General features: G+C 48.3%; 6 protein-coding genes and 6 pseudogenes across 23 annotated transcripts; 8 read left to right on the plus strand and 4 right to left on the minus strand.

Moving 5' to 3' along the window:
- Nucleotides 1-72,440: 72,440 nt before the first annotated feature.
- Nucleotides 72,441-88,713, plus strand: LOC131398500 (leucine-rich repeat-containing protein 74B-like; annotated as a pseudogene).
- Nucleotides 88,714-119,063: 30,350 nt separating this feature from the next.
- Nucleotides 119,064-133,691, plus strand: LOC131398494 (cationic amino acid transporter 4-like). The gene is given in 6 exon segments (XM_058532079.1): nt 119,064-119,136; nt 130,912-131,930; nt 132,403-132,765; nt 132,768-133,036; nt 133,296-133,404; nt 133,519-133,691. Coding segments are annotated over 5 exon segments (1,893 nt in total). The 5' UTR covers nt 119,064-119,136; nt 130,912-130,951.
- Nucleotides 133,692-136,558: 2,867 nt separating this feature from the next.
- On the minus strand, nt 136,559-145,313 carry LOC131398624 (P2X purinoceptor 6-like; annotated as a pseudogene).
- Nucleotides 145,314-145,464: 151 nt separating this feature from the next.
- Nucleotides 145,465-230,319, plus strand: LOC131398502 (leucine-rich repeat-containing protein 74B-like). Its single transcript, XM_058532101.1, has 9 exons — nt 145,465-145,591; nt 220,930-221,072; nt 221,459-221,594; nt 222,457-222,663; nt 225,219-225,328; nt 226,282-226,397; nt 227,424-227,502; nt 228,663-228,764; nt 230,275-230,319. Exons 1-9 carry the CDS (start codon nt 145,465-145,467, stop codon nt 230,317-230,319), a joined length of 1,065 nt encoding a protein of 354 aa, XP_058388084.1.
- LOC131398504 (tubulin alpha-3 chain-like) lies at nt 154,999-159,158 on the minus strand (annotated as a pseudogene).
- Nucleotides 167,323-179,879, plus strand: LOC131398029 (Y-box-binding protein 1-like; annotated as a pseudogene).
- LOC131398503 (ferritin light chain-like) lies at nt 199,994-200,790 on the plus strand. Its single transcript, XM_058532102.1, has one exon. The coding sequence runs from the start codon at nt 200,026-200,028 to the stop codon at nt 200,773-200,775; it is 750 nt and encodes a 249-aa protein (XP_058388085.1). The 5' UTR covers nt 199,994-200,025; the 3' UTR covers nt 200,776-200,790.
- On the minus strand, nt 201,338-219,171 carry P2RX6 (purinergic receptor P2X 6). Of its 8 annotated transcripts, none has more exons than XM_058532088.1 (13): nt 218,971-219,141; nt 218,148-218,298; nt 216,716-216,787; nt 213,876-213,951; nt 213,588-213,750; nt 213,436-213,516; nt 213,214-213,355; nt 213,016-213,125; nt 211,588-211,681; nt 211,430-211,495; nt 211,174-211,251; nt 204,639-204,940; nt 201,338-203,290 (listed from the first exon to the last, which is right to left on the minus strand). In XM_058532088.1, the coding sequence occupies exons 1-13, from the start codon at nt 219,102-219,104 to the stop codon at nt 203,227-203,229; spliced, it is 1,533 nt and encodes a 510-aa protein (XP_058388071.1). In that variant the 5' UTR covers nt 219,105-219,141; the 3' UTR covers nt 201,338-203,226. The 8 variants fall into 8 exon arrangements, with proteins under 8 accessions (XP_058388071.1, XP_058388072.1, XP_058388073.1 ...); XM_058532089.1 differs by having other exon boundaries at nt 201,342-203,290; nt 213,588-213,681; nt 218,971-219,140; XM_058532090.1 differs by having other exon boundaries at nt 201,345-203,290; nt 213,588-213,681; nt 219,049-219,138.
- Nucleotides 204,884-209,100, plus strand: LOC131398493 (cationic amino acid transporter 4). 3 transcript variants are annotated; one of them, XM_058532076.1, is made up of 4 exons: nt 204,884-204,936; nt 205,540-206,561; nt 207,027-207,667; nt 207,926-209,100. In XM_058532076.1, the coding sequence occupies exons 2-4, from the start codon at nt 205,580-205,582 to the stop codon at nt 208,322-208,324; spliced, it is 2,022 nt and encodes a 673-aa protein (XP_058388059.1). In that variant the 5' UTR covers nt 204,884-204,936; nt 205,540-205,579; the 3' UTR covers nt 208,325-209,100. The 3 variants fall into 3 exon arrangements, with proteins under 3 accessions (XP_058388059.1, XP_058388058.1, XP_058388061.1); XM_058532078.1 differs by lacking the exon at nt 204,884-204,936 and having other exon boundaries at nt 205,153-206,561; nt 207,926-208,034; nt 208,134-209,100; XM_058532075.1 differs by lacking the exon at nt 204,884-204,936 and having other exon boundaries at nt 205,152-206,561.
- A 10,799-nt stretch (nt 230,320-241,118) lies between the features above and the next one.
- Nucleotides 241,119-249,223, plus strand: LOC131398625 (tubulin alpha-3 chain-like; annotated as a pseudogene).
- A 4,806-nt stretch (nt 249,224-254,029) lies between these two features.
- LOC131398626 (mitotic-spindle organizing protein 2B-like) lies at nt 254,030-256,171 on the minus strand (annotated as a pseudogene).
- Nucleotides 256,172-256,584: 413 nt separating this feature from the next.
- SMPD4 (sphingomyelin phosphodiesterase 4) lies at nt 256,585-279,294 on the plus strand. Of its 9 annotated transcripts, none has more exons than XM_058532063.1 (21): nt 256,586-256,699; nt 258,689-258,772; nt 260,242-260,328; nt 261,217-261,359; nt 261,511-261,586; nt 262,169-262,277; nt 262,378-262,430; nt 263,007-263,158; nt 265,149-265,281; nt 267,591-267,662; nt 270,907-270,993; nt 273,845-273,990; nt 274,744-274,834; nt 275,124-275,224; nt 275,843-276,006; nt 276,496-276,701; nt 277,043-277,276; nt 277,548-277,679; nt 277,866-277,994; nt 278,123-278,479; nt 278,580-279,294. In XM_058532063.1, the coding sequence occupies exons 1-20, from the start codon at nt 256,625-256,627 to the stop codon at nt 278,450-278,452; spliced, it is 2,604 nt and encodes an 867-aa protein (XP_058388046.1). In that variant the 5' UTR covers nt 256,586-256,624; the 3' UTR covers nt 278,453-278,479; nt 278,580-279,294. The 9 variants fall into 9 exon arrangements, with proteins under 9 accessions (XP_058388052.1, XP_058388046.1, XP_058388045.1 ...); XM_058532065.1 differs by adding an exon at nt 257,003-257,139 and having other exon boundaries at nt 256,632-256,699; nt 278,123-279,294; XM_058532062.1 differs by having other exon boundaries at nt 278,123-279,294.
- Nucleotides 279,295-287,322: the final 8,028 nt, after the last annotated feature.

Raw genomic sequence — 287,322 nt, forward strand, 5'->3', positions numbered from 1 at the left:
TTAAGCTGACTATGACTTATAGCAATTTGGTAAAATTATACCTTTGTAAGCAGAGTTGAAACATTTATCTTTCTCTCCCTACCTGATCCCTCCATAATTTGGAAACTCTTAGTGAGTAAATATTCTTATTTGCATGGCAATATAGTTGCTCACATAAGTTCAATAAGAATCTGTTTTCCTTATGACAGGACACAATTGGAAACATTGGTTATATTACCAAAGCTTTGACAGGAATATCATATTTGAGAGAAACATGCATAGACCTGGATATGATTGAGAGCTAAGGGACAAAGATTGACTTTATGAAATAAACCCACTTGGAAATATTGGCCTGGACCTTGCTTACAGAGTTCCTAACAATCTTACCAGGTGAGTAAAGAAAGTCACTTCCCTGGCAGGTGCAAAGAACCTCAGGCTATTTGGGGAACTTCAAGAACAGAGGAATTTACCCAAGTCTATAGGTTTTGCAGGTGGATTCTGATGGTAAGTCTTTTACTTTGCTTTCCTGTGAGAGGCCTTTAAAATTCAATTTGAAATTCCTTATAAGAAGTTCCAGCAAAGCAAGTTTAAAGAACCTATAAGATCAATTGCTATTCTCGCTATACTTATGTAAATAATTGGGCCAAGTTTATTGAAACTAGACTTATTTTACAAACCAGTTAGTCTTAATTTGGCTATCATTGGTAAAAATGAGGGTGATTTTAGAGAGAAAAAATTATGTTTCAGAAGAAACTATAATACACAATTGTGGATATTAGATTCTAGTTCTGTTAATTCTCTGTGAGGTTTTTTATTTCCTACCTGTAAACTGAATTGGATCCTGAATTCTTCTAGTTTCCTCAAATATCTGGCTACAAATCCCCAAACTAACATTTTCAATTTTTTCCATTATTTTCATTTTGAATTGTTGAGAATGGAAACCACCCTTGTTCTTGAAGCCCTGCAAATTGAAGCTGGACAACTTGATATAAATTTAAGAGAGATCACAAGAATAACATGTCTGTTACTGGGTAAGCCACTCAAAAGACACCTGAACACCTGATGACATCATCAGAGACATTTCAAACTGCAAAAGATGCTGTGACCCTGACATCTAGAAATCTTGACTGGCAATCCTCTGGTCTCAGAAACTGGTTTATAATTTGCTCCAACCATTAACGTTGTTTTTCTTTTTGTTTCCATAGAAATGTTTCTTATTAAATACGTGACTGCTTGCTTAAACAATATAGGCCTAACTTGGGGAGCTCACCTGTATCACTGCCTTCTGAAATGAATTTAACTGGACTTATCTATTATCAGGACTAAGAGAGACATACAGTGAGATAGAAGAATTTACCAACTCTGTTTCTGGATGGTGAAGCTTCTTCAAGTTTCAAAGGCAATACTGTGGGGGATCAGAATTGGCACCCCAAAATATGTCTCTTTGGCTTGATTATATTTAAGGATAAAAAACTGAAAGAAACTTTGACCTTACCCCCAACTACTGAAAAGAACTTAAGATAGGACAGGCCACCACCATAGATAACTCTGGGTATAATAGACTAGGAGGATCTTTGCTAAGCCCATTTTTATCAAATTTCTCTCTCTCTCTGTCTCTCTCTGTCTCTGTCTCTGTCTCTCTCTGTCTCTCTCCCTCTATCATCATACTGTCTATAGATGGTTCAGGAAACACTTTATCAAACATTTGCTTTTCCAACTTCATGTAAATTGCCTTCCTCCCCTTTGAAGTCCCAAACCACTACCCTGAACATCCTCCTTTGTCTTTAGCTGAAGATAATATTTAACATAGTGGCTTTCACCATTTTGGAAAGTTACTCAGTTTTGCTGAGTTTCTCCCATGTATACATGTTACTAAACTTTGTTTGATTTTCTCCTGTTAATCTGTCTCATGTCAATTTAATTCTTAGACCAGCCAGAAGGACCTAGAGGGTAGAAGAATAGTTCTTCCTCCCCTACACCAACATTCAAACTTTGAAAATACTCCAGCCAGAGATTAACAGCCTAGCCTCTGTGATCCTATAAAATTGACAGGGTCTGGACACACTGAGTGCCCAAAAAAGAGGAGCTTATGCAATCATTGACAAAAAATGTTGCTTTTATGTGAACCAAACTGGGCAAGTAGTATCTAACTTACATCTCTTAAAAGAGAAGGTTAACATTTTCCATCAGATGAATGAAGCTCACCCATTTTATTGGACTGACTTTGGATTCCCAAGATTGGGGAACTGGTTTAGTGGGGTGTGAGGAGATGTGCTCCAATCCCTTCCTTTCTGCTTGCTCATCCTCATTCTAATCTATGTTCTTTTCTCCCTTTGCAGATTTCTTACCACTTGTCTACTAACTCATTTTCTCTCTCCACAGTCCCCAGCTCAGCTTTTTTTTTTTTTTTGTGAGGAAGATTAGCCCTGAGCTAACATCTGTCACCAATCCTCCTCTTTTTGCTGAGGAAGATTGGCCCTGGGCTAACATCTGTGCCCATCTTCCTCCACTTTATATGGGACGCCACCACAGCATAGCTTGACAAGCAGTGTATGGGTGTGTGCCCGGGATCTGAAAGGGGCTGCCTCAGAGGAGGGTGCGTACTTAACCACTACACCACTGGGCTGGCCCCCCAGCTCAACTTTTAATATGTGAAACTTCCAGGGAAGTTTCAGTGGAGGGAACTGATGGATTCAGGTCAGATCAAGATGTGCCACTCTGGTATGTGGATTATTTTGAGCTGAATACAAACAGGGCTCAGAAGACTCTGGAAGAAGGCTTGACCTTCCTCCAAATTGCCTAAAAGAATTTAAGCTAGAAGGGCCTGTCTCAGGAAGGAGAACTTACCATAGATAATTTTAGGTCTGGTAGGCAGGAAGCCATCTAGCAAGAGCCATTTTAACAAAAGATCTCTTTTGGGTCCCATTGTCTATAGAATAGGATATTCTATAGAATTCTCTGTAGAATATCTATAGTTCATTACCAAATATGAACTCTTTTCATCCTCTTGTAAGTTGCTTTCTCCCACTTTGATGTCTCAGACCTCTCTCTCCCTCTCCCTAGTCCAGAAAGACATATCTACCTCATTTTTTGTGACTCTCTTTGGAATTCTTTATGCTTATGTGAATTCCCTGTGTATGTGTATTAAAGTTGTTTGATTTTCTCCTGCTAACCTATCTTATGTCATTTTTAATTCTTTGACCAGCCATAAGAAGCAGAAGGGGAAAAGGGAGGGAATTCTCCCTCTTCCACTGCACCTTCAACTTGTAAAAAATGCAACATCTGCAAAGCTCAATAAAATGAGGTATGCCTGTAAAACATGTTGAGACTTCATTAAATTAACATTTGTTAAGTAGAGCCCTGGGGGTATTTTATAGTAAACCTTGGTTCAACAACAAACCACAAAGGAATTGAAATAGAGAAGTCTGTTACTCACAGGTCCTGGAGAAGCTCTACAGCACACCTTGAGAGGCCACACTGGGAGGTAAAGTCAGAGTGCAGGCAGAGAGCAGGGCAGGACCTGGGGCATACGCCTTTATTGGGGTTCACAGGCAGAGTGTTTTGGGGTTCCCAGGCTAAGTCCAGATTGGTCAGTTCAAACCCGAAAGAGGTTTTGGTAAGCTTCCCAGGGGTCTTATCCAAGGGGTGCACAGGAGAAGGCCCTGGGAGGTGGGGGAGAATGCTTCTCATAAGGGCAGTTGCAGGAGTCATATCTGGAACTTACGTTTACTTGTGGCTATCTAGGCCGTGCACTCTTGGGAGGGCCTAGTGTCACTTCAAGGCCCCTGCAGGCCACTTGGCCACACAAAATGGGTGCTGAGGCAGCAAAGCTATGGAGTAGTTTAGCGAAACTCTCAACAAACACTTAGAAGAAAACATAAGAGTAAATCATCGTGACTATAGATTAGGCAATGATTTCTCTATTTCTTTTTGCTTTTTATTTTTATTGAGGTAACATTGGTTTATAACATTGTATAGGTTTCAGGTGTACAATATTATAATTTGATACCTGTGTACACTACAGCATGTTCACCACCAAAAGTGTAGTTTCCATCTGTCACCATATAATTGACCCCCTTTACCCATTTTGCCTTCCCCTCAATGGTTTCTTTAAAAATGACACCAAAGCTTCAAGCAACCTAAGAAAAATACAGATAAATTGGACTTCATCATAATTAAAAACTTACGTGTTTCAAAGAATACCGTCAAGAAAGTGAAAAGAGAATAATCCACAGAATGGCAGAAAATATTTGCAAATCATATATCTGATAAGGGAATTGTACCCATAAGATATAAAGAACTCTTATAACTCAACAATAAAAAGATAAATAGCCCAATTTAAAAATGGACAAAGGATCTGAATAGACTTTTCTCTGGAGAGGATAGACAAATGTTCAATAAGCACGTGGAAAGATTCTTGACATCATTAGTCATTAGGGAAATACAAATCAAAACCACTGTGCGATGTACACCCCCGGATGGCTACAGTCAAAAGTCAGAGAAGAACAAGTGTTGGAGATGATGTGGAGTGATTGGAACCCTCATACACTGCTGGTGGGACTATAAGACGGTGCAGCTGTTTTGCAAAACCATGAGAAAGTTCCTTAAAATGCTAAACATGAAGCTACTGTATGATCTAGCCACTCTGCCCCTAGGTATATACCCAAGACATGAAAACATGTGTCCACACAAAAACTCGTATGTGAATTTTCATAGCAGCATTACTCATAATAGCCCCAAAGTGGAAGCAATCCAAATGTCCATCAACTCACGATGGAGAAATAAAATGTGAACTATCCATACAATGAAATATTATTTGTCCATAAGAACAAATAAAGTGGTGATACAACATTGATGAATCTTGAGAACTTTCTGCTAAGTGAAAGGAGCCAGTTACAAAAGACTACATTTTGTATGATTTTACTTATATGAAATGTCCAGAATAGGCAAATACACAGAGACAGAGAGTAGATAAGTGGTTGCCAGGGGATGGAGGGAGAGGGGAATGGGATGTGACTGCTAATGGGTACGGAGTGTTTTTGAAGGGTGAAGGAAATGTTCTGAAATTAGGTAGTGGTGATAGTTGCACAAATCTGTGGGTATACTAAAACCCACTGCAGTGTACATTTTCAGTTGGTGAGTATTATGCTATGTGAATAAAGTTGTTATCAAAGCAAAAGATAAAGCACCAAACTGTTTCCAAGAAAGAACTCCAGGGGCAGGAAGGGCTGAGTGCCAGACAGAGATGCAGCCTGGTAAACAGAGGAACAGAGTAAGAAGTCAGGAGACCAGTGTTTCCCCCGAGCTGGCCCCTTGTGCATTACCTGACTGAGGTTGTGAAATGTGAAGTGAAATGGAGTCAATTATGTCTAAGAGCTTTAAAATGGAGCTGGGAAGCTGTGAAGGAAATGGGTCTTATGCACGTCCTCATTGGGCAGAACACGAACTTTTGAACTGAGTAACGCTGCAAGAAACCTGCAACTCATCACAGGGACAGACTTTTGCCTCACTCTAGCTAGCCTCAGCTATCAATTATTTTTAGCCAAGATTAATTTTCTGCCACCAATCCCAATTAACATTCTTTGTAATGCAAACCTCGCTTCTTTGCCTCTAAAAGCCCCTGACTTTTACTCCCTAGCAGGACATTATTTGGATTTATAGCTGAATCTGTGCTCCCTGAATTGCAATTCTCTGATCTCCAAATAAACACCTGTCTGCCTCTCATTTTGGCTCTTTATTTTTAGGCTAAGGTACATGGTGTCAGAAAGAGGGACCTGAAGTGATCTCACCTTCATGGACCGGCCTCCTCTGGAATTGGGTGTGGTACCTACACAAGCCACCTGGGACTCACTGTTTCTCTGGATCTCCAACTCTTCCAATTGTGGGTCCTCTCAGGTTCTGACCTCCCTCTATTTGGTCAAGGTCAGTGCCTTTTTTTGGGGATCAGGGGTGACCGGCCCGGAGATGACTATCTCAGTCCTGTGTGGTGGCCATTGCCACAGGAGGGGACTCCCTCAGCAGGGTTTTTTCTTTGGTCCATGAGTACTGTCACTAAATTGAGGGATTTCTCTATTGTCATTCCTGTCTGTGTGCTTTTCTTTCACATGGGACTTTCATTTTCTAAAGTTTCCCAAGAAATTTCTCCCTCAGAAGCTCCAGCTGATTTTTGTTTAAGAACTATGATTCCTTCTCTTGCAAATTTCTATCTCAGTGGACCAAAATTAGTCAGGATGATTTAAAATCACAATGGCCAGTAGAGGGAACATTCTAATGAGATAAGATCATCTAAAAGGTGCACTTAAAAGCAAAGTCTTCAAAATTCTAAAATGGCTTCATTGAAAGTTTTGTTGCAAAAAGCTAATGAAAAAGTAAAGCTATAAGAGGGACATAAAAGAAAAGACCACGCAAACATAAACAGAAGTTCACCAAGTTAGGGGCCTTACTGACACCCTCATATCTACTCTTTTAGGAGGGCCCCCAGATGGGCCCCTTCCAGCATTGACGAGACTCTGAGGGTTTTCCTGGCAAACTGCTACATTATTCTCTTAAACAGCTTAGGGGAAACTAAAATTAGAATTAATGGGGTTGTTTAATACTGCCAGAAATATTTACTGTTTGTCCTGGCTGAAAACTAACAAGATATTTATGTGATCACCCCAGGCGGGGTCATCTGACGGCTGCAAGACATGCCAATAGTTGAGAGTCAAGGTGGTAGGAGAGAAAGGGTTCTATTAAAGCTTGCTAGCAAGGAGGAAGATGGCTGACTAATGTCTGAAAGAACCATCTTACAGAGCAAAGACTACAGGCTAGTTACGTAGGGGCCTGGTCCCCAGGTTGGGGAGGCATCTGGTCTCTGGGTGGGGCAGAGATCTGGTTCCTGATAATCTTTTGTTTTACTGGATGTGCATCAGAGATAGGGATCAATGCCCTATACCCTGATTTAGTTTAAAAATAATAAAAACAAAATCTTTAATATGTATAGTAAAGATTACTGTTTACCTGAGTGGCACCAACATTTAGAAGGATTTTTTTTTCTTTTAGTAGCTCTATGATCAAAAATCAGCCAGATTCAAACCTGATATTCAGAGCCTGATAGGAATTTTTTTTTTTTGCCGAGGAAGATAGGCCCTGGGCTAACATCCGTGCCTATCTTCCTCCACTTTATATGGGATGCTGCCATAGCATGGCTCAACAAGGAGTGCATCAGTGTGTGCCCGGGATCTGAACCTGTGAACACTGGGCCACCCCAGTGGAGCACGTGCACTTAACCACTGTGCCACTGGGCTGGCCCCTGATAGGAATTTTTTAATAGGCTTTCTTCCCTAAGTTAAAATAAAACTATGTATCCGAAGGGAAAGAAGCAAATTAGGAATAATGTGAAAAATTACAACCCAATTTCTGAGGCATTGAGACCAACTGTCCATATCTTGTTACTGAAGCAAGTTCCTTTTTGCCCATCATCCAGAAAGCCAATCACTGAAAAATCCTGGAACAGTCCCAGGAGAAATGCCCCAGCAGCTGCCAGACTCGTCTACAGGTTCTCCACACCGGCAAGTGGCTGATGAACTGCAGGCAAAAAAGTCCATCTGGACTTACCTACCGGCTGGCTCACCAAATTTTTACCAAACCAGGTTTGTTTTGGCCCCTCATCTGAAAAGTCAACTACTGAAATGATGAGATTGCAGCAGAGAGAGGGTTTTAATCACAAGGCAGCCAAGTGAGGAAGCAGGAGAATGAGTGTCAGATCTGCCTCCTTGACAATGGGGACTCAGGGATATTTATGGGGTAGGGGGCAAGGTGATCTGAAGTGTAGGAGAGATGATTGGAGGTGAGGAGAGGTGAGGTAATTGATGATCTGTGCAAGTGCAGTCAGACTTCATGCCTCTTCATAGGACACATGTTCACAAAATGGTGGCATTAGTGTGACCTGAGGGGTGGAGTTTTTAGCCTCTTGACATCAAAAAGGTCACTTATCAGGCACCTGTGCATGCCCGGTTGAGGGGCTGGTGATCTCAACTGGCCTGAACTGGACAAGGGGGTCCTAATTTCTGAAAAACAGCTCAAACATCTGTCTCCAAACATCTGTCTCCAAACATCACCAAACATGGTGACCCAGGAGCCAGGGAGATGATATCTATAGGAAGCTAGTTGGAGTCGGATAGTACATTGCCTAAGCAGCACAGTTAACAATGGGTGGGTGAACTAAAAGCTATAATCAGTAATTTAAAAAAACCCTTTAGTTACTAGCTACCTAATCATCAATGGCTAACTGTTTACTAGTTTCAATTCCCCCTATTCTTTGGTCTTTCCTCATTCTTGAGGGATTCGAGGTATGACTGATTTAGCTACTTCCTGCTGAATCAGGGTGTAGAGCCAGGTTAGAGGAATGAAACTGTTTAGCACTCATTTGGAGATATTGTCTTGTTCCTGGCTTCAGGTTAACATTTTGCTTTATTAGAATTTTTGTACCTTGCTCAACAGTTTGGAACAACATTTAAAGGCACATTTTATAATCAAGTATCTGACCAGAAGGATAAGTAGTATAGACAACCCAAATTTTAACAGTCCCTGAGAAATAGATCTAATCCCTTGGGGAATCTAAGAAATCAGTCCTGAAAACCAGTCTGGACTTGGTACCTCTGGGCATACCTGTTGTAGCCACGTAGCTTGTTGTTAAATTTTGTCTATATGAGTTTCAACCTCTGATGAAGTGTTGATGTACATGCAGTATGATGAGTTAGCTATTGAACAAACTCCTCCTTGTTCAGCTAGGATATAGTCTAAAGCTACCCAATTGTCCAGGACAACCCTTGCCAGTGAATCTAATGCTGTCTGTTAGGCTGCAATTGCCTGTGCCATTTCATTAGTGAGTATCCCCAAAGTGAGAGAGAGATTCCTAATCATATGCTTGTGGACTGCAGCACCCCACCAAGGCAACAACGTTTGTCCAAAGAAATATCCAGTATCATCCTCTTGAAAGCTAGGCAAGTAACGGGTATCATCACCTGGCATGGACCTCTTAGTTCTAGAAAAAAGTTTAAAAGAACTGGTCCAATGCTTGGATCTCTCCTGAGCTATATATAGATATAGATGTAGTCAGGTATCCCAAAAGACAGTACCCCTGTCTGAGCCAAGTAGCCAGGCAACTGTAGGCCCAATACTAATGATCAAACCCACACACACACACACAAATATATATATATATATATATATATATATATATATATATATATATATATATATATATATATATATATTTAACGAGGAGGGACACCTGGATTCCTGGTGTGAGCGTTTGAACTTTTGTGTTATTTAACCGTAAGGCTGTTACTTTAGAGCACTCAAGGGAACTTTCCTTTGAAATTCTGGAAAGATTTGAAAGGAATTCCTTCATGACATTTGAAGGATTTTTCACCCATATAAAATCAGCTGTCACCGTGGGTATAGACATGCAGGGTAGGGGAGTGAGGAGGCAGCACCCTCACTCTATAGCTCATGTTTGTTGGATATGCACATGCAGGGTAGGGGAGTGAGGAGGCAGCACCCTCACTCTATAACTCATGCTTGTTGGCGGGCCCGAATAATTACAGTTGATGTCTGTTGTGCCAGTAAAGTTTGTTACAAGGATTACTAAAGGGTCCTGATGTTCATGTACTGAGTGAACTTTCTGATGACATATCCCACATTCAGTGAGGTTCCCAGCTTTTGCCAAAGATTGGGAGATTCTCACAAGTTAATTACCCTTCCAACAATAAACGGGGATGAAATAATTGATCAAGGAAAAGAAGAAGCCACACCTTAACGAGACCATGACTGTTAGAGGAGTAGTTCTAAAAGGTTAGCAATAGGCTGTAGAGTTACTTATCTGGCACTTGCAATGAAAATGGTTCAACCCTTGTAGCATGCCAGTGAATGCACAGCTGGTCTGTAAGAAATAGAAAAGTGTCACAAAGAAAGCAACTATCAAAACAAGTGTGGCTAGGACATAAGAACCCCAGTCGGCTGTGGACATCTCTCTTGTGACTTCTTTCTTTTCCTGAAGAATAACTTTGTCAGTCAGAGGTTCACAAGAATAAGAGGCAAGTGGTGAGGAGAAGTCAGTGTCTGGAGTATGGAACCAGCCAAGGTCAGGATGATCTTGGCTATGATGTTCTTCCAGGATGTGATTCCCATTTCCTGTGGTGTTCTGATGGATGGGATGTGGTGGGTCGGACGATTCTTGTGGGACCGGCTTGACTCGAGTGTGGTGGATCCACAGCTGAATTCCTTTCAGCTTTATTGAGGAGTGGGTTACCAGCAGCACTTCATAGGACCCAGTCCAGCATGGGTGGAGTTGGTCCTCTGGATGCTGGTTTCTCCAGGACCTTAGTAAAACCCAGTCCCCAGGACACAGGTGATGTAGAGGAACATCTGAAGGATACATTAATCTGCTAGAGGCAAACTTGAGTAGCTCCCAAAGACTGTACATACCTGACAGTGTCTAGTTCTTTAATCCAAGTTCCCTCTGGATCCCCCAAGCCGTATCTAAAATATAGGAAGGGTCTCCCCTATAACATTTCATAGGGGCTCAACTGGAGCTTGCTTCTTGGGGCTACCCTCACCCAGAGCAGGGCAACTGGCAAGGCCTTGTGCCAAGTTAAATTAGTCTCTTGGCAAATGTTAGCTAAAGTCTTTTTAAGGGTGTGATTCAGCTTTTCTGTTTTGCTGGTAGACTGCGGCCGCCAGGAAGCATGTGGTTTCCAGCGAATATTCAGGGCACCATGTACCTCCTGTGTAATCCTTGCTATGAAAGCCCCTCCATTGTCACTCTGAATAGACATAGATAATCCAAACCTGGGAATTATTTCTTTTAATAGGGCTTTAACCACTTCAGAGGCCTTTCCAGACCGCAGGGAAAGGCCTCTACCCAGCCAGAAAGCATGTCCACGAACACCAGTAAGTACCTGGAATTCCTGGAAGCTCTTGGCATCATTGTGAAGTCAATCTGCCAATCTTCCCCAGCTCTAGGGTCTCTGGATTGGACTCCTTTTTTTCTTTTTTTAAGGATTATTATTAATTAATTAATTAATTTAATTTATTTATTTTTGAGGAAGATTGGCCCTGAGCTAACATCTGTTGCCAATCGCCCTCCTTTTTTTCTTTTTTCTCCCCAAAGCCCCAGCAGACAGTTGTATGTCATAGTTGTACATCCTTCTAGTTGCTCTATGTGGGATGCCACCCTAGCATGTCTTGGGGAGTGGTGCATAGGTCCACGCCCAGGATCCGAACCAGCGAACCATGGGCCACCAAAGCGGAGTGCGCAAACTTAACCGCTATGCCACCGGGCCAGCCCCTGGACTCATTTTAATATTGGTGGGGTCCCGTCCTTGCATTATTTTTGGCACATATTGTACATTTCTGAACTACCTTTTGAATGGTCCTTTGCATGTTTGGTCCTATAAGGAATTTCTGAATCCATTGGAGGGTGGCGTCCCACCCATAGTGGGTGCTCTGATGTATACGACTTGTTACATCTTCCATAACATGTTCAGGGACAAAGATTGTTCCTTGCCTATTATAAATCCACTCTTCTTTGGTGTACCTGTAGTCAGCATTCTGAGAATAGGCAGGACCCCAGTTAAATCCGCATTCATTGGCCCTTTCTAAGCATTCAGGAGAGAATTTTGGGCCACATTTCATTAAATCCACTTCAGGAATCAAGGCCGCTATTGGGGGCTGCTAGTTTCTGGCTGCTAGTTGCACACCCTGAATGCCCAGTTGTTCTCTTGGGTAGTTAGACAGTCCAATTTCCGGTGTCCTGGACAGTGGACAATGGCCACTGCTTTTGGTTCCAGGACAGCTTCTAGTAAGCCTAAAATTTCCTTAGCACGTTAATCTCCTTTTTCTCTGCAGCCGATAATCCTCTTTCTTTCCAGATGGCTCCATGGGCATGGACCACTGAAAAAGCACACTTGGAATCAGTAAAAATGGTCACCCTCTTGTCCTTACCTAGATGGAGGCTCTCGTCAGAGCTATAAGTTCTGCTTTCTGCTCAGAGGTACCTGGCAGCAGGGCTTCTGCTTCCAGAGTCTTTTGATGGGTTACCACTGCATATCCAACTCGGCGTTGTCCTTGTTCCATGAAGCTGTTCCCATCTGCGAACATCTCGAGGTCTGGGTTTTCCAATGGCAGGTCTGTCAGATCAGGACGGCTGGAAGAAACCTGTTCAATGATCTGAATACAACCATGTACAGGTTCTTCAGTACTAACGGGAAGTAGAGTAGCTGGATTTAAGGTTGAGACTGTTTTCAGAGTAACCTTAGGATTATCCAGCAGTATGGCTTGATGCTTGCCTAGCCTCCCAGAGGTGAGCCAGTAGTCTCCTTTTGTTCCAAAAAAGGAAGTACTAAGTGAGGAGTGTGCACAGTGGTGGGCTGACCCAAAGTAAGCTTTTCTTCCTCCTGTAACAAGTCACAGGTGGCTGCTACCACTCTCAGGCAGACGGGCCATCCTTTAGTCACCACGTCCAGCTGTTTCGAGAAAGAGGCAATGGGCCTTCTCATGTTACCCAGATTCTGGGTCAGTACCCTGGGGCTAACTCCTTGCCTCTCATGAACAAATAGGTCAAATAGTTTTCTAATGTCTGGGAGGCCTAGAGCAGGTGCAGTGAGCAGCTTCTCTTTAATGGTTTGGAAGGCTTTATGGCATTCTCCAGTCCAATTAAGGGGTTCATTGTCTCCTCCCTTGAGAGCCTCATAGAGGGGATTGGCTGTCAGTCCAAAGTTAGGGATCCAGATACGGCAGAATCCTGCCGTGCCCAGGAATCCTTGCAATTGTCTCCTAGTAGTGGGCACTGCTACCCTAGTCAGTGCTTCTCTCCTGTCAGGGAGTAGGCTTCCCTGACCCTGTGACAGTTCAAAACCTAGATATTTAACAGACGGCTGTGAGATCTGGGCCTTTTCTTGGAGACCTCGTAGCCTTGCTCAGCTAAGAAATTTAGAGTCAAATTGTATTCTGGTCCACATATTGGAGAAGAGCTCCTTCTTTCAATTGGAGACCTAGCAAGTCTCTGGCTAAGATTTCTCCAAAGATAGTGGGGGCATTTTTAAAGCCCTGAGAGAGGACCATCCAACAGTATTGTTTTTTGGGTCTAGTCTTGGGATCCTCCCATTCAAAAGCAAATAGCTTCTGAGAGTCAATACTCAATGGTATGCAAAAAAATGCGTCTTTGAGGTCCAGAACTGTAAACCAACTGAAATCTCCAGACAAGGTGGTAAGCAAGGTATAACGGTTGGGCACCACCTAATAGATATCTTCCATGGTCTGGTTAATTGCCCTTATGATATTCCTGTGTGCCAGCCTTTTGCACTGGTAAAATTGGGGTGTTATATGGGGCCTGGCAAGGGCAGATGAGGTTGTATTTGAGAAAGGCAGTCAATAGAGGTTGAATACCTCACCTAGCATGTTCCTTTAGTGGGTACTGCCTCAAAATTGGAATTTTTGACTCAGGACAAATTTTAACGTGTACAGGCACTGCTGTCTTTGCCCATCCTGGCCTCCCATCCACCCATACATCCAGTCTTACGTCTTCTAAGATTTCTTGTGGAATCCCTATTGGAGGCTCCTCAGTTTGCTGTAACAGCACCACTGGGGGGGGCACAAGCCTGTTCAGGTAGTACCTTAATGTCCATTCGTCCAGGTGCAAATGTCACTCTGGCATAACTTGGTCAGGAAATCTCATCCCAGCAATGGAACAGAACATTCAGGCATGTACAAGAAACTATGTTTTAAGTACATTTTTTCCCATTTGGCAGTCTAGGGGTTGGAGAAATGACTTTTTCAAGGTTTCTCCTGAGACTCCCGACGCTAACATTGTCTTTTCAGAGAGTTTAGAAAGCTGAACATTCAAAACTGAGTAAGTAGCCCCTGTATCAATCAGAAAATCCAAAAGTCTGTTTCCCACCATCATAGTCACCCGGGGCTCCACGTGGGAAATCATGACAAAGTCAGTGAGGTCAGAAGGAGCCCCTCGGCCCGTCATTCTTGATCACTATCAGTGACCAGAGGCATTTGGCACACTGACTGTGGCCCATCCTCTTGAAGAATTTCCCTTAGGCTGGACATTCCCCTTTCTAATGGCCCTCCTGCTTACAGTAGGCATATTGGCGGGGTCCCACAGTAGGGTGTCCCTTGCGAATTGGCGTTAGAGACCCAGGACCGCCTACCTTACGTCAGGTTCTTGCTTGTGGTGGAGCGTGGGATGGTCCTTGAGTCAGGGCAGCCGCCTACAGGGTGGCTTGTTGTTTCTATTCTTTCTTGAACCTGGTCTCTGTTGTTGAAAATGTTGAAGGCAACTTCACCTAATTGTGACATCTGCATCCCTAGGGCTCCTTCCAATTTTTGCAGTTTTTTGTGAATATCTGGGGCACTCTGGTTGATAAAAGTCATATTTACCAGTTTTAAATTCTCTGGTGCCTCTGGATCTATATCTGTATGTTGCCTATATGCCTCAAGAATTCTTTCTAAAAATTCCGTAGGGTCTTCATTAGGGCTCTGCTTTACCTCCTGTATTTTATTTAGGCTCCTTTGTTTTGGGACTCCTTTTCGAAGCCCTGCCAAAACGCAGTCCCGATAATGTTCAAGTCTGGCTCTATCCCCTGCATTTACATTCCAATTGGGTCAGTCGTTGGCACTGCTAGGGCTCCCTCAGCCCTCACAGTGTTGCCTGGGGTTTCTGCATGTAGCCGGTGTGCTTCCTCCCCATCTAAAACCATCTGAACCTCAGAAGTGAGGAGCATGTTCAATAGGTTTTGTACATCTGCCCAGGTCGGATTATGGGTAGCAAAAATTGATGAAAAAAGATTTTCCATTCTTTTTGGGTCATCTCTATAGGTAGTCATGTTATTCTTCCAGTTAAACAAGTCTGAAGTTGAAAAGGGAGAGTGGACCCAAGTTAGTCTGATCGGCTGCCCAGTTGCAGTGTCTATACCTCCAATGGGGACTTGCCTTAATGGATATTGCCCTACCTGGGTTTGGGCAGCTCCCTGGCCAAATTGGGTACCCTGGCAGGTACAAGAGGGGGAGACCATTCCTGTATCTTGACCCTCAGAGACCAGAGGAGCCTGAGCCTGGGGTTGTGGCTCAGGCGGTGGTGGCAGAGGAGCGACAGCGCCACCACATGGGGGTGGAGGAGGAGCAGCTGGAGTATCGGACTGAATTATCAGTAAATATCCTCCTTTTCATTAGAATCACTAGAATCAAGCAAAGCAGGTTTTTTAATCTTTCTGTCTTGTTGAACTAAAATCTTACATCTCCTTTGTATAAGCTTATAACAACATAAAATACTGAGCATAAGGTATTCCATCCTATTTCTCTTCCGTTTTACAAAACAGGTCTAATTGCAAGATTTTACTATAATTTAAGGATCCATTTTCAGGCCATTTTTCTCCAGAGTCTAAATAATATTGTGGCCATGTGGCGTTACAGAAAAGTTCCGTCTTTGTCTTTTTCATAACTCATAACTGAAAGTTGCCCAATTTTGGAGAATGCAGCCTAGGGGGCTGCAAGTGGGAATCAAATAAGCATTTCCCATTGTTTCAGAATTTAGACACGGCCAGTCTAAAGTACACTTATGCTGCAGCTAGAACCAGATCTCGAAACCAAACCAGCCAAGAGAACTTCCATGAGCAGATCTCCTAATTCTTCCTTAATATCAAGACCAAGACTGAAACCAAGACCCTCACAATGAAGGGCAAACCAAAGCTTCCTTCTCTGAAGTCATGGAGGGCGTCCCCTGCCAAACCAAGGCCTCCTTTTTGGAAGTCAAACCAGAAAGAAGAATAAATAAGAATCCGGTCACTTATACCTAAGCTACTCACCAAAAAGACCTCTTTCAACCCCAGAAACTGTTTCTCTACTGTAAAGTGAAAATATGCACCAACAGTCAGCAGCACTGAGCCAGGGAAAAATCCTGGATTGGTCCCAGGAGAAATGTCCTGGCAGTTGCCTGACTCATTTACAGGTTCTCCACACCGGCAAGGGGCTGATGAACCACAGGCTAAAAAGCACATCTGGACTTACCTACTGGCTGGCTCACCAAATTTTTACTGATTCAGATTTGTTTTGGCCCCTCACCTGAAAAGCCAGTTACTGAAACAAAGAGATTGCAGCAGAGAGAGGGTTTTAATCACAAGGCAGCCAAATGAGGAAGCAGGAGAATGAGTGTCAGATCTGCCTCCTTGAAGATGGGGACTCAGGGATATTTATGGAGTAGGAGGCAAGGTGGTCTGTAGTGTAGGATAGATGATCGGAGGTGAGGAGAGGTGAGGTAATTGATGATCTGTGCAAGCGTAGTCAAACTTCATGCCTCTTCATAGGATGCATGTTCACAAAATGGTGGTGTTAGCATGATCTGAGGATGGAGTTTTTATCTTCTTCACATCAAAAGGGTCAATTATGGGGTACCTGTGCATGCCCAGTTGATGGGTGGGTGGTCCCAACTGGGCTGAACTGGACAAGGGGGTCCTAATTTCTGAAAAACAGCTCAAACATCAGTCTCTAAACATCACCAAACATGGTGACCCAGGGGCCGGGGAGATGTTATCTATAGGAACCTAGTGGGAGTCAGATAGCATATTGCCCAAACAGCACGGTTAACAATGGATGGGCGAACAACTAAAAGCTATAATCAGTAATTGCAAAAGAAACCTTTAGTTACTAGCTGCCTAATCATCAACGGCTGTTTACTGGTTTCAATCTCATAATCTGTGCAAAACTGAAAATGCAGCTCTACAGCCAGTTCACATTCCACCCATTCCCTTTCACCAATCCTAAAACCTCCCCGATCTGACTCAAAGCCTTGGAACCTCTCCAGGAACTCTTATTTAGACCACCCCCAATTCCTAAGACTAAAGGAAAAATTTAAATCCCAATTACCCTGAAACTCCTAAAAAAAACTTGCATTTTCTTCTCTCTGTCCTTTGAAGTTGTAAATTTGTCCATATCTTTAGAATGTAAACACTCCAGGAGACAACAGCCCACAGTCACCTGAGACTAAACCTGGCTAGCTCAATCAGTAAAGCCTGAGGTTAAAAAAAAGGGAAAAATATTTCATTTTAAATGCAGGCTGCTAGAGAGGCTCTCTCCCCAAATCTAATTCATCGCCTCCTTGTCTACAGCGAAGATAAATCTCAAAGTCTTCTCCACAAATATTAACAGCAACAACAAAAACTCTTAAGCAGGTAACCTTAACTTGTTCCATCTGCTAGAGACACAAGTATTTATAAACTAGTGAGTTTTGTATTGTACCTGATTCATGGCTGAAATTTTTAGAATAAATGCTATAAGATCTCTGTCTGTGTTGGTCTATATATATGTACATACATTATATATGTGAGATGATATTCTACCTCCAGCTGATATTAACAAAATGAATTTCTAAAAAGAGTTCTATTTAATGAACTTAAGGTAATAGCTTATATAAATTATTTCTAAATATAATAGAAACTAAGCCAAATGTTTTTCAAGTTAACAATAAAATAATTTTTGGTCAATAAAAGTTTGCTTAAGTTTGTTGGTTTAATTAAAATAGGCATGTCGTCAGAGTTATCAGCACTAGATATAATGGAAACATACAACTTTTATTCTACCTGGGTTATTAATCAAATAAGCTCATGTTATCACTGTTATAAGATTTGTCAGCAAGAAAAGATGAACCTAAAATGATAGCTAACTCCTTTAATGTCTCACGAAATTTTCATGAATAATCTAAGTATGATTGTTAAGAATAAATGAATTATATAGATGTTAATGAAACAAATTTTAAGTGCAATAATTATGTTTTCTGGTATGTGTACTTTAGAATAGCTTCCTGGGGCCGGCCCGGTGGTGCAGTGGTTAAGTGCCTGCACTCCGCTTCGGAGGCCTGGGGTTCGCAGGTTCAGATCCTGGGCATGCACCGACGTACCGTTTGTCAAGCCACGCTGTGGCAGCGTCCCATATAAAGCGGAGGAAGATGGGCACGGATGTTGGCCCAGGGCCAGTCTTCCTCGGCAAAGAAGACGAGGATTGGCATGGATGTTAGCTCAGGGATGGTCGTCCTCACACACACACACAAAATAGCTTCCCTAAATTTTTTGGTAACGTTAAACCTTAGAGTTTTGCTAAATGAAACTGGTGATGGAAAATTCATTGAGTATCTAGATAAGATAAAATGGATCTCCAGATAAGATAAAACAGGAAAATGTTAATTACTGAACAGGGGTTTCTGTACTTTTGGCTTCTTATTATAGAGAAACTAAAAGATGTTTGAGTTTATTAGTAAACACATCCTGTGCCACATTAAAAAATTTATGTTATGAGAAAATGTACATTTTCAGTAAAAGAAGGTATAAGAGATGGAGATATTTTTGTTAAGAAAGTGAAGTTTTCCTAAAATAAAATTAGTTATGGGAAAGAAGAAAGAACAAATTCTGAACGTAAAAAAGAAAGTTTGTGGAAGGGGATCCCTGAGAAAAGAGTCTTGTGCACGTTTGAGCTGGCTAAGATTGGAATGAATTTCATTAAGTAAATGAGTTTTAATGTAAATAATCGGGTGCAAAATTAGAATTTGGTTTTCTCTCTGTGTATGTTATAAGGATAAGGTTTTTTTGGCTTTTAATCTACTCCTGATAAAGAGATTATGGAAAGTTTTTCTTTACCTTTGAGTAATCTGACTAAGAGGCAGGGATGTTATGTTTTATCGAAATAATTTCCTGTGCTTTATGTTAAAAGCTGTCTTTCCTATTACAGAGAGCTAAGGTTTTGCAGCTATGTAACCTTATATATGTGTCTTTGAAATCTTTTCATCACCTTGGTTAAATAGATAATTAAACATTAATTTTCATAATGACCTGTGATCCTATTTCGGCAAGTATTTTAAGACCTTCTTAGATATTTTTGACAAACTTCCCAAAATCACATTCTAAATGAAGTCTTTTTGAACCTCTAGCTAAGATTGGGATTTTTCAGAGGATCCTTGGAACACCTCAAAAGATTGGTTTTCTCTCTTTATAAAAAGAGAGACATTGGGGCCGGCCCGGTGGCGCAAGCGGTTAGGTGCGCGCGCTCCACTGCGGCGGCCCGGGGTTCGCTGGTTCGGATCCCGGGCGTGCACCGACGCACTGCTTGGTAAGCCATGCTGTGGCGGCGTCCCATATAAAGTGGAGGAAGATGGGCACGGATGTTAGCCCAGGGCCGTCTTCCTCAGCAAAAAAAGAGGAGGATTGGCGGATGTTAGCTCAGGGCTGATCTCCTCACACAAAAAAAATAAATAAATAAAAAAAGAGAGACATTGAACTAATTAGGCCTATCTGATATGTTAAATTACACGGAAAGCATTGTCAAATAAGAAATAACATTAAGCCTTCTTTATGTTATGTCTCTACAAGTATATGTTATGAGAGTTCCAGAAATTATATGAAATTCCTGGGAGTCTAAGATGTCCTGGATAAAATGTTGTCTGTCATCAAAATTGAGGCTCACAGTAAATATCAGGAAAGCTCCTTAGCTGATTTTCACGTCAAGGCAGCAACCACAGAATCTATAAAGTTTGGCCTATGTGGATGAAGTCCACTCTGCCTCTGCAAAGAATAGTCCCTCACTGCCAGACTTTTGCCATCCTGATGTCCTTATAACATGGCAACAGTCTGCTCCTGAAGCAGAGAAATTAAGGTGGGTAAACGATGGCTGTGAATTCAACAGTCAGGACTATGGAAAACCCAAGACGGCCACTGGGCTCTCCCCAGCTCTCTGGCAAATCCCACGTTTCAGTTTTCACATTCCTTCACCCACTATAGGAAACACTATTTCTGGCCCCAGAGACCCTAGATCTCCTCCCTCTGGTCCTCTGAGCACCTGCAGCTAGACTTCATTCAACTGCCACTTCCTATGGCTCATCAATATGTTCTTGGTATTGTCTGTGTTTTCTGGATGTGTTAAAGTCTTTCCCTTGCCACAAAGCTGATGCCCTCACAACGGCAAAGAAACTGTTAGACTATGTGCTTCCACTTGGGATGTACCTTCCACAATCTACAGTGACCAAGGCACCCACTTCACTGGGCAAATCATATGAACCCTAACAAAAACTTTGCAAACTCTCTGTCCCTATCACCCTCAATCATCAGGCAAAGTCAAGAAAACTAACGGAAAAACTGGGTTCAAGTAGAGAAAGTATGAATTACCTGGGACTACACAAACTGAAGGGGATGTTCTAATCTTTTGTTTTCCCAGATTTAAAGAAATCTTTTCTCTTAAGCTATCAACAATTTGGTAAGATATATCTTTGTGAACAAAGATGAAAGATTGACTTTTTCTCCCTACCTGATCCCTCCAGAATTCAGAGGCTCTCTGTGAGTATTCTCATTTTCACACATATAAATAATCAGGCCAAGTTTATAACGTAAACAAATTAGTTTTACTGTGATTATTTTTGGCAAAAAAAAAAAATCGAGGGTAATTGTAGAGAGAAAAATTATGTTTGCGACTTTGTGGATATTAGATTCTAGTTCTGTTAATTGTCTTTGAGGTTTGTTATATGCTGTGGACTGGACTCCCCTGGCCTAAGGTATTGCCTTCAGTCTTGCTGACTGTTCGCAGTGCCTTCTTTGGAAAACATGAACTGACTCCACATGCGACAGTCACCAGCAGATCAGTGTCTGTTGGTTCACAGCCTTCTACTGATCCCCTGTTGTCTTATGCAAGTCTGACCAGCTGCTGTGAGTCTCTACTGTCTTATGCTCAAGCCCATCAACAACAGGTTAAAGACACTTTCTCAGATTCCAATTTAATGATCCTGTTGGTCACAGTGCAGAGCCTGGTGACTGGGTGTTCTGGAAGCGTCATCAGGAGAAGACAGCCCTTGAGCCCCATTGGAAAGGACCTTACCAAGTGCTCCTGACCACTGACACTGCTACAGAGCTAGAAGGTACTGCATTCTATGTGTCCTCTTTGGGGTACACCCTTGTGTGTGATTACTATGGGGAACTTTGGCTTATGAATATCTAGACAGTTGGTATATGGCGGGAAAATACCTTTTAGGATACCATCGTATTCCATTTCAAGTTCTTGTTAAACAAGGAATGCAACCAAAATCTCATCGGTCTAGGTGAGACTTAGTGACCTCTTTTTACACCCCATTTACTCTCCACCTATTAACATTGCCAAAGGCGTTGTCCTTTGGATTGACATTGTCCATAGTGAACTGTTGATAAAAAATTTATCCCTAAAACATACCTAAACTGGCAAATTCTACTGCTTGAGACTTGGTTCAATAACAATGATCCCTGGATTCCCCAGCGAGGGTCATATTAGATAATTGGATGACATTAGATTATCTCCTTGCAGAACAGGGTGGCATCTGTGTTGCAGCCAACACCTCCTGCTGTACCTGCATCAGCTCTTCTGGTGAGGTTGAGTTAGAAATTGGAAAAATTGTAAAAATAGCACAGGATGTCTCTGGTCCAATGTCTTTTAATGACAACATCTGGCTCCCTATGGATGTTTTCCGCTGGCTTCCTTCAGGTATAGGTGCTTGGATGAACTTAGGACTTCAAATATTGTTTATGATTATTACGGAACTTTGCTGTGTGTACTTGTCTTTAAGCTTCTTATGCTACTACTCACTCCGATCTGCTCCAAGTTATACTAATGATTATTGTCCTGGTTTGCACCATCTTTTTCACATTTAAGCTACTAAAGATTTGCATTTCTTAATGCTGTGTGTCTGTCTCTACCTCCAGAATAATGATTGTTCAGTGACTTGAGATGATTGGTCAATCTTGAAACTCCAAACAAAGGACTTGATACTTTTCCAGATAGAGACGGCGCCTAAGCCTCATTTCCTGACCGTCTCCTTATTGCTCAGATGTGGCCAGAGCCTCTGACTGCGTTACTCCTACTGATGCCTGAGCACCTCGCTTCCCCCACAACGAGGGACATGACCTCCCAGGAATGAGCCTTCCTGGCAATGAGGGCAATATCAATATGTCAAACAGTTGATCTGTGATGCTTTCTGATGAAAGATCTAGATCAGGAGGGTAAAATGTGGACAGCGATAACAAAATGGAATAATATATGTCAAGGATTCTAAAATGGAGCTGGGAGGCCATTAAGGAAATGGGGCTTATGCACACACACCATGTCTCTACCCAGAGGGAATGTAGCTTTTGAACTATGCTTCACTGTTGTCATCTTGACCTTCCTTCAAGAAATATGCTTACTCCCATAGATAAGAACTTTCTGCCTTAGAGATGGCCTTAGCAACCAATCACTTATAGCCAGAAAGTAACAGTTGTTGCAGCACCAATCACAAATTTTGCAAAACCACCTGTGTAATTTATCTCTTTTTTGCCTTTATAAACCCTTGCCTTGTTTTTCTTCCTTGGAACACATTTTGGATTTCCGCCTGAGTCTGTGTCTCTCGAGTTGCAATTCTAATTGCACAAATAAATATCTGCTATTTGAATTGTGGTGAATTTTCCCTTGGTCCGCATCTCACAGTCCTGGAGGCTAGAAGTCCCAGATCAAGGTCTGGGAGTGTTGATTTCTGCTGAGGCCTCTCTTCCTGGCTTGCAGAGAGCTGCCTGTTGCTGAGTCCTCACATGCGGGGAGGGGGAGAGAGTAAGTTTCTGGTGCTTCTTCCTATAAGGATACTAACCCTATGGGATCAGGGCCCCGCCCTTATGACCTCATTTAACTTTAATTACTTCCTGTCTCCAAATAAAGTCACGTTGGAGGTTGGGGGTTCGACATATGAATTTTGGGGGGAAAATTCATCCTATAGCACCCTCCTTTCTCAGGGCTCTAACTACACCACGCACATAAGTGAACTGTAGCCTGTATAATGTTGTGTTTTTAAGTCGTCTTTATTTTTCTGATTCTAAAAGTAACACATATTGGGGCCGGCCCGGTGGCGCAAGCGGTTAAGTGCGCGCGCTCCGCTGCGGCGGCCCGGGGTTCGCTGGTTCGGATCCCGGGCGCGCACCGACGCACTGCTTGGTAAGCCATGCTGTGGCGGCGTCCCATATAAAGTGGAGGAAGATAGGCACCGATGTTAGCCCAGGGCCGTCTTCCTCAGCAAAAAAGGAGGAGGATTGGCGGATGTTAGCTCAGGGCTGATCTCCTCACAAAAAAAAAAAAAAAAAAAAAAAAAAAAAAAAAGTAACACATACTTAGAGTAGAAATTGTGGAAAATGCAGAAAAATATAAAGAAAATAAAAATACATAAACATGCAACATGGAGATAAACATTATTGATATGCCAGGGGTTTTTTTTGGTCTTTTTGTCTGTGTACATACATTCATACATGTTTTTTTACACAGTTTGGATCAAACAATATAAAATTATTTTGGTAACAGCTTTCTTGAGATATAATTCACATACCATACAGTTCACCCATTTAAAGTGGTGTACAATCCAATGGTGTTTAGTACATTCACAGAGCTGTGCAACCATCACCACAATCAATTTTAGAACATTATTATCCTCTCTGAAAGAAACCCACACCCTTTAGCTGTCAACCTCCAATCTCTCCTATCTCCCCAGCCCTAGGCAACCTCTAATCTATTTACTGTCTCTGTGGATTGGCCTATTCTGGACACTTTGTATAAACAGAATCATACGATGTGGTCTTCTGTGACTGACTTCCGTCACCAGCAGAATGTTTCCAGGTTCATCCCTGTTGTACAGGATGCATTCCTCCTGCGACATGATCCATTCCTGCAGCAGCATGCTACCCCATTCTTTTCTCTTTTCAACAGCTATATGGAGATAAAATTCACATGCCATACAATTCATTTAAAGTATACAATTCAATTTCTTTTAGTATATTCATGGAGTTGTGCAACCATTACCATAATCAATTTTAGAACATTTTCATCACCCCAAATTTCATTCCCTTTTATTGCCAAATCATATTCCATTGTATGGGTATAACACAGTATTTACTCACTCATCAGCTGGTGGACATTTGCACCTTGTAGACATTATGAAGAATGCTGCTATGAGCATCTGTGTACAAGTGTTGGTGTGGACGTGTGTTTTCACTTCTCCAGGAGCGGAATTGCTGGGTCATATGGTCACCTCCATGTTTACCCTTCTGAGGACCTGCCAGGCAAATCATGTGATTTTTTTATCTGGATTTTCTCACTTTATTAATCATGTATTTTCACAAATTCTTAAATGTTCTTTGAACACTTGGCTTTTTTTTTTTTTTGTGAGGAAGATCAGCCCTGCGCTAACATCCACGCCAATCCTCCTCTTTTTGCTGAGGAAGACTGGCTCTGAGCTAACATCTATTGCCAATCCTCCTCCTTTTCATCCCCCAAAGCCCCAGTAGATAGTTGTATGTCATAGTTGCACATCCTTCTAGTTGCTGTATGTGGGACATGGCCTCAGCATGGCCGGAGAAGCAGTGCGTCGGTGTGTGCCCGGGATCCGAACCCGGGCCGCCAGCAGCGAAGCGTGCGCACCCAACCACTAAGCCACGGGGCCAGCCCGGAACACTTGGCTTTAATGTTTGCAGAGTTCCAAATCTTAGTTAAGGAATCCCCTGTTATTGGGCCTTTAGATTACTTCCAATTTTCGTATTATAAACAGCACTACAGTGAAAATCTTTGAGCATCAATCCTTTTCTGCATTTCTGGTTATTTCTGTAGAGCAGATGAGTCAGACCATGGGTCAAAGGGCACAGGCAGTTTTAAGGGTCTCGGTTCATAATGATAAATTGTCTTCCAAAGAGTTGTGTCAGTTTGCGTTCTCACAGGTTGAGGTTGGGAATACCACTTGCACTCCACTTTGTATTTTCATTGTCTCCTGAGGTCACCAGGTAGGGACTTTGGTGTATTTGACCCTGTGGTCAACTCAGTGTGCAGCACATAGTACAAGTTCATGTTACACAAATGTGTGAGAGCAGAGGAAGAGCCCAGTTAGTGCAGGGACCGTGGGGGACAAGGAGGGTACAGGTATTTGAGTCATTGTGAAGGCCAGCTCCGTAGGACTTACCCCTAGTTGACATGGGACTCAGTGCAGACTCAAGTGGTAACTAGGCATCTCGAGTTCCAGAACTCTCCCTGTGTAAGTTGAAGTGGCCAATAGAAGATGAGGAAGCCACATTCCACAGTCATTTAGGGGCAGCCACTGGTGGGGACGGTCTGAAAGCTGGCAGCAACTCTTTTGTGAACTCCACTCTGCAGGCAGCAGTCTTTATGCAAAACCCTGGGAGAATGACCTTCACTGAGCTGGTGAGGTCATCAAACTCTCTGCTCACCGGACATCCTGAGGAGAAACCCAGCACAAGGCAGCACACTGTCACTTTCTGAGAACTTGGTTTCTTTTACTTACACAGACAGGGTTTCAAAGAAGCTCCTTACAGGGCAGGCCTGGTGGCGTAGCGGTTAAGTGCGCACGCTCCGCTGCAGCAGCCGGGGTTCTGATCCTGGCTGCGCGCTGGCACACCGCTTGTCAAGCCATGCTGTGGCAGCGTCCCCATAAAGTGGAGGAAGATGGAAACAGATGTTAGCCCAGGGCCAGTCTTCCTCAGCAAAAAGAGCAGGATTGGCAACAGATGTTAGCTCAAGGCTGATCTTCCTCACAGGAAAAAAAAAATAAAGCGCCTCAGGACAGCTTCTCTCCTATGGATGACGTCATTACTCCCCAAACTATTACAATAGAGAAGGGCAGGGGCTCGAAGGGGATTCCGGGGTCCTGCTCTATTTCTTGATCTGGGGGCTGGTTACACAGCTTTATGCTGTTTGTGAAAATTCGCCAAGCTCTGCCCTTAATCCATGTGCACTTTTCAGGATAAATGTTGTTCCTCAACAAAAAATGAAAACCAGAGAAGTTGGGGGAAGAGAACTAGCACTGAGTCTTTCTCTGCACATGCTCTTTCCGTGGGGTCTGTCATCTCATCCCGTCTCACAGTGACCCCGGCTGGTAGCCCCGTTTCACACAAACACAAGGCTGAGTCCTGGGAAGGGATTTACATGGACTGTAAGGATTCAGAGGTATTTCCCTTAAAGCTGAGGATAAAATCTGGGCTCCACAGATTAGCCTAATGATAGCAGTTAAGGGGCAGGAAATAGAACATTGTACCTAGACTACTGCTGATCTCCGATTCAGAATCCAAGATCCAAAGTTGATGGATCAAGAGTTGGTCCCAGGCCTGTCTGACTCCAAACCCCACAGGATTTCCATTATATTAAAGCTTCTGATAATAACCATACATTATATTGAATAAGCTGTATTGGTGCAGGAGAATTTCATATATCTCTCAATTTGTTTTAGAATGATAGAGTCCAGTGCTGACAGGCATTCTCAGAGCAGAGGGAACATGGTCAAGGCAAGCTCACCTCTGGCTGTGGAGCTGTAGAGATGAGGCAGGTAGAAGGAAACAAGGACGGTTGACACCAGGTGTCCTAAGCCTGAGGGCTGAACTGTGAAAACACATCTCTGGAGAGGCTTTGACTCAAGTCTGGATGGAAATAAATCAGTGTGAGAATAAGCAGTGATTTGAGACTAGACTTTCTTTTAATAATTTGTATTTGGAAATTCTCTCCTTAGTGTTTAACTGCCTTGGAAGAGAGTGACTTTTTTTCTACATTAAAAAGGGGAACTAGAATGAAAAGATGTCCTGATCTCCCTCACATCCACACAAGGGAATCTTCCAGCACCACAATCCACCTGCAGGCAGGACGGGCTGGGGAGAGGGGCCACCTTGCAAGGGCTGAACCTGCAAATCCAAACACCAGAGCTCCCCCGAGTCAGCTATTCTCTCTGAGCCAATGAAGAACCAGGCAGGGGTCCGAGGAGGGGCCAGGGTGGTACCCCAGTCAGGAGCAGGAGTGGAGCCAGAGGGGCGTCATGACCCACATTCAGGCCTGGGCTGCAATGTGGACTTGGCCATACCATGGATCTGGGCAGGGTGCTCTAGTTCTCTAATACCCACAATCTCCCTTTAAATGGTCCCTCACAGGACTGTTGGGAGGGTCCGAGGTGGGGTGTATGGAAATCTTACAGAGAGATCCAGCAGTTCCAGGGCCAGACACTAGATTCTCCAGGACAGACTTGAGAACATCTAAAGCAGCCTGCACTTTGCCTGGGATTCCTGGACACCTAAGAAACACACATGGACACACTGAGAACAGCTGAGCCTGGGCAGGCCGGGAGAGCAGCTTGAAATGAAGGAGCCATGTCATCTCTGGTGACATGGCTGAGGATGGCTCCACTGTCTCTGCTCAGAAGGAATCTCCATGGACGGAATGCCCTGGGTGAGGCTGCAGGGCCGGGGAGAGAGGAAGGGAGAGAGTGCTGGCTGAGTGCCCACCCAGTGCCAGCTGTGCCAGGGACAAAGGTACAGACACACAAGACACACCCCTGCCCGTAGAGAGCTTACCCATTGGGGGAGGAGAGGAAAAGGAACCTCATATAAATGCAGTGTGATAAGTGCAATAGAGAGTGTGCCCCAGCTCCCCCTGGAGTAAAGGTCGGATGGGGACAGAGCCCCTGAGCTGAGCTCCACAGGTGAGGTGGGCGGAGCCGGGCACTTCAGCAAGAGGAGCAGCAGGAGCAAAGCAGAGGTGAGAACTCGCCCCGTGTGCACGGAGAATCCCAGGCAGCTGGGAGTGAGAGGATGGGTTTCAAAGTGGGAGGGAAGAGGGGGATGGCAGAGCCCAGATCCTGAGGACGTGCTGTGAGTGACACACTGGGAAGCTCGGATTTATCCAGAGGGGAGCTGCTGATGGGCTTAGAGGAGGGAAGGACAGGGGCACGTTTCTGGTTTAGGAAGATCACCTGGGAGCAGGTGGGAAGGAAGGGCCAGAGAGGAGAAAGCAGCAGGACCACAGGACTGGGGGAGGGGAAGTGAGAAGGAGGAGCAGGCAGCCTGGGCGCGCTGCAGGAGGTGAGATGGAGGAGGGAAGATGTGGGAAAGAGAGGGAGGGGCGAGCACTGGGCCCCAGCTTCTGATGGGAAGGAGTCCCCCCACCACTTCTCCAGTGGGCTGAGATGGAGGAAGCGCAGCTGGGAGGGAAGGAGGGAGGGGGAGGAGTCTGCAGAAGGGCATGGGCCACGCCAGAGATGGGTGAGTGAATGGCAAAAGGAAGAAGTGGTCACAAGAAGAAGCCAGGAGGCCCCTCCCCATCTGGACTCTGGACCCTTGTACCCTGCTGCCACTGGGGTGGGGAGACATGACAGAGAAGGGATCTGTGTCGACAGGTACAGGCAGCCCTGTGCTGGGGTCTCCCCCATCAGGCTAGCACTCACAACAAGAATCCTCAGTGTCTGGTTGACCCGGAGGCCCAGGCCCAGGCTCAGGGCTCCCACCGCAGAGATGCGGTTGTTGCTGCAGCAGAAAGACATGTGCACTGTGCTGCCTTGCACACAGATCTCCCCAGGCTCCCAGCTGGAGCTGCTGGTGCATCCACTGGGTCAGGGTTCACATTCCAGCCTCCACACACGCCCCAGGGACCCGGGGCAGGTCAGTGTGTAAAAGCTGAATGAGGACCCCGCTTCATCGGAGGCTCCCAGTGTTCAGGAAGATCCCCCAGCAAACACGCCTAGAGCGTCCCTCCCCTGGTGGAGACCAGCAGCTGCCCCCTGGCCCTCAGAGCTCAGCAGCAGCTCCCATGAATTCTGCCCCAGCCGGCACCCTGTACCTATCACCAAGACAGCATCTGTTCTGGGAAACCCCCCAGCTCCCTCCCCACCTCCTCTCCTCCTCCTCCTCCTCGTCCTGCTGGAACTGAACTCCAGGCCTCAGCACAGCTCTTGCCCACTTTGTCTCGGAGCCAGTTCCTCTTCTCCCTGACTCTTCAGCCCCCAGCTCTGGCCTGGAATATCAGCATCTCTTGTGGTCTCCTCTGGCGTTGGCTCCTTCCATGGGGAGCAAAGGTGGGCAAGATTGCAGCGGGCAGGCCATGCTCACTCTGGCAGCCCATGACCCATTGAGTCTTTTCCTCCTTCCTTCCATCTGGCTTGCGGCCCCTGCTCTGGTCCCCTGCTTAGGCCTGGGACCCTGCCTAGGCCTGGAGGAGCAGCCCACACAGCAGGCCCCCAGCAGCCATGTGCTGAGCAGAGCATGTGAGCACCCAACCTGCACCAGGCTCTCTGAACATGCTTCACACGTATGTGTGTGATTCCCAGCCCCCCACCTAGGCAGTGGGAATTATGAGCCCCAGTGTTTGAATGATGAACTCAAGTGAGAAAGACGGAGCTGGTGCTCTTGGATTGTGGCTCTGGCTCCATCATGGGTAGACTGTGGTAGGTTTGGGAACTAAAGTGGTGAACAGCTGCAAGACCATGGAGCCCCTGGTCCCTGGGGTGGCTCTTGGCCCAGAGACTGTGACACAGGGGACACCGCATGCTCCTCACCTCATGCTGAGTTCCTGCAACACGTTGTTGGTCTGAAGTGCCTCACCCACCGCAGAGGCTCCAGGATCTCCAAAGCCATTGTCTGAGATGTCCAGGACTCTCAGGAAGATGTTTGCCTGGAATGCAAAAGAGAGAAGCCATGGGACCACATGTGACAGTAGAGAAAGTCAGGGGACACAGCCTCAGATGCCAGGAGGCCTCATGTGCAAAGAGCATGGACACAGTGTAGAAGGGCAGAGTCCAGGTTAGAGTCTTGTGGCTTGGATGGTGGTGAGCAGTGTAGCCGAAGCCCTGGAAGCACAGTGGAGAGAGGGGTGTGGATGTGAATGACCCTCAGAGCCTGGGGGACTGCCACGTGGCAGCAGGCCCCAGAGACACAGCAATCAGGCCCCATGCCCACTTGGGGCCCTCTCAAGGGCAGGCACCCCAAGGCATAGAGCAGCCAATATGCCCAGGGGGCTCCAGTGAAGGGCTGTTGGGGAGCTGTGATGGGGAGAAGAGTGAAGCTGGTGGATGTGCTGGGAAGACAGAGCCTGATCTGCCACCTTGTGGGCAGGACCCCAGGTCAGTCCTGTCAGAGGGCACGGCAGCGGCTGCCATTCCTTGAGGAGGACCCACAGGGGGAGCCGGCACCAGGAGCACTGCAGGCCCCTGTCACCCTGGCAGGGGCTGGAGCCACCCGTTCCCGAGTCCTGCTAGCCACAACCTCCAAGGGAGTAGGTGGGCTGTTGAGAGTGTGCTGGGACCCAAGGGTGCCAGGGTGTCATCTCAGGAAGCATCTGTATACGCCAAACAGTGAGCATGTGTCTTCGGACTGCACCATGTCCCCACCATCCTAGTATGTGATGTCTGGGGAAGGTGTGCGACAGTCACTTTTGGACCCCTCAGTAAGTGATGTGAGAGTGGACATGGAGACGGAACACTGTCGTCATTAAGTGGAGCTGGGAACATCAAAGTCACTTAAGGAAATATTCTTGAAGCTCTGCTGAAAAGATCCAAGGTTCATTTCTGAAGAGCTGCAGAGACAGGGAGCTGGCACCTGGGAGACCCGCCCCTAAAAGACAGGCCAGAGGGGCTGATGAGCGGGGGCCTCATACCTCCAGGACCCTGGCAAAGGCCAAGGCTCCTGGGCCTCAAAGGTGTTTCCAGCTCATGTTAAGCTCGGTGAGTGCTGTGTTTTCTGCCACGGCTGGTCCAAGCGTCTCCCCTTCAGATACACCAAGAGAGACCTTCTTATTCACTGTTTGTTCCTTCAAAAAATGATACTGATGCCCACTGTGTGCCAGGGTCTCTGCTGAGCACAAGGGTCACAGAGTTGAACCCAACATGGGCCTGCCCTGCCCTCAAGGATTTCACATGTAATGGGGGGGCATAAATACAAATTAACGGGATGTGACCTATTCTAGACGACAAACAGGGAGGCGTGGGAACAGAGTGGGGGCTAACCCTGCCTGGGGGTCAGGAAAGTGAGGACAGAGGAGATAACCTTGAGGACTGAGGGACTCCCCATGCATGTGTGTGCACACACAGTGGAGGGCAGACACAGGGAAGAGTGAATGTGTGGAGGCCGAGGGAGCACAGGGAACTTGTGGAATCGCACGCAGGCCTGGCACTGGTGCTGGTGGTCATGGGGGGAAGCCAGTGAAATGTGGTAGGGGCCATGGGCACGTGAGAGATGCTGAGAGCCTTGAATGCTAGGACAAGTGTCTTGGGCACCACCCTAATGGGGGTGAGGAGGCAGGGAGGTCTTTAAGAAGTGACAAGGTTGGATTCCTTAGTGGTAGGTAGAGGGGATGGACTGTGGTGGGCAGGGGCAGACGAGAGGACAGGGGACTGTTGGGAGGCTTGTGCCATAGTCTATAGGTAAGAAGTGATACGGCCAGCCCCGCTGTGGTGGAGGGGAAGCAGGGGTGGTAGAGAAAGGAAAGTGGGGCCCTGTGGGGTTAAGTACCCTGAGAAATACTCAGCATGTAAAAGGGGCAGAGGGCCCACCCACCCACCCTGCTCTCCACTCTGTCAGCGCTCAGCCAGTCTGGCCTGCGTCCAGTTCTCAGAAGTGCTGGGACCAACGTGCCTCTGGGCTGACCCCTGTGTGGAAGTGTTGACCCCCTTCTTCACCTGGCTAGCAGCTCCTCATCCTTCTAACCTGGGGTCATGGTGTCAGGAAGGCTTGCCCGCCTGGCTGGGCTGGGCCACCTCGGGCCTCATGTCCACTGTGCTTCCATTGTTCCAGGCTCTGGTCATTAGACCTCTCTCTGCCTGGCCAGTCTCTCCACCAGCCTAGGACTCCCTCAGGGATCTGAGTTTGACCCCTCTCCGTGGTCCCAGCACCGAGCACAGGTCTAGTAAGACTGATCTGAAGAAATGCACAGAGGAAAACAGACGCACTGACAGAGCAGGGTGCTCAGCCAGCTCGCGGGGCAATGAGATGTCCAGGGAACGGAGTAAGAGTTCTGTGTGGGAGGAGTGGGGAAGGGGCAGGCTGAAGTGGGGCGTGGGGAGAGGGCCCAGAGCATGGATGCTCAGAGTGGTCCTGCCAACCTCCCCCCACCCCTGCCCCAGGAAAACGGGCCCCACAGTGGCCCAGGTCGGATGGGACCTGCTTGGTCACTCAGCTAGTTAGAGCTCAGGTCCAGGGACTTCAGGCCCCTGTGGGCCAGCAGGAGTTCAGCAAGGTACTGGGGCGCCTGCTCCTCTAGGCTGTTCCCTGCCAGGCTGTACCCTCTGCATGGCCAGGTACACCACGAGGGCGGCACACACAGCCTGGGCGCCCACTGCTCCCAGCTGGTTCTCTGACAGCTCCACATCTCGGGGCCGGAACCACTCCCAGTCAGTGGGATCCAAAGTCAGGCACGACCCTCCCCCACCCTCCTCCATCCCCCAAAACTCCAGGCCTGAGGCAGTGGAAGGGGCTTTGCAGGCGGACTGTCCTGGGGTTGCATGGCAACTCTGCAACCCATCTGCTGGATACCCCACCCCCACACCATGTGTCTACGAGTTTCTTTGTCAAGGGGTTAAACCACCTCCTTTGTGGTGCTGTGGAGGATGCTGTGATGGGGCCACAGCCACCCCATTGATGACTCGTGCCTGGCAGCAATATAACCCCCACAGAAGCCCTCACAGCCGCATCTCCCCGGACTGGCAACGACAGCCCAGAGGCCATGCACGGAGCACTTACACGGGCCAGAGACTCTGCTGAGCTTTTAATGCTCATTACAACCCCGAGGGCTAAGTGATATTGTTGAGTCTATTTCACAGATTGGAAACTGAGGCTCAGCGAGGTTGAGCTGCTTGCTCAGGGTCACCCAGATCTTCTGTGGCAGAGGCGGCATTTGGATCCAGCCCTGCCAAACTCCCCCAGCCCTCCCTCCTCTCCCACTGCCAGCCCCTGTCTCTCTGTGTTGAAGGACTCTCCCCCTGCAGTCAGGCATTGGGAGGCCACCATCTGCAGGGGGTGCTGCCTGGCAGAGGAGGGGGTGGACAGGTGGGGTGGGTCAGGAAGGGAGTGGCATCCAGCCTTGGGTGCACCACAGAGGGTCTAACTCCATCCCCACCCACTCCACCCTGTGATGAGGCCCCTCCCCCAGCAACACCAGCAGGTCCAGGGGGAGAAGGCCTGGCTGTGGCAGGGCCCACACCCCTCAGGAAAGGGAAGACTCCAGTCTGCCCACCTGTCCCAGTCTTGACACCTCCCACAGATGCTGCTGCCTTGGCTCAGGGCACCTGCCAGGGCCTCTGCTCCGGCCCCATAGAGCCCATTGTCCTGAAGGTCCAGCTGCTTGACATAGGGATTGGGGGTCAATGCAGAAGCCAGAGCTTGGGCCCCTGGGACAGAGAGGGGCCTGAAAGGCCTGGTCCTTCCCAGGGCTGAAGGCCCCACACATAGCTGGTCTCTACCCTGGCTCCTGTTCCCAGGGCTCAGCCCACTCGATGCCCTCCAACTGGAAGGATCCCCCTTCCCACAGGCCCAGGGGCACCTGCTTCTCCTTCTAGGCTCCACCAGACCTCCTGGGGCCTTCCCTGACCCCCCAGTGCGTTAGGGGCCCCCTGAAGGCTCCCCAGCCCTTACACTGATCTCCATCAGAGCCTGGATCCCATCTGTCACCCAGATGTGGGGGATGGGACACACCTGGCACAGAGCAAGGTTGGAGAATGTGTGGGGTGGGCTCAGGGAGGGCCATTCCATGGCTGCTCCTCCCAGGTCCTCCCCTCCCAGCCTGGCCCCAGGATCCCTCCAGGGGTACCTGGGGCCCCAGGCCATGGTGCCGCAGGCTCAGCTCTGGGGCGCGTCCCTGGCGCAGGAAGCAGGAGGCAGGCACGAGGCTGTGGGCCTGGCAAGACCTCAGGTGGACGGTGTCCTTGACCAGTTCTCCAAGCCCATGGGTGCCTCATAGAGACAGGGGTCCATGTGGCCCCCTCCCCAGGCACAGCCGCCTGCCTCCTCCCCTGCCCTCTCTCACTACCCAGACTGTCTCCCTCTAGAGGCATTTCTTCCTGTGCTAGAAGGGACTCCTGCCCCATATACAGATGGGGACATCGAGGCTCAGAGACAGCAAATCCTTGCCCCAAAGTCACACAGCGAGTAGTAGCTGATCCCGGCAGAGCCAGGCTTAGGACCCCGCCTGTCTGACACCAAAGTGTGTGCTGTGTCTTTTCTATGGGATCACAGACCACGTACCTTTTATGAACATTTTATAGGGGAATACACTGAAATAATTCTAAGTTCTATACATCCATCAGCTTAGTTTTTCTTGTGGGTTGGGAAAACCCAGCCCTCATCCCGTTTCAGGAAAGGGTGGGACACATCTTAGACGGTTTGACTAGCTTCTTGTATTTTAACATCATTCTGGAAGCGTGTTCTAATAGTGGAACAACTGATGCTGCCAAGAGCATTTCTGGGAGGGCACCGGGCTGGAGGGGCCGCCGGCTACCCTGAAGGTGTCCCACGGAGGGATGTGCTCTCTGTGGCACATGGCTCCCCTGGCCCCTCCACCCCAGCCTGCCCCCTCCATCCCTGCCTAGAAGCTCCCAAGGTGAGGAGACAGGCCTGAACCTCTGCGCGGGGCACCTTCTGTCTTCAGGTCCGAGTCTGAATCTGCCTCCTCATCCTCTTATGCCTTCAGACCCTCGCGGAACACCCAGCGGCCGCCACCGCCTCCGCCTCCGCCTCCTCCTTATCCTCCTCCTCCTGCTCTTCATTCTCCCCAGACCTCTCGCAGGGACCCCCATGGTTACGCACATTTCGCACTTGCGGACTCTGAGGCTGAGACTGAGACAGGCGGCACAACAGCGCTACCTGAGATTGTGGGTTGACCGCCGGCTGCATGGACCAATCGAACGTGGCGTACAGTGAACAGACGCCCACAGCAGCCAGTAGAGACGCGCTCCTCGGCGGCAGTCGCGCGGGCAACCCCTGTAGTTGGTGACGTGGAATCCGCCACTGGCCCATGCTGCCCTTGAGCCTACTGCCGGCCAGGGCTCAGAAGGGCGCGCGCCGCGGGCCAGGCGCAGGGCTGGGCGCCTCGCGGCGCTTGTTCCCCCTGCCGTCCGGTGTGGCTCCAGCATCGCCCCTCTTCCGCGGACCGGGGACCATGCCTGATTCCAGAGCTGGGCTTTACTCCCAGCGCTCGGGGGATGGGGCAGCTCTGCCGGGCATCGCACAGGAGGGGCTGAGAACCTTGCAGAGCCAGCCACCCTCCTCTCTGGAGCCAGAGTCCTGCTCCCACTCTGTGGGTCCCAGTTCTCTCTCAGGTGCCAGCGTCACATATGCGGCTTCCTCCTCCAGGATCATTCCTCCCCAGCTGTGCTTGCTGAACTTCAGAATCTGCAGGTGTCAGCTCAGAGATCCCTTCTTCCGGAAGTTTTCCTTGGCCCCTCCTCTGGGCTCCTGCTGCCCCCATGTGCCCCTCCCAATATACCTATAACACCTGTCATCCCCTCAGCCCCCAAGGAAGTGAGGTCAAAGGGCAGGGGAGAGGGGCTGCTCCTCTCTGAGCCCCAGGGCCTGGCAGAGGGAGTCTGGAGAGGAAGGGAGGCCCAGGGCAGCTGGGGGTGGGCACTGAGCCCAGGGCGGAGGTGGGACTGGGTCCTGCCCCCAGTGGGAGTGTCCCTTTACCAGCTGCTGGCCTGGCCTGGGCGCCTGCTTTTCCTCCTGTGCAGCTGGGGCTGCAGCTGCTCTGCTGACCCTGCTCCCCGGCAGCCAGCAGGAGCTGAGGGCGTGGGCTCCCCAGGGGCCGCGACAGGGTGGGAGCTTCTGGATTACAAAATGAGAAGTAGGTGACGACCAGGAACTGGGGGGTGGGCGCCCCGCAGAGGCTGCTGCAGCTCCGGGTCATCGTCTCCGTGGTGGGGTAAGAGAGTGGCTCCTGGAAAGGTTGGCTGGAGGGACCGTGACTGGTCCTGCTGGGCTGAGGACCAGTGACTCTTCAGGGGCTGGACTGGCGGTAGTGGAGGGGGCAGGCTGGGACAGGGTTGGGGGCGGAAGGAAGGGTCTCCATCTGTCTAGAGGCAGCAGGTACAAGAGCAAGCCATGTGCTCGTGTCCTCCTGTGTGTCCACATGCCTGCATTCCTGGGCCTTGTCCCCAGCCCCGTGCTGGGCTCTGGGCCCAGAGCAGGAAGGGTCTCACTCTGCCCAGGAGGCCCCGGGAGGGGCAGGAGGTAGTCCCTGACACCCAGCTGGAGCCCTGGGGCCCCTGGGAAAGACCACAGCTGTGGCTGGGTCAGGGGAGCCTTTAAGGAGGGAGCTGGGTCTGGCCGGGGCAGGGGAGGGTGAAGGCTGGGGAAGGAGGTGGTGGTGGGCATCTGGGTCTGAGAGCATTGGCTCTCTGATGCGTGGCCGGAACTTCTGGGCTGAGCAGGGTGTTTGGGGTGGAAATGAGGCTGGAGAAGAGGCGGGGCCCTGAACGCTGTGCTGGGAGCCTACAGGGTGTGGGGCTGAGTGGGTGGGGCCCAGCTCTGCCACTGCTCACCCAGTGCCGGGGACACACCACACTGCCCATCGCCTCCTCCCCAGGTGGGCCCTCCTCGCCAGAAAGGGCTAATAGGAGCAGGACCTGGACCCCAGATTTCCGTCATCACCAAACTCAAAGGGGTTTCTGTGACCCAGATGGAGGAGATGGGGAAACGGCTGTGGGACGTGGCTAACATCGTGAAGCTGCCCCAAGTGGGTGCCTTGGTGCTGCTGCCAGGCGCTGACACCTCTGACCCCACCCTGCAGTGAGTGTGTGCAAGAGGGGCCTGTGATGCCAGAGGGGGTGCTGGCACTGTCACAGGGCCGGGCTCAGGAAGGGCCGGACAGAGGAGTGGGCCGGGACAGGGTTCTCGGGGATGTGTAAGAGGTTTCCAGGTGGACAAAGGGACGAGTCAGGAAGCCAGGCCAGGGGTATTGCATTCACAAAGGCTGCATCCGGAAGAGTGGGGGGTCTGGGAACTCAAGGCTTGATCTAGAGGGAGGGGTGGAGGGGCAGGGGGCCCAGGGCCTGGAGCTCCTGAGTGCTCTCCTTCTTGACCTGGGCACTGTGGTCTGGCTCCTCCTCTGCCCTTCCCATTCTGCATTTCTGGCCCCTTCTCCCTCCACCCAGATCCACTCAGCCCCAGTTTCCATCTCAGTTCTGTTGATGCCCCAGTTGTAGCCCCGGTGACCACCTGCCCCGAGCACAGCTGCCTCCTGATGCGCACCCACCACGTCCAAGGAGAAACCCCCTCCCTCTCCCAGTGCAGCCTCTTTCCATCCACTGAGGGCCATGCCGTCTACCAGGGCCAAAGCTGGACCCGGCTCCACACCTCCCTGCCCCCCTCCTGTCCATTCCTTCTCCTGACGGGTTTCCCTGCTGCCCCCGCTGTGCCTGAGGTCTGCTTGTGGGCCCCCAGGTGCGCTCCACGCAGCAGCCAGGCTGAGCCCTCACCGGTGACACCATCAGAGCCTGCCAGCCCTTGCTTTCCACGCTGGGAAGGCTCCCGCCGCATGGTTGTGGCCACCAAGTCCCTGCAGATCCTGACTGCTGCCACACCCTTGCCCTCTGCCCAGCCCTCCCTTCCCCTTCCCCGTTGTGCATCTCCCCATGTGCAGAGCATTCACACGCAGCACACGGGTGCCAGCCACCCTTCCCCAGAGCCCCCCTGCCTTTGTCCCTGGCAGAGGTCACCACCTGCTCCCCTGGCCCCTAGCCATGTGTGCAATGAGGGATCCACTTCCCACAAGCCTGGGTGGGAGCCAGGCCCAATTTGGCTCTGGATCTTCAGTGCCTAGAAGCAGGAGGCTCTTGGAAAATTCTGGTTGAGCGAATGAGAGTGAATATGAGAAGAAAACTTGCCTCAAAGAGGCGGACAGGGGCTCAGAAATGGCCAGAAACCCAGCCAGCCTCCCGCCTCTGCCTCAACTTGCCTCACTGGAGGTGTTTCCCTGGGGCACAGGGTTGATGACTAGATGGGCCAGGACTCCTTCCCTCACAGACCTGGCTGCCAGCTTCTGGCCTCTCCTACTGAGGGAGCCAAGCAGGGGCCCACCCTGACCCTTGCCTTCCAGGGAGAGAAAGTGTTCTTCTTGGTGACCCATTTCCTTGTGACACCAGAACAAGTTCAGGGCCGATGCCCCAGAGGTAAGGCTGCCTGAGAGCCTCCCAGTGAGTCCCTGTTCCTCCACCAGCCCTGGGTCACCAGCCGTGCCCCCTTCTCCTTCCCAGGTGACTGAGGGCTCAGTATGTGCTGCTGTGTCCCAGGCACTGAGCTAAAACCTTTTCGTGAATCATTTCATTCAGTCTCACAAACACCCTGCCTGGCAGGAAGTACTGCAGTCCCCGTTTAAGATGAGAGGACTGAGGCCCAGCCAGGTTGAGTCACTGACCCAAGGCCTCCAGCCTGTGGGTGATGGGACTCCCCACCTCTGAGCAGTCTGCTTCCAGAGCTTTCCACCTTTGTTCTCTGTGAGATGTCCAGGCCCCTCCGTATCCTGGTCCCTCCTCTGGACACTCTCCAGGTGATGAGTGTAACCCCCAGAACTGGACACAATGCTTATGTGGGCTCTAATAGCAAGAGCCAAGCTGGAAGATCACCTCCCCTTCTCTATGCCCAGCCTCTGTTAATGTGTCCCGGGGCAGCTTCTGTTTTTGTGGGCAAACACAGCACACTCCTTCTTATGCTGAGCGCAGGGTCACTCATGTTCTCTGGGTATTTTTCACTACAACTGGGGTCAAGCCAGAGTGCCCCACCCTCTTCTTGCTCATTTATCCAGAAGTACAGACTCTCCCCTGAAATCTCAGCTTTTCCTCTCGCCCAAAGACGTCCCAGGGATCCAGCGTCTGTCCCAGAGCACACTCGCTCTCCTCCCCAGCTGTGAACTTTTTCCTATTTTTTTATTGCCATAAAATATATGTAACATAAAATTTACCATCTTAACCACTTTCACGTGTACAGTTCCCCAATTGTGGATTTTGTCTGAACAGTTGGGACCCAGGACATAGCCCCAGAAGCCTCCCTTCATGGTGACGTCTTTCGTTTATTGGTCCAACATGGAATCGCTTGCTGGGCCGCAGGGTCACTGTGTGGCCCCCCGTCCCCAGAGTCCTGGTCATTGGTCCCCCCACAGTTGCTGGGGGGCACATGTCCCTGGTTGGCCCCGTCCACAGAGGAGATGTGGCAGGTGCACAAAGAATGTGCTGACGTTCGGAAACACACGCGATATCCCCCGCTTTCTGAATGCTCAGAGACGTCTAGTTGATGTTCGGTTTGTAGACTGTTCTGAAGTTGTTCTGGGGCCATGGTTCTCTGTTTTCTGGAATCCACGTGGTTCTTCTTTGCCCGTGTCCAGTCTTCTGGCCCTTCCCTCGAAGCTCCCAGGGCTGGGTAATTCATCAGACCTGACACCCCAGCTTCCTGAGAATAGCAGAGTTCCTGCCAGCTCCTCTCAGGGTCTGGTTGTCTGGTCCCTCCCAGCACATGCTCCGTGCTCCTTGTAGTGTCACAGCCTCCAGGATACACCTGCCGAGCCTCACCCCAGACCAGGCTTACAGAACTCCACCCTCCCCACCTCCAGGAGCTTTTGCACACACAGCCCAGCCAGGGGGGCAGGGCCTGTGATGGGGCAGAAGCTGCAGCTGGGAGACCCAGGGAGGCACGTCAGCCAACCCGGGGCCTCAGGAAGGGTTTCCTGCAGGATGGGAGGCTGAGTGGGATCTAGAGGATGTCCAGGCAGAGAGGCTGCGTGGGCAAAGGCCCCAACTGTGTGAGAGGAGACACCTCCAGGGTTCCCTGCTGCTGAGTGGGGTGGAGCCTAGATTTGGACTGGGGCAGCAAGGGGGTAGCCCCAGACCACAGGGCCCTGTGAGCCCCTCTAAGGAGCTGAACTGGAGCCAGCAGCGGCAGGAGCCTCCCATGGGCTCAGGGGAGGGGTGCTCAATCGTCTGTCATTGGGATGGGCCACTCGGGCTGCTGGAGGGAGGTGGATGAGGGCAGAGATGGGGCCCCGTGGTGGCCACCATAGGGTCTTGTTGGAGGAGGTGGTGGCCCAGCCAGGATGGAGAGGAGAGGCGGAGTCAGGATATAGGTAGGGTCAGCGAGGCAGTGCACGTGGCCTCCCTCTCTGCCCACTTCTCAGAGTCCACCCCCCACAAAGTCCCACCGTCTCCTTTGGCTTCTCAGAGTCCCCGGCCCTTCCTGCCACCTCCTACTGCCCATGAGCCTGGGGCCCTGGACTGTGACGTCCACCCTCTGCCAGGCAGAACCATTTCTGTGTGAGTGCCTGACGCTTGAGGGTGCTTCTTCTCTGGGGTCTGGGACTCCCAGAAAGCTCTCCACTGTCCACTCCTGGCTGATGCCCAGAACTCTGTGACTGTGTGCAGGCACTAATGTCCCTGTTTTACAGCAGAACAAGCCAGGAAGGGACTGGCCTATGGTTTCTTGGCCAGTGTGTGGGGTCCCACTTCCCTTCAGGCCCCTCTGAGGAGAGTCCTACCCTTTTATCTGCACGCCCAGCACCTCCACCCTGGCATGAACTTACCCTCCCAGAGTCCCTCCACCTTCCCTATTCTGTCCTCCGAATTGGACCAGAGTAGTTGAGGAGTAACTTCTCGAGGAGTAATTTCTGCCCCCATCAGGGATGCAGCACTGCACCCCGATCTGGCCGGGGCTGCTCCCCCTCCCCCCTCTGACCACCTCCTTTTATTTGCACCCTCCAGCTAGCTGGAGGGCTGGATGAGGCAGGGGTCAGGGCCTGCCAGCAGGGTGGCAGGAGGTCACAGGAAGCATGGAGATCCCTTAGGCCCACTTCCTGGGCAAGGGAGGGCATGTTTCAGAGGGGACCCTAATGGTGGGGAGAGGGCAGCCGCAGGGAGCCTGGCTAGGAACTGCTCCAGTGGTCTGCGATCTGAGAGCAGGGTGGAAACCCAAGACTTCCTGGGAGTTGGGTGAGGCCTCAAGGACCCAGAACAAGAGAGTTTCTGTGGCCCTCAGTGTAACCAAACAGAGGTGTTCATCCCCCCATCCCCCACCTCACCAGGCTGGTGTATCAGTGCACCCCACCAGGAGTGGGGTGGGCCCTGTGCTGGAAGCCAAGGCCCTGAGCCCCACCACCACACCACTGGCAGAGTCATTTCCACTGCTTCCCTCTCCCCAGGTACCCAAGCCTTTGCCTGCATTCTGGCCTGAGTCTGTCCCTGCAGGACTTGCTGTGACTCACCTGCTATCCCTGCCACTTTTCCTCTGCATGCAGGGCCCACCCTAATCCCTGGGTGTCAGATCCAGGACTGGGCCCTGCCTCACAGTCACACACGCACTCAGCCCACCCTACCCATACCTCACACGGTCAGGACCAGAGCTCCCCAGGTTCTAGGGAAGATCTATTACTATGCCGGGTCACAGATGTAGCCCAGGCCACCAGGTAAGTGACTAGCCCAGGTCACTGGGGTGGCCTCAGGAGGCTGGTGGAGGTTAAGGTCCAGGTCTCGGGTGGCTATCTGGAACACACCCACTTTCCACTGCTGCAGACACCCTCCTTGATCCCTCATCCCAACACACATACTCCACCAGCTGGGCACCGTCCAGGCCCCTCAACACTGGGAGGTGTGGGGGCTGTGGGAGTTAGGTGAGACTCTGGTAAGATGAGGGTATGACTCTGGCTGAGAGGCCCTGGGCAGTCCCTGACCTCCTGGCACAATGGGATGGCAGTAAGCCACCCTCATCCACAGACGAGGGAGTGCCCGGCTTTGGGAGTGTTCTGTGAGTTGGCAGAACTCATGCTGGCTGTTCTGAGCTTCTAGCTACAGACAGTGTCCTGAAAGGAAGTGAGCAGACTCCTGGGGACAACCTCCAGCCCTCCAGCTTGGGGCACCAATGGCAGCCCCTCCTAGCTGTGGAGCACCTGTCAAGCCTGCAGGACCCTGGGGGAACCTAACGGTAGCTCCTCACTTGTGGATATCCGTGAGACGTATCACAGACTGAGCATCTACTCCATGCCAGTCCCCGCATCTCAGGAGACACATAATATCTCTCATCACATGACCATCACACACCCCCCTCAAGCTTATTTATTCCTGGGGCTGCAGGGTCTTTGTCCTTCTGCTCCTCCCACTTCTTTGAAAGTGGAAAGGTTGGTGTGACAGGTGTTAACTTGTTTACAGCAAAATGATGACAATCCATCCAAGCAAAGCAAAACGAAAACAGACATCATCTTCCCCGAGAACTCTCTCCATGTTGTCAGGTTTAGGGGCACCTGCAGGCTGTCTGGCTCAGTGGGCTGGTGACAGGATGGTGGATTCCCAGACAAGATGGGGCCACTTAGAACACTCTGCCTTAGCCGGCCCCCTTGCCCCTTCTGATATTTGGCTGACATTGTCTTGAGGAACTTCTCAGATGGGCTCCCACTTCCTGCAGGGGTGACATCTCCCTTACCTCGCTCCTGTGGGGCCTAAACATAACTGAGCAGATGTTCCTTATTCTGAAATGTCTTCACAGAAATCCAGCAAAATTCATTTCCAGCCAAGAGGCTCAAGCAATTTTGTAACAGGAGCTCCCCCAAGGCCTTACCAATGACCACGTTAGAGCTAGTGTGCAGGGTTTCAGAGCACTGACTTTTTATCACCCAGAGAGGGGCTCTCACCACACCCCTTTTTATAGGCACCAACATTGGTGGATATTCATGGCCAAGCATGGTTGATACAGTGAACTGTAAACTTCCAGGGATATGGCTGGGCCAAGTGCTGAACCTCACTGAGCAAGTCAGTTACACAGAGCAACACCATGAAGATGCAGTGAAGAGAAATTACCAAAAAGTACAAGAGGAAGAAGAGAGAACACTTCCCAACTCATCACCCTGACACCAAACCCAACAAAGACATCACAAGGAAAGAAAACTACAGACCAATATCTTTTATGAATATAGATCCAGAATTGCTCAACTGAATACTAGCAAATCGATAGCAACTATAAAACTAGCAACATATAAAAAGGACCACGTGGGATTTATCCCAGCAATGCCAGATTGATTCAACATATGAAAATTAATCAATGTCATATGCCATACTAATAGAATAAAGGACAAAAACCACATGATCGTCTCAACAGACACAGAAAAAGACAGTCAACAAACCTGGAGTAGAAGGGACCACCCTCAACCTGATAAAGACCATCTATGAAAAACCCTTGGCTACTATACTCAATGGTGAGAGACTGAAAACTCTCCCTTTGATCAGGTACAACAGCAGGATGTCCTCTCTCACCACTTGTACTCAACATTTTACTGGAGGCTCTGCCCATGGCAATTAGGTGAGAACATGAAATAAAAGGAATCCAGATTGGAAAAGAAGAAGTAAAACTATCTGTAGCCTCAAATGACATAATCTTATGTGTAGAAAATACTAAAGAATCCACACACAAAATAATTGGAACTAATAAACAAGTTCCACAAAGGTGCAGGATACAGATCAACTTACAAAAATCTGTTGTATTTCTGTACACTAGCAATGAACTATCCAGAAGTGAAATTACTAAAACAATTCTGCCTACACAGCATCAAAAAAATAAATTTATGTATAATCATATTTGGAACAAATTTAACAAAAGAAATGCAAAACGTGTATACTGAAACCTGTTAAACATCATTGAAAAAAATTAAAGAAGTCCTAGATAAGTAAAAAGACATCCCAGGTTCATGGAATGGAAAACTTAATATTATCAAGATGGCAGTACTCTCCAAATTGGTCTGCAGATTCAGTTAAATCCCTATCAAAATCCCAAATGCCTATTTTGCAGAAATTATCAAGTTGATCCTAAAATTCATGTGGAGATGCAAGGGACCCAGAAGAGCCAAAACAATTTTGAAAAGGAACAAAGTTGGAGGACCTACACTTTCTGATTTCTAAACTGACTGCAAAGCTGCAGGAATCAAAACAGTGTGTTACTGACATAAGGATCAATGGAATAGAATTGAGAGTCCAAAAATATGGCCAATTAATTTTAAAAATTTATGGCCAATTCAAATTTATGGTCAATTGCTTTTTAAAAAATAGACTTCATTTTTTAAGAGCAGTTTTAGGTTCATAACAACATTGAGCAGCAGGTGGAGTTCCCATATACCCCCAGTCCTCCACATGCACAGCCTTCCCCACTATCAACAACCCCCGCCAAATTAGTACATTTGTTCAATTGATGAACAATTGATGTTATGATTGTTGACACGTCGTTATCACCTAAAGTCCATAGTTTCCATTAGGGTGTTGTACATTCCATGGGTTTTGATAAACATAAAAGGACATGTATAGACTACTACAGTATGCCCTAAAATTGCTCCCTGCTTCACCTATTCATCCCTCCCTCCTCACCAACCCCTGGCAACCACTGATCTTTTCACTGTCTCACAGTTTTGCCTTTCCAGAATGTCATATAGTTGGAATCGAATCATATGGTATGTAAGTTTTTCAGACTTGCCTTTTTCACTTAGTAATATGCAAGTAAAGTTGTCTTATGTCTTCTCATGGCTTGATAGCTCCTTTGTTTTTAGTTCTAACTAATATTTCTTGTCTGGATGGACCACACTTTATTTATCCATTCACCTACAGAAGGACATCTTGGTTGCTTCCAAGTTTTGGCAAAGATGAGCAAAGCCAACATCAATGTGCAGGTTTTTATGTGGATACAAGTTTTCAACCCATTTGGGCAAATTCCAAGGAGTGTGGTTGCTGAATCATTTGTAAAAGTATGTTTAGGTTTGTAAGAAACTGCCAAACTGTCGTCCAAAATGGCTGTGCCATGTTGCATTCCCACCAGCAATGAATGGGTGTTCCTGTTGCCCTGCATCCTTGGCAACATTTGGTGTTGTCAGTGTATTATATTTTTGCCATTCTACACACATTTAGGTGTATAGTCGCATCTCATTGTTTTTTTTATTTGAAATTCCCTAATGACATATGATGCGGGGCATCTTTTCATAGGCTTATTTGCCAACTGTATATCTTCATTGGTGAGGTGTCTGTTAAGGTCTTTTGCCCATTTTTAATTAGGTTGTTGGTTTTCTTATTGTTGCTATTTCAGAGTTCTTTGTATATTTTGGATAACAATCCTTTATAAGCTATGTCTTTTACAAATATTTTCTCCTAGTCTATGCTTTGTCTTCTCATTCTCTTGATGGCCAACTGATTTTTGACAAGAGTGCTAAAACAATTCAGTTGGGGAAACAATAGTCTTTTCAACACACTGTGCTGCAACAGCTGGATATCCACATGCAAATGAAGTCAGATTCCTACCTCACACCACACACAGAAATTAACTCAAATTGCATCAGAGACCTAAATCTACTAGCTGAAACTATACAGGCATCACTTGGAGATATTACAGGTTTAGTTCCAGACCACCACAATAAAATGAATTTTGCAATACAGCGAGTCACATGAATTTTTTGGTTTCCCAGTGCACATAAAAGTTATGTATTCTGTAGTGTATTAAGTGTGCAGTAGCATTTCATCTAAAAAAAAAAATGTACAGGAGTGACATCAGCAACATGTCAGAGTTAGCTGTTCCCTTTGTCTCTCCCCCTTGAAACTACAACTAAAAGGACATTCATTGATCAGTTGAGAATACCCATACAGCACATCAGGATCCCGAGAGACCCGAGCAGCTATACATCTGAAGGTGGATGGACTACCCCCAGGGGAGTGGGTAGAGATAGTTGAGCACCCTCTGGGCCCCAGGCAGCCCAGCTCATGCGTGCAACTACTTTTCTGGCTGGAGTGATCATAGCACCACTGTGGCCCTGAGGCTGGGAGCATGCCTCAGCATGACTGTGGAAACAGGTGATGGCAGTCCTGGGCCCTCATGTGATTGCTTCCACATCTGGTGGGAGAGTCTCAGGGCCATGCGGCCCACAGAGAGTGGCGCAGGATTGGACCCAATGGGGAAGCCCCACCCACCAAGCACAAAGGCAACCTAGGAGCAGAGGGCAGCTGAGCTGCTGCCTGGGAAAACAAGCTCCCAGCTGCTGTGAATACCTGTAGTACTGCTGCAGCCCCAAAGGGGGAAGCGTGTCTCAGCAGAACTGTAGCAGCAGGTGGTGGTAGCCCTGAGCCCCTGTGTGGTCACTCTTTCATCCAGTGGGAGAAACCACAATCCCACTGCAGTTCCCTGGAGTGGCTATGGCTCGGCCCCAGAGGGGAGGTTCTGCCTATCAAGTACAACCACTGGTGCAACCTAGGAGCAGAGGGCAGCGGAGATCCCAGTCCAGGTGAACAAACTCCTGGCAGCCATGAATGCCCATAGTACCACTGCAGCCCTGAAGGGGTAGCACAACTCAGCAGGACTGTGAAAGCAGGCAGCAGCAGCCATGAGCCCCCCTGCATGACTACTTTCCCATTTGGTGGGAGACACCACAGGGCCACTGCGATCCTAAGGAGTGGCCCAGGCTCAAACAGGCATAGCCGACAGGGATTGCTGCAGTGGGCTCAGATTACACAGTTCCTACTGCCCCCCAAATGGTGGCAGGTGGAACCTGCGTACAGAAACTATCACTATGTGCTGGCACAAATCCACTCCATCAAATGGTATAAAGAAATAATTAATACTCCAGATCAGAAGGAAAAAGATAAACACCCAGAAATCAATCCTGAAGGCATGTAAATATACAATCTAAATGACAGAGAATTCAAGACAGCTATCATAAGAAAACTCAACAAGCTACAATAGAATTATGAAAGACAGTTCAATGAAATCAGGAACCAGATTACTGAACAGAAGGAATTCTTCACAAAAGAGATTGAAACCATAAAGAAAAACCAAACAGAATTGTTAGAGATGAAAAACACAATGGACGAGATAAAGAAAAATCTGGAGTCCTTAAACAACAGAGCTGACAATATGGAGGTTAGAATTAGCAATTTAGAGGATATGAATACAGAAATGCTTCAGATGGAGGAGGAGAGAGAAGTTAGACTAAAAAGAAATGAAGAAATTCTCCAAATAATATCCAACTCAATTAGGAAATGCAACATAAGGATTATAGGTATTCCAGAGGGAGAAGAGAGGTGAAAATGAGCAGAGAGCTTGTTCAGAGAAATAATAACTGAGAACTTCCCAAACTTGGAGAAGGAGCTGGAATTACATGTAAAAGAAGACAACAGAACTCCTAATTACGTCAATGTAAAAAGACCTTCTCCAAGGCATATATTAGTAAAGCTGGCAAAAGTCGATGACAAAGAAAAAATATTAAAGGCAGCAACACAAAAGAAAATAACCTACAAAGGAACCCCTATCAGACTATCAGCAGATTTTTCAGCAGAAACCTTACAGGCTAGGATAGAGTGAAAAGATATATTCAAAATCCTGAAAGACAAAAACTTTCATCCAGGAATACCATATCCAGTGAAAATATCCTTCACATATGATGGATGAATAAAAACTTTCTCAGATAAACAAAAGCTGAGGGGGATCCTTGCCACAAGACCTCCCCTACAAGATTTGATCAAGAAGGCCCTCATACTTGAAAAAAAAAAAAAAAAAGAAAGAAAGGGTTTACAAGGCCTTGAGCAAGGGGATAAATAGGCAGACAAAATCAGAAAATTGCAACTCTCTATCAGAACAGATTAGCAAACACTTAATTATAACTCTAAAGATAAAGGGAAGGAAAACAGTGAAAATAAATCTTATCACTTCACTTTAATCATAAATGCACAACACATAACAGAATAAGTTGTGAAAACAACAACTTAAAAGGGGAAGAAGAAAGGGATGAAACCTGCTTAGACTAAGGGAACAGAGGCTATCAGGGAATGGACTATCTCATCTACAAGATATTTTATACAAACCACATGGTAACCACTAAACAAAAAATCAGAATGGGGGCCGGCCCAGTGGCACAAGCGGTTAAGTGCACGTGCTCCACTGTGGTGGCCTGGGGTTCACCAGTTCAGATCCTGGGCATACACCGACGCACCACTTGTCAAGCCATGCTGTGGCGGCATCCCATATAAAGTAGAGGAAGACGGGCATGGATGTTATCCCAGGGCCAGTCTTCCTCAGGAAAAAGAGGAGGATGGGCAGATGTTAGCTCAGGGCCAATCTTCCTCACATAAATAAATAAATAAATAAATAAATAAGAACAAAGATACAAATGATAAATAATGAGAAAACCATCATAGAGAGCCACCAAACTGAATTAGCAGTCCAAAATACATGGGATGAGAAACAAGGGAAATACATAACAACTGAAAAGCAAGCGATAAAATGGCAGCATCAAGGCCTCATATATCAATCTATCACTCTAAGTGTAAATGGATTGAATTCCCCCAATCAAAAGACACAGAGTGGCTGGCTGGATTAAGAAAGAACACCCAACAATTCGCTGCCTCCAGGAAACACATATCAGCTTTAAAGACAAACACATGCTTAGAGTGAAGGGCTGGAAGAAAATACTCCAAGCTAATGGCAAACAAAGGGAAGCAGGTGTTGCCATACTTAGACAAAGTAGCCTTCAAGATAAAAAAGGTAATAAGAGAAAAAGAGGGGTAATATATAATGATAAGAGGGACACTACACCAAGAAGACATATCACTTATAAATATATATGCACCCAACACAGGGGCACCAAAGTACGTAAAGCAACTATTAACAAACCTAAAAGAAGATATTAACAACAAGACAATAATAGTAGGGGACCTTAACACCCCACTTACATCAATGGATAGATCATCCAGACAGAAAGTCAATAAGGAAATAGTGGACTTGAATCAAAAACTAGACCGGATGGACTTAATAGATAGAATTACAGCACTCCATCCAAACACAGCAGATTTCACATTCTTCTCAAGCATGCATAAAATATTCTCAAGGATAGACGATATGTTGGGAAACAAAGCAAACCTCTATAAATTTAAGAACATTGAAATCATAACCAGCATCATTTCTGACCATAACGCTATGAGAATAGAAATCAACTATAAGAAAAAATCTGGGAAAGTGACAAAGATGTGGAGACTAAACAACATGCTATGGAACAACAAATGGATCACTGAAGAAAGTAAAGGCAAAATCATAGAATATCCGGCAACAAAAGAAAATGAAAATACACCATACCAACTCGTATGGGATACAGCAAAAGCAGTCTTCAGAGGGAAATTCACAGCAATACAGGCCCACATTAACAAACAAGAAAAATGCCAAATAAGCAATATTAAACTACACCTAACAGAATTAAAAAAAGAAAAAGAAACAAAGCCCCAAGTCAGCAGAAGGAGAGAAACAATAAAAATTACAGCAGAAATAAATGAAATTGAAATCAAGAAAATAGTAGGAAGGATCAATGAAACAAAAAGCTGGTTCTTTGAGAAGATAAACGAAATTGACAAACCCTTAGCCAGGCTCAACAAGAAAAAAAGAGAAGGCTCAAATAAATAAAATTATAAATTAAAGAAGAGAAATCACAATGGATACCAAAGAAATACAAAGGATTATAAGAGAATACTATGAAAACTATATGCCAACAAATTGGACAATCTAGAAGAAATGGATAAATTCTTAGACTTATACAACCTCCCAAAACTGAATCAAGAAGAAATAGAGAATCTGAATAGACCAATCACAAGTAAAGAGATTGAAACAGTAATAAAAACCTCCCCAAAAATAAAAGTCCAGGACCAGATGGCTTCTTTGGAGAATTTTACCAAAAATTCAAAGATTTAATACCGCTCCTTCTCAAACTATTCCAAAAAATAGAGAAAGATGGAACACTTCCCAACACATTCTACAAGGCCAACATCACCCTGATACCAAAGCCAGACAAGGACAATACAAAGAAGGAAAATTACAGGCCAATGTCACTGATGAACATAGATGCAAAAATCCTCAACAAAATATTGGCAAACTGCATATAGCAATAAATTAAAAAGATCATACACCATGATCAAATGGGATTTATACCAGGGACACAGGGATGCTTAAACACTCGCAAATCAATGTGACCCACCACATTAAAAAATGAGGAATAAAAACCACATGATCATCTCAAGAGATGCAGAGAAAGCATTTGACAAGATACAACATTGTTTATGATAAAAACTCTCAATAAAATGGGTATAGAAGAAAAGTACCTCACATAATAAAGGCCATATATGACAAACCCACAACCAACATCATACTCAACAGGGAAAAACTGAAAGCCATCCCTCTGAGAACAGGAATAAGACAAGGGTGCCCACTCTCACCACACTTATTCAACACAATACTGGAGGTTCTGGCCAGAGCAATTAGGCAAGAAAAAGAAATAAAAGGTATCCAAATTGACAATGAAGAAGTGAAACTCTCGCTGTTTGCAGATGACATAATTTTATATACAGAAAACCCTAAAGAATCCATCAGAATACTATTAGAAATAATCAACCACAGCAAAGTTGCAGAGTACAAAATGAACTTACAAAACTCAGTTGTATTTCTATACTATAACAATGAACTAACAGAAAGAGAACTCAAGAATACAATCTCATTTACAATCACAACAAAAAGAATAAAGTATCTAGGAATAAATTTAACCAAGGAGGTGAAAGACCTATACAATGAAAACTATAAGACACTATTGAAAGAAACTGATGATGACATAAAGAAATGGAAAGATATCCCATGCACATGGATTGGAAGAATAAACATAGTCAAATGTCCATACTACCTAAAGCAATCTACAGATTCAATGCAATCCCAATCAGAATCCCAATGACATTTTTCACAGAAATATAACAAAGAGGGCCAGCCTGGTGGCGTAGCGGTTAAGTGCGCGTGATCTGCTTCAGCAGCCCAGGGTTCGTATGTTCGGATCCTGGGCACACACCAACGCACGACTTGTCAAGCCATGCTGTGGTGGCATCCCATATAAAGTAGAGGAGGATGGGCACATATGTTAGCCCAGGGCCACTCTTCCTCAGCAAAAAAGAGGAGGATTGGCAATGGATGTTAGCTCAGGGCTAATCTCCCAACCACACACACACACACAAAAGAAATAGAACAAAGAATCCTAAAATCCATATGGGGCAACGAAAGACCTGAATAGCTAAAGCAATCTTGAGAAAATAGAACAAAGCTGGAGGCATCAAAATCCCTGACTTCAAAATATACTACAAAGCTATCAGAATCAAAACAGCATGGTACTGGTACAAAAGCAGACATACAGATCAATGCAACAGAATTGAAAGTCCAGAAATAAAACCACACGTATACAGACAACTAATCTTTGACAAAGGAGATAAGAACATACAATGGAGAAAGGAAAGTCTCTTCAATAAATGGTGCTGGGAAAACAGGATAGCCACATGCAAAAGAATGAAAGTAGACCATTATCTTTTGACATACACAAAAATTAACTCAAAATGGATCTAAGACTCGAAGGGAAGACCTGAAACTATAAAGCTCCTAGAAGAAAATATAGGCAGTACACTCTTTGACATGAGTCTTAGAGGGATCTTTTTGAATTCCATGTCTACTCGGACAAGGGAAAAAAAATAGGCAATGAACAAGTAGGACTTCATCATACTAAAGATCTTCTTCATGGCAAAAGAAACCAGGATCAAAATGAAAAGACAGCCCACCAGCTGGAAGAAAATATTTGCAAATCATATGCCTGACAAGGGATTAATCTCCAAAATATATAAAGAACTCACACAACTGAACAACAAAAAAACAAATAACCCAATCAAAACATGGGCAGAGGATATGAAATGACATTTTTCCAAGGAAGATATACAGATGACCAATAGGCACACGAAAAGATGTTCCATGTCACTAATCATCAGGGAAATGCAAATCAAAACTACACTAAGATATCACCTTACACCTGTTAGCGTGTAAGACAAAAAATAACAGGAGAGGTTGTGGAGAAAAGGGAACCCTCATACACAGCTGATGGGAATGCAAACTGGTGGAGCATCTATGGAAAACAGTATGGGGATTCCTCAAAAAATTAAAAATAGAAATACCTTATGATCCAGCTATCCCACTACTGGGTATTTATCCAAAGAACTTGAAATCAACAATCCAAAGAGGCTTATGCACCCCTATGTTCATTGCAGCATTATTCACTATAGCCAAGAAGTGAAAGCAACCCAAGTGTGCATCGACAGATGATTGGATAAAGAAGATGTGGTATATATATACAATGGAATACTACTCATCCATAAACAAAGACAAAATCGTCCCATTTGCAGCAACATGGATGGACCTGGAGGGTATTATGTGAAGTGAAATAAGCCAGACAGAGACAGACAAACACCATATGACTCCACTCATATGTGGAAGATAAACCAACACATGGACAGAGGAAACAGTTTTGTGGTTACCAGGGGGAAGGGGGTTTGGGGGCACAAGGGGTGAAGGGGTACATTTATATGGTGACTGACAAATAATAACATACAACTGAAATCTCACAATGTTATAAACTATTATGACATCAATTAAAAAAATAAAAAGTGAAAAAATGTACATACATTAATTAAAAAATACTTTATTTCTAAAAAATGCTAACCTTCATCTAAACCTTCAGCAAGTTATTATCTTTTTGCTGGGGGAGAGTTTTGCCTTGATGTTGATGGCTGCTGACTGATCGGGGTGGTGGTTGCAGAAGGTTGGGTTAGCTGTGACAAGTACTTAAAATAAGATAACCATGAAGTTTCCCACAGTAATTGACTCTTCCTTTCACAAACAATTTCTCTGTATCATGTGATGCTGTTTGATAGCCTTTTACCCACAGTAGAACTTCTTTCAAAATTGAAGTCCTCTCAAATCCTGTCACTTCTTCATCAACTAAGTTTATGTAATATTCTAAATCCTTTCTTGTCATTTCAACAATCATCACACCATCTTCACCAGGAGTAGATTTCATCTCAAGAAACCACTTTCTTTGCTCATCCATAAGAAGCAACTCATCATCCATTACAGTTTTATCATGAGATTGTAGCAATTCAGTTACATCTTCAGGCTCCACTTCTAATTCTAGTTCTCTTGCTATTTCCACCACATCTGCAGTTACTTCCTCCACTGAAGTCTTGAACCCCCTCAAAGTCACCCATGAGGATGGAATCAACTTCTTCCAAACTCCTGTTAATGCTGGTATTTTGATCTCTTCCCATGAATTATGGGAACATGTCATTACGTTCTTAATGACATGTAGAATGTTTTTTCCTTTCCAGAAGGTTTTCAATTTACTTTTCTCAGATCCATCAGAGGAATCACTATCTATGTCAGCTAAAGCCTTATGAAAAGTATTCCTTAAATAATAAGACTTGAAAGTCAAAATTACTCCTTGATCCATGGTCAAAATGACTGCCCATATCCTGCAGGCAGAATGGACGTTGTGTTAGTGGGCATGAAAACATCAATCTTGTTGAACATCTCCATCAGAGCTCTTGGGCAACCAGGTGCATTGTCAATGAATAGTAATATTTTGAAAAGAATATTTTTCTCTGAGCAGTAGTTCTCAACAGTTGTAGTTCTCGATATTACTTAAAATATTCAGTAAACCATGTTGTAAACAGATGTGCTGTCATCCAGGCATTGTTGTTCCATTTATAGAGCACAGGCAAAGTAGATTTAGCGCAATTCTTAAGGGCCCTAGAATTTTTGGAATGGTAAATGAGTATTGGCTTCAACTTAGAGTCACCATCTGCATTAGCCCCTAACAGAGTCAGCCTGTCCTTTGAAGCTTTGAAACCAGGCATTGACTTCTCCTCTCTAGCTATGAAAGTCCTAGATGGCATTTTCTTCCAATGTAAGGCTGTTTTGTCTACATTGAAAAATCTCTTGTTTAGTGTAGCCACCTTCATTAAGCGTCTTAGCTAGATCTTCCGGATAATTTGCTGCATCTTCTACATCAGCACTGGCTGCTTCACCTTGCACTTCCATAATATGGAGATAGCTTCTCTCCTTAAACCTCATGAACCAACTTCTCCTAGCTTCAATCTTTTCTTCTGCAGCTTCCTCACCTCTCTCAGCCTTCATAGAATTAAAGAGAGTTAGGGTCTTGTTCTGGATTAGGCTTTGGCTTAAGGGAATGCTGTGGCTGGTTTGAGCTTCTATCCAGATCACTAAAGCTTTCTCCACATCAGTAATAAGGCTGTTTTGCTTTGTTATCATTCATGTGTTAACTGGAGTAGCACTTTTAATTTCCTTCCAGAACTTTTCCTTTGCATTCACTGCATGGCTAAAAGTTTGGTGCAAGTGGCCTAGCTTTTTGACCTATCTAGGCTTTTGACATGCCTCCCTCACTAAGCTTAATCATTTCTAGCTTTTGATTTAAAGTCAGTGACATGTGACTCTTTCTTTCACTTGAACATTAAATGCCATGGTAGGGTTATTAATTGGACAAATCTCAATATTGTTGTGTCTCAGGGAATAGGGAGGTCTGAGGAAAGGGAGAGAAATGGGGGAACAGCTGGTCAGTGGAGCACTCAGAACACACACATTTATCAATTAGGTTTGCTGTCTTATATGGGTGCAGTTTGTGGCAATCCTAAACAATTACAAGACTAACAGCAAAGACCATAGATCACCATAACAAATTAATAATAATGAAAAAGTTTAAAACATTGGGAGAATTAGTAAAATGTGACACAAAGACACAAAATGAGCAAATACTGTTGGAAAAATGGCACCTATAGATTTGTTTCATATGGGATTGCCACAAACCTTTCATGGGGTTCAAGGCAGGCCACCCCAAGATTTGCCACTCTAGTATGCAGATTATTTCAAGCTGAAGAAAATTGAGGCCCAGAAGACTCTAGAAGAATATTTGACCTTCCCCCAAATTGCCTAAAAGAATTTAAGCTGGAAGGGCCTGTCCTAGGGAAGAGCTCTCACCATAGATAATTCTAGGTATGGTAGGCAGGAAGGTGTCTTAGGGTCCAAGGCAATTGGGTCCATTGTCTATAGATGGGACAATGCAAACATTTGTTTACCAAACATGAACTCTTCCCATCTTCCTGTAAATTGCCTTGTCCCCCTTTGAAGTCTCAGACCTCTATCTCCCTCTCCTTATTCCAGAAGGACATATATACCTCATTTTGCCTGACTGTCTCTGGAATTCTTCATGCTTATGTGAATTATCCATGTAGACATATTAAACTTTGATTTTCTCCTGTTATGCTGTTTTATGTCATTTTTAATCCTTTGACTGGCCATAAGAACCAGAAGGGGATAAGGGGGAGAATTCTCCCTCTTTCCCTACAGTGTTGGCATAGTCATCAAGATCCCCACTGGCTGGCAAGCTGCCTTGTCTGGCTGGAAGAACTTCTTTCTCCCTACAACTGCAGATGAGGAGACTTGGGTCACCTGATGGAGGCCGGCAAGAAGTAAGATTTCTGACCATGTCAGCCTCCTGGAATCTCTATCTGTGGGGTCTGGCGGAAGCAAGTGGTGAGAACTTTTTCTCTCTTTCTAAATTTATATTGACAGGATAAAATATTTGGGAAATTAGTTTCTTGTGCTTTTTCATGACTCTGGTAAATTTTGTAACATACTCTTGGCTTTATTGTTCCTTTTCTTCCCAGAGATATCAGTAATGTTTTTCTTTTTTGTCTCTGTCTTTCATGTCATATGTAATAAGAAGGAAACCCCACAGGGTAGGACACAGGCATAGGCCCTATAAGCCTGTTGTCCAGGCCAGCCCCACAGGCTGGTGAGTTTGTGGTCTCACCAGACTGGTGTCTATTTAGACAAACTTTGCTGTGGGTTCAGATGCACATGAGGTAAAACCTGTTGCTAAGGGATATCTTGGAACCCAAAACACCAATATTGGTGGGCATGGGTCAAGCAGTTAAGAGCCATTAGGGCACTCGCTACCTCAAGAAGACTCCTATGAGAGCCAGCCCTGATGGTCTAGTGGTTAAGTTTGGCATGTTCCACTCAGTGGCCCAGGTTCAGTTCCCAGGTGCAAAACCGCCTCACTCATCTGTCACTAGATGTGCAGTGATGGCAGCTCACATAGAAGACCTAGAAGAACTTACAACTATGCACACTATGTACAGGGGCTTCGGGGGGGAAGGAAGAAAAAAGGAGGAAGATGGGTAACAGATGTTAGCTTAGGGTGAATCTTCCCCTACAAAAAAAAAAAAAAAAGACACCTGTGATAGGATAAGTTGGTCACGGAATGGGGTAGAGTACAAGAGGTCCCTCGACAACCTCAAGAAAATTTCCATGCAATGAGGGACTCTGTAAAACACACACAATTCCCAACCCTGTGGCACATCCTTCCTAGGTGTTAGTTTGGCCGCAACAGACCCAAGACATTGTTAAAGCTGTTATTGTGCATATAAGAAAAAAAAAAACAAAACACAGGGAAGGTTTTTCCTTCCATCTTCTTCTATATCCTGAGAACTTGGCTTTTTGACCACTGAGAAGATTCTCCTTGATCTCCATCATCTGGAAGGTGCATTTTCCAGAGTGCACCTTGGTGGCCAGTCAAATAGACTGGGGTTCTGAGCACACTTTGTCCAACTGTGCAAAGCTCTCAAGGGAATTTGTCATAAAGGGTCCAGTCCATAAATGCCTTTCTCATCTCAACTGTCCTTGCTTGTTAGTGCTGGAAAAATCCCATTCTAGTAGTGCCTTCCCAGTGTCACAGATTAGCAGGTCTGTGACTGGAAGCATCCCTTGCTCTCATGAGAGACCGGAGACACCATTTTCACTACACCAACCTTACCGTGTGTGCAACGAAGCTCTTTGCTCTCTCTGACTATTTTGGGGAGTGAACTTTTTGGATCATGGAGGATATATCATCTGTGCCTTCCCCAGGGACACTTCCTGTGTCCATGGCAAAGATTTACACAAAGCCTGGAAATTTACCTCCAGGACTTTCCTTAAAAAGGCTCATTGGATTGAGTCACTATTGGAATAAATATGCAAATGGAGATCTTCCTCATCATTGGCCAGACAATGGCTCTTTTGAATTCGAAAAACTTCTATATTTGAAAAGTATTTTAAAGAGCTCTCATCACAAGCACCTGCCTTATTGGTATTTATGGGAAGATCAAATTGAAAAGAAAAGCCAAATAATATAATGTCTGGCCTTAGGGATCTCTTAGTAAAATTAAAGAAGAGAAGTCAGACTTAGAACAAAGATTAAAAAGCCAATTTAATGAATATTCCCCTTCTCCTCCTTCCTCTACTCCCCAACTCCCTGTCCCTGACACCCCAGAAGATCTGTTGGATCTCTGGGACCCTGGTTTCAACTCCTCCTCTCAAGGTTAGCTCCTCAGCCAGCTCCTCAGCCAGTTCCCTCAGATCCTAAAACCCCACCTTCTCCAAACAGCACTCAGCTGCCCATTTTCACTTCCCTCTCTTTAGAAGACTTACAGGGGGCACTCAGGCCTGACCTCCAAGCCAGGGGCATATAGGCCAATTGTGTAAATGCTGAAAGCTAGGAATTGAATTCAGTAGAAGCAGCCAGCAGAGGCAGGAAGGCTGGCTTTGCTGTCCCTCCTAAGTCCTCCTACTTTCCAGGGCTCTGTCAGCAGGCTCAGCCAGCTTCAGGCATTCCTACACAGTGTCCACTGTGAGTGTATCCTGGACCTCCACTGCAGAGAATTCACGTCCCCTGGACGGCAGCCGATCTATTAAATTATAAAACTCTCCTGCCCCCATTGTCAGAAGATCCTACTACATTTAGAGAGAAATTAGAAAGATTAGTGGCTATTCATAACCCCACCACAGAGATCTTGACTGCCTGCTAAGGGAGGTTTCCTCCAGCCCAGGATTACACTGTAGTTATCAGACAGGCCAGAGGGTCCCCTGGAGGAAACCTCTGTCGGGGGAGAGGGATAATCTCCCTCTGCCCTTTCCCTTAAGGTTCTTCTGGCTGGCCAAATAATCAACAAGACAGGTTAGCAGGAGAAAATAATACCAAGTTTAATAACATGTATACATGGGAGAAAGCAGGGACACTGCGTTTCTCAACACAATAGCAGAAATTCTCGTCTTAAATACCATGTTCAGCTAATGACAAAGGAGGATGTTGGGGGGGGGGAGTCAGTTACAGGAGATTACCACTAAAGCACAGTAAACAAGAGTAAGGTTATGATGCAGATTTAAGTCATCACCTTCCACATTGATAAGTCACTAGAAATGAGCTCATCCCCCTCTCTTCTCCAAACAGAGAGGGAGATACCTTTACAAATGGAGATTTCCCTTATAAATGTAAATGTCTGTCTGGCAACTCCTTGCAGGGCCATCCAAAGAATGTGGCCAGAGACAGAACTTCTGATAAGAAGGGCTTGTTGGTGCTTTTTCTATTCTAACATCTATTTTACATTATATTTGCAGCCATCATGATAATAACTCCTTCCTGAAACAGATCATTCATTTTAAATTCTTTAGGCAGTTTGGGAGGGGAAACTCAAATATTTTTCCTGAGCTCTCTGAGTCCTTATTGTCTTCAGCTCAAAATAATCCGCATACCAGAGTAGTGCTTCCTGGGGCAGCTTGCCCTGAGCACCATCACCTCTCACATAGGGGAAATAGATGGCCAGACCCTCTCCCAGGCCCTCCTGCAAATGACCAGGAAGTGGCTCTGCAAGGGGGTGATTTCAAAGTTTAATAGGAGCAACTTTAGAGGCATTTTCTCCTAAAGTTAATTGGTCAAAAATTGAATTATGCACTCAGAATGAGGGGAACATCCAAAATCCTTTGTTAAGTGTTGTACACAAACTTTTCACAGGCACACTGCATTAAACCCGGAAGCCCCAGATCACAGGAATCTCCTAATTTCTGCTTTAGTAGGAAATTTTCTTCCTGATATAAAAAAACAAATTCCAAATAGTGTGGTTGGTTGGCCAGGGCAACCATTAAGTGTAATTATGGAAGCTGATACACAATTCTTTGAAAATAGTCAGCAGGAAAGCAAAAGAATAAAAGAATTAAGAGCAACTCTTCTCTCTTTACAACTTGAATCTTTAGAGAAGTAAAAATACAACCTGAGAATAAGTTAAAGCCCACTCAGAGGCCTCCCTATTTTCCCCCAGACAAGTGCAGGTATTGCAAGAAACCAAGGCATTGGAAAAGAGATCATCCTGCTCCTAAGAGAAGAGAAGTTTAAGACATACCCCCCTCTTGGCCTCAGCACCCCCAGGATTGTTTTTCTCCTCCTGAGGGCATTTCCCCCTTAAATGATGGGGTCAGCTGACCCTCAGTCACACCCCCGAGCCTACCACTAAACTTAAAATAGAGGATCAGTAACTGTATTTCTTAATTGACGCTAGTGCGACTTTCTCTACTAACCCTTCAGAGGATTTATCTCTACCTGTCATCTCTGATTCTACTCAAGCTGTTGGAGTCTCTGGGCAATCTGTTTCATGGCCCATATCTCAGCCCACTCCAATATCTTTAGGCCCCTTAACACTCATCATGCCTTTCTAGTCTCCCACTGTTCACCAGCAAACCTTTTTGGTAGAGATTTGTTACATAAATTTAATGCCACTATAAGTTGTACTGAGAAAGGCATTTTGATCTCCCTGCCTACAGAGCAAACCCCAAGTCTACTACTTTCCTTGCTAGAAGCTCATCCTGATTTAAATTCTTCTGAAGAGGACGAGTCTTTAAAAGATGTCCCAATTAGTCTCTGGGCTACACATGCAAATGAAGTAGGGTTGTTACTGAGTGCAGAACCCGTGCACATTACTTGGAGAAAGAATGAACCGCGTCCATCAGTAGCCCAAAACCCACTCCCCAGAGATGCAGAGGGAGAAATTGAATCTATAACAGGCTCCCTTTTGCAACAGGGTGTACTAGTTTTTACTTCCTTGCTCTGTAATAATTTAATCATGCCAGTGAAAAAAGACGGCAAGTTTGACTCAGAGGGGAACCGAATCTATAGATTTATACAAGACCTCAGGCCATAAAGTCTTTTGTATTCCTCAGCATCCCTGGTCCCCAATCCAGCTGTCATCCTGACCTCAGTTCCTGCAGGTACAGCCTGGGTGACAGGAGTTGACCTGTGCTCAGCTTTCTCTTCAATCCCATTGCAGCCTGACTCACAAGTTCTTTGTGCATCTACATTTAAATGGAGGCAATTCACATGGACTCACCTAATTCAGGGATATTGTGAGTCCACCTCAATATTTTCCCAAGTCCTTAAAGCTGACTTGGATTCTGTAGTCCTTACTCAAGGCTCTATTCCTGTTCAATATGTGGATGACCTTCTACTCTGTAACCAAACCCTTACAGACTCCCTCATTCTCCTGAAGGCATGAGCTGCTGGAGGCCATAAAGCCTCCAGATCTAAACTTCAGTGGGTGCAAAAGACTGGTACCTACTTAGGACACAAGATATCTCAAGGCATTCCAAAGCTGACCCCCAAATGCCTTGAGTCCATTTTGTCAATGGACAAAATGAGAAAACAGCTACAGGAATTTCTAGGGGCAGCCAGTTACTGCTGCCAATGGATTCCTAATTCTGCAGCCCTTGCTAAATCTCTGTATGTTATTCTTCCAGATATCACCCCAGAGCCTGTTTCCTGGCCTTCAGAGCCATTAAACTCCTTAGAAGCCTTAAAATTAGCTTTGTCCACACCCCTGGCTCTCGGCTTACCTCATTTTGACAAACCTTTACATCTATACTGCCATGGAAATAATGGAATTGCTGCAGGCATTCTAGGACAGTCTTTGCCTCTCAGATATGTCCTATACCATATTTCTCATGCCAACTAGACCCTGGGTATCAGGTATGTCCCCATGCTTACATGTGTTGGCCACAGCTGCCACCCTGACTGACAGGGCCAACACTCTAACGTTAGGCTCTCCCGTTCATCCCTATGTGCCCTGTGCTCTGTCTGCTATTTTGCAAGTTCACAGGACATACCTCTCTACAGAGTGACAGACCACCTATGAACAGGCTCTTTTAACTAACTATTCCATCATCTTAAATCATTGTAACACTTTACATCCAGCTACCTTATGACCCCTCCCTGCTGACGGGGAGTCCCACTCCATCCCACTGATGGCCTTGCAACTATAGGAATGGTCTCAAAGCCACGAGAGGGTCTCTCAGACGTCCCTTTAGACACTCCAGACTTAATTCTGTATTGTGACGGCTCCTGTAAATGGAATTTCTGGGGAAATGTAATCACTGGTTATGCCATAGTTTCCCCACATGAAAGGTCTGAACCCTATTCTTTGTCCACTATAAAATCAGCCCAAGCTGCTGGACTCATAGCTCCTTCTAGAGCCTGCACACGAGCAAAGGGAAACTGCCACTCTTTACGCTGACTCCAGATATGCTTTTGGAGTCTGCCATGCTGTTGGCACAATCTGGAAATTCCCTGGATTCTTAACTTCCGCAGGAACCCCTATTGCTAATGGACACTTAATTGCTGCCCTGTTACTAGCTATTCACCTCCCTTCTCAAATTGCCATTGTTCACTGCTCAGCCCACACTCAGGAGACTGATGTCGTATCTTCAGGAAACGACAGGCTGACAGAGCTGATCAATAGGCAGCTCACCATGGAGCCCCTTGTCCTTTCTCCACCCAATTTTTAAACCTGCCTTTAGCCCTGACTGATATTATTAACTCTCAGGCAAATGCCCCACAATCTGAAAAAGATGCTTGGATACAAAATAGTGCCAAACAACAATCAGATGGATTAGACACTGAGTCAAAGGACTTCCTGTAGCTCCTTTTCCTTTGATTTTTTGGCTTGCACTTGTCTCAACCCTAATGGGATGTAAGTGCAGATGGGGGATAGTTAAGGAACTAAAAGACGATTGGTTTTGCCCTGGCAGCCACAAAATTTCTGACCCAATTATTTCCCAGTGCAATACTTGTAAATCTCACCAAGTTTCTGGGAGAAATCACTGTACCCCAGGCCCACACTGCCCTTTGTGGCACTCCAAACGGACTTTATAGACTTGCCCCCATCTTTAGGCTATTCTCACTGCTTGGTTATCATCTACATGGTTAGTGGATGCACTGAACGGTATCTGACTAGATGGGAAGATGCCACAACAGTGGTAAAGAAATTAATGACTGAAGTTAGTCCTTGTTTTGGCATTCCTTTATGGATTGAATCAGACCAAGGAGCTCATTTTACAGCAGAGATAAACCACTTGCTTGCAGAAACTCTGGGGTACTCATTGAAATTTCATTCCCCACATCATCCTCAATCATCAGGGCAAGTGGAAAGTAAAAATCTAGACATAAACATCACTTTAGGAAAGGTCTGTCAAGAAACTGGACTTAAAGGGCCAGGACCTCTGCCATTGGCCCTTATAAGATCCAGAATACTCCAAATAGGAGACATGAATTGACTCCTTTTGAAATAGTTTTTGGATGCCTGATGCCTACTGGCATCTCTAAACATCCCATTCCCAGATTAAGTGAATATTATGGGAACTTAAGTGAACAATTTGATGCTAAGACTAGCAATAGACAAAAATTAACTAGAATACTTGAAGCATATCATCAACAGGTAAGAAATGCGTGGCCCCCATCTTCTGACAGCCTTGCCATCCCTTTGGACCAGGAGATCAGGTGCACATCCAGGTCTGTAGAAGAAAACATGTGCTGTCACCTTGCTGGGAATGACCTTATGAAGTCCTACTGACCTCCTACACTGCCATCGAAATAGAGGAAAAATCTTCCTGGATCCATGCAAGCCATGCCAGAATAGACCCAGAACATCACTCTCAAGACAACTGGGAGAGTCGCCACAGGTGACCTTAAACTACAGATTTCCAGGGCCAATTCCCAGGCCCCAGAAGCAGCTGGTCTCTTGGAGTAGACAGCTTTTCCCAAGATCATGGATCAAGAAACCTCGCTTTCACCCATTTCACTCATTTGCTTTTAAAATTCCCTATACACACACACACACACACACACACACACACACCCCTTTTCCTATTAACAAATATATATAATCCTGTTAATCATTTATTAGAAAGCTGACTGGAGAGTGCTAGTCTCTATTTCCCCTCTCTAAGTTTCCACTACGGGCTCTTTTCCAATCTGTGTCTTGCTCTTACTAACCCTCTCTTTCTCAACAGGTCGAGCACAGACCAAACACCCCCTTATGCCAGTTTACCAAACCCTGGTCACTCTAACTAATCAATCTGACTGTTGGTTATGTCAACAGCTAGAGAGCACAAAAGAACCTGAACTAGTCCTTGTTCCTGCTGATGTGAACACCTAGCAGACTATGTACGGAAGATGGATGAATGACAGGGTATGGTATCCATGACAAGGAATACATCACTCTGTCTCTTCTCCTGGTGAGTCACTTGGGCCCCAGAAAACCTCTATAGAAGCTCAAGGACTGTCCCTTGCCTAGATAAAGACAATAAGTGAAAGTTTTTCCCTTTGCATTGAAAGTAAACGTGACACTGGACCTTTCCTGGGTGACATACCAGGACAGCAGTGCAATCAAACTCTGTGGTTTGATTCCACAGGTGACATCTTCAAACCTCTCAAGGAAATTGTAAGTGACTCTAACACTACCCCCTTTGGCACAAACATTTGCCAAGTCACCAAATGTTCTGGATGGTTTATAAGCCACCCTTGTCCCACTTGGGGTATTGCAGCTGCCCGCATGGTTAAGCTGCCCAAACCACAAACTATATATGGGTGTGTTGGGGCCCAGGGCAGGGCATTGCAAAATATCCCATAATAGCATATTAATTATTTTGAATTAAAGTTAGTTGAGAAGCAAAGAGGGCATTCTGACTCCCCCACCCCCCCACCCCCCCCACCCCCGGTCTCTGTTCCCCTGAAAGCAGGAAATAAATCTCCCCGTGAAATGTGCTCTCCCCGCCTCCTTATCACCAGAGCTAGGGAATTCAGGGCTGAGAAACTTGAATAAACAAACCTTGCTAATTTACTACCTCAAGCCTAAACTCTGCTTAAATTCCTCCCTAATTACATATCCCAAACCTAAGTTTCTTTGTCCTGTCAATTCTTCACAAATTTATTGTTTCTTTGTGTAAAAGATATATATGCTGCCTACTTTGTTCACTCTCGGAGCACCAGCTTCATGATTCTCCCACATGCATGTAATTAAATTGGATTTTTCTCCTGTTAATCTAGTCCTGTGTCAATTTTATTATAGTCCAGCCAGAAGAACACAAGCAGGAAAGAAAGGAGATTTTCCCCGCGCCGACAGTTTTGGTGAGCCAGCCAGGAGAATAACCTGCTGGAAAACTGCTTTCTCCCTGAGGCCGCTGCAGCTAAGAGATCCTGGGCCATCTGACACAGAAGCTGGCAAGAAGGTAACCCTTCTTACCATATCAGCCTGCCAGATCTCTGTCTGCAGAATCCAATGGGAACAAAAGTGGTGAGAGTTTCTTTTTCTCTCTCTAAATTTAGATTAGCAGGAGAAAATATTTGTGAAACCAGTTTCTCAGACTTGAGCGACTTTGGCATTTAGTCAACGAGTACTCTTGGTTTTGTTGATCTTTCCTCCCAGAAGAGGTCTTTGTTTTCCTTTGTCTCTGTCTGTTGTGTCATTTGTCATAAAGAGGAAGAACCATAGGGCAGGACAGCAGGTACAGGCCCTTGACAAGCCTGCTGTTGTAGCTGGCCTCACACACTCGGGAGTTTTATGGTTCTCACCAGACCAGTGTCTATTTAGACACACTTTGCTGTGGGTCCTCTACATAAAAACCGGATGAGGTTTTTCCTTCTGTCTTGTTCTATGTCCTAAGAGCTTGGCTTTGTGACCAGTGAAAATATTTTCTCTGATCCTTGCCATACGGATGGTGCGTTTACCAGGGTGTACCTGGCGGCCAGTTGAAAGACTGCGGTTCTGAGACACACAGTAACAAGCAGCACTCTCTCGGGCTGTGCCAGCTCTCAGGGGAGTTTGTCATAAAGGGTCCAGTCCATAAGGGCCTTTGTCATTTTAACCTTTATTACTTGTTAGTGCCAGAAAAATCCCTCCAGTAGCACACGCCCAGTGTCACAGATGAGCGGGTCTGTGACTGGAGGTGTCCCAGGCTCCAGTGGGAGACCAGAGACATAGTTTTCACTACACCATCCTTACCACCTGTGCAACAAATGTCTTTCCTTTCCAGACTATTTTTGGGAGTGAGCTTTTGGATCTTGTGAGGGCCGCTTCTTTTGCATGCTCTTTTGGGGATGCCTCTTGGGTTCATTTGTTAAGCCACTAAAAGCTTATTGGTTTGAGTCGCTATTAAGATCCCACTCATCAACGGTTAGACGCTGGATCCTTTAAATTGGAAGAACTTCTAAACTGGAAAAAATTTTTTAGCGAGCTCTCATATTAGCATAACAGCTAGCCATTAAGACTTCCTTAATAAGATGGAAAGACAGAAATTAGAACAAAAATCAAGTCTACTCAGACCCCTTCTTATTTGCCTTCATACATTCACAGATATTATTTTTAAAAATCAGGACATTGGAAGTACAATTGTCTAACACTTAAAAAGGAAAAGGAAAAAAATAATATAACAGCTAGACTTAGGGGCTTCCCAACAAGATGAGAGGACAAAAATTTAGACTTAACACAAAAATCCAATGTAAAACCCCCCTTTTAAAATCTGGCTCCATCTGCCCATTTTAGCTTCCTTTTCCTACAAGATTTAAAGACAGCACTTCAGCCTAATCTTTAGAGGTATAGAGGTTACTCACGTAAATGCTAAAAGCCAGAAAATAAATTCAGCAGTAGCACCCGGGACAGGCAATACAGCTTGCTTTGCCAGACTCTATAAATCAGGCTCTGACAACTTCAGGCCTTCCTATGCAATATCCTTTGCAGATTTATCCTAGAACCCCCTCCCAGGGAATTCATGTCCCCTGGACAACTGCCCTTTTACCTCCACTCAATGGCCATTCTGTAATGCCCACTCAAGAGAAAAAAATTTTTTTCACTTTGTCCCTTCCTTTCCCAACCCAGGCCCATGGGTCACTGACCCTTTCTCCCCCGGGGAGAGCAGTTAACCTTGCTTGCCCTGCTCTGTGTCCTAAGGGCTGCGCTTAACTTTCCGCCTGCCTGGACATGCACGCAGGCTGTCAGTTCTTTCTTTTATCTACCTTTGGAATGACTCTGGATCTTGGGAAGATAATAATCTTTGAGGACATCTCTTGAGTCCACGGAGTTGTTTAACACTGCCAGAAATATTGACTGTTTGTCTCAGCTGAAAACTGACAAGATATTTAAAAGGATTTTTTAAAGTATCTCTATGGTCAAAACTTGGCCAAATTAAAAACTAAATTCAGACACTGACAGAAAATTTTCTATAGGCCTTCTTCCCTAAGTTAAAATAAAACTATGTACCCAGAGAAAAGAAGCAAGTTAGGAATAACGTCATTGGATGGGTAGATCAACCTATGATGTTAAGTTACAACCCAATTTCTGAGGAATTGGAAGCATCTGTCCTTGTCTTACAAATCTGTGCAAAACTGAAAATGCAGCTCTACAGGCCGTTCAGATTCCTCCCATTTCCTCTCACCAATTCCAAAACCTCCCGTTTATCTCAAAAGACTTGAAATCTCTCTGAGAACACTTATTTAGACCATTCTCGATTCCTAGGACTGAAGGAAAATTTAAAACAAAATTACCCTGAAACTTCTATTAAAAAGATTGCATTTTTTTCTCTGTCCCTTGAAGTTATAAATTTTACCATGTCTTTCAAAATGTAAACACTACCAAAGATAACAGCCCACAATTGCCTGAGACTAAACCTAGCTAACCCAATTAGTAAAGCCTAAGGTTAAAAACAAGTTTGTTTTAAATATAGACTGCTGGAGGGGCCGGCCCAGTGGCGCAGCAGTTAAGTGCATGTGCTCCGCCACGGCGGCTCTGCCTTCACTGCCGGTTTGGATCCTGGGTGCACACCTATGCACAGCTTGTCAGGCAGGCCATGCTGTGGCAGCATCCCACATAAAGTGGAGGAAGATGGGCACGAATGTTAGCCCAGGGCCAGTCTTCTTCAGCAAAAAGTGGAGGATTGGCAGATGTTAGCTCGGGGCCGATCTTCCTCACAAAAAAAAAATAAAAATAAATAAATAAATGAATAAATAAATATGGGCTGCTGGAGAGGCTCTTTTGCCCCAAATCTAATTCACTGTCTCCTGTCTAAAGCAAATATAAATCTTAAAAGTCTTCTCCACAAATATTAACAACAAAAAAAACCTTTTAAGTAGGTAATCTTAACTTGTTCCATGTTGTGGAGACAATTATTTATAAATTAATGAGTTTTGTATTATACCTGATTCATGGCTGAAATTTTTAAAATAAAAGCTATAAGATCTCTGTCTGTGTCTGTCTATGTATATGCATGTACGTTATAGATATGATAGTTTTCTACCTCCAGATGGTATTAACAAAATTCATTTCTAAAGAGCTCTATTTAATTAATGTAACTGCTTATATAAATTATTTTAAAATACAATAGAAACTAATTCAAATGTTTTTCAAGTTAACGTAATATAAAATAATCTTTGGTAAATAAAAGCTTGCTTAAGTTTGCTGGTTTAGTTAAAATAAACATGTCTTCAGAGTTATCAGCATTAGATATAATACAAACATGCAACTTTTATTCTGCCTGGGTTATTAATCAAATAAACTCACGTTATCCCTGTTATAAAATTGGTTAGCAAAAAAATAGTAATAATAACCTAAAATTGATGGCTAACTGCTTTAATGTCGTAAAATTTTCATAAATAATCTAAGTATTATTGTTAAGAACAGATAAATCATATAAATGTTAATGAAATAAAGATTTTTAGGTACGATAATTACGTTTTATGATATATGTACTTAAAAATAACTTCCCCAAGTCTTCTTGACGGCCTAAAACTTTAAAGTTTTACTAAGTAAAGTTAAATAATAAAAAGTTCATTAAATATCTATATCATCTCCAGATGAGATAGAATGATAAAACATTAATTACTATATAGGAGTTCATCTGCTTTTGGCTTCTTACTACAGAAAAGCTAAAAGATAAATTTGGATCTCTTAACAAACATGTTTTGTGCTTTATTAATAGATTGTACTATTAAAAATGTTTCTAAAAATTATAAAACATATTCATAAATTTGCCAATCTAATGAATACGGACATAACATACAGTTCATAATTGATTACTTCTTAATTTTTGCTGGAAATTAACGTTTCTAAGGGTTAAATATTCTAATTATTATATGTAGTTAAAGCTACTAAAATTAAAAAGGGAAAAGTCTCTGTCTACAAAGAAAATAACATGTATGTTTTTCATAAAGGTATAAAGGCTGGAAATACATTTTGTTAAAAAACGATAGTAATTTTGTCTTGAAATAAAACTCAGGGGACAGGGGGCCACACAGTGACCCTCCAGCCCAGCCAGTGATTCCATGTTGAACTCAATTAAAGAAAGACATTGCCATGGAGGGAGGCTTCCAGGGCTATGTCCTGGGTCCCAACTGTTCAGACAAAATCCACAACTGGGGACCTGTACGCCTGAAAATGGTTAAGATGGTAAATTTTATGTTACATATATTTTATGGCAATAAAAAAATAGGAAAAAATCCACAGCTGGGGAGGAGAGCAAGTGTGCCCTGCGACAAATGCTGGATCCCTGGGATGTCCCCAGGCGAGAGGAAAAGGTGAGATCTCAGGGGAAAGTCTGCATTTCTGCATGAATGGGGTAGAAGAGGGTGGGGCACTCTGGCTTGACCCCAGTTGTAGTGAAAAATACCCAGAGATCATAAGTGACCCTGCGCTCAGCATAAGAAGGAGTGTGCTGTGTTTGCCCACAAAAATAGAAGCTGCCCTGGGACACATTAACAGAGGCTGGGCATAGAGAAGGGGAGGTGATCTTCCAGCTTGGCTCTTGCTATTAGAGCCCACCTAAGCATTGCACCAAGTTCTGGGGGTTACACTCACCACCTGGAGAGTGCCCAGAGGAGGGACCAGGATGGGGAGAGGCCTGGACACCTCACAGAGAATAACAGTGGAAAGCTCTGGAGGCAGGCTGCTCAGAGGTGCGGAGTCCCATCACCCACAGGCTGGAGGCCTTGGGTCAGTGACTCAACCTGGCTGGGCCTCAGTCCTCTCATCTTAAACGGGGACTGCAGTACTTCCTGCCAGGCAGGGTGTTTGTGAGACTAAATGAAATGATTCATGAAAAGGTTTTAGCTCAGTGCCTGGGACACAGCAGCACATACTGAGCCCTCAGTCACCTGGGAAGGAGAAGGGGGGCATGGCTGGTGACTCAGGGCTGGTGGAGGAACAGGGACCCGCTGGGAGGCTCCCAGGCAGCCTTAAATCTGGCCATCTGCCCTGCACTTGTTCTGGTGTCACAAGGAAATTGGTCACCAAGAAGAACACGTTCTCTCCCCGGAAGGCAAGGGTCAGGGTGGGCCCCTGCTTGGCTCCCTCAGTGGGAGAGCCCAGAAGCTGGCAGCCGGGTCTGTGAGGGAAGGGGTCCTGGCCCATCCAGTCATCAACCCTGTGCCCCAGGAAAACGCCCCCAGTGAGGCAAGTTGAGGCAGAGGCGGGAGGCTGGCTGGGTTTCTGGCCATTTCTGAGCCCCTGTCCGCCTCTTGGGGGCAGGTGTTTTTTCTCATATTCACTCTCATTCGCTCAATCCGAATTTTCCAAGAGCCTCCTGCTTCTAGGCACTGAAGATCGAGAGCCAAATTGGGCTGGGCTCCCACCCAGGCTTGTGGGGAGTAGACCCCTCATTGCATGCATGGCCAGGGACGAGGGGAGCAGGTGGTAAGCTCTGCCGGGGACAAAGGCAGGGGACTGTGGGGAAGGGTGGCTGGCACCTCTCTGCTGCCCGTGAAAGCTCTGCACATTTCAGGGGAGGCACACCCAGGAAGGGGAGGGGAGGGCTGGGCAGAGGGCAGCGGTGTGGCAGAGGTCAGGATCTGCAGGGACCTGGTGGCCACCACCATGCGGCGGGAGCCTTCCCAGCGTGGAAAGCAAGGGCTGGCAGGCTCTGATGGTGTCACCTGTGAGAGCTCAGCCTGGCTGCTGCGTGGAGCGCACCTGGGGGCCCACAAGCAGACCACAGGCACAGCGGGGGCAGCAGGGAAACCCGTCAGGAGAAGGAATGGACAGGAGGAGGGGCAGGGAGTTGGGGAGCCGGGTCCAGCTTTGGCCCTGGTAGACGGCATGGCCCTCAGTGAATGGAAAGAGGCTGCACTGGGAGAGGGAGGGGGTTTCTCTTTGGACGTGGTGGGTGCGCATCAGGAGGCAGCTGTGCTCGGGGCAGGTGGTCACCGGGGCTACAACTGGGGCATCAACAGAACAGAGGTGGAAACTTAGGCTGAGAGGATCTGGGTGGATGGAGAAGGGCCCAGAAATGCAGTGTGGGATGGACAGAGGAGCCAGACCGCAGGGCCCAGGTCAGGGAGGAGAGCACTCAGGAGCTCCAGGCCCTAGACCCCCTGCCCCTCCACCCCACCCTCTAGATCAAGCCTTGAGTTCCCAGACCCCCACTCTTCCGGATACAGCCCTTGTAAATGCAGTACCTCTGGCCTCCTGCCCCGTCCCCTTGTCCACCTGGAAATCTCTTACACATCCCCGAGAACCCTGCCCAGGGCCACTCCTCTGTCAGGCCCTTCCTGAGCCCAGCCCTGTGATAGCGCCAGCACCTCCTCTGGCATCACAGGCCCCTCTTGCACACACTTGTTGCAAGGGTGGGATGAGAGGTGTCAGTGCCTGGTAACAGCAACAAGGCACCCACCTGGGGCGGCTTCACAAAGTCGGCCACGTCCCACAGCCATTCCCCAGCTCCTTGATCTGGGTCATGGAAGCCCCTTTGAGTTTGGGGATGACAGATACCTGGGGGTCCAGGTCCTGCTCCTGGTGGCCTTTTTTGGCAATGACAGCCCACCTGGGGAGGAGGTGATGGGCAGTGTGGTGTGTCCCCGGCACTCGGTGAGCAGTGGCAGAGCTGGGCCCCACCCACCCAGCCCCTACACTCTGTAGGCTCCCAGCACAGCGTTCAGGGCCCCGCCTCTTCTCCAGCCCCATTTCCACCCCAAACACCCTGCACAGGCCAGGTGTTCCCACCATGCATCAGAGAGCCAATGCTCTCAGACCCAGATGCCCACCACCACCTCCTACCCCAGCCTTCACCCTCCCCTGCCCCGGCCAGACCCAGCTCCCTCCTTAAAGTCTCCCCTGACCCAGCCACAGCTGTGGTCTTTCTCAGGGGCCCCAGGGCTCCAGCTCTCACAGGAGTCAGGGACTACCTCCTGCCCCTCCCGGGGCCTCCTGGGCAGAGTGACACCCATCCTGCTCTGTGCCCAGAGCCCAACACGGGGCTGGGGACAAGGCCCAGGAAAGGAGGCAGATGGGCACACAGGAGGACACGAGCACATGGCTTGCTCTTGTACCTGCTGCCTCTAGACAGACGGAGATCCTTCCTTCTGCCCCCACCCTGTCCCAACCTGCCCCCTCCACTACCACCAGTCCAGCCCCTGAGGAGTCACACCCCCACCCTCAGCCCAGCAGGACCAGTCACGGTCCCTCCAGCCAACCTGCCCAGGAGCCACTCTCTTACCCCACCACAGAGACCATGACCCCGAGCTGCAGCAGCCTCTGCAGGGCGCTCACCCCCCAGTTCCTGCTCACCACCTACTTCTCAGTTTGTAATCCAGAAGCCCCCAGCCTGTCACAGCCCCTGGGGAGCCCACGCACTCAGCTCCTGCTGGCTGCCGGGGAGCAGGGTCAGCAGAGCAGCTGCAGCCCCAGCTGCACAGGAGGAAAAGCAGGCGCCCAGGCCAGGCCAGCAGCTGGTAAAGGGACACTCCCACTGGGGGCAGGACCCAGCCCCACCCCCGCCCCCGCCCCCGCCCTGGGCTCAGTGCCCACCCCCAGCTGCCCTGGGCCTCCCTTCCTCTCCAGACTCCCTCTGCCTGGCCCTGGGGCTCAGAGAGGAGCAGCCCCTCTCCCCTGCCCTCTGGCCCCACTTCCTTGGGGCTGAGGGGATGACAGCTGTTATAGGTACTTTGAGAGGGGGTCATGGGAGCAGCAGTGGCCCAGAGGAGGGGCCAAGGAAAGCATAAGGAAGAAGGCACCTCTGAGCTGACACCTGCAGATTCTGAAGTTCTACAAGCACAGCTGGGGAGGAATGTTCCTGGAGGAGGAAGCCGCATATGCGACGCTGGAGCCTGAGAGGGAACTGGGACCCACAGAGTGGGGGCGTGACTGGGGCTCCAGAGAGGAGGGTGGCTGGCTCTGCAAGGTTCCCCAGGCCCTCCTGTGCGATGCCCGGCAGAGCTGCCCCACCCCCCGAGCGCAGGGACTAAGGCCCAGCTCCGGAGTCAGGCACGGTCCCCAGTCCACGGAAGGGGGCGATGTTGGACCCACACGGGACGGCAGGGGAACAAACACCCGCGAGGCGCCCAGCCCTGCGCCTGGCCCGCGGCGCGCGCCCTTCTGCGCCCTGGCCGGGAGCAGGCAAGGGTCAGTGCGGGCCAGGGAAGGTTTCCACAGCACCAGCAGCACGGGGTTACCGGGAGACTGTCCACAGGGAGCGCGTCTCTACTGGCTGAGGGGGCGCATGCTTACTGCACGCCACATTCGATTGGTCCATGCAGCCGGCGTTCCGCCCACATCTCCAGGCTGCATTCTGGGTGCAGCCTGGCTCAGTCCCAGCCTCAGTGGGCATGACTGGGAAATGGGCGTAACCATGAGGTGCCCCTGGGAGATGTCTGGGGACAATGAAGAGCAGGAGGAGGAGGCGGTGGCGGCCACTGGGTATCCTTCAGGGTTCCTAGAAGCCAAGGAGAGGTCGGATGTGGATTTGGACACTGAACTTAAGACAGAAGGTGCCTGGAGCCGGGGCTTCAGGCCTGTCTCCTCACCTTGGGGGCTTCTAGGCAGGGGTGGAGGGGGCAGGCTGAGGCCGAGGGGGCAGGCTGAGGCCAAGGGGGCGGGGGACCCCAGTGCAGCAGAGAGCGCATCCCTCCGTGGGACACCTTCAGGGCAGCCGGCGGCCCCTCCAGCCTCCTGCCCTCCCAGAAATGCGCTTGGCAGCATCAGTTGTTCCACTATTAGAACACGCTTCCAGAATGATGTTAAAATACAAAAACCTAGTCAAACCATCTAAAAAGGGGTGTCTCACCCCTTCCTGAAACGGGATCAGGGCTGGGTTTTCCCACCCCATGGGAAAACTATGCTGATGGATGTACAGAAATATAGAATTATTTCAGTGTTTTCCCCTATAAAATGTTCATAAAAGGTACGTGGTCTGTGATCCCACAGAAAAGACACAGCACTCACTTCGGTGTCAGGCAGGCGGGGTCCTAAGCCTGGCTCTGCCGGGATCAGCTACTACTCGCTGTGTGACTTTGGGGCAAGGATTTGCTGTCTCTGAGCCTCGATGTCCCCATCTGTATATGGGGCAGGAGTCCCTACTAGCACAGGAAAAAATGCCTCTAGAGGGAAACAGTCTGGGTAGTGAGAGAGGGCAGGGCAGGAGGCAGGCGGCTGTGCCTGGGGAGGGGGCCACATGGACCCCTGTCTCTATCAGGCACCCATGGGCTCGGAGAAGTGGTCAAGGACACCGTCCACCTGAGGTCTTGCCAGGCCCACAGCCTCGTGCCTGCCTCCTGCTTCCTGCGCCAGGGACGCGCCCCAGAGCTGAGCCTGAGGCGTTGTGGCCTGGGGCCCCAGGTACCGCTGGAGGGACCCTGGGGCCAGGCTGGGAGGGGAGGACCTGGGAGGAGCAGCCATGGAGTGGCCCTCCCTGAGCCCACCCCACACATTCCCCAGCCTTGCTCTGTGCCAGGTGTGTCCCATCCCCCACATCTGGGTGACAGATGGGATCCAGGCTCTGATGGAGATCAGTGTAAGGGCTGGGGAGCCTTCAGGGGGCCCCTAATGCACTGGGGGGTCAGGGAAGGCCCCAGGATGTCTGGTGGAACCTAGAAGGAGAAGCAGGTGCCCCTGGGCCTGTGGGAAGGGGGATCCTTCCAGTTGGAGGGCATCGAGTGGGCTGAGCCCTGGGAACAGGAGCCAGGGCAGAGACCAGCTATATGTGGGGCCTTCAGCCCTGGGAAGGACCAGGCCTTTCAGGCCCCTCTGTGTCCCAGGGGGCCCGGGCTCTGGCTTCCACAATGACCTCCAATCTCGATGTCAAGCGGCTGGACCTGTGGGACAATGGGCTCTGTGGGGCCAGTACAGAGGCCCTGGCAGGTGCCCTGAGCCAAAGCAGCAGCATCTGTGGGAGGTGCCAAGCCTGGGACAGGTGGGCTGACTTGAGTCTTCCCTTTCCTGAGGGGTGTGGGCCCTGCCACAGCCAGTTCTTCTCCCCCTGGACCTGCTGGGTTGCTGGAGGAGGGGCCTCAACACAGGGTGGGGTGGGTGGGGATGGAGTTAGACCCTCTGTGGTGCACCCAAGGCTGGACGCCACTCCCTTCCTGACCCGCCCCACCTGTCCACCCCCTCCTCTGCCGGGCAGCACCCCCTGCAGATGGTGGCCTCCCTGTGCCTGACTACAGAGTGGGAGAGTCCTTCAACACAAAGAGATGGGGGCTGGCAGTGGGAGAGGAGGGAGGGCTGGGGGAGTTTGGTGGAGCTGGATCCAAATGCCACCTCTTCCACAGAAGATCAGGGTGACCCTGGGCAAGCAGCTAAACCTCGCTGAGCCTCAATTTTCAATCTGTGAAAATGAACCCAACAACACCACTTAGCCCTCGGGGCTGTGATGAGCATTAGATGCTCAGCAGAGAGTCTAGACCATGTCAGTGCTCCGTGCATGGCCTCTTGGGCTGTCATTGCCAGTCCCCGGAGATGCGGCTGTGAGGGCTTCTGTGGGGGTTATATTGCTGCCAGACACGAGTCATCAATGGGGTGGCTGTGGTTCCATAACAGTATTCTCCACAGCACCACAAAGGAGGTGGTTTAACCCCTTGACAAAAAGCTTGTGGACACATGGGGTGGGGGTGGGGTATCCAGCAGATGGGTTGCAGAGTTGCCATGCAGCCCCTGGACAGTCTGCCTGCAAAGCCCCTTCCACTGCCTCAGGCCTGGAGGTTTGGGGGATGGAGGAAGGTGGATGAGGGTGGTGCCTGACTTTAGATCTCACTGACTGGGGAGTGGTTCCGGCCCCCAGATGTGCACATTTTGAAGAACCAGCTGGGAGCTGTGACTACCCAGGGTGTGTTTGCCACCCTTGTGGTGAACCTGGTCATGCAGAGGGTATAGCTGGCATGGAGCAGCCTGGAGGAGCAGGTGGCCCATTACCTTGCTGAACTCCTGCTGGCCCACAAGTGCCTGAAATCCCTGGACCTTCTTTCTGGTGATTTTAGGTTGCTTTCTGAAACAGGTGGGTCTAGGGTGGCCTATAACCAGCTGAGGGGCCAAGCAGGTCCCATCCAGCCTGGGCCACCATGGGACCCATCTTCCTGGGTCAGGGGTGGGTGGAGGTTGGCAGGACCACTCTGAGCATCCATGCTCTGGTGTCTGCTCCCCACATCCCACTTCAGGTTCCCCTTTACCACTCCTTCCACACAGAACTCTTACTCCATTCCCTGGATATCTAGTTGCCCGCTGCTGCCTGTGCTGGGCACTGACTTAGCCACTAGGGACTAAGGGTGAACAAGACAGAGGCCTTGGCCTCAAGGAACACACATTAACAAGGTCACTTTGGGCCGGCCCCGTGGCTTAGCGGTTAAGTGCTCCCACTCCGCTACTGGCGGCCCGGGTTCGGATCCCGGGCACGCACCGACGCACCGCTTCTCCGGCCATGCTGAGGCCGTGTCCCACGTACAGCAACTAGAAGGCTGTGCAACTATGACATACAACTGTCTACTGGGGCTTTAAAGGAAAAAAAAAAAGAGAGAGGAGGATTGGCAATAGATGTTAGCTCAGAGCCGGTCTTCCTCAACAAAAAGAGGAGGATTAGCTGGATGTTAGCTCAGGGCTGATCTTCCTCACAGAAAAATAAATAAATAAATAAAACTGTTAAAAAAAAAAAACAAGGTCATTTTCCATAATTATTGATGCAACAAAAGAAATGAATAGAACGTGTCACTAGAGAAGAATGGGAATCCCTGCTTAGATGGTGGCCAGGATGGCCTCTGTGAGGAGGTGACATTGAAGCTGAAATAAGCAGGGTAGGGAGGAATCAGCCATGGCAAGACCAGAGGGAGTGCATTTCAAGCAGAGGAACAGAGAGACTGCTGGGAAGATGGCAGCATAGGAGGACTCTGGACTCCTTGCCTCCTACAGACACAGTAAACCTACAACTACCTTTGGAACAATTACCCCTGAGAGAGAACTGCAAACTGGATAAATGAACCCCCACCACAAGGGACAGTGCTGCCTGAGGTGGAAGAGGCAGAAATTCCTTTCTGGAGAGGAAAAATGGCTACCTTCTAGCCATTACATTTCAAGGCCTGGAGTAATTTTAAGGCATGAAGAATTGTCTGGAGGAGTGGGGCATCTGAGTGGAAGAGCTTTGCCACTACAAGCAGCTTTTGGGACTCAGCATAACTAAGACAAGTGTCATAATATCTGGCTTTGCTGGCTATTAACAACAATGGGGAATACCCCCAGAAAAGCCATCGAATGTAAGGAAAAGAAAAAAGCCTTCTCTTAAAGGGCCCATGAACAATTCCACCCATTTTGGTAAGCAACCTAAAATCACCAGAAAGAAAGGTGTACAGTCCTTTGGTGAAAAGAGACTCATTTGATAGTCTCTGGGTACCTCTCAGTGAGAGGTGAGACCTCCCCAGGCTGGGACCACCTCCCAAGGGACTGAGACTTTGGTGGCAGCCATTATTGTGACCTAGTACAGGTGTGCTGACACAGATGCTGGCAGATGCCATTGGAGTTCTTCCCCTGGCCTGATGTCCCAGGGGTCTGCCCCACCCACTAGAGCACTGATTTAATCCAGTTCAGCCAGGGCAGGCAGCCCACCCTAGGGACTGGCCCCACCTAACAGCAAGCCCTGGGGCAACTTGTGGGCCCACATAGGCAGGGTGTGTGGGACCTCTGCAGTGGGGTGAATACGTCTGCTTCAGTGGGTCAGGTTATGTGTACAGAGCAGGATTGTATTTATAGAGTGTGAGGGCCTGCAGGTGGTGGGGCTTGTCAGCTGCAGCAGACTTATTCTTCTCAGACAGCCACATAGGGGATTGGCCCCACCTTCCAACACCTGAGACAATTGTGTGCTGCCATGCCTGGGGCCAGCCCCACTCAGCTGCACTACTGAGAGCTGACATCCTTGCAGGCTGCATGCCTACAGCAATTGTGAGCCCCTGAGCCTAGCAACCAGCCATGCTGGGGGCCTACGCTCTTAACAGATAAACTGCAGCAGGAGTGTGCTATTAGACCTTGTAGCTAACTGTGCTGAGGCTTCCCACGCCCGATAAAGTGACTGAAGGGATCACAGCAGCTGCACACAGCTGAGCATTACAACCAGCCAGCCACGGGGACAGACTAGCCTCCCCATGCACCTGCAGCAAGAACAACCCTACCACAACAGAAGGACACATGTAGCCCACACAGGTGACACTCCTGGAACATTTGGAGCTGGTGATGAGAGGGAAGCACACTGCTGGGCCTCATAAGACATCTCTTACATAGGGCCACCTCTCCAAGATCAGGAGATGTAGCTGATCTACCTAATACATACATATAAGCACAGAGAAAGAGGCAAAATGAGTAGACAAAGGAATATGTTCTAAATAAGGGAATAAGACAAATCATCAGAAAAAGAACTAAACAAAACAGAGATTAAACAACCGGCCTGATAAAATTAGTTCAAGCTAGTAGTCATATGGATGCTTACTGATCTTGGGAGAAGAATGGATAAATTCAGTGAGAACTTCAACAAAGAACTGGAAATATAAAAAAGAACCAATCAGAAATGAAGAATACAATAATGGAAATGAATAATTCACTAGAGGGTCTCGAAAGCAGAGTAGATGATACAGAAGAATGGATCAGTGAACTGGACAGAAGACTAGAGGAAATCACTCAAGCTGAACAGATAAAAGAAAAAAGAATTTAGAAGAGTGAGGACAGTCTAAGTGACCTCTGGGACAACATCAAGCTCACTAATATCCATATTATAGGTGTCCCAGAAGGAAAAGAGAGAGACAAAGGGGAAGAGAATCTATTTGAAGAAATAATAGCTGGAAACTTTCCTAACCTAAGGAAGGAAACAGACCTCCAAGTACAGAAAGCACAAAGAGCACCAAACAAGATAAACCCAAAGAGGTCCACACCAAGACATGTTATAACTAAAATGTCCAGAATTAAAGATAAAGAGAGAATCCTAAAAGCTGCAAGAGAAAGGCAACAAGTTACATACAAAGGAAACACCATAAGTCTATCAGCTGCCTTCTCAAGCAGAAACCTTATAGGCTAGAAGAGAGTGGCATGATATATTTAAAGTGTTGAAAGGAAAAAACCTACAGCCAAGAATACTCTACCTGGCAAGGTTATCATTCATAATGGAAGGAGAGATAAAGAGTTTTCTAGATAAGCAACAATTAAAGGAGTTTATCACCAATAAACTAGGCTTACAAGAAATGCTAAAGGGACTTATTTAAGTGGAAAAGAAAAGACCACAAACAGGAATAAGAAATATACCAACAACAACAAAAAAAACAATAGAATCACTGGTAAAGGCCAATATGCAGTAAAGATAGCAGATCAACTACCTATGAAGCTAATATGAAGGTCAAAAGACAAAAGTACTAAAATTATCTATTTCCATGATAAAAGGGTAACATGCACACACACAAAAAAGTGTTTAGATATGACATCAAAAACATAAAGCGTGGGAGGAGGGGAGCAAAAGAGGGGAGCTTTTAGCAAGAGGTGAAACTTAAGAGACCATCAACTTAATATAGACTGCTAGATACATTGGTTACTATATATGAACCTCATGGTAATCACAAATCAGAAACCTATAATAAATACACAAAAAATTAAGAGAAAGGAACCCAGACATAATACTAAAGAAAGCCATCAAACCACAAGGGAGGAGAGCAAGAGAGGAAGAAAGAAATGGAGAAGAACTGTTAAATCACCTAGAAAAGAAGTATCAAAGTGCCAATAAGGCGCCGGCCCCATGGCTTAGCGGTTAAGTGCGCACGCTCCGCTACTGGCGGCCCCGGTTCGGATCCCTGGCGCACACCGATGCACTGCTTCTCTGGCCATGTTGAGGCCGCGTCCCACATACAGCAACTAGAAGGATGTGCAACTATGACATACAACTATCTACTGGGGCTTTGGGGAAAAAAAAGGAGGAGGATTGGCAATAGATGTTAGTTAAGAGCCTGTCTTCCTCAGCAAAAAGAGAAGGATTATCACAGATGTTAGCTCAGGGCTGATCTTCTTCTCACACACACACACAAAAAGTGGCAATAAGTACATACTTATCAATAGATACTTTAAATGCCAATGGACTAAATGCTCTAATCAAAAGACATAGGGTGGCTGATCAAAAGACATAGGGTGACTGATTGGATAAAAAAACAAGACCCATATACATGCTGCATACAAAAGACACACTTCAGACCTAAAGACACTCACAAACTGAAAGTAAAAGGATGGAAAAAGACTCCACACAAATGGCAATGAAAAGAAAGCTGGGGTAGCAATACTTATATCAGACATAATAGGCTTTAAAACCAAAACTGTAACATGCAACAAAGAAGGGCACTAGATAATGATAAAGGGAACAATCCAACAAGAGGATATAACACTTGTAAATATCTGTGCACCCAACATAGGAACAGCTAAATGTATAAAGCAATTATTAACAGACATCAAAGGAGAAATAGATGGTAACACAATAATAGTAGGGGATTTGAACACTCCAGTTCACCAATGGATAGATCATCCAAACAGAAAATGAACAAGGAAACATTGGCCTTAAATTACACATTAGACCAGATGGACTTAGTAGATATATACAGAATAGTCCATCCAAAACCACAAAATACATTCTTTTTGAATGCACCCAGAACATTCTCCAGGATAGATCACATATTAGGCCACAAAACAAGTTACAATAAATTTAACAAGATTGAGATAATACCAAGCATCTTTTCTGACCACAACAGTATGAAACTAGAAATCAACTACAGGAAGAAAACTGGAAAAGCCACATATATGTGGATATTAAACAAAATGCTACTGAACAACGATTGGTCAATGAAGAAATCAAAGGAGAAATCAAAAAATACCTGGAGACAAGTGAAAATGAAAATACGACACACCGAAATTTATGGAATACAGCAAAAGCAGTTCTAAGAGGGAGGTTTATAGCAAAACAGACCTACCTCAACAAACAAGAAAAACCTCAAATAAACACTCTAACGATGCACCTAAAGGAACTGGAAAAAGAAGAACAAACAAAGCCCCAAATCAGTAGAAGGAAGGAAATAATAAAAATTAGAGCAGAAATTAATGAAATAGAGACTAAAAACAAATTAGAAAAAAATCAATAAAATTAAGAGCTGGTTCTCTGAAGAGATAAAGAAAATTGAAAAACCTTTAGCTAGATTCACCAAGAAAAAAAGAGAGAAGGCTCAAATAAATAAAATCAGAAATGAAACAAGAGAAGTTACAACAGACACCTCAGAAATGCAAAAGATTATATGATAATACTAAGAAAAGCAATACATCAAGGTAGATAATCTAGAAGAAATGGATAAATTCTTAGAATGATACAACCTTCCAAAACTGAATCAAGAAGAAACAGAGGATTTGAATAGACCAATCACCAGTAAGGAGATCAAAACAGGAATCAAAAACCTCCCAAAAAATAAAAGTCCAGGACCAGACTACTTCCCTGGTAAATTCTACCAAACATTCAAAGAAGACTTAATACTTATCCTTCTCAAACTCTTCCAAAAAATTGAAGAGGAGGAGAAGCTTCCTAACTCACTCTGTGAGGCCAACATTACCCTGATACCAAAACCAGACAAGGACAACACCAAAAAAGAAAATTACAAGCCAATATCACTGATGAATTTTGGTGCAAAAATCCTCAAACAGAGGAATAGTGAACACATGGACCTATTTCTCAGACTGACAGACACCACTGTGATGGGGCTATTGGGCCAGGGCACAGTGGACAGGCTGTGGGGTGGAGAGGCAACAGGGGGCTACAAATCATGGAAGAAGGCATGAAGATTTTATTCCGAGTCTGTGGAAGACATCAGTGGTGTTCCTTTCTCTTACCACTTTCTCTCAAGTCCCAAGGCCTTTTCATGGGCTGTTTGCTTTGTGAGGTACATGGAGGTCTACTTGCCTGTCCTCAACCACTCCAATCAATTATAAGAATCACCTGGGACCCTGGATTAGGAATACAGATTCCTGGGCCTTGGACCTGCTGCACCAGACTCTTGGGGGGAGGCCTGTGCATCTGCATGTTAGCAGGAGCCCCAGGAGATTGGTCTGATTGAGAAAGTTTGGGAGTCACTATTCTCTCTCAAACTGCGTAGAGCATGTTGTGTGGCACCAGTTTTGGCCTGTGAGAATCAGCCCTAGAATCTAACTGCCAGAGAACCGGTTTAGATCCTAAGAAAATTATCGTAGAAAGTCAGTGAAATTAAAAGAGAAGCTCATTTCAGACTTTCAACAAAACAAGTATAGGGGTCCCTCTGGACCTGCACGGTCAGAGGGCGAGCACCAGAGAGGCAGCCAGGAGGGAGGGGCTGGAGGCTAAGGCCCTGTGGAGGCTGCACAAGTATGGGACGGGGGCGGTCCCCAGCCTGGAAAAGGACAGACCCATCAGGGCCGTTTTGTTTCCCCAAGTGGAGATCTGTGGGTGAGCCCAACTCCCTGGAGGGTAAAGGAGCTTGGGTCTCAGTCTCCCCACCTGACCCATGATGATTGTAGCACCTGCCATATAGGTTGGCTGCAGGGATCACAAAGACCAAGCTTTGGAACTACAAGAGGCTGATTCCCGCCTGTAAAAGAACCTTCTCATCCTCCAGCTGTCTCTTCTCATCCTCAAGCTCCAGGAAAGAAGGGGCTTCCCTACAAAGTGGGAGACCACTGCCCTCTCCTCCCAGCCCTGGAAGTGTCTGAGGAGGAGGAAAGTACCCCTATCTGGAACCTGTGGGGGTCAGACCCAGTGCTGGGCATGGAGTCTGGAGCCCTGTTCTCAGGGAGGCAGCACAGGGGCCTCCCTTCCTTGCAGGGAGCTCTCCAAGGTGCTGAAAGTGTCTGGCTAGGTGTGTTCTCGCCCAGAGGGCTGGCTGAGCACCCTGCTCAGTCAATGCATCTGTTTTCCTCTGTGCGTTTCTTCAGACCAGACTTACTAGACCTGTGCTCAGTGCTGGGACCGTGGAGAGGGGTCAAATTCAGACCCCTGAGGGACTCCTAGGCTGGTGGAGAGACTGGCCATGCAGAGAGAGGTCTAATGGCTAGAGTCTGGAAGGATGGAAGCACAGTGGACATGGGGCCCAAGGCGGCCAAGCCCAGCTAGGAGGGCAAGCCTTCCTGACACCGTGACCCCAGGTTAGAAGGATGAGGAGCTGTTAGCCGAGAAGGGAGTCGACAATTCCACATGGGGGACAGCCCAGAGGCATGTTGGTCCCGGCACTTTTGAGAACTGGCCGCAGGTCAGACTGGCTGAGTGCTGACAGTGGAGAGCAGGGTGTGTGAGTGGGTGGGGCTTCTGCCCATTTTAATTACTGAATATCTTTTTTTTTTTTTTTTACGTGAGAAAGACTAGCCCTGAGCTAACATCCGATGCCAATCCTCCTCTTTTTGCTAAGGAAGATTGGCCCTGGGCTAACATCCATGCCCATCTTCCTTTACTTTATATGGGACGCCGCCACGGTATGGCTTCACAAGCTGTGCCTCGATGTCCTCCTGGGATCCGAACCTGAGAACCCTGGGCCACCAAAGCAGAGCATGCGCACTTAACTGCTGCACCACCTGATGGCCCCTGAATATCTTTTTTACATGCTGACTATCTCTCAGGGTTTCTTAACCCCACAGGCCCCCACTTTCCTTTCTCTACCACCCCTGCCTCCTCTCCACCACAGCGGGGCTGGCCTTGTCACTTCTTGCCTATAGACTATGGTACAAGCCTTGAACTGTCTCCTGGCCTCTCATCTCTGCCCCTGCCCACCCCAGTCCATCCTTCCACCCACTGCTAAGGAATGCAGCCTTGTCGCTTCTTAAAGCCCTCCCTGTCTCCATACCCCTGATAGGGCGGTGCCCAAGACCCTTGTCCTGGCATTCAAGGCTCTCAGCATCTCTGAAGTACCCATGGCTCCTACCTCATTTCACTGCTTCTCCCCCACCCACCACCAGTGCCAGGCCTGCATGCATTTCCACTAGTGCCCCATGCTCCCTCAGCCTCCACACATTCTCTTTCTTGTGTCTTCCCTCCACTGTGCGTGCACACATGCATGGGGAGTCCCTCAGTCCTCAAGGTTATCTCCTCTGTCCTCACTTTCCTGACCACCCCTCAGCCAGGGTAAGCCCCCAATCTGTTCCCACGCCTCCCTGTTTGTAGTCTAGAATAGTTCATATCCCATTCATTTGTATTTATGTCTCCCCCATTACATGTGAAATCCTTGAGGGCAGGGCAGGCCCATGTTGTGTTCAACTCCATGACCCTCGTGCCCAGCAGAGACCCCAGCACACAGCAGGCATCAGTATCATTTTTTGAAGGAATAAAGAGTGAATAAGAAAGTCTCTCTTGGTGTTTCTGAAGGAGAGATGCTTGGACCAGCCCTGGCAGAAAACACAGGATTCACTGAGCTTAACATGAGCTGGAATCACCTTTGAGGCCCAGGAGCCTTGGCCTTTGCCAGGGGACTGGAGGTATGAGGCCCCCACCCATCAGCCTCTCCAGCCTGTTTTTTGGGGGCAGGTGCCAACTCCCCGTCTCTGCAGCTCTTCAGAAATGAACCTTGGATCTTTTCAGCAGAGCTTCAAGAATATTTCTTTAAGTGACTTTGATGTTCCCAGCTCCACTTAGTGACGACAGTGTTCCATCTCCCTGTGTCCGAAGCTGACTGTCACACACCTTCTCCAGATGTCACAGACACTCGGCTGCTGGGGACATGGTGCAGTCCAGTGACACATGCTGGCTGTTGGGCGTATGCAGATGCTTCCTGAGAGGACACCCTGGCACCCGTGGGTCCCAGCACACTCTCAACAGCCCACCTACTCCCTTGGAGGTTGTGGCTTGTAGGCCACAGGAATGGGTGGCTCCAGCCCCTACCATGGTGACGCAGGTGCCTGCAGTGCTCCTGGAGCCGGCTCCCTCTGTGGGTCCTTTTCAGGGAATGGCAGGTGCTGCCATGCCCTCTGACAGGGGCTGACCTGGGGTCCTTCCCACAAGGTGGCAGGTCAGACTTTGTCTTCCCAGCACATCCACAAGCTTCACCCTTCTACCCATCACAGCCCCACAATGGCCCTTCGCTGGAGCCCCCCTGGGCCCCTGGGCTGCTCTGTGCCTTGGGGTCCCGCCCATTGAGAGGCCCCGGAGTGGGCATGTGGCCTGATCACTGTGTCTCTGTGGCCTGCTGCCACATAGTAGCCCTCCAGTCTCTGAGGGTCATTCACATCCACACCCTCTCTCCACTGTGCCTCCAGGGGTTCGGCTCCACTGCTCACCACCATCCAAAACGCAAGACACTAACCTGGTCTCTGCCCTTCCACACTGGGCTCTTTGCACCTTGGGCCTCCTGGGCTCTGAGGCTGTGGCCCCTGACTTTCTCCACTGTCACATGTGCTCCCATGTCTTCTCTCTTTTGCATTCCAGCCAAACATCTTCCTGAGAGTCCTGGACATCTCCAACAATGGCTTTGGAGATCCTGGGGCCTCCGTGGTGGGTGAGGCACTTCAGACCAACAACATTTTGGAGGAACTCAACATGAGGTGAGGGACACAGGGTACCCCCCGTGTCACAGTCTCCAGGCCCAGAGCCACCCCAAGGACCAGGGGCTCCATGGCCTTGCAGCTGTTCACCACTTTACTTTCCAAACCTAACACAGTCTACCCATGATGGAGCCTGAGCCACAACACAAGAGCACCCAGCTCCAGAAGGACGGAGCTGGAGTTCATCATTCGAACACTGGGGCTCGTAATTCCCACTGCACAGGCGGGGGGCTGGGAATTGCACACATACGTGTGAAGCATCTTCAGAGAGCCTGGTGCAGGGTGGGTGCTCACATGCTCTGCTCAGCACACGGCTGCTGGGGGCCTGCTGTGTGGGCTGCTCCTCCAGACCCAGGCAGGGTCCCAGGCCTCAGCAGGTGACCAGAGAGGGGCCGCAAACCAGAGGGAAGGAAAGAGGCAGAGACCCAACAGGTGATGGGCTGCCAGAGTGAGCAGGGCCTGTCTGCTGCAATCTTGCCCACCTTTGCTCCCCATGGAAGGAGCCAAGGCCAGAGGAGACCATGAGAGATGCTGAAATTCCAGGCCAGAGCTAGGGTCTGAGGAGTCAGAGAGAAGTGGGACTGGCTCCAAGACAAAGTGGGCAAGAGCTGTGCTGAGGCCTGGAGTTCAGGTCCAGCAGGAGGAGGGGGAGGAGGAGTGGAGGTAGGGAGGGAGCTGGGGGGTTTCCCAGAACAGATGCTGTCATGGTGATAGATACAGGGTGCCAGCTGGGGCAGAACATGTGGGAGCTGCTGCTGAGTTCTGAGGGCCAGGGAGCAGCTGCTGGTCTCCACCAGAGGAGGGACGCTCTAGGCATGTTTGCTGGGGGATCTCCCTGAACACTGGGAGCCTCCAATGAAGCGGGGTCCTCATTCAGCTTTTACACACTGACCTGCCCCGGGTCCCCAGGGTGTGCGTGGAGGCTGGAATGTGAACCCTGACCCAGTGGATGCACCAGCAGCTCCAGCTGGGAGCCTGGGGCGATCTGTTGCAAGGCAGCACAGTGCACATGTCTTTCTGTTGCAGCAACAACTGCATCTCCGTGGTGAGAGCCCTGAGCCTGGGCCTGGGCCTCCGGGTCAACCAGACACTGAGGATTCTTGTTGTGAGTGCTAGCCTGATGGGGGAGGCCCCACACAGACCTGCCTGTGCCTGTCCACACAGATCCTTCCTCTGTCACATCTTCCCACCCCAGTGGCAACCTACACAGATTCCAGCGCCCAGATCGAAGAGGGTCCTCCTGGCTTCTTCTTGTGACCACTTCTTCCTTTTGCCATTCACTCACCCATCTCTGGCGTGGCCCATGCCCTTCTGCAGACTCCTCCCCCTCCCTCCTTCCCTCCCAGCTGCGCTTCCTCCATCTCAGCCCACTAGAGAAGTGGTGGGGGGACTCCTTCCCATCAGAAGCTGGGGCCCAGTGCTCGCCCCTCCCTCTCTTTCCCACATCTTCCCTCCTCCATCTCACCTCCTGCAGCGCGCCCAGGCTGCCTGCTCCTCCTTCTCACTTCCTCTCCCCCAGTCCTGTGGTCCTGCTGCTTTCTCCTCTCTGGCCCTTCCTTCCCACCTGCTCCCAGGTGATCTTCCTAAACCAGAAACGTGCCCCTGTCCTTCCCTCCTCTAAGCCCATCAGCAGCTCCCCTCTGGATAAATCCGAGCTTCCCAGTGTGTCACTCACAGCACGTCCTCAGGATCTGGGCTCTGCCATCCCCCTCTTCCCTCCCACTTTGAAACCCATCCTCTCACTCCCAGCTGCCTGGGATTCTCCGTGCACACGGGGCGAGTTCTCACCTCTGCTTTGCTCCTGCTGCTCCTCTTGCTGAAGTGCCCGGCTCCGCCCACCTCACCTGTGGAGCTCAGCCCAGGGGCTCTGTCCCCATCCGACCTTTACTCCAGGGGGAGCTGGGGCACACTGTCTATTGCACTTATCACACTGCATTTTAATGATGCTCCTTTTCCTCTCCTCCCCCACTGGGTGAGCTCTTTATGGGCGGGGTGTGTCTTGTGTGTCTGTACCTTTGTCCCCAGCACAGCCGGCACTGGGTGGGCACTCAGCCAGCATCCACTCCCTTCCTCTCTCCTTGGCCCCGAAGCCTACCCAGGGAATCCTGTCCCATGGAGACACCTTCTGAGCAGAGACAGTGGGGCTGTCCTCGGACTTGTCACCAGAGATGAGGAATCCCTCCTTCCCTTCACGCTGCTCACCCCCCTTTCCTGGGCTCCACTGCTCTCAATGTGTGTGTGTGTGGATTTCTTAGCTGTCCAGGAATCCCAGGCGAAGTGCAGGCTGCTTTGGTGTTCTCAGGTCTGTCCAGGAGAGTCCAGTGTCTGCCCTGGAACTGCTGGACTTCTCTGTAAGAGCTTTTAATAAACCCTGCCTGGGATCCTCCCAACAGCCTCATGAGGGACCGTTTAAAGGGAGAAAGTGGGGATCAGAGAACTAGAGCGCCCTGCCCAGATCCATGGTGTGGCAGAGTCCACGTTCCAGCCCAGGCCTGACTGTGGGTCATGACGCCCCTCCGGATCCACTCCTGCTCCTGACTGGGGTGCCGCCCCAGTCTCACCTCGGACCCCCGCCTGGCTCTTCACTGGCTCAGAGAGAATTGCTGGCTTGGGGACACGATGCTCACCATTCTCTTTGGATTTGCAGGTTCAGCCCTTGCAAGGCAGTCCCTCCCTCTAGCCCGTCCTGCCTGCAGGTGGATCGTGGTGCTGGAAGATTTCCTTGTGAGTCTGTGAGGGAGATCACGACCCTTTTTCATTCTATTTTACCTTTTTAATGTAGAAAATATGTCACTGTCTTCCAAGGCAGTCAAACATTAAAGAGAGAATCCTCAAATACAAATTATTAAAAGAAAATGTAGTCACAAATCACTGCTTTTTCTTACCCTGGTTTATTTCCATCCAGACTTGAGTCAAAGCCTCTCCAGAGATGTATTTTCACAGTTCAGCCCTCAAGCTTCGGACGCCTGGTGTCGAACGTCCTTGTTTCCTTCTACCTGCCTCGTCTCTACAGCTCCACAGCCAGAGGTGAGCTTGTCTTGACCGTGTTCCCTCTGCTCTGAGAATGCCTGTCAGCACTGGACCTTATCATTCTAAAACAAATGGAGTGATAAATGAAATTGTCCTGCAACAATACAGCTTATTTAATATAATGTATGGTTATTATCAGAAGCTTTAGTATAATGGAAATCCCATGGGGTTTGCAGTCAGAGAGGCCTGGGACCAAATCCTGGTCCATCAATATTGGATCTTGACTCTGAATCAGAGATCAGCGCTTGTCTAGGTACAATGTTCTATTTCCTGTTCCTTCACTGTTATCATTAGTCTAATCTGCCAAACCCAGATTGTATCCTCAGCTTTAAGGGAAATCCTTCAGTCCATGTAAATCCCTTCCCAGGACTCAGCCTTGTGTTTGTGTGAAACGGGGCTCGTACCTACCAGCCAGGGTCACTGTGAGACAGGATGAGATGACAAAGCCCACGGAAAGGGCCTGTGCAGAGAAAGGCTCAGTGCTTGTTCTCTTCCCCCAACCTCTTCGGTTTTCATTTTTCGTTGAAGAACAACGTTTATGCCGAAAAGTACAATTGGATTAAGGGCAGAGCCTGGTGAATTTTCACAAACAGCATAGACCTATGTAACCAGCCCCCAGATCAAGAAATAGAGCAGGCCCCCAGAAGCCCACTTGAGCCCCTGCCCTTCTCTATTGTAATAGTTTGGGGAGTAATGACGTCATCCATAGGAGAGAAGCTGTACTAAGGAGCTTCTTCGAAGTTAAGTTCTCAGAAAGTGACAATGTGCTGCCTTGTCTTGGGGTCTCCTCAGGATGTCCAGGTAAGCAGAGAATTTGACAACCTCACTGCTCAGTGAAGGTCATTCTCCCAGGGCTTTGCATAAAGACTGCTGCCCACAGAGTGGAGTACAAAAAAGAGTTGCTGCCAGTCTTCAGACCGTCCCCACCAGCGTCCACTGCTAAATGACTGTGGAGTGTGGCTTCCTTATCTTCTATTGGCCACTTCAACTTACACAAGGAGAGTTCTGGAACTTGAGGTGCCTAGTTACCACTTGAGTCTGCACTGAGTCCCGTGTCAACTAGGGGTAAGTCCTACGGAGCTGGCCTTCACAATGACTCAAATACCTGTACCCTCCTTGTCCCCCACGGTTAACTGGGGTCTTCCTCTGCTCTCACGCATTTGTGTAACATGAACTTGTACTATGTGCTGCACACAGAGCTGGGCACAGGGTCAAATACACCCAAAGTCCCTACCTGGTGACCTCAGGAGACAATGAAAATACAAGGTGGAGTGCAAGTGGTATTCCCAACCTCAACGTGTAAGAATACAAACTGACACAACTCTTTGGAAGACAATTTATCATTATGAACCAAGACCCTTAAAACTGCTTGTGCCTTTTGACCCAATGGTCTGACTCATCTGCTCTACAGAGATAACTAGAGATACAGAATATGATTGATGCCCAAAGATGTTCACTGAAATGCTGTTTATCATATGAACATTGGAAATAATCTAAATGCCCGGTAACAGGGGATTGTTTAACTAAGATTTGGGTCTCTGCAAACATTAAAGCAAAATGTTCAAAGAACATTTTAGAACTTTTGAAAATGCGTATGGTTAAAAAAGTGAGAAAATCTGGATTAAAAAAGCACATGGTTTGTCTGGCAGGTCCTCAAAAGGGTAAACATGGAGTTGAATATACGACCCAGAAGTTCCACTCCTGGAGGAATTAAAGCATATGTCCACACCAACGCTTGTACACAGTTGTTCATAGCAGCATTCTTCATAATATCCACAGGTGCAAATGTCCACCAGCTGATGAATGGATAAATACTGTGGTACAGCCATACATTGGAATATTATTTGGCAATAAAAAGGAATTAAATTTGGGGTGATGAAAATATTCTAAAATTGGTTATAGTAATGCTTGCACAACTCCGTGAATATACTAAAAGAAATTGAATTGTGGACTTTAAACAGATGAATTGTATGGCGTGTGAATGGTATCTCAACACAGCTGTTTAAAAGAGAAAGGAATGGATCATGTATCAGGAGGAATGTGTCCTGTACAACATGGATGAACCTGGAGAATTCTGCTGAGTGAAAGAAGTCGGTCACAAAAGACCACATTGTATGATTCTGTTCATACAAAATGCCCAGAAAAATCAAATCCACAGAGACAGAAAGTAGATTAGAGGTTGCCCAGGGCTGGGGAGATGGGAGGGACTGGAGTTGACAACTAAAGAGTATAGATTTCTTTTGGAGATGATGAAAATGTTCTAAAGTTGTTTGTGGTGATGGTTGCACAACTCTGTGAATATACTAAGCACCATTGGATTGTACACCACTTTAAATGGGTGGATTGTATGGTATGTGAATTACATCTCAAGAAAGCTGTTATCAAAAAGAAATTCATGTTGTTTGATCCAAATTGTGTAAAAAAATATATTAATGTATATACACAGGAAGAAAAGACCAAAAAAAAAAAAAAAAAAAAACCCCTGGCATTTTAATAATCTTTATCTCTAGGTTCTGTGTTTATGTATTTTTATTTTCTTTATATCTTTCTGCATTTTTCACACTTTATACTCTAAGTATGTATTACTTTTAGAATCAGAAAAATAAATAGTACTTAAAAACACAATGTGACACAGGCTACACTTCAGTTATGTGCATGGTGTGGTTGGAGCCCTGAGGAAGGAGGGTGCTATAGACTGAATTTGCCCCCCAAAAGTCATATTCTGAAGCCCCAACTGCCAATAGACTATATTTTGAGACAGGAAGTAATTAAGTTTAAATGAGGCCATAAGAGTGAGGCCCTGATCCGATAGCATTAGTATCCTTATAAGAAGAAGCACAAGCAAACTTGCTCTCTCCCCCTCCCCCCATGTGAGGACTCAGCAACAGGCAGCCCTCTGCAAGCCAGGAAGAGAGGCTTCACCAGAAGTCAACCCTCCCAGACTTTGATCTGGGACTTCCAGCCTCTAGAACTATGAGATATTGATGAGGAAAAATTCACTACAATTGAAATGCCAGGTATTTATTTGGGCAATTGCGAGTCAGGAGACACTGATTCAGGCAGAAACCCAAAATGTGTTCTAAGGAAAACAAAGGAGGCAAGAGTTTATAAAGGCGAAAAGAGATAAATTACGCAGGTTGTTTTGCAAGATTTGTGATTGGTGCTGCAACAACTGTTACTTCTTGGCTATATGTGATCGGTTGCTAAGGCCATCTCTAAGGAAGAATGTTCTTATCTATGAGAGTAAACATATTTCTTGGGAGAAGGTCAAGATGATAGAAGTGAAGCACAGTTCAAAAGTTACATTCCCTCTGGGTAGAGATGTGGTGTGTGTACATTGGCCCTCTTTCATTAATGGCCTCCCAGCTCCATTTTGGAAGCCTTGACATATGTTACTCTATTTTGTTATCTCTGTCCACATTCCTCCTTCTGATCAAGATCTTTCAGCAGGAAGCATCGTGGATCAACTGTGTGATAGATTGATATTTCCCTCGTTGCCAGGAAGGCTCATTCAAGAGAAGTCATGTTGCTCATGGCGGGGGAGGGGAGGTGCCCAATCATCAGTAGGAGTAATGCAGTCAGAAGCTCTAGCCCCATCTGAGCAATAAGGAAACGGTCAGGAAATGAGTCTTAGGCACAGTTTCTATCTGGAAAAAGTATCAAGTCCTTTGTTTGGAGTTTCAAGTTTGGTTCATCATCTCAAGTCCCTGAGGTAGATATAGACACACAGCATCAAAAAATACAAATTTTTGGTAGCTTGGGGGTGACAAGTATTGTGCAAATCAGGAAAATAATCATTAGTATAACTTGGAGCAGATCTGAGTGAGTAGTAGCATAAAAAGATTAAATACAAATACATATAGCAAAATTCTGATAATAATCATAAACAATATTTGAAGTCCTGATCTCCTCCAAGCCAGCTGAAAACCTCAAGAGAGAACCAGAGGGTGTCATTAAAAGACATTGAACCAGAGACATCCTGTGATATTTTTATAATTTTTCTGAGTACTGACTCAACTTTACCAGAAGAGTTGATGCAGGTACAGCAGGAGGTGTTGGCTATGACACAGATGCCATGGTGTTCTGCAAGGAGATAATCCAGAGCCATAAAATTATCTAATACAACCCTCACTAGGGAAGCAGGGATTGTTGCTGTTGAGCTAAGGCTCAAGTAGTAGAATTTGCTAGTTTAGCTATGGTTAGGGATAAATTATTTATCAACAGGTCATTATGGACAACATCAATCCAAGGAATAAAGCTTTTGGCAATAGTAATCAATGGAGAGGTGATGGGGTGTATAAAGGGGATCTCCAAACTTGCCTAGACGTATGAGACTGTGGTTGAGTTTTTCCTTTAAGAAGAAATTGAATAAGAATATTATGACATCCTAAAGGCATTGTCCTGCCATATACCAGCTGTCTAGACATTCATAAGCCCATGGTTCCCTGTAGTAATCACACACAAAGGTGTACCCAATAGGGGCATATAGAATACAATGCCTTCTAGCTCTGTAGCAGTATCGGTGGTCAGGAGCACTTGGTAAGGTCTTTTCATTGAGGCTCTAGTGCTGTCTTCCTCTGATGATGCTTCCAGAATACCCAGTCACCAGGCTCTAGACTGTGACCAATAGAATCCTTTAAATTAGAATCTGGGAAAGTGTGTTTAACCTGTTGATGATGGGCTTGAGCATAAGACAGTAGAGACTCACAGTAGCTGGTCAGACTCGCATAAGACAACACGGGATCAGCAGGAGACTTTGTACCAACAGACACTGATCTGCTGGTGACTGTCTCATGTGGAGTCAGTTTGTGTTTTCCAAAGAAGGCACTGCGAACAGTCAGCAAGACTGAAGGCAATACCTTAGGCCAGGGGAGTCCAATCCACAGTATATAACAAACCTCGAAGACAATTAACAGGACTAGAATCTAATATCTACCAAGGTGCAAACATAATTTTTCTCTCTATGATTACCCTCAATTTTTTTTGCCAAAGATAATCACAATAAAACTAATTTTTCTATATTAAAAACTTGACCTGATTATTTATACAAGTGAAAATAAGATTACACACTGAAAGTTTCTGAATTCTGGAGGGATCAGGTAGAGAGAAAAAGTCAACGTTTCATCTTTGTTCACAAAGGTATTTCTTACCAAATTACTGATAGATTAAGAGAAAAGGTTTCTTTAAATCTGGAAAAATAAAACATTAGGGCATCTTTCTCAGCTCATATAGTCCCATGTAATTTAATATTTCTTCTGCTTGAATCCAGTTTTTCCATTAGTTTTCTTTACTTTGCCTGATGACAGAGGGTGATGGGGACAGTGAGAATCCCAAGAAGTTTGCAAAGTTTTCGTTAAGGTTCATATGATTTGCCCAGTGAAGTGGGTGCCTTGTTCACTGGAGATTGTGGAAGAAACATCCCAAGTGACAAGCATGTGTTCTAACAGTTTCTTTGCCATTGTGAGGGCATCAGCTTTGTGGCAAGGGAAAGGCTTTAACCCATCCAGAAAACACAGACAATAATGAGAACATATTGATGAGCCATAGGAGTGGCAGTTGAATGAAGTTCAGCTGCAGGTGCTCAAAGTGACATAGTAGAAACCTTGTCTATGACTCATTTTACAATTTCCATGAGACAGTCTCTCATGCCCCTACTTACTCAATCACCTCTGGCTAGGAGTGAAGGAATTTACCTCAGGAGGTGATCAATGACTTTAATCTCCTGCCTACATGTTCCTTGAAGCATATGGTACCTTGGAACACAAGGACACATCTCATTCTTCAGCCTGCATGCCCTAATCTTTTTTCCTTTGACATTTCTATAGAATAGTAAAATAGCTAAAAGTCATATATGATGGCCCCACACAGACACTTCCATGCAGCTTTTTACTGCCCATGGGTCCTGTCCCCATGCTGAACACACAATAAAGGTGCACAAATGAACAGCTCTTGTCTGAAAACTCTTTTTTGACTCATGACTCAGCGACCCAACATCAAAAGGACCCAGAAGGAGGACATCTGAGGCCTCTTGGGACAGAAATGGTATTTCCTATAGTGGGTGAAGGAATGTAAAAACTGAAAAATGGGGTTTGTCAGAGAGCCAGGAAGAGCCCAGTGGCCATCTTGGGTTTTCCACAGTCCTGACTGTTTGCTGAATTTACAGCCATTGTTTACCCACCTTAATTTCTCTGCTTCAGGAGCAGACTGTTGCCATGTTATAAGGACAGCAGGATGGCAAAAGTCTGACAATGAAGGACTGGTCTTTGCAGAGGCAGGATAGACTTCATTCACATATACCAATCTTTGTAGATCCTGTTGTTGCTGCCTTTACAGGAAAGTCAGCTAAGGAGCTTTCCTGATATCTAATGTGAGCCTCAATTTTGATGACAGGCAACATTTTATACCAGGACATCTTAGACTTCCAGAAATTTCACATAATTTCTGGAACTCTTATAACATATACTTGTGAAAACATAACATGAAGAAGGCTTAATGTTATTTATTATTTGGCTTCCCATGTAATTTATCATATCAGACAAGCCTAATTAATTTAATATCCCTCTTTTTATGAGAGAAAACCAATTTTTTGAGATGTTTCAGGGATCCTCTGAAAAATCCCAATGTGAGCCAGAGGTCAAAAAAGCCTTCATTTAAAATCTGATTTTGAGAAGTTTGTCAATAAGATCAAAGAAGGACTGAAAATACTTGCCTAAATAGGATCACAGTTCATTATAAAACTTAATATTTAATTATCTATTTAACCAAGGTGACAAAAAGAATTCAAAGACCAATACTGAAGGTTACATAGCTGCAGAACTTTAGCTCTCTGTAATAGGAAAGACTCAGATTTTACATAAAGCACAGGAAATTATTTTGATAAAACATAAAATCCCTCCCTTTAGGTAGAATACTCAAAGATAAAGAAAAATTTTTCATAACCACCTTATCAAGAGTAGTTTAAAAGCCCAAGAAACCTTTTCCTCATAACAAAAGTAGAGAGAAAACCAAATTCTAATTTTGCACCAGCTTATTTTTGATATTAAAACTCATTTACTTAATTAAATTCATTCCAAGCTTAGCCAGCTCAACCATGTACAAGACTCTTTTCTCAGGGTTCCTCTTCCACAAACTTTCTTTTTCACATTAAGAATTTGTCTTTTCTTCTTTCCCATAACCAGTTTTCCTTAAGTCAAATTTACTTTCTTAACAAAAATATCTCCATTTCTTATACCTTCTTTCACTGAAACCATACATTTTCTCATAGCAAAAAATTTTTAATGTGACACAAGATGTGTTTATTAATAGACCCAAACATCTTTATTTTTTCTGTAAGAAGAAGCCAAAAGTAGAGAAACCCCTGTTCAGTAATTAACATTTTCCTGTTTTATCTTATCTGGAGATCTGCTTTATCTTTCCTAGATATTCAATGAATTTTCCATTATTTACTTTCATTTAGCAAAACTCTTAAGATTTGAAGTTACCAAAAGATTTGGGGAAGCTGTTTTAAAGTACACATACCATAAAACATAATTATTCCACTTAAAATTCCTTATTTCATTAACATCTATATAATTCGTTTATTCTTAACAATCATATTTAGGTTATTTGTGAAAATTTCATGAGACATTAAAGCAGTTAGCTATCATTTTAAGTTAATTTTTCTTGCTGACAAATTTTATAACAGTGATAACACGGGTAATATGACTTATAACCCAGGTAGAATAAAAGTTGTATGTTTCCATTATATCAAATGCTGATAACTCTGAAGACATGCCTATTTTCATTAAACCAACAAACTTAAGCAAGCTTTTATTGACCAAAGATTATTTTATATCATTTTAACTTGAAAAACATTTGGGTTACTTTCTATTATATTTAAAAATAATTTATAGGGCCGCCCCGTGGCTTAGCGGTTAAGTGAGTGTGCTCCGCTACTGGCGGCCTGGGTTCGGATCCCGGGCGCGCACCAACGCACCGCTTCTCCGGCCATGCTGAGGCCACGTCCCACATACAGCAACTAGAAGGCTGTGCAACTATGACATGCAACTATCTATTGGGGCTTTGGGGGAAAAAAAAGGAGGAGGATTGGCAATAGATGTTAGCTCAGAGCTGGTCTTCCTCAGCAAAAAGAGGAGGATTGGCATGGATGTTAGCTCAGGGCTGATCTTCCTCACAAAAAATAAATAAATAAATAAAGATAATTTATACAAGCTCGTACTTTAAGGTCATTAAATAGAACTCTTTTAAGAAATTTATTTTGTTAATACCATCCGGAGGTAGAAAAATATCACACAAATATAATGTAGGTACATTTATATAGACCAACACAGACAGAGATCTTGTAGCTATTATTTGAAAATTTTCAGCCATGAATCAGGTACAATACAAAACTCACTAGTTTATAAATACTTTTGTCTCTAGCAGATGGAATAAGTTAAGGTTACCTGCTTAAGAATTTTTGTTGTTGTTGTTAATATTTGTGGAGAAGACTTTTAAGATTTATCTTTGCTGTAGATAAGGAGATGATGAATTAGATTTGGGGCCAGAGACCCTCTCTAGCAGCCTGAATTTAAAAGGAAACACTTTTTTTCTTTAACCTCAGGCTTTACTAATTGAGCTAGCCAGGTTTAGTCTCAGGTCACTGCGGGCTGTTATCTCCTGGGGTGTTTACATTCTAAAGATATGGAAAAATTTACAACTTCAAAGGACAGAGAGAAAAAATGCATGTTATTTTTAGGAGATTCAGGGTCATTGTGATTTTAAATTTTCCTTCAGTCTTAGGAATTGGGGGTGGTCTAAATAAGAGTTCCTGGAGAGGTTCCAAGTCTTTGAGTCAGATCGGGGAGGTTTTAGGATTGGTGAAAGGGAATGGGAGGAATCTGAACTGCCTTTAGAGCTGCATTTTCAGTTTTACAAAGATTTGTAAAACAAGGACAGTTGCTCTCAATGCCTCAGAAATTGAGTTATAACTTTTACGTACCCCTAATTTGCTTCTTTCTCTCTGGGTACATAGTTTTATTTTAACTTATATAACCACAGGCCTTCCAGGACCAGTTCAACTGACATCATCTCTTATCAACAAAGTGATTAATAATTGCCTTTCAGAAAATGTGCAAAGTCATGTAGCCAGAGCATGTGCAAAGGAAGAAATCTTGACCTGGAATGACTGAGGAGCCAAAGATTCTCACGCGGAACCCAAAGGACCACGACACGACTGGAACTTGAAAGTTGGACTCTTATCATAAGCAAGAAGTCCCTCATTCAGGAAGATCCTGTGTTAAAATTCCTTCCCCACATCATCATAAATGTTTAGAGCCCTATCATAAAAGTTTAGAACCTCATCATAAATGTTTAAAGCCTTACCGTAAATGCTTGAAGCCTACCAATCAAAATCTGTCCCACCAGCATTTCCACATGCCGCCCTGTACTCCTTAGCCTCTTAAATTTCTCCTGAAGTCCTGAATCAGGGAGACAGATCTGAGGGCACGTGCCCTATGCCTCCCTGCATATCGATCTTGCAGAATAAAAGCTGGTTTCTCCCCCTAATACCTGATATCATAATTAATTGGCTGTTTATCCACATCAGGCAAAAGAACCCCAATTTTGTGCAGGGAGCCTTGTGTTTATTGTGGCATTATTTACATTAACCAAGATGTGGAAGCAACCCATGTGCCCATTGACTGATGTATGGATAAAGAAGATGTGGTATACATATACAGAGAAATACTACTCAGTCATAAAAAAGACAAAATCATCCCATTTGCAACAATATGCATGGAACTTGAGGGTATTATGCTAAGTGAGATAAGCCAGATAGAGAAAGACAAACACCGTATGATTTCACTCACATGTGGAAGATAAACAAATACATGGACAAAGAGAACAGATTAGTGGTTACCAGAGGGGAAGGGGGTTTGGGGGGGGACATAAGGGCTAAAAGGGCACATATACATAGTGACTGACAAATAATAATGTACAACTGAAATTTCACAATGTTATAAACTATTATGACATCAATAGAAAATGATTTTTGTGTTCTAAAACGTCAGGAAAATTTTTCACACCTTTAAAAAGTCTGCACAAAGTGTTTAATAAAGGCCCTTTTTCCAAGTGCACAATTCAACTCTAGACCAATTTACCCGAAGAGGTGGAGGTTTCATTAGCATCTGTAAGGCCATGGGATGAAGCTGAGACTCTAAATTTGATTAAGTTCTTAAGACTGGTCATGACAATGCTCCCTAAAATATTTTTCCAATTTAGAAGTTTTTCCAGTTTAAGGATCCATTCTCTGACCAGTAGGCTCTTAATAGTGACTCAAACCAATAAGCATTTATGGCTTAACTATGGATGCAAGGGGTGTCCCAAAAGAGAGTGTTGCTTGCCGTGATTCAAGCACTTACAGCTCCCCACTATCAGTTGTAATCCATAATCCTATGGTCCTTATTGGGAGATAGGGTGTTGTACATCTTCTAGCTACTTCCTGCTGAATCAGGGCTATGTGAGGGGACCATATCATGAAAGAGGGTTACCTTTTCTTAAAGTGGGCTGTGGGGAGTGTAAGGAGGAATTGTTACATCAGTGTTTTAGAGGGCTTGGTAATTAAAGCAGATATACATCTTATTCCTAATTTAATACCAAATATATTAGTAGACCTATTAGTAATATCATCAGACCTCCTTTTATTATCCTTATAGGAACAGAATGAATTTCTGCTGGTATCCAAGAAAATAGATTAGTAAATCAGTCACTCAAACCCGTAAAAAAAGAGATTTGGTGATTTAACGTTGCTTGTATCCATGTGGCTTGTTCCCTTATTTTATTAATTAATGCTGGTTTCTACTTGGGATGAGGTATTAATATATGTACAGCAGGGAGCATTGGCTACCATACATGCACCACCCTGTTCAGCAAGAATATAATCTAGGGCTATCCTATTATCTAGTACTACTTTAGCCAGGGAGTCAAGTGATGTTTGCAGGTTAGCAAGGGAATTGGTGGTCTTATTTGCTATAACCTCCAGGGTTCAGGATAGACTGAAAAGGACATGTTCATGAGTAGCCACCCCCTGCCAGGACAAGAGGCTCTATCCAAAAAAGTATCCATCTCCATCAGGGATTCCACAGGGCAGGTCTCAGTTGACTCTAGTGAGTAGCACTAAGGAGTTTGTCCAATGTTTAGTTTCTTCATTAGATTATAGGTTGAAAGGCATCACTAGGGTTTCTAATAGGTATTGCCCCAAATCTGCCAGGCTGCATGGGCAATCATGAGCCCAGGGTATTCCATTATGGCTGCATATAAATATGTATCTTTTTGGAGGACAATACATATGGTCGCTGTCTATACTGATAGCGAGTGTGGCTTTTTCTACCCGATTATGGACTGGAAAGTTAGAGTCTGTGGGTTCTCCAGGGGAGATCTGTACAGTAGGAGTAGATGGTTTGGTGTTTATAATAAACTGGGTGCCAGACTTAATCATGATGTCCGGAGTGCCCTTTTGGAACTTTGTACAAAAATGTAATCTATGCAGAAATAGAAGTACAATGATGTACACCTGAAATTTTTACAATGTCATAAACCAATGTTACTGCAATAAACAAAAAATTAAAAAAAATAAAATAAAAGAGGCATAGTAACCAGTCACCATACATGGACCTTATTTGGACCCCAATTCAAACAAACTGTTAAATAAATTTATGAGACAATTGGCGAAATTTAAAAAAATAATAATAATAAAAAAATAAATAAATAAAAACCAGCACCTTGAGAGGTGACATTGATAATACAAATTGAAAAGTCTAAATTACTTTTTTTAGTATTATTGGCAACACTCATGTCCCAGGGGAAAGTGCATCCATTGAAACAACAAAACAGTTCTCGTCCTATTTCAGTTTCTCTGAACCATATAACAGGACCCACTGGGGAGGCAGGAGTCAAAGTGCAGGGTCAAACGGCAGTTTCATCAGGTATAACATTGAGCACTCTTTTTTGTTAAATTATCTGGGGGGCTTTAGTGTCCAATATTTGAGTCCAGGGGTGAGAGCTTTTGTTTGAAATTGACAGTGGGGAGTTCTGCAAGCCTTGTTGACCAAATCCATAGGCAAGAATTTTGATTGAGGTGGTGTTGCATATGGGCAATGTATGATTTACTGGAGCAGACACCACATACTTGTTTTGTTTCCTTTTTAAGGGTATAGTAAGACAGAGAAGGGTATTCTCTTTTTCTATGGAGAATTGAACTATCCTAACCCGATATATATATATAACTCATTTGGTTATGAGCTTTTTAGTCCAACCTGGAGGTAGTTGGGAAAAGTTATGTACGGATTGGACCAGTGGATCCTCATGTTCAAGAACCGAAGAAGTCTTGGAGTGGCAAACCCAACAGTTAGTAACATTGGTAGAGGATGCAATAGCCTGGGTGATATGAATAGAGCATTGCCTTTCCAGGCTAAAGTACTAGTAAGGGAGATACATATATATAACAGGCTAAGGTTTTTTCTGGAATACATATCTGAGATCCTTGAGGGGCTCACACTTCCAGTTGGTGTTACATACATTGCTTGAGGTCTCAGGAGGTGCTGCCTTGGTCCAGGTGTGACGTATCCATGGTGTCACATCAGCCAACTTTATCACTGTATGGGTTATCAGCAAGATGTCAAAGGGACCTGTCCACTGGGGTATGAATTGGTCCTCGGGGCCTTGCTCTATCCAGGTCTTTAACAGGACATGATCTCCAGGCTTTTAAGAGTATAGGGGCATGTCTAATGGGTAGAGAGACCTGTTAGAGACAAACTCATGGCTAGAAGTTAGTACAGACCTGAGTGATTTCACATATCTCGATATCATAAGGTCCTGCATGGCATCAAGGGAGCCTGCTCTGAGGGGGATACCTGGAAGAGTCGACCACATAAAACGCTGAAAAGGTTTAATTGAAGCCTGCTTTTGGGGGCAACTCTAGTATGTAACAGGGCAAGGGACAATGACTTATCCCATGTTAGTTGAGTTTCTTGACAAATTCTAGCAATAGCATTTTTTAAGGTATGATTCATTTTCTCAGTTTTTCCTGTTGACTGATGTCTCCAGGGCGTATGTAGTATCCATTTAATGGCCAGCACCTTAAACACTTGTGTGATTTGTGACACAAAGCCAGGCCCATTGTCACTCTGTAACACATTGGGCAACCTGAATTGGAGAATTATCTCTTTCAGTCAGCTGCAGACCACCTCTGAGGCCCATTTGGTTTGGGTAGGAAAGGCTTCCACCCATCCAGAAAAGGTATCTATGAACACTAGGAAGTACTTGAAATTTCCTGTTGCCTGCAACATCTGAGTAAAGTCTACTCACCAGTCTTTGGTGGGAGAGTCCCCTTTGTATTGAATCCCCATTGGTGATGGGCCTAGAGTCATTTTAGTGTTGCTTTTTGCACACAGCATTCAGTTCCCACTCACCTGTTGTATGGTTTTCTGTAGATGGGGCCCTGTGATATACTTCTGGTCCCATTGTAAGGTCGCATCTCTTCATAATGGGTGCTCTCATTTACATGCTTTAGCATGGAGTGTAGGAGGACCTCTGGAACCAGGATTATCCCTTGGTCATTGCATTTCCAACCATTTGGGTGCTCTATATTGTAACTGTATTTTTTTGCTTGAGTCAGGTCCTTTTCTGTGCAATGGGGCTGATACCCAGACAAGTCTTCTTGTGGCAGCAGTGGGCCCATCAACACAGGAGTCTGTCCTAGTGGCCCTTTTTGCTGCTTTGTCAGCTAATCAGTTGCCATTGGCTACAGTGGTTTCTGTCTTTTGATGGCCTGGGCAATGCTTTATGGCAACTTGGGAGGGCATGTTGATGGCTTCCAACAGATGTACCACCTCTAGGCCATGTTTAATTTCTTTTTGGTTTGGTGTTAACAGTCTCCTCTCTTTTCAGATTGCCCCATGGGCATGTACTACTGAGAATGCATACCTGAATCGGTATAAACATTTACCCTCTTTCTTTTTGCTAAGAGTAAGTGGTGAGGGCAATAAGTTCAGCTTTCTGGGATGAAGTCCCAGGAGGCAATGCTCTAGCCTCTAAAGTTTCCTGTAGGGTCACAATGACATACCTGGTGTGCCTCTTACTTTGATCCATGAAGCTACTATCATCTGTGAAAAGTTCCAAATCAGGCTCCTCAAACAGTTGGTCCTCTAAGTCAGGTTGGCTGGAATAAACTGTCTCAAAGACCTGTAAACAGTTATGCTTCAAGGGTTGTGAGCTCTCATTAGGAAGTAAGGTGGCTGGGTTTAGGGTTGAGGTGACTTGTAACCTAACATTTCGGTTGTCCAGTAGAATTGCCTGATACTTGTCCATTCTCCTGGCAGTGAGCCAGTATCCCCCCTTTTGTTCCAACAGCGTGAGAATGTAGTGGGGGGTGTATATGGTGGTAGCCTGGCCCAGAGTAAACTTTTTGGCTTCCTGGAGAATGTCACATGCAGCTGCCACTGCTCTAAGGCAAGGAGGCCATCCTTTTACTGTTTGGTCCAGTTGCTTAGAAAAATATGCCACCTGTCTGGAAAGAGCACCTAATTTTTGAGTTAATACTCCCAGGCTTATGCCTTGCCTCTCATGCACATAGAGGCTAAAAGGCATGTCTGGGTTGGGTAGTCCCAAGGCTGAGGCTGAGATTAGCTTCATTTTTACAGTGTCAAAGGCCAACTGGCACTCTTTAGTCCAATTTAATGGTTCTAAGTCTGAGCCTTTCAGAGCCTCATATAGGGGTTTTACCACGAGCCCATAATTGGGAATCCAAATCCTGCAGAAACCTGCCATCCCCAAGAATCCCCGTAATTGTCAATGGGTCTTAGGAGGACTCAAATGTGCTATGGCTTTCTTTCAGTCTGGCAATAATTCTCTCTGGCCTTTGGAGATTGTGAATCCTAAATAATGTTTAGAATTACATATTTGTTTACTTTTTGTTTACATATTTGAACTTTTTTCTGTGAGACTTTGTAATCCACACTCTGCCAAGTAATTTAAGGTCTTTTTGGTATTAGCCAGACATAGTTCATCAGTGGGACTTGCTATCACTAAGTCCTCCACACACTGCAACAACAGTACTTCCTGTAACTTTAAATGACTTAGGTCTCTGGGCTAAATCTTCCCCAAATAGAGTGGGAGAATTCTTGAATCCCTGGGGAAGGACCACCCAACAATATTGTTGAGTTGCCTCAGTATCCGGATCACACCACTCAAAGGGAAACAATTGTTGGGCCTCCTCTACTAATGGTATGCAGAAAAAAGCATCTTTTAAATCCAGGACTGAAAACCAACCATATCCTCTCGGTATATTTGTATATTTGTCAGCAAGGTGTAAGGACTAGGCACCACAAGGTGCAAGTCTTAAACCACTTCATTTATGGCACGGAGGTCCTTCACAAAATGCTATTCACCCAAATTGGGTTTCTTGACTGGGAGAATAGGGGTATTATATGGTGATTGGCAAGGCTTGATAAGTTCAGTTGCTAAGAATTTCTTTAAGATTGGCTGAATGCTGGCCTCCTGTTTCAGCCCATACTCTTTCAAGTTGGGCTTTCTTTCCTGGTCCTTTAAAGGTATGTGTAGTGGCTGGATGTTTTTGGCTCTCCCTGGTTTCCCATCAGACCAAATTCCGAACTTACCTCATGGCAGGTTTCAGGTGGCAGGGATCTGAGTGTGGCTCCTGGATATCCAGTAAGGCAATCTGGAACCACAACAACTGTTCTGGTGGTACCTGTATGTCTAGTTGTCTTGGGGCAAAAGTCACTTGGACATTTATCTTACAAAGGAGGTCGCAGCCCAAAAGAGGGATGGGGCATTCAGGCATATATAAAAAACTGTGTTGCAGTACTCTATTTCCAATATGACAATACAGTGGTTGTAAAAAAAAAAACGACGACGTGGGGCTGGCCCCATGGCATAGTGTTTAAGTTCAGTGGGCTCTGCTATGGTGGCCCAGATTCCTGAGTTTGGATCCTGGGCACAGACCTGCACCACTCATCAGCCATGCTGTGGCAGCAACCCACATAAAAAATAGAGGAAGATTGGCACAGATGTTATCTCAGGGCAAATCTTCCTCAGCAAAAAAAAAGAAAAGATGATGCTGTTCTTCCCTCAATATCCCAGTGATGGAGGTAGGCTTGGCCACTTTTTCTGTCGATTTGGTGTTTAGGACCGAATAAGTAGCTCCTGTATCCACTAAAAAGTCAATCAGTTTATTCCCTACTGTTGGTTGTACCCAAGGCTCTTGTGGGGAGATAGAGATAGGATGAGCTGAGTCTAATTGAGCCCCCAGGCACCTTCATTTTTCATCAGAATATTCTTACCAATTGACCATCACAGTGACTTCATTCCTCCCACCATCAGCACTTCCTTTTACTCTCTCAGGGCATTCTCTCTTCCAGCGTCCCTCCTCCTTACAGTAAGCACATTGATTCTCCCCAGGGGAAACCATCCTCCATTCATTCTGGCAAGATTCTTTCCTTTGGGAGCAGTTCTTTCCCCTGTCAGGGTGGCTGCAAGAAGAGCTGCACTCCTCTTAGCATCCTTCTGATTCATCTGGCGTTCCCTGTTGTTGTAAACCTTAAAGGCAATGTCTACTAACTGAGAGGGATTCATTTCTAGAGCCCTATCAAGCTTATGCATTTTCTTCCAGATATCAGGAATGCTTTGGCCTATAAATGTCAGGTTAACAATATGAAGATTTTCAGGACCCTCAGGACTGGCATTGGTATACTGCCTGTAAGCCTGATATATACGCTCAAGTAATTCAGAGGGGTCTTCATCAGGCTTTTGTTGTATTCCCTGGACCTTATTTAAGCTCTTTTGTCTAGGGACTCCTGTCTTTAGCCCTGCCAAAATACATCTCTTATAGTGATCTAATCTGGCTCTTCCAGCCACATCACTGGGGATGTGGGCTCAGCAATGGGGACAGCAGTGTCAGCTTCAGTATTCCATCAGGATCCACTGGATGGAGACTGTTAGCCTCTTCCTGGACTTCATCTATTACCATCTGCTTCTCATCCCCCATGAGAAGTATGCTCATTAAAATATGAATTTTGGCCCAGGTGGGGTGGTAAGTTGCAAAGATAGAGGAAAACAGATCAGTCATTCTCTGTGGATCCTTGTGGTAAGATACATTGTTATTTTCCAATAAAATAATTGGAATAAATCAGAGGTGTAGAAGGGGGTGTGCATCCAGACAAAGCCTGCTGGCTGTCCTTGCCCATTGATGCCTACTAAGTAGTGTTGCAATGGATATTGCGCTGCTCTGGGAGGAGCCCCCTGACTGAATTGTGTTCCCTGCCAGGTTTGTGAAGGGGAAGACCCCTCGGCTGGTCCTGACACTTCAGGTGGCCCCCCCTGAGCTTGTCGGGAATCAGAAAAAGGAGGAGGAGGGATAGCAGGTGGTGCAGTAGGTGGATTTAACGTTTGTAAAATCATCAGATCCTCATCCTCCTTTGGCCTTTCTGATAGTACCGGTGCTCTTTGAACCATCACATGATCTCCCCTTCCATCTCCTTTCCCTTGGTCTAAATACAATAACATAAAAGCCTGTATGTAGGGGATTTCATCATCTTTTCCTTCTTTCTTGCAGAACAGCTCTAGCTGTAGGATAGTATAATAGTGTAATGACCCATTCTGGGGCCACTATTCACCAGACCCAAGCTAATACTGTGGCCAGGCTACCTTGCAATAGAAAATCATCTTTTTCTTAGTCATTGGTTCATAACTAAAATCATCCCAATTGGCTAGTATGCACCCTAGAGGATTTTTCTTTGGCATGGATGAGATGGAGCACATGGTAGTGAAGGCAGTGCCCAATAATTAGTGGCCCTGGGGAGAGGTGCATAGCCCAAATTTGGGCAACCAAGTAATGATAGGATTTATTCAAATCCCACTCTGCCTGGACATATAGGTCCTGGGCTAATGCAAGGCAGGCCAGAAAGTCAAGCTGCAAGGGTTTTACTGGGCCAGAGGCTGTAGCTCCTAATGCTGGTGGAGGCGGTTGGGTGCCTAGCAAAAAGTTTTCAAATCCTCTATCTTACAGAAGGTCCCAGTTCTACTTACTTCAAGTCCAAATTTAATCTCTACTTGATGTCAGCAGAGGAGGTGATGAACAAGACAAACAAAGGGGATAGAGATGGTCAGTTCATGCCCGAATGGCTTCTTCCCAGGAGTTGAAAAGACAAAGGACACACAGGCAGCAAGTTCCACATCAGAGTATGTAGCTTCAGTTAGACAGTTTACAGAAAAGATCACCCAGCTTGTGTCCCCACAGACAATGTAACAAGCACCTAAAATGCCTAACAGGATCCTGACAAAAAGTAAAGCAATCATCCAAACTGACAAAGTGATGACCACATGTAGGAAATACCATAACAACAGAAAAACTCATGACTAATCTTCAAGATGTATTACTAGGTGGTCTATACTATCCTTAGTCCTCCTTAATGGCACCAAACCAGACGGACCCAGACACAAACTGGATCCCCAGTCAAGGAAAAGGGATATAGTACCCAGGAGTGTACCCCAAGATGACTCATCTAGCATCCGATGTGAGCTTGTCAGCTCACGGTCCAGGCCCCATTTCTCAACCACTGAAAAGCATCTGAGACAACCAGTCATTGAGGAAACTGTAGGGGGGAGATATCCAGGTGGAAGAAGCTGCCCAGTGGCTACTGGGAAAATCTTGAGACAGCTCCCTCCAAGTCGACTAGCCATGGGCAGAGGCACGTCCCATCTGGGTCACTAGAAATATGTTGTCAAGCAATGAGGCTCACTCTACTCGCCACAATTCAAGCCAATCTAACCACAATGAGTTAGTGATCAAGAAAGGGAGTGTTTATTCAATTAGCCAGCAAATCAGAAGATGGCAGACTAATGTCTTAAAGAACCACCTTAAGGGTTACAAGTCTTGAAGCAGTTATATAGGGAAAATGGGCAGTGGGAAGGGGATTCAGTAATGTTGGTGTCTGGCATGATGGACTCCAGGGCACTACATTGTTTTTTTCTTCTGTTATCTGTGATGGATATCTCGCAGGTGCTTGTTCTGCTTTAGGTCAGCCTATTCCTTGAGAAATACTCACAAGACAAAGTTATCAGTTTACCACAGCCGGGAGGGTATGTGCATAATTGGAGGCCATAAAATCACCAAAGCATGCTATGAATGTAAAGGGTACATGCAGAGCAAAAAGTAATCAAGCAAGGAAGAAACCAAGGTCATTCACAGTTACAAGATGGCATTGTCCATGTCAAGCTTATCACACTTACACTTATATAAATTATTTCTAAATGTAATAGCAACTGATCCAAATGTCTTTCAAGTTACACAATATAATGAAAATTAATCTGGGACCAACCCAGTGGCATACCAGTTGAGTTCACGTGTTCTATTTCGGCAGCTCACTGATTCAGATCCCGGGCGCAGACCTATTCACTGCTCATCAAGCCATGCTGAGGTGGTATCCCATATAGAAGAGCTACAACTCTACAACTATGCTACACAGCTATCTTCTGGGGCTCTGTGGAGAAAAAGGAAAACAAGAGGAAGATTTGTAACAGATGTTAGCGTAGGGCCAATCTTCCTCAAAAAAAAAAATTAATGTTTGGTAAATGAAAGCTTACCTAAGATTTTTAGTTTGATTAAAATGGACATGTCGAGAGAGAAGTCAAGGTGGTCAAGGTGGCAGCATAGGCGGACTCTGAACTCACCACCTCCTGCAGACACAGCCAATTTACAACTACTCTTGGAAAAATTACCCCTGAGAGAGAACTGAAAACTGGATAAGAGGAACCCCTGCAACAAATGACAATCCCAATTGAGGTGGAAGAGACAGAAACTCCCTTCTGGAGAAAAAATAATGCCACCTTCACAAGCTGAAGCACTTCACCGCTGCCCAGGAGCAACCCAAAGGTATGCAGCCTTCCCTGGAGTGCCTATATAGGCATTTTTTTGGACCCAGAACAACCAAGATGAGTGGCATAATATGTGACTTTGCTCTCTACTAACAGCATTGGAGAGTACCAGCAGAAAACCTGGTTCACAAAGAAATTAAAGCTGGCTCTTAAAGGGCCCACAAACAAATTCACCCGTCTCGGAAAACAACCTAAAATCACCATAATGAAAAGTGCACAGTCCTTTGGTGAAAAGAGACTCACTTGATAGGCTCTGAGTGCATCTCGGTGAGAGGTGACACCTCTCCAGGGACTGGGACATTGGCGGTGGCCATTGTTGTGGCCTGGTGTTGGCATGCTGACACAGATGCTGGCAGATACCATTGGCATTCTCCCTGGGGCCTGCTAGCCCAGGATCTGCCCCACCCACTAGAGCACCGATTTAATCCAGCTCAGCCAGGGCAGGCAGCCCACCCTAGAGACTGGCCCCACCCAACAACAAGCCTGCAGGCAACTTGTGGGCCTGCATAGATTGGTGACTGGATTCTCCGCAGCCTGGTGACTGGGTCCACCTCTGTGGGGCAGGGTGTGCACAACAAGCAGGTGGAGAGTGTGGGGCTCCTGCCTTGGAGAGACTGAGTCCACTTCAGGGGGTCGGGGCATGCACTTGGGGCAGGACTGTGTTGACTGTGTGTGTGGCCCTGTGTGCTCAAGGGCTTGTCAGCTGCAGAAGACTTGTGCTTCTCAAAGACCCACATAGGGGATTGGCTCTACCTTCCAAAGCCTGAAACAATTGGGTGCTCCTATGCCTGAGGCCAGTGCCACCCAGCTGCAATCCTCAGAGAGCTGACGAGAGCCTTATAGGCCAGAGGCTTATAGAAATTGTAAGCCCCTGAGCCTAACAGCCAGCCATGCTGGGGGCCTACTCACTTAATAGAAAAACTGAAACAGGAATGTGCTATTAGATCTTGCAGCCAGCTGTACTGGGGCTCCCCACACCCAATAAAGAGACTGAAGGACCCATAACAACTACACACAGCTGAGCATTACAACCAGCTGGACAGGGGGACAGCTCAGCCTCCCTGGACACCTACAGGAAGAGTAACCCCTTCTCAACAGAAGGACACATGTAGCCCACACAAGGGTCACTCCTGGAACGTTTGGAACTGATAATAAGAGGGAAGCACACTGCCGGGCTTCATAAGGCATCACTTATATAAGGTCACCTCTCCAAGATCAGGAGATGTAGCTGACCTACCTAATACTTAGACACAAGCACAGGGAAAGAGGCAAAATGAGGTGGCAAAAGAATACATTCCAAATAAGGGAACAGGACAAAACCCCAGAAAAGGAACTAAATGAAACAGAAATGAGCAAATTACCTGACAGAGAGTTCAAACAAAGGATTTTAAGGATGCTCACTGATCTTGGGAAAAGAATGGATGAACTCAGTGAGAACATCAACAAAGAAATGGAAGATATAAAAATAACCAATCAGAAGTGAAGAATACAATACTGGAAATGAAAAATTCACTAGAGAGACTCAAAAGCAGAGTAGAGGATACAGAAGAATGGATCAGCGAGCTGGATGAAAGACTAGAAGAAATCGCCCAAGCTGAAAAGAAAAAGATAAAAGAATTAAAAAGACTGAGGACAGTCTAAGGGATCTCTAGGACAACATCAAGTGCACTAACATCCGTGTTATAGGTGTCCCAGAAGGAGAAGAATGAGACAAAGGGGCAGAGAATCCATTCAAAGAAATAATAGCTGAAAACTTCCCTAACCTAAGGAAGGAAACAGACATCCAAGTACAGGAATCACAGAGAGCACCAAACAAGATAAACCCAAAGAGGCTCACACCAAGACACTTCATAATTAAAATGTCCAGAATTAAGATAAAGAGAGATTCCTAAAAGCTGCAAGAGAAAGACAAGTTACATACAAAGGAAACACCATAAGGCTATCAGCTGACTTCTCAGCAGAAACCTTACAGGCTAGAAGAGAGTGGCATGATATATTTAAGTGCTAAAAGGAAAAAACCTACAGCCAAGAATACTCTACCCAGTAAGGTTATCATTCAAAATGGAAGGAAAGATAATAAGTTTCTCAGACAAGCAAAAATTAAAGGAGTTTGTCACCAATAAACCAGTTCTACAAGAAATGCTAGAGGGACTTATCTAAGGGGGAAAGAGAAGACCACAAATAGGAAAAGTTATCTACTTACATGATAAGAGGGTAACAGATACAAATGCACAAATAAGAGGTCAGATATGATATCCAAAAAATAAAATGTGGGTGGAGAGAAGTTAAAGAGTAGAGCTTTCAGATAGAGGTCTAACTAAAGAGACTATCAACTTAATATAGATTACTATATATGTAGTTACTGTATATCAACCCCATGGTAATCACAAACCAGAAACATATAATAAATACACAAAAAACGAAGAGAAAGGAACCCAAACATAATACTAAAGAAAGCCATCAAACCACAAGGGAAGAGAGCACGTGAAGAAGAAAGGAACAGAGAAGAACTACTAAAACACCAAGGAAAAAACAGTTAAAAAATGGCAGTAAGTACATACTTATCAATAGCTACTTTAAACATCAATGGACTAAATGCTCCAATTTAAAGGCGTGGGGTGGCTGATTGGACAAGAAACAAGACCCATATATATGCTGCATACAAGAGACCCACTTCAGACCTGAAGACACTCACAAGCTGAAAGTGAAGGGATGGAAAAAGATACTCTATGCAAATGGCAATGAAAAGAAAGCTGGGGTAGCAATACTCATATCAGACAAAATAGACTTTAAAACAAAAACTGTAACAAGAGACAAAGAAGGGCACTACATAATGATCAAGGGAACAATCCAACAAGAGGATATAACACTTGTAAATATCTATGCACCCAACTAGATATATAAAGCAATTATTAACAGACATAAAAGGAGAAATAGACAGTAACACAATAATAGTAGGGGACTTTAACACTTCACTTACACCAATGGATAGATCATCCAAATAGAAGATCAATAAGGAAACATTGGCCTTAAATGACACACTAGAACAGATGGATCTAGTAGATATATACAGAATATTCCATCCAAAAACTGCAGAATACACATTCTTTTCAAATGCACATGGAACATTCTCTAGGATTCATCACATATTAGGCCACAAAACATGGTACCCTAAATTTAAGAAGATTGAAATAATACCAAGCATCTTTTCTGACCACAACAGTGTGAACTAGAAATCAAATACAGGAAGAAAATTGGAAAAGCCACATATATGTGGAGATTAAACAAAATGCTACTGAACAACAATTGAGTAAACGAAGAAATCAAAGGAGAAATCAAAAAATACCTGGAGACAGGGGCTGGCCCGGTGGCGCAAGCGGTTAAGTGCGCGTGCTCCGCTGCGGCGGTCCGGGGTTCGCTGGTTCGGATCCCGGGCGCGCACCGACGCACTGCTTGGTAAGCCATGCTGTGGCGGCGTCCCATATAAAGTGGAGGAAGATAGGCACTGATGTTGGCCCAGGGCCGTCTTCCTCAGTGAAAAAAGAGGAGGATTGGCGGATGTTAGCTCAGGGCTGATCTCCTCACAAAAAAAAAAAAAAAAAATACCTGGAGACAAATGAAAATGAAAATACTATATGCCAGAATTTGTGGGATACAGCAAAAGTGGTTCTAAGAGGGAAGTTTATAACAATCCAGGCCTATCTCAACAAATAAGAAAAATCTCAAATAAACAATCTAACAGCACCTAACGGAACTGGAAAAAGAAGAACAAACAAAGCCCCAAACCAGTAGAAGAAAGCAAATAATAAAAATTAGATCAGAAATAAATGAAATAGACACTGAAAAAACGATTGAAAAAATTAATAAAACAAAGAAACTGTTCTTTGAAAAGGTAAACAAAATTGACAAACCTTTAGCTAGACTCACTAAGAAAAAAGAGAGAAGGCTCAAATAAATAAAATCAGAAATGAAAGAGGAGAAATTACAATGGACACCTCAGAAATACAAACGATTATAAGAGAATACTATGAAAAGCTATATACCAACAAATTGGATAATCTAGAAGAAATGGACAAATTTTTAGAATCATAAAACTTTCCAAAACTGAATCAAGAAGAAATAGAGGATTTGAATAGACCAATCACCAGTAAGGAGATCAAAACAGTCATCAAAAATCTCCCCAAAAATAAACGTCCAGAACCAGACTACTTCCCTGGTGAATTCTACCAAACAATCAAAGAAGACTTAATACCTATCCTTCTCAAACTCTTCCAAAAATTTGAAGAGGAGGGGAAGATTCTTAACTCGTTGTACAAAGCCAACATTACCCTGATACCAAAACCAAACAAGCACAACACAAAAAAAGAAAGTTACAGACCAATATCACTGATGAACATTGATGCAAAAATCCCCAACAAAATACTAGCAAACCGCATACAACAATACATTAAAAAGATTATACATCATGAGCAGGTGGGATTTATTCCAGGGATGCAGGAATGGCTCAACATCCACAAATCAATCAATGTGATACACCACATTAATAAAATGAATAATAAAAATCACATGATCAGGGGCCGGCCCGGTGGCGCGAGCGGTTAAGTGCGCGCGCTCCGCTGCGGCGGCCCGGGGTTCGCTGGTTCGGATCCCGGGCGCGCACCGACGCACTGCTTGGTAAGCCATGCTGTGGCGGCATCCCATATAAAGTGGAGGAAGATGGGCACCGATGTTAGCCCAGGGCCGTCTTCCTCAGCAAAAAAAAAGAGGAGGATTGGCGGATGTTAGCTCAGGGCTGATCTCCTCACAAAAAAAAAAAAAAAAAAAAAAAATCACATGATCATCTCAATAGATGCAGAGAAATCATTTGACAAGATACAGCATCCATTTATGATAAAAACTCTGAATAAAATGGGTATAGAAGGAAAGTACCTCAACATAATAAAGGCCATATATGACAAACCCACAGCTAATATCATCCTCAATGGTGAAAACCTGAAAGCTATCCCTCTAAGAACAGGAACCAGACAAGGATGCCCACTTTCACCACTCCTGTTTAACATAGTATTGGAAGTCCTAGCCAGAGGAATCAGGCAAGGAAAAGAAATAAAAGGGATCTAAATTCGAAAGGAAGAAGTGAAATTGTCACTATTTGCCGATGACATGATTTTATACATAGAAAACCCTAAAGAATCCACCAAAAAACTTTTAGAATTAATAAATGAATATGTTAAAGTTGCAGGATACAAAATCAACATACAAAAATCAGTTGCATTTCTATACACTAACAACGAAGCAGCAGAAAGAGAGAAATTAAGAATACAATCCCATTTACAATTGCAACCAAAAGAATAAAATACTTAGGAATAAACTTAACCAAAGAGGTGAAAGATCTGTACACTGAAATCTATAAAACATTGTTGAAAGAAATTGAAGAAGACACAAAGAAATGGAAAGATATTCCATGCTCTTGGATTGGAAGAATTAACATAGTTAAGATGTCCATGCTTCCTAAAGCAATCTACAGATTCAATGCAATCCCTATCAAAGTTCCAACAACATTTTTCACAGAAATAGAACAAAGTATCCTAAAACTTATATGGAACAACAAAAGACCCCAATAGCCAAAGGAATCCTGAGAAAAAACGAACAAAGCTGGAGGTATCACACTCCCTGATTTCAAAATACACTACAAAGCTATAGTAAGCAAAACAGCATGGTACTGGCACAAAAACAGACACAGAGATCAATGGAACAGACTCAAGAGCCCAGAAATAAACCCACACATCTACGGGAAGCTAATTTTTGACAAAGGAGCCAAGAATATACAATGGAGAAAAGAAAGTCTCTTCAACAAATGGTGTTAGGAAAACTGGACAGCCACATGCAAAAGAATGAGAGTAGACCATTATCTTACACTATACACAAAAATTAACTCAAAATGGGTTAAATACCTGAATGTAAGACCTGAAACCATGAAACTTCTAGAAGAAAACATAGGAAGTACACTCTTTGACATTGGTGTCAGCAACATATTTTCAAGGACCATGTCAGACCAGGCAAGAGAAACAATAGAAAAAATAAACAAATGGGACTACATCAAACTGAAAAGCTTCTGCACAGAGAAGGAAACCATCAACAAAACGAAAAGACAACCTAAAAATCGGGAGAAGATATTTTCAAACCATATATCTGATATGGGGTTAATCTCCAAAATATATAAAGAACTCATACATCTCAACAACAAAAAAATTAACAACCCAATTAACAAATGGGCAAAAGATCTGAACAGATATTTCTCAAAGAAGATATACAGATGGCCAACAGGCACATGAAAAGATGTTCAGCATCATTAACTATCAGGGAAATGCAAATCAAAACTACAATGAGATATCACCTCACTCCTGTCAGAATGGCTATAATTAACAAGACAGGTAACAACAGGTGTTGGAGAGAATGTGAAGAGAAGGGAACTCTCATACACTGCTGGTGGGAGTGCATACTGGTGCAGCCACTATGGAAAACAGTATGGAGATTCCTCAAAAAATTAAGGATAGAACTCCCATACGATCCAGCTATTCCACTGCTGGGGATTTATCCAAAGAACATGAAAACACCAATGCATAAAGTTACATGTAACCCTGTGTTCATTGCAGCATTATTCACAATAGCCATGACTTGGAAGCAATGTAAGTGCCCATCAAGGGACAAATGGATAAAGAAGATGTGGTATATATACACATTGGAATACTATTCAGCCATAAGAAATGATGAAATCCAGCCATTTGTGACAACATGGATGGACATTGAGGGTATTATGCTAAGTGAAATAAGTCAGAGGGAGAAGGTCAAACATCGTATGCTCTCACTCATTAAGTAGAAGATAAAAACAACAACAAACAAACACATAGAGACAGAGACTGGGTTGGTGGTTACCAGATGGGAGGAGGGGAGGGAGGAGGGCGAAAGGGATGACTAGGCACATATGTGTGGTGATGGATTGTAATTAGTATTTGGGTGGTGAACATGATGTAATCAATGCAGAAATAAAAGTATAATGATGTATGCCTGAAATTTATACAATGCTACATACCAATGTTACTGCAATAAAAAAATTAATTAAAAATTTTGAAAAAAATGGACATGTCCTCAGAGTTATCAGCATTAGATATGATGCAGACATGCAGCTTTTATTTACATTTATTGGTCAAATAAGCTGATGTTATCTCTATTACAAAACTGGTTAGCAAAAATAGTAAATTAAAATGACAGCTAATTTTGCCTAATGTCTCATGAAGTTTTGTAGGCAATCTAAATAGTTTTTGGGAGTGAGTAAAGTAAATAGATGTGAAAAAAATAAAAGTGTTGGGTGAACTTTTTAACAATAATTATGTGTTATGGCATGTATATATAAGATAACCCAAAATCTCTCTGGTAACTTGAAATTTTGAAGTTTTGCTAGATGAAATTAAATGATTAAAAACTCATTGGTTATCTGGGTCATTTTAAACAAGATAAAATACTGAAACATTATCACTAAATATGTCTAAGTTTATCACTTTTGGCTCCTTATTACAGAGAAACTAAAAGATGTTTGGGTCTATTAGTAAACATGTCTTGTATTTTATTAAAAATTATATTATGAAGTAGCATGTTTCTAGAAATTATGAAAAGTATTTACAATCTTGCCAAGACACAGAATGCTACTGTAAAAGACAGTTCATAATTGCTTGCTTTTTAGTTTTCACTACTAATTGGGTCTGTAAGGGTTAAAAATTTTAATTAACATATGTAATTAAAGCCACTAAAAATTAATAAGGAAAACGTCTTTGTATTCAAAGAAAGTAAGGTGTATATTTTCACTAAAGAAGGTATAAATGGAAATATTTTTGTATGTTTTGTTAAGAAAGATAAATTTGTCCTGAAGTACTAGAAGGAAAGAAAGAAGGGATGGGACAAATACTTAGTGTAAAAAAGAAAGTTATAGAAGGGTTGTGGAAGAGGAATGTTGAGGAAAGAATTTTGTGCAGTAACACTTAGGGAAGAAAGCCTATTTAAAAAATTCCTATCAGGCTCTGAATATCAGCTTTGAATTTGGCCAAGTTTTGACCATAGAGCTACTTAAAAAAAAAAAATCCTTCTAAATATCCTGTTAGTTTTCACATGGGACAAACAGTAAATATTTCTGACAGTATTAAATAACCCCATTCATTCTAATTTTAGTTTCCCCTGGGCTGTTTAAGGGAATAATGTAGCAGTTTACCAGGAAAACGCTCAGAGTCTCAATCAAATCTGGAAGGGGCCCTCCTATGAGAGTGGATATGAGGGTGTCGGTAAGGCCACTAACTTGATGGACTTCTTTTTATAGTTGTGTGGTCTTTTCTTTTAGGTCCCTCTTATAGCTTTAATTTTTTATAACTTTTTGCAACAAAACTTTCAGTGAAGATATTTTAGAATTTTGAAGACTTTGCTTTTGTTTTTTTAAAGATTTTATTTATTTTTTTCCCCCAAAGCCCCAGTACATAGTTGTATGTCATAGCTGCACATCCTTCTATTTGCTGTATGTGGAACACAGCCTCAGCATGGCTAGAGAAGCGGTGTGTCGGTGCGCGCCCAGGATCCGAATCCAGGCCACCAGCAGCGGAGCGCGTGCACTTAACCCATAAACCACAGGGCCGGCCCTGAAGACTTTGCTTTTAAGTGCACCTTTTAAATGATCTTATCGCATTAGAATATTCCCTCTACTGGCCATTGTGATTTTAAATCATCCTTAGTACTTTTGGTTCCACTGACGTAGAAATTTACAAGAGAAGGGACCATAATTCTTAAACATTAAACCAGCTGGAGTCCCCAGGTGAGAAATTTCTGGGGAAACTTTAGAAAATGAAAGTCCCATGTGAAAGAAAAGTGCACAGACAGGAAAGAAAATAGAGAAATCTTTCAATTTAGTGAGAGTACTCACCAACCAAAGAAAAAATCCTGCTGAGGAAATTTCCAGCAGCAATGGCCACCACATCGGATTCAGACAATCATCTGCTGAGCCTTCACCCTCAATTTCAAAAAAGGCACTGACCTCAACCAAATGGAGGGAGGTCAGAACCTGAGAGGACCCACAATTGGAAGAGTCTGTGATCAATGGAAACGGTGAGCCCCAGGTGGCTCATGCAGGTACCATAGCCAGTGTCAGGGGAGGCCAGTCCACACGAGTGAGATCACTTCAGGTCCCGCTTTCTGACACCATGTATGTTAACATAAAAATAAAGAACCAAAATAAGGGACAGAGAGGCATTTATTTGGGGATCAGAGAATTGCAATTCAGGGACCACAGATTCAGGTAGAAACCCAAGAAGTGTCCCACTAGGGAGTAAAAGTCAGGGACTTTTAAAGGCACAGAATGGAGGTTTGCATTACAAAGAGTCTTAATTGGGGTTGGTGGCAGAAAGCTAACCTTGGCTAAAAAGAATTGATAGCTAAACTAGCTGGAGGGAGGTAAAAGTCCATCACTGTGAGGGGCTGCAGGTTTCTTGCAGCGTTACTCAGTTCAAAAGTTCATGTTCTGCCCGATGAGAAAGTGCATAAGACCCATTTCCTTCACGGCTTCCCAGCTCCATTTTAAGGCCCTTAGACATAAGTGACTGTTTTGTTTCACATTCACAACCTCAATCAGGTAATGCACAAGTGGCCAGCTTGGGGGAAACACTGGTCTCCTGACTTCTTACTCTGTTCCTCTGTTTACCAGGCTTCATCTCTCGCTGGCACTCAGCCCTTCTTGCCCCTGGAGTTCTTTCTTGGAAACAGTTTGATGCTTTATCTTTTATTTTGATAACAACTTTATTCACATACCATACCATAATACTCACCAGCTGAAAATGTACACTTCAGTGGGTTTTAGTATATCCACAGAATTGTGAAACCATTACCACTATCTAATTTCAGAATATTTCCATCACCCCAAAAAGAAACTCTGTACCCATTAGCAGTCACTTCCCATTCCCCTCTCCCCCCATCCTCTGGTAACCACTAATCTACTCTCTGTCTCTATGGATTTGCCTATTCTTGACATTTCATATCAATGAAATCAGACAATATGTGGTCTTTTGCAATTGCCTTCTTTCAATTAGCGTAATGTTCTCAAGATTCATCCATGTTATCTCACCACTTCATTCCTTCTTATGGACAAATAATATTCCATTGTATGGATATTTCACATTTTATTTCTCCATCATGAGTTGACGAACATTTGGATTGCTTCTACTTTTGGGCTACTATGAGTGATGCTGCTATGAAAATTCACATACAAGTTTTTGTGTGGGCACATGTTTTCATGTCTTGGTTATATATCTAGGGGCAGAATGGCTGGATCACACAATGGCTTCACGTTTGACATTTTAAGGAACTTCCCAACAGTTTTCCAAAACAGCTACACCATCTTACATTCCCACCAGCAGTGTATGAGGGTTCCAATGACTCCACATCATCTTCAACACTTGTTCTTATCTAAGTTTTTGACTGTAGCCATCCTGGGGGGTGCATCGCACTGTGGTTTTGATTTGCATTTACCTAATGACTATGATGTCAAGAATCTTCATTGTGCTTATTGGACATTTGTATATCTTTCTTGGAGAAATTTCTATTCAGATCCTTTGCCCATTTTTAAATTGGGCTATTTATCTTTTTATTGTTGAGAAAGTGTTCTTTATATATTCTGGATACAATCCCTTTATCAGATGTACAATTTGCAAATACTTTCTCCCATTCTTTGGATTATTCTCTTTTCAGTTTCTTGATGGTATCCTTTGAAGCACACAAGTTTTTGATTTTGATGAAGTCCAATTTATCTATATTTTTCTTAGGTTGCTTGAACTTTTGGTGTCATATTTAAAGAAACCATAGGGGGAAGGCAAAATAGGTAAAAAGGGTCAAAAATATAGTCATGAATGGAAACTACATTTTCGTGGTATATACAGATATCAAATTATACTGCTGTACACCTGAAGCCTATACAATATTATAAACCAATGTTACCTCGATAAAAATAAAAAATAAAGGAAAGAAAGAAAGAAACCATTGCCTGATCTGAGGTCATGGAGATTTCCTCCTATGTTTTCTTCTAAGAGTTTCTTGGGAATTTTGCTAAACTACTCCATAACATTGCTGCCTCGGCATCCATTTTGTGTGACCAAGTGGCCTGCAGGGGGCTTGAAGTGACACTAGCTCCTCCCGAGAGTGCACTCCCTAGATAACCACCGGCAGAGTCACAAGTAAATGTAAGTTCCTGATATGACTCCAGCAGCTACCCTTGTGAGAAGCATTCTCCCGGCCTCCCAGGGCCTTCCCCGTGTCCACCCCTTAGATAAGATGCCTGCAAAGCTTACCATAACCTCTTTTTGGTGTGAATTGACCAAATAAGACTTAGCCTGGGAACCACAAAGCACTCTGCTTGTGGACAGCAATAAAGGCATATGCCCCAGGTCCTGCCCTGCTCTCTGCCTGCCCTCTGCCTTAACCTCCTGGTGTGGCCCCTCAAGGTGTGCTGTGGACCTTCTCCAGGACCTGTGAGTAACAAACTTCTCTATTTCAATTCCTGTGTGGTCTGTTGCCCAACCAAGGCTCACCATCCAATACCCCCAGGGCTCAATTTAACAAATGTTAATTTGAAAAGTCACAATCCATATTATAGGCATACCTCATTTTATTGCATTTTGCGGATATTGTGTTTTTTACAAATTGAAGGTGTAGGGGAAGAGGGAAAATTCCCTTCCTCTTCTCTTTCTGGTTCTTATAGCTGGTCAAAGAAACAAAAAATGACATTAGGCAGGTTAACAGGAGAAACTCAATCAAACTTTAATACATGTAACAGGGAATTCACATAAGCATGAAGAATTCCAAAGACAGGTAAAATGAGGTTTATATGTCTTTCCGGACTAAGGAGAGGGAGATAGAGGTCTGAGATTTCAAAGGGGGAGAAGGCAATTTACAGGAAGATGAAAAGAGTTCATACTTGGTAAACAAATGTTTGCATTGTCCCATCTATAGACAATGGGACCCAAAGGAGATCTTTTGATAAAACGGCCCCTGCTAGATGTCTTCCTGCCTACCATACCTAGAATTATCTATGGTAAGAGCTCCTTCCTTGGACAGGCCCTTCTATCTTAAATGCTTTTAGGCAATTTGGGGGAAGGTCAAATGTTCTTCCAGAGTCTTCTGAGCCTTGATTGTCTTCTGCTCAAAATAATCTGCATACCAGAGTGGCACATCTTGGGCCAGCCCGCCCTGAACTCCATCAAAGGGTTGTGTCAATCCCATGTCAAGAAAGTCTATAGGCACCATTTTTCCAACAACATTTTCTCACTTTGTGTCACGTTGTAATAATTCTCTCAATATCTCAAATTTTTTCATTGTTAATTTGTCATGGTGATCTGTAATCAGTGATCTTTAATGATAATACTGTAATTGTTTGGGGTTGCCAAAAAATGCACCTATGTAAGACTGAAAACTTAATTGATAAATGTTGTGTGTGTTCTGACTGCTCCACTGGCCCACTGTTCCCCCATCTCCCTCCCTCCCCTCAGGCCTCCCTATTCCCTGAAACACAACAATACTGAAATTAGGGCAATTAATAACCCTACAAGGGCCTATAAGTGTTCAAGTGAAAGGAAGATTCACGTGTCTCTCATTTCAAATCAAAAGCTAGAAATGATTAAGCTTAGTGAGGAAGGTATGTCAAAAGCCTAGATAAGCAAAATCTAGGCCTCTTACACCAAACAGTTAGCCAAGCTGTGAATGCAAAAGAAAAGTTCTGGAAGGAAATTAAAAGTGCCACTCCAGTGAACACACGAATGATAAGAAAGTGAAACAGCTTTATTGCTGTTATGGAGAAAGTTTTAGTAGTCTGGATAGAAGACTAAACCAGCCACAACATTCCCTTAAGCCAAAGCCTAATCCAGAGCAAGGCCCTAACTCTCTTCAATTCTATGAAAGTCCAAGAGAGGTGAGGAAGTTGAAGAAGAAAAGGTTGAAGCTAGCAGAGGGTGGTTCACGAGGTTTAAGGAAAGAAGTTGGCTTCATAACGTAAAAGTGCAAGGTGAAGCAGCAAGTGCTGATGTAGAAGCTGCAGCAAAGTATCCAGAAGATCTAGCTAAGATCATTAGTGAAAGTGGCTACTCTCAACAACAGATTTTTGATATAGATGAAACGGCCTTCTATTGGAAGAAGATGCCATCTAGAACTTTGCTAGCTAGAGAGGAGAAGTCAATGCCTGGTCTCAAAGCTTCAAAGGACAGGCTGACTCTCTTGTTAGGGGCTAATGCAGCTGGTGACTTTAAGTTGAAGCCAATGCTCATTTACCATTCTGAAAATCCTAGGGCCCTTAAGAATTGTGCTAAATCTACTCTGTCTGTGCTCCATATACGGAACAACAAAGCCTGGACGCCAGCACATTTGTTTACAACATGGTTCACTGAATATTTTGCACCCACTTTGAGATCTACTGCCCAGAAAAAAGATTCCTTTTACAATACTGCTGCTCACTGAAAATGTACCTCATCACCCAAGAACTCTGATGGAGATGTACAATGAGATTAATGTTGTTTTCATGCCTGCTAACACAAAATCCATTCTGCAGGATCTGGGCAGTCATTTTGATTATGTATCAAGGAGGAATTTTGAATTTCAAGTCTTATTCTTTAAGAAATTCATTCCAAAACGCTATAGCTGCCATAGATAGTGACTCCTCTGATGGATCTAGGTAAATTAAATTGAAAACCTTCTGGAAAGGATTCACCATTCTAGATGCCATTAAGAACATTCATGATTTATGGGAGGAGATCAAAATATCAACTTTGACAGGAGTTTGGAAGAAGTTTATTCCAACCCTCACAGATGATTTTGAGGGGTTCAAGACTTCAGTGGGGGAAGTAACTGCAGATGTGGTGGAAATAGCAAGACAACTAGAATTAGAAGTGGAACCTGATTATGTGATTGAATTCTGTAACAAGAGAGAAAGAAGGGCACTACATAATGAAAAAAGGAACAAAACAACAAGAGTATATAACACTTGTAAACATTTATGCACCCAACATAGGAGCACCTAAATATATAGAGCAATTATTAACAGACATAAATGGAGAAATAGACAGTAACACAAAAATAGTAGGGGACTTTAACACTCCACTTACACCAATGGAGATCATCCAAACAGAAGGTCAATAAGGAAATATTGGCCTTAAATGACACATTAGACCAGGTGGACATAGGAGATATATACAGAATATTCCATCCAAAAACTGCAGAATACACATTCTTTTCAAATGCACATGGAACGTTCTCCAGGATTCATCACATATTAGGCCACAAAACAAGCCTCAATAAATTTAAGAAGATTGAAATAATGCCAAGCATCTTTTCTGACCACAACAGTATGAAACTAGAAATCAACTACAGGAAAAAAATCAGAAAAGCCACAAATATGTGGAGATTAAACAAAATGCTACTGAACAACGATTGGGTCAATGAAGAAATCAAAGGAGAAATCAAAAAATACCTGGAGACAAATGAAAATGAAAATACAACATGCAAAAATTTATGGGATACAGCAAAAGCAGTTCTAAGACAGACGTTTATAGCAATACAGACCTACCTCCACAAACAAGAAAAATCTCAAATAAACAATCTAACAGTGCACCTAAAGGAACTGGAAAAAGAACAAAGAAAGCCCAAAATCAGTAGAAGGAAGGAAATAATAAAAATTAGAGCAGAAATAAATGAAATAGAGATGAAAACAATAGAATAAAAACAATGAAACTAAGAGCTGGTTCTTTTAAAAGGTAAACAAAATTGACAAACCTTTAGCTAGACTCACTAAGAAAAAAGAGAGGAGGTTCAAATAAATAAAATCAGAAATGAAAGAGGAGAAATTACAATGGACACCTCAGAAATACAAAAGGTTATGAGAATACTATGAAAAGCTATATGCCAACAAAGTGGATAATCTGGAAGAAATAGATAGATTCTTAGAATCATACAACCTTCCAAAACTGAATCAAGAAGAAATAGAGAATTTGAAGAGACCAATCACCAGTAACGAGATCGAAACCTCCCCAAAATAAAGTCCAGAACCAGACTACTTCCCTGGTGAATTCTACCAAGCATTCAAAGAAGACTTAATACTTATCCTTCTCAAACTCTTCCAAAAAATTGAAGAAGAGTGGAAGCTTCCTAACTCATTCTGCAAAGCCAACATTACCCTGATACCAAAATCAGACAAGTACAACACAAAAAAAGAAAATAACAGGCCAATAACACTGATGAACATAGAAGCAAAAATCCTCAACAAAATACTAGCAAATCGAATACAACAATATATTAAAAAGATCATACAGCACGATCAAATGGGATTTATTCCAGGGATGCAGGGATGGTTCAACATCTGCAAATCAATCAATGTGAAACACCACATTAACAAAATGAAGAATAAAAATCACATGATCATCTCTATAGATGTGGAGAAAGCATTTGACAAGATACAACATCAATTTATGATAAAAACTCTGAATAAAATGGGTATAGAAGGAAAGTACCTCAATATAATAAAGGCTATACGTAACAAACCCGCAGCTAATATCATTCTCAATGGAGAAAAACTGAAAGCTATCCCTCTAAGAACAGGAACCAGACAAAGATTCCCACTTTCACCACTCTCATTTAACACAGTATTGGAATCCTAGCAAAAGAAATTAGGCAAGAAAAAGAAATAAAAGGGATCCAAATTGGAAAGGAAAAAGTGAAACTGTCACTATTTGCAGATGACATGATTTTACATATAGAAAATCCTAAAGAATCCACCAAAAAACTTTTAGAAACAATAAATGAATACAGTAAAGTTGCAGGATACAAAATCAACATACAAAAATCAGTTGTGTTCCTATACACTAACAACAATCTAGCAGAAAGAGAACTCATGAATACAATCCCATTTACAATCGCAACAAAAAGAATAAAATACTTAAGAATAAACTTAACCAAAAAGGTGAAAGATCTGTACACTGAAAACTATAAAACATTGTTGAAAGAAATTGAAGAAGACACAAAGAAATGGAAAGATATTCTGTGCTCTCAGATTGGAAGAATTAACATAGTTCAAATGTCCATACTTCCTAAATAAATCTACAGATTCAATGCAATCCCTTTCAAATTTCCAACAATATTTTTCACAAAAATAGAACAAAGTATCCTAAAATTTATATGGAACAACAAAAGACTCCAATAGCCAAAGGAATCCTGAGAAAAAAAGAACAAAGGTATCACACTCCCTGATTTCAAAATATACTACAAAGCTATAGTAACCAAAACAGCATGGTACTGGCACAAAAACAGACACACAGATCAATGGAACAGAATTGAGAGCCCAGAAATAAACCCACACATCTATGGACAGCTAATTTTCAACAAGGGAGCCAAGAACATACAATGGAGAAAGGAAAGTCTCTTCAACAAATGGTGTTAGGAAAACTGGACAGCCACACACAAAAGAATGAGAGTAGACCATTATCTTACACTACACACAAAAATTAACTCAAAATGGATTAAAAACTTGAACTTAAGACCTGAGACCATGAAACTTCTAGAAGAAAACGTAGGCAGTACACCTTTCAACATCAGTCTTAGCTGCCTATTTTCAAGTACCGAGTCTGACCAGGCAAGGGAAACATGGAAAAAATAAACAAATGAGACTACACCAAACTAAAAAGCTTCTGCACAGCAGAGGAAACCATCAACAAAATGAAAATACAACCGAACAATTGGGAGAAAATATTTGCAAACCATATATCTGATATGGGGTTAATCTCCAAAATATGTAAAGAACTCATACATCTCAACAACAAAAAAGCTAACAACCCAATTAAAAGATGGGCAGAAGACCTGAACAGACATTTGTCCAAGGAAAATATACAGATGGCCAACAGGCACATGAAAAGATGTTCAGCATCATTAACTATCAGGGAAATGCAAATCAAAACTACAATGAGATATTACCTCACTCCCGTCAGAATGGCTATAATTAACAAGACAGGAAATAACAAGTGTTGGAGAGGATGTGGAGAGAAGGAAACTCGCATACACTGCTGGTGGGAGTGCATACTGGTGCAGCCACTATGGAAAACAGTATGGAGATTCCTTAAAAAATCAAGGACAGAACTACCATATGATCCAGCTATTCCACTGCTGGGTACTTATCCAAAGAACATGAAAACACCAATGCGTAAAGACACATGTACCCTTGTGTTCATTGAGGCATTATTCACAATAGCCAAGACTTGGAAGCAACTTAGGTGCCCACGAAGGGACGAATGGATAAAGAAGATGTGGTATATATGCACAATGGAATACTACACAGCCATAAAAAGCATGAAATCTGGCCATTTGTGACAACATGGATGGACCTTGAGGGTATTATGCTAAGCGAAATAAGTCAGAGGGAGAAAGTCAAATACTGTATGATCTCACTCATAAGTAGAAGATAAAGACAACAACAAACAATCACATAGAGACAGAGATTGGATTGGTGGTTACCAGAGGGGAAAGGGGGAGGGAGGAGGATGAAAGGGGTGAATAGGCACATGAGATGGTGATGGATTGTAATTAGTCTTTGGGTGGTGAGCATAATGCAAACTACACGGAAATTGAAATATAATGATGTACACCTGAAATTTGTATAATGTTATAAACCAATGTTACCACAATAATAGAAAAAGAAAAAGTGTACGGAGTCGCCTCAAAAATAAAAAACCTACAATGTGCTGCAGCAATCCCACTTCTGGTTGTATATTTAAAGGAAATGATATCAGTTATCTCAAAGAGATACTGGCACTCCCAAATTTATTGCAGAATTATTCACAATAGGCAAGATATGGAAAAAACCCTAAGTGTCAGTTGATGGATAAAGAAGATATGATATATATGCAACAACATGGCTGGACTTTTGGGGCATTATGGTAACTGATAAGTCAGAGTAAGACAAAACTATATGATCTTCCTTATATGTGGTTAAAAAAGCCAACCTCATAGAAACAAAAAGTAAATAGATGATTCATTGCCCAGGGCTATGGTGACAGAAACGTGAAGATGTTGGAGAAAGGGTACAAACTTCCAGTTATACGATGCACAAATTCTAGGAATCTAATGTACAGCATGGTGACTGTAGTTAAGAACACTGTATTATATAGATGAAAATTGCTAAGAAAGTTATTTTAAATGTTCTCACTATTAAAAAAAGGTAATTATATGAGGTTCTGGTTGTGTTAACCTTATTGTGGTAATAATTTTGCAATATATACATATATCAAATCATCATATTGTACACCTTAAAATTATACAATGTTATATGTCAATTATATCTCAATAAAGGTGCAATTTTTTTTAAAGTCTCAAAAAAAAAGATATGACACAATTGCTGCAATCTTATGATAAAATTTCAATGAATGAGGAGTTACTTCCTATGGATGAGCAAAGAAAGTCGTTTCTTGAGATGGAATCTACTTCTGAAGTAGATTCAGAAGTGAAGACTGTTGAAATGAGAACAAAGGATTTAGAATATTACATACACTTAGTTGATAAAGCAGTGACAGGGTTTGAGAGGACTGGACTGACTCCAATTTGAAAGAAGTTCTGCAGGTAAAATGCTACCAAACAAGATTGCATGCTACAGAGAAATTGTTCATGAAAGAAAGAGTCAATTGATGCAGCAAACTTCATTGTTGTCTTATTTTAAGAACTTGACACAGCCACCTCAACCTTCAACAACCACCACCCTGATCAGTCAGCAGCCATCAACATCGAAGCAGGATCCTCCATCAGCAAAAAGATTACAATTTGCTGAAGGTTCAGGTGATGGTTAGCATTTTTCAGCAATAAAGTATTTTTTAATTAATTTATGTACACTGTTTTTTTTAGATATAATGCTATTGCACACCTAATAGAGTACGCTATAGTTTAAACATAACTTTTATATGCAGTGGAAAACCAAAAAATTTATGTGACTCACTTTACTGTGACATTCATTTTATTGTGGTGGTCAGGAACCAAACCCGCAATATCTCCAAGGTATGCCTGTATAGTTTCAGCTCTTAGATTTAGGTCTCTGATTCATTTAGAGTTAATTTTTTATGTGGTATGAGGCAGGAGTCTGACTTCTTTCATTTGCTTGTGGATATCCAGTTGCTGCAGCACAGTGTGTTGAAAAGACTATTGTTTCCCCCATTGAATTGTTTTGGCACTGTTGTCAAAAATCAACTTGCTATCAAGAGAATGAGAAGACAAGGCACAGATTAGGAGAAAATATTTGTAAAAGACCTATCGGATAAAGGATCATTGTCCAAAATATACGAAGAATTCTTAAAAATCAACAATAAGAAAGCCAACAACCCATTTACAAATGGGCAAAGTTGTTAACAGACACCTCACCAAAGAAGATATACCATTGGCAAATAAGTCTATGAAAAGATGCTCCACATCATATGCCATTATGGAATTGCAAATTAAAACAACAATGAGATGCCACTACACACCTCAATGTGTGTAGAATGGCAAAAATCCAGTACACTGACAACACCAAGTGTTGTTCCTGATGCAGAGCAACAGGAACGCTTATTCATTGCTGGTGGGAATGCTATATGGCACAGCCATTTAGGGAGATACTTTGGCAGTTTCTTACCAAACTAAACATACTTTTACCATACGATTCAGCAACCACACTCCTTGGTATTTACCCAAATGAGTTGAAAATTTATGTCCACACAAAAACCTGCACATGGATGCTTACAGCAGCTTTATTAATAATTGCCAAAACTTAGAAGCAAGCAAGAAGTCCTTTAGTAGGTGAATGGATAAATAAACTGTGGTCCATCCAGACAGGAAATATTACTCAGCACTAAAAATTAAGGAGCTATCAAGCCATAAGAAGACATAAGACAAACTTAAATGCATATTACTAAGTGAAAAAGGCCAGTTAGAAAAGGCTACATACTGTGTGATTCCAACTATATGACATTCTGGAAAGGAAAACCTGTGGAGACAGTGAAAAGGTCAGGGGTTAGTGGGGAAGGGATGAATAGGTGAAGCAGCGAGGAATTTTAGGGCATACTGTAACACTGTGCACATGTCCTTATACTTTGTCAAAACCCATAGGATGTACAACACCAAGAGTGAGCCCTAATGTACCTATGGACTTTAGGTGATAATGACGTGTCAATGTAGGTTCATCAATTATAACAAATGTACCAATCTGGTGGGGGATGTTGATAGTGGGGGAGGCTGTGCATGTGGAGCAGCTGGGGGTATATAGGAACTCTACCTTATTTTATTCTTAAAAATAAACAGAAAGTCTATTTTTAAAAAATCAATTGGCCATAAATTAAAAAAAATTAATTCCCCATACTGGTGGACACTCAATTCTATTCCATTGATCTATATGTCTGTCCTTATTTCAGCAATGAACTGTCTTGATTACTGTAGCTTTGTAGTCAGTTTAGAAATCATATAAGTAAGTCCTCCAACATTGTTTTCTTTCAAAATTTTTTGGCTATTCTGGGTCCTCTGCATCTCCACACGAATTTTAGGATCAACTTGATAATTTCTGCAAAATAAGCATCTGGGATTCTGATAGGGATTGCACGCAATCTGAACACCAATTTGTGGGGTATTGCCATCTTTATAATATTAAGTTTTGCAGCCCATGAATGCAGATGTCTTTCCACTTATTTAGGTTTTCTTTTACTTTTTTCAATAATGTGTAGTAGTTTTCAGTGTACAAGTCTTGCATTTCTTTTGTTAAATTTATTCTAAGTTTATAAATAAATTTATTCTTTTTAATGCTATGAAATCAGAATTGTTTGCTTAATTTTAGTTCTGGATAGTTCATTGCTAGTGTATAGAAATACAACTGACTTTTGTATGTTGATCTTATATCCTGCACCTTTGTTGAAGTTGGTTATCAGTTCTAATATTTTTTGTGTGGATTCCTTAGGATTTTCTCTATATAAGATCATGTCATCTGAGGCTAGAGATAGTTTTGCTTCCTCCTTTCCAATATGGATTCCTCTTATTTCATGTTCTCATCTAATTGCCATGGCCAGGACCTCCAGTAAAATGTTGAGTACGAGTGGAGAGAGAGGACATCCTGCTGTTGTTCCTGATCAAAGGGAAAGCTTTCAGTCTCTCACCATTGAGTGTAGTAGCCGAGGGTTTGTCATGGATGGTCTTTATCAGTTTGAGGGTGGTCCCTTCTATTCCAGGTTTATTGACTGTTTTTTTCTGTATCTGTTGAGATGATCATGTGGTTTTTGTCATTTATTCTATTAGTATGGCATATTACTTTGATTGATTTTCAGATGTTAAATCAATCTTTCATTCCTGGGATAAATCCAGCTTGGACCTTTTTACATGTCGCTGGAATCAATTTGCTAGTATTCAGTTAAGCAATTCTGTATCTATATTCATAAAAGATGTTGGCCTGTCGTTTTCTTTTTCTGTGATGTCTTTGTTGGGTTTGGTGTCAGGGTGATCCTGGCTTTGTAGGATGACGTGGGAAGAGTTCTCTCTTCTTCTTCTCATATTTTTTGGCACAGCCATTTTCCTAGAAGTTTACAGTTTACTGCATCAACCATGCTTGGCCACGAATATCCATTGGATGTTGGCGCCTATGAAAGGGAGTGTGGTGAGAGCCCCTCTCTGGATAGATAAGAAGTCAGTGCTCTGAAACCCTGCATACCAGCTCTCAGGTAGTCATTGATAAGACCTTGGGAGTGCTCCTGTTACAAAACTGTCCAAGCCTCTTGGTTGGAAATGCATTTTTCTGAATTTCTGAACATTTCAGAACAAGGAACATCTGCTCACTTATGTTTAGGCCACACGAGAGTGAGGTAAGGGAGATGTCACCCCTGCAGGAAGCGGGAGCCCATCTGAGAAGTTCCTCAAGACAATATCAGCCAAATATCAGAAGGCAGCAAGGGGGCCGGCTAAGGCAAAGTGTTCTAAGTGGCACCGTCTTGTCTGGGAGTCCACCATCCTGTCACCAGCCCACTGAGCCAGACAGCCTGCAGGTGCCCCTAAAGTCCTATTCCACAAACCACATATAAACCTGAAAACATGGAGAAAGTTCTGGGGGAAGATGATGTCTGTTTTGGTTTTGCTTTGCTTGGATGGATTGTCATCATTTTGCTGTAAACAAGTTAACACCTGTCACACCAACCCTTCCACTTTCAAGAATTGGGAAGAGCAGGACAAAGACCCCTCAGCCCAGGAATAAATAAGCCTGAGTGGGGGTTGTGATGGTCATGTGATAAGACATGTGATGTGTCTCCCGTGATGCAGGGACTGGCATGGAGTAGATGCTCAGTCCATGACACCTTTCATGGATATCCACAAGTGGAGAGCCTCTGAAGTGTCCCCCAAGGTCTTCCAGGCTTGACAGGTACTCCTGGGCTAGGAGGGGCTGTCATTGGTGTCTGAGGGGCCCTAGGGTGTCCCAAGCTGGAAGGCTATAGTCGTCCCCAGGAGTCTGCTCACCTCCTTTCAGGACACTCTCTGTAGCTTTCAAGCTCAGAACAGCCAGCATGAGTTCTGCCAATTCACACTCCTCAAAGCCGAGCACTGCGCACTGAGGGGCAGTGATAGGAACAGCAGGGGAGTCACAGCAAGTCCTGGGGGGAGGGACTCAGGCCAGAGAGGAGGCCAAGACTAGGGTACCTGGGGATAAGGATGTGACAAAAGCAGCTCTAGCAGTGGCGAGGCAGTGGTGTGTCCGGGTGCAGGGGCAGGGCACAGGGCCTTGGCAACAGGTTCAGGGCCCAGGGCACCTCCTCTCCTGGTGCGGTAACTGATACATCAACCTGGTGAGACAGGGGATGAGGGAATGAACACCTCTGGCTGAGGCCAGTTGACTGCCTGGGCATAGCCCAGGGACACAGAGTCACTCCTGTTCCTCATCCTGGAGCCCCGGCTCAGCTCCAGGGAAGCCTCGGGTTTCCACCCTGCTCTGGGATCCCAGACCACTGGAGCAATTCCTAGCCGGGCTCCCTGGTGCTGCCCCCTCCCCATTCTCAGGGCCCCTCCCAAACACACCCTCTCTTCCCTGAGAAGCAGGCCGGAGGGCTCTCTGTGCTTCCCTGTGACCTCCTGCCCACCCTGCTGGCGGGACCTGACCCCTGCCTCATCCCAGCCCTCCAGCTAGCCAGCGGTTCCAGGCTTCAGCCCCCAGGGCAGGGCCAGAACAAGGACTGAAGTCTGGTCAGGACCTGGCTAGGCAGCCTGTCACTCCTCTCTGGCCCTCATAGGTGCCGGCAGCTGGCTTGGTGCTCCTTTCAGCTGCCCACCATGGCCCAGGGGCTGCCCAGCACCACCAGCCTGGTGCGCTTCTGCCAGAAACTGAACCGGCTGAAGACACTGGAGGAGTCCACCAGGGAGATGTCACTGTGGCACCACCTGACCATGCTGGACCTGACCCTGCTGGGTGTGGGTGGTATGGTGGGCTTGGGCCTCTATGTGCTCATGAGCACCGTGGCCAAGCACACTGCTGGCTCTGCTGTGCTCGTGTCCTTTGGCGTGGCCGGCATGACCTCCCTGCTGGCAGCCCGATGCTATGCAGAGTTCGAGGTGCATATGCCCTGCACTGGCTCTCACTACCTGTTCACCTACATGTCCATGGGTGAGCTGTGGGCCTTCCTCGTTGGCTGGATGGTGCTCCTCCAGTGTCTCATTAGTGGTGCTGCCGTGGCCCATGCCTGTTGCTGCAACTTAGATGCTGTCTTCAACCACCACATCCACAGCTTCACCGAAGCCCACGTGGGCATCTGGCAGGTGCCCTTCCTGACCCAGTACCCGGACTTCTTGGCTGCTGGCATTATACTTTTGGCTTCCGCATTCATCTCCTGCAGAGTGCACACCTCTTCCTATCTCAACCGCACCTTCTCTGCCATCAGCCTGGTCGTCATCCTCTTCATCATCATCCTGGGGTGTGTCCTGGCCCGCCCACACAACTGGAGCGCTGAGGAGGGTGGCTTTGCGCCCTTCGGCCTCTCCGGCATCATGGCCGGTGCCGCCACCTGCTTCTATGCCTTCGTGGTCTTTGGTGCTATTTCTGCCTCCAGCAAAGAGGCCCGGAACCCAAAGCGAGCTGTGCCTATGGCCATCATCATCTCTCTTGGCCTGGTGGCTGGTGCCTACATCCTCGTCTCCACTGTGCTCACCCTCATGGTGCCCTGGCACAGCCTGGAGCCTGACTGGGCGCTCAGTGATGCCTTCTACCAGTGGGGCTATGGCTGGGCAGGCTTCATAGTGGCAGCTGGCGCAATCTGTGATAAGGGGACCTTCCAGACTAGGCGGGAGGGAACAGGGAGGTGGGGCCCTGCCCTAAGCCTCCCAGGGAGCACATCTCCATCTGGGCCTGTGTTCCCAGTTGCATCATGGGCCCAGGAAGGTGCTAATCATTAAACTCTCCACCCAGGCTTGTTGGGAGAGACCTACTCACCGCCCCTCCCAATTGTACATAGAATGTCAGCCCTTGGCACGCGCTTCCAGGTCCTTTCCTGGCAGAGGGACTCAGCCCTCATCAGATTCTCCAGTGGGTCTGTCACCTAAACTGGGATGTCCCATTCCTGGGTGGTGAGGGAGAACAATCCAGCACCCCACATACACTCAGGCTCACTCTGAGAGCCCAGACAAACTCATGCCTGTGTTCCCAAGAAACCACCCATACCCTGGCCCCCAGCCACATCCCCTGATGGGCCTGTGCACCATGTTGACCAGTCTCCCAACCTCTGCCACAGCCATGAACACTCCTCTGCTTAACATCTTCCTCTTCCTGCCATGCATGGTCTGTGCCATGGCCACCGACGGGCTCTTCTTCCAGGTGTTTGCCCACATAAACCCCCGGACGCAGGTGCCTGTAGTGGGCATCCTGATGCTCGGGGTCCTCATGGCTTTCCTGGCACTGCTGCTGGACCTCGAGGCACTGGTCCAGTTCCTGTCCATCGAAACACTGCTGGAATGTACACTTGTGACCATCGGCATTATCATGCTTCGCTTCCCTAAGGCCCCTCCATCCAGTTCCCAGGGCCCAGCCAGCCCTGGTCCTGTGGCCAAGGAAAATGACGATACCTCAGGCCAAAGACAGCTGGTGGGCACAGAGCAGGCACAGAGCCCGGGCAGCTGCGACCAGCCCTGAGGCCCTACCTCGGCTTCCTGGGTGGGTGCCAGCCTGGAGCTGCCGTGGCTTGGGCACTTGGTGTCCTGGTGGCCTCGGCCATCACTCTGGACTGCGTGCTGGTCTTCAGGGACTCGGTCCTGCACCTCCCGCTCTGGGGCTACACCCTGCTGCTCCTGCTCAGCTCCGTCATGTTTCTGCTCAGTCTCCTCATCCTGGGGGCCCACCAGCAACAGCGCCAGCAGGATACCTTCCAGGTACTTCCTCCAGCCAACACCCCTCACTCTCAGCCCAGCCAGCTCCCCTCGCCCCTTCTTCCTCTGCCATGGCAGGGTGCACCAGGGCTCACAGAGCAGGGGAGGCCAGTCCCCCTTCCCCCTCTTTCTACATGGCGAGTGGGCCCTTGTCTCCAGAATCTCCAGAGATGGAGAAAGGCTCTCAGGACTCCCAAGAAATCAGGCCCTGGGCCAGCAGAACTTCCCACAGCCCAGCCCAGCCCTGTCCTTGCCCCCTCAGGTTCCCATGGTGCCCCTGACTCCAGCCCTAAGCATCCTCCTCAACATCTTCCTCATGCTGCACCTGAGCTCCCTGACCTGGCTGTGCTTCTCCATCTGATTGATGAGTGGTGATTGATGATTGGTGAGTGGGGGCCAGGCTGGGACCTGGGTGGGCTGCAGGAGGAGAGCAAGCAGGAAAGCAGGGCTGGGACCTGCCCCTCAGGCTTGTGCCCCTATTGCAGGACTCGTGGTGTATTTTGTCTACGGCATCCAGCACAGCAAGGAGAACCAGCGGGAGCGGCCGGGGTTGACTGCCCCATGCGACAGCCTGGAGGAGACGGTGCAGGCCCTGCAGCCCCCCAGCCAGGCACTGGCCCAGGAGCCCGGACACAAGGGGCAACCCGCCAGTCCATGAGGACCGCTGAGGCCTGCCCACCTTCCCCTACATCCTCAGGAGGCTGGAGGAGCTGGCAGTCACTTCTATCCGGGGCAGATTGGGTTTGCAGGACCGCCCATTCCGGGGGTCCTTAGGAACTCACCCCAGGTGCCAAGCTTTGAGTCCTTGAGTATGGGCTGTGGCTGGCACTGGTGTGGTAGACTCTTTGCCCAGCGCCTTCCAGTTTATGACCAACTCCAGCTACCTGGGCAGGTGGAGTAGGGCGGGGAGGGAAGAGGCCCAGAGCCCCAGGGATCCACAATAATAACTGCTCAGCCAGCCTTGTGGCCTGTCACTGTGTGCACTGTGACATTATTTGTGGCACTGAGTCCTCACCTGTCCTTGGGAACAAAAAATTTTCCTCAATCCACAGCAAAAATGCTGAGTTTCTGTAAAGAGGTGGTACCAGGACTGGGACAGCTCTGAGTCAGACACATGATCTTGCCTGGGTCCTGGGGTCTTGCCCTCAGGCAGTGCCCTCAGGCCAGTGCAGAGAAGAGCTACACACCAGGCACAGAGGGGTCCCTGACAGGGTGGGGCCAGGCTTCCTCCCAGGCTCCCCACATGTCCCTTTGGGGGACGATCCAGAGAGCAGAGCCTGGACCCCAAGGAGGCCACCTAGAAAGGGCAGTGGAGTTTCAGGGTTCCCTTGGTCTCCTGGGGCTCCCAGAGAGCAAGGCATGTGCCTGACGCCTGCCCCCGGATGTAGAGCCCAATTGCCTGGGTCCACACATCTCTCAGGCACAGGCCCACAGGCCCACATGGCTCCCCTGGGGGTGCACACCATGTGCAGACTGAGGCACAGCTGGTTCCAAGCTCAGGGCTGCCCGCAGCTCCCCAGCTGCCTCTCTCCCTGCCCGCCCCTCAGGGCTCTGTGATAAAGGCTCGTGACAGGACACACGCATGCAGGTGGGGGCACAAGCGCCAGGGCCTCTCCAGGTACCTTCCAGCGCACCTGGTGGCAGTGGGGCCCCAGTTCATGGGGGTCCCCAGGCATACCCAGTACCCCCTCTGGTCATGCTAAGTCTACCATAGACGCCTCCCTCTCCCTGTTCCTGCCTTGAAGGACCACACAGGAAGCTGCTGGCTCTGGCAGCTTTACTCGGCTCTCTGCAGCCTTGACCTCAGCTTTCTCTGGGCACCAAGGACAACCAGGTACCCGTGACCCCGCTCCAATGACCAGGCTCAGAGCCGTGTTCTCTCACCCTGGCCCTTCTGAACCCACCTCCCATGGACACAGCTGTGGGGATTGAGAAGAGCAGGGACCCCAAGGCTTTGCTGAAGCTCCAGGTGCCAGATGATTCCAGATGCTGCCCAGCCTGAGCGCCAGCCCTGGCTCTCCCCAACCTGCCCCATGTCGCTCCACCAGCAAGCTGCCTGCATGCCCCTGGTCACCAGGGACCCAAGAGAAGGCAGCCCCTTTTCTCCCTGGGGGGGTACCCACAAATCCCTACCCCTCCCTGGGACCAAGAGAGGGCTTGGCTCCTGCAGCCTCGTCCCTCCCCTCCTGACCGTGGGCCTGGGGACTCAGGGAAATTCTCCAGCAGGCAGGACTCAGACCCCCGGGAGGATTCCAGAGCCAGAACCAGGCCAGCCTCCTGGGGGCTTCCATGTCCTCTGTTAGGGACATTCTCTCCATCCCCTGGGCTCCACCTGGGGTCTTGGTCAGAGCGCGGTCCTCTTGCAGTTGCCTCAGGCTGGGGTGGGCAGCGGCCCAGACACGTTCTCAGGTGTGACCTTGGGCAGCGGTGACGTATGTGTCCAGATATACAGCCTTCCCACCCAGGGCTCCCAGGAAGCGCGGTGAGCAGGCTCCAGGGCATTGGGCTGGGGGTCACCAAGGAGACAGATAGAAGGTCCCAAAGGACCCCATGCCCACCAACTCAGCCCCTCTTCCCTCCCCCATCCCAGCCCCCCACAGCCCGAGGGCTGCCACCAGGAAGGGGCTGGTGCTCACGAGCTGAGCAGGTTTGGGTTCAAGAGGTGCCTGTGCCCTTGCGTGGGGTCCTAAGGCATCAAATCGTCTGCCCACCACACTCCTCACTCCATGGATGAGGCCCAGAGCTGGGAAGGGACCTGCCCTAGTAACCCAACCCCAGAGCAGCTGAGATGACTCCTTTTGTCAGGCTTCTTTCTCCCTTGCCTTGGACTCTGGCTGCACAGACCCCCATGTAGGGCCGCTGAGAGGGCAGAGGCTCTACTGTGAGGGGAGTGCTGGCAGGGGGAGGAGGGCTGGGACCCAGGCAGGGCCGGAGTTGACCACAGCCAGTGTGGGGAGAGCGGGTGAGCAGGGAGCTTCTGAGTGCACTGGAGACAGACTGGGAGAGCGTTCTCCAGACCAGACCCAGCAGGAGCCCCACTGGACCAGTGCCCTGTGTTGTGTTCCCCTGCAGGTCCCTATACAAAACTGGCTTCTGTGGTTCCTCCACCCTGCCAAGGCTGGAGTTGCAGGGGGACAGTCTGCCTGGGAGCTGAAGTATAGAATTCTCCCCCCACCCTGTGCCCTGGTCCTGCATGGGCTTCATCTATGACTCCCCCAGGTGAGGCCACCACCCTTCCCGGTCCTGAACCCCCAACCAGCAGAGAAAGGCTCCAGGCCTCAGGAATGGGCCAGCGAGTGGCTGCCAGGGCCACCCTGGAGATGGTGTCCAGCTCCCAGCAGCAGCGGTGGGGCAGGTGCTGGACCCCCTCTAAGGCACCTGGGCAGCTGGGTGTGGGGGTGGGGAAGCAGCTCTGTCTGCTCAGGGTTGGCAGTGCCCTTCGGGGCCTTTGCCTGCAGATGAGGACGGCAGGCCAGGGCTCCAGCCACCATCCTCCAAAGTGTGGCCCAGGGTCCAGGCAGGCCCTCAGCTCCCCTCCTCACACTTGGTCCTCCAGGAGAAATGGGCTTCCCCATCCACGTACAACAGCAGCAGGTCAAAGGAGAAGGTGATCTGGGAGAGGCAGGACAGACTCACGTCCTGGCCCCCAGCCTGCCATCCCGCCGCCTCCCCAGCCCTCACCCCGAGACTCATGTCAGCACAGGGGGCTCAGGTGTGCACTCGGGGGGCACGTGCTTGCCGACAGCCAGAGGGAGCCATGTTGGCCAGACTCACCACACCCAGCCAAGCCAGTCTGGTGCCCAGAGTGAGGGTTGTGGGGATGAGCCCGAACTTGACTGCCTGAGGGAGACCTGGGCTGAGCCTCTCTGGCTGTGGCTGTTGCTCCCTCCCACCCCTCACCCCTGCATGCCCCCACCTACCCCAGCCTGTCCCCTACCTGCCCAGTGACAGGGATGTCGAAGGATCCCGTAGAGCTTGAGCAGGCTCCGGGCCTCCATTCCTGAGGCCTCCCACCAGTGAGTAGCTGTCCTGGGGCAGGAGAGAGTCTAGCGGCCTGCTCTGCCCACTCCTGGGCTGGGCTGTCCCTTACAGGCCTCAACTTACTCATCAGTTGACTCCATTCTCACCCAGCCGAGTCCTGGGTCTCAGCCCTGTGTCATTGCTGAGGATACAGGGGACAATCAGGCTGGGACCTGCCTCTCAGAAGCTCCCTGCCTGCTGAGCAGATGTGGACAGAAGGGTCCCAAAACAGACACTGGCAGTGAGGGTGGAGGGGAGGGACAGGCCTGGGACTGTGGGGGTCCAGAGAGGGGCACTCACTCTCCCCTAGGAACCAGGGAAGTCTTCCTGCTGGGAGACCCTCAAGCTGGTTTCCCAGGGGTCAGGAAGGAGTTCTAGGCAAAGATGCAGGGTGGGCGAGAGCACAGGGTGAGGGGAGCAGGGCATGGGTGGGGTCCAGCCCCACATGGTTGCAAAGGGCTGGGGAGGTCAGTGAACCCAGGCCAGGCCCAGCGAGCAGCATCAGGGGGCTTCACCTCCAGGCCTGGTGGCTGTGTGCACGTATGTGTGAGGGTGACGAGGTGACATGAGGTGACAGAAGGATGGGGGGTCTGCTTAGGAGACTCAAAGACAGACAATACATGCACACAAGATCCCTGAGTGCATCCTGGATCAGAAAATTAAAAGGTTTAGGACTATTATTGGCACATCTGGGGAAATTTAAACATTAGATTTATCTGCCAATGTTAGATTTCCTGAGTGTGACAAGAGGACAGTGGTCACATGGGGAAGGTCCTCATTCTCAGGACAGCATTGAGAGGGGTGAGTGTCCAGATATCTGCCACTTACTTTCCAGTGCTTTCCTGTGAAATCTACCTATATATATCTGGCTCACTCTAGAGAGGGAGGGAGAAAGCAAATGGGGAAAATGGAAAAAAAAAAAAAAAAGAACCCTGGTGAACCCAGAACAAGGCTCTATGGATTTTCACGGTACAAATCTTTGAGGTTTTCTATAGATTCTTGTAATTTTTTAGATAAAACCTTAAGGGAAAAGTAAAAAAGAAAGCCGCCTGTGTGGTATAGGGCGATGCTGGAGGCAGAGTGGAGTGGAGGAGGGTCTGGGGGTGAGGGCTCCCAGCTGCAGCAGGGGTGTGGGGACAGATGGGGTGGTGAACAAAAGGCTCAGTAGGGAGGCTGGACAGAGGCTGTGCTGGGGCACCTGGAGCTGAGAGCACCCCCTCCTGGCCCTGGGACCCCTCACACACACAGCAGAGCATCCAGAGGGACGGGCCAGGCTGGGGTCTGTCCCGGCCGCCACAGGAGGACAGGTGGAGGGGGACCTGGCTGAGGAGCAGCAGGCAGGCAGTGGGGCTGCACCTGAATTCGTAGCTCCTCTCCTGCAGCTGGAAGGAGTCGTGGGGCCACAGTCAGAACCCCTGGCATCCAGGTCACAATCCCAGCAGACGTGGATGCCCACAGCCCCGCCCTGCACACAGCGCATCACTGCTCCACCAGCACACAGGCAGGGACCCTCTCCCCAGCCCTCCCAGAACTCTGCCCTCAGGGGCCCACCAGCAACACCAGGTCCTCAAAGACCCCTCCAGCCACGACCACGAGGTCCCTGATCTGAACACAGGGCAGCGGGGCTGAAGCCTGGGTCACAGCAGCAGTGCCTGAAATATGTGGCATCTCAGGTCTCCAAGGCATTGGACCTGGGAGGCGGTGAGGTGGGGGTGGTGAGGCAGGGGACAAGGAGGATCTGGGGCAGCCAGGACCCACCATGCTGACCTGGAGAAGTTGAACTTGCTGAAGGTGACAGTGTTTTGATGAACAGCGTGAGGTTCTCAGCCTGGACCAGCAGGGGCTTCCTGCAGGTGGGGGAGGTCAGGGGCAGGCTCTGCTGGTCCTGGGACCTGCTCTGGGTGTTGGGGACACTTACACGGGCACAGTGTCGCTCTCCACGGGGCACCAGCCCCGGATCTCACAGGTTCTGTGGGTACCCTTGAACTCCACACACTGGCCCGTTTTTATGCCTTGAAAACACAAGACAAACTCCAGGCCCTAAAATCTCCACAGGGCCTGGGGAGGGAGTGGGCAGGGGGCTGTTGGCAGAAAGAAGACACAAAGAGGCACCACAGGCCCTGCACGAGGGAGCCACCCAGAGTCCCAGCACAGCCCCCTGAACCCCCTCCCAGTGGAGGCGCTGGAAGACAGGCCCACAGTTACCGTGGCTGTGCGTCCCCGTCTCCCCTTCAGGACAGTCCTCGTCAGCCCAGCGGTTCACAGTGGGATGGCAGGTGCTGAGGCGGTGAGAGAACAGCGTTGTCCAGGCCCAGGAGGTGTCTCCCCTCTGTGACCCAGCCCCCCAGTCTGCAGGGACATGCCCCTACCCTGCTTAGCCCCCAGGGTTCCCTGAGTTTGGGGGCACATGGGAAAGCTGGAGGGTGCAAATAAAAGGAGGTGGTCAGAGGGGGGAGGGAGAGCAGGCCTGGCCAGATTGGGGTGCAGTGCTGTATCCCAAGGCAGAGCGAGACTCCTTCCCTCCTGAGAGTTCTGTCCCCGGAGTGGGGGCAGAAGTGACTCCTCGAGGCCCAGCTCCTCTGGTCCAATTCGGATTAGGGAAGGACAGATTAGGGAAGGCGAAGGGACTCTAGGAGGGTAAGTTCATGCCAGGGTGGGGGTGCTGGGCGTGCAGATAAAAGGGTAGGACTCTCCTCAGAGGGGCCTGAAGGGAAGTGGGACCCCACACACTGGCCAAGAAACCACAGCTACTCCCTTCCATGCTTGTTCTGCTGTGAAACAGGGACATTAGTGCCTGCACATGGTCACAGAGTTCTGGGCATCAGCCAGGAGGGGATGGTGGTGAGCTTTCTGGGAGTCCCAGACCCAGAGAGGAAGCACCCTCAAGCGTCAGGCACTCGCACAGACATGGTTCTGCCGACGCTGCTGTCCAGGGCCCCGGGCTCAGGGGCAGCAGGAGGAACGAAGCACCAGGGGGGCAGGAAGGGCCGGGGACTCTGAGAAGCCGAATGAGATGGTGGGACTTTGTGGGGGGTGGACTGTGAGAAGTGGGCAGAGAGAGAGGTCACGTGCACTGCCTCGCTGACCCTACCTATATCCTGACTCCGCCTCTCCTCTCCACCCTGGCTGGGCCACTATTTCCTCCGAACAGACCCCACGGTGACCACCACGGGGCCCCACCTCTGCCCTCATCCACCTCCCTCCAGCAGCCCGAGCGGCCCATCCCAGTGACAGACGATCGAGCGCCCCTCCCCTGAGCCCATCTGTGGCTCCTGATGCTGCTGGCTCCAGTTCAGCTCCTTAGAGGGGCTCCCAGGCCCCTGTGGTCTGGGGCTACCTCCTTCCTGCCCCAGTCCAAATCTAGGCTCCACCCCACTCAGCAGCAGGGAACCCTGGAGGTGCCTCCTCTCACACAGTTGGGGCCTTTGCCCACGCAGCCCCTCTGCCTGGACATCCTCTAGATCCCACTCAGCCTCCCATCCTGCAGGAAACCCTTCCTGAGGCCCCGAGTTGGCTGACGTGCCTCCCTGGGTCTCCCAGCTGCAGCTTCTGCCCCATCGCAGGCCCTGCCACCCTGGCTGGGCTGTGTGTGCAGGAGCTCCGAGAGGTGGGGAGGGTGGAGTTCTGTAAGCCTGGTCTGGGGGAGGGTCTGCAGGTGTTTGCTGGAGGCTGTGACACTACAAGGAGCACAGAGCATGTGCTGGGAGGGACCAGACGACCAGACCCTGAGAGGAGCTGGCAGGAACTCTGCTATTCTCAGGAAGCTGGGGTGTCAGGTCTGATGAATTACCCAGCCCTGGCAGCTTCGAGGGAAGGGCTGGAAGACCAGACTCAGGCAAAGAGGAATCACGTGAACTCCAGAGACCACAGAACCGTGGCCCCAGCACAATTTCAGGACAGTCTACAAACCGAACATCAACTAGACGTCTCCGAGCACTCAGAAAGGGAGGACATCGCGTGTGTTTCCGAACGTTAGCACATCCTTTGTGCACCTGCCTCACCTCGTTTGTGGACAGGGCCAACCAGGGACATGTGCCCCCCAGCAACTGGGGTGGGACCAACGACCAGGACAGGGGGGACAGGGGGCCACACAGTGACCCTGCAGCCCTGCCAGTGATTCCATGTTGGACTCAATTAAAGAGACGTCACCATGGAGGGAGGCTTCCGGGGCTATGTCCCGGGTCCCAACTGTTCAGACAAAATCCAGAATCTGGGAAGTGTACACGTGAAAGTGGTTAAGATGGTAAATTTTATGTTACATATATTTTATGGCAATCAAAATATTGGAAACAAATCCACAGCTGAGGAGGACAGCAAGTGTGCTCTGGGACAGACGCTGGATCCCTGGGACGTCCCCAGATGAGAGGAAAAGGTGAGATTTTGGGGAGAGTCTGCATTTCTGCATGAATGGGCAAGAAGAGGCCAGGGCACTCTGGCTTGACCACAGTTGTAGTGAAAAATACCCAGAGAACATGAGTGACCCTGAGCTCAGCATAAGAAGGAGTGTGCTGTGTTTGCCCACAAAAACAGAAGCTGCCCCGGGATACATTAACAGAGGCTGGGCATAGAGAAGGGGAGGTGATCTTCCAGCTTGGCTCTTGCTATTAGAGCCCACCTAAGCATTGCACCCAGTTCTGGGGGTTACACTCATCACCTGGAGAGTGCCCAGAGGAGGGACCAGGATGGGGAGAGGCCTGGACACCTCACAGAGAACAAAGGTGGAAAGCTCTGGAAGCAGACTGCTCAGAGGTGGGGAGTCCCATCACCCACAGGCTGGAGGCCTTGGGTCAGTGACTCAACCTGGCTGGGCCTCAGTCCTCTCATCTTAAACGGGGACTGCAGTACTTCCTGCCAGGCAGGATGTTTGTGAGACTGAATGAAATGATTCACGAAAAGGTTTTAGCTCAGTGCCTGGGACACAGCAGCACATACTGAGCCCTCAGTCACCTGGGAAGGAGAAGTGGGGACACGGCTGGTGACCCAGGGCTGGTGGAGGAACAGGGACTCACTGGGAGGCTCCCAGGCAGCCTTACCTCTGGGCATCTGCCCTGCACTTGTTCTGGTGTCACAAGGAAATTGGTCACCAAGAAGAACACGTTCTCTCCCTGGAAGGCAAGGATCAGGGTGGGCCCCTGCTTGGCTCCCTCAGTGGGAGAGGCCAGAAGCTGGCAGCCAGGTCTGTGAGAGAAGGGGTCCCGGCCCATCGAGTCATCAACCCTGTGCCCCAGGGAAACGCCTCCAGTGAGGCAAGTTGAGGCAGAGGTGGGAGGCTGGCTGGGTTTCTGGCCATTTCTGAGCCCCTGTCTGCCTCTTTGAGGCAAGTTTTCTTTTCATATTCACGCTCATTCACTCAACCAGAATTTTCCAAGAGCCTCCTGCTTCTAAACACTGAAGATCCAAAACATTATTGGGCCGGGCTCCCACCTAGGCTTGTGGGGAGTGGACCCCTCATTGCACACATGGCCGAGGACGAGGGGAGCAGGTGGTGAGCTCTGCCTGGGACAAAGGCAGGGTGGCTGTGCAGAAGAGTGGCTGGCACCTTCTCTGCTGCCCGTGAAAGCTCTGCACATTTCAGGGGAGGCACACCCAGGAAGGGGAGGGGAGGGCTGGGCAGAGGGCAGCCGGGGGTGGCAGTGGCCAGGATCTGCAGGGACTTGGTGGCCACCATCATGGAAAGGGAGCCTTCCCAGGGTGGAAAGCAAGGGCTGGCAGGCTCTGATGGTGTCACCTGTGACGGCTCAGCCTGGTTGCTGCGTGGAGCGCACCTGGGGGCCCATAAGCAGACCACAGGCACAGCGGGGGCAGCAGGGAAACCCGTCAGGAAAAGGAATGGACAGGAGTGGGGCAGGGAGGTGGGGAGCCAGGTCCAGCTTTGGCCCTGGTAGACGGCATGGCCCTCAGTGGATGGAAAGAGGCCACACTGGGAGAGGGAGAGGGGTTCTCCTTGGACGTGGTGGGTGCGCATCAGGAGGCAGCTTTGGTCGGGCAGGTGGTCACCGGGGCTACAACTGGGGTGTCAGCAGAACAAGGTAGAAACTGGGGCTATAGAGGATCTAGGTGGAGGGAGAAGGGGCCAGAAATACAGGATAGGAAGGGCAGAGCAGCAGCCAGACCACAGTGCCCAGGTCAGGGAGGAAAGCACTCAGGAGCTCCAGGCCCTGGTCCCGAGGCCCCTCCACCCCATCCTCTAGATCAAGCCTTGAGTTCCCAGACCCCCCACTGTTCTAGATGCAGCCTATGTAAATGCAATACCTCTGGCCTGGCTTCCTGCCCCCTAGTCCACCTGGAAACCTCTTACACATCCCCAAGAGCCCTTTCCAGGGCCACGCCTCTGTCAGGCCCTTCCTGAGCCCAGCCCTGAGACAGCGCCAGCATCCCCTCTGGCATTACAGGCCCCTCTTGCACCCACTCGCTGCAAGTGTAGAGTCAGAGGAGTCAGCGCCTGGCAGCAGCACCAAGGTATCCACCTGTGGTAGCTTCACGAAGTCAGCCACGTCCCACAGCCGGTTCCCCAGCTCCCTGATGTGGGTCACAGAAACCACTTTGAGTTTGGGGATGATGGAAAACTGGGGTCCGGGTCCTGCTCCTGGTAGCCTTTTTTCTCGAGGGGGCCCACCTGGGGAGGAGGTGATGGGCAGTGTGGTGCATCCACAGCACATGGTGAGCAGTGGCAGAGCTGGGCCCCACCCACCCAGCCCCTACACCCTGTAGGCTCCCAGCACAGCGTTCAGGGCCCCCACCTCTTCTCCAGCCTCATTTCCACCCCAAACACCCTGCTCAGCCCAGAAGCCCCGGCCACGCATCGGAGAGACAATGCTCTCAGACCCAGATGCCCAAAACCACCTCCTACCCCAGCCTTCACCCTCCCCTGCCCCGGCCAGACTCAGCTCCCTCCTTAAAGGCTCCCCTGACCCAGCCACAGCTGTGGTCTTTCTCAGGGGCCCCAGGGCTCCAGCTCTCGCAGGAGTCAGGGACTACCTCCTGGCCCTCCCGGGGCCTCCTGGGCAGAGTGAGACCCATCCTGCTCTGTGCCCAGAGCCCAACACGGGCCTGGGGACAAGGCCCAGGAAAGGAGGCAGGTGGGCACACAGGAGGACACGAGCACGCGGCTTGCTCTTGTACCTGCTGCCTCTAGACAGACGGAGATCCTTCCTTCTGCCCCCACCCTGTCCCAGCCTGCCCCCTCCACTACCACCAGTCCAGCCCCTGAGGAGTCACACCCCCACCCTCAGCCCAGCAGGACCAGTCACAGTCCCTCCAGCCAACCTGCCCAGGAGCCACTCTCTTGCCCCTCCACAGAGACGATGACCCAGAGCTGCAGCAGCCTCTGCGGGGCGCCCACCCCCTAGTTCCTGGTCACCACCTACTTCTCAGTTTTAATCCAGAAGCCCCCAGCCTGTCGCGGCCCCTGGGGAGCCCACGCCCTCAGCTCCTGCTGGCTGCCAGGGAGCAGGGTCAGCAGAGCAGCTGCAGCCCCAGCTGCACAGGAGGAAAAGCAGGCGCCCAGGCCAGGCCAGCAGCTGGTAAAGGGACACTCCCACTGGGGGCAGGACCCAGCCCCGCCCCCGCCCTGGGCTCAGTGCCCACCCCCAGCTGCCCTGGGCCTCCCTTCCTCTCCAGACTCCCTCTGCCTGGCCCTGGGGCTCAGAGAGGAGCAGCCCCTCTCCCCTGCCCTCTGGCCCCACTTCCTTGGGGAGTGAGGGGATGACAGGTGTTATAGGTACTTTGAGAGGGGGTCATAGGGGCAGCAGTGGCCCCGAGGAGGGGTCAAGGAAAGCTTCAGGAAGAAGGGACCTCTGAGCTGACACCTGCAGATTCTGAAGTTCAAGAAGCACAGCTGGGGAGGAATGTTCCTGGAGGAAGAAGCTGCATATGCGACACTGGAGCCTGAGAGAGAACTGGGACCCATAGAGTGGGAGCAGGACTCTGGCTTCAGAGAGGAGGGTGGCTGGCTCTGCAAGGTTCCCAGTCCCTCTTGTGCGATGCCTGGCAGAGCTGCCCCACCCTCCGAGCACAGGGACTAAGGCCCAGCTCTGGAGTCAGGCACTGTCCCCAGTCTACTGAAGGGGGTGATGCTGGACCCACACCAGACGGCAGGGGAATAAACACCAGCGAGGCGCCCAGCCCTGCGCCTGGCCCGTGGCACGTGCCCTTCTGCGCCCTGACCAGGAGCAGGCTCCAGGTCAACGCAGGCCAGTGGTGGTTTCCGCAGCACCGACAGAACGGGGTTGCCAGGGCGACTGCCGCTGGAGAAGCACATCTCTACTGGCTGCTGGGGGCGCCTGTTCACTGTACGCCACATTCGATTGTTCCATGCAGCCAGCGGGCCACCCACAATCTCAGGCAGCGCTCTAGGTGTCCACTGGCTCAGTCCCAGCCTCAGTGCCTGTGACTGTGAAATGGGTATGACCATGAGGGGTCCCTGGGAGAGGTCTGGGGAGAACGAAGAGCGGGAGGAGGAGACGGTGGCCACTAGAGGGGTCCCGGAGGCCGAGGAGGGTTCGGATACGGATTCAGACGCAGTCCTGAAGACAGAAGGTGCCCCGGGCAGGGTGGGTTCAGGCCTGTCTCCTCACCTTGGGAGCTTCTAGGCAGGGATGGAGGGGGCAGGCTGCAGCCGAGGGGACAAGAGACCCCTGTCCCACAGAGAGCACATCCCTCCGTGGGACACCTTCAGGGCAGCCAGCGGCATCAGTTGTTCCACCATTAACAATACGCTTCCAGAATGATGTTAAAATGCACAAACCTAGCCAAACTGTCTAAGAAGGGGTGTCCCACCCCTTCCTGAAAGGGCATCAGGGCTGGGTTTTCGCAACCAACAGGAGAAACTAAGCTAATGGATATAGAACTTAGAATTATTGCAGTGTTTTCCCCTATAAAATGGTCATAAAACATATGTGTTCTGTGATCCCACAGAAAAGACACAGCACACACTTCGCTGTCAGACAGGCAGGGTCCTAAGCCTGGCTCTGCCGGGATCAGCTACTACTCGCTGTGTGAATTTGGAGAAAGGATTTGCTTTCTCCGAGCCTCGTTGTCCCACCTGTATATGGGGCAGGAGTCCCTACTAGCGCAAGAACACATGACTCTAGAGGGAAACAGGCTGGGTAGTGAGAGAGGGCAGGGGAGGAGGCAGGTGGCTCTGCCTGGGAAGGGGGCCACATGGACCCCTGTCTCTATGAGGCGCCCATGGGCTTGGAGAACTGGTCAAGGACAGCGTCCACCTGAGGTCTGCCAGGCCCACAGCCTCATGCCTGCCTCCTGCTTCCTGCGCCAGGGAAGCGCCCCAGAGCTGAGCCTGCGGCGTCGTGGCCTGCAGCCCCAGGTACCCCTGGAGGGACCCAAGGCCAGGTGTGGAGGGGGGCTCTGGGAGGCAGCAGCCATGGGAGTGGCCCTCCCTGAGCCTACCCCACACATTCCCCAGCCTTGCTCTGTGCCAGGTATGTCCCATACACCACATCTGGGTGACAGATGGGATCCAGGCTCTGATGGAGATCAGTGTAAGGGCTGGGGAGCCTTCAGGGGGCCCCTAACGCACTGGGGGCTCAGGGAAGGCCCCAGGAGGTCTGGTGGAGCCTAGAAGAAGAAGCCAGTGTCCCCTGGGCCTGTGGGAACGAGGGTCCTTCCAGTTGGAGGGCATCGAGTGGGCTGAGCCCTGGGAACAGGAGCCAGGGCAGAGACCAGCTATGTATGGGGCCTTCAGCCCTGGGAAGGACCAGGCCTCTCAGGCCCCTCTCTGTCCCAGGGGCCCAGGCTCTGGCTTCTGCATTGACCCTCAATCCCTATGTCAAGTGGTTGGACCTTCAGAACTGGGCTCTGTGGTGCTGGAGCAGAGGCCCTGGCAGTTGCCCTGAGCAAAAGCAGCAGCATCTGTGGGAGTTGCCAAGCCTGGGACAGGTGGGCAGACTGGAGTCTTCCCTTTCCTGAGGGCTGTGGGGCCCCCACAGCCAGGCCTTCTCCCCCTGGACCTGCTGGTGTTGCTGGGGGACCCAAAGCTGGACGCCACTCCCTTCCTGACCTGCCCCACCCCATACCGCCTCCTCTGCCGGGCCGCACCCCCTGCAGATGGTGGCCTCCCAATGCCTGAATGCGGGGGGGAGAGTCCTTTGACACAGAGAGACAAGGGCTGGCAGAGGGAGAGGAGGGAAGGCAAGGGGGAGTTTGGTGGGGCTGGATCCAAATGCCACCTCTGCCACAGAAGATCAGGGTGACCCTGGGCAAGCAGCTCAACCTCGCTGAGCTTCAGTTTCCAATCTATGAAACAGACCCAACAATACCACTTAGCCCTCGGGGTTGTGATGAGCATTAGATGCTCAGCAGAGAGTCTGGAGCATGTAAGTGCTCCGTGCATGGCCTCTTGGGTTGTCATTGCCAGTCCCCAGAGATGTGGCCGTGAGGGCTTCTGTGGGGGTTATATTGCTGCCAGGCACGAGTCATCAACGGGGTGGCTACAGCTCCATCACAGCATCCTCTACAGCACCACAAAGGAGGTGATTTTACTCTTTGATAAAGAAGCTCGTAGACCCATGGGGTAGGGGTGGTGTATCCAGCCAATGGGTTGCAGAGTCGCCATGCAACCCCAGGACAGTCCACCTGCATAGCCCCTTCCACTGCCTCAGGCCTGGGGGATGGAGGAGAATGGAGGAGGGTGGTGCCTTACTTTGGAGCCCACTGACTGGGTAGCGGTGCTGGCCCCCAGATGTGGAGCTGTTGGAAAACCAGCTGGGGGCGGTGGGCACCCAGGTTGTGTGTGCCGTCCTCACAGTGAACCCAGCCACGCAGAAGGTACAGCTAGCAGGGAACGGCCTGGAGGACCAGGCGGCCCAGTACCTTGCTGAACTTCTGCTGGCCCACACGTGCCTGAAATTCCTGGACCTGAGTTATAACCAACTGAGTGAACAAGCAGGGGTCATCCAGCCTGGGCCACCACGGGGCCTATCTTTCTGGGTCAGGGGTGGGTGGAGGTTGGCAGGACCACTCTGAGCATCCATGCTCTGGTGTCTGCTCCCCACATGACATTTCAGGTTCCCCTTTACCACTCCTTCCACACAGAACTCTTACTCCATTCCCTGGATATTTAGTTGCCCGCTGCTGCCTGTGCTGAGCACTGACTTAGCCACTAGGGACCCAGGGTGAACAAAACAGCGGCCCTGGCCTCAGGGAACACATATTAACAAGGTCATTTTCCATAATTATTGGTGCAACAAAAGAAACAAATAGAACGTGTCTCTAGAGAAGAATGGGAATCCCTGCTTAGATGGTGGCCAGGGTGGCCTCTGTGAGGAGGTGACATTGAAGCTGAAATGTGCAGGGTGGGGAGGGATCAGCCATGGCAAGACCAGAGGGAGTACATTTCAAGCAGAGGAACAGAGAGACTGCTGGGAAGATGGCAGTGTAGGAAGACTCTAAACTCCCCGCCTCCTATAGACACAATAAACCTACAACTATCTTTGGAACAATTACCCCTGAGAGAGAACTGCAAACTGGATAAATGAACCCCCGCAACAAGGGACAGTGCTGACTGAGGTGGAAGAGGCAGAAATTCCTTCCTGGAGAGGATAAAGCTACCTTCCAGCCATGCCGCTTCATGACTTGGAGCAATGTTAAGGTACAAAGCATTGCCTGAAGGAGTGGGGGATCTGAGTGGGGAAGCTTTGCCACTATAAGCAGCTTTTGGACTCAGCACAACCAAGACAGGTGTCATAATATCTCGCTTTGCTGGCTATTAACAACACATAATACCCCCAGAAAAGCCATCGAAGATAAGGGAAAGAAAAGCCTGCTTTTAAAGGGCCCATGCACAATTCCACCTGTTTTGGAAAGCAACCTAAAATCACCAGAAAGGTACACAGTCCTTTGGTGAAAAGAGACTCACTTGATAGGCTCTAAGTGAATCTCAGTGAGATGCAAGACCTCCTCAGGCTGGGACCACTGCCCCAGGGACTGAGAAATTGGTGGCAGCCATTATTGTGACCTAGTACAGTTGTGCTGACACACATACTGGCAGATGCCATTGGAGTTCTCCCCCTGGCCTATTAGTCCAGGGGTCTGCCCCACCCACTAGAGCACTGATTTAATCCAGCTCAGCTAGGGCAGGCAGCCCACCCCTAGGGACTGGCCCCACCCAACAGCAAGCCCTCAGGCAACTTGTGGGTCCACATAGCCAGGGTGTATGGGGCCTCCACACTGGGGCAAGTGGGTCCACTTCAGTGGGTCAGGGCATGCAGACAGGACAGGATTGCATTCACGAGGTGTGTGGGCCTGTGGGCAGTGGGGCTTGTCAGCTGCAGCAGACTTATGCTTCTCAGACAGCCACATACGGGATCGACTCCACCTTCCAACACCTGAAACAATTGTCTGCTGCCATGCCTGGGGCCAGCCCCACTCAGCTGCACTACTGAGAGCTGACATCCTTGCAGGCTGCATGCCTACAGCAATTGTGAGCCCCTGAGCCTAGCAACCAGCCACGCTGGGGGCCTACTGACTTGACACAAAAACTTCAGCAGGAATGTGCTATTAGACCTTGCAGCCAACTGTGCTGGGGGTCCCCACACCCGATAAAGTGACTGAAGGAACCATAGCTGCTGCACACAGCTGAGCATTACAACCAGCCAGCCATGGCGACAGCCTAGCCTCCCCATGCACCTGCAGCAAGAGCAACCCTACCACAACAGAAGGACACATGTAGCCCACACAGGGGACACTCTTGGAACTGGTGATGAGAGAGACGCACACTGCTGGTCCTCATACAGGATCTCTTAAGGCCACCTCTCCAAGATAGGGAGACATAACTGATCTACATAATACATAGATATAAGCACAGAGAAAAGGGCAAAACAAGGAATATGTTCCAAATAAGAGAACAGGACAAATCCTCAGAAAAAGAACTAAATGAAACAGAGATAAACAACCTACTTGAAAAAGAGTTCAAACTAATAGTCACATGGATGCACACTGATCTTGGGAGAAAAATGGATGAATTCAGTGAGAACTTCAACAAAGAATTGGAAAATATAAAAAAGAACCAATTGGAAATGAAGAATACAATACTGGAAATGAAAAATTCACTAGAGGAACTCAATAGCTTTGGGCTATTGGGGAAAAAAAGGAGGAGGATTGGCAATAGATGTTAGTTAAGAGCCTGTCTTCCTCAGCAAAAAGAGGAGGATTAACACAGATGTTAGCTCAGGGCTGATCTTCTTCACACACACACACAAAAAAAGTGGCAAAAAGTACATACTTATCAATAGATACTTTAAATGCCAATGGACTAAATGCTCTAATCAAAAGACATAGAGTGGCTGATCAAAAGACACAGGGTGACTGATTGGATAAAAAACAAGACCCATATACATGCTGCATACAAAAGACACACTTCAGACCTAAAGACACTCACAAACTGAAAGTAAAAGGATGGAAAAAGACTCCACACAAGTGGCAATGAAAAGAAAGCTGGGGTAGCAATACTTATATCAGACAAAATAGACTTTAAAACCAAACTGTAACATGCAACAAAGAAGGGCACTAGATAATGATAAAGGGAGCAATCCAACAAGAGGATATAACACTTGTAAATATCTGTGCACCCAACATAGGAGCAGCTAAATATATAAAGCAATTATTAACAGACATAGAAGGAGAAATAGACAGTAACAAAATAATAGTAGGGGACTCTAACACTTCACTTACACCAATGGATAGATCATCCAAACAGCAGATCAACAACGAAATATTGGCCTTAAATGATACATTAGACCAGATGGACTTAGGAGATATATACAGAACATTCCATCCAAACACTGCAGAATACACATTCTTTTCAAATGCACATGAAACATTCTCCAGAATAGATCATGTATTAGGCCACAAAGCAAGCCTCAATAAATTTAAGAAGATTGAGATAATACCAAGCATCTTTTCTGACCACAATGGTATGAAACTAGAAATCAACTATAGGAAGAAAATTGGAAAAGCCACAAATATGTGAAGATTAAACAAAATGCTACTGAACAATGATTGGGTCAATGAAGAAATCAAAGGAAAAATAAAAAAAATCTGGAGACAAATGAAAATGAAAATACCACATGCCAAAATTTATGGGATACAGCAAAAGCGGTTCTAAGAGGGAAGATTATAGCAAGACAGGCCTGCCTCAACACACAAGAAAAATCCCAAATAAACAATCTAACAATGCACCCAAAGGAACCATAAAAAGAAGAACAAACAAAGCCCAAAATCAGTACAAGGAAGGAAATAATAAAAACTAGAGCAGAAATAAATGAAATAGAGACTAAAAAAAAAGAAAAAAGAAAAAAAATCAATGAAACTAAGAGCTGGTTCTCTGAAAAGATAAACAAATTTACAAACCTTTAGCTAGATTTACCAAGAAAAAAGAGAGAAGACTCAAATTAAAAATATCAGAAATGAAAGAGGAGAAATTACAATGGACACCTCAGAAATACAAAAGATTATAAGAGAATACTAAGAAAAGCTATACACCAACAAATTGGACAATTGAGAAGAAATAGAAAAATTCTTAGAGTCATACAACCTTCCAAAACTAAATCAAGAAGAAATAGAGAATTTGAATAGACCAATCACCAGTAAGGAGATCAAAACAGTAATCAGAAACCTCCCCCAAAATAAAAGTCCAGTACCAGACTACTTCCTTGGTAAGTTCTACCAAACATTCAAAGAATTATTCTCAAATGCTTCCAAAAAACTGAGAGGAGGGGAAGCTTCCTAACTCATTCTACGAGGCCAACATTAAACTGATACCAAAACCAGACAAGGACAACATAGAAAAAGACAATTACAAGCCAATCTCACTGATGAATTTTGATGCAAAAATCCTTAAGCAGACAAACAGTGAACATGCAGGCCTATTTCACAGACTGACAGACACCAGTGTGACCGGGCTATTGGGCCAGGGGAGAATGGCCAGGCTGTTGGGTGGAGAGGCAACTGGGGGCTCCTGTCTCACAAAGTGGCAGATGGCAGGCTCTGTCTTCCCAGCACATCCATAAGTTCCAACATTCTCACCATCACAGCCCTACACTGAAACCCACTGGGCCCCTGGGCTGCTCTGTGCCTTGGGGTCACCACCCTTGAGAGGCCCCCAAGTGGGCATGGGGCCTTATCACTGTTTCTCTGGGGCATGCCATATGGCAGCCCCACAGGCTCTGAGGGTCATTCACATTCACACCCTCTCTCCACTGTGCTTCCAGGGGTTCAGCTCCACTGTGCTTCCAGGGGTTCAGCTCCACTGCTCACCACCATCCAAGACACAAGACTCTAACCTGGTCTCTGCTCTTCCACACTGTGTCCATGCTCTTTCCACCTTGAGCATTTGTACCAAAGGAAATGGGGGCTGACGGTTCTCTCTGTGTCTGTCTTTCTGAGTCACTGGTAGGCTGCGTTGGCCCACCTTCACCCCACCACACGCTGCTGTCTGCTCCCCCTTGGCTCTGGGTAACCGCTTATTACATCTTTGTCACAACAGGTGTATGCAAGCCCTTGAGTGTGAAGCCCAGGGAGGTGAGGCTGGGAAAACGGAGCGCTCAGAGTTCAAGTGTGGCACCACTGTAACCCTCCCCACGCACGAGCAGCAAAGACCCCCCCAGTGCTCTGAGGAAGAACTTTCAAGAAATTCTCCTAAGAAGGGCCGTCCCATCCCTGCAGGAATCCCAGGGAGAATTCAGTTGTCAGTATTAGCATGAACGTGAGTCTGATGTCTTTCTGGAGGAGCCAGGGTCTGCAGAGTCTCTAATGCAGATGCCTCTGTTCGCTCAAGGTGACAAATGGTGACACAAAAGTGACCTAACAGGCCCCTAAGAAACTTCTTTGTGTCTTTTCTCCAAGAACTCGCAATTCCCTGTGGGAGGCTATTTGACCAAGAACCAGGATGGAGTCTGGGGGTCAAGCAGGGCACACCTGCCCTGGTCAGAGCCTGCAGGGCGGACCCTGTTAGGGCGGAACAGAGGAGAACCCTGGCTGGGGCAGGCCCAATGGGGAGGGGCTGTGACCCAGTGGGCGAGCCTGTTCCCGGGGATGGTTTGTCCCCGTGGGGTCCTCTTGGTCTTGCTGATGCTGTCACCCCCCTGAGCCCAGGGTAGCTACTCCTTTAACCGAGCTCTGGCCCAGGTGTTGCTGTAGAGCTTCCTGGCTGTCTTCACAAAGAGAATAAAGAAAGCAAAGGACACATCAAGGAGTAGCTGAACCTGTAGGCTCCATATGTGGAGTCTCCGTCTGCGTGTGACTCCCGTGGTCAGGGCGAGGCTCGAGCAGACAAGCCTCAGCAGAGCCCAGTCACGGGCCCGGGAGTGACCCTGGGAGCAGGAGACTTGACCACGGAATGTGTGCAGGATCCTGAGGGAGGGCGGGAAACGTGTGAGAAAGAGCTCTCCAGATCCACATTCAAAAGCCTGACTTCCGTACTTGATGACTGACGTGCTGCCTGATTGGTTCAGATGTGGGCGATCCGGAGAGGGGGAGAGGGCCTGGGGGCTGAGACCAGCGGCCCTGCAGGGAGCCCTCCTGTCTGCTGGTGGTCAGGGCCGACGGCATACGCTCTCCAGGGCAGGAGTCACCAGGCTGAGCTCCCCTTCCCCTAAATTGACCACGAGAACGTCCCCCATTGCTCCTGGCATTGCCTCTGTCCTGGGAGGGCCTCCTACACTCTGCCGAGGGCTCCTCTTGGATGTGCTGTCTCCAGGCGGTGTTCAGCCTCAGGACTCAGGGTTGCCACAGGGTCCCCGGCTGAAGGGACCGTGACAGAAATGTCCTCGACGTAAATGTTGCTCAGAGAACACAAACACAGTAGGTGCGCGGCGACTGTGGGGCTTGCCCAGGTTCCTGACGGTGGTGTTCTGTCTGCTCAGGGAGAAACAAAGGCAGCAGTGCTCGTGGTGGAGGCACGGCACTGGCAGAACGCGGTGGCCGGGAAGGACCCAGCCAGAGGATGCCCCGTCAGCCCAGTGCCACCAGGCTGCCCAAGGGGGGTGGACCGGGGAAGAGCCCCCTGGGCGCAGCACCTGAGATGGGCGGAGACTTCTCACGCCACCCAGCTGTGGGCTCCCCATCCCCCCAGCAGAGGCTCTGTGTGGCTTCCTCCAGTTGCTGATAAACCTTTTTGAAAAACTGAGGGTCATTCAAGACGTTTTCTATCACATATTGAATATATCAAGGCACAAAGATTTAGAACTACTTCTGTGTGCTGGTCCTGTTTATGCTACGGCTGAACTAACCAAGTGACTTAAACCAGTGACTTCACCCTCCTGGACCTCAGGTTCGGCTCTGAGAGAAAATATCCGTATTACTAGGTCTTTAATAAACAGACATCAACATGTTGCGCTTCAAGTGAAAGGTACGTCACTTTTACTGAGACCACAGACAGTGGGGACAAAGATGAATTGTGTCGTGACCTAGAGCTTCTAACCTTCTGTGGGTCACAAATGCTGTGGAGAATCCAAAAAACTCTTTCCCCCAAAAACTGTCCTGACCTTACACATCTGACCCACAGTTTCAGGGATTTTGTGGACCCCCCCTTCCATGGACCTCAGATTTTGAAACTCCAGTTCTAAGCTTTTATACTTTAGTCCACATGTCCCATCAATGGAGAAGCGTGAAAAATGGCAAATTCCATTGAAAAACCTAACAGTTTTCCTAGAATTTAGTAAATCTTTAGGCTTTGAAACCTTGGGTGGGAAATTCTGACTCTCGCCCCGGGTCACGTCACGTGAGCAGTGGCTCCTCACCGATGTAGCTGGTGCTCCACCCGCTCCAGCAGCGCAGCGCTGTGCGGCCCGGACCAGCCCCCCACGCGGCCCGTCAGGTTGGGGGTCCCCCCACTGTTGTGGGCAGATGAGTGTGTCCCCACCGAGCACCATGACAGACAGAGGTTTAACACAGAAACTTTAATAGGTGAGCACACCTGTGATGTTATAGTGGGGAGGATACACAGGGCTGGCCGCCAGCCACACGCGCCCACTCAGTACTCTTCCCCTTCTTCGGCCTCTGCTTCCACGGAATCCACGCCCACCTCCTCGTAATCCTTCTCCAGAGCCGCCAGGTCCTCGCGGGCCTCAGAGAACTCTCCATCCTCCATGCCTTCCCCCACGTACCAGTGCACAAAGGCTCGCTTTGCGTACATGAGGTCGAACTTATGGTCCAGGGGGGCCCAGGCCTCGGCGATGGTGGTGGTGTTGCTCAGTATGCACATGGTCCACTGCACCATGGCCGGGTCTCCCCCGGGGACGACGGTGGGGGCTGGTAGTTGATGCCCACCTGCCAGAGGAAGAAAGCACTCTGTGAAGCTTCCAGCAAACCCGGAAATGGTGGCTGCTTTCATGGAAACAGAAGACACACAGGTCCCCTCTGGAGACCCGGGAGAAGGCACAGTTCACCCTGCAGGCTCTGAGCCCTTCTTGGTGCCAGGCAGGGAGCCAGGGGAGTAGGGTGCTGGTTTCCAGACAAGGAAAATAGGGAAAGAGGAGCCTCAGAATTGGCCACCCTGGCTAGGTCCTGAGCTGCCTCAAGGGCTGTGTCCCAGCAACTGTGACATGTGATAGGTGCCCAGGTGACAGGACTGTCTTCCTTCTGAAAAGGGACACTGCTTTGGATTCTTTGTACGTTATTTTCTGCACAGGCTTCAACAAGATGGGGATTAATTTCTGTGGCTGAAACCTTTTCCACCCAGACAGATTCAGAGTACGCAACTGTGGTTGTATCACGAGCGACGGTCATACCCCGTTTTCCCACCAAACAAGCCAGCCTGTGCAGAGCAGGGTGACAGGCACACCGTCAGAGGTCCTGGGACTGCTGCCACCACTGCACCAGGAGGTGGTCTGTGTGTGTGCTAAGTAGGAGGAAAGGGGTGATGTTCTAGAGCTGGGACCAAAGAGGAGGCATTCCAAGTTGCAGATCCAAGGGACAATGTGACCAGAGGTTTTGGCAGCAGCACGCAGGGTCAGCAAACGTTGTCTGTAAAGGGCGAGACACTACACATTCTAGGCTGGGTGGGCCACGCGGTCTGTTACAGCTCCTCAGTTCTGTCTTTGCAGCAAAAGCAGCCACAACAATACGCCAATGAGCACATGTGGCTGTGTTCACACACAACTTATTTACAGAACCAGGCGGCTGGTCCACCCACCATGCTGGTCCCCCAGCTGGAGGAGGAGGACCAGAGGAGGAAGGCCTAGTTCAGAACCACCGCAGCAGGCCCAGCAGAAGCAGTGAGGGTCTGAGCTAGCAGAGGAGGTCTGAAATGGCTCAGGGAAGCACAGTCCTGAGGGAAAGAATCCACAGGGTTCGGTGACGGATGATTGGACAAAGCTGGAGAGCGACAGCAAGGTTTCATCTTGTATCCAGTAGAAGGTGGGGACAAACTGTGGTCCGAGGCAAACTCAGGCCAGAATTTCTGGGCTTACCAAGAGAAAATAAAGATGTTGCCATTTTCTTCACAAAAAGATTCATGATAGTTTTTCTTTAAATCAAACACCACACAGGACATTTAAATTGGATGTAGTTTCTACACATTTATGGAATGAAGTTAAGATTTAGTGACAGCAATCAGTTTACAGTAATTCCTCAATTTCAAATGTCCATAGGAATTACCAAAATGCCCTGAAAATGTCTACATTTCTCAGTCCAACCTACATTTCCCACACTAATTCTAACACTCAAAAAAGGGAACAAAAATTCTTCAAAAAATTTTCTATTCTGTTGTAAAAGAAATTACTCTAACCACAGATCTATAGTGTGATGACTCAGGAAGAAAGTTCAAAAGATGCCACTGAATAAATGATCACTCTGGTTCCCTAATTTATGACCAAGAGCCAAGCTGCCAGGGAACAGGGGAATTCTCTGCAAAGGGCAGCATTCTATTGCAGGGTCTGCTGCTTGCTAACAGGTAGACCCCCTCCACATCACCCAGACCTACCTCAAATCCAGTCGGGCACCAATTCACAAACTGGATGGTGCGCTTGGTCTTAATGGTGGCCATGGCCATGTTGACGTCTTTCAGGACCACATCCCCCCTGTACAACATGCAGGAGGCCATGTACTTGCCATGTCAAGGGTCACACTTAACCATCTGGTTGGCTGGCTTGAAACACGCATCGGTGATCTTGGCCACAGACAGCTGCTCGTGGTAGGCTTTCTCAACTGAGATAACTGGGACGTAGATGGCCAAGGGGAAGAGGATGCAGGTTATGGGACCAGGTTGGTCTGGAATTCCATCAAGGTCACATTCAGTGCCCCATCGAATCACAGTGAGGCCGTGATGGAGGCCACGATCTGCCCCATCAGATGATTGAGGTTGGTGTACATGGGCTGCTCGAGATCCAGATCGCACTGACATACGTCATAGATGGCTTCGTTGTCCACCATGAAGGCACAGTCAGAATGTCCCAGGGTCGTGTGAGTGGTCAGGATGGAGTCGTAGGGCCCACCACGGCCGTGGAAACCTAGCCGGCTGGATAAAGGCAAATTTGAGCTTGGACTTCTTGCCATAGTCCACCGAGAGGCACTCCATGAGCAGATATGGAAACCCACAGCCGGTGTCACCCCTGAGGCTATGGAAGATGAGGAAGCCCTGCAGACCCGTGCACAGATCTGTCTGAGACAAAGCAGAGAATGCGAGCCAACACCTGCAGAAGCCACACCACCCACCTCCAACCAGCCACGGTCACTTCTCTTCCTCTGCAAGATCATACAACTCACATCCTCCCCAGTGAACATGCATTACACTTAGAGGCAGAGGAGAGAAGACAATAAAGACGTATGGATGCACTGCAGCCGCACTGGAGAGTCATCAGACTGTGCACTCATGATTCTGGCCTCGGTTTTGCCAAAATGTCCTCCTGGTCACAATCCAAGGCCTACCCTCCCGTCCAGGACAACGTCCACAGGAAGCCTTCTCAGCGCTCTTCTTACCAGTTTGCGGATGCGGTCCAGGACCAGGTCAACGATCTCCTTGCCGATGGTGTAGTTGCCTCTGGCGTAATTATTGGCTGCGTCTTCCTTCCCAGTGATCAGCTGCTCCGGGTGGAAGAGCTGCCTGTAGGTCCCTGTGCGCACTTCATCTACAGAGGACACAGGGGCCGCGAGTCTTTAAGGCCTATTGTTAACTCACCCGGCTGGACAGATTCGGGACTGTTCCATTCTAACAAGTACATGCTGTTTCTTGTAGGTCAACAGCATCAGTGTCTCCTAGGAAAGTCTCCGTGTAATACACAGACCACAGCTGCAACCTATGCCTCTAGGAGAGAAGAGTCAACTCATGTACAAATGCCAGTGTGACTGGTTTCCAAAGAAGGGAACAGAGTTCTCTCACCTGCACGCAGGCAATTCTACACGTGCATGTTTCTTTCACACCTGTAGCTACAGCCAAAGGTATAATTAAAACTCCCTTACATACTAGACAGTTCACAGCATGACTTTTGCTGGGCAGTCCCATCAGGGTACTCTATGTGGCCTGGGTCTCACAGACTTTAGGGTGACATTCTGTCATCCCCCGGGTGGCCACTGAAAGGTGCTCTCTTTGCAGCTCTCCTTGGAAACTACCTCAGACTTTTAATCTGGAGGAACCCAACGAATATTCTATACTTACCTTTCTATGTGTAAGATGCAGGTCAGGACTCGTGCACCAGCCTGAGAGAGTGCACAGCATTAAGGAGGGACCCGGGCACCCTGCAGACAGGGTCTACACAACCACCTGACTGGGGCTGAGGTGGCCACGAGTGAATCTATCCCCAGCCCATCTTCCTGCTGGCCAACCTTACAGTAGATTTTTTTAAATTAAGAGCCTGAGTCCCACAGACATTTCAAGCACTAACCTTCTAGTTTCTCACCTAATATGGCCACGGGTATACACGTATACATCCATCCTTTCTGCAGAGGGATCAAAGGAGCTTTAGCCAGGCTCTCCCACCATCCCAGGACAGGTGCCCTGAGTGCCCAAGTACCTACCGACCATGGTGGGCTCCAGGTCCAAAAACACTGCTCTGGGCACTTGCTTGCGAGCCCCTGTCTCGCTGAAGAACGTGTTGAATGAGTCATCCCCACCACGGATGGTTTTGTCACTTGGCATCTGACCTTCGGGCTGAATTCCATGTTCAAGGCAGTACAAGTGCCGATCTGGACTGCCGCCTGCCCCTCGTGTATAGAGATGTACTCATGCTGGGACCCAGAACATAAACAAGAGACCCCTCATCTTTAAGGCAATTGTCACTCTATGATATGCTAATGAGACCTGATATCATAAATTAATATTTGTAAAATATTTTGGTGTCTGAAGGTTTTCTCAGACATTCTATCCCATGACCTGCCAATGATCATTTCATATCTGAACACCTGCCCATCCAACACAGATAGAGACATGTCGAACTATGAATAGGAGTACAGCCATTATAAACTCGTCTTCCAAGCAATCAGTAAGTAATGTTAAAAATTAACATAAAACAAGCAGTCAAGAAATTTTCCTTCCACCTAATGATCGATTTACCACCCTGCTTTAAGCAATTCCTTAGAAAATCAGACAAAATATATGAAATAACAGTTTTCGGTCACTGAAAAACAGGCAGCAAAGACAGCAATTTCTCAGAGCAGAGAAACAAAGTCAGCATATTCCTGCCCCAGAAGACTGCTGGGGGGTTCCAGGCTGCAGCAGAGGGAGGAGAAACCCAAAGCCCAGGATTCCCCCCAGTGGAGAAGAGAGAATTTGGGGTTTAGGGAGGCCACAGCAGCTAGAAACCACAGTGCTGATACCAGAGGCGAGAGAGCTGCATGGAAAGAGCTCTGTGGAGACCAGCGGGGAGTCCCATGGAGCCCACAGCTGAGTGCTGCTCCTGAGCTCATTTGTGTGTGAGGGGCTCCTGAGCTCACAGCCACCATGGTGGAAATATCTCTCCCTCACAAAGCACTGAATGGAGTCCTCAGAAGTGGGGCCAAATGAGGCCTACACTAAAGGCTGTTCTGAACCCACCTAACTAAGTCAAAAAGCAAGCCTCAAAGGATCCAGCTGTTTCCAGGTATATTAATAGCATCCCAGAAAAAAGCTTACAAATAGTTAAAGGGCTACCAAGAAAATCTAGCACCCAATAATGTAAAATTCATAATGTCTGGTATCCAACCTAAACTTAGCAGGTATACCAAAAAAAATTTCCAGAAAATATGACATGTGAAGAGAAAAAGCAGACACAGGGTGCAGTGATGTCAGCATAACGGCAGAGTGAGCTCTTCCCTTAGACTCTCTCCACTAAGATACAACAAAAAGGAAATTCACAAACCTACAGAGGACATTCACGCAGCACAAAAGATGTCTGAGAGACCCACGTAGCCATACATCTGAAGGTGGAGGTGCTGGAACCCCTGGGAGGAAGTGGAAGGATGTAAGGAGACTCCTCTCCTTCCTTGGCAGCGACCCTCAGTGCAGGACTGCATGCGCCTCTGAGAAAAGAGGGGGAAAGGGCAGCTCTCCACGGGAACGCCTTTGCTCTTCAAGTTCCCTCAAAGCCCATGGGAAAGTTCCACACAGAGGAGGCTAAGCTATTGCAGAGGTGTCTTCATCAAGCCAGTACCCAAGGAGAGCAGAGAGTGAGGATACAACAAGAAGGCCCCTGGATCGTGCATGTGAAAGAGAGCACCCCTCCCCCCACCTGGCACTCCAGCTCAGCTAGTTGGTCAGAGATCCTGTGCATATGTTAGAAAAGCAGCAGCTGCAAGCAAGCAAGCGAGCAATCACAGATGAGCCCTGTCAGTGTAGAGTCCAAAGGACAGGCACAGATACCAGGGATTGTGGTGGGCTCAGAATCCACAGCTCCTGACCGCACCCCTAGTGGCAGGAGGTGGAATCTGTGACCAAATACTATCACTATGTGAAAGCACAAATCCACATCAACAAATAGTATGAAGAAATATATTAATACTCCAGACAAGAAGGAATATGACAAGCACCCAGAAATCAATCCTGAAGGCACAAAAATTTACGATCTAAATGACAGAAAATTCAAAATAGCTATCATAAAAAATCTCAGCAAGTTACAAGAAAATACAGACAGACAGTTCAATGAAATCAGGAACAAAATTAATGAACAGAAGGAATTCTTCACAAAAGAGATTGAAACTTTAAAGGAAAAACAATCAGAAATGGAGATGAAAAACACAATGGATGAGATAAAGAAAAATATGGAGTCCCTGAATAACAGAGCTGGTATTATTGAGGACAGAATTAGCAATCTGGAGGACAGAAATATAGAAATGCTTCAGATGGCAGAGGAAAGAGAACTAAGATTAAAAAGAAATGAAGAAATTCTCTGAGAAATATCTGACTTAATTAGCAAATGCAACATACGAATTATACGTATTCCAGAGGAAGAATTGAGCAGAAAGCTTGTTCAAAGAAATAATAGCTGAGAACTTCTCAAACCTGAGGCAGGAGCTGGAAATACAAGTAAAAGAACAGAACTCCTAATCATATCAATGTAAAAAGACCTTCTCCAAGGCATATAGTAGTAAAACTGGCAAAAGTCAATGACAAAGAAAAAATATTAAGGGCAGTAAGGCAGAAGAAAATAACTTACAAAGGAACCCGTATCAGGCTTTCAGCAGATTTCTCAGCAGAAACGTTACGGGCTAGGAGAGAGCGGAATGATATATTCAAACTCCTGAGAGACAAAAACTTTCAACCAAGAACACTCTATCCAGTGAAAATATCCTTCAGATATGATGGAGAAATAAAAACTCTCCCAGATAAACCACGTGAGGGAGTTCATTGCCACAAGACCCCCCTACAAGAAATGATCAAGAAGGCCCTCATACCTGAAAAAACAAAAAAGGGTTTACAAAGTCTTAATCAAGGAGATAAATGGGCAGACAAAATCAGAAAATTGCAGCTCTCTATTGGAACAGGTTACCAAATACTTAATTATAACATTAAAGGTAAAGGGAAGGAAAACATCAAAAATAAATATAATATCATTTTAACTACAAACTCACAACACAAGATGGTATAAGTTGTGACAACAATAACTTACAAGGGGAGGAGGAAAGGAATGGAATCAGCTTAGACTAAGGAAATAAGAGAGTATCAGAAAATGCACTATCTCATCTACGAGATTTTTTATACAAACCTCACGGTAACCACTAAACAAATAATCAGACCAGAGACACAAAAGATAAAGAGAAAACTGAGAAAACCATCATAGAGAATTACCAACCTCAATTGGTAGTTCTAAATACATGGGACAAGAAACAAGTGAAATACAGAACAACCGGAAAACAAGTGATAAAATGGCAGCATTAAGCCCTCATATATCAATAACCACTTTAAATGTAAATAGATTGAATTCTCCAATCAAAAGACACAGAGTGGCAGGGTGGAAAAAAAAGACCCAACAATATGTTGCCTCCAGGAAACACATCTCAGCCCTAAAGACAAACACAGGCTCAGAGGGAAAGGATGGAAGACAATACCCCAAGCTAATGGCAAACAAAAGAAAGCAAGTGTTGCCGTACTTATATCAGACAAAGTAGACTTCAAGATGAAACAGGCAATGAGAGTCAAAGGGGGCAGTATTTAATGAAAAAAGGGACACTCAACCAAGAAGACATAACACACAAATATATATGCACCCAACATAGGAGCACCAAGGTACATAAAGCAACTATTAACAAACCTAAAAGGAGATATTAACAACAACAGAAAAATAGTAGGAGACCTTAACACCACACTTACATCAATGGATACCTTATCCAGACAGAAAGTCAACAAGGAAATAGTGGAATTAAATGAAAAACTAAACCAGATGAACTAATAGATATACATAGAACACCCATCCAAAAACAGCAGATTACACATTCTCCTCAAGTGCACATGAAACATTCTCAAGGATAGACCATATGTTGGGAAACAAGGCAAGCCTCAATAAATTTATTAAGATTTAAATCATATCAAGCATCTTTGCCAACCATAATGCTATGAAACTAGAAATCAACTACAAGTAAAAAGCTGAGAAAGTGACAAATATGTGAAGACTAAACAAAATGCTACTGAAAAACCAAAGGATCATTGAAGAAATTAAAAGAGAAATCAAAAAATATCTAGAGACAGATGAAAATGAAAATATACCATACCAACTCACATCGGATGCAGCAAAAGGAGTCCTAAGAGAGAAATTCATAGCAATACAGGCACACCTTAACAAACAAGAAAAATCTCAAATAAGCAATCTTAAACTACATCTAACAGAAAAAGAAGAAGAAACAAATACCAAAGTCAACAGAAGGAGGAAAATAATAAAAATTAGAGCAGAAATAAATGAAATGGAAACCAAAAAAAACAGTATAAAGGATCAATGAAACAAAGAGCCCTTTCTTTGAGAAGACAAACAAAATTGACAAACCTTTAGCCAGACTCACTAAGAAAAAAAGAAAGAAGGCTCAAATAAATAAAATTAGAAATTAAAGAGGAGAAATTACAATGGATACCACAGAAATACAGATGATTATAAGAGAACACTATGAAAAACTATATGCCAACAAATTGGACAATCTAGAAGAAATCGATAAATTCTTAGACTCATACAACCTCCCAAAACTGAATCAGGAAGAAATAGAGAATCTGAATAGACCAATCGTAAGGAAAGATTTTGAAACAGTAATCAAAAACCTCCCAAAAAATAAAAGTCCAGGACCAGATGGCTTCTCTGGAGAATTCAACCAAACATTCAAAAAAGACTTAATATCTATCCTTCTCAAATTATTCCAAAAAGTTTAAGAAGATGGAACACTTCCTAACACATTTTATAAGGTCAACATCACCCTGATCCCAAAGCCAGAAAAGGACAACATAAAGAAGGAAAATTACAGGCCAATATTGCTGATGAACACAGATGCAAAAATCCTCGACAAAATATTGGCAAACTGAATACAGCAACACATTAAAAGGATTATTCACCATGATCAAGTGGGATTTACACCAGGGATGCAGGTATGGTTCAACATCCACAAATGTGATACACCACATTAACAAAATGAGGAATAAAAACCACAGGATCATCTCAATAGATGCAGAGAAAGCATTTGACAAGATCCAGCATTCATTTATGATAAAAACTCTCAATAAAAAGGGTATAGAAGGAAAGTACCTCAACATAATAAAGGCCATATATGACAAACCCACAGCCAACATCATACTCAACAGGGAAAAACTGAAAGCCATCCCTCTGAGGACAGGAACAAGACAAGGGTGTCCACTCTCACCACTCTTATTCAACATAGTACTGGAAGTTTTGGCCCAAGCAATTAGGCAAGAAAAAGAAATAAAAGGAATCCAAATAGGCAACGAAGAAGTGAAACTCTCACTGTTTGCAGACAACATGATTTTATATATAGAAAACCCTAAAGAATCCATCAGAAAACTATTAGAAATAATCAACAACCACAGCAAAGTTGCCCGGTACAAAATCAACTTACAAAAATCAGTTGCATTTCTATACTCTAATAATGAACTAACAGAAAGAGAACTCAAGAATACAATCCCATTTATAGTCACAATAAAAAGAATAAAATATCTAGGAATAAATTGAACCAAGGAGGTGAAAGACTTATCCAATGAAAACTATAAGACATTATTGAAAGAAATTGATGATGACATTAAGAAATGGAAAGATATTCCATGCACACACATTGGAAGAATAAATATAGTTAAAATGTCCATACTACCTAAGGCAATCTACACATTCAATGCAATCCCAATCAGAATTTCAATGACATTCTTCATGGAAATATAACAAAGAATCATAACATTCATATGGGGCAACAAAAGACCCTGAATAGCTAAAGCAATCATGAGAAAAAAGAACAAAGCTGGAGGCATCACAATACCTGACTTCAAAATATACTACAAAGCTATAGTAATCAAAACAGCATGGTACTGCCACAAAAACAGAAACACACATCAATGCAACAGAAGTAAAAGCCCAGAAATAAAACCACACATTTACGGACAGCTAATCTTTGACAAAGGAGCTAAGAACAAACAATGGAGAAAGGAAAGTCTCTTCAATAAATGGTGCTGGGAAAACTGGACAGCCACATGCAAAAGAATGAAAGTAGACCATTATCTTTTGCTATAGACAAAAATTAACTCAAAATGAATCAAAGACTTGAAGGTAAGAGCTGAAACTATAAAACTCCTATAGGAAAATGTAGGCAGTACACTTTTGACATCGGTCTTAGAAGGATCTTTTCAAATACTATATCTACCCAGGCAAGGGAAACAAAAGAAAAAATAAACAAGTGGGACTTCATCAGACTAAAGAGCTTCTGCAAGACAAAGGAAACCAGGAATAAAATGAAAAGACAGCCCACCAACTGGTAGAAAATATTTGCAAATCACATATACGAATAGGGGTTAATCTCCAAAATATATAAAGAACTCACACAACTCAACAACAACAAAACAGCTGATCAAAAAATAGGCAGAGGATATGAACAGACATTTTTCCAAAGAAGGCGTACAGATGGCCAAGAGGCACATGAAAAGATTTTCAACATCACTAATCATCAGGGAAATACAAATCAAAACGACACTAAGATATCACCTTACACCCATTAGAATGGCTATAATCACTAAGACAAAAAAATAACAAACATTGGAGAGGATGTGGAGAAAAGGGAACCCTCATACACTGCTGGTGGGAATGCAAACTGGCGCAGCCACTACAGAAAATAGCATGGTGATTTCTCAAAAAATTAAAAATAGAAATACCATATGACCCAGCTATCCCACTACTGGGTATTTATCCAAAGAACTTGAAATCAACAATTCAAAACGACTTATGCACCCCTATGTTCATTGCAGTATTATTCACAATAGCCAAGAAGTGGAAGCAATCCAAGCGTCCATGGACTGATGATTGGAATACTACTCAGCCATAAAAAAGAGAAAATCGTCACCTTCACAACAACATGGATGGACTCTGAGGGTATTATGTTAAGCAAAATAAGGCAGACAAAGATAAACACCATATGATTTCACTCATATGTGGAAGATTAACACAAGGACAAAGAGAACAGATTACTGGTTACCAGAGCAGAAGGTAGTTGGGGGGTGGGCACAAAGGGTAAAGGGGTACTGACAAATATATGGTGACTAACAAATAATAATGTAAAACTGAAATTTCACAATGTTATAAACTATTATAACCTCAATAAAATTTTTTTAAAAAAAGACCCAGAGATGGCATAGATGGTAGAATTAGTAGACAAGGACATTAAAATAACTATTTTATATCCATATGCCCAGGAAGGTAGAGTAAAAATTAGCATGATAAGGGGAGACATATTTGACATTAAAAAGACCTAAATCAAACTGCTAATGACAAAAAAAGATAATGTCTGAAATGAAAAACACTAACTAGATGGCATTAATGGCAGATTCTATACTACAGAAGAACAGATTTGAGGATGATAAAAAAAATTATGGAAATAGATAGTGATGCTGATTATACAACATGTGAATGTACTTAATGCTACTGAATTATATACTTAAAAATGGTTAAAATGGTAAAGTTTGTGTCATGTGTATTTTACCATAAAAGAAGGTGATACTCAGCAATAAAAGGAACCACGTTGACACATGCAACATGGATGAATCTCAAAATAATCATAGTGAGAGAAAGAACCCAAACCACAACAAACAATGAACCTAGTTATCCCATTTATAGAAAATTCTAGAAAATACAGGAAAGTAGATTGGTCAGGAGGGGAGAAGGGGTGCAGCAGGGAGGGCTCACAAAGGGGCATGAAGGAACTTTGGGGGTGATGGATATGCTCATTATCTTGATTGGGGTGATGACTTCATGGGTTATCAATACGTTAATAAATGTTAAACCTTGTCTAATTATACACTTTAAATGAGTACTTTATTTTTAAATCAATTTTTTATGTCAATTATTTTTATGTGAATTATGCCTCAATAAAAATGTTTTTAAAAAAGGCAAAATAAAGATTTTTTCAGACATTCAAAAGCTGAGAGAATCAATCATTGGCAGGTCACTACTACAAGAGATGTGAAAGGAATCCCTCAAGGCAGCAGGAGAACAGCACTAGACGGACAACTGGGACCACACACAGGAATGACGATCACCTCAGCTGCTCAACGTGGGCAAACAGCAAAGACTTGCACCACATTTAAAAATATAATTGAATGTTAAAGCAAAAAGAATGATTTATTGTGGGGTTCATAACTCAGATAAAAGTAAAATATGACCAACAACATCACCAAGGCCAAGAAGGGGAAACAGAAGGGGACCGTCGTGAGGCGGCACAGCGTCACTGAAGGTGGACTGGCACGAACAGAAGATGTAGGCGGTCATCCTCACAGCAACCACGAAAAACAAAGTGAAGTAGAAGAGCCAAGAAGCTAATACAGGGATCAAGTGGAATCATACCAATAATTAGCCCAAAAGAAGATAGAAAAAAGGGGGAAACAGGAACAAACAAATGGGATAAATAGAAAACGAACAGCAACCTGGTGGATTTAAACCCAACCATGCCAATAGTCACATTAACGTGCTTACAAATTAAATGTAATTACCTAATAAAAGGCAGACTGTCAGATGGAAAAAAACCAAGACATCACTCTAGGCTAGCTACAAGAAGCCCAGAGACAGGATAAAAAGTAAAGATGGAGGAATATACAGCATGCTAAGGCTACACCAAAGGAAAGCAAGAGTGGTTATAGGAACAGTGCGGTTTTCATTTTCTGGTATTTGTTTTCTGCTGACAGCAGCACTTTATGAGTCCGGACAGTGGCCTTGGTCTGGGAGACTGGCTGGGATGGCTGGGATGGACGGACCGGCCCCATCAGGCATCCTCCAAGAAGGTTTAGAGGAAACTCCACTCTGGATGAGGCCAGGCAGCAGGGGTGGGACGGGCGCCAGGGCACACGGAGGGGGGCAGCGACCACTTTGCTCCAGCACTTGGGGACCAGGTGGTGAGCCTGGGGCCTCCCACTCCACCACTCATCTCTTGCTTCTCCAAGAGCGCCACAGTGGGTTTGAGCCCATGGCTGGGGGGTGGACTAGCAGGAACTCAGGGTCTCTCAGTTCTGGCGTTCTCTGCCTCCCAGTAGGGTGCTGGTCAGGGGTGGAGAGCAGGCCCCCCCAGACAGCACCTCCCCACAGGGAGCAGAGCACTTGTGTGGGGTCCAGGCAGGGGAGAGCACAGGCCAGGACCAACAGTGTTGCTTTCAAAGCAAAGAATTTTACCAGGGAAAGAGGGTCATTTCATAATAATAAAGGGGGCAATTCATCAGGAAGGCAGAACAGTCCTTAACGGTTATGTATCATTAGAGCCATAGCTTCTAGACACAGAGCTTCAAAATATACAAAGAAAAACTGGCAGAACTGAAAGGAGAAATAGGCGATCCACAATCAAAGTTTCTACACTCTTGATAACTGAGTGACAGAAATCAGTAAGGACACAGAGGACCTGGCCAGCACTGTCAACCACACTGACCTGACTGACACCATAGAACACTCCCCCAATGCAGCAGAATACACGTTCTTCTCACGTGCACAGGGGACATCTGCCAAAAGAGACCACATTCTCCACCAACCTAAGACAAGTCTCAACAAATCTCACATAATCCAAATAAGAGTTTGATCAGTGGTGGGAGGGAAGAGCGGGCCCCCGAGAGCCCTGAGAACCTTGCTGTCACCTCCAGCTCCAGGCTCCGTCACTGCACCCTTGAGTGGTGAGCCGGCCCAGTCACCATCACCACACCCTGAGCCAGGACCTTCAGCTGTCCCCGCCCCCAGTGCTGCTGACACAAAGCCCAGCACCATGGACAGGGCGCAGGCACAAGAGGGTAAGCACAACAAGTTTGGGGAAGAGTAAAATGGTTTCATGTAAGAAATAGATATGGTTTCATCAACAGGAAGGACAGCAAGGAAGATGTACACAGACCACCACAAAGAGGAAGAACCGCAGCGAGGACCTTCGCAGTGCAGAAGACGGGGAGACTGTGCAGTCTGACACTGTGGAAGGAGAAAGGGTGCAGAGGGAGCAAGTGTGACAGGCCCTGGGGGAGCTGCAGTATATGCAGCAGAACGGGACCCTCATAGACGCTGTCCACGTCACAGGGGTCCTTCATACAACCACCAGCAGAATTAGCAGAATAGTGACAGTGGGGAAGAATGAGGGATCAAGAGTGCTCCCGAAGGCCAGGCCCCACAGTGCCGGCCCGAACACACACAGGCCACAGTTCCCACCTTACTACATGCGGAGACCCTATGGGTGACAACCACAGTGTTCCAATCCTCCTGTGCAGGGAGCAGTGATGGAGGGGACTGACAACCAGCATGCAGGAGAACAAGGGAGACCAGTGAGACAGAAGCTGTATCAGGGTGTAGACCACAATTCCACAGGGGTCCTCCTCGCCAAAGACAGCATAGAGAGGACAGCCATGAAGATCAGGAAAGTCAAGGAGATGAGACTTAACATAAGCAGCCCCCTCAACATCAGCACCACCATAACTTCAACGACCAACACAGATGCCAAGAAAACCCTAAACCGTACGATGGCAAAGAGACAAGAGCAGCTGATCCACCAGCTGAGAACTCCTCCCCTCCCGAGGCTGAGCCGGGCAGGCTGAGGAAATGCAGGCTCACCATCCCTCCACCATCTGCTTTAGTCATCCAACAAGAAGAAACGCACATGAAATTCCAGCAATGATAAATGAATAGAAGATCGGAACTGAAGACCCTAAGTGCTTGCTTTTTTCCTCTTGACCAGATAATGAACTATCTGCATTATCTATGCAGCATGAGACTTTTATCATTTTATCTAAAGATGCCTCTTTTTGGTAATGACAAACGTGTTTTGTTTTGTTTTGTTAAGCCCAGTTTTTCTCAATACACCTTTAAAGGTTTTTAAATTGTTTCATATCTGGTCAAGTTAAGTTTTTAAGAATCTCAGTTCTAATTTGTGATAAAAGTTTACAACTTGATATTTTTTAAAAAACTCAACAAACTGCAAGCACCTGTTAATAAAGGTCTTTAAAAAATTCAAACAGTACAAATATGTTTTCAGAATGTTGGAACTAAATTAGAAACCAGTAACACAGATATCTGAAAAATCCCCAAATATCTGAAATTAATAACAAGGGAGATTAGAAAATACTTTGACTGGAAAGAAAATGAAAACATGACATACCAAAATTTGTGAGATGCAGCTTAAACAGTGCCTAGAGGTAAACATACAAAACAGTCATATCAGAAAAAGTTACAAAGGTCTAAAATCAATGATCTACAAAGCTCTTTCAGAAAATGGAAGAGAAATGAATGCTTCCCAACTCACTCTATGAGGCCGGCATCACCCTGGTACCAAAACCAATGACAATATAAGGAACCTACAGACCACTATCCCTCATGAACACAGACAGAGAAAATCACTCAAAAGTTTCTACATCAATGACCTAAGCTTTCACCTTAAGAAGCTAGAAAAAGAGTCAATATCGAAATTATGCAGGAGAAGGGAAATAATAAAGAGCATAAATAAACTAAACAGAAAACAGAAAGAGATTAAAAAAGAGAGAGAAAAATCAGTGAAACCAAAACCTGGTTCTTTGAGCTGAACATTCACATTGATAAACCCCTAGCCTAATTGATTCAGAGAAAGAAAAGACACACATTACCGACATCACGAATGAAAAACTGGATGTCACTACTGATACTAAGATACTGAAAGGGTAAAAGAATATTATGAATGACTCTGCACCAATAAATTCCACAACACAGATGAAACAGACAAATTCCTTCACCTACTACTGGAGCTCACTCAAGGAGAGAGAACCACAATAAAAATGAACTAGGCAGTCAAAATGGCCACATCAGGACCCAGATAATTTTAAGGATGGGTGTTATTTTCCCATCATATAATTAAGATCACATTACAGTTCAGAAATCGCAAACTACTTCAAGTGGTTTCCAATTTCCTAGCCCAGCATTGCAATCTCCTAGCTCATGAGAGTGATGGTCTGGAAGCCTAGAAATTCTGCTTCTGGCCTCGTCCTTAATAAGCGAAAGACAGCAGGCTAATTCACAGGTGATAGGCTAATTCAGGTTCCAACCAAACTCCAATACTGAGCCAGAAAAAAAATTACCCCTCGACAGGGACAAATTCTCCAGAAGGTACTCAACTTTGTGATAAGGCTCTGGGATGCATGAAGTAGGACTTTATCAAAATTTCTGCAGCTGGAAAGGATTAAATTCCTTTTGAGAAACAAACCCTTCTAACACAAGAGGAAAATATCTGGAATGGCCAAAATTGTCTCAGAGAAGATCAGTGTAAGTTTTTTTAGGTTAAATTCACATCAACTCCTCACCACCTCCCCCTCACCTGAAGTTTCTCAATTTAGTTGGTTCAACTAAGTACCATGAACTCTTAAAATCATATTTAGGGAGTGACGTCAGCATCATGGCAGAGTGAGCTTCCCCCACTGAACTCTTCCCTTCTAAGACACAACAAAAAGGACATTCATATTCCAACAGAAGCTAGTCATACAATGCAGGGGATGTCTAAGGCACCCAGGCAGCTGTACACCGAAGGACTGAGGTGCTGGAATCTCCAGAGGAAGTGGAAGGAGGCAAGAGGAGCTCCCTTCCTTCCACAAGGACTGCCACCGAGAGACTGAGACCATTCGGCTTTCGGAGAAGGGGGCGGGGCAGCTCACCATATGAAAAACGCCGCTCTCCAAGACCCCTCACAGCCAGAGAGGATCCCGCTATGGAGGGAGCACAATTGTTGCAAGGGTAGTTTCAACAAGCTAGCCTCTCGAGCAGAGAGCAAGAGCAAGGCGAGAAACCTCTGAGATCGGGGAGGCGAAGTAAGCGCCCCTCTCCAACCTGGCCTGCCTGACTGGTGCTTCAGCACAGCAGCACTTCAGCTCAGCCGCGTCCCCAGAGGCAGCGGCCCCCAGGCGCCCAGCCCAATCAGCAGTGGGGTGAGCCTGCACCCCCGCATCAGAGGCAGCGGCAGCTTAATCCCCACCACGCCACAGCCCCAGCTTCTCCAGCTGGACCAAGCCATGGCCCCAGCTGCCCCAGCTCCACCATGCCATGGCCCCAGCTCTTTTGGCTGGAACATGCCCCACCCTGAGCTCCTTCAGCTTGACCGCCTTCCCCCCCGGCTCCCGTTGCTTCAGCTTGGCCTATGCATAGGCTCCAGCTGACTTGGCACCAGCAACTTCGGCCCAGCACACTCAGTTCCAGCTTCTTTGGCCCAGCGCACTCCAGTTCCAGCTTCTTTGGCCCAGCGCACTCCAGTTCCAGCTTCTTTGGCTCAGTGCACTCCAGTTCCAGCTTCTTTGGCCCAGAGTGCTCCAATTCCAGATTCTTTGGCCCAGCGGCACTTCAGTTGCAGCTGCTTCAACCCACCCACACCTGAGCCCCACCTGCTTTGGCCTAGCTGTGCTCCAGCTCCAGCTGTTTCCATGCTTCCCCCCCAGCAGCCTCCACTCAGCCACACCACAGATGAGCCAGGGGCCAACAAGAGTGCCCACGGATTGAGGCGGGCCAGAATACACATGTCTTGACCCCCACCCAGCAGCAGCAAGAGGAAACTGCGAACAGATATTTTCACTATGAGGAAAGGTAAGCCAACACCAACAGGCACCATGCAAAAATATATTAAATCTCCAGATCAAAAGGAAAATGACAAGCATCCAGAAGTCAACCCGGAAAGCACAGAAATGTATAACCTTAATGACAGAGAATTCAAAATAGCCATCATAAAAAAGCTTAATGAAATACAAGAAAACACAGACAGACAATTCAGTGAAATTGGGAGTTTCTTCACAAAAGAGATTGAAACTATAAAAAAAAAATCAGAAATCTTAGAGATGAAAAACACTATAGAGGAGATAAAAACAAATCTGGAAGCCTTAAGCACCAGAGCTGACAATATGGAGGAAAGAATTAGCAATATTGAGGACAGCAATGCAGAAGTGCTCCAGATGAAGAAGGAAAGAGAAATAAAACTAAAAAGAAAAGAAGAAACTCTCCAAGACATATCCGACTCAGTTAGGAAATCCAACATAAGGATTATACGTATTCCAGAGGGAGAAGAGAGGAAAAAAGGAGCAGAGAACTTGTTCAAAGAAATAATATCTGAGAACTTCCCAAACCTGGGGAAGGAGCTGGAAATACCAGTGAATGAAATCAATAGATCTCCTAAATATATCAACATGAAAAGACTCTCTCCATGGCATATAGTAATAAAGATGGCAAAAGTCAACGACAAAGAAAAAATATTAAGGGCAGCCAAACAAAAAAAAAATAACATACAAAGGATTTCCTCTCAGGCTTTCAGTTGATTTCTCGACAGAAAATTTACAGGCTAGGAGAGAGTGGAACAATATATTCAAAATTCTAAAGGACAAAAACTTTCAGCCAAGAATATTTTATCCAGCAAAAATATCCTTCAGATATGAGGGAGAAATAATAACTATCTCAGAAAAACAAAAGCTAAGGGAGTTCATTGCCACCAGACCCCACCACAAGAAGTGCTCAAGAAGGCCCTCATGCCTGAGGGAAAAAAGAGAAAGAGGATTCAAAGTTTTAAACGAGGAGGAAAATAGGTCGAAAAAACCAGAACAATTGCAGTCCTCTATCAAAATAGATTAGAAAACACTTAATTATAAAACCAAAGATCAAGGTAAGGTAAGTACCAAGCATAAATATAACCTCATCACGTTAAACACGAACTCACAATGCAAGAAGGAATAAGATGTAACAACAATAACATAGAAGGGGAAGAGGAAAGGGATTGAATCGACTTAGTCTAAGGGAATAAGAGACCATCAAAAAATGGACTATCACATCCACAAGATTTTTTATACAAACCTCATGGTAAGCACTAACCAAATAACCAGAACAGAATCACACATGATAAAGAAAGAGACAACTAAGAGAACCCCCATACAGAACTACCAAACTAAATTGGTAGTCCAAAACACATGGGACAAGAAACAAAAGAAATGCAAAAGAACTGGAAAAAGAGTGATAAAATAACAACAAGCCCCCTTATATCAATAATTACCCTAAATGTAAATGGAATGAACTCTCCAATCAAAAGACACAGAGAGTGGTGGGATGGATTAAAAAACAAGACCCAACAATATGCTGCCTCCAGGAAACACATCTCAGCTCTAAAGACAAACACAGGTTCAGAGAGAAAGGATGGAAGACAATACTCCAAGCTAATGGCAAACAAAAGAAAGCAGGTATTGCCATACTTATATCAGACAAAGTTGACTTCAAGATAAAACAGGTAATGAGAGACAAAGAGGGGCAATATATAATGATAAAAGGGACACTCCACCAAGAAGACATAGCACTTTTAAATATATATGCAGCCAATACAGGAGAACCAAGGTACATAAAGCAACTATTAACAAACCTAAAAGGAGTGACACACACAACACAATAATACTAGGGGATCTTAACACCCCACTCTCATCAATGGACAGATCATCCAGACAGAAAATAAATAAGGAAATAATGGACCTAAATGAAAAACTAGATGAGATGGACTTAATAGACATACACAGAGCACTCCATCCAAACACAGCAGATTACACATTCTCCTCAAGCGTGCATGGAACATTCTCAAGAATAGACCATATGTTGGGAAAGAAGGCATGCTTATATAAAGTTAAGAAGATTGAAATCATAACAACCATCTTTTCAGACCATAATGCCATGAAGTTAGAAATCAACTACAAGGAAAATACTGGGAAAGTGACAAAGCTGTGGAGACTCAACAACATGCTACTAGACTACCAATGGATCATTGATGAAATTAAAGGATAAATCAAAGCATATTTGGAGACATATGAAAATGAAAATACACCATACAAACTCATATGGGATGCAGCAAAAGCAGTCCTGAGAGGGAAACTCATAGCAATACAGGCCCAACTTAACAAACAAGAAAAAGCCCAAATAAGCAACCTCAAACTACGCCTAACAGAATTAGAAAAAGAAGAACAGACAAAGCATAAAGTCAGCAGAAGGAGGGAAATAAAATTCAGGGCAGAAATAAATGAAATTGAAATTTAAAAAACGGTAGAAAGGATCAATGAAACAAAGAGCTGGTTCTTTGAGAAGACAAACAAAATTGACAAACCCTTAGCCAGACTCACTAAGAAAAAAAGAAAGAAGGCTCAAATAAACAAAATTAGAAATGAAAAAGGAGAAATTACAACAGATACCACAGAAATACAAAAGATTATAAGAGAATACTATGAAAAACTATATGCCAACAAATTGGAAAATCTAGAAGAAATGGATAAATTCCTAGACTCATACAACCTCCCAAAACTGAATCAAGAAGAAATAGAGAACCTGAATAGACCAATCACAAGTAAAGAGATTGAAACAGTAATCAAAAACCTCCCAAAAAATAAAAGTCCAGGACCAGATGGCTTCTCTGGAGAATTTTACCAAACATTCAAAGAAGACTTAATACCTATCCTTCTCAAACTACTTCAAAAAATAGAGGAAGATGGAACACTTCCCAACACATTCTATAAGGCCAACATCACCCTGATACCAAAGCCAGGCAAAGACAACACTAAGAAGGAAAACTACAGGCCAATATCCCTGATGAACATAGATGCAAAAATCCTCAACAAAATATTGGCAAACTGAATACAGCAATACATTAGAAAGATCATACCCCATGATAAAGTGGGACTTATTCCAGGGACACAGGGATGGTTCAACATCTGCAAATCAATCAATGTGATACACCACATTAACAAAACAAGGAATAAAAACCATATGATCATCTCAATAGATGCAGAGAAGGCTTTTGACAAGATCCAACATCCATTTATGATAAAAATTCTCAACAAAATGAGTATAGAAGGGAAGTACCTTAACATAATAAAGGCCATATATGACAAACCCACAGCCAGCATCATACTCAGTGGGGAAAAACTGAAAGCCATCCCTCTGAAAACAGGGACAAGACAAGGGTACCCACTCTCGCCACTCTTATTCAACACAGTACTGGAGGTTCTGGCCCGAGCAATTAGGCAAGAAAAAGGAATAAAAGGAATCCAAATAGGCAACGAAGAAGTGAAACTCTCGCTGTATGCATTTGACATGATTTTATATATAGAAAACCCTAAAGAATCCATCAGAAAACTATTAGAAATAATCAGCAACTACAGCCAAGTGGCAGGGTACAAAATCAACCTACAGAAATCAGTTGCATTTCTATACACCAATGACGAACTAACAGAAAGAGAACTCAAGAAGACAATCCCATTTACAATTACAACAAAAAGAATAAAATATCTAGGAGTACATTTAACCAAGGAAGCGAAAGACCTATACAATGAAAACTATTAAGATATTATTGAGTGATATCAATGATGACAGAAAGAAATGGAAAAATATTCCATGCACTTGGATTGGAAGAATAAACATAGTTAAAATGTCCATACTACCTAAAGCAATCTACAGATTCAATGCAATCCCAATCAGAATCCCAAGGACATTCTCCACAGAAATAGAACAAAGAATACTAACATTCATATGGGGTAACAAAAGACCCCGTATAGCTAAAGCAATCCTGAAAAAGAAGAACAAAGCTGGAGGCATCACAATCCCTGACTTCAAAACGTACTACAAAGCGATAGCAATTAAAACAGCATGGTACCGGTACAAAAACAGACACGCAGATCAATGGAACAGAATTGAAAGTCCAGAAATAAAACCTCATATCCATGGGCAGCCAAACTTTGACAAAGGAGGTAAGGACATACAGTGGAGAAAGGAAAGTCTCTTCAATAAATGGTGCTGGGAAAACTGGACAGCCACTTGCAAAAGAATGAAAGTAGACCACCTTCTTTCGCCATACACAAAAATTAACTCAAAATGGATCAAAGACCTGAAGGTGAGACCTGAAACTATAACACTCTTGGAGGAAAATATAGGTAGTACACTACTCGCCGTCAGCCATAAACGGATCTTCTTGAATTCCAAGTCTACTCAGACAAGGGAAACAAAAGAAAAAATAAACAAGTGGGACTTCCTCGGATTAAAGAGCTTCTACAAGGCAAATGAAACCAGGATCAAAATGAATAGGGAACCCACCAGCTGGGAAAAAAATATTTGCAAACCATATATCTGACAAGGGATTAATCTCTATAATATATAAAGAACTCACACAACTGAATAACAAAAAAACAAACAACCCAACCAAAAAATGGGCAGAGGAAATGAACAGACACTTCTCCAAAGGAGATATACAGATGGCCAATAGGCACATGAAAAGATGCTCAGCATCACTAGACATCAGGGAAATGCAAATCAAAACCACACTAAGATACTACCTTACACCCGTTAGAACGGCTATAATCACTAAGACAAAAAGCAACAAATGTTGGAGAGGCTGTGGAGTAATGGGAACCCTAATCCACTGCTGGTGGGAATGCAAACTGGTGCAGCCTCAGTGGAAAACAGTATGGAGATTCGTCAAAAAATTAAAAATAGAAATACCTTATGATCCAGCTATCCCACTACTGGGTATCTACCCAACGAACCTGAAACCAACAATCCAAAGAGGCTTATGCACCCCTATGTTCATCGCAGCATTATTCACTGTAGCCAAGACATGGAAGCAACCCAAGTGTTCCTTGACTGATGAATGGATAAAGAAGATGTGGTATATGTACCATAGAATACTACTCAGCCATAAAGAACGACAAAATCGTCCCATTTGCAACAACATGGATGGACCTGGAGGGTATTATGTTAAGTGAAATAAGCCAGAAAGAGAAAGACAAACAGGGCATGATTTCACTCATATGTGGAAGATAAACCAACACGCGCAGAGATAGAACTGTTGGCAGTTACCAGGGGCTAGGGGGGTGGGGGGTGGGCACAAGGGGTGGAGGGATGCACTTTTATGGTGACTTATAAACAATAATGGACAACAAAAATTTCACAATAAAAAAAGTCACTGATGACTTCCATGTTGCTAAAAAAAAAAAATCACATTTAGGCCTTTCAACTTGAGAAGACCCTATTATACCAAGAAACAATAGCTGAATAGCTCTTCTGAAAGTATTAATCATGGGATTTTTCTTTTTTAAGACAAAGCCTTTGCTAAAAATAACAGCTACTAAAAATGATGACATGTACAAATTTCTTCTAATCCGGAAGCTTCCTTTTACCTGTCAGGTAATAGAAGAGACTTTTCCTTTACACTTGGAATACTTCACCTCTAATAAAATTATTTTTGAGCAGCTTGATTTCATGCTGTGCAATGACCAGTAAGAGAAGCTCAAAGCCAACTTTTACAAGAGGACAATGCAGAGGTTAGTGTGAGTTATTATACAGTCACACACTTTGTACAAAGCTTGGAAGCTACTACAATGGTCAGGAGGGGACACTGAGGCTGAGATGACTAGCCATCAGCCTCACTACCTGGGAACAAGTGAACCTTGACCTGGACCATGTAAAGTCCTGTCCCAGGGACATTCTGGCCTCTCTCCACACAAGGCTGTCTCTTGGGCACCACTTGTTTTAGAAGTACACAATGCCGCAGGTTCCACAATGCTGGGTTCCACTGATGTGTAAACATTTAATGTATTAATTCAACAATTACCCAGTAGATACCTATTAGCTGAGGATACAAAAATGAACAGATTAAAGGCAGAAGCCCACTCTGCTGGGGGAAAACAGGAATTCTCATATATTGCTGATGGAAGGGAATCTGACAATATCTACAGGCTCACAGCCGTCCACTTCCGGCATCCCCTACACACCTACACCAGCAAGAAACGGCACAGGCACAGATCACTCATTGCAGCTTTATGTGTAAAGACCGGAAAACATCCCAGTCTCCAGGGATACGGAACAGGCTGAACAACCTACAGCCACACTCTGGATCACTGTGCGGGGTAAAGGACAATGCAGATCCTTGTATGCTGAGACGGAGGGAGCTGGACTCTTCGTACAATCAAAAAACAGGTGCAGGAGTGTGTACTGTCTGCTACCTTTGGGCAAGAAAGAGGGGATATAAGCATGTCTATTCCTGTTTGCTTGGTTTTGCTTTTAGAAAAATTATACGTATAAACAACCAGAGGGGAAACAAGTATCTAATGGAGAAAGCAAGATTTTTCTGCATATACCGTTTTTGATCATTCTTACCTCAAGGCCTTATAAATATTGCCCATTTTTAAGTGCCCTCCTGAGCTCACAGCATAGCAGAGACACACAGGAGAGAGTTCAAGTGCAGCACTTGGTGTTGCTTCGGGAAGGAACAGCCTGGAAGGGCGAGGGCAGAGGGTGACCACACCTGCGCAGTGTGCCGGGCGCCCACCCCTGACCCGCAAGGTGTGGATACGACCTGGTTAGCACGCAGTTCCCGGCGCTGGCCGTCAAGAACACCACCCATGCGCCCCGATACCACCCGGGCCTGTCCTCCACGCCCCACCGCCTCCACTGCCCCCAGCAGCCCCCGCCCCGCCGCCCGCCGAACCACGGCGATCTGTGATCGCCGGTAGGCTGCACGCTGCGCTCCCACCTCCTCTGGGTCCAACGCTACACGACAGACTGCCGGCCCGCCGCATCCTGATTGGCTCGTTGCCCCCGTGACTGCCCGCCGATAGCTATGGGCCATTTCCTTGACCAGAGAAACCGCTCTCTTGATTGGTCTTCACTTTGGGCGGGAAGTGATGGCGGCGGCAGAGCAGCGGCTGACGGTCTGGTGCGGCGTCGGCGGGAAGCTGCGCGGCTGACGGCCTGAGCGACTGTGGAGGGGCGGCCGCGGGGCAGGAGGGAGCCCCTGGTGAGCGGGGAGGCCACGCTGCCATAGCTCTCACCGCCTGAGCCCCACGTGTCCGTCTGTGAAGTGCGGTCTCACCACCAGCCGCGCAGGGTGTGGAAGGGACAGGGCTGGTCCCTGTGAAAGGCCTTGCCGACGTCAGCTGAGCAAACGCCTGTGCGGGCTGTTCCGTCAGCGGCCTCGTACTGGCGCTGAGGTCAGTGTCCTGGGCTGGGGAGAAGCTTTAAGCCCCGGATCTGTCAGGGGCAGACGTGTAACCGGACTCTTGCAAGAGCACGTGGTGTGGACCACGTGATGGGTCCCCTAAAGGATGTGGCCGGGAAGCTCTAGGAGGGAGGGGGTACTTCTGCCTTCCGGGGGATTTAGGACTTGTGAGCAGGTCTTAAAGAAAGTATCGCGACGTTTCCAAGCAGCAGAGACGGAAGGGTGGAGAGGGCGGGGTGGAGAGTTGTGAGATTCAGCTGGGCACGTGGACGGCGGTGAAGAGGATGACACTGGCAGCTCTGGGCGGGGCTGGCGTGACCATGGCTGGACCAAGGAGTTTGGCTTTCCTGGGTGGGCGGAAGCCAGGCGGCAACAGATGCAGGTTGGACTGGTCGTCTAGGGGGAGCATATGGCAGCTCGAAGAGGATGGGGGCAAGAGACCCCACAAGTGGTCATTGCAGGAGGACAAAGAATTATCCCACACACACGCCCTGGTGAAAGGACACACAGAATTTCCAAGGTTCCTGGAAGGATGACTGAGGCCCTCAGTTTATCCCCCCCAACACCCCCCTGCCCATTCCTGCAGCTGGTCCATGGGAGAGTGTGTTTACCCTACAGAGGGAAAGAGCTGCTTCTCCTGGCTCTTCTAAGCAAAACCTGAATGAGCTGGAATTCTCATAGAGAAGGCAGGACAGAAAAGGAGTTAAATATAGAGAATATAAATACATAAATATAAATTATATATAATAATTTACAAATATAAATTATATGTTAATGTAGCAATAAATATAAAGTAAAAATTAGAAAAACAAAGATGCAAAATGTAGATTTTGTACCCTGCCTACCACGGCTAGGCCAATGGGGGCATGGGGTAAGGTTCTCATGGGCAGTTCAAATGGTCTGGGTTTAAGCAACACCGCCTCCCCTCATGGATTCAATGGGACCAACTCTTCAGCTACCCACTCCCCCCTTGCACTGGCAGACTTCAGAGAGTGTGGTCTGGGGGTTAGAAGGGTCGGGCAGCTAGCTGGGGCTTCCAGGAAGTGGTGTTTGGAGAACCAGATATGCGACTTTTCCCAGGGAGGCCCAACATGGTGGGGACAAGGAACCAGAGTCAGCCTCAGGCAGAGAGGCTACAGGAATTGGGGGAGGGTGCATCTCTGGTGGGGGCTGGAGCAGGTGTAAACAGACGTGACTGCCATTGCCAGGGCTGGAGGACAAAACAAAGGAAAGGCTGGGAAACCAGTTCATGGTGAGGTGTAATGAGGATAATTGTGGAGAGGTAATATAGGGCAACATGCTGGTGGGCTTTGAATGGTGGAGTTTGGGCTAAATTTGGCATTGGGCAAAATAGCAGACTGGGGGAGGCGACAGCATGGGGACAGAGAGGATGGAAGCTACAGGAGACAGACAAAAGTGGAGGAAAAGGTAGCAATCAGGACTGACTTGGGAGAAATGTGAGACTTCTTTAGCCCTACCCCCCACCCCTCAAAAAAAAGAAAAAATCTCTCAGAAACTGGGGAGGGCCTGGACTACCTGAAATGAGTGAGCTGATTTGAGCAATTTCATTTGGATACTAACAGAAAAGGGAACTCCAGGAGGCAGAAGGACATAGGGACATCTGGGTCACATGTGGCATGTAGACTGAGTGATTAAGAGGAGTGGGGGGAGTAATGCCTTCACCTTGTTAACCTAAAAATTTATAAAGATCCAAAATGAGAGGCAGAGATTATTTTGGGATCAAAGAATTGCAATTCAGGGAGCACAGATTCAGGTAGAAACCCAAATACTGTCCCACTAGGGAGTAAAAGTCAGGAGCTTTTAAAGGCACGGAGAGGAGGTTTGCATTACAAAGACTGTTAATTGGGGTTGGTGACAGGAAACTAATCTTGGCTAAAATAATTGATTGCTAAGGCTAGGTAGAGGGAGGCAAAAGTCCACCACTGTGATGAGCTGCGAGTTTCCTGCAGCATTACTCAGATCAAAAGTTCATGTTCTCCTGGAGGAGGATGTGCATAAGACCCATTTCCTTCATGGCTTCCCAGCTCCATTTTAAAGCCCTTAGACATAAGTGACTCCATTTTATTTCACATTTCACATTTTTCCCCTTTTGATCAAGCGTCACTGATCAACCATAGATTTGTTTAGTCCCATATCCCTGGAATGGACCTGTCCCAGAAACTCATGTCCCACATCTGGGAGAATTTTTTTTCCCTAGTAGTTATTCTAAGGACTTGGTGTCATAAGGGTTAGGCCACATTTGAGCAACAATGAGGCAGTCAGGAAATAACACTTAGGGAGTTTCCTTGTCTGGGAATTTCATTTGGTTACCTGAAGGTTCATAAGCCTTATCTATCATTTCAATACATTGAGCAACCATAATCTTGGTGTTTGTAGAAGCTCTGGAGCAGATCTGACTGAGCAGTAACATAAGAGTTTGAATACAAGAACACATGGCAAAATTCCAATAATCATAAACAATATTTGAAGTCCTGATCTCATCCAAGCACGTATACCTGAAGGAAGCCAGCTGAAAACATCGATAGGGAACCAGAGGGTGTCATTAAAAGACATTGGACCAGAGACATCCTGTGCTATTTTTTATCATTTTTCCACATTCTAATTCAACCTCACCAGAAGAGTTGATGCAGGTACAGCAGGAGGTGTTGCCTATGACACAGATGCCACCCTGTTCTGCAAGGAGATAATCACATGCCATTTGATTATCTAATATAACACTCACTAGGGAATCCAGGGATCACTGTTGTTGAGCTAGGGCTCGAGAGGTAGAATTTGCTAGTGTAGCTATAGTCAGGGATATATTGTTTTATCAACAACTCATCGTGGACAGTGTCAGTACAAGGGACAAAGCCTTTGGCAATGGTAATCAACGGAGAGTAGATAGGGTGTAAAAAGGGGGTCTCCAATTCTCACCTAGACCTATGAGATTGTGGTTGGGTTTGTTCTTTAACAAGAACTTGAAACGGAAAACTGTGGTATCCCAAAAGGCATTGTCTTGCCATATGCCAGCTGTCTAGACATTCATAAGCCCAGGTTCCCCTTAGTAATCCACTCACAAAGGCGTACCCAAAAAGGGGGCACATAGTATGCAATGTCTTCTAGCTTTGTAGCAGTGTCAGTGGTCAGGAGCACTTGGTAAGGTCCTTTCCAAAGGGGCTCAAGGGCTGTCTTCCTCTGATGATGCTTCCAGAATACCCAGTCACCAGGCTTTAGACTGTGACCAACACAATCCTTTAAATTGGAATCCAGAAAAGTGTCTTTAACTTGTTGATGATGGGCTTGAGCATAAGACAATAGAGACTCACAGTAGCTGGTCTGACTCGCATAAGACAACAGGGGATCAGCAGAAGGCTGTGAACCAACAGACACTGATCTGCTGGTGACTGTCTCATGTGGAGTCAGTTTATGTTTTCCAAAGAGGGCACTGCGAACAGTCAGCAAGACTGAAGGCAATACCTAGGTGAGGGGAGTCCAGTCCACAGTATATAACAAAACTCAAAGACAATTAACAAGACTAGAATCTAATATCTACAAAGGTGCAAACAGAACTTTTCTTTCTACAATTACCTTTATTTTATTTATTTATTTATTTATTTTGCCAAAGATAATCACAGTAAAACTAATTTGTTTATATTAACAACTTGGCCTGATTATTTATACAAGTGAAAATAAGAATACTCACTGAGAGTTTCTGAATCCTGGAGGGATCGGGTCGAGAGAAAAAGTCAACGTTTCATCTTTGTTCACAAAGGTATGTCTTACCAAATTGTTGATAGCTTAAGAAAAAAGATTTAAATCTGGAAAAACAAAACATTAGAACATCCTCCTCAGTTCATGTAGTCTCAGGTAATTAATACTCGTTCTGCTTGAATCCACTTTTTCCATTAGTTTTCTTGACTTTGCCTGATGATTGAAGGTGATACTGACAGTGATAATCCCAAGAAGTTTGCAAAGTTTTCGTTAAGGTTCATATGATTTGCCCAGTGACGTGGGTGCCTTGGTCACTGGAGATTGTGGAAGGTACATCCCAAGTGGGAAGCACGTGTTCTGACAGTTTCTTTGCCATTGCGAGGGCATTAGCTCTGTGACAAGGGAAAGGCTTTAACCCATTCAGAAAACACATACAATAACAAGAATATATGTATGAGCCATAGGAAGTGGCAGTTGAATGAAGTCCAGCTGCAGTTGCTCAAAGGACCAGAGGGAGGAGTTCTGAGGCCTCTGGGGACAGGAATGGTTTTTCCTATAGCAGGTGAAGGAAAGTAAAAACTGAAAAGTGGGATTTGGCAGAGAGCCGGGAAGAGCCCAGTGGCCATCTTGGGTTTCCCGTAGTCCTGACTGCTTGTTGAATTTACAGCCATTGTTTCCCCACCTTGATTTCTCTGCTTCAGGAGCAGACTGTTACTATGTTATAAGGACATCAGGATGGCAGAAGTCTGGCAATGAGAGACTATTCTTTGCAGAGGCAGAGTGGACTTCTTTCACCTATGCCAGTCTTTAGAGATCCTGTTGTTGCTGGCTTTACATGAAAATCAGCTAAAGAGCTTTCCTGATATCTAATGTGAGCCTCAATTTTGATGGCGGACAGCATTTTATCCCAGGACATGTTAGACTTCCAGAAATTTCATATAATTTCTGGAACTCTTATAACATATACTTACAAAGACATAATATAAGAAGGCTTAATGTTATTTCTTATTTGACAATGCTTCCCATGTAATTTAAAATATCAGATAAGCCCAATTAATCTCTCTTTTTATAAGGAGAGAAAACCAATCTTTTGAAACGTTTCAGGGATCCTCTGAAAAATCCCAATGTTAGCTAGAGGTCAAAAAATATTTCATGTAGAATCTGATTTGGGGAAGTTTGTCAAAAATATCAAAGAGGATCTTAAAATACTTGCTTAAATAGGATCGCAGATCATTATGAAACAATATTTAATTACCTATTTAATTATAGTGACAAAAAGATTTCAAAGACATATATAAGGTTACATAGCTGCAAAACCTTAGCTCTCTGTAATAGGAGAGATTCAGCTTTTAACATAAAACACACAAAATTATTTTGATAAAACATAAAATCCGTGTCTTTCGAGCAGATTACTCAAAGGTAACGAAAAACTTTTCATAATCTGCTTATCAAGAATGGATTAAAAGCCCAAGAAACCTTGTCCTTATAACAAAAGCAGAGAGAAAACCAAATTCTCATTACGCACCAGCTTATTTTTGCTATTAAGACTCATTTACTTAATGAAATTCATTCCAATCTTAGCCAGCTTAACCATGCGCAAGACTCTTTTCTCAGGGTTCCTCTTCCACAAACTTTCTTATGTACATTGAGAATTTGTCCTTTCTTCTTTCCCATAACCAGTTTTACTTTAGGACAAATTTACTTTCTTAACAAAAATATCTCCATTCCGTATACCTTCTTTTACTGAAAACATGCATTTTCTCATAGCATAAATTGTTTAATGTGGCACAAGATGTGTTTACTAATAGACCCAAACGTCTTTTAGTTTTTCTGTAATAAGAAGCCAAAAGTAGAGAAATCTGCTGACACAAATAATCTATAAACAATCTCTAAATCTATAAATTGGGAAGAGTCCTTTCACAAAGGAATGGGGCACTCACAGACTATATCATCCTCAGGGTTGGCTTATAATAAGCTCACCCAAATTTTGATTTATAGATTGTTTATAGATTATTTGTGTCAACATTCTTTGGAGTAGTCAGCAGGATTTCAGAGAAACCCACCAGCGACTACCTGGAATCTACACTGAACTGACATTCAGTACCAATAGGGGCCCATTGAGCACCCCTCCCAGACCACTGCATTCTTCAGGTAATGCTGATGAGTTCTCCTGAAACCTGGACCTCCTTATTTTAAGTTGATGGTCCAGAGTTTATATGAGTTGTTTCAAACCTTAAGACATAGCCTCAGTAAGAGGAACCTAGGGCAGAAATTCCTAGGTAAGGGAAACCCAGGGGGAATTTCCTAGGCCAGGGGAGCCTAGGGGGGATTTGGAGTCAATGGGGCAGGCTGACCTTTTTAATTTGACTTTAAACTGGAAAGAATTGTGTCCACAAAGTCTGAACAAATTGTTCATGCAGTGCTCTGAGCCCCCATAGTAGTTTTAGACTGCTGGTGGGAGGGGCCAAGACACAACCTTTTTGGGGAGTGACACTCACAAGCAGCACACTTCTGACCCACAGCACTGCCCCTAGAAATTGTCCAGACTTTATAGTAAAATGAAACTAAAAGAAAAACAGGAAATTGAGCTTCTAAAAGCTGTCCAGTTCCTGAATGGGCAGCCTCCCCTCAGAACTCCGGCTGGCTTCATGCTGAAACTTGCAGGTGCTTAATGAAATGCAGATAGCTGGAAAGGCTGGCATGGTAACCCAGGATAATGTAAAATCTTACCAAGCTTGTTTCATGTCCTGAGAGCTTGGCTTAATAACCTTCAGGTTGAGGTCCCAAAATATGGTCAGGCAAAATGCAGTTGTACCCTATTTTGCAGTCAGAGATAGTCAGACAGAAATGTGAGTTGCACTCCATCCATGGCTAAGGGTCCTACTAAACTGCTGCCAGCCTCAGGGGAATTACTTTGGCCATTAGAAGGAACATTCTGATTAGATAAGATCATTTAAAAAGTACACTTAAAAAGCAAAGACTTTGAAATTCCAAAATAACCTTATTGAAAGTTTTGTTGCAAAAAGCTAATAAAAAATGAAGTTATAAAAGGTACTTAAAGGAATAAACCCATGACTTTTGTCAGGGAAGAGGGAGACTCCCCCTCCACCCTTTCCCTTGATGGTGCTCAGGGCAAGCTGCCCCAGGAAGCACCACTCTGGTATGTGGGTTATTTCAAGCTGAAGACAATAAGGACATTTGACCTCCCCCACTAACTGCCTAAAAAATCTGACATGGTGGCTCATTCCTGGAACAGATCTTCTATCATGATGGCTATAAAGATAATGTAAAATAGATGTTACAATGGGAGGGGCACCAAGCACCTTTTATCAAAAAACTCTATCTCTCCCTGACCAAATTATCAATAGATGACCCTGAAAAGAATTGTCCTTCTGCCCTCTGAAGTCCCAGGCCACTACCCACCCCCAACACGTTCCTTCGCCTTTAGCTGCAATACTTAAGCAAGCAGCTTAGACAGAGGGACGAGTTGCTCATTTCTGAGTTTCTCCCATGTATACATGTTATTAAACTTGGTATTATTTTCTCCTGCTAACCTGTCTTGTTGATTATTTGGCCAGCCAGAAGAACCTTAAGGGAAAGGGCAGAGGGAGATTCTCCCTCTTCCCCTGACAGTTTTGGCGTAGTCGGCAGGATCCACACTGGCTGGCAAGTTGCCTTCTCTGGCTGGAAGACCTGCCTTCTCCCTGGACTACTGCAGATGATGAGATACGGGAACGCCTGACGAAAGCCGGCAAAAGGTAAGACTTCTTACCACGTCAGCCTCCCGGAATCTCTATCTGCGGAGTCTGGCGGAAGGAAGTGGTGAGAATTTTTTCTCTTTCTAAATTTAGATTGGCAGGAGAAAATATTTGGGAAACTAGTTTCTTGGGCTTTTAGTGACTCTTGGTTTAAATTTGGTAGAGTACTCTTGGTTTTTGATCTTGATCCTTTTTCCTCCCAGAGGTAGTCTCTGTTTTTCTCTTTTGTCTGTGTCTTTTGTCATAAGAAGGAAATACCATAGGGTAGGACGCAGGCATAGGCCCTATAAGCCTGCTGTCTGGGCCGGCCCCACAGACTGGTGAGTTTGCGGGTCTCACCAGACCGGTGTCTACAAACTTTGCTGTGGGTTATTATGCACATGAAGTGAAGGTCATTGCCAAGGGCATCTTGGAAGCCAAAAAGGCCGCAAATTTAAGTGGGCGCGGGTCAAGCAGTTAAGAGCCAAGGGCGCTCGCCACTTTCAGAAGACTCCCGTGACAGGATAAGTTGGATCACGGAACGGGGTAGATGACACAGGTCCCCCGCCAACTGCAAGAAAATGTCCGTGCAACGACGAGGTACTCTGTAAAAGCACACAGTCCCCAACCCTGCGGCACCTCCCCCCCAGGTGTTATTCTGGCTCCAAGAGACCTAAGGCGTGACTAAAGCTGTCACTGTGCACATAAAAAAAAAAAAAAAAAAACCGGATGAGGTTTTTCCTTCTGTCTTGTTCTGTGTCCTGAGAAAACTTGGCTTTGTGACCAGTGAGAATATTCTCCTTGGTCTCCACCATACGGAAGGTGCATTTACCGGGGTGCACCTTGGTGGCCAGTCGAGTAGACTGGGGTTCCGAACTGTCTCTTTGTCCGGCTGTGCCAAGCTCTCAGGGGAGTTTGTCATAAAAGGCCCAGTCCATAAGGGCTTTTGTCGTCTTTACCTTCGTTGCTTGTTAGTGCTGGAAAAATCCCATTCCAGTATCGCCTGCCCGGTGTCACAGATTAGCGGGTCTGTGACTGGAGGCGTCCCACACTATTGTGGGAGACCGGAGACACCGTTTTCACTACACCATCCTTACCGCCTGTGCAACGAAGGTCTTTACTTTCTCTGAATATCTTTGGGAGTGAATTCTGTGGATCATGGGGGCTACCTCATCTGCTCCCTCACCAGGGACGCCTCTTGCGTCCATGGTGAAGATTTATTCTAAGCGTGGCAAGTTACCTCCGGGTCTTTCCTTAAAAAGACTTATTGGATTGAGTCACTATTGGAATAAATATACAAACGAAGATCCTACTCGTCAATGGCCAGACGACGGATCCTTTGAATTGGAAAAACTTCTAAATTGGGGGAAAAAAATGTTTTGAGAGCTCTCACATAATTGTTTAATTGGTACCTAAGAAAAAAGGCCAAAAAAAAAGGAAGGGAAAAATTTGACTAGCCTTAAGACCTTGACTCAGGTTACAATTGAATTGAGAACATGTAAAAGTGTAAGTGTTGATAAGATTATAAAGGTTGGAATGTTTGAACTAATTTTATATAAAGAGGTTACATTAACTTTGCCTGAGTATGTTTTAAAATGTCTGACTGGGAGTGCTTCCCTTGTCCAAAATTAGAAGACCAAGACCTATTGATAAAAATCTTGATGATAATTATGTTTAAAGGTATAAGAGGGGACGAAATTTACATGAAATTTTGTAAGAAAAAAACTGATGTTATTTCTATTACAGAACTGGTTAACAAAAATAGTAATTTAAATGATGGCTAATTTTATCTGAAGTCTTAGTAGGCAATCTAAATAATTATTGGGAATAAGTAACTAAATAGTTGTGAAAAAGATGAATGTTAGATGAACTTTAAACAATAATTATGTGTTATGGTGGTTACAACTTCCAAACTCTTTTTGGTGACTTAAAACTTGAGAGTTTTGCTAAATTTTATGATAAAAATTCTCTGAGTATCATCATTTCCAAATAAGATAAGATATTAGACATTGATTGCTAAATGTACATTTGTCTACTTTTGGCTTTTCATTACAGGAAAACTAAAAGATATTTTGGGTCTATTGGTAAACATGTGTTTTATTAAAAGATTGTACTATAAAGTAATGTGTTTCTAGAAGTTATGAAGTGTTTATAAATTTTCCAAGCCACAAGATACTAATGTAAAAGAAAGTTTATAATTGTTTACTTAGTTTTTACTTACAAATTAAGGTTTCTAAGGGTTAAAATTTCTAATTAATATATGTGATTGAAGCTACTAAAAAAATTAAGAAAAACATGTCTGTGTACAGGGAAAGTAAGATGTATAAAGGTACAAAGAATGGAAATATTTTGTTTGGTTAAGAAAGATAAATTTGTCCTCGAGTACTAGGAGGGAAAAGAAAGACATGGGACAAATTCTGAATGTAAAAAGAAAGTTATAGAAGGTTTGTGGAAGAGGAATTCTGGAAAAGGAGTTTTATGCATGGTCAAGTTGGCTAAGATTGAAATGAATTTAATTAAGTAAATGAATTTTAATAGCAGAAATAAGCTGGTGCAAAATTAAAATTTGGTCTTCTGTCTCTTAAAAGGATAATTTGCTTAAACTTGATAAAGAGGTTACAAAAGATTTTTCTTTACCTTTGAGTAAGTCTACCTAAAAGACAGGAAAAAAAAAAAACTGTTAAAATAATTTCCTACGTTCAAAAGACTGAGGTCTCTCTATTAAGGCTTTTGGACTGTTAATGCTCTGTTTGCTTTGATTGTTTATATTTTTGACAAGCTCCCCCAAAATTCATATCTTAAAGTCTTTTTTTTAACTTTTATTTCTTTGAGAATTTTCAAAGGGCCCTGGAACTTCTCATAGAAATTTTCTCTCTTCCTATAAGGGGAAAGATACTAAACTTATTAGGCTTATTCAATATGTTCAATTACATGGAAAGCATTGTCAGACCAGTGATGATAAGCCTGCTTAGGTGCTATTATGTGGGCAAATGTTATTGATATAGGTGTTTTAAAATTGTATAACATTACTGAAATTCTGATCTGTCCTGGTTATCAGTCATTATTCTGGTTATTATTATTTTAAAGTGTTGTATGTCCCAAAATTAACCAAATTTCTCTGTCAATTGCCATGTTGAGGTCTTGTTGTTTACAGACTTATTTCTTTGCTCTAATGCTTTTGCAAAATGTTTCAACTTCAGAAAAATTCATAGAAAGGACTCTGATATTTACACTGGAATACAGGTTTCTGACAAACTTTCTGATCATAAAACTGAACTTGGTAAGAAATTACGGAAATCTGATGGAGAGACTGATAACTTCATGAAGCTGCTAACAAAAAGATTGGGATCAAGAATGGATTACACAGGACTGAATGAACTGATAAGGATGATTATAATTTTTATGTTTTTTCATTTGAAGTATTGCTGAATTTTTAATGTTTTGTTTTTTCAGATTTAAGGAAAACTTTTTCTCTTTTCTCCTGAGCTAGCTATGACATAACAATTTGATAAATGATACTTTTGTAAGCAAAATTGAAATATTTACCTTTTTCTCTCTACCTGATCCCTCAAATTTAGAAACTCTTAGTAAGTGAGTATTGTTGTTTTCATGGCAATATAGTTATTTGCATAAGTTCAATAAGAATCTCTTCTCCTTATAACAGGACACAATTGGAAACACTGGTTCTATTACCAAGGTTGTGACTGGAACATCATATTTGCAATATAACCATACAGCCTTTGAGGAATGAAGATTGGACTTTATGGAATAAAGCCACGTGGAAATATTGGCCTGGTACCTTATGTTCCAAGCAGCACTTACCAGGATAAGTAAAGAATGTCACTTATCTGGCAGGTACAAGGAACCTTGAAATATTTTGGAGAAACCTCGGAATAGAGGAATTCACCCAAATCTATAGGTATTGCAGGCAAAGTCTGATGACAAAATCCTTGGCTTGGCTTTCCTGGCCTCGAGAGACCTTTAAAGTTCAATGTGAGATTCCTTATAAAAAGTTCCAGCAAAGCAGATTTAAAAGAGCCTATGTGATCAATTGCTATTCTTGCTGTACTTATGTAAATAATTGGGCCAACTCTATTGGAACTAGACTTATTTTGCAAACTAGTTTTAATTTTGCTATCTTAATAAAAATGAGGGTGATTTTAGAGAGAAAAATTATATTTCAGTAAAAACTATTTCAGTATAAATTTGCGGATATTAGATCCTAGTTTTGTTGTCTTTTGAGGTTTTTGTTTTATATCTGTTGACTGGACTGGATCCTGATTTCTTCTAGTCTCCTGAAATATCTGGCTACAGATGTCCAAACTAACGTTTTTGATTTTTTCCATCATTTTCATTTGAAATCACTGAGAACTGAACCTGCCCTTTTTCCTGAAGCCTTACAAACTGAAGCTGATGAACTTGATATAAACTTAAGAGATGACCTGACGACACCATCAGAGACATTTTAAACTGCAAAAGATACTTTGACGCTGACATCTAAAATTCTTCTTCACTGGCTGTCCTCTGAACTCAAAAACTGGTTTACAATTTGCTCTAACCATTAATCTTGTTTTTCTTTCGTTTACACAAATATGCTTTTGGAGTCTGCCATGTTGTTGGCACAATTTGGAAATCCCGTGGATTCTTAACTTCTGCAGGAACTCCTATTGCTAATGGACACTTAATTGCAGCCTTATTACAAGCTATTCACCTTCCTTCAAAAATTGCCATTGTTCATTGTTCAGCCCATACTAAGGAGACTGATGTCACATCTTTAGGGAATGACAGGGCTGACAGAGCTGCTAAACATGCAGCTCACTATGGACCCCCTTATCCGTTTTCCACCCAATTCTTAAACCTGCCTTTATCCCTGACTGATGTTATTAACTATCAGGCAAATGCCCCACAATCTGAAAAAGACAATTGGATACAAAAGGGTGCCAAACAATTATCAGATGGATTATACATTGGACCAAATGGACTTCCAGTAGCTCCTTTTCTTTTGACTTTTTGGCTTGCACTTATCTCCCACCAAATGGGACATATGTGCAAACGGGGGATAGTTAAGGAACTAAAAGACAATTGGTTTTGCCCTGGCATCCATAAAATTTCTGACCAAATCACCTCCCAGTGCACAACTTGCAAATCTTACCAAGTCTCTGGGAGAAATCAGTGTGATCCAGGAAGTCCTCCCAGGCCCACGCTGCCTTTTGCGGCACTCCAAATGGATTTTATAGACTTGCCTTCAGCTTTAGGTTACTCTCACTGTTTGGTTATTGTCTGCATGTTTAGTGGATGGACTGAATGCTATCCGACCAGACATGCAGATGCCACAACAGTGGTAAAGAAATTAATAACTGAAGTTATTCCTCGCTTTGTCATTCCTTTATGGATTGAATCAGACCAAGGAACTCATTTTACAGCAGAGATAAACCACTTGCTTGCAAAAACTCTGGGGTATTCATTAAAATTTCATACCCCATATCACCCTCAGTCATCAGGGCAAGTGGAACATAAAAATCTAGATATAAAAAGAACTCTAAGAAAAGTCTGTCAAGAAACTGGACTTAAATGGCCAGAGGCTCTGCCCTTGGCCCTTATGAAGATTCAAAATACTTCAAATAGAAGGCATGGACTGACTCCTTTTGAAATAGTTTTTGGACATCCGATGCCTACTGGCGTCTCTAAACCTTCAATTCCTGGATTAAATGAATATTATGGGAACTTAAGTGAACAATTTGATGCTATGACTTGTTATATACAAAAATTAACTAGTATACTTGAAGCATATCGTCAACAGGTAAAAGAGGCGTGGCCCCCACCTTCAGACAAGCCTTGCCATCCCTTTCGACCAGGAGACCGGGTGTACATCAAGGTCTTTAGAAGAAAACACACACTGTCACCTCGCTGGGAAGGACCTTATGAAGTCTTACTGACGACCTGCACTGCCATCAAAATAAAGGAAAAATCTTCCTGGATCCATGCGAGCTACGCCAAAATAGACCCAGAACATCACTCTCAAGACAACTGGGAGATAATCCCCACAGGTGACCTTAAACTAAGGATTTCGAGGGCCAAAACCCAGGCCCCAGAAGCAGCCGACATTACGAAGTAGACAGCTTTTCCCAAGATCACGGATCAAGAAAACCTACTTTGACCCATTTCCTCCCCCTTGCTTCAAAACTCCCTATATATATACACGCTCACACACACAAACTATTAGTGGATATATATATATATATATTTTTAAATCATTTATTGGAAAGCTGACTGGAGAGTGCTGGTCTCTATCTGTCCCTCTTCCCCTCTCTAAGTCTCCGCTATGGGCTCTTTTCCGATCTGCGTCTTGCTTTTACTAACCCTCTCCTTTTCAACAGGTCGGGCACAGACCAAACACCCCCTTATGCCAGTTTACCAAGCCCTAGCCACGCTAACTAATCAATCTGACTGTTGGTTATGTCAACAGCTAGATAGTGCAAAAGAACCTGAACTAGTCTTTGTTCCTGCTGATATGAACACCTGGTGGACTAAGTACAGAAAATGGATGAATAACAGAGTATGGTATCCGCAACAAGGGAAACTTCACTCTGCTTCTTCTCCTGGTGAGTCACTTGGGTCCCAGAAAGACTACTTAGAAGGTCAAGGACTGTCCCTTGCCCAAGTACAAGCAATAGGTGAAAGTTTTTCCCTCTGCATTGAAAGTAAACATGGCGCTGGACCTTTCCTGGGTGACATACCGAGACAATATTGCAGTCAAACTCTGTGGTTTGATTCCGCAGGTGGCATCTTCAGAACTCTCAAGGGAATTGTAAGTGACTCTATCACTACTCCCTCTGGCACAAACATTTGCTAAATCACCAAGTGCTCTGGATGGCCTATGAGCCACCCGTGTGCAACTTGGGGTATCGCAGCTATCCGCATGGTTAGGCTGCCCAATGCCACAGACTATATATGGGTGGATCAAAAATCTGGACTCACCTGGTCAGGTGACAAGACCAGGCTTTATAGCTGCCAAAATCAGACTGCAGGCCTCCTGTACCAGCTATTCCGCAATCTATTCTGTTCTCACAGACTGACAGGAGCTCATGGGAAATGGAGATGTTTAGGTAGTAACAGTGCAAGTGGCACAGATCATGAAATAGTCCAGATCCTGGGAACTACAGACTCAATTCTAACCTTGTCTTTAAACTACACTGGTCTTTTCATTTTATGCGGCAACAAAGTGTATAAAGGATTCCCACCTAATTGGTCAGGACGATGCGGACTTGGATACCTGGCTCCTTCTGTCACCAAACACTCCACCTTAAATGCTAGCCAAATTACAAACTTGGGTTCGTTTGTTCATAAGATTGTGCCACATAAACGTGCCAGTCGAGAAATCGTGGAAAATCCATTTGTGTATCACAACTCCAAGTTCTTTTCAGCCTTGAGAGTCCTATTCCCCAACTTTGGAGATTATGAGTTGGAAAAGGCAATATTAAATCTCTCTATGGTAATGGAGCAAGAGTTCAACACCACCATGCAAACCTTGAACATACTCCAGTCAGAGATTAACAGCCTAGCATCTGTGGTGCTCCAAAATCGATGTGCTCTGGATGTGCTCACTGCCCAGCAAGGAGGAGCATGTGCAATCATTGGAGAAAAATGTTGCTTTTCTGTGAATCAAACAGGTCAAGTAATATCTAACTTAAATCTATTAAAAGAGAAGATTGACATTTTTCATCAGATAAACGAAGCTCACACATTTTATTGGACTGACTTATTTCCAGGACTGGGGGACTGGTTTAATGGAGTGTGAGGAAAAGTGCTCCGATTTGTTCTTTTCTGCCTGTTCATCCTCATTCTAATCTACGTTCTTTTCTCTCTTTGCAGACTTCTTATCACTCGGATACTAACACGATTTCTCTCTCCACAGTCACCAGCTCAGCTTTTAATATGTGAAACTTCTAGGGAAGTTTCAGAGGAGGGAACTGATGGTGCTCAGGGCAAGCTGCCCCAGGAAGCACCACTCTGGTATGCGGATTATTTCGAGCTGAAGACAATAAGGACATTTGACCTCCCCCACTAACTGCCTAAAAAATCTGACATGGTGGCTCATTCCTGGAACAGATCTTCTATCATGATGGCTATAAAGATAATGTAAAATAGATGTTACAATGGGAGGGGCACCAAGCACCTTTTATCAAAAAACTCTATCTCTCCCTGACCAAATTATCAATAGATGACCCTGAAAAGAATTGTCCTTCTGCCCTCTGAAGTCCCAGGCCACTACCCACCCCCAACACGTTCCTTCGCCTTTAGCTGCAATACTTAAGCAAGCAGCTTAGACAGAGGGACAAGTTGCTCATTTCTGAGTTTCTCCCATGTATACATGGAGAAAGCAGGGAAACTGAGTTTCTCAACACAATAGCAGTGATTCTCATCTGAAATACTATCTTCAGCTAAAGACAAAGGAGGATGTTGGGGGTGGGGGGAGTCAGTTATGGGAGATTACCAGTAAGCACAGTAAACAAGAGTAAGGTTATTATGCAGATGTAAGGCATCCTTTCCACATTGATAAGTTTCTAAAAATGAGGTCATCCCCCCTCTTCCCAATACAGAGAGGGAGATACCTTTACAAATGGAGATTTCCCTTATAAATGTAAATGTTTGTCTGGCAACTCCTAGCAGGGCCACCTAGAGAATGTGGCCGTGAAGAGACAGAATTATAGTAATCAAGAGTATGTAGATTTAAGTCTTCTTCTTCCATCCTGATAAGAGTTTTCACAGATAAGGTCATCCCCCTGTCTTTCCACTGCACAGAGGGAAATATCTTTACAAATGTAAATATTTGGTAAACAGAACTTTGTTAAGAATGGGCTTAGCGAGGACCCCGCCAATCTGTCCATACCTAGAGTTAAATTCCTTTGGGCAGTTAGTGGGGGAGGTCAAATGTCCATCAGAGAAAATAATCAAGGTAAAGAGACATATTTCAGGATGGCCAAATTTTGATCTCCCACACTTTATAGACACCCCCATAATCTGCTCCTAGAGTTAATGAGACTCTGTGAGATTTTCTGGGAAACTGCTATGTTAAAGATTACTGGAACTGTTCAAAACTGCCAGGTAGTTACTGTTTGCCCCAGCTGAAACCTGACAAAGTATTTGAAATGATTTAGCAACTTATGATCAGAAATTTGGCCAAACTGGAAGCTGATATTCAGAGCCTGATAGGAATTTTTTTAGGCCTTCTTCCCTAAATTAAAATAAAACTAAGCACCCAGAGGGAAAAAAGCAAACTAGGGTGATTGCAGTTGGACAGGTAGAACAACTGTCCTCAACTTACAAACCCTTGTAAGACTGGAAAAGCAGCTCTCAAGGCAGTTCAGATTCCACCCATTCCTTTATCTCAGAAAGGGTTATTGCCTTGCCTCTCCGGCAACTGTTATCTAGCCCATCACCAAGTCCTAAGACTGAAGAGAAAAAAAAGGAAAAAGGCCAGAAAAACGGCCATAAGAGCACCCTTGCCCAAAATTTAGCATCTTGAGTGTCTTCTCCACAAATATTAGTAAAAGAGGCTTAAAACACAATTGGGATTCATAACTAGGGAGCTTTGTATTTCTGTACCTGATTCATGGCGTAATTTTAAAACAACAGCTGTGGAGTCTTTGTGTATGTGTGTCTATATGTATGTTATATATGTGTGATATTTTACCTCTGGATGATATGGCCAAAATTAAGAGCTCTATTTAATTGGCTTAAAGTAAGCACTTACATAAATTATTTCTAAATGCAACTTACTCAAATGTCTTTCACGTTAATCTGATAAAATTAGTCTTTGGTAAATGAATGCTTATTTAAGATTGTTGGTTTGATTAAAAGGGACAAGTCCTCAGAGTTTCAGCATTGGATATGATGCAGACATGCAGCCTTGTTCTACATTTATAGGTCAAATAAGCTGATGTTATCTCTATTACAAAACTGGTTAATCTTAGCTGTATATCTGTTTATCTTATCTAGATATTCAATTAATTTTCCATCATTTAATTTCATTTAGCAAAACTCTAAGGTTTCAAGTTACCAAAAGATTTGGGGAAGCTCTTTTAAAGTCCACATACCATAAAACATAATTATTGCACTTAAAATTCCTTATTTCATTAGCACCTATATAATTCATTTGTTCTTAACAGTCATATTTAGATTATTCACGAAAATTTCATGAGACATTAAAGCAGTTGGCTGTCATTTTAAGTTAATCTTTTATTGCTGACAAATTTTATAACAGTGATAACATGAGCTTATTTGATTAATAACCCAGGTAGAATAAAAGTTGTATGTTTCCATTATATCCAGTGCTGATAACTCTGAAGACATGCCTATTTTAATTAAACCAACAAACTTAAACAAGCTTTTATTACCAAAGATTATTTTATAGCATGTTAACTTGAAAAACATTTGGATTAGTTTCTATTATATTTAGAAATAATTTATATACGCTCTTACTTTAAGTTCACTAAAGAGAACTCTTTTTAGAAAATAATTTTGTTAATACCCTCTGGAGATAGAAAAATATCAAACATATAATGTACATACATATATAGAGACTGACACAGAGATCTTATAGCTTTCATTTTAAAATTTTCAGCCATGAATCAGGTAGAATACAACACTCACTAGTTTATTAATAATTGTGCCTCTAGCAGATGGAACAGTTAAGGTTACCCGCTTAAAAGTTCTTGTTGTTGTTGTTGTTAATATTTGTGGAGAAGACTTTAAGATTTATCTTTGCTGTAGATAAGGAGGCTATGAACTAGATTTGGGGTGAGAGAGCTTCTCTAGCAGCTTGTATGTAAAAGGAAACATTTTTCCCTTTTTTTTCTTTAACCTTAGGCTTTACTGATTGAGCTAGCCAAGCTTAGTCTCAGGTAACTGTGGGCTGTTATCTCCTGGGGTGTGTACATTCTAAAGATATGGAAAATTCTAAAACTTCAAAGGACAGAGAGAAAAACATGCAAGTTTTTTCCTAGGAGTTTCAGGGTAATTGTGATTTAAAGTTTTCCTTCAGCCTTAGGAATTGGGCATAGTCTAAATAAGACTTCTTGGAGACATTACAAGGCTCTCATGCCTGCTAACACAACATCCATTCTGCAGGATCTGGGCCATCATTTTGATCATGGATCAAGGAGTAACTTTACTTTCTGGTCTTATTATTTCAGAAATACATTTTGTAAGGCTATAGATGCCATAGATAGTGTTCCTCTGATGGATCTGGACAAAGCAAATTGAAAAACCTTCTGGAAAGGAAAAAACATTCTACATGCCCATTAAGAACATTCATGATTCATGGGAAGAGGTCAACATATCAACATTAACAGGAGTTTGGAAGAAGTTGATTCCAATGCTCACGGATGACTTGGAGGGGGTTCAAGACTTGAGTGGAGGAAGTAACTGCAGATGTGGTAGAAACAGCAAGAGAACTAGAATTAGAAGTAGAGGCTGAAGATGTGACTGAATTGCTGCAATCTCATGATAAAACTTTAATGGATGAGGAGTTGCCTCTTACAGATGAGCAAAGAAAGTGGTTTCTTGAAATGGAATCTACTCCTGGTGAAGATTCTGTGAAGACTGTTGAAATGACAACAAAGCATTCAGAATATTACAAAAACTTAGTTGATAAAGCAGTAACAGGGTTTGATAGGACTGACTCCAATTTTGGAAGAAGTTCTGTGGGTAAAATGCTACCGAACAGCATTACATGCTACAGAGAAATCATTGGTGAAAGGAAGAGTCAATCAGTGTGGCAAACTCCATTGTTGGCTTATTTTAAGAAATTGTCACAGCCAACCCAACCTTCAGCAACCACCACCCTGATCAGTCAGCAGCCATCAACATCAAGGAAAGACCCTCCCCCAGCAAAAAGATTACAACTCGCTGAAGGTTCAGACGATGGTTAGCATTTTTTAGCAATGAAGTGTTTTTAAATTAATGTATGTACATTCTTTTTTAGACATAATGCTATTGCACACTTAATAGACTACAGCGTACTGTAAGCATAACATTTTTACGCACTGGAAACCAAAAAATTCATGTGACTCACTTTACTGTGACATTCATTTTATTGCAGTGGTCTGGAACTGAACCTACAATATCTCCAAGGTATGCCTGTATAGTTTCAGCTCTTAGATTTAGGTCTTTGATCCATTTTGAGTTAATTTTTGTATATGGTGTGAGGTAGGAGTCTGACTTCTTTCATGTGCACGTGGATATCCAGTTGTTGCAGCACAGTGTGTTGAAAGGACTATTGTTTCCCCCAATGAATTGTTTTGGCACTCTTGTCAAAAATCAATTGGCCATCAAGAGAATGAGAAGACAAGGCACACACTAGGATATTATATTAAATATAAGTTAATATATAAATATACTTTTATATTTCTAAAAGACATATTGGATAAAGGATCGTTATCCAAAATGTATAAAGAACTCTTAACAAACAACAATAAGAAAACTAAGAATCCGACAGTGCGCTCGGCGTCTCCTGGATCTGTCTCTTGCTTCAACAGTGTTTGGACGGAACAGACCCAGGGACGCCCCCTTCTTCCAGCCTCCGACCACCCTCCGACCTCTTTTCCAGTCGCAGCCTTTGGCCCAGCTTCTCAGTCATCTTCTACTTCCGGTGGGACCAACCAACACCAATTTTTTGACCTCAGCTCCTTACTGCTGTCAACCCTGAGCTCCCAGATTGGCCAGAATTATTCTACCGAAGTGGAGGCCACGGTCAACTGCCTGGTCAACATGTATCTGCAGGCCTCTTACACCTATCTCTCTCTGGGCTTCTATTTCAACTGCAACGATGTGGCTCTGGAGGGCCTGTGCCACTTCTTCTGCAAGTTGGCGGAGGAGAAGTTCGAGGGCACCAAGAGTCTCTGGAAGATGCAAAACCAGCGCGGTGGTGACACTCTCTCCCAGGACTTGCAGAAGCCATCCCAGGATGAGTGGGGCAAAACCCTGGAGGCCATGGAAGCTGCCATGGTCCTGGAGAAGAATCTGAACCAGGCCCTTTTGGATCTGCATGCTCTGGGTTCCACCCACCCAGATCCCCATCTCTGTGACTTCCTGGAGAACCACTTCCTAGACAAGGAAGTGAAACCCATCAAGAAGATGGGCAACCACCTCACCAACAACCGCAGGCTCGCTGACCCCCAGGCTGGGCTGGGCTAGTATCTCTTTGAAAGGCTCACCTTCAAGCATGACTAGGAGCCTCCGGAGTCCAGCAGCCTTTGAGGGGCCCCTCGCGCAGCCCCCTGATGTCAGAGCTTCTGCCTGAGCCTCTCCCTGCAGCTGCTAGGTAGCTTTTTAACCACCCTGGAGCCCTCTCCCAAGCTATGGACCAAATAGAAAAATAAAGCTTTTTGCAGCAAAAAAGAAAGAAAACCAAGAACCCCATTAAAAAGGGGCAAAAAATCTGAACAGACACGTCACCAAAGAAGATATACAGTTGGCAAATAAGTGTATGAAAAGATACTCCACATCATGTGTCATTAGGGAATTGCAAATTAAAACAATGAGATACCACTACACACCTGTTAGGATGGCAAAAATCCAGTACACTGACAACACCAAATGTTCGTGAGGATGCAGAGCAACAGGAACACTCATTCATTGCTCGTGGGAATACAATATGGCACAGCCATTGTGGAAGACAGTTTGGCAGTTTCTTACAAAACTAAACATAATTTTACCATATGATTCAACAACCACACTCCTTGTTATTTACCCAAGTGAGCTGAAAACTTATGTCCACACAAAAACCTGCACATGGATGTTTACAGCAGCTTTATTCATAATTGCCAAAACTTAGAAGCAAGCAAGAAGTCCTTCAGTAGGTGAATGGATAAATAAACTATGGTCCATCCAGACAAAATATTACTCAGTGCTAAAAAGAAAGGAGCTATCAAGCCATGAGAAGACATAAGACAACCTTAAATGCACATTAGTGAGTGAAAAAGGCCAATCAGAAAAGGTTAAGTACTGTGTGATTCCAACTATATGACATTCTGGAAAGGCAAAACTGTGGAGACAGCGAAAAGATCAGTGGCTGCCAGGGGTTAGTGGGGAGGGAAGGATGAATAGATGAAGCAGGGAGAAATTTTAGGGCATACTGTAACAGTGTATACATGTCCTTATATATTTGTCAAAATGCATGGAATGTACAACACCATGAGTGAACCCAAGTGTAAACTGTGGACTTTAGGTGATAATGACATGTCAATTTAGATTCATCAATTATAACTAATGTACCAATCTGGTGGGGGATTTTGATAGTGGGGGAGGCTGTGCATGTGTAGGGGCTGGGGGTATATGGGAACTCCATCTTCTGATCAATTGTGTTGTGAATCCAACTGCTCTAAAAAAGCCTATTTTTAAAAAATCAATTGGCCATAAACTTTAAAAAATTAATTGCCAATATTTTTGGACTCTCAATTCTATTCCATTGATCTATATGTCTGTCCTTATTTCAGTATCACACTGTTTTGAGTACTGTAGCTTTGCAGTCAGTTTAGAAATCAGAAAGTGTAAGTCCTCCAACTTTGTTCTTTGTCAAAATTGTTTTGGCTATTCTGGGTCCCTTGCATCTCCATATGAATTTTAGGATCAACTTGATAATTTCTGGAATATAGGCAGTTGGGATTTTGATAGGGATTGCACTGAATCTGCAGACCAATTTGGGGAGTATTGCCATCTTGACAATATGAAGTTTTCCAGTCCATGAATGTGGGATGTCTTTCCACTTATTTAGGTTTTCTTTTACTTTTTTCAATCATGTTTAGTAGATTTCAGTGTACCAGTCTTGTATTTCTTTTGTTAAATTTACTCTAAGTATGTTTATACATAAATTTATTCTTTTTGATGCTATGTAGGCAGAGTTGTTTTATTAATTTCATTTCTGGATAGTTCATTGCTAGTGTATAGAAATACAATTGATTTTTGTATATTGATCTTGTATCCTTCACCTTTGCTGAACTGGTTTATTAGTTCCAACATTTTTTTGTGTGGATTCCTTAGGATTTTCTCTACATAAGATCATGTCATCTGAGGCTAGAGACAGTTTTACTTCTTCCCTCCCAATCTGGATTCCTTTTATTTCATGTTCTCACCTAACTGCCATGGGCAGAGCCTCCAGTAAAATGTTGAATACAAGTGGTGAGAGAGAACATCCTGCTGCTGTTCCTGATCAAAGGGAAAGTCTCTCACCATTGAGTACAGGAGCTGAGGGTTTTTCGTAGCTGGTCTTTATCAGTTTGAGGGTGGTCCCTTCTATTCCAGGTTTGTCGACTGCCTTTTTCTGTGTCTGTTGAGATGATCATGTGGTTTTTGTCCTTTATTCTAGTACAGCATATTACATTGATGGATTTTCAGATGATAAATCGATCTTGTGTTCCTGGGATAAATCCTGCGTGGTCCTTTTCATATGTTGCTGGATTAGATTTGCTAGTATTCAGTTGAGCAATTCTGCATTTATATTCATAAAAGCTATTGGTCTATAGTTTTCTTTCCTTGTGATGTCTTTGTTGGGTTTGGTGTCAGGGTGATCCTGGCTTCGTATGATGAGGTGGGAAGTGTTCTCTCTTCTTCTCTTGTATTTTTTGGTGCTTTATCTTCACTGCGTCTTCATGGTGTTGCTCTGTGTGACTGCCTTTCTCGGTAGGGTCCAGCACTTGGCCCAGCCACGTCCCTGGAAGTTTACAGTTTACTCCGTCAACCATGCTTGGCCATGAATATCCATTGGAGGCTGGTGCCTGTGAAAGGGGGTGTGGTGAGAGCCCCTCTCTGGGTAGATAAGAAGTCAGCGCTCTGAAACCCTGCACACCAGCTCTCAGGTGGTCATCGGTAAGACCTTGGGGGAGCTCCTGTTACAAAACTGCCCAAGCCTCTTGGTTGGAAATGCATTTTTCTGGATTTTTGTGAAGGCATTTCACAACAAGGAACATCTGCTCAGTTATGTTTAGGCCACAAGGAGCGAGGTAAGGGAGATGTCATCCCTGCAGGAAGTGGGAGCCAATCTGAGAAGTTCCTCAAGAGAACACCAGCCAAATATCAGAAGGGAGCAAGGGGGCTGGCTAAAGCAGAGTGTTCTAAGTGGCACCATCTTGTCTGGGAATCCACCATCCTGTCACCATCCCACTGAGCCAGACAGCCTGCAGGTGCCCCTAAAGTCCTATTCCACAAACCACATATAAACCTGACAACATGGAGAAAGTTCTGGGGGAAGAGGATCCCTGTTTTTGTTTTTCTTTGCTTGGATGGATTGTCATCATTTTGCTCTAAATGAGTTAACACCCTGTCACACCAACCTTCCCATCTTCAAAGTGGGAGGAGCAGAAGGACAAAGATCCCTCAGCCCCAGGAATAAATAAGCCTAAGGGGGGGGTTTTGATGATCACGTTATGAGACACATGATGTGCTCCTGTGATGCAGGGACTGGCATGGAGTAGATGCTCAGTCCACCATACCTCTCACGGATATCTACAAGAAGGGAGCTGCCCTTATGGTCCCCCAGGGTTCTCCAGGCTTGACAGGTGCTCCTGAGCTATAAGGGGCTGCCATTGGTGTCTGAGGGGCCCTAGGGGTGCCCCAACCTGGAGGGCTGGAGGTTGTCCCCAGGAGTCTGCTTCCCTCCTTTCAGGACATTGTCTGTAGCTAGAAGCTCAGAACAGACAGCATGAGTTCTGCCCATTCACAGAACACGCCCCAAAGCCGGGCACTCCCTCATCAATGGGTGAAGGTGGCTTCCTGCCATCCCATTGTGCCAGGAGGTCAGGGACTGCCCAGGGCCTCTCAGCTAGATTCATACCCTCATCTTACCAGTCTCACCTGACTCCCACAGCCCCGACACCTCCCAGTGTTGAGGGGACCTGGATGGTGCCCAGCTGGTGGAGTACATGGGTTGAGTTGAGGGATTAAGGAGGGTGTCTGCGGCAGTGGAAAGCGAGTGGGCTCCAGACACCCTCCACCCCCAGACCTGGACCTTAACCTCCAATTGCCTCCCGAGGCCACCCGGGTAACCTGGGCTAGTCACTTACCTGGTGGCCTGGGTTTCATCATCTGCAAACCAGGCACAGTAATAGGGCTTCTCTAGAACCTGGTGAGCTCTGGTCTTGACCGTGTGAGGTATGGGTAGGGTGGGCTGAGCGTTTGTGTGACCACGAGGTAGGGCCCAGTGCTGGATCTGGCGCACAGTGCGGGGGCGGGCCCAGCACGCAGGCAGCGCGGGGGGGCGGGGCAGGCGCAGCACGCAGAGCGGCGGCGGCGGCGACAGCAGGTGAGTCGCAGCAAGTCCTGTGGGGACGGACTCAGGCCAGAGAGGAGGCGAAGGCTCAGGTACCTGGAAACAGGGGCGCGGCAGAAGTGGCTCTGGCAGCGGCACAGCGGCGGCGGCTTGTGGGGGCGAGGGAGGGGGGCACCGGGCCTTGGCTTCAGGCGCAGGGCCCAGGGCAGCCCCCGTTCCCAGCGGGGTGAGATGACACAACAGCCTGGCGGGGCGGGGCATGAGGAATGAACGCCTCTGTCTGAGGACAGATGGCCGCTGGGCTAAGGCCAGGGTCACAGAGTCGCTCCTGTTCCGGATCCTGGAGGCCTGGCCCGGCTGTTGGGAAGCCTCGCGTTTCCACCCTGCTTTGGGTTCCCACACCACTGGAGCAGTTCCTAGCTGGGCTCCCTGGGGCTGCCGCCTCCCCACCCTAAGGGCCCCTCCCAAACATGCCCAGATCTGGCTTGACCAGGCTCCCTCCCTTGCCTGGGAGGCAGGCCAAAGGGATCTCCATGTTTCCTGTGACCTGCTGGCAGGCCCTGACCCTGCATCATCCCAGCCCTCCAGCTAGCCAGTGGTTCCAGGCTTGGGTCCCCAGGGCAAGCTTAGAGCAAGGACTTAATGCTGGTCAGGACCCGGCTGGGCAGCCCGTCACTCCCCTCTGGCCCTCGTAGGTGCCAAGAGCTGGCTTGCTGCTCCTCTCAGCTGCCCACCATGGCCCGGGGGCTGCCCAGCACTGCCAGCCTGGTGCGCTTCTGCCAGAAGCTGAACCGGCTGAAACCACTGGAGGAGTCCACCATGGAGACATCGCTGCGGCGCTGCCTGAGCACGCTGGACCTGACCCTGCTGGGTGTGGGTGGCATGGTGGGCTCGGGCCTCTACGTGCTCACGGGCACCGTGGCCAAGGAGATGGCTGGCCCTGCAGTGCTTGTGTCCTTCGGCGTGGCCGCCATGGCCTCCCTGCTGGCAGCCCTATGCTACGCGGAGTTTGGGGCACGTGTGCCCCGCACAGGATCTGCCTACCTGTTCACCTACGTGTCCATGGGTGAGCTGTGGGCCTTCCTCATCGGCTGGAATGTGCTCCTAGAGTACCTCATTGGTGGAGCTGCTGTGGCCCGCGCCTGGAGCGCCTATCTGGATGCCATCTTCAGCCACAGCATCCGCAACTTCACTGAAACCCATGTGGGCATCTGGCAAGTGCCCTTCCTGGCCCACTACCCAGATTTCCTAGCTGCTGGTGTCCTACTTTTGGCTGCAACATTCGTCTCCTGTGGAGCCCGCATCTCTTCCTGGCTCAACCACACCCTCTCTGTCATCAGCCTGGTCATCATCCTCTTCATCATCATCCTGGGGTTTGTCCTGGCCCGCCCGCACAACTGGAGCTCTGAGGAGGGTGGCTTTGCACCCTTTGGCTTCTCCGGCATCATGGCCGGCACCGCCACCTGCTTCTTCGCCTTCGTGGGCTTTGATGTCATTGCCGCCTCCAGCGAGGAGGCCCAGAACCCAAAGCGAGCTGTGCCTATGGCCATCGCCATCTCGCTTGGCCTTGCAGCTGGTGCCTACATCCTCGTCTCCACTGTGCTCACCCTCATGGTGCCCTGGCACAGCCTGGACCCGGACTCAGCACTTGCTGATGCCTTCTACCGGCGGGGCTATAGCTGGGCGGGCTTCATCGTGGCAGCTGGCTCCATCTGCGGTAAGGGGCCCTTCCGGGCAAGGGGGGAGGGACCAGGGCATTGGGGCCCTGCCCTAAGCCTCCCCGGGAGCAAATCTCCATCTGGGCCTGTGTTCCCAGTTGCATCATAGGCCCAGAAAGGGGCTAATGATTAGACTACCCACCCAGGCTTGTTGGGAGGGACCTACTCACAGCCCCTCCGAATTGTACATACAATGTCAGTTCTGTGCATGTGCTTCCAGATCCTTTCCTGACAGAGGGACTGAGCCCTACTCAGATTCTCCACTGGGCCTGTCACCTAAACTGGTGTGTCCCATTCCTGGGTGGTGAGGGGGGAACAATCCAGCACCCCATATACACTCAGGCTCACTCTGAGAGCCCAAATTCATGTCTGTGTTCCCAAGGGGCCACCCTTGCTCTGACCCCAGCAGCAGCCCCTGGTGGGCCTGTCCACCATGCTGACCCGTCTCCCACCCTCTGCCACAGCCATGAACACTGTCCTGCTCAGCAGCCTCTTCTCCCTGCCACGCATCGTCTATGCCATGGCTGCCGATGGGCTCATCTTCCAAGTGTTTGCCCATGTGCATCCCCGGACGCAGGTGCCCGTGGTGGGCATCCTGGTGTTTGGGATCCTCATGGCTTTCCTGGCGCTGCTGCTGGACCTCGAGGCACTGGTCCAGTTCCTGTCCATCGGCACACTGCTGGCCTACACCTTTGTGGCCACCAGCATTATTGTGCTACGCTTCCAAAAGGCCCCTCCATCCAGTTCCCCGGGTCCAGCCAGCCTTGGCCCCGTGGCCAAGGAGTACGACTCCTTCTCAGACCACACACAGCTGGTGGGCACACAGCAGGCCTCAGCCCCTGAGCCTGGGCAGCTGCGACCAGCCCTGAGGCCCTACCTCGGCTTCCTGGGTGGGTGCAAACCTGGAGCCGCCGTGGCTTGGGCACTCGGTGTCCTGGTGGCCTCGGCCATCACCCTGAGCTGTGTGCTGATCTTCGGGGGCTCGCCCCTGCACCTCCCGCTCTGGGGCTACACCCTGCTGCTCCTGCTCAGCTCCGTCATGTTTCTGCTCAGTCTCCTCGTCCTGGGGGCCCACCAGCAACAGCGCCGGCAGGACACCTTTCAGGTACTTCCTCCAGCAGCACCCATCACTCTCAGCCCAGCCAGCTCCCCTCGCCCCTTCCTCCTCTGCTGTGGCAGGGTGCACCAGGGCTCACAGGGCGGGGGAGGCCAGTCCCCCATCCCCCTCTTTCTGCATGGCGAGTGGGCCCTTGTCTCCGGAATCTCCAGAGGCGGAGAAAGGCTCTGAGGACTCCTGAGAAATGAGGCCCTGGGCCAGCAGACCTTCCCACAGCCCAGCCCAGCCCTGGCCTTGTCCCCCCAGATTCCCATGGTGCCCCTGACTCCAGCCCTGAGCATCCTCCTCAACATCTTCCTCATGCTGAAGCTGAGCTCCCTGACCTGGCTGCGCTTCTCCGTCTGGCTGCTGATCGGTGAGTGGGGGCCAGGCTGGGACCTGGGTGGGCTGCAGGAGGAGGGCAAGCAGGGAAGCAGGGCTGGGACGGCGCCTCAGGCTTGTGTCACCCTTGCAGGACTGGTGGTGTATTTTGGCTACGGCATCCGGCACAGCAAGGAGAACCAGCGGGAGCGGCCAGGGTTGACTGCCACACGCTACGTGGTATTCCCCAGTGGCAGCCTGGAGGAGACGGTGCAGGCCGTGCAGCCCCCAAGCCACGCACCGGCCCAAGAGACTGGCCGCACAGAGCAGCCCATCAGTCCATGAGGACCACTGGGGGCGAATCTGCCCTCCCCCACCTCCTTAGGGGACCAGAGGGGCTGGCAGCTGTTGGGGGCAGCTCAGGTTTGCAGGCCTGCCCATGCAGGGGTTGGGGGGGGTCCTCAGGACCTTAGCCCAGGTGCCAAGCTTTGAGTGTTTGGGAGTGGGCTGTGGACAGTGCTGGCGTGGTGGACTCTGCCCAGCGCCTTCCAGTTTATGACCAACTCCAGCTGCCTGGGCAGGGAAGAGGCCTGGAGCTCCGGGGATCCACAATAATAACTGCTAGGCCAGCCACGTGGCCTGCTGCCATGTCCACTGTGGTGTTCTTTGTGGCACTGAGTCCTGACCTTCCCCCCTGGAACTAGACGATTGTCCCCAATCCACAGCAAAGATGCCGAGTCTCTCTAAGGGGAAGGCACCAGCCCTGAGACAGCCATGAGTCAGGGACACAGTCAGGCCTGGTTCCCAGGGTCCTGCCCTCAGGCCAGTGCTCTCTGCCCAGCTCAGAGGGGAGCTACGCACACTAGGCACAGAAGGGTCTCTGACAAGGCGAGGCCAGGCTTCCACCCAGGCTCCCCACATGTCCCCTCGGGGGCGGATCCAGTGAGCAGAGCCTGGACCCCAAGTGGAGTTGTGGTTCCCTCAGTTTCCCAGGGATCACAGAGAGCAGAGCATGTGCCTGAGGCCTGCCCTGGGATATAGAGGTCCACCCGCCCGGGTCCACGCATCTCTCAGGCACAGGCCCACGTGGCCCACACGGCTCCCCTGGGGGTGCACACCATGTGCAGACTGAGGCACAGCTGGTTCCAAGCTCAGGGCTGCCCGCAGCTCCCCAGCTGCCTCTCTCCCTGCCCGCCCCTCAGGGCTCTGTGATAAAGGCTCGTGACAGGACACACGCGTGCAGTTGGGGGCACAAGCGCCAGGGCCTCTCCAGGTACCTTCCAGCCCACCTGGTGGCAGTGGGGCCCCAATCCTTGGCGGTCCCCAGGCCCACTCAGCACCCACACTGGTCTCCCCAAGGCCATGCTTCGTCTCCCATAGATGCCCCCACCTCCCCGTTCCTGCCTGTAAGGACCACACAGGAAGCTGCTGGCTCTGGCAGCTTTACTCGGCTCTCTGCAGCCTTGACCTCAGCTTTCTCTGGGCACCAAGGACAACCAGGTACCCGTGACCTCGCTCCAATGACCAGGCTCAGGGCCGTGTTCTCTCACCCTGGCCCTTCTGAACCCGCCTCCCATGGACACGGCTCTGGGGATTGAGAGGAGCAGGGACCCAAAGGCTTTGCTGAGGCTCCAGGTGCCAGATGATTCCAGATGCTGCCTAGCCTGAGCCCCAGTCCTGGCCCTCCCCAACCTGGCCCATGTCGCTCCACCAGCAAGCTGGCAGCGTGCCCCTGGTCACCAGGGACCCATGAGAAGGCAGCCCCTTGTCTCCCTGGGGTGGGTATCCCCAAATTCCTGCCCCTCCCTGGGACCAAGAGAGGGCTTGGCTCCTGCAGCCCCGTTCCTCCCCTCCTGACCGTGGGCCAGGGAGCACAGAGAAATTCTCCAGCAGGCAGGACTCAGGGCCCCAGGAAGATTCCAGAGGCAGGACCAGGCCAGCCTGCTGGGGGCTTCCATGTCCTCTGTTAGGGACATTCTCTCCATCCCCTGGGCTCCACCTGGGGTCTTGGTCAGAGCGTGGTCCTCATGCAGTTGCCTCAGGCTGGGGTGGGCAGCGGCCCAGACACGTTCTCAGGTGTGACCTTGGGCAGCAGTGACAGATGTGTCCAGATATACAGCCTCGCCACCCCATGGCTGCCAGGAAGCCCGGTGAGCAGGCTCCAGGGTGTGGGCTGGGGTCACCAAGGAGACATAGAAGGTCCCAAAGGACCCCATGCCCACCAACTCAGCCCCCCCTCCCCCATCCCAGCCCCCCACAGCCCGAGGGCTGCCACCAGGAAGGGGCTGGTGCTCACAAGCTAAGCAGGTTTGGGCCCAAGAGGTGCCTGTGCCCTTGCCTGGGGTTCTAGGGGGTCGGATCATCCTCCCACCGCACTCCTCACTCCATGGATGAGGCCTAGAGCTGGGAGGGGACCTGCCCTAGTAACCCAGCCCCAGAGCAGCTGAGACGACTCCTCTTGTCAGGCTTCCTTCTCCCTTGCCTTGGATTCTGGCTGCACAGACCCCCATGCAGGGCTGCTGAGAGGGGAGGGGCTCTACTGTGAGGGGAGTGCTGGCAGGGGGAGGAGGGCTGGGACCCAGGCAGGGCTGAGTCAACCACAGCCAGTGTGGTGACAGCTGGTGAACGGGGAGCTGCTGGGAACACTGGAAACAGACTGGGAAAGCGTTCTCCAGACCCAGACCCAGCAGGAGCCCCACTGGACCAGTGCCCTGTGTCGTGTTCCCCTGTAGGTCTCTGTACAAAACTGGCTTTTGTACAGAGCACCTGTACCGGGGCTGGAGTCAGGGGAGAACATTCTGCCTGGGAGCCGAAGGGTGGAGTTCTCCCCTGACCCCCTGCCCTGATCGAGCTAGGGCTTCATGAGTCCCCAAGGCAGAGCCGCCATCCTTCCCAGTCCTGAACACCCAACCAGCAGAGAGAGAGAGATTACAGGCCTCAGGAATTGGCCAGTGAGTGGGTTCTAGGGCCACCCTGACGACAGTGTCCAGCTCCCAGCAGCAGCGGTGGGGCAGGTGCTGGGCCCCCTCTAAGGCACCTGGGCAGCTGGGTGTGGGGGTGGGGAAGCCGGCTGTGTCTGCTCAGGGTTGGCAGTCCCCTTCGGAGCTTTTGCCTGCAGATGAGGACAGCAGGTCGGGGCTCCAGCCACCATCCTCCAAAGTGTGGCCCAGGGTCCAGGCAGGCCTGCAGCTCACCTCCTCATACTTGGTTCTCCAATAGAAATGGGCTTCCCCATCCACGTACAACAGCAGCAGGTCACAGGAGAAGGTGATCTGGGAGAGGCAGAGCAGACCCATGTCCTGGCTCCCAACCTGCCATCCCGCCGCCTCCCCAGCCCTCACCCTGAGACTCAATGTCAGGCACAGGGGGCTCGAGTGTGCAAGCAGCGGGGCCAGGGGGGCAGGCACATGCTTACCGACAGCCAGAGGGAGCCATGTTGGCCTGACTCACCACACCCAGCCAAGCCACTCCAGTGCCCAGAGTGAGAGTTGTGGGGATGAGCCCGAACTTCCCTGCCTGAGAGAGACCCAGGCTGAGCCTCTCCTGCTGTGGCTGTTGCCCCCTCCCACCCCTTACCCCTGCCCAACCCACCCCAGCCTGGCCCCCACCTGCCCAGTGACAAGGATGTTGAAGCGGATCCCGTAGAGCTTGAGCAGGCTCCGCGCCTCCACTCCTGAGGCCTCCCACCAGTGAGTGGCTGTCCTGGGGCAGGAGAGAGTCTAGTGGCCTGCTCTGCCCACTCCTGGGCTGGGCTGGCCCTCACAGGCCTCATCTTACTCATCCATTGACTCTACCCACCCCTAACCTGAATCCTGGGTCTCAGCCCTGTGTCGTTGCTGAGGACACAGGGGACAAGCAAGCTGGGACCTGCCTCTCAGAAGCTCCCTGCCTGCTGAGGGGATGGGGACAGAAGGGTCCCAAAACATAAACTGGTAGTAGGGATGGGGGAGGCGGTGGCAGGCCTGGAGCTGTGGGGTCCAGAGAGGGGCGCTCACTCTCCCCTAGGAACCAGGGAAGGCTTCCTGCTCGGAGACTCTCTGGCTGGTTTCCCAGGGGTCAGGAAGGAGTTCTAGGCAGAGACATAGGGCGGGCGAGAGCACAGGGTGAGGGGAGCAGGGCATGGGTGGGGTCCAGCCCCACATGGTTGCAAAGGGCTGGGGAGGTCAGCGATGCCAGGCCAGGCCAGGCCCAGCGAGCAGTGTCAGGGGCTTCACCTCCAGGCCTGATGGCTGTGTGCATGTATGCATGAGGGTGATGAGGTGACAGGAGGATGGGGGCCTGCTTAGGAAACTCAAAGACATGACAGTACATGCACACAAGATCCTTGAGTGCATCCTGGATCGGAAAATAAAAAGATTTAGGACTAGTATTGGCACAGCTGGGGAAATATACATATTAGATTTATCTGCCAATGTTAGATTTCCTGAGTGTGACAGGAGGCCAGCGGTCACCTGGGGAAGGTCTTCATTCTCAGGAGAATGTTGAGAGGGTGAGTGTCCAGATATCTGCCACTTACTTTCAAATGGTTTCCTTTGAAATCTACCTAAATATATCTGGCTCACTAGAGAGGGAGGGAGAAAGCAAATGGGGCAAAATGGTAAAAAAAAAAAAAATCCAAACCTGATGAATCCAATGATGGCTATATGGGTTTTCACAGTACTAATCTTTGAGGTTTTCTATAGATCTTTGTAATGTTTTAGATAAAAGCTTAAGGGAAAAGTAAAAAAGAAAGCCCCCTGTGCCATGGAGGGCGATGCTGGAGGAAGGATGGAGTGGAGGAGGGACTGAGGGTCCTAGCTGCAGCAGGGGTGTGGGGGACACGTGGGGTAGAGGCCAATGGGCTCAAGAGGGAGGCTGGACGGAGCCTGTGCTGGGGGACCTGGCGCTGAGAGCACCCCCTCCTGCCCTGGGGACCCCTCCACACACAGCAGAGCGTCCAGAGGGATGGGCCAGGCTGGGGTCTGTCCCGGCTGCCACAGGAGGACAGGTGGAGGGGGACCTGGCTGAGAAGCAGCAGGCAAGCAGTGGGGCCATACCTGAAGTTGTAGCTCCTCTCCTGCAGCTGGAAGGAGTAGTGGGGTCGACAGTCGGAGCCCCCGGCGTCCAGGTCACAGTCCCAGTGGACAAAGATGCCCACAGCCCCTCCCTGCACACAGCACATCACTGCTCCACCAGCACACAGGCAGGGACCCTCTACTCGAGTCCTCCCAGAACCCTGCCCCACACAGACATACCAGCAACGCCAGGTCCTCAAAGACCCCTCCAGCTGCGGCCACAAGGTCCCCGATGCGGAACACAGGGCAGTAGGGGCTGAAGCGTGGGTCGTAGCGGCAGCGCTTGAAATAAGTGGCATCCCAGGTCTCCAAGGCATTGGACCTGAGAGGGAGTGGGGCTGAGGGTCGGGCCAGGCAGGGGACAAGGAGGATCTGGGGCCAGCCAGGACCCACCATGCTGACCTGGAGAAGTTGAACTTGCTGAAGGTGACAGTGTTTTTGATGAACAGTGTGAGGTTCTCAGCCTGGAGCAGCAGGGGCTTCCTGCAGGTGGGAGAGGTCAGGGGCAGGCTCTGCTGGTCCTGGAACCCGCCCTGGGTGTCGGAGACACTTACGTGGGCTCACTGTTGCTCTCCACAGGGCACCAGCCCCGGATCTCACAGGTCCTGTGGGTCCCATTGAACTCCACACACTGGCCCGTTTTTATGCCTTGAAAACACAAGACAAACTCCAGGCCCTCAAGTCTCCACAGGGCCTGGGGAGGGAGTGGGCAGGGGGCTGTTGGAAGAAAGAAGACCCACAGAGGCACCACCAGGCCTGCACGAGGGAGCCACCCAGGGTCCCAGCAGGGCCCCCTGAACCCCCCTCCCAGTGGAGGCACTGGAAGACAGGCCCACAGTTACCGTGGCTGTGCGTCCCCGTCTCCCCTTCAGGACAGTGCTCGTCAGCCCAGCAGTTCGCCAGTGGAATGGAGGGGTGCTGAGGTGGTGAGAGAGCAGAGTTGTCCAGGCCCAGGGGGTGTCTCCCCTTTGTGACACAGCCCTCAGCCTTGCAGTCCCCAGGGACACGCCCCTCCCCTGCTTAGCCCACAAGATTCCCTGAGTCTGGGGGCACATGGGAAAGTTGGAGGGTGGAATTAAAAGGAGGTGGTCAGAGGGGGGAAAGCGAGCAGCCCCCAGCCAGATCGGGGTGCAGTGCTGTATCCCAAGGCAGAGCGAGACTCCTGCCCTCCTGATAGTTCTGTCCTGGGTGGGGGCAGAAGTGACACCTCAAGGCCCAGCTCCTCTGGACCAATTTGGAGGACAGAATAGGGAAGGTGCAGGGACTCTGGGAGGGTAAGTTCATGCCAGGGTAGGGGTGCTGGGCGTGGCAGACTAAGGGAGGGACCCTCATCAGAGTGGCCTGTAGGGAAGTGGGACCCCACACAGTGGCCAAGGGACCACAGGCTATTCCCTTGTTCTGCTGTAAAACAGGGACATTAGTGCCTGCACACGGCCACAGAGTTCTGGGCATCAGCCAAGAGGGGACCTGGTGAACATTCTGGGAGTCCCGGACCCCAGAGAGGAAGCACCCTCAAGCATGAGGCACTAGCACAGAAAGGGTTCTGCCAGGCGGAGGGTGGACGCCTCTGTCCAGAGCCCTGGGCTCAGGGGCAGCAGGAGGAACGCAGCACCAGGGTGGCAGGAAGGCCTCGGGGACTCTGAGAAGCCAAATGACACTGTGGGACTTTGTGGGGTGGGACTGCGAGAGGGGGCAGAGGACAGCATGGGGCCACCTGCTCTGCCTTGCCATCCCTACCTGTGTCCTGGGTCTGCCCCTCCTCACCACCCTGGCTGGGCCACCAACTCCTCTGACCAGACTCCATGGTGACCACCACAGGGCCCCACTTCTGCCCTCATCCACCTCCCTCCAGCAGCCCGAGTGGCCCATCCCAATGACAGACGATCGAGCGCCCCTCCCCTGAGCCCATCTGTGGCTCCTGATGCTGCTGGCTCCAGTTCAGCTCCTTAGAGGGGCTCACAGGCCTCTGTGGTCTGGGGCTACCCCCTTCCTGCCCCAGTCCAAATCTAGGCTCCACCCCACTCAGCAGCAGGGAACCCTGGAGGTGCCTCCTCTCACACAGTTGAGGTCTTTGCCCATGCAGCCCCTCTGCCTGGACATCCTCTAGATCCCACTCAGCCTCCCATCCTGCAGGAAACCCTTCCTGAGGCCCCGGGTTGGCTGACGTGCCTCCCTGGGTCTCCCAGCTGCAGCTTCTGCCCCATCGCAGGCCCTGCCCCCCTGGCCAGGCTGTCTGTGCAGGAGCTCCGGGAGGTGGGGAGGGTGGAGTTCCGTAAGCCTGATCTGGGGGAGGGTCTGCAGGTGTTTGCTGGAGGCCGTGACACTACGAGGAGCACAGAGCATGTGCTGGGAGGGACCAGACGACCAGGACCCTGAGAGGAGCTGGCAGGAACTCTGCTATTCTCAGGAAGCTGGGGTGTCAGGTCTGATGAATTACCCAGCCCTGGCAGCTTCGAGGGAAGGGACAGAAGCTTGGACATGGGCAAAGAGGAATCACGTGAATTCCAGAAAACAGAGAACCATGGCCCCAGCACAACTTCAGGACAATCTACAAACTGAGCATCAACTAGACGTCTCTGAGCATTCAGAAAGGGAGGACATTGCGTGTGTTTCCGAAGGTCAGCACATCCTTTGTGCACCTGCCTCACCTCATTTGTGGACGGGGCCAACCAGGGACATGTGCCCCCCAGCAACTGGGGTGGGACCAACAACCAGGACAGGGGGGACAGGGAGCCACACAGTGACTCTGCAGCCCAGGAAGCAAGTCCATGTTGGACTCAATGAAAGAAAGACGTCACCATGGAGGGAGGCTTCCGGGGCTATGTCCTGGGTCCCAACTGTTCAGACAAAATCCACAATCGAGGAACTGTACACGTGAAGTAGTTAAGATGGTAAATTTTATGTTATGTGTATTTCATTGCAATAACAAAATTGAGAACAAGTCCATAGCTGGGGAAGAAAGCGAGTGTGCTCTGCAACAGACGCTGGATTCCCGAGCCATCCCCAGGCGAGAGGAAAAGGTAAGATTTCGGGGGAGAGTCTGCATTTCTGCATGAACAGGCAAGAAGAGGGTGGGGCACTCTGGCTTGACCCCAGTTGTAGTGAAAAATACCCAGAGATCATAAGTGACCCTGCGCTCAGCATAAGAAGGAGTGTGCTGTGTTTGCCCACAAAAACAGAAGCTGCCCCGGGATACATTAACAGAGGCTGGGCATAGAGAAGGGGAGGTGATCTTCCAGCTTGGCTCTTGCTGTTAGAGCCCACCTAAGCATTGCACCCAGTTCTGGGGGTTACACTCATCACCTGGAGAGTGCCCAGAGGAGGGACCAGGATGGGGAGAGGCCTGGACACCTCACAGAGAACAAAGGTGGAAAGCTCTGGAAGCAGACTGCTCAGAGGTGGGGAGTCCCATCACCCACAGGCTGGAGGCCTTGGGTCAGTGACTCAACCTGGCTGGGCCCCAGTCCTCTCATCTTAAATGGGGACTGCAGTACTTCCTCCCAGGCAGGATGTTTGTGAGACTGAATGAAATGATTCATGAAAAGGTTTTAGCTCAGTGCCTGGGACACAGTAGCACATACTGAGCCCTCAGTCACCTGGGAAGGAGAAGTGGGGACACGGCTGGTGACCCAGGGCTGGTGGAGGAACAGGGACTCACTGGGAGGCTCCCAGGCAGCCTTACCTCTGGGCATCTGCCCTGCACTTGTTCTGGTGTCACAAGGAAATTGGTCACCAAGAAGAACACGTTCTCTCCCTGGAAGGCAAGGATCAGGGTGGGCCCCTGCTTGGCTCCCTCAGTGGGAGAGGCCAGAAGCTGGCAGCCGAGTCTGTGAGGGAAGGAGTCCCGGCCCATCGAGTTATCAACCCTGTGCCCTAGGAAAATGCCTCCAGTGAGGCAAGTTGAGGCAGAGATGGGAGGTTGGCTTGGTTTCTGGCCATTTCTAAGCCCCTGTCCACCTCTTTGAGGCAAGTTTTTTTCTCCTGTTCACTCTTATTCACTCAACCAGAATTTTCCAAGAGCCTCCTGCTTCTAGGCACTGAAGATCCAGAGCTAAATTGGGCTGGGCTCCCACCCAGGCTGGTGGGGACTGGATCCCTCATTGCACACATGGCTGGGGGCCAGGGGAGCAGGTGGTGAGTTCTGCCGGGGACAAAGGCAGGGGGCCTGTGGGGAAGGGTGACTGGCACTGTGTGCTGTGTGTGACAGCTCTGCACATTTGCGGGGATGACCACTGGGGAAGAGGAGGGGAGGGCTGGGCAGAGGGCAGGGGTGTGGCAGCGGTCAGGATCTGCAGGGACTTGGTGGCCACCATCATGGAGAGGAAGCCTTCCCAGGGTGGAAAGCAAGGGCTGGCAGGCTCTGATGGTGTCACCTATGAAGGCTCAGCCTGGCTGCTGCGTGGAGCGCACCTGCCGGCCCACAAGCAGACCACAGGCACAGCAGGGGCAGCAGGGAAACCAGTCAGGAAACGGAATATACAAGAGGAGGGGCAGGAAGGTGGGGAGCCGGGTCCAGCTTTGGTCCTGGTAGACGGCATGGCCCTCAGTGGATGGAAAGAGGCTGCACTGGGAGAGGGAGGGGGTTTCTCCTTGGACGTGGTGGGTGCGCATCAGGAGGCAGCTGTGATCGGGGCAGGTGGTCACCGGGGCTACAACTGGGGCATCAACAGAACAAGGTGGAAACTGGGGCTGTAGATCTGGGTGGAGGGAGAAGGGGCTGGAAATGCAGGATGGGAAGGGCAGAGGAGGAGCCAGACCACAGTGCCCAGGTCAGGGAGGAGAGCACTCAGGAGCTCCAGGCCCTGGCCTCCTGCCCCTCCACCCCACCCTCTAGATCAAGCCTTGAGTTCCCAGACCCCCCACTCTTCTGGATGCAGCCTTTGTGAATGCAGTACCTCTGGCCTGGCTTCCTGCCCCGTCCCCTTGTCCACCTGGAAACCTCTTACACATCCCTGAGAACCCTGTCCAGGGCCACTCCTCTGTCAGGCCCTTCCTGAGTCCAGCCTTGTGACAGCGCCAGCACCCCCTCTGGCATCACAGGCCCCTCTTGCACACACTCACTGCCGGGTGGGGTCAGAGGTGTCAGTGCCTGGCAGCAGCAACAAGGCACCCACCTGTGGCGGCTTCACGAAGTCGGCCACGTCCCACAGCCGGTTCCCCAGCGCCTTGATTTGAGTCACGGAAACCCCTTTGAGTTTGGTGATAACGGAAATCTGGGGGTCCAGGTCCTGCTCCTGGTAGCCTTTTTTCTCGAGGAGGGCCCACCTGGGGAGGAGGCGATGGGCAGTGTGGTGTGTCCCTGGCACTGGGTGAGCAGTGGCAGAGCTGGGCCCCACCCACTCAGCCCCTACACCCTGTAGGCTCCCAGCACAGCGTTCAGGGCCCCCGCCTCTTCTCCAGCCTCATTTCCACCCCAAACACCCTGCTCAGCCCAGAAGTTCTAGCCGTGCATCGGAGAGCCAATGCTCTCAGACCCAGATGCCCACCACCACCTCCTACCCCAGCCTTCACCCTCCCCTGCCCCGGCCAGACTCAGCTCCCTCCTTAAAGGCTCCCCTGACCCAGCCACAGCTGTGGTCTTTCTCAGGGGCCCCAGGGCTCCAGCTCTCACAGGAGTCAGGGACTACCTCCTGCCCCTCCCGGGGCCTCCTGGGCAGAGTGAGACCCATCCTGCTCTGTGCCCAGAGCCCAACACGGGCCTGGGGACAAGGCCCACGAAAGGAAGCAGGTGGGCACACAGGAGGACACAAGCACACAGCTTGCTCTTGTACAAGCTGGCTTCTAACAGAGGGAGATCCTTCCTTCCGCCCCCACGCTGTCCCAGCCTGCCCCTTCCACTACCACCAGCCCAGCCCCTGAGGAGTAACCCCCCAGCCTCAGCACAGCAGGACCAGTCACAGTCCCTCCAGCCAACCTGCCCAGGAGCCACTCTCTTACCCCACCACGTAGACCATGACCCCGAGCTGCAGCAGCCTCTGCAGGGCGCCCACCCGCCAGTTCCTGGTCATCACGTACTTCTCAGTTCTGTAATCCAGAAGCCCCCAGCCTGTCGCGGCCCCTGGGGAGCCCATGCTCTCAGCTCCTGCTGGCTGCCGGGGAGCATGAGTCAGCAGAGCAGCTGCAGCCCCAGCTGCACAGGAGGAAAAGCAGGGGCCCAGGCCAGGCCAGGCCAGCAGCTGGTAAAGGGACACTCCCACTGGGGGCAGGACCCAGCCCCACCCCCGCCCTGGGCTCAGTCCCCACCCCCAGCTGCCCTGGGCCTCCCTTCCTCTCCAGACTCCGTCTGCCTGGCCCTGGGACTCAGAGAGGAGTAGCCCCTCTCCCTTGCCCTTTGGCCTCTCTTCCTTGGGGGATGAGGGGATGACAGGTGTTATAGGTACTTTGAGAGGGGGACATGGGGGAGACAGGATCCCGGAGGAGGGGCCAAGGAAAGCTTCTGGAAGAAGGGACCTCTGAGCTGACACCTGCAGATTCTGAAGTTCAGCAAGCACAGCTGGGGAGGAATGTTCCTGGAGGAGGAAGCCGCATATGCGACGCTGGAGCCTGAGAGAGAACTGGGACCCACAGAGTGGGAGCGTGACTGGGGCTCCAGAGAGGAGGGTGGCTGGCTCTGCAAGGTTCCCAGCCTCTCCTGTGCGATGCCCAGCACAGCTGCCCCACCCCCCGAGCGCAGGGACTAAGGCCCAGCTCTGGAGTCAGGCACGGTCCCCAGTCCGCGAGGGGGTGATGCTGTACCCACCCGGGACGGCAAGGGGAACAAGCGCCCGCGAGGCGCCCAGCCCTGCGCCTGGCCCCTGCCGCGCGCCCTTCTGCGCCCTGACCATGAGCAGGCTGAAGGGCAGCGTGGGCCAGTGGTGGTTGCTGCAGCACCAAAAGCACGGGGTTGCCAGCGCGACTGCCGCGAGGAGCGAGTCTCTATTGGCTGCAGGAGGGGGCGAGGGGTGCCTGTTCGCTGTACGCCACATTCGATTGGTCCATGCAGCCGGCGGGTCCGCCCACATCCCCGGGCTGCGCGCTAGGTGCTGCCCGGTTCAGTCCCAGCCTCAGTGCCGCGACTGCGAAATGAGTATAACCGTGAGGAGTCCCTGCGAGAGGTCTGGGGAGAGTGAAGAGCAGGAGGCGGCGGCGGTGGCGGCCGCTGAAGGTCCTGCACGGGTTCCGGAGGACGAGGAGTATTGGGACGCAGAGTGGACTCTAAGCTGAAGACAGAAGGTGCCCCAGGCAGGAGGTTCAGGCCTGTCTCCTGACCTTGGAAGCTTCTAGGCAGGGGTGGAAGGGTCAGGCTGGGGCCAAGGGGGCAGGGGACCCCTGTCCAGCAGAGAGCGCATCCCTCCGTGGGACATCTTCAGGGCAACCCGTGGCCCCTTTAGCCCCGTGCCTGCCCAGAAATGCTCTTGGCAACATCAGTTGTTCCACTATTAGAACTCGCTTCCAGAATGATGTTAAAATGCAAAAACCTAGTCAAACAGTCTAAGAAGGGCTGTCCCACCCCTTCCTGATGTGGGATCAGGGCTGGATTTTCCCAAGCCACAGGAAAACTAAGCTGATGGATGTATAGAACTTAGAATTATTGCAGTGTTTTTCCCTATAAAATGTTCATAAAAGGTACATGGTCTGTGATCCCATAGAAAGGACACAGCATGCACTTCAGTGTCAGGCAGGCGAGGTCCTAAGCCTGGCTCTGCCAGGATCAGCTACTACTCGCTGTGTGACTTTGGGGCAAGGATTTGCTTTCTCTGAGCCTCGATGTCCCCATCTGTATATGGGGCAGGAGTCCCTACTAGCACAGGAAGAAATGCCTCTAGAGGGAAACAGTCTGGGTAGTGAGAGAGGGCATGGGAGGAGGCAGGCGGCTGTGCCTGGGGAGCGGGCCACATGGACCCCTGTCTCTATCAGGCACCCATGGGCTTGGAGAACTGGTCAAGGACACCGTCCACCTGAGGTCTTGCCGGGCCCACAGCCTCGTGCCTGCCTCCTGCTCCCTGCGCCAGGGAAGTGCCCCAGAGCTGAGCCTGCATCATCGTGGCCTGGGGCCCCAGGTACCCCTGGAGGGACCCTGGGCCAGGCTTGGAGGGGAGGACCTGGGAGGAGCAGCCATAGAATGGCCCTCCCTGAGCCCACCCCACACATTCCTCAGCCTTGCTCTGTGCCAGGTGTGTCCCATCCCCCACATCTGGGGGACAGTGGGATCCAGGCTCTGATAGAGATCAGTGTAAGGGCTGGGGAGCCTGCAGGGGACCCTAATGTACTGGGGGGTCAGGGAATGCCCCAGGAGGTCTGGTGGAGCCTAGAAGAAGAAGCCAGTGTCCCCTGGGCCTGTGGGAAGGAGGGTCCCCTGGGAACAGGAGCCAGGGTAGAGACCAGCTATGTGTGGGGCCTTCAGCCCTGGGATAGACCAAGTCTCTCAGGCCCCTCTCTGTCCCAGGGGGCCCGGGCTCTGGCTTCCACATTGACCTCCAATCCCGATGTCAAGCGGCTGGACCTTTGGGACAATGGGCTCTGTGGGGCCAGCGCAGAGGCCCTGGCAGGTGCCCTGAGCCAGGCAGCAGCATCTGTAGGAGGTGCCAAGCCTGGGATAGGTGGGCAGACTTGAGTCTTCCCTTTCCTGAGGGTGTGGGCCCCCCACAGCCAGGCCTTCTCCTCCTGGACCTGCTGGTGTTGCTGGGGGAGGGGCCTGATCACAGGGTGGGCTGAGTGGGGGTGGTGCACCCAAGGCTGGACGCCACTCCCTTCCTGACCCGCCCCCTCCTCCACCTCCTCCTCTGCCGGGCAGCACCCCCTGCAGATGGTGGCCTCCCAATGCCTGACTGCAGGGGGAGAGTCCTTCAACACAGAGAGACAGGGGCTGGCTGTGGGAGAGGAGGGAGGGCTGGGGGAGTTTGGCGGGGCTGGATCCAAATGCGGCCTCTGCTGCAGAAGATCAGGGTGACCCTGAGCAAGCAGCTCAACCTCGCTGAGCCTCAGTTTCCAATCTGTGAAATAGACTCAACAATATCACTTAGCCCTCGGGGTTGTGATGAGCATTAGATGTTCAGCAGAGTCTCTGGCCCGTGTAAGTGCTCCGTGCATGGCCTCTGGGCTGTCATTGCCATTCCCCGGAGATGCGGCTGTGAGGGCTTCTGTGGGGGTTATATTGCTGACAGGCACGAGTCATCAATGGGGTGGCTGTGGCCCCATCACAGCATCCTCCAGAGCACCACAAAGGAGGTGGTTTAACCCCTTGACAAAGAAACTCGTGGACACATGGGGTGGGGGTGGGGTATCCAGCAGATGGGTTGCAGAGTCACCATGCAACCCCAGGACAGTCTGCCTGCAAAGCCCCTTCCATTGCCTCAGGCCTGGAGGTTTGGGGGATGGAGGAGGGTGGGGGAGGGTCGTGCCTGACTTTGGATCCCACTGACTGGGAGTGGTTCCTGCCCCCAGATGTGGAGCTGTCGGAGAACCAGCTGGGAGCAGTGGGTGCCCAGGCTGTGTGTGCCGCCCTCGTGGTGAACCCAGTCATGCAGAGGGTACAGCTGGCAAGGAACAGCCTAGAGGAGCAGGCGCCCCAGTACCTTGCTGAACTCCTGCTGGCCCACAAGGGCCTGAAGTCCCTGGACCTGAGTTCTAACAAGCTGAGTGACCAAGCAGGTCCCATCCAACCTGGGCCACCGTGGGGCCCGTTTTCCTGGGGCAGGGGTGGAGGGGAGGTTGGCAGGACCACTCTGAGCATCCATGCTCTGGGCCCTCTCCCCATATCCCACTTCAGCCTGCCCCTTTCCCACTCCTCCCACACAGAACTCTTACTCCGTTCCCTGGATATCTCATTGCCCTCCACTGCCTGTGCTGGGCACTGACTTAGCCAATAGGGACCCAGCATAAACACAACAGAGGCCCTGGCCTCAGGGAACACACATTAACAAGGTCATTCTCCATAATTATTGGTGCTACAAAAGAAACAAATAGGGTATGATTCTAGAGAAGAATGGAGATCCCTGCTTAGATGGGTGGCCAGGGTGGCCTCTGTGAGGAGGTGACATTGAAGCTGAAATGTGCAGGGTGGGGAACAATCAGACATGGCAAGACCAGAGGGAGTGCATTTCAAGCAGAACAGTGAATACACGGGCCTATTTCTCAGAGTGACGGACACCAGTGTGACTAGGCTATTGGGCCAGGGCAGAGTGGCCAGCTTGTGGGGTGGAGAAGCGACAGGGGGCTACAGGGCTACAAATAACGGCAAAAGGCATGCAGATTTTATTCCAAGTCTGTGGAGAACATCAGTGGGATTCCCTGATCTCACCACTTTCTCTCATGCCCTAGGTCCTTTGCACGGGTAGTCTGCTTTGAAAGGTACATGTAGTTCTACCTGCCTGTTGTCAACCACTCCAATAAATTATAAGAATCACCTGAGACCGTGTGTTAGGAATACGGATTCCTGCACCTTGGATTTGCTGAACCAGACTCTTGGGGGGATGACTGTGCATCTGTGTTTTAGCCAGTGCCCCAGGAGATTTGTCTGATTGAGAAATTTTGGGAGTCACTGCTCTGTCTCAAACTGCTTAGAGCACATGGGGTGGCACCAGCCTTGGCCTGTGAGAATCAGCCCTAGAATCTAACTGCCAGAGAGCCAGTTCCCTGTCTAAGAAAATTATTGTGGGAAGTCAGAGAAATTAACAGAAAAGCTCATTTCAGACTTTCAACAAACTAGGTATAGGCATCCCTCTGGGCCTGGGTGGTCAGAGGGTAAGCACCAGAGAGGCAGCCAGGAGAGAGGGGCTGGAGGCTATGCCCCGTGGAGGCTACACAAATACAGGAGTTGAGGGGTGTGGTCTTCAGCCTGGAAAAGGACAGACTCAGCAGAGCCACTTTGTTTCCCCAGGTGGGGATCTGTGGGTGGGCCCAAGTCCCTGCATGGTGAAGGAGCTTGGGTCTCAGTGTCGCCCCCTGACCCATGGGGATTGTAGCACCTGCCACATAGGTTGGCTGCAGGGGTCACAAAGACCAAGCTTTGGAACTGCAAGAGGCCGATTCCTGCATGTAGAACCTTCTCACCGCTAGATGTTCAGCAAAGAAGGGGCTTCCCTACAAAGTGGGAGACCACTGCCCTCTCCTCCCAGCCCTGGAAGTGTCTGAGGAGAAGGAAAGTACCCCTATCTGAGAACCTGTGGGGGTCAGCCCCAGTGCTGGGCGTAGAGTCTGGAGCCCCGTTGTCAGGGAGGCAGCACAGGGGCCTCCCCTCCTTGCGGGGAGCTCTCCAAGGTGCTGAAAGTGTCTGCCCAAGCTGTTCTGGCCCCGCAGGCTGGCTGAGCATCCTGCTCTGTCAGTGCATCTGTTTTCCCCTGTGCATTTCTTCAGACCAGCCTTACTAGACCTATGCTCGGTGCTGGGACCATGGAGAGGGGTCAAATTCAGATCTCTGAGAGACTCCTAGGCTGATGGAGAGACTGGCCAGACAGAGAGAGGTCTAATGGCCAGAGCCTGGAAGGATGGAAGCGCAGTGGACATGTGGTCCGAGGCAGCCCAGCCCAGCCAGGCGGGCAAGGCTTCCTGACACCGTGACCCCAGGTTATAAGGATAAGGAGCTGTTAGCCAGGTGAAGAAGGGGGTCGACAGTTGCACACAGGGGGTCAGCCCAGAGGCACGTTGGTCCCGGCACTTCTGAGAACCAGACTCAGGCCAGACTGGCTGAGTGCTAACAGAGTGGAGAGCAGGGTGGGCGGGTGGGTGGGGCTTCTGCCCATTTTACATGCTGAATATCTCTCAGGGTTTCTTAACCCCACAGGGCCCCCACTTTCCTTTCTCTACCACCTCTGCCTCCTCTCCACTACACTGGGCTGGCCTTGTCCCTTCTTGCTTATAGACTATGACACAAGCCTCCCAACAGTCCCCTGGCCTCTCAGCTCTGCCCCTGCCCATGCCAGTCCATCCCCTACACTCACCGCTAAGGAATCCAGCCTTGTCACTTCTTAAAGCCCTCTCTATCTCCTCACCACTGATAGGGTGGTGCCCAAGACCCTTGTCCTAGCATTGAAGGCTCTCAGCATCTCTCAGGTACCCATGGCCCCTACCTCATTTCACTGGCTTCAATGTTGGGTTCAACTCCATGACCCTCATGCCCAGCAGAGACCCTGGCACACAGCAGGCATCAGTATCATTATTGAAGGAATAAACAGTTAATAAGAAGATCTCTCTTGGTGTTTCTGAAGGGGAGACACTTGGACCAGCCCTGGTGGAAAACACAGGACTCACCGAGCTTAACGTGAGCTGGAATCACCTTCAAGGCCCAGGAGGCTTGGCCTTTGCCAGGGGACTGGAGGTATGAAGCCCCCACCTGTCAGCCCCTCTGGCTTGTCTTTTGGGGGCAGGTCTCCCAGGTGCCAGCTCGCCATCTCTGCAGCTCTTCAGAAATGAACCTTGGATCTTTTAAGCAGATCTTTAAAAATATTTCCTTAAGTTACTTTAATGTTCCCAGCTCCACTGAATGATGACAGTGTTCCATCTCCCTGTGCACACTCTCACATCACTTACTGACGGGTCTGAAGGTGACTGTTCCACACCTTCCCCAGACATCACATACTCAGATGGTGGGGACATGGTCCAGTCCGAAGACACATGCTCACTGTTTGGCGTATACAGATGCTTCCTGAGATGACACCCTGGCACCCTTGGGTCCCAGCACACTCTCAACAGCCCACTTACTCCCTTGGAGGTTGTGGCTTTTAGCCTCGGGAACAGGTGGCTCCAGCCCCTGCCAGGGTGGCACAGGGCCTGCAGTGCTCCTGGTGCTGGATCTCTCTGTGGGTCCTCCTCAAGGAATGGCAGCCACTGCCATGCCCTCTGACAGGGCTGACCTGGGGTCCTGCCCACGAGGTGGCAGGTCAGGCTCTGTCGTCCCAGCACATCTACCAGCTTCACTCTTCTCCCCATCACAGCCCCATGACAGCCCTTCACTGGAGCCCCCTGGGTCCCTGGGCGGCTCTGTGCCTCAGGGTCCCTGTTCTTGAGAGGGCATGGGGCCCGATCGCTGTGTCTCTGAGGGCCCCCCATACTCTGAGGGTCATTCACATCCACACCCTCTCTCCACTGTGCTTCCCGGGTTTGGCTCCACTGCTCACCACCATCCAAGACACAAGACTCTAACCTGGTCTCTGCCCTTCCACACTGTGTCCATGCTCTTTGCACCTCGGGCTTCCTGGGCTCTGAGGCTGTGGCCCCTGACTTTCTCCACCATCACATGTGCTCCCATGGCTTCTCCATTTTGCATTCCAGGCAAACATCTTCCTGAGAGTCCTGGACATCTCAGACAATGGCTTTGGAGATCCTGGAGCCTCCCCGGTGGGTGAGGCACTTCAGACCAACAACATGTTGAAGGAACTCAACATGAAGTGAGGAGCACAGGGTGTCCCCCATGTCACAGTCTCCAGGCCCAGAGCCACCCCAGGGACCAGGGTCTCCATGATCTTGCAGCTGTTCAGCACTTTAATTCCCAAACCTATAACAGTCTACCCATGATGGCTCCTGAGCCACAACCCAAGAGCACCCAGCTCCATCCTTCTCACTCGAGTTCATCATTCGAACACGGGGGCTCATAATTCCCACTGCACAGGCGTGGGGCTGGGAATCGCACATGCACGTGTGAAGCATCTTCAGAGAGCCTGGTGCAGGGTGGGTGCTCACATGCTCTGCTCAGCACATGGCTGCTGGGGGCCTGCTGTGTGGGCTGCTCCTCCAGGCCCAAGCAAGGTCCCAGGCCTGAGCAGGGGACCACAGCAGGGGCCACGAGCCAGAGGGAAGGAAAGAGGCAGAGCCCTGACAGGTCATGGGCTGCCAGAGTGAGCAGGGCCTGTCTGCTGCAATCTTGCCCACCTTTGTTCCCCACGGAAGGAGCCAACGCCAGAGGAGGCCACGAGAGATGCTGAAATTCCAGGCCAGAGCTGGGGTCTGAAGAGTCAGAGAGAAGTGGGACTGGCTCCGAGACAAAGTGGCCAAGAGCAGTGCTGAGGCCTGGAGTTCAGTTCCAGTAGGACGAGGAGGAGGAGGAGAGGAGGTGGGGAGGAAGCTGAGGGGTTTCCCAGAACAGATGCTGTCTTGGTGATAGGTACAGGGTGCCGGCTGGGGCAGAATTCATGGGAGCTGCTGCTGAGCTCTGAGGGCCAGGGGGCAGCTGCTGGTCTCCACCAGGGGAGGGACGCTCTAGGCGTGTTTGCTGGGGGATCTCCCTGAACACTGGGAGCCTCCGATGAAGCGGGGTCCTCATTCAGCTTTTACACACTGACCTGCCCCGTGTTCCTGGGGCGTGTGTGGAGGCTGGAATGTGAACCCTGACCCGGTGGATGCACCAGCAGCTCCAGCTGGGAGCCTGGGGAGATCTGTGTGCAAGGCAGCACAGTGCACATGTCTTTCTGCTGCAGCAACAGCCGCATCTCTGCGGTGGGAGCCCTGAGCCTGGGCCTGGGCCTCCGGGTCAACCAGACACTGAGGATTCTTGTTGTGAGTGCTAGCCTGATGGGGGAGACCCCAGCACAGGGCTGCCTGTGCCTGTCGACACAGGTGCCTCCTCTGTCACATCTCCCCACCCCAGTGGGGGCGGGGGACACAGGTTCCAGAGCACAGATGGGGAGGGTCCTCCTGGCTTCTTCTTGTGACCACTTCTTCCTTTTGCCATTCACTCACCCATCTCTGGCGTGGCCCATGCCCTTCTGCAGACTCCTCCCCCTCCCTCCTTCCCTCCCAGCTGCGCTTCCTCCATCTCAGCCCACTGGAGAAGTAGTGGGGGGACTCCGTCCCATCAGAAGCTGGGACCCAGTGCTCGCCCCTCCCTTTCTTTCCCACATCTTCCCTTCTCCATCTCACCTCCTGCAGTGCGCCCAGGCTGCCTGCTCCTCCTTCTCACTTCCCCTCCCCCAGTCCTGTGGTCCTGCTGCTTTCTCCTCTCGGGCCTTCCTTCCCACCTGCTCCCAGGTGATCTTCCTAAACCAGAAACGTGCCCCTGTCCTTCCCTCCTCTAAGCCCATCAGCAGCTCCCCTCTGGATAAATCCGAGCTTCCCAGTGTGTCACTCACAGCACGTCCTCAGGATTCAGGATCTGGGCTCTGCCATCCCCCTCTTCCCTCCCACTTTGAAACCCATCCTCTCACTCCCAGCTGCCTGGGATTCTCCGTGCACACGGGGTGGGATCTCACCTCTGCTTTGCTCCTGCTGCTCCTCTTGCTGAAGTGCCCAGCTCCGCCCACCTCACCTGTGGAGCTCAGCCCAGGGGCTCTGTCCCCATCCGACCTTTACTCCAGGAGAGCTGGGGCACACTCTCTATTGCACTTATCACACTGCATTTATATGAGGTTCCTTTTCCTCTCCTCCCCACAATGGCTGAGCTATTTATGGGCAGGAGTGTGTCTTGTGTGTCTGTACCTTTGTCCCCAGCACAGAGCTGGCTCTGGGTGGGCACTCAGCCAGCATCAACTCCCTCCCTCTCTCCCCAGCCCTGCAGCCTCACCCAGGGAATCCTGTCCCATGGAGACACCTTCTGAGCAGAGGTGTTGGGGCCGTCCTTGGCCATGTCATCAGAGATGAGAACTCCCTCCTTCCTTTCACGCTGCTCTCCTGGCCCTAGGCCCAGCTGTTCTCAGTGTGTGCGTGTGTCGGTTTCTCAGGTGTCCAGGAATCCCAGGCGAAGTGCAGGCTGCTTTGCTGTTCTCAGGTCTGTCCAGGAGAGTCCAGTGTCTGCCCTGGAACTGCTGGATTTCTCTATACGAGCTTTCCATAAATCCCACCTCAGACCCTCCCCACAGCCCCCTGAGGTATCATTTAAAGGGAGAAAGTGGGGATCACAGAACTAGAGTGCCCTGCCCAGATCCATGGTGTGGCCGAGTCCATGTTCCAGCCCAGGCCTGAATGTGGGTCATGACGCCCCTCTGGCTCCACTCCTGCTCCTGACTGGGGTACCACCCTGGCCCCTCCTCGGACCCCTGCCTGGTTCTTCATTGGCTCAGAGAGAATAGCTGACTCGGGGGAGCATGATGCTCACGGTTCTCTGGTGTTTGGATTTGCAGGTTCAGCCCTCGCAAGGTGGCCCCTCTCCCCAGCCCGTCCTGCCTGCAGGTGGATCGTGGTGCTGGAAGATTCCTTTGTGTGGATGTGAGGGAGATCAGGACATCTTTTCATTCTAGTTCCCCTTTTTAATGTAGAAAAAAAGTCACTCTCTTCCAAGGCAGTTAAACACTAAGGAGAGAATTTCCAAATACAAATTATTAAAAGAAAGTCTAGTCTCAAATCACTGCTTATCCTCACACTGATTTATTTCCATCCAGACTTGAGTCAAAGCCTCTCCAGAGATGTGTTTTCACAGTTCAGCCCTCAGGCTTGGGACATCTGGTGTTGAACATCCTTGTTTCCTTCTACCTGCCTCATCTCTACAGCTCCACAGCCAGAAGTGAGCTTGCCTTGACCGTGTTCCCTCTGCTCTGAGAATGCCTGTCAGCACAGACTCTATCATTCTAAAACAAATGGAGTGATGTATGAAATTGTCCTGCACCAATACATGCTTTTTCACTATGATGTATGGTTATTATCAGAAGCTTTAGTATAATGGAAATCCCGTGGTGTTTGCGGTCAGACAGGCTTGGGACCAAATCCTGATCCATCAACATTGCATCTTGATTCTGAATCAGAGATCAGCACTATTCTAGGTAAGATGTTCTATTTCCTGTGCCTTCATGTTATCATTAGTCTAATCTGCCAAGCCCAGATTTTATCCTCAGTTTTAAGGGAAATCCTTCTGAATCCTTACAGTTCATGTAAAACCCTTCCCAGGACTCAGCCTTGTGTTTGTGTGAAACGGGGCTCGTACCTACCAGCCGGGGTCACTGTGAGTCAGGATGAGATGACAGACCCCACGGAAAGGGCCTGTGCAGAGAAAGACTCAGTGCTCGTTCTCTTCCCCCAACCTCTTTGGTCTTCATTTTTCTTTGAGGAACAACATCTATGCTGCAAAGTACACCTGGATTAAAGGCAGAGCCCGGTGAATTTTCACAAACAGGGTATACATATGTAATCAGCCCCCAGATCAAGAAATAGAGCAGGCCCCCAGAAGCCCCCTCGAGCCCCCGCCCTTCTCTATTGTAATAGTTTGGGGAGTGATGACATTATCATCCATAGGATACAAGCAGTACTAAGGAGCTTCTTCAAGACCCTGTGTGTGTAATTAAAAGAAGTCAAGTTCTCAGAAAGTGACAATGTGCTGCCTTGTCTTGGGGGTCTCCTCAGGATGTCCAGGTAAGCAGAGAGTTTGATGACCTCACTGCTCAGTGAAGGTCATTCTCCCAGGGCTTTGCATAAAGACTGCTGCCCACAGAGTGGAGTACAAAACACAGTTGCTGCCAGTCTTCAGACCGTCCCCACCAGCGTCCACTGCTAAATGACTGTGGAGTGTGGCTTCCTCATCTTCCATCGGCTGCTTCAACTTCCACATGGAGGGTTCTGGGCCTCGCCATGCCTCGTTACCACCTGAGTCTGCACTGACTCCCCGTGTCAACTGGGGGGTAAGTCCTACAGAGCCAGCCTTCATGGCTCCGACACCTGTACCCTCCTCGGCCCCCACAGTCCCTGCACTAACCTGGGCCTCCCTCTGCTCTCACTCATTTGGTGAATTCACTCATGGGTGAATTGCATGGTGTGTGCATTGTATCTCAAGAAAGCTGTTACCAAAATAAAAATCATACTGTTTGACCCAAATTGTGTAAAAAAAAAAATGTATGAATGTTTATAAACAGGAAAAAAAAAAAAGACCAAAAAACCCCCTGGCATCTTAATGATGTTTATCTCTAGGTTGTGGGTTTATGTATTTTTATTTTCTTTATATTTTTCTGCATTTTCCACACTTTCTACTCTAAGTATGTGTTATTTTAGAATCATAAAAATAAATAGTACTTAAAAACACAAAGTGATACAGGGTACAGTTCAATTATGTGCATGGCATGGTTGGATCCCCGAGGAAGGAGGGTGCTATTTTGTCCCCCAAAAAACATATGTTGAAGCCCTAACCCAATGTGACTGTATTTGGAGACAGGAAGTAATTAAGGTTAATTGAGGTCATAAGTGTGGGGCCCTGATTCGATAGGATAAGTATCCCCATAAGAAGAAGCATCAGAAACCTTGCTCTCCCCACTCCCCCCACATCAGGACACAGCAAGAATGCAGCCCTCTGCAAGCCAGGAAGAGGCATCACCAGAAGTCAACACTCCCAGATCTTGATCTGGGATATCTACCTTCTAGAACTATGTGATGTCAACCAAGGAAAAATTCACTACAATTCAAATAGCAGATATTTATTTGGGCAATTAGAATTGCAAATCAGGAGACAGAGATTGAGGCAGAAACCCAAAATGTGTACCAACGGAGACAAGGAGGCAAGGGTTTATAAAAGCAAAAAGTGATAAATTACACAAGTTGTTTTGCAAAATTTGTAATGGAGGCAGCAACAACTGTTACTTCTTGCCTCTACATGATCAGTTGCTAAGGCCACCTCTAAGGCAAAATTTTTTATGTATGGGAGTGAACATATTTCTTGAAAGAAGGTCAAGATGACAACAGCAAAGCAGAGTTCAAAAGTTCTATTCCCTCTGGGTAGAGACGTGGTGTGCGTGCATTGGCCCCATTTCCTTAATGGCCTCCCAGCTCCATTTTAGAAGTCCTGACACATGTTACTCCATTTTGTCATTGTCCACATTTACCCCTTATGATCAAGATCTTTCACCAGAAATCATCATGGATCAACTGTTTGATATATTGGTATTTCCCTCATGGCCAGGAAGGCTCATTCTGGGAGGTCATGTCCCTCGTCAAGGGGAAGCGAGGTGCTCAGTCATCAGTAGGAATAACACAGTCAGAGGCTCTGGCCACATCTGAGCAATAAGGAGACGGTCAGGAAATGAATCGTAAGCATGGTCTCTATCTGGAAAAGTATCAAGTCCTTTGGAGTTTCAAGATGGGTTGATCACCTTAAGTCTCTGAGCAATCACTATTCAGGAGGTAGAGACAGACACAGAGCATCAAGAAATGCAAATATTTAGTAGCTTGAAGGTGACAAAGATTGCACAAATCAGAACAATAATCATTAGTATAACTCGGAGCAGATCTGAGTGAGTAGTAGCATAAGAAGCTTAAAGACAAGTACACACAGCAAAATTCCAATAATAATCATAAACAATATTTGAAGTCTTGATCTCATCCAAGCACCTATACCCAAAGGAAGCCAGCTGAAAACACCGACAGGGAACCAGAGTGTGTCATTAAAAGACACTAGACAGGAGACACCTTGTGCTATTTTTATCATTTTTCCAATTTCTAACTCAACTTCACCCGAAGAGTTGGTGCAGGTACAGCAAGAGGTATTAGGGGTGACACAGATGCCATCTGATTCTGCAAGGAGATAATGGAATGCCATTTGATTATCTAATATAACCCTTGCTAGGGAATCCAGGGATCATTCTTGTTGAGCTAGGGCTCAAGTGGTAGAATTTGCCACTGTAGCTATGGTTAGGGATACACTTTTTATCAACAGCTCATCATGGACAACATCAGTCCAAGGACAGAGCCTTTGACAATGGTAATCAATGGAGAGTAGATGGGGTATAAAAAGCAGGTCTCCAACTCTCACCTAGACCTAGGAGATGATGGTTGGGTTTCTTCTTTAACAAGAACTTGAAAAGGAAAACTGTAGTGTCCTACAGGCATTGTCCTGCCATATCCCAGCTGTCTAGACATTCATAAGCCCAGGTTCCCTGTAGTAATCACACACAAGGATGTACTCAAAAGGGAGCACATAGAATGCATTGCCTTTTAGCTCGGTAGCAGTGTCAGCGGTCAGGAGCACTGGTAAGGTCCTTTCCATGGGGCTTGAGGGCTGTCTTCCCCTGATAATGCTTCCAGAATACCCAGTCACCAGGCTCTAGACTGTGACCAACATAATCCTTTAAATTGGAATCTAGAAAAGTGTCTTTAACCTGTTGATGATGGGCTTGAGCATAAGACAGTAGAGACTCACAGTAGCTGGTCAGATTCGCATAAGACAACAGGGGATCAGCAGAAGGTTGTGAACCAACAGACATTGATCTGCTGGTGACTGTCTCATGTGGAGTCAGTTCATGTTTCCCAGAGAGGGCACTGCAAACAGTCAGCAAGACCGAAGGCAATATCTTAGGCGAGGGGAGTCCAGTCCACAGTATATAACAAACCTCAAAGACAACTAACAGGACTGGAATCTAATATCTACAAAGGTGTAAACCTATTTTTTTCTACAATTACCCTTATTTTTTGCCAAAAATAGTCACAGTAAAATTCATTTGTTTATATTAACACCTTGGCCTGATTATGTATACAAGTGAAAATAAGACTACTCACTGAGAGCTGCTGAATTCTGGAGGGATCAGGTAGAGAGAAAAGGTCAATGTTTCATCTTTGTTCACAAAGGTATTGTTACCAAATTGTTGACAGATTAAGAGAAAAGATTTCTTTAAATCTGGGAAAACAAAACATCAGAACATCTTTCTCAGCTCATGTATTCCCAGGTAATTAATACTTGCTCTGCTTGAATCCAGTTTTTCCATTCGTTTTCTCGACTTTGCCTGATGATTGAGGATGATCAGAACAGTGATAATCCCAAGAAGCTTGCAAAGTTTTCGTTAAGGTTTGTATGATTTGCCCAGTGAAGTGGGTGCCTTGGTCACTGGAGATTGTGGAAGGTACTTTCCAAGTGGGAAATACATTTTCTAACAGTTTCTTTGCCATTGTGAGGTCATCAGCTTTGTGGCAAGGAAGGGCTTTAACCCATCCGGAAAACACAGACACTAACAAGAACATATTGATGAGCCATAGGAAGTGGCAGTTGAATGAAGTCCAGCTGCAGGTGCTCAAAGGACCCAGAGGGAGGAGTTCTGAGGCCTCTGCAGACAGAATAGTTGTTCTTAATACACTGTGGTGGGGGATGGAATGTAAAAATGAAAAAAATGGGGTTTCCCAGGGAGCTGGCAAGAACCAAGTGGCCGTCTTGGGTTTTCCATAGCCCTGTTTGTTGAATTTACAGCCATTGTTTACCCACCTTAATTTCTCTGCTTCAGAAGCAGACTGTTGTTGTGTTATGAGGACACCAGGATGGCAAAAGCCTGGCAATGAGAGGTCAATTTTTTTTTTTGCAAGAGAAGCAGAATGGAATTCATCCACATGTGTCATAACCTTTAAAATTCTGTTGTTGCTGCCTTTGCATGCAAGTCAGCTAAGGAGCTTTCTGATATTTAGTGTGAGCCTCAGTTTTGATGACAGACAACATTTATACCAGGACATCTTAGACTCCCAGGAATTTCACATAATTTCTGGAACTCTTATAACTTATACTTATAAAGACATAACATAAAGAAGGCTTAATGTTATTTCTTTTGATTTTTTTTTTTTTTTTTTTGGTGAGGAAGATCAGCCCTGAGCTAACATCCGTGCTAATCCTCCTCTTTTTGCTGAGGAAGACCGGCTCTGAGCTAACATCCACTGCCAATCCTCCTCCTTTTTTTCCCCAAAGCCCCAGTAGATAGTTGTATGTCATAGTTGCACATCCTGCTAGTTGCTGTATGTGGGACGCGGCCTCAGCATGGCCGGAGAAGCGGTGCGTCGGTGCGCGCCCGGGATCCAAACCCGAGCTGCCAGTAGCGGAGCGCGCGCACTTAACCGCTAAGCCATGGGGCCGGCCCTTAATGTTATTTCTTATTTCACAATGCTTCTCATGTAATTTAACATATCAGATAAGCCCAATTAGTTTAATATATCTCAAGTCAATAAAAGACTTTATTTAGAATTTCATTTTGGGGAAGTTTATCAAAAAGATTTTAAAACATTTGATTAAAAAAGATCACAGATTTTTGTGAAACAATACTTAGTTATCTATTTAACCCAAGTGACAAAGAGATTTTAAAGGCAAACACAGAAAGTTACATAGCTCTGAGCAAAACCCAGGTTTTCTAAGTAATCAAAGATTTAATAAGGACAAAACAGAATCTTTGTTTCCTAGGCAGATTACATTAAAGGTAAAGAAACTTTGTGTACAATTTCTTATTAAGAGCAGACCAATAATCTGAGACGACTTTGTCCTTTAATAGAGAGAAAAACCAAATTCTAATTTCGTACCAGTCTACTTTTGATATTAAAATTCATTTTTAAATAAATTCATTTTAATCTTAGCCAGCTTGGCCACACATCAAAATTTCTTTTTAAAGATTCCTTTTTCACAAACCTTCTGCAACTTTCTATGTCTATTTAGGTTTTGTCCTATCTTTTTCTTTCTTATTTTGAAACTATCGTTTTATTTTGGGACAAAATTACTTTCTTATTTTCCTTTAACAAAAATGTATTTTCATTCCTCAGACCTTCTCTCACTGAAAACAAATATCCTACTTTCTTGTCTACTTTTCATATATAGTCATTTTCTTAATTTCAAAAACTTACAAAGTTTATCTAAAAAAGAAATGATGCAAGGTAGTTGTTACAAAATAATTACAGATTTTACTCTTGGAGGATAGCATAATTGCCTATGCATTACATTAAATGAGTATAAACTCCTTCTATATAATATAGTTAAACCATCCACTCTTTTGAAATGAGAGTATGAGATTCACTCGTGTCTACAGGTTCATCCTGACATTGCTCTGCTCAACTGGGAATAACAGAACAGGCAGAGGCAACAAGATCCCCACATTCTTGCTGAAGAGCGTTGCTCTAGGTTGAGTAGGCAGAATAAAGATTTGACAGATGGAACAACAACTTCTAAACTGATGGCAGAGCTATAAATATCTGGGAAGCCACCATCAGAATTCTCAGCCTTGGAAGCAGTTATAAGAAATGGGGGAACTTCTTCTAAATAAAGATCGCTGCCTGGCTGTAAATCTGAAAAGACAAGGCAACAAAGTGTGAGCCTCTCAGAGAGTGATTACAGCCTGGCCTTGAAGAGTTGTCATTGTGTGTGCAGGACAGAAAGGGTGGTTGTTCTTGTATTGGCCTCTCCATCTGGCCACACAGACCCTTCTGTTGCTCAGTTTACTGTGGTATAAGAGCAGTGGCTTAAGATCATTCCATAGCAAGAAATAGAGGGCCAGCCCGGTGGCACAAGCAGTTAAGTGTGCACGCTCTGCTTCGGCGGCCTGGGGTTTGCAGGTTCAGATCCCGGGCACACACTGATGCACTGCTTGTCAAGCCATGCTGTGGCTGCGTCCCATATAAAGTGGAGGAAGATGGGCATGGATGTTAGCTCAGGGCCAATCTTCCTCAGCAAAAAAAAAAAGAGGAGGATTGGCATCAGATGTTAGCTCAGGGCTGATCTTCCTCACAAAAAAAAAAAGAAAAGAAAAGAAGAAATAGAGTGTATATTATGGTCCAGCATATACTTATGTATATAAAACCATATAAGTAACTGAAATAAAAATTTAATAAACTGACATGTACTTCCTGTTTTTAGTATATGCCATACATGTATTCTATTTTTCATTCTATGAAATTATTTTCTTTTATTTACATATAATAAATTTATAATGAATTTATCTATGTATCATTGATAAAATTGAAGATATATATTATCCATTTCTCTATTTTGATAAATGTAGACACTGTGTACATTCTCTATTTAAATAAATGTTAATCATAATTTATCAATGATCTGTGATCATAGTTTGAAAAATAAGAAGTTACAGTAAATCCTTCCAGAGTAGGAGGAAGCTCCATGAGATTCCATCGCTTCTCATCTGTCAAAGGGGCGCCTGCTGCTCTGCCTGCATTCTCTCCCCATCGATGCACACAGTGTGCGTAGAGTGAATTTACGTCTCTTACTCTAAGTGTTCTGACATTTTCTCTTTGCTTCATTTGTATTCTCAGCTCTTCCAACTTTTTAGAAAACTATTGCAATCTTTGCTTTCCAGTGAAAACTAGGAAGCAGGCAATTGTGAACTGTCATATAGTAGCATCCATAGTGCATTAGCAAACCCATAAACACATTTCATAATTTCTAGAAGCATATTTCTCTTCACAGAAAACTTTTCAATGTGGCACAAAACATGTCTACTGATAATCCAAATAGTGTTTGCCTCTCTAAAAAAGAATTAGAGGGCCGGCCCCGTGGCTTAGCGGTTAAGTACGCGAGCTCTGCTGCTGGCGGCCCAGGTTCGGATCCCGGGCGCGCACTGACGCACCGCTTCTCCGGCCGGCCATGCTGAGGCCGCGTCCCACATGCAGCAACTAGAAGGATGTGCAGCTATGACATACAACTATCTACTGGGGCTTTGGGGGGAAAATAAATAAATAAAATCTTTAAAAAAAAATAATAAAAAAAATAAAAATAAATAAAAAAGAATTAGAAAGCCAGAACTGGACAAACTTATGTTGAGCAATCAATGTTTCAGTATACCATCCTATCTGAAAGGAATTAGACATTCGATGAATATCTATTATTTAGTTTAACTTAGTATAAACTTTTATCTTATTTACATTTATTTAAACACTTGTTTTTAACAATTGAGTTAGGACTAGCCAGTAAACAGCTAACTATCATCCCAAGTCATTCCCCCTGCAGACAAATTCCACAACAGAAACAGCAGGAGCTTACCCGGCCAGTCAACCCAGGTAGAAATAATTGTATGTTTGCTTTACATTCAATACTGATAACTCGGAAGATGTGTCTGTTTTTAGTAAACCAACAAATTTAAATTATTTTTTACACAAATTATCTGAAATCTCTTGAACTTGAAAAACATTTGGGTTAGTTTCTATATTTCTGAGAGTTTTAGGAATACTTAACTTATAGAAATGTTTAATTTTAGCAATACCATCCCAAGGTAGAAAAATGTCATATATATATAGAGAGACACACACACATTTATAGACATACAGATAGACACAAACAGAGAGCTTTAAAACTTTTAGCCATGTTTCAGGTGCAAAATTCAAAAGAATAGTTGGATCCAAATAGTGTTTCTGGCAGATGCACTAAGTTAAGGTTACCTGCTCAGATGGCCAGAGATTTTTACTAAAGATTTTTTTTTTTTGCATGCTGTAGGGATCCTTTTTAGAGCTGTTTTTTAAGTTATTTTGTCTTTTAGAAGATTCTGCATACCAATTGAAGAATCCATTCCATTGTCTCTGCGAGGTTTGGAATCCTCTCTTTTAAGGGGGTGTTGTAAGAGGTTCGGTGGATTTGATAGGAGACATAAAAAGAAACTTTCCAACCCAGACGAGTGGACTGAATGTACATTTTATTATATAGGGAAAGGTAAAGGCGAAAGTCTGCAAACAGATCCAAATAGGTCAAATAAAAGGAGGAAATAACATCAGGTTGACCAAAAAGGGAAACGTCAGATCAACCGAGACAGAACAGATTTGAATAAGTCAAATAATAAGAAGGAAAAACATCAGGTCAATCGAAAAGGGAAACGTCAGACCAACCAAAGGAAAATAACATCAGGTCGACCGAGAGAGAAACATCAGATCCGGTACTCACAGCATCCACGCCCTTACACCAGGAGAGTCCCTTGAGTTAACACGGCTAGGCGGGAGTGCCGATCGACAGAGGTCCTGGGCAAGGCGTCCCCCACCACGGGTGAGACTCTCATCAGGTTTCAGTTTCCAGCAGTTTATATAGCATGAGCAAGTTCCAGTGTAAGCATTTGTAAAGTAAGCATTTGGTGTTCCCATGCACAAAAAATTATCAGTTGTGTATGTGCACTGAGCGCCTTGGCTATCGTCCCAGCCAAGCATGGATGGCCAGTCCGTCCTGGGCTGTGACTCCAACGGAGTCTTGCAATCTTACAAACTGCAACTATCTCTGTGGGAGAAGGGCCAGTTCTCACGACACAGAAAGCTGCTTTATATTTCTTTGTGTGCTGGTAGCTGTAGGTTCATGGACCAGCCAAATATGACTGTACTCATGTCAAGACACGGGAACCCTTAAGGTGGACTTATCTGAAACAAAGTTTCCCCAGAATGGCCATTACAATTCCAAATTATCTCAAAAATTCATCCATTTCCACTTGCTTAGTTTTAGATCTCTTACTTTCTAACTGTGTATGCAAATAAACTAATTTAGGTATTTCAAGTGAGCCCCATTGGGGCCAAGGAAGTTTTAAATATCCCTGAGTAATATGGGTCCATTAGGGTAAAATTACAAGAAGAGGGACCATATTCTTTAAACATAAATCCAGCTGGAGTTCCTAAGGAAGGTTGATCAGTTATGGTTGTTCTAGAACAATTGTTCCTCATAATTCAGAGAGGGCTGTTCTCGGATGACCAAGGCAGGAGGGTATATGTTCTGGGTCAGGTATGGGCTGTTGTGTGAGGACCACTTCCCAGAGTGTCACCAATGGGCTGTTGGTCTCTCTCTTTTATGTGTCTCGGAGATTCTCGAGCACCGAGTGCTGTCAGGTTGCTCAAGGTCCTAGGAAAACCAATCCTTTATGAGTACCTTCCGGATGAGCTTATGAAGGTCCTTATGACCCAAGAACGGGGTATGTCCTTCTGTTGGGAGGCCCTGTGAAACTGCTGTAGGTCAGGGACGGAGTCCTGACACTTCCACTAGGTTTCTAGTCACCTAGAAGCAACCCAAAGAGGGTCAGAGGGAGCAATGTCTCTGCTCTTTGGAGTCAGAGGAGTCTCATTTGCATAAGAGGAGAAACTAAGAGGTCTGCACTGAAGAACAGCTGAATTTCAAATTGTGAGAGAATGTGGCCACTTGAATAAAATGAAAAACTACTAGCACTACAATAACACTCACCAAGAAATGTCCTTAAACCCAAACCTCCACCTAGTTAAGGTGAGGACGGAATCATCCCCTCCAGCGGAGTGAGGGCAGAACCAGCTAGTCACCCCAAATCTGGTCAGAAACCCAACTGAAAATAGAAGCTTTGGATCCAGGAGAACTTACCACTGGAACTCCAAGGCTCTCTGGTGGAAACGGAGGTACCTTCCAGGTGTCCAAGGCAGCACCAGGGTCTGTGGTCAGTTGCTCTGAATCCTGCCAACTATGCCAGGAAATGATGACACAGAATCAGGCAGAAAACCAAAATGTGTTCTGAGGAAGCGAAAGGAGTCAAGGGTTTATAAAGGCAAAAAGAGATAAATTACACAGGTTGTTTTGCAAAATTTGTGATTGGTGCTGCAACAACTGTTACTTCTTGGCCATACATGATCGGTTGCTAAGGCCATCTCTAAGGCAGAAAGTTCTTATCCATAGGAGTAAGCATATTTTTTGGAAGAAGGTCAAGATGACAGCAGAGAAGCACAGTGCAAAAGTTACATTCTGTCTGGGTAGAGACGTGGTGTGTGTGCATTGGCCTCATTTCCTTAACAGTCCCCCAGCTCCATTTTAGAAGCCTTGACATATGTTGCTCCATTTTGTTATTGCTGTCCACAGAGAAAATAAAATTCTGTTGGTTAAGCCACCCAGTCTGTGGTATTTTGTTATGGCAGCCCTAGCTGACTGAGACAGGACTCACTCTCCTGGGGATAAGCGGCAGGGAGGTTTTCTGCTGGTTTTCCTGGCTCTCTGCTGACCTCCCTCCATCCGCCTGCTGCCTACTGCCAAAGCCGTCTTTCTAAGGGCAGACACGATGGCACTGTTCAGAGGCTCCCCAAGGCCTATCTGGTGCGTCCCATTGAAAGGGTCCAGTTCCCCACTGTCCTCTAAGGAGGACAAGTTAAGGGTCTGCTTGAATATCCACTAAGGAGTCTCCAGAACCGGGTCCTGCGTTCTGGCGCTGAGCTGGGGAACGCCTGGATTCCTCCTCCCCTGCTTTTCCAAGAAGTATATACACATTGGATCCTAAAGAAAGTGCAGTCCATCTTTACAGAATGGAGGAATCAGGTGCTTGTTCCAAAGTCCTCCAAAAGGGACACTGTGCCCCAACCCAACTCTTCGGGGTGGGAGGACTGTGGTGTACCACCCCCCTTGTCCCTGGAATCCTACTCCTCATTAAAGAAGTAATCAAATCCCGCCCGGATCCTGGGCGCTGGATGGGAAAGGCTTTTCTGCACCAGGAACGAGGCAGACAAGAAAGAGGGCGCAGATTTTGGGTTGATGACGAGCAGGCATGTCTGCAAAGACCCGAATACGGACCGGGGAGGCCAGCGGGTCTGGGGCGCCCGCCAATGGGACGGCAGGACAAGGAGGCAAGGGGGCTTATGTGCACGGTAGGGTCCTGTGCCCCACCCAGGGGGCGCTGTGGCCCCCGCAACGTAAAGTCAGAGAACGCCCCAGAACGCCCGGCCCTTCTTTCGCCTTCCGCGACCACCAACCTTCCCGCCAAAACCACATTCAAGCAGAAAGCGCCACACTCCGCGCGTAGAGCAAGAGCCAATCAAAAGCGGGATTCCCGGCGTCAGCCCGCCCCCAGGCGCTGCGGCCCAATGGCCGCGGGGCAGCGGCGGGCTCCTCTGGGGAGCGCGCTCGGCGGCGGCGGCGGTTGAGGGCGAGGAGCGGTTCAGGGCGAGGAGCGGCGGCGGCGGCGGGGAGCTCAGCATGGTGAGGCCGGGGCGGGAGGCGGCGCTGCGGGCCGGCAGGCGTTGGCGGGACCCCGGCACTGTCGCCCCGCGGACGCCCAGGCGGGAGGGCGGACGAAGCCGCCACGTGAGGCGGCGGGGGCAGGCCCGGGGGCCGCGGGGAGAGGGCGCGGGCGGCCCGGCCTGTGGGGCGAGCGGAGCGCCGGCGGCCGGGGGCACCGCGAGGCCCGGGGGCCCGGAACGGGCTCGTCCTCTGGGGTGCGGGCCCCGGGCGGTGGGGACCCGGCGTGGGAGCGTCCGGTGAAGGGGGTGCAGGTGCGGCGGCTCCCGGACATCGTGTCGTCAGGAGCCGGGGTGGCGGCGGGTCGTTGCTCGGCCTGGACTCGGGCCCCGGGAGCACAGACGGTGTTGGGGTCCCGAAGGCTGGGGGCGGTCTCCGGACCTCCCTCCGCGACTGCAGGTTCTCGAGGACCCAGAGCCCGCGTTCGTGGGGTCGTGTCTGCCGGGGCTGCTCACGTTAGAGATTAAGATGAGCCGCTTTACAAAGACTCGCTTTCAAGCAGCACGTTACCGTAAATAGCAGACCCCGCAGTCTGAACAGCCGGGTTGTCAGTCCTTGCGAGTGAAAACAGCGTTCCGTGGAAAAGCAGCTAGTTCAGCTGGCGACTCAAACAAATGCCCCGGGCTCCTCCCGAGCCGCTGCGTTTCGGCCTGTGCACAAGTGCCGCGTCCCTACGTTGCGTTTTGTGGCAGTTCTCCAGGGAGAGATTTAGTACAGTTAATCAGCGTCTCTGCTGCATCAGGGACATTCTTAAGTGAATCTGGCTTTACTTTTTCTTCTTTTTACTCTGAGCGCGTAAGTGTGAGGAACCCAGTGACCACTGGTACAGTCTGGTGCCGCTGCCGTGATTCGGGCTCAGGCGCCAGCCGTTGTGTCCACCTTTGATTGTGCACCATCAGGCCGAATGTCAACACAGTGGAGGGACTAGTAACCTCCTAGTCCTACTGTGAAATGCTTCTGTCTCCCTGTGCCCTGCAGAGGTCTGTGGACCCCTGGCGGCCTGGGAACTCCACCCTGATTCCTCTGAGGACCTTGCTGGGTAGGGGATCAGTAGGAGCAAGGGCTCATTCACAGGAGAACACGGCTTCATTGTAGAGTAAAGGAAGGGGAGAGCGGAAGGGTCTGTTTGCACATTTGGGACAGGAAGGTGAATCTTCTGGGTAGGAAGGGAACAAGGTCATCTTCCAAGAATATGGAGAGAGAAGTTGGTCTGGAGTTTGAAAAGATCACAGGAAGTTTCAAATAATTTTTTCAGAGGAGATACAGCTGACTAAAGAAATGTAGATTTTAGTGATCTAGGTGAGGCTGGCGATGAATTTGTAATTAAGGCTTTCTGTTGAAAGCTAGGAATGATTTTCCTGACTGCTTTGATTATGTCATTGGTTAGATAATCAGATGGAAGTGGCCTTGCAGACCACTTAGCTCCCCAGCCCCCATTCTGTAAATGAAGAAGTTGGGGGGCTTCCCCAGGTCACAGAGCTGACTCTGACCACACTGGGGCTGAGGAGTCGAATGCCACATCAGGCCTCCTGGGAGACACACTCTGTGAAATGCAGGGTGTCTGGACTTAAGGAAGGCACAATGATAATATGGATTTGAAAAGTGTGGTTGGGTGGATTCCAGAGCACTTCCCAGAGTGTTGAGGAATTTTCCTCTGGAGGAGGCAGTTCCTTGTCACTGGAGAAGTTCTTTCTGGAACTGAATGCCTCCTTCTGGGGTGATATGGGGGGACTGCCGCGTCATGTCCATCTTTGATGCCCTGATGACTCTGAGTTTGGTGCTTGTATGGTAGAAAACAGGACTTCAAGTTCTTGGGATTGTGCATTAGAATTTAGGGTGGAGGGGACACCTCAAGTTTCATTTGGTTTCCTCTCTGTATTTGTAAGGATGATGTGTCTACAACTGAACAAGTGGTTCTTGTCTGTACAGTTAGGTTCCCGGCAGGAAAGAGATGGTACATTCAGAATAGCTACTTTGGGGAGAATCTTTAAAAGGTACCGTTTATAAAGGAATGGGCAGAATTTCAGGAAACCACCGAAGGGCAGCGCAGTGTCCCAGCATTCGGGGTGTCTGGAGCCATCACCTTCTAGGCTTGAAGTGGGGACGGGAGGGAGTGGTCACTAGAAGTTGACAGGGCAGCTTTATGAGGAGCGCTGACTGCTGAAAGCTGTGGCCTTGATAAGCGGCCTCCAGCAACCCCTGGTGGTCTGGCAGGGAGGGAGCCCCGACCACACTTTCTTCTAACCTCCGGGTCTTTGCTGCTGCCTGCCACTGGCTGGAGCAAGCAGAAGCCAGAGGGCAAGGAAGCCCTTTGATGCAGTCCCCATGGTCAGCCTCTGGGAGCCCAGAGCTGGATGGAGAACAACAGAGGGTAGATCACGAGGGCAGCTGGGAGACACACACAGTGACCGCTGGCACTTGGGCCGTGGTGACCTGTGTCCTAGTCCACTTTTTCTTCCTGGAATCTCTTTCCTTTTACCTTATTCTTTGGTCAGGACACAATCAAAAACTGCTATATTCTTCAGAGAATTATGTGACTAGCCATAATGTGGAGTTTACTATTGACATTACACTTCTTCCACATTTTAAAATAACCCAATTTTTGTATAGTAGCAAACACTTAGGTTGTGGGCTATAAACTCTGGCACTTACTAGCTAGGGTGGTTTAGGGCATGTCAGTTTTCACATAAAATGGTCACATAAGCCTTGTGGGAAATAAGGTTTGAAAAAGCTGTAGACACTCTGAAGGCCACACATATGTTCTGCATGTCATAGAGTGACAGTTGCCTTGAAGACGCGGGTCTCACCTTTATGTTCTGGTTCCCAGCGTGAGTGCATCTCTATCCACGTGGGGTGGGCCAGGGTCCAGATCAGCAATGCCTGCTGGGAAGTATACCACCTTGAATGTGGAATTGAGCCCAATGGTCAGATGCCAAGTGACAAAACCATCAGTGGTGGAGATGACTCATTCAACATGTTGTTCAGCGGGACTGGGGCTGGCAGGCAAGTGCCCAGAGCAGTGTTTGTGGACCTGGAGCCCACTGTGGTCGGTAGGTACTTGGCATTCAGGGCGGCTGTCCTGGGAGGGTGGGAGAGCCTTGCTAAAGCCCCACGTGTGCTCCTTTGAATCCTTCTTCAGAAAGGACAGACGTACAAGTGTATACCCGTGGCCACGTTAGGTGAGAAACTGGAAGGTTAGTGCTTGAAATGTCTGTGGGACTCAGGCTCCGAATTTAGAAAAACCTGCTGTAAGGTGGGCCAGCAGGAAGATGGGCTGGGGATAGATTCACTCGTGGCCACCTCAGCCCTGGTCAGGTGGTTGTGTAGACCCTGTCTGCAGGGTGCCCGGGTCCCTCCTTAATGCTGTGCACTCCCTCAGGCTGGTGCATGAGTGTTGACCTGCATCTTACACATAGAAAGGTAAGTACAGAACATTCATTGGGTTCCTCCAGATTAGGAGTCTGAGGTAGTTTCCAAGGAAAGCTGCAAAGAGAGCACCTTTCAGTGGCCACCCAGGAGATGACCGAATGTCACCCTGAAGTCTGTGAGACCCAGGCCACATAGAGTGCCCTGATGGGACTGCCCAGCAAAAGTCATGCTGTGAACTGTCTAGTATGTAAGGGAGTTTTAAACTATACCCATGGCTGTAGCTACGGGTATGAAAGAAATATGCACGTGTAGAATTGCCTGTGTGTGGATGTGAGAGCTCTGTTCCCTTCCTTGGGAACCGGTCACCCTGGCATTTGTACCACAAGTTGACTCTTCTCTCCTAGAGCCATAGGTTGCAGTTCTAGTCTGTGTATTACACAGAGACATTTCCTAAAAGACATGGATGCTGTTGACCTACAAGGAACAGCATGTGCTTGGGAGAATGGAACAGTCCTGAATCTGTCCACCCTGGTGAGTTAACAATAGGCCTTAAAGTCTCGCGGCCCCTGTGTCCTCTGTAGATGAAGTGCGCACAGGGACCTACAGGCAGCTCTTCCACCCGGAGCAGCTGATCACCGGGAAGGAAGACGCAGCCAATAATTACGCCAGAGGCCACTGCACCATCGGCAAGGAGATCGTTGACCTGGTCCTGGACCGCATCCGCAAACTGGTAAGAAGAGCGCTGAGAAGGCTTCCTGTGGACATTGTCCTAGACGGGAGGGTAGGCCTTGGATTGTGACCAGGAGGACATTTTGGCAAAACGGAGGCCAGAATCACGAGTCCACAGTCTGACTCTCCAGTGCGGCTGCGGTGCACCCATACATCTTTAACGTCTGCTCTGCTCTGCCTCTAGGTGTAATGCGTGTTCACTGGGGAGGATGTGAGTCGTATGATCTTGCAGAGGAAGAGAAGTGACCGTGGCTGGTTGGAGGTGGGCGGTGTGGCTTCTGCAGGTGTTGGCTCACGTTCTCTGCTTTCTCTCAGGCGGATCTGTGCACGGGGCTGCAGGGCTTCCTCATCTTCCACAGCTTTGGGGGCGGCACTGGTGCTGGGTTTGCATCTCTGCTCATGGAGCGCCTCTCAGTGGACTATGGCAAGAAGTCCAAGCTCGAATTTGCCATTTACCCAGCCCCCTAGGTTTCCGTGGCCATAGTGGAGCCCCACAACTCCATCCTGACCACCAACACAACCCTGGAACATTCTAACTGTGCCTTGGTGGTGGACAACAAAGCCACCTATGACATATGTCGGTGCAACCTGGATATTGAGCAGCCCACGTACACCAATCTCAACCGTCTCGTTGGGCATATCCTGTCCTCCATCACAGCCGCCATGCAATTCGATGGGGGCTTGACAAAATTCCAGACCAACCTAGTCCTGTACCCCCGCATCCACATCCCCCTGGCCACCTATGCCCTGGTCATCTCAGCCGAGAAGGCCTACCACGAGCAGCTGTCTGTGGCCGAGATCACCAATGCTTGCTTCAAGCCAGCCAACCAGACGGTCAAGTGTGACCCTCACCAAGGCAAGTACATGGCCTGCTGCATGTGGTACAGGGGCCATGTGGTCCCGAAAGACGTCACTGCAGCCATCGCCACCATTAAGACGAAGTGCACCATCCAGTTTGTGGATTGGTGCCTGACTGGATTTAAGGTAGGTCTGGTGATGTGGAGGGGGTCTACCCATTAGCAAGCAGCAGACCCTGCAATAGAACGTGGCCCTTTGCAGAGAATTCCCCTGTTCCCTGGCAGCTCGGCTCTTGGTCATAACTTGGAACCAGAATGATCATTTATTCAGAGGCGTCTTTGGAACTTTCTTCCTGAGTCATCACACTATAGATCTGTGATGAAAGTATTTTCTTTAACAGAATAGAAAATTTTTTGAAGGATTTTTTTTTCCTTTTCCTGAGTAGTAAAATTACTGTGGGGAATGTAGTTTGGACGGAGAAATGTAGACATTTTCAGGGCATTTTAGTAAGTCATGTAGATATTTGAAATTGGGGAATTGCTGTAAACTGATTGTTGTCACTAAATCTTACTTCATTCCATAGTATGTAGAAACCACATTCAATTTAAATGTCCTGTGCAGTGTTTGATTTAAAGAAAAACTATCATGAATCTTTTTGTGAAGAAAATGGCAACGTCTTTATTTCTCTCTTGTTAAGCCTAGAAATTCTGGCCTGAGTTTGCCTCAGACCACAGTTTGTCCCCACCTTCCATTGGATACAGGATAGAAACCTTGCTGTCACTCTCCAGCTTTGTCCCATCCTCGGCCACTGAACCCTGTGGATTCTTTCCCTCGGGACTGTGCTCCCCTGAGCCTTTTCAGGCCTCCCCTGCTAGCTCAGACCCTCACTGCTTCTGCTAGGCCTGCTGCGGTGGTTCTGAACTAGGCCTTCCTCCTCACATCCTCCTCTTCTAGCTCAGGGGTCATCATGGTGGGTGGACCAGCCGCCTGGCTGGTTCTGTAAATAAGTTTTGCGTGAACACAGCCACACCTGTTCATTGGCGTATAGTTGTGGCTGCTTTTGCTGCAAAGATAGAACTGAGGAGCTGTAACAGACCACGTGGCCCACCAAGCCTAGAATATGTAGTGTCTGGTCCTTTACAGACAAGGTTTGCTGACCCGGGCTCCAGCTGACCCTGTGTGCTGCTGCCAAAACCTCTGGTCACGTTGTCCCTTTGATCTGCAACTTGGAATGCCTCCTCTTTGGTCCCAACCCTAGGATGTCACCCCCTTCCTCCTACTTAGCACACACATCGACGACCTCCTGGTGCAGTGGTGCCAGCAGTTCCAGGACCTCTGACTCGTCTGCCAACAGCAGTGGGGGTCCCCTGACCTGAAGGGCCGCATGGAAGGCTGGTCCGGGCTGCACAGTGCTGCATTGCTGGAGGCGGTGGAGCACCAGCTTCATCTGTGAGGAGCCCCTGCTCACATGACAGGCCCCGGAGCCAGACAGTCAGAATTTCCAACCCACGGTTTCAAAGCATAAGATTTACTAAATTCTAGGAAAAGTGAGTGAGGTTTTTCAATTGAATTTGCCATTTTTCACGCTTCTCCATTGATGGGACATGTGGACTAAAGTATAAAAGCTTAAAACTGGAGTTTCAAAATCTGAGGTCCATGGAAGGGGGGGTTGTCCACAAAATCACTGAAACTGTGGGTCACATGTGTAAGGTCAGGACATTTTGGGAGGGAAAAGGGTTTTTGTGGATTCTCCACAGCATTTATGACCCACAGCAGGTTACAAGCCGTAGGTTACGACACAATTCATCTTTGTCCCCACTGTCCGTGGTCTCAGTAAAAGCGACGTACCTTTCACTTTAAGCAAAACATGTTGATGTCTGTTTATAAAAGACCTAGTAATATGGATATTTTCTCTCAGAGCCGAACCTGAGGTCCAGGAGGGTGAAGTCACTGTTTTAAGTCACTTGGTTAGTTCAGCTGTAGCATAACCAAGACCAGCACACAGAACTAGTTCTAAATTTTTGTGCCTTAATATATTCAAAAGGTGACAGAAAATGTCTTGAATGAGGCCAGCCCCGTGGCTTAGCAGTTAAGTGCGCGCGCTCCGCTACTGGCGGCCCGGGTTCGGATCCAGGGCGCACACCGACGCACCGCTTCTCCGGCCATGCTGAGGCCACGTCCCACATACAGCAACTAGAAGGATGTGCAACTATGACATACAACTATCTACTGGGGCTTTGGGGAAAAAAAAAAAAGGAGGAGGATTGGCAATAGATGTTAGCTCAGAGCCGGTCTTCCTCAGCAAAAAGAGGAGGATTAGCACGCATGTTAGCTCAGGGCTGATCTTCCTCACAAAAAAAAAAAAAATGTCTTGAACGGACCCTCAGTTTTTCAGAAAAGTTTATTAGCAACTGGAGGAAGCCACACAGAGCCTCTGCTGGGGGGATGGGGAGCCCACAGGCCGGTGGTGTGAGAAGTCTCCACCCATCTCAGGTGCTGCCCCTGGGGGCTCTTCCCTGGTCCACCCACCTTGGGCAGCCTGGTGGCACTGGGCTGGCGGGGCATCCTCTGGCTGGATCCTTCCCGGCCGCCGCGTACTGCCAGTGCTCGGCCTTCACCACGAGCACTGCTGCCTTTGTTTCTCCCTGAGCAGACAGAACACCACCGTCAGGAACCCGGGCAAGCCCCACGGTCACAGCGCACCTACTGTGTTTGTGTTCTCTGAGCAACATTTGTGTTGAGGACACTTCTGTCACAGTCCTTTCAGCCGGGGACCCTATGGCAACCCTGAGGCTGAGCACCACCTGGAGACAGCACATCCAAGAGGAGTCCTTGGCAGAGTTCAGGAGGCCCTCCTAGGACGGAGGCAACGCCAGGAGCGATGGGGGACGTTCTGAAGATCAATATAAGGGAAGGGGAGCTCAGCCTGGTGACTCCCGCCCTGGAGAGCGTACACGGTCAGCCCTGACCACAAGCAGACAGGAGGGCTCCCTGCAGGGCCGCTGGTCTCCTCCCAGCAGGCCCTCTCCGGATCGCCCACATCTGAACGGATCAGGAAGCGCGTCAGTCATCAAGTACGGAAGTCAGGCTTTTGAATGTGGATCTGGAGAGCTCTTTCTCACACGTTTCCCGCCCTCCCTCAGGATTCCGCACACATTCCATGATCAAGCCTCCTGCTCCCAGGGTCACTCCCGGGCCCGTGATGGCTCTGCCGTGGCTCGACCACTTGAGCCTCACCCTGACCACGGGAGTCACACTCAGAGGGAGGCTCCACATATGGATCCCATGGGTTCAGCTACTCCTTGATGTGTCCTTTGCTTTCTTTATTCTCTTTGTGAAGACAGCCAGGAAGCTCTGCAGCCACACCTGGCCCAGAGCTCGATTAAAGGAGTAGCTGCCCCGGGTTCGGGGGTGACAGCATCAGCGAGACCAAGAGGACTCCACGGGGACAAAACGTCCCCAGGAACAGGCTCGCCCACTGGGTCACAGCCCCTCCCCATTGGGCCTGCCCCAGCCAGGGTTCTCCTCTGCTCCGCCCTAGCAGGGTCCGCCCTGTGGGCTCACCAGGGCAGGTGTGACCTGCTTGACCCCCAGACTCCATCCCAGTTCTTGGTCAAATAGCCTCCCACAGGGAATTGTGAGTTCTTGCAGAAAAGACACAAGGAAGTTTCTTAGGGGCCTGTTACGTCACTTCTGTGTCACCATTTGTCACCTTGAGCAAGCGGAGGCATCTGCATTAGAGACTCTGCAGACCCTGGCTCCTCCAGAAGGACATCAGACTCACGTTCACGCTAATACTGACAACTGAATTCTCCCCAGGATTCCTGCAGGGATGGGACGGCCCTTCTTAGGAGAATTTCTCGAAAGTTCTTCCTCAGAGAGCAGGGGTCTTTGCTGCCCGGTGGGTGGGGAGGGTTACAGTGATGCCATGCTTGGAACTCTGAGGGCTTGGGTTTTCCCAGCCTCGCCTCCCTGGGCTTCACACTCAAGTGCTCGTGTACACTTGATGTGACTAAGATGTAATAATAGGTTATCCAGAGCCAAGGGGGAGCAGACAGGAGCGTGTGGTGGGGTGAAGCTGGGCCAACGCAGCCTACCAGTGACTCAGAAAGACAGACACAGAGAGAACCGTCACCCCCCATTTCCTTTGGTGCAAATGCCACTATGCTGGTCCCCACTGCAAGGATCCCATGTCTTACGAGAGCATGAGCCCCACCACTCTGCAGTGTCTCCCAACATGCTAGTGCCCCCCTGAGGACACAGCCCCGCCCCAGGCCAGGCCGAGCAGACTTAGGTCTTCTGTAGCCTCTGGCCTAACCCTGGGAGGTTAGGGCCCCATGGACTCTCCATGAGGGGCGTTTCCTGAAGGACTGGGGAGAACAGCTCAGGCACAGCTCACCCCCAGCAAGTGGCGGCTCTCAGATGTGGGCCTGACTGTGAAGCCAGCTTTTCTTCAGCCTGCCACACACATGAGCTTCTTCTCCCCCTCAGTATAATAACCTGGCCCTTCTGGAAAGTCAAGGATGAGAGGAAAGAAGAAAAGAGCAAATAATGTTCATCTTTAAATCTGACAAAGCCAATAAACCCCAGAAATAAAAAACCAATGTCACTGAGTCACAACAGGCACCCAGAAACCATCTAACGGTGAAAGCAGGCCATCATCCCGCTCTGGGTGATTCTTGGAGTCCTTCAGGAATCACGTGCTCCCGGGATTAGCGGGGAGACCCATTCAGGCCTCTTCATTTTCCGCATGGAGATGGGGAGGTGGAGACTGGTCTGCAGGGCCTGGCAACGGGAAGACCTGCTTTGTTAAGCCCGGCTCAGCCACGCCCTCCCTGGGGGACCCAGCAAGGGAGTTTTTGGAGCTGCTCACACCTGCCCCAGCTCCCTCATGGAGGGGTTATTAGGGTGAGAGGGAATGGAGGGTGGGGCTGAGCCAAGGGTGACTGCAGGCTGCGGTGGGGCGCGGTGGGGACCTGCTCTCAGGCCGGGTTCCTGAGGGCCCCTCTTAGGCATCAAAGACAGACAGTGATCACTGAATGTTAGAAACACTCTGGCTTATTGTCTTCAATGTCAGTGCTCCTCCCATCACTAAAACTAGCTTGTAGCCACTCAGTGCTCTGTGACCCTCTAATGAAACAAAATCCTAAAGCGCACCAGCCTGTCAGCACCTGGGACTCGGGGAGCCCCTGAAGCTGAGGAGCCAGCCAGACCCAGTGCGACCCACTCTGCCGTTTCTCTTTAGTGTGGCCCTTGTGATCCCCACTCACCATCCCCTGCAAGCTGTTCCAGCAGAGCTGCTTGACAAGGAGGATCTACAAAAAGCCTAGTGGAGCTGTTGCTCCCATCCCTTCTTGCCAGTCCCCAAAAGTGGTCTTTCTCCTTTGTGGTGGGAGCACCCCCTCGTGGCAAAATTGGCAAGTGGGGCCATGGAGGCAAATATTAGTGACTGGCCATGAGTGTACAGTGAATGCCATGTTGTGTGAGGAAGGAAAAGAATGGGGGCGGGGAGGACAGGTACAGAGGGTTGAGGAATGAGGAGAGGAAAGAAAAGACGACAGCCCCGCTGCGGGAGCCACTGCAGCCAGGCGAGGCAGCACAGCGGGCCACCCCGAGATCTTCAAGGCAGGCGGGCAGGGTTGTGGCCAGGGCGAGTAGGCGGCCAGGGCAGTACATGACCTGGCTGGAGAGCCCATCAGAAGGTCTGCACCCACCAGCCAGCACTGCTGCCCTCTCTGGCCGGGCTCAAAGTAGGGGCTTAATCAGTGCTTCCAGAACACGTTACAGACATGACAACAGAGACCGACGTGCACACATGCACTTTTAACTGTGAACTGAGTCTCCACTTCTTGGGAAGGTGTTCTCCCACGTGGACGTGCCCAGTGACCCCACCCTGCACGCACACACACAGCCATGATTGTGAATGTTCTGGAGCAGCACTGTCCAATAGCAATATGATGCGAGCCACATGTGTGTTTTCAATTACCTAGTAGCCACATTAAAAAGTGAAAAGAAAACAGGAAATTAATTTAAATAATCTGTTTTAATTAACCCCAAATGTCCAATATATGATCATTTCAGCATGGAGTCAATATGAAAGTTATTCGTGAGGTGGGGGGTTCCCTCTGTGCTGATCCTCCGGTGTCCGGTCGTGCGCTCTGCACCTACACTCCCAGCGCGTCTCACCCGCACCAGCCCTGGGGCCTGTGGCTCCCTCACTGGAGGGTGCAGCTCCCCGTGAGGCTCACGGCTTCCGCCCACCAAGTTCATCTCACACGTCCTGAGAGATGTCTTTTTTAAATTGTCCAGTTTCCCTAAACTTCAACAGAGAGCACTCCACTGCATTTAACTTCTCCTCAGTGACCCCCCCCATCCTCACCATGACAAGCATTACCCCCTGTGCTTTCAGGGTCTTCTGTTTCCCCTTTTCTGCCGGGAAAGACAGAAATGAGTGAGCTTGTTGGTGACAATCCCCACAGGCCACCTCGATGGCCAGGGGTCAGGAACCCAGACAGAGTCAAGCCCCTGAGAGGGGTCCAGCCCATGGCCTGGAGCAACTGCACACCCCGATTCTGTGGGAAACCTAAGGCCAGTGAGTGCCCACAGCCCCAGACCCCCGTCGTCCTCATGGGCCACCACGGGCCCCACAGTGGGGTCACTCTGACAACTCTTTATTTTCTCCACCCCAGATCCTGCCGTTAATGAGGTGGCTGGAAGGTCTGTGTGACAGATGCTGTGACATGTGGCCTCTGCCTCTCAGCCTCAGCGCATTCCTGGCATGGCCCCTCATCTGCCTGCTCCCCTCCCATTCCTCCCCATCAAACCCCTCCCAGGCTGCCCTCTACCCCACCAGGCATCTCCCCAGGGCCTCCGTGTCCTGGTCTCCTGGCCGGCGGCCGCCCAGCCCAGCAGGACCCAAGGCCTGAGCACTTGAGGAGAGAACGACCCTGTGGAGCCCAGCGCTCCACTCCTGTCCCCGGACTTGGGGCTTCCTCCCCACCTCCCTCAGAGCCCCCTCGGATCCTCCCACCCCCTCTATGCCAGTGCTCCCAGAGCCATTCCCATGGCACACCTCTTGACTCCCTGTTCTCTCCCTCTCCCTGCTAGGTGAGCACCCCCAGCTCAGGCCCGGCTCCCACCAATGGCCTGGATCCAGGCTCCGCATCTGCCTCCCACCTGCCCTTCCTCTCTCAGCTCCTCCCCACCACCCCACCTGCAGGGCTGCAGGGCAAGGAGACTGCAGCTGGTCCCCCCGCCTGTTGAACCCTTACTGCTCCAGCGAGGCCAGCTGCACCAGCCTCCCCCGCCCCCGTCCCTGTTACTGTCGCTTTATCTAGCCCTCTCCCTCCCTGGACCAAGAGCATGTCCCTCTTGCAGTCCCAGTGGGCCCTCAGCACTGGAGCTGGCCTGGCACCCAGAGTCCTGAGTGAGTGGGACCCAACACCCCCTCAGGTGAGGAGGACTCTATTCCTGGTTTCTCCCTCCCTCTGGAAACTGGCCCATCGATTCCTCAGCCCAGTCTCTAGTCCACCCACCCCTCCCCTGACCTGCCCCTTGGCCCTTCCCCACTCCTCCCTGGCCCCAGCTCCAGGTGGCACCTGGAACTTCCAGGTGGGCAATATGGGGAGGGGCGTGAAGGAGGGTGAAGCCAGAGCACCTGTGGGATCTCAGGCCCTCCCTCACACAACCCCGGCAATGCCGGGCAGGTACCGCCTGCTCAGGAATCAGGCAGAAAAGAGGAGTCACAGTCTCCTCCAGGCTGCCCATCCAGATGGCTGACAGCATCTAAGAGGCCAAGGTGTCTCTCACACCCAGGGCTTTGCTCTCCACAGCGCACCACGCTGCCCCTTCCCTGCCCCTCAGTCTGTTGTCCTCTTCTGGGGTGGGGGCACCTCTACAGAGCACAAGTCTAACCCAGCAGAGTTAGCCTCTGGAGGGAGGGGGTGTTGGTCCTGTTCTAGAAGTACTGTGGTTTGTCTCTAATAAAGTGAGCTGTGAAATCCTGTCCTCGGTCTCTAAGCTGTGTGGCAGGGATGGTGCACAGGGTCCTGCCCTTGCAGCTCGAAGGTGTTCTGGCTTTCTGGGGGCCGTGGCAGTTTCCATGGAAACAAGAAAGCACACCAACTCCCAGAGATGAACCAATAAACAACCTGTAAAAGGAGAGATTACGCAGCAAGAGAACCGGGGGGCCCAGGAGAGAGAGGCAAGTGCATGGCAGCTGGGCCCTGGAGTAGAACCAGAGAGGCCGCAGGCCGAGGGGCCCAGGAAAAGGAGGGCCTTGCAGGGGGCTATAGTTCTTGGCAGAGAGAAAGGAGGCCTCTGGAGGTCAGAGAGAGACACAGAGCAGACAGAGCGTGGATCAGTGAGGAGGCCTGCGCTCAAGTGCCAGGGGCCTCACAGGGCAGGGGACGCGGGTACCCAGGGCCCTGACACTCCCACCCACGGGGGCCCAGCCTGCCCCCTACCCAAACGTCAGCCCTGTCTCGGGGTGTCTGTGAGAGCCCTGGTGCTTCTGGCCCAGGAGCCAGCCCAGGAGGTTCGGCTGCATGTCAAGTGTTTCTGATAGCCACTGGGAGCAGAAGTGACACACAGGGAGGATGCAGTTGGCGCTCCACCGTGACACCTGGTCACCAGCACCTCTTCATCCCCCAGTGATGAGCCTCGAGAGTGAGGAGGGCCCTCACACCTGAGCCCAGCGCTCTGCCACTTAGGCCTCTGCACCCTGAGCATCTAGGGCAGCCAGGGGCTGCCACGCTGACTCCCGTCCCACAACCCGAGGAGGGAAGCTCAGCTGGCCAGACTCCTGAGCAGGACTTGGGTCTGGGTGGGGTACAGGCGAGGGGGTGGCAGGAAGGCCTCTGCCTGCCCAACTCTCTGAGCACGTCCCTGGAGGCTGTACAAACCGTGAGAACACGAACCAAAGCAATCTTGTTCCCGCGTTTGTAGAATGAAGGCAGGAGCCCCGAGGTGAGAAGAGGCTGGGGCAGCGGAAGTCCGGGATGAGGCCCAGCCTACTCAGGCCTCCCTGGGGCACCCCCTCTGAGCCCATCCGATCTGGACGTGCTTTCTCAAGGGCGGCAGCCAAGCCGAAGCTGGGGACTGGAGCCCAAGGCGGAGCCCTTGGATGACCCAGCGGGTCCTGGGAGAAGACCAACAGATAGGCCTGGCCACTGACGGCCGAGCCGGCGCTTTGTCAGGCGCTGCCCACCTCCCCGCCCCTGCCACCCGGCCGCCCAGGCCACAGGGGCAGGGAGCACCGGGCCCGACTCTGACTTGTCTCAGGCACGCTCGATGTGGGCAGAGACACGGCCGCAGGGGCCTGGGGCTCGCTCGCCAGCCTCTGCCCGGCACACATGGACTTGAACAACTGGCGAGGGGCGCCACGTTCAGCTTCAGCAGGTCCACCAGGATCCTGGAGAGAGCAGACGCGGTGCGCAGGGAGCCCTCCTCGCCCGGGCCAGGCGTGGCCGCCTCCCTCAAGACCCCGACTCTACGCTGGGCCTTAAGGGGGTCCCACAAGGGCGGGGCTGGGGACCAGGAGTGTCGGGGGTCGGCCGAGCGCAGCACCCCCTCGCCCGTTCACTTGAACACGTCGGGGTCGATGGCGCCGCCCGCCGCCTGGGCCAGCTTGTACAGCTCCGTCTCCCCTCGGCCATTCTGTCCGCAGACACGTACGTGCCGGGCGGTGTGTTAAATGGGGGGGGAAACGTGGCCGACCCCAGAGACCCGCTCCTCGGCGATCAGTGCTTCCCTACTAGGCTGCATCGGTCGCTTACGTAAGCAGCACCCAGCGCAGTGCATGGCATACAGTGGGCGCTCAATAAATGCCTGTCAGAGGAAAGGCAGTCAACACACACTGCGTAATCGTTCTGCACCGGTTCCCCACTACCGGGCACGCCCCGCGGGCCCTGATAAATGGCCTCTCATTACGCGCACGCGCAGTCCTTGCCGTGGATACAGTGCGTGAGCTCAGGCCTAAGGGGCGAAGCTGTTGCCCCTGCGCACGCGCAGCCAGAGGTGGCAGCCATAAACCCGGCTGGTCTTCGTTCTGCGCACGCGCCTTTCGAAGTAACCCCACGCTCGCAATGGTTGCAGCGCGTTTCCCGCCAGGCCAAGGGGCGTGACTCCTCGCGCAGCTTGATGACGACATTTCGGCGCACGGTACTCGAATGGTGGCCTCCGTCCGTGAGGCGAGCGACGCCGTGGACCCCACAGGTGAGTGGCGGGAGCCGCGCGCGGGACCGCCCCGCGTCCTGGCGGCCTCCCCGAACCTCAGCCGAAGCCGTCTCGGTTCCTCCGCGAGCCCCGGGCTGGGCCGGCGGGGAGCCCGGGGCTGGCCGCGCCCTCCTGCCGCCTCTCACGCCCGCCCCGTGTGCTCGGTTAACGCTCGTGAACGGGCCGGCGGAAGGGAGCTCGGGGTGAAAGCTGAGCCTCGGGTCACCCAGCGGTGTGGGTCCCGGCCGAGCCCTCCTCCCCGTGGGGCTCGAGTTCTCCGAGCCTCAGTTTCCTCATCCGTAGGACGGGGCCCCGAGGCTCTCTTCCCAGGCCGCTTGTGAGCCCCAGTGGGGGCTGCTCGGCTCCGGAGCAGCCGGAGGGAGGCCTTGGCACGAGCGGCGTGGACTGAGGCTGCCGCTCTCGGAAGAACCCCCGACGAGGTGGGAGCCGCTCGCGAGGGCGCGGTTGTGGAGGCGGCGGGAGGAAGGGCGCTCGGGGCCGCGCAGCGGGGAGCGGAGGGCGGGCCTGGCCGGGCGGGTCGGACCGCGGGGCGGGGAGGGAGAGCCCCCAGTTGGGCGCCTCTGGGCTCCTTCCTGCAGCCGCTGCCCTGCGGCTGCTCTGAGCGAGGAGGTGCGCGCCCCTCTTCTCCGAGGCTCCGCCCTTTGCCCGCGGGTCTGGAGGTGGCGCCGCCTTGGTCGTTCTGGAGGAGCGCGGTGTCCTCGTGACCGCCGGGCTCCGGACTTCGGCGTGGACCGAAGTCCTCCTTAAAGCTGAGGTGATCGCTGGTTAAGCGTTGAGAAGGCCCGGGGGGTGTCCAGACTGCCGAGTGGCGGAGACGCGCGTCTCCTCTCCGCCTCGCAGTCGCCTGCACGGCCTCCGCGCCCCGGCCTCTCCCAGCCGCGTCCACCGCCAGCTGCCACCCCGGCGCCCTCCCGGCGGGCGGTGGGCAGAGCTGTGCAGGAAAGCCGTCGGTGGTAGCCCGTGACTCGCCGTGCTTCCTCTCTGCCCACTCCGAGTCGGGGGCTTTTCCGTGTCTGACCGGGGTGCGGAGGGAGGAATCTGGGAGCTGGTCCTGATTTTCTGACGGCTCCCTCCAGGGCTCCCTTGGGGGAGCTGCTCACCCCTCCTTCATTCTCAGCGCAGCTAAGACAGAGGAGACGTGTCCACCTGTCTCCGTGAGAGAGTCCTGAGGAGGTCTGTGTGTTTGAGTCTTGGCTCTGCCCTTTGCCAGCTGGGTGAGGGCAAGTGACTTACCTTCTCCCGGCCTCCATTTCCTCATCTGTGCTGACCCTGCAGGCTTGTGGTGAGGATGGACTTTCTATTCTTGCTTAGCAAACTTGGCAGCTTAAAGCTACCTCCATGTATTATCTCGCAATTGTCTAGTCAGAAGCGCAGGCTTGGCTGGGTTCTCTGCTTAGGGTCTCACAAGGCTGAAGTCGAGGTGTTGGCCGCCTTTGCTCTTGTCTGGAGGCTCTCGGGAAGAATCTGCTTCCAAGCTTATTCAGGTTGTTGACAGAATCCAGATCCTTGGGGTTGTAGAACTAATCCCCTTTCCTTGCTGGCTGTCAGGCAGGACTGCTCTGTATCGTATGGTCCACCGACTTGAGACTTGACTTGTGTCTGCAGAATCCCTTCACGGCACTGCCTAGATGAGTGTATGATTGAATAACCAGGCGCGGGAATCTTGGAGGGGTATCCTTAGAATTCTGCCTACCACCGGGGACTAAATGAGAAGTGTGTGGAGAGCCTTAGAACCGGGCCTGGCTCATAGCGAGTGCTGTACAAGCGATACCAAGTGTTACCAAGTGTTCCCTGCCACGACCTGGCTCAGAGGCTGGCCAGTGTGGACTGCAGAACAGCACTTCTGTGAAACATGGGCCTGGCAGAGCGGTGTGTGCTGAGTTGTACACGTGTTCTCCTGGGCACTGTGAAGCGAGGCAGTTTCTGTGGTGTGGCGGGTGGCGAGAGGTCCTCTTTGCTTTTCCACAGTGCTCACCTGAGCCGGCCATTTCCAACTCTCCACGGGAGGCTGCCATGGCGTTCCCTCACCTGCAGCAGCCCAGCTTCCTACTGGTGAGTCCAGCTGCATGAGTGAGTGTCAGCGTGATGATGGTTCTGTAGCTGAGACCCTGGAGGGTGCTTTCCACGGGCTTCAGGAACTCTCCAGTGGTTGTTTTTGGGGCATGTGATGGAAGTAACAAGGACTCGGGGTTAGAATCCTTAGGCTTGACTCTGCCTCCTCTTGGTGCAGGACCCTGGGTTGACTCAACCGCTGAGCCCTGGGTTTCTCATCTGTAATAGGAGTTGATTCAAATGCCATTTTCCTAGTTCCCAGGGTATGAGGAAGAGCAAGTGAAAAGGATGTACATCTAAATTTTTGTGTCTTGTAATTCCTTACACAAAAGTGAGGTGTTCTAATAATCATTACTGTCATCAGTGAAAAATGGAGGGACACTGCTGTGTTGGGGGCCACCAGAACTGTACATTAAGTAGTAAACGTGATCCTGAGAAGTTATGTGTGAGGCAGATATCAGTGATGAAAGTTTCTAATTTCAGCTCTCAGAAGATACTTTTTGTAACATTTATTTGGAAGGACATTCTTCCTCAGTGCACCCTCTAGAGCCAGCACATCTGCCCCATGGCATAAACAACCCAGGTCTCCGCCTCTGACTGAGCCCCGTGGACTCTACCCCTGTTTGGAGGTGGACAAGGCCTGAGATAGCCTTGGGAAAGCCCTCTTGGTTAAAATTCTGGCATTTCCTCCTGATCTTTGTCCATTTGTACAGAGGCTTCTTTTTTTCATGGAGTCAGGATACATACGTGCTTTCCGCGCACCCCATGGCCTTGGATACATTCCCTTAGTTCTTGTCCTGAGTGTTTTCTCTCCATCACCTTCATGATTCACGTCAGCACTTGGCTGACGCCATCTGTGGTTTTTAGCCTGCCTTGTTTCTTAAGGTGATGAATTCAGTAAGTTCATTATCTACTGAGTAAAGGACATTGTGGTTAAGAGGGCTTAAGTGACAACAAATGACACCCTCATTTTGTTGGGCATTCTCACTGGTGATCACAGTGGGGGAAATCACAGGTGGTCAGTCCTGTGGGAAATCTCCAATTGACGTGTGCACACTGGGTAAGTACTCTGTGGTCTGTGAGGGGTGCCCTACACCATAGGGGTCCTCTCCTGGCTGCAAGGTTGACCCTGCAGCTGACCACCTGCTTGTGGATTGGGTGGAAGTCAGTTTTGCTCTGCTACTGTGCAGTTGTCTCAGGTAACTGGGACTGCCTGAGGGAGGGTGCTGGGAAGCAAGCCTGAGCATCGCTCATCTAGAGAGCATAGGACCTCGCCTCTTTTCTGGTAGCATCCTTTAGGCCACTGACACACACATGACCTGGTGGATGAGGTGTTGGAGAATCAGGCTAATGGTCTGTGTCTAACTCCTGCCTAGCACTTGAATTTCTTTTACAAATCGAGCCAGAATATCAGCAAAAGCTGCAATGCGAATATGCTTGTGATTTTTTCAATTTGCTCTGTCCTCTAGGCTAGCCTGAAAGCTGACTCTACAAATAAGCCCTTTGCACAGCGCTGCCAAGACTTGGTTAAAGTCATTGAGGATTTTCCCGCAAAGGTACATCTCTGCTAGTGTCTCTCTGGGGCATGTCGAATACGCTCCTTGAAAAACGTTATTACTGATTCCCATGTCTGAGCACTGCGCTACACAGAAGCCTGACCTAGTAGTGTGACTGTCATGTTCATAGACACATTTAAACATGTGAACATGTAGATTAGGGCTTCTCGACCATGGATGCTTCTATCCCACCAGGGATACTTGGCAGTGTCTGGAGACATTTTTAGTTGTCACATGGCTATGGTGCCACCAGCATCAAGTGGGTAGAAGCTAGGCATGCTGGTAACCATCCCACAATGCACAGGACAGCCCCCACAACAAAGAAGTGTCCAGCTCAAAATGTCAACAGTGCCAAGGCTGAGAAACCCTGATGTAAATACTGAAAATATGTATTTACATCACACCTGGAATTGTCAGATAGTAAGTGTAAGTCCGGGAAGCCAGTCTGGACAAGGAGTTACGACCAAATGGCAGTAAGTCATGGTTTCAGGGGCTCACTCTGAGAAAGAATGTTGCCGCCCTTTTTAATAAAACTCTCTTCAGATCAGAAGTTTCTGACATTTTTAAAAGCCTTGTAATCGTAGACTGACTTAGTTAACTGGCCGACGTGTGAGCAGTTCTGCTCGCTGTGCCGCATAACCACAGCGAAAGAATCCAGAGCTGCTCCTCCTGTTGGCACTGCTGCATCAGGTTCCTGTGGGTGCCGGGCTGGTCCCATGGGTCTCTGAACCAGGGAGTGACATCCTCAGAGTGCAGGGCCCACGAGGGAGGGGGGCAGCACATGGTGCAGGACTGGAGCTGGGGTGGGAGGCCCACACGGCACACAGCCCGGCACTGGGCTCTGGTCCTCGGCGGGCCTGCCCGAAGCTCATCAGCACGCTGTTTCAGGAGCTGCACGCCATCTTCCCATGGCTGGTAGAGAGCATTTTCGGCAGCTTGGATGGCGTCCTCATCGGCTGGAACCTCCGCTGCTTACAGGGACGTGTGAGCCCTGTAGAGTACAGCATTGCGATGGAATTTCTAGACCCTGGGTAGGTAGGTTTGTTACCTGAGAGGGGCTGGATGTTTCCTCGTGGTGATGCCATTTTTAAATCACTGTATTGCTCAAAGTTAAAAAACAATCAAAGCAAGATAGTTTGTAGTTCATTTGCCCTGTGTTTGTTGGTTTAATTTCATGTTCAGGGGCCCGATGATGAAGTTGGTTTATAAACTTCAAGCTGAAGACTATAAGTTTGACTTTCCTGTCTCCTACCTGCCTGTAAGTAAGCTGTGGTGGTGAGAGCCATTCTTGGGGCAGAGCCCCACAGAGCGGCTGCAGTAGTGGTGGGTGGGCGGGGGCACAGAGGGGCTGTGACGGTAGGCGGGAGAATGCTACAGCGTCTGTTCAGGGCTCAGGAGGCACCACGTGTTGGAACTTCAGTGGTGCTTTTTCTTTAGAGTTCGTTCCAAACTCTGCCAGTGGGGAAGGCGCCATGCTGCCTGGTGACAGCGGGGCCGTGTGACTGGTTACTTTGTTTTTCTGAGTCTCCAGGCTGGCAGTGGCAAATTAAGGGGTGACTTGCTCGGTGGGTATGAAATGCAAAGGAGATGGGATTTATCAAGTACCTAGCTAGGTCAGAAGTGTGCACAGCTGCTGCCCTTGCTGTTTGCGGATCTTTATGAGTGTGATATGAGGGGTTCTAAGTGAAGGCTCCTTTGCTCAAGCACTACACAGAGGCAGCACTGGTCCCATGGGTGGGGTCCATGTGCTGGTCTCCTCAATGGCCTTCCCAAAGGGCTGCACTGCATGTGGGGCACCGTGCCGAAACCTGCCCACGAGCCCACCTCCCTCTCCCCGCAGGGCCCTGTGAAGGCGTCCATCCAGGAGCGCGTGCTCCCGGACAGCCCTCTGTACCACAACAAGGTCCAGTTCCCCCACACAGGGGGCCTTGGCCTGAACCTGGCTCTCAGTATCCTTTGTCGACCCCAAGGGTGGGAGGCTGTGGTGGTCAGCGCAGCGCTGGGGGGTGGCCCAACAACCCTGCCGTTTGCCCGTGACGCTGCCATCAGATCCGTTTGAGTATTACCTGTTCTTCTTTGCGTTGAGCCTCATCACTCAAAAGGTACAGAAAGGATGCCACTGAGCACAGTTTGCTTCACCAAAGCCCCCCGTGAAGGGTGGGGGGCCGTGACCCAGGGCTCTTGTTGTCACCCAGAGGAGGGGGAGCTTGGATTTGCCCGAGAGCCGGCGGTCGACCTTTCCTTGTCTTCCATTTCTCCTTTTCCCTTCCCACCTCCGTTCTCTGGGTCCTTTTTTCCTTCCTGCTGCAGCCTTTGCCCTTCAGGCCATCCTCATTTAGTGAGGACCACAGACTGCTGGGCTGACTTAACAGGCAGTGTGGGGTGACCTGGGCACCCCAAGTGGCCGTCAGGGAGGCTTCCCACAGAATGTGATTGCTGGGCATGGGGGCAGGGTGGAGGTGCCCGGGGGTTCACATGCCAGCAGGACTGAGGGGTCTAGTCAGGCCCTCTGTGGTGGGTGCTTTTCTGACATTGCCCTGTCTGCTTGTGGGCCAGCCTCGGGGACGCAGTCCACGTCCCAGGGCTTCCCTGTGTTATGAGTCAAGCCTGCAGTTGCTGGGGTCAGCGGCCTAGGGTGACACCTAGAGCCACATGCTAACGTCAGTTTCATTTTCCAGCCACTCCCTGGGGCCCTGCACATTCGAACTTCAGACTGTGCCTATTTCATGCTGGTGGACAGGTACCTATCATGGTTCCTGCCTACAGAAGGCAGCGTGCTCCCCCCACTCTCCTCCAGTCCAGGGGTGCCCAGCCCCTCACCAGCTCCCAGGTAAGACTCTTGGCCGGTGCCTGAGGTGGCCTGTGCCTGCTGTTAGCCAGTAAGGCCTGGCCCTTCCATGCGGCAGTGGCCTAGTCGGTGGGTATTGCTTATGGGGACAGTGGTGCCCCTCTTTTTCCAGGGCTCCCCAGTTTTTCTTATGCCTGAGATGCCCCAACCTAAGCTGCCTTAGCACAGACCGGAGGGCGGGGTGAGGGAGGCCTCTGTGTTTTGGTTTTCAGGAGCCATCCCCGCACCATTGGGTCCTGTGGTCGCATTGACGAGGCCTGGCTCTGGTGTGGGAATGGGCTTGTTCTACCTGGAGCAGCCCTCACCACTCGCGGCACCCAAGCCCCACACGGAGGCAGTGAGCAGGGTGGCGGGGGACACGAAGCTGAGAGCTGATTGATGGTTCTAGGCCGATGGTTCTGGAGAGAAAGGACTTGTGGGCAGGCCGTGGAAGGTCGACCCGTGGACAAATGAGAATAGTTGGCATCTCTCTGGGCTCCAGCACCAGGTCTTGGCCTGAACCAGAGGCCCTGGGGTGAAGAGCCTTCTGTGCCAGTCCAAGCAGGCTGGGCTGCGGCTGCACTATGCAGGAGGGGAGTGTGCAGCCAGCCTCGGCCCGAGGGTGAACTGGGGCCTTAATGCACCCTAAACGTGGGACCTCTGGGCCAACTCTCCCCAAGAGACCCTCCTGCCCCGGCAGCCGCCGCCTGTGCTGCTCTGACCCCTCCTCAACCTCGCTGACCCACCGCCTCCCTGGGAGGCTGCAGGCAGGGTCTTTCCTGCAGGTGCTGGCCACCCCTCTGCTGGCACGTGCCATGCCATCTCCCCAAATTCCCGTGTGGACAGATGTCCCCAAGGAAAAGGAATTGAAAGGAGGAGAGTGGGGGGTGGGGCACAGAAGTGGGGAGAGGCTGCCCAGACGTTGATGATGATGCAGCCGAGAAGGGGGACTTGGGGGGGGCCAGGGTCATGCCCTCTCCAAGGCAGACTTCAGCTGCCAAGTGGTTTTCTGGACCCAATTTTGTTTGCTTGTTTTAACACATAATTTCAGACTTACAGAAAAGCTGCTAGACACAACGTAAAGAACTTTTAGAGACCTTCACCTAGATTTCTGAACTGTTTTGTCCTCTCTCTGTTTATCTGCATAGGTTTCTTTCTGGGCCATTGGAGTAAGTTACAGACATGATGCCCCATAACCTCTTAACATTTCAGAGTGTATTTCCTAAAAGCGAGTGCAGTCTGCTTCATAGCCACAGCACTTCTATCCAAGTCAGGGGGTTAGTATTGCCACCAGGCCACCATCTAATCCTCAGACCCCACTCAGGTTTCACCAGCTACCCCCCTAATGTCCGCTGCCTGGCTGGGACCCAGTGCAGGGTCACTTGCTGTGTGCACTTGTCTCTCTAGTGCCCATCAGTCTGGAATGGCCCCTCAGTCTTTCCTGACCTTGATGTCTGTAAAGCATGCAGCCTGGGTATGTGTTCTCAGGTGTTTCCTCGGGATTAGGCCCAGCTTGGATGTTGTTGGGAGGAGCACTGCAGCCGTGGCCCAGGTTGTCTGTACCCCATCACTGGGGACATTAGCTTGATCACTGGGCTAAGGGGTGTTGGCCAGGTTTTCCTGCTGTAAAGTTAAATAAGTACTTTGTACGTAAATTAATTAACAAGGGGGATTTAGTGGGAAAATATACTGAGAGTATGCAGTTATCGCTAGTGTTTGCATCCCTTGATGATCCTCGGCCAGATCAGTTATTAATAGGCTGGTTGCCAAGTGATGATTTTCTGATTTCATCACTCTTGCATTTATTAGTGGGCACTCTGTGGTAAGGAAGACTTCTTTTATTTATTTATATATATCAACACGGACTTGGGGGTCATTGTGTGATTCAACAGGCTGTAATCGTTAACCGCTGTCGTTGATTTTGATGTCCAGACCGCCCCTGGTTATGCCAGCAGGAGCCCCTACCTAAGGCCTGTTTCTTTGTCTCCCTCAGGACACCAGCCATGCCTTTCGCTTCCTACGGCCTCCACCACACCAGCCTTCTGAAGCGACACATCTCTCATCAGACATCTGTGAATGCAGATCCTGCCTCCCACGAGATCTGGAGGTCAGAAACTCTGCTCCAGGTGAGTCTTCTCTGCTTCCATTTCCAAATAAACAGCTCAGCCACCTTCCACCCCATGGGGCAGAGGCCTAAAGACTACCCGTCATCCCGGGGATGGTTCTAAATTGTTAGTATTTTCCTGCTGTGACGTTTAGAAAACAGACAAGAAATTTACCCACTGGTCTAACTTATATGTCATTGGCCGTGTTTTTCATCCCAGGATTCCCTGTCCACAGAGTTTTCTTTTTCTCATGGTGATGTAATTGCTGCCCAGTCTTTTAGTTTCCAGTGGATCCATGTAAATGCTCTCCCGCCTCTCTGACCCACTCCTATGTCGATGGAGATGGTTCCTGTGATCCTTGTGTAGGTGTAAACCCTGCCCCAGCAGCATTCTTATGATGCTGAGCAGAGAGGGCCCTCGAAGCCTTCACCTTGGTCATCAGGCAGCCGCCCCCAGCCCTTCCGTGTCAGAGGATCCAAACAGGAGATGGCAGGGCCTCTTGTCTGCCACGTGTGGGCTCCAGACTCTGCCTCAGGCTTGGGCTGGCTCCCTCCCGCAGCACACTGCTGGCCGCCTCCCAGGCCTATCTGTCTCTTCCCAGCACGGCTCGGAGGAATTCGGCCGGCTCGGAGGAATTTGGCCGGTTCTGAGCCTGGACTCTGGGGCTGAGTTGATAACCAAGAGCATTGCTTACCGACACCTGGAATGTGGATAAAATGGGATTCGGTCCCTCTTACCTTGTACATTACTCGTGGTGTGTGGGTTGCTGTGCTTTTTGAGGCTTCCTTGTTACTGTTGTAGCAGCACCAGGAGGTCGGACAGCTGGAATCATCACCGTGTTCACAGAAGGGGGCCCTGGTCCTTCCGCTGGCTCACAGCAAATGTGGGCTCTGGGCTCTGCCAGCCCGTGGGGAGGGCAGGTGACCAAGACCTGGGCCTACAGGGCAGAACCAGAGAGTTGTTTCCTGGACTGAAACGTTGATGCTTTTTTTTTTTTTTTTAAATTAAAAAAGTTTTTTGGAATTGTGGTAAAATACACAGAACATAAAATTTACCGTCCTAACCATTTTAATTGTGCAGTTCAGTAGTGTTAAGTGTATTTGCATTGTTGCAATGGATCTCCAGAACTTTTTAATCTTGTAAAACTGAAACTCTGTACCCATTAAAAAACAGTTCCTCAATTCCCCTTTCCCCCAGCCCCTGGCAACCACCAGTCTACTTTCTCTCTCTGTGAATTTGACTACTCTAGGTGCCTAGATAAGTGGAATCACACAGTATTTGTCTTTTTATGACTGACTTATTTCACTTAGCATAGTGTTTTCAAGGTTCATCCACATTGTAGCATGTCTCAGAATAATATTCCATTGTGTGAATATATCACATTTTGTTTATCCATCTGTTGATGAACATTTGGGTCGCTTACACGTCTCGGCTATTGAAAATAATGCTCCTATGAACGTAGATATGCAAATATCACTTCGAGACCCTACTTTCAATTTCTGGGAGGTATGTACCCAGAAGTGGAATTGCTGGACTGTCCAGTATTCCGTTTAATTTTTTGAGGAACCACCATACTGTCTTCCACAGTAGTTGCAACATTTTACATTTCTTCTATCAATGCACGAGGGTTCCAATTTCTCCACATCCTCACCAGTGCTGGTTATTTTCTGTTTTTTTGATTATAGCCATCCTAATGGATGTGAGGTGGTATCTCATTGTGATTTTGGTTAGCATCGCCCTAATGATTAGTGGTGTTAAGCGTCTTTTCGTGTCTTTATTGGCTACTTGTTTGTCTTTTTTGGAGAAATGTCTATTCAAATCCTTTGCCCATTTTTGAGTTGGGTTGTTGTTTCTTCTTTGGTTGCTGAGTTTTAGGATTTCTATGTATATTCTGGATATTAATTGCTTATCAGATACATAATTTGCAAATATTTCCCCCCATTCCATGGGTTGCTTTTTTACTCTGTCAATAGTGTCTTTTGATGCACAAAAGTTTTTAATTTTCTTGAAGTCCAATTTGTCTATTTTTTTTCCTTTGTTGCCTTTGCTTTTGGAGTCATATTTAAGAAGTCATTGCCAAATTCACTGTCATGAAGCTGTCTCCCCGTGCTCTCTTCTAGGAGTTTTATAGTGTCAGCTCTTACTTTTAAGTCTTTGCTCTACTTTGAGTCATTGTTTGTACATAGTGTGAGGTAAGGGGCCCGCTTCATTCCTTTGCATGTGGGGATCCTGTTTTCTGGCAGCGTTTGTTGAAAAGACTGTCCTTTTCCCCATGAATGGTGTTGACGCCCTTGTGGAAAATCATTTGAGCAGCTGATGCTCTTTTGCAGGTTTTTGTTGAAATGTGGCTTCATCATTATTCCTTGGAGATGTACCAAAAAATGCAGTCCCCTCACGCCAAGGTATGTTGCCACAGTCTGTCTCCCCATCTCCTGCTCCAACCCTGGTGCCTGGTCAACCTGCCGCTTCCTGTCCTCGATCACAGCTGGTTTACAAGGGCTGGATAAGGGGAAGCAGAAACCCACCCTCACCCCTCAGTCAGTTGCTGAACAGCAGGTGGCTTTTGTTCTGTGCTGGGTGTGCGCCCTGAGGGCTAAAGGACTGTCCTCTCTGAGGTCCCCACCGTGCTACTCCCAGAGCCCCGTCCCTGGCAGCGGGAACGGATGAGGTTGTGGTGCTCTTGCTCTGGAGGTGGAGGAGCTGAGATGCCTCTGGGAGTCACGTCCGGGTCTGTCCCCTCTACCATCTCAGTGCCTCCTGCTTTCCCGCTGAGGTGGCACTCGGCAGCCTCCGTCCACCCTGGGGCCCACGCTGCCCTCCACTTCCTCCAGAGGATCGGCGCGCAGCTGTGTTTGTGGTGGGTGGGGTCTGACACCTTCCTGCACGCGGCCTGGCCTGTCTCCTCCTCGCCTTTTCCCCCTTCCCTCGCTGGGCAGCACACTTATGTGCAGAGGCGTGGAGGCAGCTGAGTCCCTGGCACCCTCCTGGGGTCGCTGTCCCTGCTGCCTGCTGGACTCCTCAGGGTCGCACAGTTGTGTCCACTTAGTAAGTGGCGGGATGGGCGCTTAGATTCCCTCTCCATGAAGCGGTTCAATCCCGCACACCTGGGCCCTGCTGCAAGCAGCGTTGGCCTGTAACTCTGCAGTCCACGGCTTCTGTGCACTAGTTTGTTCCTCAGACTTGGCTTTTGTCATTGCCAGATACAGTTCTCGAGGGCTCCCTTAAGAATTAAGGATCTCTGGGTTAAAATTGAGAAGGGCAGCCTGCAGTTTGTCCTCTGATTCTTGGGAGAAGCGCTGGTTCTCCTCCTGCTGCAGAGTCTTGGCCACCAGTTCTGCGACCCCAGTGCTCTGCTGTGTGGATGCTTGGGGTGCAGCCCCCACCACTGCTCTCTTAAAGTGCAGAGCACCCCAATCTCTGTCCTTGGCATCACACAAGAGGAGGGGAGAGTGAGGGGGACTCCATCCTGGACCTCTCACATCACAGAGCCCCTGCCCTGCCTTCCTGCTTCCAAGCAGACTTGCTGCATGTACCTGGCCGGTGCACAGGTAGTTGGGGGGTAGAGGCTTCTCCCCTGGGCTCCTGGGAGCCTTGCTTAGCCCCTATGCATGTGGCTTGCAGAGGCCACTTTGCTGCATTCCCTTCCTGTCTGCTCTTTCTCTCTTCTGAGCCAGTGGAACCACGCCCACTTTAATTTTTGGCAGTAGATCTGCCAGCCAGAAAGGCCTTCTGGGCTGTCTCCTGGGAGGATTCTGAGTCTGCATGGGGAAGGTGCAGGAGGCTGTGCCTGGCAGGGCGGGGTCCTTCCCGTTTTCCACCACCTTTGCTTCCTCTTGGCCAGAACAAGGGGCGGGTGAGAGCTGCTCAGAATGACTGGAAGTGGGGGGTATCTGTGAAGGCCCCACCAGGTGCCCAGAGAGGTTCTGCCCTTTGCTTCCTATTGAGGCAGAAAAACAAAACCTGAGAAAACAGGGCATGTGGGAATCTGGGAAAGGCGGCCTCAGAGGTCGGTTTCATCCGAGGCCCCTTACTGTTTATTCAGACCTGCACTGCGCCGTGTGGGATCCTTGCCAGTCCCAGCGTAGCCCTGGGTCCCTGTTCGTGGATTAGGGATGCAGGAAGTGCAGCTCCTGGAGGTCCCACAGAGGGTCCATGGCTGGATCCAGTGTATACTCGCTCCCTAGAGGCCCAGGCCCCCACTCCACCCCGCTTCCTGAATGGGGTTTCTGGAGGGGCCCATGGGCAGTAAGGACGGCCACAGCCCTGCAGGCCACTGTGGGGCCTGCATTGTGTTCCCGCAGGCAGGGGCAGGGACCCGACGGGGGAACCGTGTGCTGCCTGATCACTCACTGAGAGCTGCAGCTGAGCCCGGGTCTGGCTGGAGGAAGGCTGGGAAGGGCCGACACCTCGTTGCTGTGCTCCTTCCCGGCCTGCTCTGCGTGACTCTGGCTGTGCCTGTCTCCTCAGAGTCTGGCACACGTGCTCTGACCTGTCCTGTGTGAAGCCTGGTGGGGCATGCTGCTCGGGCGGGAGGCATGGCCCTCGCAGGCAGGATGTGTGCCGGGCCGGCTCTGGGCTGCACTTGGCTGAAGGGGCTGCTTCAGCAGGCCTGGACGCTGCAGGGAGGAGGCCTGAGGGCCCTGGGGTGGAGCCAGACAGCATGGCCACTCAGCTGGTGTCCCCGCTGTCCCGGGCTGTCCCAGCCTCAGGGTTCCAGCTGCCTCTGGGTGTGTGTGGCCCCGGCCAGGTTCTCGAGGGCTTCTGACATTGGGACTGATGGCAGGCTCTGTGTATCTGGAGGGTGGGGGCCCTGGTGAGGTAGAGGCTGGTCTTCCCAGAGTTAGAACCGATGAGTGGGCCGCTTCAACCATTTCTGGAATGTGGTGTGTGGAGGACATCGGGTGAGCCTGTGCTGCCTTTGGGAACCAGGCCCCAGGCAGAGAGAACGGTTCAGGATGGGACACTGATTGGATCTTAGACCCAGGAATTGATCACATCATGTACCGATTTGGTAAATTTCTCATGGGGACAATCCAGGAAAGTCCAATAAATTACATATTTTTCTTTCCTGGGCAGAGAGGCCTCCGTCTGGAACTGGCTCCTCAGAAGTTTCTTTGAGCCTCAGGGCGTTCCGGGCCTTGGTGGCCAGCAGCATGTCCCAGTGAGGCCCCTGGGCTCCTGGCGGGCTGCAGCGTGCATGCACTGCGCGCACTGCGATCAGGGTTGGGGGAGGGCAGGACCCTCTGGAAGGAGAGTGGGTCTGGCTGACCTCAGGGAGCTGGAGAGGTCTTCAGGCCCCAGCGACATTGAGGGGCTGCCCAGGTGACCTTGAGGGTCTGTCTGTCCCTCATCCCTCTGCCTGGCAGGTGGAGGAGCGTCCCCACCTTTGGCCTGGCTGGGCTTGGCCCACCAGGAGGGCGGGGCTCTGTCTGGGCCGCTGAGGGGGTGTCTCCAGGCCTGAGGCTGCTGCACTGTGGTTGTTGGATTGTCACTGACCGCTTTTGTTTTTGTTTTTTGTTTTCTCTCCTTAATTCTGGGCCCGTTCTCACTTTTTTCTCTCTCCCCCCACTCTCCCCTTCCCTTCTCCTGTCCCCCCGCCCCTCTTCTGCCCCCTCTTCTCTTGGCCTCTGTTTTGTTGTCTCTCAGCTGGAGGTTCTCCACTACCGACTCAGTGTCTCCAGCGCCCTCCGCAGCCCTGCCCAACCCAGCCTCCAGGCCCTCCACGCCTACCAAGTACTGGCCGCTCTGTTTTGTTCCCTTCACACCTGCCCGTGGTGTAAGCCACGGAGCTAACGTCAGGGCAGCGGTAAAGCTAGGGTCTGACAGGGGCCCGGCTGGGGGTGATTCAGAGACCAGTTCCAGGCAGAATGAGGCCCACACGTGTGAGGCGGGAGACGTAGGGGCAGCCTTCAGCCTGGCCCAGCCCCCAGCTTTGCAGACTAGCCTGGGTTTGGGATGTGCAGCATGTGGCAGGGAGCGAGGCATATGACCCCAGCTGGCTGGGGGGTCACTGAATCTACCTGGCCAAGCTATAAGCCAATAAGTCAGCTGAGGTGTCACAAGTTCTCCAGTGTTGGAGGGCTCTGTGCTTGGTCCTAGTTCGAGGGAGTGAAGTGGTGCGGCCTTTGCAGTGGCCTGACTCACCCGCAGTGCAGGCCTGGTACTCAGGAGCTGACCGAAGGTGTGGAGGCCCTGGGACTTTTGGGGGGTACAGTTCTGCCAACCCGAGCCCGTGCGTGAGGCAGAGCAGTGGGGAGAACACGGGGCTCGGCCCCCAGCCCGGAGAGGCTGTCTTTCCCTGGGCGATCTGGGGCCCGGCCTTCTCCTGTGAACCTGGCCTCTTGTGGAGTCCTCCAGAGGTGGACGGGAGCTGGCAGTGATCTCATGGGGACTGTGGTCTCCTTGGGCAGAAATGACCAGTGTGTGGACAAACTCGAGGTCAGTGGAGTGGAGTTCAGAGCTGTGGGGTGTTTCAGGCCAACAACCTTGTAGTTCCTTGATTCGTGAGATGAGTGCCAGGAAGTCTGGGCAGGAACCACGGAATCAGGCATCTGGTATCATGTCCGTGGCTGGGGGCCTGTCCCTTCACCCTGGGTGGGAGCACACAGCATTGACCTTGAGAACAAGATGAGAAATCACGTTTGCTGGGATGGGATGGTGAGCACAGCACACAGTGGGCTTCCTGCTCAGAAGCAGCAGCTGCCGTGAGGAGGGAAGGGAATGGTCCAGAAGGGCCGGTGTGGGCGGGCTGGGCACAGAAGTGGGTGTCGCTCTGGCCTCTGTTGGGGAGGGTCTCACTTGGCTAAGAGTAGGGTCCCTGGAGAAGCATCTGGCTGCCTCCACCTCCACGGCAGGAGAGCTGAGAGCCCCGGGAGGGGCATGCAGAGCTCCCGAGAGCCAGGCCTAGAGAGAAACGCTGCGGCTTTTGGGAAAGGGTCCTTAAAAGGGGAAGGAGGCCGCGTGCAGCTGTGGCCAGAGACTCCCGTGGGGATTTGGCTCAGGAGGGCAGGGAGCTGGAAGAAAAGAGATTTGACTTGACAAACCTAGAGATAAGATAGCCCGAGAGGGTTCCAGGGTGGTTGCTGGGGCCATGTGGGGGGAGTCTGGCTCTCTAGCAACACCACAGAAGGGTGAGGGTAGATGGGGCAGGGGGTCCTTGTTTCCAAGTTGGTGCTCTCACCTCCCCTGACACGAAGGGGTAGTGGCCAGGGTCAGGGCGAGGGGCCAGGAGTGAGAGAGGGGAAGGCTCCCGATGGGGAGTCACAGCCTGGCATTGGTGCCCTACAGTCTTCAATACCCTTCTAATATTATTTTTATTAAAATATCTCATACTTTTTTCCTCAAAATGATGCAAATTCGTTGCACAAAGACTTAAAAATATAGATAAGCAGAAGAAAACTACCTCCGGAGTTCCGTCCCAGATATAGCTACCTGTGGGGTGTGTTGCCTGGGCCTGTGGAGGCATTTCCATGACAGAGCTGAGTGGATGGGGCCATGGGCAGTGGCGGAGCCAGGGCAGGGGCTTAGCACCCATTGGGGGACCTCCTCTGCTCAGGGCCTGTGAGAGTCCTGCTGTGCCCTGGATGTGCCAGGAGGAGTGGCTTGTGCCAGCCTCAGCACTGCTTGGGATTTGGATGTGGCCACCAAAAGCTCCTCCGTCAAGTTTGTGGAGGCCCCAGGGGCCTGGGGTAAGGGGGAGAGGAGTGTGTCGGTGTGGATGCCCCAGAGCTGGGAGCGACGCCATCTACCACTTCCTCAGGTGCCCTGCCGCCGCCCCCCCCCCCCCCCCCCCCCCCCCCCCCGCTCTCCATCGCTGAACAGCCAGCACACAGGCTTTCCTCTCAGAGATCCTTCATGGACTCTGTGAATTGAAAGTTTGGCTCACAAGATTGAGGGTTCGCTTGTTTTGGGGGTGGTACTGACCACAGGTCCATTAGCAAGGGAGGAAGGGCTGTCCTGGGCTGAGCCCCTAACATGCGGGGTCCAGGAGGGGGACAGGTGGAAGGGTGGGGGTTGCGGCGGCAAAGGAACTGGGGAGTGGTTCACCCGAAAGGGAAGCCGTGGGCCCCAGTGAGCTGTCTGCACATGCCTGGGAGGTGGGCAGGAGACCCCGAGTCCAGATCACAGTGGGATGCTGGCGTGCCCTGGCCCCTACTCTTCCTCCTCCAGCTGGCCAGGAGGTGGGGACCCTGAGGACCCAGATGGGCAGCAGTGACCCGAGTCACCCACAATGGGTACAGGAAAGGGGTCTGCAACACTCAGGGAAGCACCTGCCAGATGTGTCTGTCTTAGGAAGCCAGCCCAGGGGGCACAGCAGGCGCTGGGCCAAGCACTTCGCCACTTTGAGCAGGTCTCCATCAGACCCAGCAGTTACACCCAGCGGGGTGTGGCACGTCTGCAGGGTGCAGGTGCGGGTGGCACCCTGGTGGCGGGCCTGCTGCCAGCCCGGCCCCCCTCCTGTCAGGGAAGCAGAGAGAGGGGCCCAGGCTGAGCAGGGTCAGACCTGGGGGCTGAGCACTGTGGGCACCAGGAGCCCTCCCCCAGACCCACCTGGGTCCTGACGCCACTCCCTCCTCGACCTTAGGAGTCGTTCACGCCCACCGAGGAGCACGTGCTGGTGGTGCGCCTGCTGCTGAAGCGCCTGCACGCCTTCTCTCACAGCCTGAAGGCCGAGCAGCTCTCTCCCTCTGCTCACTCCCACGCCGCCAGCCCCCTGGAGGAATTCAAACGGTGGGTACCGGGCTGTATGCAGGGCCTCTGTCCCCAGCCTGCCACTTCCTTGTCCTACACATATGTGTTGCCCACAGTGACCCCTCCCCGGGACGTGTGAGGCTCTGCGGGGTGGGGCAGGCGGGAAGTCACCTTGACCCCTCCTGGGTCTGTCTTCCACCACCTCCCCTCAGGCCCCCAGAGTCTTGGCTCCAGAGGGGGTAGGGGCCGCCCGGCTGCTTCTCCGGCTGCGGTGGCCTTTCCCTCCAGGGAAGGCCCCCTTCAGTGGGAAGAGCCAGGCTGGCTGGGCAGAGGCCCGTCTTGCTGCTCCGTCTTGTCCCTCCTCCCCAGCCCTGAGCAGAAGGGGGAGCTCTGGTTGACAGTGTCCCCGAGCACCCAGGAAAGCCAGCGGGCTGGAAGTGCCCCCACAGCAGGTAGCTCAGTGGTCACTGGAGACCGCGCTCCACGCTTCTCCCTCCTCCTCCCCCTGTCAGGAGAAGGCTGGAGTGGTGGCCTGACTCTCAGGCCCACTGGCGCTGGCAGAGTGGGCGACTTGCGTGGGGCAGGCCACGCTGAGGTGCGCACAGGAGCCATGCTGGATCAGGCATGTGTGCTGTGTGTCTTTGGGACGTTCCCTAACCTCTCTGAACCTTGGTTTTTCCCTCTGAAGAATGGGGCTAAAATAGGAGGCCTTAGTCCCAGGGGATGCCCGGCACAACCCCTGCTCAAGCCGACCCTTGCAAACAGCAGGTGACCCTCCCCTCTCTGCTGCAGGGCTGCTGTCCCAAGGTTTGTCCAGCAGAAGCTCTACCTTTTCCTCCAGCACTGCTTCGGCCACTGGCCCTTGGATGCGTCGTTCAGAGCCGTGAGTGTCGGCCCTGGCACACCTTCACCTTTGCCCTCCGTGTGCCCTGATGAGGGACTTCCTGTGGGGTGGACATGGGAGGGAATCAGCTGTTCCCTCTTGGGGGCCATGGGAAGAGACTAGAACCAGGTGGCAGAGCCGAAGCCGCGTAGCTAGGGACGCACCACTGCTCACCTGAGCTCCTCCAGGGGGCCGGCTCCATGCCACATAAGGATTTGGCCCAAAGCCCCAGCCCATAGCCCACCTGAGTGCCAGCCCCCTGGCCCTCAGGGCACACATGTCTCCCCAGGTCCTGGAGATGTGGCTGAGCTACCTGCAGCCCTGGAGATATGCGCCTGAGAAGCAGGCTCAGAGCAGCGACTGCCAGGCCCGGTGTGTGTCGGAGAGATGGTGAGCCCCGGTGCCCTCCCCTCCCCCGAGGGGACCTGCTTCGAGGGCCTCTTGAGGGTCTTCTCTGAAGTCCCTCAGGGTGGGAGCACGGGCCGCCCCCTCCTTGACCCTGGCTTGTCTCACCTGGGCCCTGGGATGGAATTCCCCTGGAAGTTGTCCCCTTGCCGTTATCATCCCAGATGTATGGTTCACGCTCACCCCCAAACCACCTCTAGACCCTTGCTCACCAGCTCTCTGCATGGTAGCCACCCCCACCGCCTCCCCAGCATCTCACAGCTGACCCCTGGCTGCCACTGGCACCTCCTCCTCTTGACCGCCTTCCTCTGTGCACCCCTCTGGTGCCCGAGCAACTCTGCCACGGTGGCCTGGATCCTGTTGGAAAGGGCCTCATCCTGTGGAGGATTCCTTCATCCTCAGGGGGCCTAGTCTCACCTGCCTCTGTCCTGCCTCCTCCCCTGCACCCCAGGCCCCCTCAGCCACCGTCTGTGACACCTCCATGAGGTCGTGGCCAGGGAGAGTCTGGAACCCAAGGAAGAGCGGGGGCGCAATGGGGCGAGGGCCCGTGCAGCCCTGCCTCCAGAAGGAAGTCTGGCCCCTGATGCACTTCTCGGTCCCCAGGGCACCCTTTGTGCAGGAGAACCTGCTAATGTACACCAAGCTCTTCGTGGGCTTCCTGAGCCGCGCACTCCGCACTGACCTGGTCAGCCCCAAGAACGCACTCATGGTCTTCCGAGTGGCCAAAGTCTTTGCCCAGCCCAACCTGGCTGAAATGATCCAGAAAGGTAAGCCCTTAGCCGGCAGCAAGCAGCAGTTAGAGAGGGACCCACGCACCCTGCATGTGCCACATGGGCTTGTGGGTGGCCTCAGCAAAGGGTGTTCTGCGGAGCCCTGGCACACAGTGGCAGGTTGACTGTCTGAGCCTGGCTGCTCCCCTCCTTCCCCTGGTGGTGCTGGGCTGGTGGCTGCAGGTGTGTCTGGCGGGAGGGGAAGCAGAGCTCTGAGCTGTGTCTCCCTGGTGATCCTGGTGGTGGCATCAGGAGGCGATCTCGGTCCCTGTCACACTGTCGTCTTAGCTGGCTGTGTTAGGCCTTGCTTTCTCTGGCTTCCTCTTGGCAAGAGTTGGCCTTCCTGTGGAGACTGGTGGGGGCCCCACGCCACGCAGTCACCCCACTCAGAAAGAAACCTTCAGAGGCGCTCAGGAAGCCTGTCAGGGGCAGCTGGGTGTTTTGTGCCCTTGGAAGCTGAAGCCAGGGTTGGGCCCTGCCTTGCAGGCGAGCAGCTGTTCCTGGAGCCTGAGCTCGTCATCCCCCACCGCCAGCACCGCGTCTTCACAGCCCCCATGTTCACCGGCAGCTTCCTGTCCTCGTGGCCACCGGCCATCACTGACACCTCATTCAAGGTGAAGAGCCACGTCTACGGCCTGGAGGGCCAGGACTGCAAGTACACCCCGATGTTCGGGCCCGAGGTCCGGACACTGGTGAGTGAGTCGGGGCTCTGCTGGGCCACAGGGTGTCCCGAGGCTCTGGGACAGCGTGCCGGGGACGAGCCGCGTATCTCGGAAAGGAGAAGAGGAGGGCTGGGTGTTGAGTAGATGCTGCTATACCTCCTCCCCTTTTTGTTCAGTGAAATCTGATGTATTGTGATAGTAAAGGCAGTGTTTGTTAGAAATTTTCCACACCTAGAACATACATCTTAGTCTTGAAAAATCCTCATCACGCAGAAGCCGCCCCTCCTGGCCCTCTCCACCGATCTGTTGGTGGCTGGGTGCTGTGAGGCAGCCCCCCCAAGTGCTGGCTGACCTGCCCATCTGCCCCACAGGTCTTGCGCCTGGCTCAGCTCATCACGCAGGCCAAGCAGACCGCCAAGTCCATCTCTGACCAGTGTGGGGAGAGCGTAGCCGGCCACTCCTTTCTGTCGTGGCTGGGCTTCTGCCCCGTGGACACAAACAGCTCCTACCTGGCCAACGACCTGGACGAGATGGGGCAGGACAGCGTCCGCAAGACGGATGAGTACCTGGAGAAGGCCCTGGAGTACCTGTGCCAGATGTTTCGAGTATGAGCCGTGCTCTCCCCTCCCAGGGTTTGCTCCGGCGGCCCTCACCCGCTGCCTGGCTGGCACCAGCCACATACCAGGACCTGGTGTGGTTCTCACCACACGGGCTCATCTCGTGGGAGGTGCAGGCCCATACCTTCAGTGTCATATCTGGGTCCCCTCGTTGTCATTGTTAGAGGCCCGGGGGTTGAGCACCAGTCTCCTCCCTCCCCTTTGAAGCTGAAAGAGGTGAGAAACGGCTGCTGCCTCACAAGAGGGCTTTCTCTGACAGCTCAGCGAGGCCCAGCTCGCCCAGCTCACGCTTGCCTTGGGGACAGCTCAGGACGAGAATGGAAAGAAGCAGCTCCCAGACTGCATTGTGGGTGAGGACGGACTTATCCTCACGCCCCTGGGCCGGTACCAGGTAAGGCTACATCCTGGAGGGGTCTGGCTTTGCATGCAGCATGGCTGTTGGTCCCACCGGCCTGTCCTCATCTCCCCATCACCCCCATAGCAGAGACATCTTCTCTGAGTCGTCAGCAGAGGTGTATTTTCTGGGTTGCCCATGGCCTGGGTTTCACCTGGGGCTTGCGTCTCCTGCTGCTTCTAGATCATCAACGGGCTGCGCAGGTTTGACATCGAGTACCAGGGGGACAGGGAGCTGCAGCCCATACGGAGCTACGAGATCGCCGGCCTGGTCCGCCTGCTCTTCCGGCTGTCCTCCGCCATCAACTGCAGAGTGAGTGTGGGCGGGAGGGCCGACCCTCGCCTCCGTGTCCCCTTCCCATCCTGTAGCCTTGGGGAGAGCCCAGGGGAGAGTGCAGCCCCCGCCTGTGCCCACTCCCCCTGCCTCTGTGTGTGCTCCAGTTTGCAGGCCAGATGGCAGCCCTGTGTTCCCGGGCCGACTTCCTCGGCAGCCTTTGTCGCTACCACCTCACAGAGCCCGGGCTGGGGGACAGGCACCTGCTGAGCCCTGTGCAGTGGGGTCACACGGCCAGCCGTGCCCCAGGCCCCAGGCTCAGCCTGCGCTTCCTAGGCAGCTACCGGACACTGCTGTCACTGTTGCTGGCTTTCTTTGTGGCCTCTCTCTTCTGCATTGGGCCCCTGCCCTGCACCCTCCTCCTTGTGCTGGGCTACCTTCTCTACGCCATGGCCATGACGCTGCTGACCGAGCGGGCCAAGCTGCACCAGCTCTGACCGTGGGCTGGCCATGTCCCTGGGCAAGTCAGTGGGATGGCCACACGGCCCCTCCCTTGCACCTGGAAGGCCACCTCTGAGCCTGAGCCCAGTCACCTTTGAGCTTCTAGAGGATGTTTTCCTACAGCTGTGGAACCATCTGGAAGAGAATCTGAAATGAGAAGGGCACAGCATCAAAGGGTCACAAGTCGCCTGACCACCAGGCCCTCGCCTCTCCCCTCAGCTGGAGGCCCCGCAGTGCAGTGGCTCTCAAGGCCTGTCTCTTCTTTAGCCATTTGTGGGTTTAGCCGTGTGAAGCTCAGCAGTCAGTGCATCCCCGGGAGGGCCTTTGGCCTCTGTCCTCGCTGTCCTTGAGGTGGGCAGTGTGTGGCGTGAGTCTCCTGTCCCCAGGTGACACCAGGACGGTAGCTCAGCCTCTGGCTCCAGGGAAGAATCAAAGACCCTAAAAGAGATTGCTGAGAAAATTAGATGATGGTTCTCTGATTCCTAATTTTAAATTTAAAGCTAAATTTTGCCACATTTGGCAAAGCAGGGTCATTCTTCAGCTGGTGTGTTCTCCCAGTGATTCCAAGGCTGGGCCATATGATTCCCTTTTGAGGAGAAAGGATCCTCTAGGAGCACAGGTGCTCGGGGGACAGTGCTCCACCTCTGGCTCCCTTCCAGCCCCCGAGCCAGTGAGCCCGTGGCTCAGCGGCCGCCCAGCACCCCCACCTCGTCCAAGGCTCTCGTACCTGTGGGTGGAGAGGATGTGGCGGGGACGCCGCATCTGGGCATCTGGTGTACAGCCAAAGACGGTCCCAAGCATTGTTTGTATCTTCAATAAAATTCAGTGCTCAAAGACATGGGAACTTTTTGATAATGCCTAAATGTTCACGCTACACAACAATGTTCCCTGTCAGAAATCATTCCCCGAGGTCTGGAACACCTCCCTTCACCACATAGGTGACATACTGGAAAGAACAATGTCTCAATGGTAATTTTACACCAAGCCTGCTTTTGTTTTTAAGTTTTCAAACTGTAAATGTGGGGCTTTGTATTTTGATGTAAACTCACAATAACAGCATTTTGGGGCCTGTGACCAAAAATCAGACCAGATTGGTAACCGACCACGGATCTGAGTAAACCCGTTCTTCCTCCTGAGTCTTGTGGTGCCTGGGCTCAGCCTCCAGTGCAGTCACCTACAAGATCCCCTGAACACTCAGGAACAGCAGAGACCACTGGTTACCCTGTCGTCACCCAGACAGACAGTGCATTCATTTATAGTGGCAACAGACCAAGGCGGGTGTAACACTGAAGTGGCCGGGAGAGGGTGGGCAGAGTGGGCCTCAGCCAGCACAGTCCTGGAGCTGGGGCTGAGCCAGCGGATTTTGCCTTCTCAGCAGGTCAGAGTTGGCCTCAATATGAAAAGCTGACGATCCTAGGACACGTGTTACATTTTCTGTGGCTCCAGAAGCTCAGAGGGTCATGCCTGTGCACCTGGGGACTGAGCTGCACTGACCAGCCCCAGGTGAGCATCGTACAGATGACAAGGTTTTGTTACCAGACTCGAAGTCAAGAGAAGGGACGTGAACACACTTTGTGAGATGATGGTCTCAAGTCAGATAGCAATGGTACTCTTTCCCCGTGACTCTTTCCCCTGCCCATGAGGATTGGGTGTCCCCATTGACCCTCCATCTCTCTCCATGGCTTCACTCGTCTCCCACACACCACTCTCATCCACATTTCTCTCGTGCTCTTTGTTCTTCACCTGAAAACACTCTTCAGCACCCTAAAAAGCAAAATTGAAATGCTCTACTTCACCCACACATCCATTAACTGTGAAACAGCCACCTACTGTGTGCACCTCAGCTGTGCTGGGGACACAGTGGGAACAGGCAGGACCACCCACTGCCCCGGGACCTTGTGGTGCAGAGCCCAGAAGTCATAAAGAGCAGAGAAGAATGGTAAGGTCAAGGAGGGGACGGTCCAGTGGTAAGGGGCCTGGGATGTGGTATCTGGAGAAGAGCAGACAGCACATGGGAAGGACAGCCCACTGCCCGGAGAGGCTGGTGCCCAGGGAGGCAGGAGCAGAGTGGGCAGCTGGGGCACCAGCTGCTTCCAGGTGAGGGCAGTGGGGATCTTAGCTTGACAATGATCCTGAGTTGTTTGCAAAGGACTCTCTTGCAGAGTTGAGCAAGGAATGGGGGCCAAGAGCAGAGGCAAAAGTACAATCGGAAGGATGCTCAGGTGGCTGGGCGTGGACTTTGGGACGAGTCCTGGAGTCACAGCAGCTGGAGGGACAAGGGGACACATTGAGGAAACAGACATCCAAGGGGAGAGGCTGCTGTCCCAGCTCAGGGGAGGTCAGGCTGCGGACGGGAGTCCTTGCCATGCCATTCTCTTCCCCTCTCCCAGGAGCCTCAAGGGTGATTTGTGTCCTCTGCTACCACTTCCACTCCCACTCACACCTCGACTCTCTGCCATCTGGTCACCATCCCTACCGCTGCTAAAGGGCAAAATCCAGACACCTCTCAGACCACATGGTCCAAGGCCTTTTGGCAGTACTGGGCACAGTAGCCACAGCTCCATGGTTCTGAGGCTTCGCCCCGGCAACTTACCAGCCTCTCAGGCTACGCTGTTCCTCAGCGTTTATCTAGTGGCATCTGGTAATATCCCGAGCATGCTGTGTTCTACAGAACGTCACCTGGAAAGGTCTGAGTCTGTGCCTCTGAAATCTTCCCCGTTAAGATCTGTGTTCCAGGCAACCCAGGAAGGTGGGTGAAGCCAGCTGTCTGCCTCAATTGGCCCCCAACAGCTGGGCACTGATTTCCCGTGCTCCCCTTTCCAGGCAAAAGGGGTGCTGTTTTCACCACACACAGCCAGATGCAGTCCCCTGGTCCTCAGGCCAGGTCTCTGAAGGTCTGCTCAGTCCCCCTGCCTCCTCAGCCAGCTGACTTCCTCCCATCCAGTCAGGACCTCCTCACCCTCCCTCCACCGCTCACCCACCTACCCTTCCTCCCGGGTTGGATTTAGTGCCCCCCTCTGTACTTACCCCACACTCCACAAATAAAAGAGAGGTACTTCTTTACCACTGCTTTCCTTCAAGATGCGGAAAAATAAATATTGTGACTGAATCTCCAACTGGTGTATTTGCTCCTTGAGGAAGAGCAGGGTATTTTACTCATCTTTCTAGCTCCAGCAGCATAGTAGCTGCCCAATAAATACATTGTGGCAAATACTTATTCTACCTGTTATATACACATCCAGCTCGTAACCTCCCAGGAACCAAAATATGAACTTGGATAAATTAAGTTATACATGCACAGACAAGGATTGGGACAGGGACAGGGCTTTTCAGTCTAATGTTGAACAAAAATCGCTGGGGAAAAACAAGGTCACTGCCTTGGAAGGGACTTGTCCAATCATTCAGATCGTGTGAGAGCGAAACCTATAAACTGTTAGGAGAAAACATAGGAGACAGTCTTCATAATCTTGCATCAGTCAATGGCTCTTTAGATATGACATCAAAAATACAAGTGACAGGGCCGGCCCGGTGGCTTAGCGGTTAAGTGCGCATGCTCCGCTACTGGCGGCCCAGGTTCGGATTCCGGGCGTGCACCGACGCACCACTTCTCTGGCCATGCTGAGGCCACATCCCACATACAGCAACTAGAAGGATGTGCAACTATGACATACAACTATCCACTGGGGCTTTGGGGAAGGAAAAAAAGGAGGAGGATTGGCAATAGATGTTAGCTCAGAGCCGGTCTTCCTCAGCAAAAAGAGGAGGAGTAGCACGGATGTTAGCTCAGGGCGGATCTTCCTCACAAAAAAAAAAAACAAGTACAAGTGACAAAAGAAAAAATAGGTAAATCAGTTTCATCAAAATTAAAAATTTTTGCGCTGCAAATGATACTGTCAAGAAAGTGAAAAGACAACCTACAAATGGGAGAAAATATTTGCAACTCACGTATTTGATAAGGCACTTGTATCTAGAATATACAAGGAATACTTACAATTCAATAATAAAAAGGTAAATAACCAAAATTAAAAATGGGCAAAGGATTTGAATAGACATTTCTCCAAAAACGTATACAAATGGCCAATAAACACATGAAACAATGCTTGGCATCTCTAGTCATTAGGGAAATGGATATCAAAACCACAATAAGATATTGTTTCACAATCACTGGGATGGCCATAATCAAAAAGACACAAAATAACGAGTTGGTGACGTGGAGAAATTGGAACCCTCACACATTGCTGGTGGAAATGTAAAATGATGTGACAGAATGACATCAGCATTGTGGTGAAGTGAATTGTTCCCTCAGTCTCTCCCCTTTAGGTTATAACTAAATGGACATTCATTAACCAGCAGAGGATTCCCTGCACAGCATAACAGGACTTCTGAGAGATCCACACAGCTATACACCTGAAAGTGGGTGAACTGGATCCCCAGGAGGCAGTAGAACTAAGTAAGTGCACCATTCGCCCTTGCTGGCTGAAGCGAGCCAGTTAGCAGGTCCTCACACAGCAGCCACCTGTGACTAAGAGGAGGTGGGGACAGCCTGGCCTGCACGAGCTGTTTCAGAATTGCAGCACAGCCTGTGTAAGCACCCATAGGAAAGCTCTACACAGAGTGGTGGTGGCTCAACCACTGGGTGGGTGCCCCTCCTCCTAGCAGAGCACAGGCAAGAAGGCACCCCACCTGCTCAGAAGTCACCCCCAGGGCCGGCACAGTGGCACAACAGTTAAGTGCGCACGCTGCACTTCAGCGGCCTGGGGTTCACAGATTCGAATCCCAGGCGTGCACCGACGTACCACTTGTCAAGCCATACTGTGGCGGCATCACATATAAAGTGGAGGAAGATGGGCATGGATGTTAGCCTGGGGCTGGAAAAAGAAAAAAAAAGAAAAAAAGGAGGATTGGCATCAGATGTTAGCTCAGGGCTGATCTTCCTCACAAAAAAAAAAAGAAGTCACCCCCACCTGTGGAGTACAGCAGCCCAAGGGATCAGAGTGGCAGTTCAGCCCCCACATGGGTGCCCCCTAGACTTAGCACAGCACAGGCAAGAAGGTGCCCCGCCAGCTCAGAAGGCGCCCCCACCCATGAAGCACAGCAGCCCACGGGACCCACCAAGTGGTGACTCAGCCCCCACATAGGCGCCCCTCCCACCTAGCGCACAGCAGCTCAGCTGGTCCCCTGCCAAATGCAGAGGCCCTCCCACAGTGCCCAACCTGCCCACCCAGCACAGAGGCCCAATGCACGTAAGCACAACCTGCAGAGCAGCTGCAGCCAGCCCAGGTGAATGCAGAGTAGCCCTACTCACACAACTTCCAGCAGACAGGGCAGGATAAGAAAACACAGCTCTTGCCTGCACCCCAGCGGAGGCAGGTGGAATCTGCAGCCTGATACTTCCACAAATTGGCTGGCAAAGGATCACGTCATCAAACACTGTGAAAAACTACATTAACACTTCAAAGCAGAAGGAAAAGGATAAATCTGCAGAAACCAATCCTGAACTCATAGAAATTTACAATCTAAATGAAAGAGAATTCAAAGTTATTATCATAAGCAAACTCAACAAGTTACAGGAAAACTCAGAAAGACAGTTCAATGAGCTCAGGAATAAAATTAATAAAGAGCAAGAATACTTCACCAAAGAGATTGAAACTCTTAAAAAAAAGCCAAACAGATTCTAAATATGAAGAACACAATGCGATAAAAAATAATCTAGAATCCATTAAAAAAATAGAGCTGAAGTTATGGAGGACAGAATTAGTGATTTAGAGGATAGAAATATAGAAATGCTTCAAGTGGAGGAGAGAGAACTAAGATTTTTTAAAAAGGAAATTCTTTGAGAAATACCTGACTCAATTAGGAAGAGCAAAATAAGGATTATAGGTATTCCAGAAGGAGAAGAGAGGGAGAAAGGAGCAGAGAGCTTGTTCAAAGGAATAACAGCTAAGAATTTCCCAAACCTGGGGAAGGAACTGGACTTACAAGTACTTGAAGCCAATAGAACTCCTAATTACATCAATGCAAAATGACCTTCTCCAAGGCATATACTATTAAAACTGGCAAAAGTCAATGACAAAAAACATTAAGGGCAGCAAGGCAGAAGAAAATAACCTACAAAAGAACCCTATCAGGCTTTGAGCATATTTCTCAGCAGAAACCTCATAGGCTAGGAGAGAGTGGAACGATATATTCAAAATGCTGAAAGACAAAAACTTTCAGCCAGAAATACTCTGTATCCAGTGAAACTATCCTTCAGATATGATGGAGAAATAAAAGCTTTCCCAGATAAACAAAAGCTGAGGGAGTTCATTGCCACTAGGCCTGCCCTACAAGAAACGTTGAAAGGAGCCATCCCTTCTGAAACTAAAAAGCAGAGGTTTATAAAACCTTGAGCAAGGAGATAAATAAAGTCAGAAAATTGTAGCTCTATATCATAATAGGACAGTAAACAATTATAGCCTAAAAGACAAAGGGAGTGAAAGCATCAAAAATAACTATGAACACTTCAATTTAGTCACAATCTCACAACAGAGAAATGAACATTTTGTGACAACAGTAACTCAGAAAGGGATGGAAGCTGCTTAGGCTAATGGAGAAAAGAGACTCTCAGAAAATGGACTATCTCATCTATGAGATCTTTTATACAAACCTCATGGTAACCACTAAACAAAAACTCAGAGCAGAGGCACAAATCATAAATAAAAAACTGGAGCCGGCCCCGTGGCTTAGCGGTTAAGTGCGCGCGCTCTGCTGCTGGCGGCCCAGGTTCAGATCCCGGGCGCGCACCAATGCACCACTTCTCCGGCTGAGGCCGCGTCCCACATGCAGCCACTAGAAGGATGTGCGACTATGACATACAACTATCTACTGGGGCTTTGGGGAGAAAACAAAAAGGAAGAGGATTGGCAATAGATGTTAGCTCAGAGCCAGTCTTCCTCAGCAAAAAGAGGAGGATTAGCATGGATGTTAGCATAGGGCTGATCTTCCTAAATAAATAAATAAATAAATAAATAAATAAATAAAATAAAATAACTGACAAACCCATCACAGAAAACCACCAATCTGAAATGGCAGTCAGAAGTACAAGGGAAGATAAATGATTGAAATATAGAACAACCAGAAGACAAGTGATAAAATGGCACTACTAAGCCCTCATATATCAATAATCACTCTAAATGTAAATGGATTGAATTCTCCAATCAAAAGACACAGAGTGGCTGGATGGATTAAAAACCAAGACCCAACAATATGCTGCCTCCAGGAAACACAGCTCTAAAGACAAACATAGGCTGAGAGTGAAGGAATGGAAGATGATACTCCAAGCAAATAGCAAGCAAAAGAAAGCAGGTGGTGCCATAATTATATCAGACAAAGAAGACTTCAAGATAAAAAAGGCACTGAGAGATGGAGAGGGGCAGTATATAATGATAAAAGGGACATTCCACCAAGAGGACATAACACTTGTGAATATATATGTACCTAACACAGGAACACCAAAGTATATAAAGCAGCTATTAACAGACCTGAAAGGAAGAAATTGACAGCAACGCAATAGTAGTAGGTGACCTCCACACCCCACTTACACCAATGAATAGATCATCCAGACAGAATGTCAACAAGGAAACAGTGGCCTTAAACGGTATACCAGACCAGATAGATGTAGTAGATGTATATACAACACTCCATCCAAAAACAACAGAATACACATTCTTCTCAAGTGCACGTGGAACATTCTCAAAGATAGACCATATGTTGGGAAACAAGGCAAGCCTCAATAAATTTAAGAAGATTGAAATCATATCAGGCATCTTTTCCAAATACAATGCTATGAAACTAGAAATCAACTACAAGAAAAAGGCTAGGAAAGTCACAAAGATGTGGAGACTAAACAACATGTTAATGAACAACCAATGGATCACTGAAGAAATCAAAGGAGAAGTCAGAAAATACGTGGAGACAAATGAAAATGAAAACACAACATATCAACTCTTATAAGATGCAACAAAAGTGGTCCTAAGAGGGAAATTTATAGCAATACAGGCCTACCTCAACAAAGAAGAAAAATCTCAAATAAGTAATCTTAAACTACACATAACAGAACTAGAAAAAGAAGAACAAACAAAGCGCAAAGTCAGTAGAAGAAGGGAAATAATAAAAATTTGATGAGAAATAAGTGAAATAGACAGCAAAAAAAACAAAAAACAATAGAAAAGATCAATGAAACTAAGAGCTGGTTCTTTGAGAAGACAAACAAAATTGACAAACCCTTAGCCAGACTCACTAACTAAAAAAGAGAGAAGGCTCAAATAAATAAAATTAGAGATGAAAGAGGAAAAATTACAAGTACAAAAGATTATAAGAGAATACTATGAAAAACTATATGCCGACAAATTGGACACTCTAGGAGAACTGGATAAATCCTTAGACTTATACAACCTCCCAAAACTGAATCAAGAAGAAATAGAGAATCTGAATAGACCAATCACAATTAAAGAGATTGAAACAGTAATCAAAAACTCCCCCCCCCAAAAAAATGTCCAGGACCAGATGGCTTCTCTGGAGAATTCTACCAAATATTCAAAGAAGATTTAATACCTATCCTTCTCAAACTATTCCAAAAAATTGAAAAAGATGGAACACTTCCTAACACATTCTATGAGGCCAACATGACCTTGATACCAAAACTAGACAAGGACAACACAAAGAAGGAAAATTACAGGCCAATATTGCTAATGAACATAGATGCAAAAATCCTCAACAAAATATTGGCAAACCGAATACAGCAATACATTAAAAGGATCATACACCATAATCAAGTGGGATTTATACCTGAGATGCAGGGATGGTTCACCATCTGCAAATCAATCAA

Source organism: Diceros bicornis, chromosome 35 (genome assembly GCF_020826845.1).
Source record: "Diceros bicornis minor isolate mBicDic1 chromosome 35, mDicBic1.mat.cur, whole genome shotgun sequence".
In the NCBI taxonomy this organism is placed as follows: Eukaryota; Metazoa; Chordata; class Mammalia; order Perissodactyla; family Rhinocerotidae; genus Diceros; species Diceros bicornis.

Coding starts and splice junctions, on each gene's coding strand:
- LOC131398502 (XM_058532101.1), top strand. CDS start 145,465: ATGAGGGGTCCCTGGGAGAGGTCTGGGGAGAACGAAGAGCGGGAGGAG. Junction 145,592..220,929: donor CGCAGTCCTGAAGACAGAAG/GTGCCCCGGGCA, acceptor TGTCTCTATCAG/GCACCCATGGGCTTGGAGAA. Junction 227,503..228,662: donor AGACACTGAGGATTCTTGTT/GTGAGTGCTAGC, acceptor TCGGTTTCTCAG/GTGTCCAGGAATCCCAGGCG.
- LOC131398503 (XM_058532102.1), top strand. CDS start 200,026: ATGTATAAAGAACTCTTAACAAACAACAATAAGAAAACTAAGAATCCG.
- LOC131398493 (XM_058532075.1), top strand. CDS start 205,487: ATGCTGGTCAGGACCCGGCTGGGCAGCCCGTCACTCCCCTCTGGCCCT. Junction 206,562..207,026: donor GGCAGCTGGCTCCATCTGCG/GTAAGGGGCCCT, acceptor CCTCTGCCACAG/CCATGAACACTGTCCTGCTC. Junction 207,668..207,925: donor GCCGGCAGGACACCTTTCAG/GTACTTCCTCCA, acceptor TTGTCCCCCCAG/ATTCCCATGGTGCCCCTGAC.
- P2RX6 (XM_058532088.1), bottom strand. CDS start 219,104: ATGGGCTCCCCAGGGGCCGCGACAGGCTGGGGGCTTCTGGATTACAGA. Junction 218,299..218,970: donor GTCATGGTCTACGTGGTGGG/GTAAGAGAGTGG, acceptor CCTCCTCCCCAG/GTGGGCCCTCCTCGAGAAAA. Junction 211,496..211,587: donor ACATCCTTGTCACTGGGCAG/GTGGGGGCCAGG, acceptor GGTCTCTCTCAG/GCAGGGAAGTTCGGGCTCAT.
- SMPD4 (XM_058532062.1), top strand. CDS start 256,625: ATGACGACATTTCGGCGCACGGTACTCGAATGGTGGCCTCCGTCCGTG. Junction 258,773..260,241: donor AGCAGCCCAGCTTCCTACTG/GTGAGTCCAGCT, acceptor TCTGTCCTCTAG/GCTAGCCTGAAAGCTGACTC. Junction 263,159..265,148: donor AGCCCCTCACCAGCTCCCAG/GTAAGACTCTTG, acceptor TGTCTCCCTCAG/GACACCAGCCATGCCTTTCG.